At 62.1% G+C, this 259,040-nt stretch overlaps 33 protein-coding genes and 3 long non-coding RNA genes across 58 annotated transcripts; 21 read left to right on the top strand and 15 right to left on the bottom strand.

The window, feature by feature from the left end:
• Positions 1-1,747: 1,747 nt before the first annotated feature.
• CAMK2B (calcium/calmodulin dependent protein kinase II beta) lies at positions 1,748-21,133 on the top strand. The gene is given in 25 exon segments (XM_052806339.1): positions 1,748-1,899; positions 4,746-4,840; positions 7,641-7,700; positions 8,258-8,312; positions 8,420-8,485; positions 10,253-10,325; positions 10,932-11,034; positions 11,483-11,566; positions 11,809-11,834; positions 11,836-11,904; positions 12,138-12,167; positions 12,169-12,261; positions 12,361-12,444; positions 12,808-12,850; positions 13,446-13,462; positions 13,464-13,521; positions 15,236-15,276; positions 15,384-15,455; positions 16,617-16,661; positions 16,994-17,042; positions 19,610-19,685; positions 19,770-19,864; positions 20,635-20,729; positions 20,731-20,870; positions 20,966-21,133. Coding segments are annotated over 24 exon segments (1,632 nt in total). The 5' UTR covers positions 1,748-1,834; the 3' UTR covers positions 20,869-20,870; positions 20,966-21,133.
• Positions 21,134-22,759: 1,626 nt separating this feature from the next.
• YKT6 (YKT6 v-SNARE homolog) lies at positions 22,760-30,035 on the bottom strand. Its single transcript, XM_052806413.1, is given in 8 exon segments — positions 22,760-23,971; positions 24,453-24,554; positions 25,112-25,177; positions 25,371-25,402; positions 25,405-25,474; positions 26,044-26,144; positions 26,980-27,062; positions 29,925-30,035. Coding segments are annotated over 8 exon segments (594 nt in total). The 5' UTR covers positions 30,029-30,035; the 3' UTR covers positions 22,760-23,935.
• Positions 30,036-31,729: 1,694 nt separating this feature from the next.
• On the top strand, positions 31,730-38,861 carry GCK (glucokinase). 2 transcript variants are annotated; one of them, XM_052805546.1, is made up of 10 exons: positions 31,730-32,598; positions 35,244-35,406; positions 35,549-35,703; positions 35,950-36,069; positions 36,160-36,255; positions 36,503-36,602; positions 37,465-37,648; positions 37,961-38,116; positions 38,386-38,619; positions 38,717-38,861. In XM_052805546.1, the coding sequence occupies exons 1-10, from the start codon at positions 32,554-32,556 to the stop codon at positions 38,859-38,861; spliced, it is 1,398 nt and encodes a 465-aa protein (XP_052661506.1). In that variant the 5' UTR covers positions 31,730-32,553. The 2 variants fall into 2 exon arrangements, with proteins under 2 accessions (XP_052661506.1, XP_052661507.1); XM_052805547.1 differs by lacking the exons at positions 31,730-32,598; positions 35,244-35,406; positions 35,549-35,703; ... (1 more) ...; positions 36,160-36,255; positions 36,503-36,602 and having other exon boundaries at positions 37,573-37,638.
• A 767-nt stretch (positions 38,862-39,628) lies between these two features.
• Positions 39,629-43,122, top strand: MYL7 (myosin light chain 7). The gene is made up of 7 exons (XM_052805463.1): positions 39,629-39,873; positions 41,261-41,405; positions 41,482-41,557; positions 42,099-42,203; positions 42,299-42,377; positions 42,484-42,532; positions 42,965-43,122. The coding sequence occupies exons 1-7, from the start codon at positions 39,629-39,631 to the stop codon at positions 43,064-43,066; spliced, it is 801 nt and encodes a 266-aa protein (XP_052661423.1). The 3' UTR covers positions 43,067-43,122.
• A 186-nt stretch (positions 43,123-43,308) lies between these two features.
• LOC128149951 (antimicrobial peptide NK-lysin-like) lies at positions 43,309-45,134 on the bottom strand. 2 transcript variants are annotated; one of them, XM_052805577.1, is made up of 5 exons: positions 44,702-45,134; positions 44,285-44,409; positions 44,031-44,156; positions 43,759-43,931; positions 43,309-43,452 (listed from the first exon to the last, which is right to left on the bottom strand). In XM_052805577.1, exons 1-4 carry the CDS (start codon positions 44,739-44,741, stop codon positions 43,764-43,766), a joined length of 459 nt encoding a protein of 152 aa, XP_052661537.1. In that variant the 5' UTR covers positions 44,742-45,134; the 3' UTR covers positions 43,309-43,452; positions 43,759-43,763. The 2 variants fall into 2 exon arrangements, with proteins under 2 accessions (XP_052661537.1, XP_052661536.1); XM_052805576.1 differs by having other exon boundaries at positions 43,309-43,931; positions 44,702-45,128.
• Positions 45,135-46,452: 1,318 nt separating this feature from the next.
• Positions 46,453-52,355, top strand: POLD2 (DNA polymerase delta 2, accessory subunit). Its single transcript, XM_052805545.1, is given in 11 exon segments — positions 46,453-46,512; positions 46,514-46,688; positions 48,940-49,061; positions 49,959-50,082; positions 50,160-50,274; positions 50,528-50,726; positions 50,864-50,944; positions 51,336-51,493; positions 51,613-51,740; positions 51,838-51,939; positions 52,047-52,355. Coding segments are annotated over 11 exon segments (1,407 nt in total). The 5' UTR covers positions 46,453-46,467; the 3' UTR covers positions 52,205-52,355.
• AEBP1 (AE binding protein 1) lies at positions 52,345-59,103 on the bottom strand. Of its 3 annotated transcripts, XM_052805524.1 has the most exons (21): positions 58,803-59,103; positions 58,128-58,574; positions 57,810-57,881; positions 57,634-57,705; positions 57,417-57,503; positions 56,786-56,884; positions 56,517-56,606; positions 56,305-56,382; positions 56,152-56,226; positions 55,949-56,058; positions 55,727-55,866; positions 55,541-55,625; positions 55,304-55,448; positions 55,105-55,193; positions 54,869-54,992; positions 54,576-54,772; positions 54,311-54,490; positions 53,890-54,232; positions 53,644-53,783; positions 53,459-53,558; positions 52,345-53,370 (listed from the first exon to the last, which is right to left on the bottom strand). In XM_052805524.1, the coding sequence occupies exons 1-21, from the start codon at positions 59,062-59,064 to the stop codon at positions 52,820-52,822; spliced, it is 3,486 nt and encodes a 1,161-aa protein (XP_052661484.1). In that variant the 5' UTR covers positions 59,065-59,103; the 3' UTR covers positions 52,345-52,819. The 3 variants fall into 3 exon arrangements, with proteins under 3 accessions (XP_052661484.1, XP_052661486.1, XP_052661485.1); XM_052805526.1 differs by lacking the exon at positions 56,517-56,606; XM_052805525.1 differs by lacking the exon at positions 57,810-57,881.
• A 2,472-nt stretch (positions 59,104-61,575) lies between these two features.
• On the top strand, positions 61,576-65,762 carry CAPG (capping actin protein, gelsolin like). 3 transcript variants are annotated; one of them, XM_052805558.1, is made up of 10 exons: positions 61,576-61,724; positions 62,284-62,347; positions 62,413-62,585; positions 62,665-62,819; positions 63,282-63,374; positions 64,066-64,215; positions 64,312-64,404; positions 64,670-64,802; positions 64,883-64,971; positions 65,058-65,762. In XM_052805558.1, exons 2-10 carry the CDS (start codon positions 62,325-62,327, stop codon positions 65,121-65,123), a joined length of 975 nt encoding a protein of 324 aa, XP_052661518.1. In that variant the 5' UTR covers positions 61,576-61,724; positions 62,284-62,324; the 3' UTR covers positions 65,124-65,762. The 3 variants fall into 3 exon arrangements, with proteins under 3 accessions (XP_052661518.1, XP_052661516.1, XP_052661517.1); XM_052805556.1 differs by having other exon boundaries at positions 61,578-61,724; positions 63,207-63,374; XM_052805557.1 differs by having other exon boundaries at positions 61,580-61,706; positions 63,207-63,374.
• Positions 65,763-66,780: 1,018 nt separating this feature from the next.
• Positions 66,781-82,483, bottom strand: DBNL (drebrin like). Of its 2 annotated transcripts, XM_052805543.1 has the most exons (14): positions 82,357-82,483; positions 81,282-81,337; positions 78,642-78,754; positions 78,007-78,081; positions 77,381-77,527; positions 76,095-76,172; positions 75,338-75,489; positions 74,133-74,187; positions 73,456-73,530; positions 73,235-73,337; positions 71,673-71,822; positions 70,047-70,153; positions 68,522-68,627; positions 66,781-67,971 (listed from the first exon to the last, which is right to left on the bottom strand). In XM_052805543.1, the coding sequence occupies exons 1-14, from the start codon at positions 82,437-82,439 to the stop codon at positions 67,832-67,834; spliced, it is 1,440 nt and encodes a 479-aa protein (XP_052661503.1). In that variant the 5' UTR covers positions 82,440-82,483; the 3' UTR covers positions 66,781-67,831. The 2 variants fall into 2 exon arrangements, with proteins under 2 accessions (XP_052661503.1, XP_052661504.1); XM_052805544.1 differs by lacking the exon at positions 71,673-71,822.
• Positions 82,484-87,354: 4,871 nt separating this feature from the next.
• On the top strand, positions 87,355-105,154 carry TCF7L1 (transcription factor 7 like 1). Its single transcript, XM_052805539.1, is given in 15 exon segments — positions 87,355-87,393; positions 87,395-87,553; positions 87,555-87,575; positions 87,665-87,725; positions 88,540-88,586; positions 88,588-88,671; positions 100,666-100,749; positions 100,906-101,038; positions 101,691-101,793; positions 102,093-102,176; positions 102,631-102,774; positions 102,857-103,016; positions 103,432-103,539; positions 103,874-103,934; positions 104,008-105,154. Coding segments are annotated over 15 exon segments (1,740 nt in total). The 5' UTR covers positions 87,355-87,369; the 3' UTR covers positions 104,475-105,154.
• A 7,190-nt stretch (positions 105,155-112,344) lies between these two features.
• TGOLN2 (trans-golgi network protein 2) lies at positions 112,345-119,449 on the top strand. Of its 3 annotated transcripts, none has more exons than XM_052805541.1 (5): positions 112,345-112,473; positions 112,968-113,464; positions 113,531-114,451; positions 115,161-115,244; positions 116,206-119,449. In XM_052805541.1, the coding sequence occupies exons 1-5, from the start codon at positions 112,416-112,418 to the stop codon at positions 116,209-116,211; spliced, it is 1,566 nt and encodes a 521-aa protein (XP_052661501.1). In that variant the 5' UTR covers positions 112,345-112,415; the 3' UTR covers positions 116,212-119,449. The 3 variants fall into 3 exon arrangements, with proteins under 3 accessions (XP_052661501.1, XP_052661502.1, XP_052661500.1); XM_052805542.1 differs by having other exon boundaries at positions 112,968-113,531; positions 113,781-114,451; XM_052805540.1 differs by having other exon boundaries at positions 112,968-114,451.
• A 2,408-nt stretch (positions 119,450-121,857) lies between these two features.
• LOC128149958 (uncharacterized) lies at positions 121,858-129,811 on the top strand. The gene is made up of 3 exons (XR_008237897.1): positions 121,858-121,974; positions 122,970-123,530; positions 129,708-129,811. It is a non-coding gene; the product is annotated as an uncharacterized LOC128149958 (long non-coding RNA).
• LOC128149954 (caspase-7-like) lies at positions 121,915-124,975 on the bottom strand. The gene is made up of 4 exons (XM_052805580.1): positions 124,633-124,975; positions 124,314-124,486; positions 122,278-122,419; positions 121,915-122,162 (listed from the first exon to the last, which is right to left on the bottom strand). Exons 1-4 carry the CDS (start codon positions 124,832-124,834, stop codon positions 121,915-121,917), a joined length of 765 nt encoding a protein of 254 aa, XP_052661540.1. The 5' UTR covers positions 124,835-124,975.
• RETSAT (retinol saturase) lies at positions 125,707-133,537 on the bottom strand. The gene is made up of 11 exons (XM_052805538.1): positions 133,289-133,537; positions 132,507-132,689; positions 131,579-131,820; positions 130,725-130,926; positions 129,923-130,120; positions 129,705-129,824; positions 128,784-128,922; positions 128,510-128,619; positions 128,050-128,216; positions 127,548-127,707; positions 125,707-127,068 (listed from the first exon to the last, which is right to left on the bottom strand). Exons 1-11 carry the CDS (start codon positions 133,452-133,454, stop codon positions 126,923-126,925), a joined length of 1,833 nt encoding a protein of 610 aa, XP_052661498.1. The 5' UTR covers positions 133,455-133,537; the 3' UTR covers positions 125,707-126,922.
• Positions 133,538-134,183: 646 nt separating this feature from the next.
• ELMOD3 (ELMO domain containing 3) lies at positions 134,184-142,327 on the top strand. Of its 5 annotated transcripts, none has more exons than XM_052805550.1 (11): positions 134,184-134,267; positions 134,500-134,605; positions 135,025-135,094; positions 135,406-135,471; positions 135,840-135,931; positions 136,160-136,340; positions 137,062-137,184; positions 138,635-138,765; positions 139,400-139,476; positions 139,643-139,770; positions 140,589-142,327. In XM_052805550.1, the coding sequence occupies exons 2-11, from the start codon at positions 134,531-134,533 to the stop codon at positions 140,789-140,791; spliced, it is 1,146 nt and encodes a 381-aa protein (XP_052661510.1). In that variant the 5' UTR covers positions 134,184-134,267; positions 134,500-134,530; the 3' UTR covers positions 140,792-142,327. The 5 variants fall into 5 exon arrangements, with proteins under 5 accessions (XP_052661510.1, XP_052661511.1, XP_052661513.1 ...); XM_052805551.1 differs by having other exon boundaries at positions 134,204-134,267; positions 134,528-134,605; XM_052805553.1 differs by lacking the exons at positions 134,184-134,267; positions 135,840-135,931 and having other exon boundaries at positions 134,295-134,605; positions 135,409-135,471.
• Positions 142,328-143,231: 904 nt separating this feature from the next.
• Positions 143,232-144,943, top strand: ADRA2B (adrenoceptor alpha 2B). Its single transcript, XM_052805555.1, has one exon. It carries the CDS (start codon positions 143,486-143,488, stop codon positions 144,629-144,631), a length of 1,146 nt encoding a protein of 381 aa, XP_052661515.1. The 5' UTR covers positions 143,232-143,485; the 3' UTR covers positions 144,632-144,943.
• Positions 144,944-150,364: 5,421 nt separating this feature from the next.
• Positions 150,365-158,343, top strand: GPAT2 (glycerol-3-phosphate acyltransferase 2, mitochondrial). Of its 2 annotated transcripts, XM_052805530.1 has the most exons (21): positions 150,365-150,480; positions 150,733-150,846; positions 151,087-151,160; positions 152,410-152,520; positions 153,037-153,165; positions 154,119-154,218; positions 154,302-154,438; positions 154,590-154,689; positions 154,893-155,099; positions 155,210-155,320; positions 155,591-155,676; positions 155,763-155,881; positions 156,271-156,341; positions 156,448-156,712; positions 156,793-156,941; positions 157,058-157,135; positions 157,315-157,443; positions 157,532-157,652; positions 157,848-157,901; positions 158,043-158,098; positions 158,177-158,343. In XM_052805530.1, exons 2-21 carry the CDS (start codon positions 150,733-150,735, stop codon positions 158,291-158,293), a joined length of 2,328 nt encoding a protein of 775 aa, XP_052661490.1. In that variant the 5' UTR covers positions 150,365-150,480; the 3' UTR covers positions 158,294-158,343. The 2 variants fall into 2 exon arrangements, with proteins under 2 accessions (XP_052661490.1, XP_052661491.1); XM_052805531.1 differs by lacking the exons at positions 150,365-150,480; positions 150,733-150,846; positions 151,087-151,160; positions 152,410-152,520; positions 153,037-153,165 and adding an exon at positions 153,798-153,846.
• On the bottom strand, positions 158,337-160,581 carry LOC128149943 (fumarylacetoacetate hydrolase domain-containing protein 2-like). The gene is made up of 7 exons (XM_052805561.1): positions 159,796-160,581; positions 159,498-159,714; positions 159,339-159,398; positions 159,100-159,259; positions 158,808-158,916; positions 158,633-158,720; positions 158,337-158,509 (listed from the first exon to the last, which is right to left on the bottom strand). The coding sequence occupies exons 1-7, from the start codon at positions 159,978-159,980 to the stop codon at positions 158,447-158,449; spliced, it is 882 nt and encodes a 293-aa protein (XP_052661521.1). The 5' UTR covers positions 159,981-160,581; the 3' UTR covers positions 158,337-158,446.
• Positions 160,582-160,903: 322 nt separating this feature from the next.
• On the top strand, positions 160,904-165,171 carry LOC128149956 (uncharacterized). 2 transcript variants are annotated; one of them, XR_008237894.1, is made up of 3 exons: positions 160,904-161,085; positions 162,079-164,226; positions 165,052-165,171. It is a non-coding gene; the product is annotated as an uncharacterized LOC128149956 (long non-coding RNA). The 2 variants fall into 2 exon arrangements; XR_008237895.1 differs by lacking the exon at positions 160,904-161,085 and having other exon boundaries at positions 161,978-162,230; positions 162,698-164,226.
• Positions 161,787-165,177, bottom strand: KCNIP3 (potassium voltage-gated channel interacting protein 3). The gene is made up of 8 exons (XM_052805581.1): positions 165,075-165,177; positions 163,624-163,748; positions 163,453-163,522; positions 163,248-163,318; positions 162,661-162,768; positions 162,382-162,486; positions 162,200-162,262; positions 161,787-161,984 (listed from the first exon to the last, which is right to left on the bottom strand). Exons 1-8 carry the CDS (start codon positions 165,175-165,177, stop codon positions 161,937-161,939), a joined length of 693 nt encoding a protein of 230 aa, XP_052661541.1. The 3' UTR covers positions 161,787-161,936.
• Positions 165,178-166,030: 853 nt separating this feature from the next.
• Positions 166,031-167,149, top strand: LOC128149947 (cytochrome c oxidase subunit 5B, mitochondrial). The gene is made up of 4 exons (XM_052805571.1): positions 166,031-166,305; positions 166,432-166,505; positions 166,638-166,737; positions 166,852-167,149. The coding sequence occupies exons 1-4, from the start codon at positions 166,041-166,043 to the stop codon at positions 166,962-166,964; spliced, it is 552 nt and encodes a 183-aa protein (XP_052661531.1). The 5' UTR covers positions 166,031-166,040; the 3' UTR covers positions 166,965-167,149.
• Positions 167,150-168,729: 1,580 nt separating this feature from the next.
• PURB (purine rich element binding protein B) lies at positions 168,730-169,833 on the top strand. Its single transcript, XM_052805560.1, has one exon. It carries the CDS (start codon positions 168,740-168,742, stop codon positions 169,781-169,783), a length of 1,044 nt encoding a protein of 347 aa, XP_052661520.1. The 5' UTR covers positions 168,730-168,739; the 3' UTR covers positions 169,784-169,833.
• Positions 169,834-177,372: 7,539 nt separating this feature from the next.
• On the top strand, positions 177,373-182,410 carry LOC128149948 (histone H2A.V-like). Its single transcript, XM_052805572.1, is given in 6 exon segments — positions 177,373-177,543; positions 180,987-181,064; positions 181,537-181,602; positions 181,604-181,651; positions 181,786-181,915; positions 182,167-182,410. Coding segments are annotated over 6 exon segments (540 nt in total). The 5' UTR covers positions 177,373-177,387; the 3' UTR covers positions 182,229-182,410.
• A 1,960-nt stretch (positions 182,411-184,370) lies between these two features.
• MAT2A (methionine adenosyltransferase 2A) lies at positions 184,371-189,765 on the top strand. Its single transcript, XM_052805548.1, has 9 exons — positions 184,371-184,569; positions 186,444-186,521; positions 186,608-186,730; positions 186,814-186,926; positions 187,005-187,148; positions 187,269-187,487; positions 187,571-187,753; positions 187,831-187,964; positions 188,362-189,765. Exons 1-9 carry the CDS (start codon positions 184,479-184,481, stop codon positions 188,462-188,464), a joined length of 1,188 nt encoding a protein of 395 aa, XP_052661508.1. The 5' UTR covers positions 184,371-184,478; the 3' UTR covers positions 188,465-189,765.
• Positions 189,766-189,848: 83 nt separating this feature from the next.
• Positions 189,849-195,431, bottom strand: GGCX (gamma-glutamyl carboxylase). Its single transcript, XM_052805532.1, is given in 16 exon segments — positions 189,849-190,019; positions 190,101-190,296; positions 190,373-190,520; positions 190,605-190,735; positions 190,842-191,011; positions 191,094-191,245; positions 191,327-191,458; positions 192,031-192,124; positions 192,126-192,291; positions 192,495-192,658; positions 192,757-192,863; positions 192,963-193,041; positions 193,430-193,595; positions 194,396-194,554; positions 195,058-195,285; positions 195,384-195,431. Coding segments are annotated over 16 exon segments (2,268 nt in total). The 5' UTR covers positions 195,403-195,431; the 3' UTR covers positions 189,849-189,862.
• Positions 195,432-196,977: 1,546 nt separating this feature from the next.
• VAMP8 (vesicle associated membrane protein 8) lies at positions 196,978-197,991 on the top strand. The gene is made up of 2 exons (XM_052805579.1): positions 196,978-197,170; positions 197,763-197,991. Exons 1-2 carry the CDS (start codon positions 197,003-197,005, stop codon positions 197,904-197,906), a joined length of 312 nt encoding a protein of 103 aa, XP_052661539.1. The 5' UTR covers positions 196,978-197,002; the 3' UTR covers positions 197,907-197,991.
• Positions 197,903-201,441, top strand: LOC128149945 (vesicle-associated membrane protein 5-like). 3 transcript variants are annotated; one of them, XM_052805567.1, is made up of 3 exons: positions 197,903-197,988; positions 200,175-200,306; positions 200,700-201,441. In XM_052805567.1, exons 1-3 carry the CDS (start codon positions 197,977-197,979, stop codon positions 200,970-200,972), a joined length of 417 nt encoding a protein of 138 aa, XP_052661527.1. In that variant the 5' UTR covers positions 197,903-197,976; the 3' UTR covers positions 200,973-201,441. The 3 variants fall into 3 exon arrangements, with proteins under 3 accessions (XP_052661527.1, XP_052661529.1, XP_052661526.1); XM_052805569.1 differs by lacking the exon at positions 197,903-197,988 and adding an exon at positions 198,548-198,639; XM_052805566.1 differs by lacking the exon at positions 197,903-197,988 and having other exon boundaries at positions 199,914-200,306.
• Positions 201,442-201,848: 407 nt separating this feature from the next.
• Positions 201,849-203,390, bottom strand: C13H2orf68 (chromosome 13 C2orf68 homolog). Its single transcript, XM_052805578.1, is given in 5 exon segments — positions 201,849-202,071; positions 202,346-202,467; positions 202,884-202,938; positions 202,940-203,000; positions 203,147-203,390. Coding segments are annotated over 5 exon segments (456 nt in total). The 5' UTR covers positions 203,242-203,390; the 3' UTR covers positions 201,849-201,948.
• A 62-nt stretch (positions 203,391-203,452) lies between these two features.
• USP39 (ubiquitin specific peptidase 39) lies at positions 203,453-207,661 on the top strand. The gene is made up of 12 exons (XM_052805536.1): positions 203,453-203,990; positions 204,297-204,366; positions 204,490-204,584; positions 205,125-205,261; positions 205,347-205,499; positions 205,606-205,831; positions 205,914-205,991; positions 206,084-206,151; positions 206,237-206,568; positions 207,042-207,177; positions 207,266-207,352; positions 207,459-207,661. The coding sequence occupies exons 1-12, from the start codon at positions 203,453-203,455 to the stop codon at positions 207,504-207,506; spliced, it is 1,968 nt and encodes a 655-aa protein (XP_052661496.1). The 3' UTR covers positions 207,507-207,661.
• Positions 207,662-207,905: 244 nt separating this feature from the next.
• Positions 207,906-211,499, bottom strand: SFTPB (surfactant protein B). Its single transcript, XM_052805462.1, has 8 exons — positions 211,439-211,499; positions 210,695-210,912; positions 210,207-210,479; positions 210,002-210,127; positions 209,392-209,496; positions 208,771-209,094; positions 208,049-208,156; positions 207,906-207,941 (listed from the first exon to the last, which is right to left on the bottom strand). Exons 1-8 carry the CDS (start codon positions 211,497-211,499, stop codon positions 207,906-207,908), a joined length of 1,251 nt encoding a protein of 416 aa, XP_052661422.1.
• A 4,828-nt stretch (positions 211,500-216,327) lies between these two features.
• On the top strand, positions 216,328-218,545 carry LOC128149949 (28S ribosomal protein S24, mitochondrial-like). The gene is made up of 4 exons (XM_052805573.1): positions 216,328-216,388; positions 217,271-217,339; positions 217,413-217,524; positions 218,235-218,545. Exons 1-4 carry the CDS (start codon positions 216,356-216,358, stop codon positions 218,516-218,518), a joined length of 498 nt encoding a protein of 165 aa, XP_052661533.1. The 5' UTR covers positions 216,328-216,355; the 3' UTR covers positions 218,519-218,545.
• A 1,264-nt stretch (positions 218,546-219,809) lies between these two features.
• Positions 219,810-224,417, top strand: LOC128149957 (uncharacterized). The gene is made up of 3 exons (XR_008237896.1): positions 219,810-220,600; positions 222,343-224,022; positions 224,103-224,417. It is a non-coding gene; the product is annotated as an uncharacterized LOC128149957 (long non-coding RNA).
• Positions 224,418-228,803: 4,386 nt separating this feature from the next.
• MXD1 (MAX dimerization protein 1) lies at positions 228,804-240,960 on the bottom strand. 4 transcript variants are annotated; one of them, XM_052805565.1, is made up of 7 exons: positions 240,600-240,676; positions 237,597-239,334; positions 237,023-237,213; positions 236,358-236,387; positions 233,637-233,751; positions 232,599-232,758; positions 228,804-232,511 (listed from the first exon to the last, which is right to left on the bottom strand). In XM_052805565.1, the coding sequence occupies exons 3-7, from the start codon at positions 237,061-237,063 to the stop codon at positions 232,321-232,323; spliced, it is 537 nt and encodes a 178-aa protein (XP_052661525.1). In that variant the 5' UTR covers positions 237,064-237,213; positions 237,597-239,334; positions 240,600-240,676; the 3' UTR covers positions 228,804-232,320. The 4 variants fall into 4 exon arrangements, with proteins under 4 accessions (XP_052661525.1, XP_052661523.1, XP_052661522.1 ...); XM_052805563.1 differs by lacking the exons at positions 237,023-237,213; positions 237,597-239,334 and adding an exon at positions 240,805-240,953 and having other exon boundaries at positions 240,600-240,693; XM_052805562.1 differs by lacking the exons at positions 237,023-237,213; positions 237,597-239,334 and adding an exon at positions 240,805-240,960 and having other exon boundaries at positions 228,804-232,758; positions 240,600-240,693.
• A 1,101-nt stretch (positions 240,961-242,061) lies between these two features.
• Positions 242,062-244,496, bottom strand: SNRNP27 (small nuclear ribonucleoprotein U4/U6.U5 subunit 27). The gene is made up of 6 exons (XM_052805574.1): positions 244,382-244,496; positions 243,592-243,712; positions 243,324-243,436; positions 243,090-243,169; positions 242,898-242,962; positions 242,062-242,275 (listed from the first exon to the last, which is right to left on the bottom strand). Exons 1-6 carry the CDS (start codon positions 244,416-244,418, stop codon positions 242,221-242,223), a joined length of 471 nt encoding a protein of 156 aa, XP_052661534.1. The 5' UTR covers positions 244,419-244,496; the 3' UTR covers positions 242,062-242,220.
• A 261-nt stretch (positions 244,497-244,757) lies between these two features.
• Positions 244,758-255,649, bottom strand: ADD2 (adducin 2). Of its 3 annotated transcripts, none has more exons than XM_052805534.1 (16): positions 255,625-255,649; positions 255,005-255,113; positions 254,084-254,274; positions 253,481-253,619; positions 252,931-253,082; positions 252,248-252,328; positions 252,006-252,155; positions 251,775-251,918; positions 251,569-251,667; positions 250,937-251,113; positions 250,570-250,827; positions 249,969-250,088; positions 249,762-249,851; positions 249,500-249,656; positions 249,279-249,407; positions 244,758-248,242 (listed from the first exon to the last, which is right to left on the bottom strand). In XM_052805534.1, the coding sequence occupies exons 3-16, from the start codon at positions 254,264-254,266 to the stop codon at positions 247,941-247,943; spliced, it is 2,181 nt and encodes a 726-aa protein (XP_052661494.1). In that variant the 5' UTR covers positions 254,267-254,274; positions 255,005-255,113; positions 255,625-255,649; the 3' UTR covers positions 244,758-247,940. The 3 variants fall into 3 exon arrangements, with proteins under 3 accessions (XP_052661494.1, XP_052661493.1, XP_052661495.1); XM_052805535.1 differs by lacking the exon at positions 255,625-255,649 and adding an exon at positions 248,718-248,751 and having other exon boundaries at positions 248,130-248,242; positions 255,005-255,150; XM_052805533.1 differs by lacking the exon at positions 255,625-255,649 and having other exon boundaries at positions 255,005-255,150.
• A 186-nt stretch (positions 255,650-255,835) lies between these two features.
• FIGLA (folliculogenesis specific bHLH transcription factor) lies at positions 255,836-258,522 on the bottom strand. Its single transcript, XM_052805570.1, is given in 6 exon segments — positions 255,836-256,144; positions 256,423-256,578; positions 256,812-256,919; positions 256,921-256,965; positions 257,500-257,666; positions 257,669-258,522. Coding segments are annotated over 6 exon segments (552 nt in total). The 5' UTR covers positions 257,724-258,522; the 3' UTR covers positions 255,836-256,123.
• Positions 258,523-259,040: the final 518 nt, after the last annotated feature.

Below are 259,040 nucleotides of genomic sequence, written 5' to 3'. Positions count from 1 at the left end.
CCCAGCCCTGATGGCCGCCAGCCCCCCCCGTACCAGTGGGCAGTAGCCCCAGAAACGTCTGGGCTTCCCTGGCACGGGTCAGGTCCGGGAGGGGGGACATGGGAGCCCTGGGCCCCCCCCCCAGGCCCAGCCCAGCTCTTGCAGCTTCCCACTGGCCCCCACCCTGGGGCTCATGGGCTGGGGGTCCCTGGCCATCACCTTGCCCCCCACCCCCCCTCGGTTTGCAATAAACACATTTCTTGAGCGCCGGGCCTGTGAGTGATTCGGTGCCACCGCCCAGGGGGGATGCCTGTGCCCTGACCCCCCCAACACCACCCTGTTTAAAGATTGGAGAGGGGGACACCCAAGGGGGATGCCTGGGGACATCTGCACGTGGCGCCCCTAGCATGGGCCCCGGTGACGGAGTCCCACACGCATGGTGGTGGGGGCTGGATTTTGGGGTCCTTTGGGGGGTGGAGATGGGATGCTGGGGGGGGGCTGGATTTTGGGGTCCTTTGGGGTGTGGATGTGGGACACCGGGGGGGGGGGGAGTGGGCTGGATTTGGTGGGGTGTGCGCCGGGTGCCTGGAGCCTTTGGGGGTGCTGACCTTGCGGTCTCACCCCACTGGTCCCCACCTCCCTGTCCCCGTTCCCCCCCCTCCCCCCCATCTCCACCACGCCAGGCGCCGAAATTTCTCCGTGGCGATGCACAAATATAACCGGGCTCGGCGCAGTCCCCCACGGCCGCCCACGGTCCCCATGGCAACGGCAGCGCCAGCCGCCAGCCGCCCACCCACCCGCTCGCCCCGCGCCCCGGGGTGGGCACCCGCCTGCCCGCGCCCCTCGCCGCCCACCCACCTGCTCGCCCCTGGTCCCACCGGTGACGTGGGCCCACAGGGGGGGCGGGGGGAAGGACCCCAGTGTCCTGGCACCCCGGCTAGGCCCTGGGGCTGCTGGTGGCCTCCAGGGTGGCCTCTTGTGTGTGTGTCCCCAAAAAATGCCCCCCCAGCAAGCCTCTGGCATTGGAGGGGCTTCAAGGTGCCCTTGGGGGAGGGGGGGGAGATTTTTGCCTCCCCTCAGGCCCCTCCCGGGTGTTTTGCTCAGGGGCGGGTTGGAGCCTGGAGGGGTTGTTTGGGGTGACATTGGTGCGGAGGTGGGGGTGATAAGGGAGGGTGTCCCTGTGGGGGGATGGAGTGAGGATGGCAGAGGGGGTGCGTGTGGGGTCCTCGGGGTGGGGGGTGTCTGGATATTGGGGTCTTTGGCGGGGGGGGATGTGGGATCCCTGGGGGGGGATGGATTTGGGGTCCTTTGGCGGGCATGTGAGAACCGGGGGGGGGGGGGGGGAATCCTGGGGTGGGGGTCTGGATATGGGGCCTTTTGGGGGGCGTGGATGTGGGTCCCCCCCACCTGGGGGGGATTTGGGATAAAGGGGTCCCGGGCGGGGGGGTGAGAAGCTGGTTATGAAGCCCTTGGGGAGACTCGGGGAAAGCGGGATCCCCGCGGGGTCCTGGGGGGGTCCAGCCCCGGGCGGAGGGGTGCGTGCGTGTGTGATGCGGACGGGAACCGGCGTGTGGGGGCGATCCGGGGGGTGGGGGTGGTCCCCGGCGCGGGGGCAGATCTGAGGCGGGGGGGTGCCCCGGGGTGGGGGGGATCCCAGCCTGGGGGGGGGTGGGGGGGTGGGGGGGTGGGGGTGGGGGGCGGCGGGGGCTGTCCCGGGCTGGTGCCCTCCCCCGGCCGGTGCCTCCCCCGGCCCGGCAGCGCCTCCTCCCGCCCCCCCGCGCCAGGCGGAGCCGGAGCCGGAGCCGGAGCGGAGCCGGTGCCGGGGCGGCTCATTGCGGCGCGGCGCGGCGGCAGCATGGCCACCACCGTGCCCTGCACCCGCTTCACCGACGAGTACCAGCTCTACGAGGAGATCGGCAAGTAAGGGCCGCCGGCACCGGGCACCGGGCACCGGGCACCGAGCAACGGCCCCGGCCGCGGGCGGAGCGCGGGGGGCGGCGGGGGCGGGCGGGGGGGGGCGCTGCCCGGGGCTCCGGCCGCCGCTCGGTGCAGACGTGACGCATCCCCCCCCCCCCCCCCCCCCCGCGGCGGGACAGGGCACCCGGGACCGGCCCCCCCACCCCCCCCCCCAACCCCCGGGACCGGGCCTGCCCAGCCCCCCCCCCCCCGTCGGCCGTCCCCCCCCCCCCCCGCCCTCCCCCCGGTACTGGCCCGGCCCCCCGCTTATACCGCCCCCCCCCGGCCCCGTACCTACCCCCCCCCCCCAGCTTCCCCCCCGCGGCCCTGGCCGCAGGGACCCCCGGGCCTTACAGCCAACCCCGGCGGCCCGGACCCCCAAGATCCTCCGAGTCCCGCACCCCCACCCCATAGACGACCCCCCCCCCAGTCCCCGCAGCCCCCTTGTTCCCCAAGGACCCCCCCATCCTTACGGACCCCCACTCTTACAGCCCCCCCCCCATCTTTCCTGACCCCCGCAGTCCTCCCCAGTCCCAATCACCCATCCCTATAGACCCCCCCCAGTCCTTATAGCTGCCCTTGACCCCTATGGACCCCCCATCCTTACAGACCCCCTCTCCATCTCTCCTGACCCCCCAGTCCTTATAGACCCCCCAGCACTCCCGATCCCGCCCCTGGCTCCTACAGGACCCCCCATCCTCACAGACCCCACACATCTCTCAGATCTCCTGGTCCTTATAGCTGCCCTGGTCTCTATAGACCCCCATCCCCTCCAACCCCCCCCCCAAAGCCCTTATCAACACCATTCCCCCCCAGCCCTTATAGCCACGCCAGTCCTTATAGACCTCCCAAACCCCCTCAGTCCTGATAGACCCCCCCCTTGAGTCCTTACAGCCCCCCCTGGACCCTATAGACATCCCTCATCCTCCAGACCGTCCTTGAGTCCTTATAGGCACCCTGCTCCTTTTAGACCCACCCCCCCCATCCTCCAGGCCCCCCCTTGCCCCCCCACCCCTATAGATCCCCCCAATCTCTCCAGACCCCCCCCCCCCCCCCATCTCTATAGACCCCCTCAGCCATATCTCCCCTCTGGTCCTTATAGATCTTTCTCATCCACCAGCCCCCATTAGACCCCTTTTGGGCCTTATATAACTCCCCAAATCTGCTACCCCCGCCTGCCAGTCGTTATAGATGCAGCCCTTCTGGACCCTCCTAGTCCTTAAAGACCCCCCCCAGGTCCCCCCCTACCCCCCCCGGGTCCTTCCACCCCCCCAGACACCCCCCCCGTGTCCATGAACCCCCCCAGGGTGGTGTTGGGAGGAGCTGGTTTTGGGGGGGCTCATTTGTCCCCCAATGCCGGGGGGGGGGCAGATCCCCTCGACCTGCGTGCAGGGTTGGGGGGGGTAAAACCGGGAGGCGGGGGGGAAGGTGGGGACAGACCTTGTCGGGGGAGGGGGGGGACCCCCGCTATAGTGGGGGGACATTTTGCAGGGGTAGACATAGTCCCTTTGGGGGTACTGGGGGGGGGGGGCACGTGGTGCCATCGGGGGCTATTCCCTCGCTTTCCCCAAAATCCAGCCCGTCCTGGTTGCCATGGCAACGTGGTGTGCCCCCCCCCCCCCGCCATCCCTCCGTGTCACCCCGCCAGCCACCGCGTGTGTCTGTGTGTCCCCCCCCCCCATGCCGGGACTGTTGGGGACATCTGCCCCCGGCCGGTGGGGAAACTGAGGCACAGCTGGGGGGTCCGTGACATTCATCCCTCCCGCAGGAGCTGACACCCCACCGTGTCCCCCGTCCCTGGGGCCACGTGGGGAGGCGACGGGGGGGGGGACCGGGGGGGGGTGCCAGGCCCCGGAGAGTTCCCCTTTGTCCCCCGGTGGTGGCAGGATCCCCACTGTCCCAGCCAGCGCAGGGCCCCTCGTGTCCCGGGATGTGGGGACCTCGTGTGGTGGCAGGGGAAGGCCTGGCCCCCCCCACGTGTCCCCCACAGGACCCTCGGCACGGCGGGGCCGGGGTGCTCGCCGGGCTCTGCCGTGTCCCCCAGCCCAGCTCCGGGGGACGTGCCTACGAGGGGTCCCCTCTGTGCCCCCCGCCAGACGCTGCCCTGACCCCCCCCCCCCCCAGGCGTGGGTGCTGCTGAGCACAGGCAGAGCGGGGACACCCGCTGCCCCCTGGGGTCCCTGGCATGGGCAGGGACGTCGGTCCTGGAAGGGGGACAGGTGGGTGGCGGCACTTGGCGGGGCTGCGGGCGAGCGGGTGCCGCTGCCCGGCGTGGGCGCATGGCCACGCTGTCCCCGTCCCCGTCCCTGTCCCCGTCCCGAGGGTGCCGGTGGCCGGCTGGCTCCCCGTGCCCCGCCGGGTCCGCAGCCGGGCCCTGTGCCCGCTGCCACCATCGCCACCGCCACCATCGCCACCACCATCACCACCATGGCCACCGCTGCCATCCGGGCCACCCGCCGTCCCCATGGCAACGGGCTGCCGGTGCTGGATCCTTCCCGCGACCCCCTCCGTGATGCTGGCCCCTGGCCCCCTGCCACGCACTCGCCCCACCCAGCCCCCCCGCTCCCGCCCGGCACCCCCCGGCACCCCCATCCGCAGGTCTCTGGCGTGCCTGGGTCGGGGGCCGAGCGGCGTCGGGGCCCCCCCCCCCCCCGGTGTCAGGGTTCACCCCCCCCGGGTGCTGAGTCACGGCTGGCGCAGCCCCCAGCCACGGGGTGCTGAGTCATGGGTGGGAGCCCACCCAGGCCTAGTTTTGGGGGGGGGGGGCACTGAGGCAGGCGGGGGGCGCTGAGCCTGTCCCCCCTCCCCAGGGGAGCTTTCTCGGTGGTCCGGCGCTGCGTCAAGCTCTGCACCGGCCATGAGTATGCCGCCAAGATCATCAACACCAAAAAGCTCTCCGCCAGAGGTAGGACACCCCCCCCCCCAGAGAAAACCCCCCCCCCCCACCCATGGGGTGGGTGCCACCGGGGACACCCCCCAGCCCGGCCCACCTGGGGCCCATGGTGACACCCATGACACCCGTGGTGCTCATGGCACAGGGGTGCCGTCTGGGGGGTGGGGGGGTGCTCCGTGGGGGCTGGATCCCGGCTCTCCCCCTCCCCATTCCTCCTGCTGCCCCACGGGTTCCACCCCCCCCCCCCGCCCTGGGCTCCCCCTCGGTGCTCCACAGCAGCCGTGGTGTCCCCTGGGGGGGTGGTGGGTGCACAGGTGTGAGCAGGTTCTGTGTGTGTGTGTATGTGCACGCACGTGTATGTGCATACGCTGTGTGCAAAGGGGCGTGGGTGTGTGCGCGCACAGGTGTGAGCAGTGTGTGTGTGCCTGGGGGGAGGGGGTGTGCACCGTTGTGAGCTCTCTGTGTGTGTGCACACAGGTGTGAGCAGTGTGTGCATGCATGGGTGTGACACTGTGTGTGCATGGGCACATGTGCATGCACGGGTGTGTGCGTGCATGGGGGTGCGTGCTTGCACAGGTGCGAGGGGTGTGTTGTGTGTGTGACGTGTATGTGGGGGGGTTACGCACAGGTGTGTGCAGTGTGTGCGTGTGCATGGGGGTGTGTCTGTGCACCAGTGTGAGCTCTGTGTGTGCACACAGGTGTGTGATGTGTACAGGGGTGTGTGTGCATGCACAGGTGTGTGCGTGCATGCACGTATGTGTGTGCACACGTGTGTGTTCATGGGTGTGGGTGTGCACACATGTGAGCAGTGGGGGGGTGCATGAGTGTGTGCACGCACAGGAGTGCGTGTGTTCTCAGTGTGCGTGGGGGTGTGCACACAGGTTGTGAGCAGGCAGAGCGTGTGTGTGTGCACTGTGTCAGTGGGTTTGTGGGTCCACGTGCACACGTCAGCAGCATGTGTGTGCAATGCATACACAGGTGTGTGCACTGCATGCGTGAGGGTCTATGTGTGCGCACACGTGCGAGCAGGGTGTGTGCGTGCACGCCTGTAGTGTGTCATAGGGTGTGCACACACCTTAGCAGTGTGTGTGCCCACTGTGTGCATGGGGTGTGTGCAGGTGTGGGACATGTGTGTGCACAGGGTGCGTGGATGTAGGTGGGGGGGGGTGTGCACATGTGTGAGCAGGCAGTGTACAGTTGCAGTGAGTGCGTGGGGGTGTACTCTGTGTGCGTACACACACGTGTGTGTACCTTGGCCATGGATGTGTGTGTGCGCAGAGGTGTGAGCAGCGTGTGTTTGCTCTTTGTGAGTGCAGTGTACGTGGGTGTGTGTGCACACACGTGTGCGCGTTGTCTCTGTGCACACTGTACATCGGTGTGTGTGCACACGTGTGTGCGGGGGTGGTGTGCACTACATGTGAGCTGTGTGTGATCATGGCTATACATGTGTGTACACACACACATGTGTGCAGGGGGGTGTGTGTGAGCAGGTGCACACCCCTGTCCATGTGTCCTCCCTGCCCAGCACAGCCCTTGCCCTGCCTGTCCCTGCCCGGCCCCCGGCCCCCCCCGAGCCACCCCCAGGCCGCAGTGTGGCACAGCGGGGCTGGGCACCAGCCTGTGTGCACAGGTACGGCCGCACACAGGGACGACCACACACATGGGTACAGCTGCACACCCCGGTACAGACACATACACAGGGACAACCACACACACGGGTACAGCTGCACGCAGGTACACACGCATACACAGGGACAGCTGCACACCCTGGTACACACACATACATGGGTACAGCCACACACAGGTACAGCCACACACTCATACAGTGGCAATCACAGGTACACACGTGTACAGCCACATTCTGATACAGCCGCACACACAAGTACAGCCACACACACAGGTACAGCCGCACACGGGTACAGCTGCACACACAGGTGCAGCCACATGCAGAGGTACAGCTGCACGGATGCACAGCTGCACGCACAGTTACAGCCACATGCAGGCATATGTATGTACACCTGCATATACAGGTACAACCACACACACGGGTACAGCTGCACACTCATACAGTGGCAAACATGGGTACACATGTGACACGTGGCCACTCATAGGTACAGCTGCACACACACAGAGGTACACTCGCACACACAAGTACAGCCACATACAGAGGTACACTCGTGCACACTGGTCCAGCTGCACACATGGGTACAGCCGCACACAGGCACACCCGCACACACAGGCGTGCCTGCACATGTGTGCGTAACTACATGTACAGCCCCCCTCCATGTACCTGGGCAGCCACACATACATCCACACCCGCACGCCTGCAACACATACACAACCACACGCACACCCACACACACGTACAGCCACTCATGCTTGCACGCCCGCACACACATCCATACATGCACAACCACACAGATGTATATCCACACACACGCATGCACAGTTGCATAAACATGCACGACCACACACGCGTGTGCACACCCAGACACACCAACACCCACGTGCACGTGCCCACAGGTGCACACCCACACACACACATGCACACCAGTACAGGCATGCACAGTCCCCATCGACACCCCCCACACCTGCACCCTTGTGCATGCCTGCACACCCACCCACTTGCACGCACACCTGCACCCACCCACCCACAGAGACACGTGCACTCACACGTGGGCACCTGCGGGCTCCTCCAGCCAGGGACGGGGACGGGGACGGGGAGAGGTGACCCCCTGTGGTGCACGTGGGGCTGGGGTGTCCCGGGGTGGGGGCGTGGGATGGGTGTCCTGGCTGACCCCTGTGTCCCCAGACCACCAGAAGCTGGAGCGGGAGGCCCGCATCTGCCGGCTGCTGAAGCACTCCAACATCGGTGAGTGACGCCTGGCCCGGGACACGTGGGTGCCACCCCGGGGGTCACCCTGGGGGTCTGCCGGGTGCCACCCGGGGATGCGCTGGGTGCCACACTGGGATATGCTGGGTGCACACCTGGGCACCTGTGGAGTCTCACCCCTGGGGTCCTGCTGGGTGCCACCCCAGGGACGTGCTGGATGCCGCCCTGGGGACATGGCGGGTGCCACCGGGGGGGGGGGGGGGTGCCACCCTGGGAACATGTGGGGTCCTGCTAGGTGCACATCCCAGGGAGACGCTGGGTGCCACCATGGGGATGTGCTGGGTGCTCCTCTGGGGACATATGGGGTCCCACCCTTGGGGTCCTGCTGGGTGCCACCACTGGGACACGCTGGGTGCCCCCCTGGGGTCACACTGGGTGCCCCCCTGGGGTCCTGCTGGGTGCTACCATGGGACACGCTGGGTGCAGATGTGAGGGCTGCGTGTGACACAGACACACGTGTGTCACACGTGGCGGCTGCCCCGGGGGCTCCTGGGGCCGAGGCTGAGCCTGCCCCCATCCCCATCCTGTCCCCACAGTGCGGCTCCACGACAGCATCTCAGAGGAGGGTTTCCATTACCTCGTCTTTGACCTGTGAGTGCGGCTGGGGGGGTCAGGGGGTGTCGGGGGGGTCCTAGGGGGTTGGGGGTGCCCAGGGCACTTGGGTCCCGGGGTGACGTGGTGCCCCGGCTGCGTTGCAGGGTGACCGGCGGCGAGCTCTTCGAGGACATCGTGGCGCGGGAGTACTACAGTGAGGCTGATGCCAGGTGAGCCCCCGCGCCCCCCGCCCCAGACCCCCCCAAACACCCCTGGACACCCCCAGCCCCCCCCGGTGCCCTCCCCCACCCGGGGGCTGCAGGGATGGGGCAGCTCCAGCAAGGCAGGCAGGGGGGGCACCCAGTGGGTGTGGGGGGTGCCCCCCCCATTATCGTAACTCCCCCACTGGCTCCATTCTGCTGCCGGGTGCTCAGTGGGCCCCCCCACGTCCCACCCCCCCCCCCCCATGCTACGCCCCCTGCCGCTGAGGCCTGGCGCTGTCATGACATGTGCTGGGGGGAGGCTGGTGGTGGGGGGGGGCCCCCAGGGCCCCCCCCGTGCCGGTGCTGAGACCCCAGTGCCCTGTGTGCCCACCGTGTGCCCGTCCCCGTGGTCTCTGGGCTTTCACAACATTGTTTCTCCCCCTCTCTCGTTCCCCCCATCTCCGCCTCCCCCCCGTCCCCCCCCCCGTGCCCCCCACCCCCCTCCGTCCGTCCCGTCCCCCCGTTCCCCTGTCCCTCCCCGTCTCCCATCACGCGTCGCTCGGGCTCTGTGCGTGTCCGTGTGTCCGTCCGTGTGTCCGTCCGTCCGTCCCACCGCTGCCCCTCTGCTCGCTGCCCCGCTCCCCCCCGCCCCGGCACCCCCTTCCCTGTGTTTTGCCTCCTGCCCCCCAACCTGCCCCCCACCCTGCCCCTCTACCCTCCCATCCCCCCTCTCCTGCCCCCCCTGTCCCCATCCCACCCCCTTTACCCCATCCAACCCCCCATCCTGCCCCCCTCCCATCCCCTGCCCCTCATCCTGCCCCCCCATCCTACCCCAATCCTGCCCCCTGCCATCCCCTTTACCCCCTCCTGCCCCCCATCCTGCCCCGCTCCCACCCCCCTTACCCCATCCTGCCCCCCTCTCCCACCTCTTCTCCCCATCCTGTCCCCCCAACCTCTGCCCCCCCGCCCCCCCGTTTTGTTTTGCAGTCACTGTGTCCATGAGCTATTAGCACGCGTTTCTCCCACCCATCACTTTGCCCCTGTGCAGAGGGAGCCGCAGGTCAGTATAACGGGGGGGGGGCCGGGGGGGCCGTGCCCCCCGCGCTGCCCCCCGCCCGCTGGAGCATCCCGCTTCCCGGCCCCCCGCTCCCCTCGCCGGGACCCCACTTTGGGGCTCTCTCCTCCCTCCTTTTTCTGACACGCGCCCCCACTTTTTTTGCACCCCCTTGCAGGGAGGTTGCCCCCCCCTCCATGCCCCAGCACCCCCAGCCAGGCGGGGGCCCCCCCTTCACCCCCATTTCAGCCTCTCATCCCCCCGCTCCTTCCCTCTTTCTTTCTTGTCTCGTCTCCATCTGCCCTCCCCGCACCCCCCGTCCCCGTCCCCCCCCCCCGTGAGTCCTGTCTGGGGGACCCCGGCGTCCGGGCAGCAGCAGGGCTGGGAGGGGTCCCCACGGAGGGGGGGGCACAGCATCGTCATTAGGGTGATCCCCATGGCTCCATGCCAAGATGGGAGCACCCCTGTGATGGGCACCCAGGGGGGAGGCCCCCCCCCAGGCAGGGGCAAGGGGGGGGTGCCAAGCTCAGCACCCCCCCCCCTGCAATGTGAGATCACCGCTTGTTTTTGTAGGGTCCCGTCCCCCCAAGGGTGCAGCGCGGTGCTGGCAGTGGGGCAGGGGGCTGGTTTGAGGGGGGGCACAGGTCCCGGGTGCCCCCAGGCAGGGGGGGGTGCGGGAGGTGGTGGTGGTGGTGGGGGCAGCGTACCCCTGACCCGCCCCCCTCGACGTTTGCACGCAGCCACTGCATCCAGCAGATCCTGGAGGCTGTCCTCCACTGTCACCAAATGGGGGTCGTCCACAGGGACCTCAAGGTGAGTGACCCCCCGTCCGTCCGTCCATCCCTCTGCACAGGGCAGTTCTCCCCCCTCCCCACGTCTCGGGGTCCCTGAGTCCCCACAGCTTGGGGGGGGGGGGCCCCGGCTCAGTGGGTCCCCCGAGCCCCCAGGTCCTAGGGGTGGGGGTTAGTGAGCTCCCCCTGGGGCTGGGGGGGGTCCCCTCTGCTCTGAGTGCCTCCAGCTGCCACCTCCGCTTTCTGGGGGTGTCTGTGACCCCCCCCATTCACGGCACACTCTTGCGCTGAGTTGGGTGTTCACAGCGACCCCCCCACCCACCCCAGCTCGCCCCCACATCCCCCCCATTGGGGTGCGGGGTGGGGAGGGGCTCGAGCTTGGCTATGGGGTGGGTCGGGGGGGGACGACATGGGGACAGGGTGACGCTGAGCTGTTGGGCTCTGCCACCCGGGCACACCCCGGCCATTCAGCACGGGGCTCAGCCCCCCTGCCCGCGGCACGGGGTGGGGGGCTGGCAGACGGGCAGGACCCTCTCGGTGGCGGCTGCAAAGCCCCCTCTGCTTCCCACCCCCCGGCCCGGTTCCTCCTGTCCCCTCCTCACCCCATGCCCGGCACTGCCCGCGGCAGCCGGAGAACCTGCTCCTGGCCAGCAAATGCAAAGGGGCGGCGGTGAAGCTGGCTGACTTCGGCCTCGCCATCGAGGTGCAAGGCGATCAGCAGGCCTGGTTCGGTGAGTGCCGCCGCCTGCCCGTGCCCACCGCATCCCTCTCCCGTGCCCACCACATCCCCCCGTGCCCACCCTGTCGCTGCACCGTGCTCACCGCGTCCCTGTCCCATGCCCACCGCATCCCTGCGCCATGCCCACCGCATCCCCCCCATTCCCACCGCGTCCCTGTGCCATGCCGCGTCCCCGTCCTCTGCCCACCGTGCCCTGCCCCATCCCTGCTGCGTCCCTGCCCCGTGCCCACAGCATCCCGCCCACCGTGTGCCAGCTCTGTGCCCACTGCGTACCCCCCCGGGCCCACCGCATCCCTGTCCCGTGCCCACCGTGTCCCTGCGCCATGCCCACTGTGTCCTTGCAACATGCCCACTGCATCCCGCCCGGTCCCTGTCCCTGTCCCTGTCCCTGCCCGCCACGGCAGCTCGGCTCAGCTCAGCTCCTGCCGTCTCCATCCCAGGCTTCGCGGGCACGCCTGGCTACCTCTCCCCCGAAGTCCTGCGCAAAGAGGCCTACGGCAAACCCGTGGACATCTGGGCATGCGGTAAGAGCCCGTCCCTGCCCGATCTCCATCCCAGTCCCACCCTGTCCCCATCCCTCTCCCCATCCTGGGCTGCGTGCCCCAGCTGTGCCGCACTCTCCCAGCTGGGTGGGTGCTGCCGTGGGGGACGGTGCCATCCTGGCAGCACTGGGGAGGCTGGCACGGGGACAGGCCATCTCGGGGAAACCGCTGTCCTGTGTCCCCAGCCCCCCGCCCGCCCCTGACCCCCGCTCTCCCTCACCCAGGTGTCATCCTGTACATCCTGCTGGTGGGGCTACCCGCCATTTTGGGATGAGGACCAGCACAAACTCTACCAACAGATCAAGGCCGGTGCCTACGATGTAAGTCCCCCCGCGCCAGGCCCCCCCTGCACAGTGGCCAGCTGGCCCGTTAACTCTGGAACCTACTGAGGGATGCTACAGCTAGTCGCCACCAGGCAGAGCCTGGGGGATGGCTTTGGGCCATGTCTCCGGTGGCTGGTTGGGGACATGTGGGGAGGTGGAGGGGACAATGGGCACCATGGGGCTGCCCCTCCCCAGCCCATCACCCCCCCTGTGTCCCGTCCCCCCCCCAGTTCCCTTCACCCGAGTGGGACACGGTCACCCCCCGAAGCGAAAAACCTCATCAACCAGATGCTGACCATCAACCCTGCCAAGCGCATCACAGCCCATGAAGCCCTCAAGCACCCGTGGGTCTGCGTAAGTGCTGTGTCCCCCCGTCGTCCCCCCGCCCCGGTGTGTGTCCCCCGGCCTGGTGGCCGCTGACACCTGGCACTGACCCCCCCTTGTCCCCTGCAGCAACGCTCCACCGTGGCCTCCATGATGCACAGGCAGGAGACAGTCGAGTGTCTGAAAAAGTTCAACGCCCGGAGGAAGCTCAAGGTGAGATCTTCTCCAGGGAGAAGCCTGGGCTGGATCCGACCCTGGCTGTGCCCGGTGTTCCCCCACCGGCACAGCACCATCCCTTTCCACGGGCACAGTCCCACCCTTCCCATGCCCGGTGCAGTACGGTTGCATCTGGCAGCACCTGGTACAGCACCGTCCTGTCCCAGGCACTCCACGGTCCCATCCTGGCCACACTCGGTGCTTTGCCAAGGGCCACAGTCCCATCCCAGTGGTACCCGGTGCAGCACGGTCCAATCCTGGCCCTGCTTGGCACATCACCCCGTCCCATGGCCCATCCTGCTCCCCCCCATCCCATTGCCCTGTCCCAGGGCCTCATCCTGCACCCCCCCTCCCTTGCAGGGCGCCATCCTCACCACCATGTTGGCCACCAGGAACTTCTCAGGTAAGGGGGGGGGCTCCCACTGGCCGGGGGGGGCCGGGGGGCCACAGCCCCCCCCGCCCGCAAGGCCCTGCCGAGGCCGGTGCCCCCCTCCCCGTCTCTCTGTCGCTGTCTTTCTCTCTTTTTCCCACCCCCCCCCTTAACCCGCCCCCCCCCCCCCCCCTTTTTTCCCTGTCGGCGAGGACGGGGGCGTGCGTTAGCCAAGGGGGGGGGCAGGATCCAGCCCCCCCCCCACCCCACGCACCACAGCAGCAGGTAGTGCCCCGTCCCCATGTCGTCCCCCCACACCCCCCCCCCCACTCCAGTGGCTGGCGGTGGAGGTGGCGGGGGGGGGGAACACATGTGGAGGCGGGGGGGGACACACACACGACGACGGAGCAGCGTCAGCCACCCCCAGGCCTGAGGCCAGGGTGATGGACACCCGAGGACTTGGTGTTGGGGAGGGTGGAGGGGTGGGAAGGTGGGGGTCCGGCTGCAGCCCCCCCCCCCCCAAACCTGCCCCCACCTCCCTAACAGGAGCTCTGCTCCCTTTCTCTCTCTCCTCTCTCTCTCTCTCTCTCTCTCTCCTGCCCGTCCTCTGCCCGTCTCCTGCCCGCAGTGGGCAGACAGACCACCCGCTCCTCCGACCATGTCGGCGGCCGCCGCCGGGGCCCCCCTGGGGCTGGTGGAACAAGGTAGACGCGTCCGCAAAGGGCCCCCCCCGGCCCCCCCCCACCGGCCCCGCTTGGTTCTGTGTGTCCCCCCCCAACTCCCAGCCCCAGATCCTTTGTCCCTTGTCCCCCCCCAACCATCCTCTTCCTCACCTACACCCCCCCCCCAACGGGTTTCGGGTGCCCTCCTCGGAAATCGGAGCGCATGCATGGCCCCCCTGCATTGCCCCCCCCCTGCACCCCCTCCCACCAGCCTCTCCCCCTCCCCACGGGGACTGAGAGATGCCACTGCCCCCACCCCCCGCTATCACCCCCCCAGCTGGTCCCGGGGGGGTCTCTGTGGCGGCCCCCCCCCAGTGCTTGTCCCCCACAATCCCGGGGGGGGCTGCTTGGGTGCTTGTGCCCTGCTCCGGCCAGTGGTCCCTGGTGGGGGGACACACTGTGGTGGCACCCCCTGGGGACACCCACCTGGGTCAGCAATGGGGAGCTGGGGGGGCCATAATTTTAGGGTGTGTCCCCCCCCATTGCTCCCACCCCATGGCACTGCCTCCCCGTCCCCCCACACACAGGGGGGGCACACCGGCGCATGGAGGGGGACAAACCCACTGCATGTCCCATGTACCCCCCGTTGCCCCCCCTGTGTCCCCCACCCTGCACGCCTGCCCCCCGGCATGTGCCCCCCCCCCGCCACCCGCATGCCCCCCCCCCCCCGCACGGCTTCCCGAGAGCTGCAGCCGGTGTTCGTGGCGCCGCGAAACACTCGGCGGGGTGTTAAACCGTGCCCCCCCTCCCCGGCTATAGCTGGCCCCCCCCCGCCGGGGATCCCCGGCCCCCCCCAATTCGGCTCTGGTTTAAACCCCCCACCTCTCAGCGCCCCGCCTGCTTTCAGAGGAGGGACCGGGACCCTTGGGGACACCCTGCCAGGGACCCCCGTGGGGACATGGGTCTGCCGGGGGGGCAGGGGTGTCCCCTTCCCCCCCCCCCCCATCAGCCCCCCCCCCCCCATTGGGTGCTACTCCGTGCCACCCTGCTGTCACCAGACTTGTCACTGCACAGCCCCCCACCACCCCCCCATGATGCCGGCGGGGGGGGGGGGGGTCCCCGAGCTCAGAGAAGTGATGAGGATGCTCGAGGTGACACCCCCCCCCCCGGCCACTTGTGTCCCCCCTGCCATGTCCCTGTCCCCCCCCCCCCACTGGCCAGAGATCGTGATAGCAGTGACAGATGCTCCCCCTGCCCCGTCCTTGTCCCCCTCCAGGGTGACACTGGGGGGGCACAGGGGGGCTGCCCCACCCCTGGACTCAACTCATCTTTTTTATGTTTTTTTTTTTTATGTTTTCCCTTTTTCCTCCTCCCCCCCCCCCCCCCGTTTCTCTCTCGCCCCCCCTCTCCTCTCTCTCTCGCTTTCCTCTCTGCATTTCTCCAAGGTAAGCCAGCCCTGCCCCCCCCCCTGCGGGGGCCTTCAGGATGGGGACCCCCCCCATCTCCTGTGTGTGTGTCCCAGGATGGGGACCCTCACCCGGGATGGGGACACCCCCAGAATGGGGACACCCCCCTCCCAGCGTGTCCCCCCCCCTCCCCCCGACACTGGGGTGGTGGGTGCTGCCAGCACCCTGGGGGGGGGCATCAGGGTGGGGGGGCCGGGAGGGGGTGTTGGGGACACACACACACACAAGGTGTCCCTTGTCCCCAAAAGAGGAGTCAGCTGCTGATGCTCTCTCCCCCCCCCCCCTCGCAGCAGCTAAGAGCTTACTGAACAAGAAGGCGGACGGCGTGAAGGTGAGGGGCCGGGGGGGGGGGGCCGGAGGGGGGGGGCCGAGGGGGGGCCCGCCCCCCCCCCCACCTCGTGCCACTGACCCCCCCCCCCTTTTCTCTCCCCCCCCCAGCCCCAGACCAACAGCACCAAAGGCAGTGCCGGTGTCACCAGCCCCAAGGGGACGCTCCCACCCGCCGCGCTGGTAGGTGCCCCCCCCTTGCCACCCACCCACCCACTGCCCCAGCCAGATCCATCCCGCCAGCCCATCCCATCCATCGCCATGCGCCCCCCCCCCGCCCCCCCCCCAACCTCGTCCGGCTGTCTGTCCGTCCAGCTGTCCCTGATGTCGCTGGGGATGGGGGGGGGGGTGGCACAAGAATGGGGAGGGGGAGTGCAGGATACAGGCACGGGGGTGCCCTGCAAGATGGACGGCAAGGTGGGTGCAGGATACGACCGTGGGGTGCCCCGTCATGCAGACGGCGAGATGGGTGCAGGATACGGGCACAGGGATGTTGTGCCGTACAGACAAGGTGGGTGCAGGATACGGGCACGGGGGATGCTGAGCACGACCCTGCCGGTCAGGTAAGTGCAGGATACGGGCATGGGGCGGCCTGGCTGGCACAGCGGGTGCAGGATGCAGGGATGACCTGGCAATGCGGACAGCAAGGTGGGTGCAGGATACGGGCACGGGGACGCCTGGCCGGCACAGCAAGTGCAGGATACGGGCACGAGCGTGGCTGGCTGGTTCCCTGAGCGCACGATACGGGCAGAGGGATACCCAGCCCACACGGCAGGTACAGGATACGGGCATGGGGATGCCCAGCCAGCACAGGGAGGGCAGGATACGGCCATGGGGATGTCTGGCTGGTTCCGTGAGTGCAGGGTATGGGCATGGGGATGCCCGGCAGGTACAGCGAGTGCAGGATGCGGGCAGAGGGATGCTCGGCTGGCACAGTGAGTGGAGTACGCTGGCACAGTGAGTGGAGTACGCAGGCACAGGGATGCCCGGCTGGCACAGCAAGTGCAGGATATGGGCACGGGGCTGCCCTCCGCGACCTGGCCGGCCTCCTCCTCGACCATCCACAGGGGTCCCGCTGCGTCTCTCTCCCCCCGACTCTCTCCCCTCTTCCCCCCCCCCCCCCTCCAGCCTCCGTCTTTCTGTGAATTAAACCATTTCGCTTTCGCTGGACTAATGACTCTCTGCTTCTCTCCCCCCCCTCTGCCCCTCCCCGAATCCGGTCTGGGTCTCTCTTCGCCCCCGTCCGCGTGCCGCTCGCTCCGTCGTCCCCCTGCTCCGTTGTCCCCCCCTCCCGGGCTCTCGCTTCCTCCCCCCCCGCCTCTGTCTCTCTCCCTTCTCCCATAGGAGCCTCAAACTACCGTAATTCATAACCCCGCGGACGGCATAAAGGTATTGCTGCCTCTCTTCCCTTCTCCGCCTCGCCCGCGTTCGTTAGCCCTCGGGGTCATTTGGGGCCCCGCTTTCCGCCTCCATCTTTCCCCCCTCCCCAGCATCAGCCATGGCGCAGGGCAGGGAGGGGGCTGACGTGGCGCTGGAGCGGATGAGGAGCGCGCATGGGGCGCGGTGACGGCGGGGGCTCCCCCGCCCCGCGGTATCTGGCATCGCCGGGGTGCTGCCGAGCCCCAGCCGGGCTCATTCCCCCCCTCCATCCCCAGCCGGGCTGGATTCTGACCCTCTCTGTTTGTCTCTCTCCCCCCGCACCGCCGCCGTCCCGCTGGCAGGAGTCGTCCGATAGCACCAACACCACCATCGAGGACGAGGACACAAAAGGTGATCGGGGAGCGGGAGGGCTGTGGGGCGCGGCTGGCGCTGGGATGCACTGGGAGGGTGCTGGAACGCACTGGGGTGGAGCTGGGATGCACTGGGAGGGTGCTGCAATGCACTAGGATGGAGCTGAGGTGCAGTGGGATGGCACTGGGATGGCAGCAGGGTGCACTGGGATGCACTGAGATTGCACTGGGATGCAATTTGACGGTGCTGGGATGGCGCTAGGGTGCATTGGGGTGTGCTGGAATGGCACTGGGACAGCACTGGATGCACTGGGAGGGTGCTGGAATGCATTGGGACGGAGCTGAGATGCACTGGGACGGTGCTGGGATGGCACCAGGATGCATTGGGGTGTACTGGAATGTAACTGGAATGCATTGGGACACCACTGTAATGGCACTGGGATGCTCTGGGATGGCAGCAGGATGCATTGGAGTGCACTGGGATGGAAATGGATGGATTGGGACACACCGTACTGGCACGGGGACGCATTGGGATGGCACTGGGGTGGGCTGAGATGGCACCAGGATGCATTGGGGTGCGCTGGGATGGCACTAGGATGCATTGGAGTGAACTGGAATGGATTGGGGCACACTGCAATGGCATAGGGGCAGACTAGAACGGCACTGGGATGCTCTGGAATGGCACCAAGGTGCACTGGGATGCATTGAGATGGCACTGGGATTCACCCAACATACACTGGGATGGCACTGGGATTCATTGAGATGGCCTGGGATGCGCTGACATGCACTGGGGTAGCTCTGGAATGCACTGAGATATATTAATGTGGCACTGGAATGGACTGGCATGTCACTGGGATGCACTGGAATGATGCTGGGACACACTGGGATGGTACCAAGATTGAGATGCACTGGATAGAACTGGGATGTATTGGGATGCACTGGAATGGCACTAGGACACAGTAGATTGGCGCTGAGATGCAGTGGGATGCACTGGGACAAACTGGAGTGCAACGATACACTCTAGAGCAGTACTGGCACACACTGGGATGGAACTGGGCTATATTGGAATGTACTAGGATGCAATAGGATGACAATGGGACATACTGGGATGGAACTGGGCTGTGTTGGAATGCACTGGGAAACACTGAGATGCACTAGGATGGCACAGGAGTGACATTGAGATGCACTGGGATATAGTGGCGTGGCACTGAGATGCAGCAGAATGGCACTGGAACACAGGGTGACACAGGAATGGACTGGGATGGTACTGGAATGCACTGGGATACAGTAGGATGGTACCAAGATGAATTGAGGTGCACTGGAATGGCAGTGGGATGAACTGGGGTGGACAGGAAGGCACTAGAATGGTACTGGGAAGCAGTAGAATGGTACTGCAATACACTGGAATGGAACTGGGATGTATTGGGATGCACTGGAATAGCACTGGGACACAGTAGATTGGCACTGAGATGCAGTGGGATGTACTGGGGCAAACTGGAGTGTAACGGTATGCTCTGGGATAGCACTGGGACATACTGGGATGGAACTGGACTGTATTGGAATGCACTGGAGTGGCACTGGGGTGGCATCAGGGTGAAATGAGGCATTGGGATATAGTGGAGTGGGGCTGCATTGGAATGGCACTGGAACACACTGGGATTGCACTGAGTTGCACTAATTCAACAGCATGATGCTGGCATGCACTGGGATAGGACTGGGGTGAACTGGAATGCTTGGAATGGCACTGGGACACAGTAAGCTGGCACTGGGTTGCATTGAAATGCACTGGGATGGCCCTGAGATGTACTGGTGTAAACTGGGGTGTATCATGATGCACTGGAATGGTACTGGGGTGTCACTGGGATGCAGTAGGATTGCACTGGGATGGAACTGAGGCATATTGGAATGCACTGGATGTATCGGAGTGCACTGGGATGTGTTGTGATGCACTTGCATGGAACTGGGTTCTATTGTAATATACTGGAATGGCACTGCGCCACAGTGGGATGGCACTGGGAGACACTGGTATTGAACTGGCTGTATTGGGATGCACTGGAATGGCACTGGGACATGCAGGGGTAACATTGGGATGCACTGGGACATGCTGAGCTGGCACTGGGATGGCACTGGGCAGCACTGGGACATGCCGGGAGGGCCCAGGACACCTGGGCCGTGGGGGTGCTGAGACCGGTGTGGCAGAGCTGCAGGGACCCTGGGCACACGGATGTCCCTGTGTCTGTCCATCTGTCTGTCCCCATGGCCCATGCATCTGTCCCCATAGTCTCTCTGTCCCCAAGGTCTGTACGTCTGTCTTCATGGTCCGGCTGTCTGTCCCCATTGTCTGTGCCTGCTCCATGGTCCGTCTGATTGTCCCCATGCTCCCCTCGCCCCCCCACATGTCCCTTCTCCAAGTCCCATGTCACCGTGTCCGTCCCAAATCCCTTCCACCCATCCCCACGGTGTGTGTGTCCATCCCTCTCCCGCCCGCCCCCCCCCAACACCCCCCCACCATCTCCACCGCCCCCCCCCTTATCCCTCCCCTCCGTCCCAGGGGACCCCGGTGTGGGGACGGGGACGGGGTGGTGACACTGGCCGTCCCCCCCGCAGCCCGCAAGCAGGAGATCATCAAGATCACGGAGCAGCTCATCGAGGCCGTCAACAACGGGGACTTTGAAGCCTATGCGTGAGTGGGGTCCCGTGGGCGGGGCAGGGTGGGACTAGGCAGGGCGTGGCCGGGCAGGGCCGCTGCTCACCCACTGCCTTGCAGGAAGATCTGCGACCCGGGGCTCACCTCCTTCGAGCCCGAGGCCCTGGGCAACCTGGTGGAGGGCATGGACTTCCACCGTTTCTACTTCGAGAACTGTGAGTGCCCGGTGCTGCCTGCGCCCTGCCTGCGCCCTGCCTGCGCCCTGCCTGCGCCCTGCCTGCGCCCTGCCTGCGCCCTGCCTGCCCAACCCATCCCTGTCCATCCTGCCTGCCTCCTTTGCTGTCCCCCCCCCCCCCGCCTGTCCTGCCTGCCCCTCTTGCCTGTCCCCTGCCTATTTGCCTTACCTGTCCCTGTCTGCCCCCCACCCCACCTGCCTGCCAGGCAATCTTGTCCATCCCCTCCCCTTTTTCTGCCTGTCCCTCTGTCCAGCCAAACTTCCCAGCCCCTGCCTGTCCCCTCTCTGTCCCTGCTTGGTCTGTCTGTCCATCCATCCTGCCCATCCTTCCTGTTCCCCTGCCCATCCTCTGCCTGGCCGCTGCCTGCTGCCCTGCCTGTTCCCCATCTGGTTCTCTTCTGCCTGCATGTCCATCCACCCGTCTCTGCCTGCTTGTCCATCCTGCCTGCACCCTCCCTGCCCATCCTGCCTGTCTGCCCATCCTGTCTGCCTATCCATCCACTCCTCCCTGCCTGTATCCCTCCCTGCCTGCCCATCCTGTCTGCCCCTCCTGCCTTTATCCCTCCCAGCCTCCCTGTCCATCCTGTCTGCCTGTCCATCCACCCACCCTCCCCATCCTGCCTGCTTCCCTGAATCCCTCCCCGCCTGCCCAGCCCTGTGCCTGCTTGGCCGTCCATCCACCTGCCCTGCCACCATCCCTGCCCGTTCCCTCCCTGCACCGCTGACGGCCGCACCCCCCCCGCCCCGCAGTGCTCTCCAAGAACAACAAGCCGATCCACACAACCATCCTGAACCCCCACGTCCACGTCATCGGCGAGGACGCCGCCTGCATCGCCTACATCCGGCCTCACCCAGTACATCGACGCCCAGGGCCGGCCTCGCACCAGCCAGTCGGAGGAGACCCGCGTCTGGCACCGCCGTGACGGCAAGTGGCAGAACGTCCACTTCCACGGCTCGGGGGCCCCCGTCGCCCCGCTCCAGTGAAGGTGAGAGCGGATCAGGGTTGGGGGGGGGGGGGCGGTACCGGTGTATCCCGGTTCTGGCTCACCCCGGGGCGGGGGGGTCCCCCCCATCCCCGCAGAGCTCGCGGTGGCTGTCCTGGTTCCAGCCCGACGGAGACGGCGATGGGAGCCGAGCCGGCAGCCGGAGCTGCGGCCCCGAAGCACGCGTCCGCATGCCTGTCCCCCCCTCCGCCCCTGCCTCCTCCCCCCCTCCAGTGCCTGTGTTTGCAGAAAACAAAAAGACAAAAAAAAAAAAAAAAAAAAAAAGCCCAAAATGACAACAACAACAAAAAAAAAGGCAAAAAAAAAAAAAAAGGGGGGAAAAAAAAGAAACCAAACCAACAAACCCCACCCAACCAAACACACACCCAAAACCAACCCAGCCGCTCGGCCACAGCCAGGGGGGCTGGGGGGGACGCCTCTGCACCCAGACCCCCCCCCGCCTGTCTCTGCCTTGGGGGGGGGGGGGGGGGGTTCTCCTGGCTGGCGGGGGGCGGGTGTGGTGGTGGTGGCGGGGGTCCCAACCCCCCCCCCGGCTGTGCATGTGGCGTTTCGCTGTTGCTGGTGGTGGATGTTGTTCTCTGGACGCCGCTTTCGCTCTTTCCCTCCTGGTCCCTGTACATAGAGAGAGCTCTTTATTTTTGAATTCCCACGGGGGGCCCCAGCTCCGGGGGGGGGCTGCTGGGTGGTAAGCGAGGTGGGGGGGGCGGGGGGACCAACACCCGACCCACTCCCCCCCCCAAAGTCTGCTGCTGCCCCAGGAGTGATGCCCATGGGGGACCGAGGGCTGATCGTGGGGGCACGGTGGGTGCCTTTGGGAGGGTCCCCCAGTGGGCACCCTGTGTCCCCCATCCCGCTGACCAAGACCGGGCACCCAGCACCTTGCTTCCCCCTCCCCGGGCAGGCGGGTGGCTGGGTGCCAGCTCTGGGTGCTGGCGGCTTTTTTTGGCAGGGGTAATGCGTTTGGGGGAGAGGGGGGATGTGGGTGCCACATAATGGGGCTGGGGGGGGGCAGCCGGGGGGCTGTGGCCCAGGCAGCGGGGATCGGGGTGGGGGGATCGGGGCGATCCAGCCAGCACTGACGCAGCATCGAAAGCACTTTAGACTAAGAGAACGGGTCTCTTAGGGGGCACAGGCTGCTCCGCCGGGTGGTGGGGGTCCCCCCGCCACTCCCCCACGCCATGGCACAGGGGCACCAGGCAGCGCTCCCGGCTCCGGCCAAGGGCATTTGCCTCCCCTTCCTGCACCCCTTCTCCCCCCCGGCCAGCCACCCGGGGGACCCCATCTCCTGCAACTTCCCCTTCCCCAGGGGAGGCATCACCCCACTCCGGGTGCTCCCCGGCTACGCGTTTTCCCCGGGGGTTCCCCTTCCTCCATCTCTGCGTCCGGAGGCGCCGTGTGTTGCTGGGGGCTGATTTTGGGTGGGGGGGGGTGCAAGGGCGGGAGGGCCGGGGGATATTTTTTTTTTAAATTATTATTATTTTTTTCTGCATGCCCTTTGCGCGGGAGCAAACCTCGGGCGCTAACGCTGTATGTCGAGGAGCTGAGCTGAGCTGTTACTGTCCCATGAATGCTGGTGGATCGTTGCCAAATTTTTCTCTTCTCCTCCCTTTTTCTCTCATTCTTTTTCAATCCCCCCACCCCCGGCATATTCCCCCCCCACCCAACCCCTTCGTCTTTTCTTTCTGAGCCTTGTAAGTGTAAAAGATGACTCTGATTTCGTTTTTTGTCTCGGGAAAACTGCAAATAAATTATGAGGAAAAACAACTGACAAAAAAAAAAAAATAGCTGGAGGGAGAAGGCTGAGTGGATCTGTACCCAGGACGGCCCATATTCCACCCTTGGGAAATGGCAAAGAGAGCCAGAGACGGGCGACAACTGCCAAAAACAACTTTATCCCTGCCTGGCCGGTGCGGCCAGTGGCACAGAAACGATAGGCAACACTGATCACGATACAGTCTCAAGCGAAAGCTTTCTCCCTTCCGAAGGAGGAGGCAGCGAGGGCTGTTGGGCACCCGGCAGGCGCTGTTGCCCCCCCACACCCCAGGCTGATGGGAGCGGGGAGGGGTGGGCTGTGAGGCGCAGGGAAGCCAGGTGAGCCCCCCCCGGCTGCCCCCAGCCCCGGCCCTGGGACCCAAGCACTGGGGCTGGTCTCCAGCCAGCCCAGTGCTGCCCCAGCTTCCCTTTCCCCACCTGGCAGCTGGTAAACTGGGAGTGTGTGTGTGGGGGGGGGGGGGCCTCAGACACATCTGCAGCTGGAGCAATGGGGGACAGACCGCCCCTCCCCAAACCAGCCAGGGGGATAGGGGGGCCACAGGGAGTGTAGGCTGCCCAAGCCCACCCCGGCTCTTTTCCACATCCCCCCACTGAAGCAAGGGAAGGGGCCCAGAGGTGACCCCCCCCCCCCCCCGTAACCCCCTCGGTCCTGCCCCTTCCCCAGGGACAGAGGCCACAGCTTCCAGTTCACCGGCACTGGGAAAAGCCGCCCAGGGAGGCAACGGGTGATAACCCAGCAGCAAGCATCCCCCACCAGAGGAAAGCACCTCTTCTTCCCTTCCCACCCCTCTCCCACCCCCCAGGCTCGCTCTAAGGACACAAATACATAAAAGACCCCCTCCCCAGCTCCCCCTAAGCAGCCCCACGCATCACAGCGGGGAGCCCCAGCTCCTCTCTCCCTGACTCCTCCGGGGCCGGCAGTGCCGGGACGCCGAGGTGCTGGCTAGTGTTACAGGTGTAAAGGCAAGGGTGGGCGCACGGCCGGGCGCCCCATGGTCCAAGTCACCCTGGGGAAAAGTGAGGGCGGCGGGTCTCCAACACTCCCCCCATCCCACAGGGTGCCAGCCCGATGCCGGCCTCGGCATCCCCTCGAGATGAAAAAAAAACCAAAAGTCACGTAAAACCGCGGCACCGAGGAGGCCCTGTCCCGTCCCTGGCCTCCGCAGTGCAGCCCAGGCCTGGGAATCCGCCCGGGCTTCTGCTTTCTGTCCTGGGTGAGGTCCGAAGGGGAGCGAAGGCCTGGTGGTCTGGAACAGGAGACCCTGGGGTCCGCGTCACATGATTTCACAGCAGGAGTTCTGCTTTCGGGCCAGGGAAGAGAAGGAAAAGCAGCAGTGACACTCGCTGCAGCTCCCCAAGGGTCAAGCTGGGGGCTGCACAGCCCTCCTCCCACCGGAGGAAGCCGGCTCGGTCCCAGCCCTCTCAGCTCGCCACGAAGGCAAACACCCTGTGCCCCTACACCAAAGGCTCATGGCACAGATCTGACCCCCCCACAGCCATTGCCCTAGCTGGAGCCTGCGCCAGGATCACCACAGCCGGGACTGGCATCACCCTCCACTGGCCACAGGGCAAGGAACAGCCTGAGTGAGGGGCCAAGGAGCTCCGCAGCCGGAGTTTGGGCAACCAAGTTCCCTCCAGGTCCAAAGCAGCTGCGCCAGCGGATGGTGGTCCTTGACTGGAAACCCACATCCTCTGCCCCGGGGGTTTGTTCTGCCCTTCCCCAGGCCCCAGGCCATTGCTGGCTCCTCAGGGAGGGGGTGACCCTCCCCTGGATGAAAAAGCCGCACTCACAGTTTTGTAGAAGGCTTTGGACTGTGCCCCGAGCACCTCCGATTTGGAGACCAAGTCGTCCAGCTTCTCCCCTCGTTCCAGCAGCGACTCCATGGTGTTGTGCTGCCGAAAAAACTGGCGCTGACCCACAGCGCTGGTACCCTGGGCCCTCCCCCACTCCCTCCCCAGCCCTGAGCAGAAGATGGAGGTGCCACCGTGTCCCATCCAGGAACGAGCCTCTGCCTTCCCACGGCCACCCTGGCTCCACAGCAAGGGAGGGGGCAATGCCAGCCCCAATAAAGATGGGAAGGTCACAGCGACCAGGAGAAGAAGAGCCCCCGGTGAAAACAGCAGCGCACGCAGGTCATTTAAAGCAGAAGACAAGTGAGAACATGACACTGCGCAGGAAGGGACCGTGGTTTGGAGGAGGGAAGCAGAGGTTGTTGGGGGGTGTCAGTGCCCCCAGGGTTGTGCTGGGCAGCTTGGAGGAGCCCGGAGGAAGGGAAGGGGAGAGGAAGCTCCCACAGCACCAGTAATGTCTCCAGGGAACGGAGAAGGCAGGATGGCCCCATCGCCCTGATGGCCACCCTACACCCCTAGCCCCCCAAAAGGGCGTCCCCACGGCCCCGAGCAGACATGCCAGCTGGAGCATCCTGGTTGCGGGCCTGCGTCCTTCTCACCAGGATGATTTTGGTCTCATCCAGCTCCGCCTGCACTCTGGTCATCGGGTCGGCATCACGGGGGTTCTCGGAGAGAAACTAAACTGCCTCGGTACCACCGCCGCAGGGGACGTCGGCGTCCCCCGGGCCACGGCCCCGCAGCACCAGTGTCCCGGCACACGCCGGGGCGTCACACACGCTTCCACCTCCAGACCTGGGGGCCGTGGGGAGCGTTCCCGGTCTCTGCGTAGGATCTGCAGGGGTCCCGGGGAGGCCGTACCTGGTATTTACTGAGGTATCCATCCAAGGCGCATAGCTGATTGTCGCTGGGGATCCCGAAGGCCAGTCTATTTTGCTGACCTGCCAGGAGAATTCATCCAGCACCTGCGACACAAGGAATCGGGCAATTACTGCCTGGTGGTTCTGCTTGCGGGGCCATGGCTGGCAGAAAGATTTTCTCCTCGAAAAAGGAGATTTTTCTTCTTGTTTCCTTTTGAACGAGCCAAGGGAAGAGACAGAAACCAACTTCTTCGGCGATGCCCACGCCAGGTAGGGGTGGCCGTCCCCAGACCATCCCCAAAGCCCTGCGCCCTGCCAGGGCGGCCAGACATGTCATCGCCAGTTTTCGGCAATGCTGGGTGCGTGGCTGCACCCAGTTTTCCCACATATAACCCAAGCCAGGCAGGGAGGACAGGGTGTTTGTGAGGCCAATGCCTGGGCTGGCAGCAGAGTGGAGCTGGGACTAAGTCCCAGCAGGCAAAGCCAAGTCACTGCATGGCTTGGAAGTCCTTGGGCTGGCCAAATCCTGCTCAGCTCAGCTCTGATGTCCCCCAGCTAACGAGCAGGAGGGTCATTTCCTTGTCAGAGCGTGAGCAGGAGATGTGGAGGTGCTCCCCGGAGCAGCCCCACTGCAGCCTGTCACCTCCAGTGCTGCTCCCAGGTCGCATGCTCACCTTGTCCAGCAAGGTGAAGCAAACCCGCTGTGGATACTCGTTATCTGCGATCACCACTCCGGCCAGCCCGTCGTTCCGGACGTACACGTGGCAGAGGTACTCTGGGCAGAGAATTTATGTCAGAAAGGCAGCGGGAAGGTCCAGAGCCTGCCCTAGCGCCCGCTGCCTCCTGCCCGGCCCCAGCAGCAATTCCACGACCCACGAATTGCCCTGGAAAGTTTCATTCAGCGACTGCATTTCACATGATTTCATTAGGAGAGCGGGAAGGGCTCAAGGGAGGATCAAAATCAGCCCCACATTGTGCTTCAGCAGGTTACAACAGCCTGGCCACATGACGTGGGACACGACGCTAGCTTTCCAGGGCAGCAGGTACTGCCAGAGTTAAACAAAAACAGAGGGTGAAGTGCTCAGCCTGATTTTAATAAACAACAACTTGTCACAAGCCTGGAGTGTCATTAAAGAGGCTGCAGCGGCCAATTCCAGGCCGCACCCTGCATGTCTCGGGGTTCGGGAGGCACGTGGAGCAGGGTGGGGAGGCTGGAGATGAGGCCAGAGATCGGGGTATGGAGCCCGGACTCACACTGCAGAGCTCAAGGAAGAGGGGAAGGAGGCTGCACCGGCACAGCCACCCCTCTGGGAACAGGACAAAGCTGGCAAGCTGAGGGGCGGCGGGAGCGCAGCCCGACAGCTCCGAGTGTCCCAAGGGTGGCAAGGAGAGGAAGAGAGCCCAAAGGCGGCAGCTGGCTGTCAGGCAGGTCCCTGTTCTTCCCGTAACACTCTCTTGCGGAGCGGGCTGGGCTCTCGCCCGGCTCAGCAACCTCACGCCTTTAGTGCTACTTGCCTGGGTGCTGTTTTGAAGTCTCATTTTTTAATTGTAAACAGACAAGGAAGGAAGCACGTGCGGCTGCACGTGCTGACCCTGGGCTGTCCTCTTACCTTGCTCCTTGACGGAGGCTCTGCTGCCCAGCTCCGAGCGCTCCACAATCAGCTGGCTCGTGAAGGTCATGAATTCCTGCACGCTGCAAACACAAAGCATTGGCGCTCGAGTCTGCGAGGGGACCCAGCTCTGCGGGAGCTGCATCTGGCCCAGTGAGCTACGGGGGGTGCTGGCGCAGCAATGATGGGGGAGATCATCTGTCCCAGAGGTCCCCGGCATTTTGGGCAGACTGAAACCCTTCCCCACAACCCCACCACCACATTTAGGTAGCGGGGACGTAGCTGAGCTGTGGGTTTTCCTCAGGGAAGAGGTCAGACCCTGCACCTACACAGAGCTGCAGCCACCACCCAAACACCTCCAGCTTCACTGGGCCCAGGGGAGCACCCACACCCCTCCGGCCGCGGTGAGGGACTCGCATCCTTGGGCTGAACTCGCTTTTTGGTGATTTAGCAGAAAGTAAAACACCAGGCTAAAGCCTGAGGAGCAGCTGTGCCCTGCTCGCAGCGAGGGGCTGCATGGGTGCTCCAGCCCCTTCTGCCGCCTGAGCTTTTATCCTGTGCTTGGGGCCTTCTGGCATCCCAGGGAGGCCGTCTGACCCACAAACGCACCTCAGCTCCCTACCACATTGAGTCAAAGTTAAGGAAGATCCTTAAGCCAGACTCGCTCTAAGTCTGGAAAACATTCCTGAGCCCAGACTCGAGTCCTGCCAAACAGGCTTCTTGCGTAAACCCTCCTCCTCACCCCACAGTAAAGGAAAAGAGGCCAAAAACCACCAGCAAGTGCAAAATAAATCTATTCCCAATGTACGCCAGGGATTAATGAACGTGAGGCGACAAATTCCCCACTTCAGCTGGAAAGTCCCAGGAAGGAAAATCTGTCAGAGCTCAGACTACAGAGTTTGCTCAAACACCCCCCCACACCAACAGCTCCCACTTGGGAGCTTCATGTGACAAGGAGACGTCAACGAACATGGACACCAGCACGGCAAAGACCACGGTTTCCTCACTGCCTTCCACTGCTGGAAGCAACTCCAGAACGGGGATTTGCCTCTCACAGTTTACTTATTCCTTAGGGGTTTTTTTGCATTTCCCCCAGCCTGGACACCACATGATCAGACACCAGCTGCAGACAGACTCCGAACCAACGGGTTTCCAGGCACTGCAGAGAAAAGACTGGCCCAAAGATTTCTTAACATCCAAGTTTAGCAGAAACAGAGGACCGAAACGTTCCTCCTGGTCTGGGGACCTGCTGGGAGCCACAGCCCCCACTGTCGCAATTCCAGTATTTCACAGTATTCTCGGAGAAATCAGCCACCGAAGACTTCATTCCCTCACGCCATGTTCCTGATCCTGCCAAATGATACAGCAGAGGTTTGATGGCAGACACCCCGTGCTGGCACGGCCAGGCTGGCCCCGTCCCCCTGCCCAGCAGGCTCTCACGGCTCCCAGGAACCACAACCATGTTTATCCCAGATTCAAACCCCAAACCCAAGTCTCCAGTAACTCCACAGCCTCCAAAAAAATGTACATGCAGCATTTTTAACCCAAACTTAACTTAATCGCACCTTAAATTTCACACCTAGGCGGTGCTCACACAGGCACCGAGGTCCAAGCAGCCCCTCCGAGCACGACCAGGGAACCAGCTCAGGACAAGGATTAACTACCAGAGAAAAGCTGCGAGACTAACAAGCGCAGACACCCCCTCACCCTGCACAAACAGTATCGCTGTTCCCCAAAACACAAGACTTTTTTTAAGCAAAGAAACAGCCTGCTGCCAGGGAAGCGGCTCTTTTGGCCATAGCCGACGGCAAAACCACACGGGGAAATTTCTCAGGATTTGGAAAAAGGAGAGCTGCGCCTATGAAGTGATTTGGGTCTTTAAGAGATTACTTCACCCGGTGCAATCCGTCCCGGCTGCAGGCGTTGGCAGCACTGGCACAGCTTTTTTGATTTGGCTAAGAAAGTATTTTTTAAGACAATTTTACTTCAGTATTTTTCCTTTATCACTGGAATTGTAGAACCAAATGTACTCAAGGCTCCATAAAATCTTGGCAAGGATGGGGCATGGAAAATTCAAGTCCCGTAGGTGAGTATTTCCTAAAGCCTTTATCGTCTGGAGCCGGGTGCTGGGAAACGAGCTGTTTCACAGCAGGCACCTGCTTTATTTTACGGCTTTTGGAGGTTTTTGGGAGCTCCCTTCAGTTGCAAGCTCAAGGGCAGCTGCTGAGAGAGCTCCACGATCTCTCCGTGTGCACGGAGCGGGCAGTGGGACATCCAGGAGCCCAGACTGGTGTTCAGGGTTAAACTGACTCACCCAAAGCCATCAGAATAACCCGAGCAGAGGTTTGCGGGCTGGAAAAAGTTTAAGATTAGACCAAACACCTAATTAAAAAGATACTGGAGGTGTCAGGCAAGCCTTGTTAGTCTGACACAAAGACAAGCCTCCTCCCACTCACCTCTCACACCCCAGGAGTCACCATGACTACTGGGTTTAGGCACTCGCTGGAGGGAGAAGAGCTGACCTGAGCACTCGGGGTGTTTCCCTGCACCCAGATTTTATCGCTTGGCTATGGCGGGTGATTTACCGAGTCAAACCTGACCTCCTGCTGCTGGCTGTGAGCGGCTTTTAGGGGAAACGAGGTTTCACTCTGTTCCTGAGGCTGAAACATCGCTCAAAGTGGGTTTTGCAGTGCTGAACGGCATGTGCAGGGTCACAGCTCCCCAGGGGAGTGTCTCTGGTGGGTTTATGCCTTAGGAGAAGCCTGTTACCTCTGCCACTGCACATCCGGTGACACAGGAGCGGAACAGGCAAGAAACCCCCCCACAAGCTTCTACTCCCTCTCCCCAAGGTCCTGCCTAAGCCACGTGCCAGCCCTGCAGAACACAGAAGAGATTTCCCCCGACACCAAATCTCCCTGGGAGGTTCTGGCACCCCAGGCACCCACCTGGACCTCTGGAAGAAGTTGAAGGTGGACACGTCGTAAGCAGCTTTCAGTAAATGCACTTTGGGGTCACCTTTGTAAAGGACACTTAGGCTGTAGAGCCTCATCGTGGCGTCTCCCGCTGTCCTGGGCGGAGAAAGGAGACCCGGTGGGTGAGACGGGGGCCAGGCTGGGAGCCCAGGCAGCCACTGGGACCCCCCCTGCACAGCCAGGCCACTCCCCTGGGCCTCCCCGGGACCCCTCCTCCTGCCCCTGGGGCTGGGGGTCCCCCTGCCTCACCCAAACCTCCTCCATCCTTTAAACGCCAGCCCCAGGCACCCTGCGCTCACCCGTCCCACACCCCAGAGCCTGCCCCGACCCCCCACGCCTCGCCTCCCCCAGCCTAGCCTGGCCCCGAGCCCCGGCAATGCCCCCCCCGTCTGATCTCCCCCTGCCCTCAACTAGCCCAGCCCCCCCAATATAATCCAGCTAGCCCAGCCCCCCGCCCCCATATAATCCAGCTGGCTCAGCGCCCCCCCCCAGTATAACCCAGCTAGCCCAGCTCCCCCCAGTATAACCCAGTTGGCCCAGCTCCCCCCAGTATAATCCAGCGAGACCAGCCGACCAGCCCGCCCGCCCCGCCCCCCAGTATAACCCAGCTGACCCAGCCCAGCCCCCCACCCCAGTACAGCCCAGCTCAACATCCCGTTCTCCCCGCCCCCTCCGTGGCTAAACCCCGGCCCGGTACCAGCGGCTCCGGAACGGGCTGTGAGGAAACGGCGACCGACGAGGGGAAACGAGCGCAACCCGGAAGCAGAACTGCAGGCACCGGAAGTGACACCAGCCCCAGGCAACTGCCACGGGGCTTCGCCCGCTCTGCGCACACGCTGGCTCCGCTCCGCCCCCTCAGCCTCTTGACCAATAAGCGCCTGCCTCTCTCGCCGGCCTCGCCCATCGCCGCTCGCGGCCCCGCCTCCGGGCTGGGCGGCCAATCAGCGCCGCCCTGGCGTCATGGAGCGGGGCTTCTTCCGCGGGACCTCCAGCGGGGGGCGCCCTATCCCGGCGTCCTTTGCGCGGGGGGCGGGGGGTCCTCCATGACGGGGGGGGCTCCCCGTGGGCCCCGTCAGTGGGGTGGGCTTCTCGCTATGGGGCACTCTGTGGGGCTGGCCTCTCCCCGTGGCTTGGGGACCCACCTGCGGGGTGAGGACCCCTCCGTGGGGCTGTTCTGTCCATGGGTGGGACCCCTCTGGGTCAGGGACCCCGCTATGGGGCTGTCCTCTTCCCCCATAGCATGGGGGCCCACTGATAAGGGGCAGATGCAGCCCCCAAGAGTTTCAGACCGCTCTGTGGGGTGAGGACCCCTCTGTGGGGCCAGCTCCCCCCACGGGGTGGGCACCCATCACTGGGGCAGGGAAGCCTGTGCCCTCCCCTGCCCCCCGGGTGCTCGGAGCCGTGAGCAGGGTAGGGATGAGGCGCTGTGGGGTGACCCTGTACCCCCCCCCAGGCCCTGCCGTGACATCTCCAAACCCTCTGCCCTCATTCCCCCACGGGGCTGGCAGCCCCCCCAGCATCCATCCAGGGTTCCCAGAGACCCTTCCTCCTCCCTCCACAGCTCCATGTCCGAGGGGACGCTGCCACCACAGACTGACGCCGGGAGGTTTTGGGGTCTGCCCATAGCCGGGAGCATCTTCTTGCCTGTTGGGACCCCCATAAACCACCATTTCCTCAGGTGCCCCCCAACGCTTGGCTGACGGCACCATTCTGGGGATAAAGAGGGGTCACCATGTCCCCATCCCCCAAAACCAGCATCCCTCCACAGTCCGCCGCGGCGCCCGGCATCGATCCCAGCACGGCCGAAGCTTTTCCCATCCTGGGGGCACGGAGCACTTCCCAGTCACCCTCGCCCCTCGCCGGGCGGCCGTAACCTTTGTCATCCAGCCACCGGCTCCTCCGGCCCGGCGCGGTCTCCATGGGAGCGTGCCGGGTTGCTAAGCCGTCCGGTGGAGTGCTTGCCACCACTGCCAGTACATCGAGCCGTTGATATGACAACTGGAGCGGGGACACGGGTGGCCCGGGGCGTGGTGCTTCGCATGACGGGGCCAGCGGCCCCCGGCAGGGAGGGGTCCCGGCCAAGCCTCATCGCCGCGCCGGGACTTCCCCGCTGGCTGTAAAAACCCACCAGGTTGGGCTCGCGACCCCTCACCGTGCTGAAAACCATCCGGCGCACCGGTAAATAAATTTACCGGTGAAAGGAAGCGAGCGGGAAGAGCACGACCCACATCCTCCCCCGGCGCAAAGGGCCACAGCCCCGAGATGTGGGGTGAGAGGGCTGAGCCCGCCGGGGCGCCGGGCCCCTCTCCCTGCCCCTCCGCTTGAGGGTCCGGAGGCCGGAGAGAAGGGGGGGGAAGATCGGGACCCCTCCTCAGCGGGTGCTGGAGAAGAGGCGGCTGCCGCCGGGCGTCGATGAGATAAAGCGGCAAAAGTGGAGCATCCCCCTGCGGAGCGAGGGACGGAGCAGCCCAGCACCGGCCAGACGACTGCCGGGACGGGGAAGGGGGCTCGCTCCACGGGCCAGGCACCGCGGCAGGGTGCCCGGGGACTGGGGGGGGGGACGGCTCGGCCCGCAGCCCACCCCGCCCCGACGGCTGCCCCCATGCTGGATCACCGAGCCAGGATGGAGAGCGGCAGGAAGGAGAAGGTGAGGCTGCTGCCGGGGCGATCCCGGGGGGCCCTGGCGGGGAGATGGGGTGGGGGGCACACGGCAGGTGCAGGGAGCGGTGCAGATCCTCCCCGGGCTGCCAGCCATCCCTGCGGCAAGTGGCCGGGCGCTGCGGGCGTCTCCTGCCGGGCAAGGTTCCTGTTGGGGACAGACGTAGCCGGGAGGGAGGATGGCTGGCGGGGAGGACACCGGCTCCAGGGGCAAAGCCGTGCAGCCTGGGGTCAGCCCCAACGTGCCTGGGGGTCCCCGTCCCTGAGGTCACCCCTCGGCACGCTCCAGGAAGGGGGGCCAGCACCGTAAGTCAGGGCTCTGCGTTTTGGTACGTTGGGTCTTGGCGCAGCACGGGTCGTGCCGCTTCCCCACGCTGCCAAGGACTCGGAACAGAGCTGGGAGCGTCTGTGGGACCCCGCTGCCTGGCTGGGATGCTCCCGCTGTCCAGGCATTGCCGACAGCATCTTGCTGCCAGCCAAGCGGCTGCCGTCCCCGGGATGAGATGGGGCCCGTCGCCTCCTTTGGCTGCTCATCACGTTGTCACCAAGGCACCTGGCTCATCCCCAGCAAAACGTCGGCTGGGGGCAGCTGCTCCCATCTCCTCTCCCGGATGGATTGAGCTCATGGGGCCGTGGGCGAGGACAGCAAGATGCTTCCCCGCTGTGGACCAGGACATCCAAGGGGACACTGAGGGGACACGGCACGTGCTGGGGGCAGGAGCGTGTGGTTGGCAGTCGGGCATCGCCGGCCACCACAGCCTTTGGCCGTGCAGTTTCCAGCTTTGTCCTCTTTGTGGGGTGCACCAGAGCAGTTTCCTTGGGAAGCCAAGAGCCAGTTTCGATCACATGGGAACAGCCAAATCCTGCCAAGGAAGAGCCAAACCCATCGTTTTGGTGGCAAGAGAAGGGATGAGTTGGGGCATGTGGTGCCTGAGACAGAAGAACTATTGAAGAAATAAAACTCACACCCTCCGTTGCCATCCTCGGGTGCCAACCCCAAGGACGGGGACACTCTGGCTGCAGCAAATTTGGTGTTCGTGTGCCAAACGGTGCTGCAGGATGGCTTCTGCATTGTGGAGCGCCAAATGCCTTCAGCCACCGGCTCCGGCGAGATGGTCGAATCCGTCCCTATGCTTTTCCTGGCAGGATTTTTCTAGCTGGCCCGGGCTGAACACCCTCAGGGTCATGGCAAACCTCACCACGGTGCTGCCTCGGGCTGCCCTGGCCCCTTTCTGGGGTGGCCGGCGGCATCCCGCAGCACAGTGGCATCCCCCATGGTGTAGCCGCGTCTTGTCTAACGGCACCTTGGGGGTTCAGTGTTAATGGAGCCCCCGGGCTCTGGCACCAGGGCAGACCAGGGAGGATGCCTGGAGAGGTGCTGGGGTACTAGGATCGGGGGGGATCGGCTGAAGACCCCCAGGCGTGAGGGCTCTGCAGGGCAGGAGCTTTTGGGGTGAGGAGATATTTGGGATGAGCCCTCGCTTGGGGGGCTGGAGACTGAGGGGCGGCGTTTGGGCCCAGGTGATTTATTGGGATGCACTGGGGGGGTCAGGGTGAGCAGCCGCAGGTTTGGCTGAGCCGAGGCGGTGGGTGTTCTCCCGATGCTGGGATGTTCCAAACCACAATACAAAGCGTTTTACAGAGCCCCCCACCCTGAAACACATCGGGAAATGGCAGCAGCCTCGAGGAAAACATCCGTCTGCCAGCAAAAGTGCAAGCGGGAGCATTTTAAGCTTGCCCGGATCCCAGTGACTAATGAGCCCTCTAATGCCGCCGGCTACATCTGGCCGAGCAGCGAGCGCTCTCTCCCCCCCGGCTCCATCTGACAGCCCGGGGCTGCCTGCCCCCGATTACGTGCCGTGGTTAATGGAGGCTGCGCCGGCGGCGGAGCCCGGGGTTGCTACGTAAAGGGTAAATACAGGTCCTGCTTCCCTCGAGTGGGCCCTGCGATTCTCCCTGGTAGCGAGGCAAGGGAGCATTTCCTGATAATACTCTTTGTGTCCTGCCTGCAGTCCTGCCTGCCTGCCTGCCCTCGGCCCCCCATTTGCACTAAGTTTGATGGGTAGAAAATGGTACCCACAGTTCCCGGGGGGATACAGGGAGAGGGATGCTCCCGGCTCCCGGGGCGACCAAGGAGGATGCCAGCATCCTCATCACAGACATGGAGGGGTCCCACATCCTTGGTGGGAGCCGCTGAGCTCCTAAATGGCATCGCTGGAAGTGCTCCTTGCTGGGAAAAACCCTGGGATTGGATGGGATGGGACGTCCCATGTCACTGGTCCAAGTCCTGCTGGAATGGCACTGGCTTCAATGCAACCAGCCGAGCTCATGAAACATCAACCGGCTGAAGGTGACGGCACGGGGACCCCTGTGCTGACCATGGATGTCTCGCAGGCAGCACCGGGAAAGGATTTGGAGCCAGCAGTGGCTCATGCCAGTCCTGCGGTTTCACCAGCACATCTGTTAGGTCGGAGGCAGGATAGTGGAGAGATGGGATAAGGTGTTTCAGGGTGTCTGTGTGCTGATGGGGAAAACCCGGGCCAGGGGAAGGAAAATTTGGATTATTTATTGTGGTTCAGGCCACCCGCATCCCATAGCTCCCGTCCTCAGCTGACACCGTCCGTCCCACCGCAGGTGGAGCGGATCCTGTCAGAGTTTCGGCTGAAGGAGGAAGACCTGAAGAAGGTGATGTACCGGATGCAAAAAGAGATGGACCGAGGGCTAAAGCTGGAGACGCACGAAGAAGCCTCCGTCAAAATGCTGCCCACCTACGTCCGCTCCACACCCGAGGGCTCAGGTACGGCGCTGCCGGCCTGGATGGGCATTGCTCCCAGCCCTTTGCACCGTCACCTCTTCCCCGGACATCGCCAAGCTCGGTGTGGGAGGCTGAGACCCCCCCTGAGCTGGTCACCTTGTGTCCCCCCTCCCCGGCTTTGCAGAGGTCGGAGATTTCCTGTCACTGGACCTAGGCGGCACCAATTTCCGCGTGATGCTGGTGAAAGTGGGCGAGGGGGAGGAAGGGCAGTGGAAGGTGAAGACGAAGCACCAGATGTACTCCATCCCAGAGGATGCCATGACAGGGACGGCCGAGATGGTGAGCTGGGCACACGGGGCATCCCATCCCCTCCCGCATGGTCCCCTGTCACCGGGCAGGGACACACCATGCCGTGTTTCGGTGGGGACGCCAGCAGGTACATCCCTCATCCCTCCAGCTGGCAGAAGCCGGAGGGTGGTGGGGAGGTGGCCACGCTTGGGGGACCCGTGGTGAGAACGGTGGCCAGCTGCAGGCAGTGGGAGGATGGGGACAGCCCCGGTGAAGGCTGGACCTCCTCTCTTCCAGCTCTTCGACTACATCTCCGAGTGCATCTCCGATTTCCTGGACAAGCACCAGATGAAGCACAAAAAGCTGCCCCTGGGCTTCACCTTCTCCTTCCCCGTGCGGCACGAGGACATCGACAAGGTGAGGGGGTGGCTGGGCAGCCTGAGGACTCAGGGGTCCCCATGACCCAGCTACACCCACAGCCCCATTTTGGTCTTACCCTCCCTCCAGGGCATCCTCCTGAATTGGACCAAGGGCTTCAAAGCCTCTGGCGCGGAAGGGAACAACGTGGTCGGGCTCCTGAGAGACGCCATCAAACGGCGAGGGGTGAGATGATCATATGGTTTGTGCCAGTGCCGCAGCAGTGGGGAGACCCCCGCACCCCCGGATGTCCCCGCAACAGGGCTGCTGGAGCCCGGCGTGTCCCCGGGAAGGTCGTTCCATGCGTGTGCACACGCGTGTGTGTGACACATGCATGCATCCTCACCCTCGGGGACCCCCCACCCCAGACCCGCCTGCCGCGGCACAGCCCAGACCCCCAGCGAGACCCCGATGGTCCCTCTCCCCTTCCCAGGACTTCGAGATGGACGTGGTGGCGATGGTGAACGACACAGTGGCCACGATGATCTCCTGCTACTACGAAGATCACCGGTGCGAGGTTGGGATGATTGTGGGTAAGATGGCCCCTTCCCGCAGGGACACGCGGCAGGCGAGGGGGGGGACCGTTCCCACGGCCCCAGTTACACTCCCCTGCTGCGAGCAGGGGCTTGTCCTTTTGCGGGGGGACACACCGAGGACGGGGGTTGGCAGCAGCACCCTGCCGAGGTCTCCTGAGGTTGGGATGCCAGACAGCATCGCCTGGCCCTGGCACGGTGGTGGGGGCACCTTTGGGGTAGAAAGGGGGTGGTCACCGTAACGGGTCTGGTCATCCATGGCACTGGTCCTTTCTCCAGGCTGCTGGTGGCTCCAGCTTCCCACTGTATGGGTGGGGACCCACTGATGGTAACCAGTGCCAGCTGTGCCGGGGAGCCCGGGAGGTGGGGATGGGTTTGAACCCCGCAGACTCCTTTGCTCCCCCCACGGGACCAGCCCCCCCCACCCCCCAGACCCACGCTATCTTTAGTGCCATCAACCACGCGGCCATCTGGGCTTTCCGCACCGGCTCGCACCGTCCCCTCGGCCTGGGTAAACACGGCGCCGCTGGCGCCGGGCTGTTTATCAGCTCCTCCAGAAGCTGAGCTGCCCTCGCCACGCAGCAGCCGGAGCCCCTGGGACGCCACGGTGGCCGTCCCTGACACCCACCGGGGACAAGCAGCTGGTCGGGGCTGCAGGAAAGGACCAGGGGAGAGCAGGAGCCCCGAGCTTCCCTGTCTACATCAGGATGGGGACGTGCAGCTCCGAGCGCAGCCCCCCAGCCGCGGCACCGGCTGCCCTATGGAGCCTTCGGGATGGGAGGGACGTGGGTGTCCGTGGGTCAGCGTCGTCGTCCCCCCCCCCCCGCCACCACCTGGTCCCATTCCCGGTTCCTGCTGGCAGGGACAGGCTGCAATGCCTGCTACATGGAGGAGATGCAGAATGTGGAGCTGGTGGAGGGCGACGAGGGGCGGATGTGCGTCAACACGGAGTGGGGGGCTTTCGGTGCCTCGGGGGAGCTGGACGAGTTCCTCCTGGAGTACGACCGCGTGGTGGACGAGACCTCACTTAACCCCGGTCAGCAACTGTAAGGAATAGGACAGATCCAGTTCCTCTGGGTGTCGCCCCCCCACTCCCCGTCCCCAGCCGCGTCCCCTCCGCCCACCCTTCTCCTTCCCCCGGCCCACCCGCACCACGCCGGGCTCAGCTGAGGCTGGAGCAACTCATCACAGGTACCCCCAAAGCGGGGGTCCTTCGCCCCGGCCGCTGTGCCCATGCGCAGGGACGTGTCCAGCAAGGGAGTGGGGGGGGAGAGGAAAGAGGGGGTGCCGTGGGATATGGCCCCCCCCTCCAAGTCCCAGCCCTGACGGCCGCACCCTCGCCTGTGTCCTTCCCCCAGCTACGAGAAGATCATTGGGGGGAAGTACATGGGGGAGATCGTCCGGCTGGTGTTGCTGAAGCTGGTGGACGAGAACCTGCTCTTCAACGGGGAGGCCTCCGAGAAGCTCAAGACCCATGGGACCTTCGAGACCCGCTTCATGTCACAGATCGAGAGGTACGGGGCTGACGGGGCCGCGGCGGGGGGCCGACACCCCCAAACCAATGTGTTATGCTGCCCCGCACTGGAGGTCTTCCATCCTGTCACCCCACAGCAGGCTGTCCCACATCAGGCTCCCTATGTCCTGTCACCCCACAGTAGCTTGCTCTGTCCTGTAGTGGGGTCCCCTGTCCCGTCACCCCACAGCAGCCCTCTACAACTGTCCCATATTGGGGTCCCCGTGTCCCCCGTCCCCTGGCCGATGCACCCCTCTCTCCCCGTCCCAGCGACTCCGACGACCGCAAGCAGATCTACAACATCCTGACGGCCTTCGAGCTGCTGCCCTCGGGGACGGACTGTGACATTGTGCGGATGGTCTGTGAGAGCGTCTCCACCCGCGCCGCCCAGATGTGCTCGGCCGGGCTGGCCGGCGTCATCAACCGCATGCGGGAAAGCCGGAGCCAGGAGACCCTCAAAATCACTGTGGGGGTTGACGGCTCCGTCTACAAGCTCCATCCCAGGTGAGGATCCCCAGGAGCCTTCCTCCTGCCACCATCCCCTTCCTCTTCCTCCTGCATCCCCCAAGCCTTGACCCAGTTCTTTTTTCCCCTCCGGCAGCTTCAAGGACCGCTTCCATGCCACGGTTCGGCAGCTGACGCCCGGCTGCGACATCACCTTCATCCAGTCGGAGGAAGGCAGCGGCCGCGGGGCCGCGCTCATCTCGGCCGTCGCCTGCAAAATGGCCTGCATGATGGGGCAGTGAGAGAGGACTCGGGGGGAGGATGAGGATGAGGATGAGGATGGCAGGGGCGGGGGGGAGGGAGGACGGTGGTCCCACTCGGAGCTCTGCGAGGAGCAGAGACGGACGTGGGAAGGGATTTGCCGCTGGCGGAGGCGGCTCCTGGCTCCCCAATAAACGGGGTTTGCGTGGACTTCTCCTCCGGGGCCGCTTGAGCGAGTGCTCCTCGTCTCCCCCATGCTCGCAGGCAGACCCCCCCACCATGGGGCTGCCCCACACATGTGGGGCAGCCGAGGGTGTTCCTATGTCTCCCCAGCCCCCTGCATCCTCCCCCAGCTGCAGGGAGTGGGGCTTCCGCACGCTCCCCCCGCCCCTTCGCTGGGGGTGAGACCCCCTTGGGGGGATTGGCCAAGAGAGAAGGGGCCTGTTGGGGGGGTACTTGGGGATCAGGGGCGGTCGGAGGGGGCTGGGCCAGCCCCCACCGGTGAGCCCTGGGGGTGCAGAGACCAACCAGGGTGCACCAGAGCTCTGCCAGATGCTGCAGGGCACCGATTTTTGGGGATCCCCTCCAGCCTTGTCCCCGCAACGGGGACAGGGTGGGAGGCAGAGCCTCGGGGCACCCCAGCCTCCCCCTCCCAGCACTGACCCCCCCAAAAGAGGGAACAGACCCCCGCTGAGGGCTAAATCCCGCTCCTGCCAGCAGCGGGACCCCAAATCCAGCAGGTCCCAGCCCACGCCAAACAGGGGGGCACATGGGTGACCCCTCGCCCAGGGCTGTTTCATGCTCCGGGATGCCATGGCTTGGCCACCTTCCCAAGCAGCCAAAAATAGCGTGTCCCCCCCCTCTAGTGACAGGCGGGGGACCTGGCCTGGCTTGTGTCCGGCACAGCCCGGTGGTGTCAGCGCCCGGTACCAGCACCAAGTTTGGCTCGGCCACCCGCCCACATCCGCTGCCCGATTTAGCTCGGGGCGATAAGGGGGGGAATAAAAGCCGGGGCAACCCGGGGACCCCCGGCCCAGGGCTGCGGCGGGGATGGTGAGTGCGGCCGGGGAACCCCCCCAGGCACCGGGGAGGGGGGCACCCCAGGGTGTGGGGATGCTGCAGGGGGGACTGGGGGCATCCCAGTGTGTTGGGGTCCTCTGGGGTCTGGACCACCCCAGGGTGTTGGGGTCCCTCTGGGTCTGTGGGAGTACCCCAGGGAGTTGGTGTCTTCCTGGGGCACCCCAGGGTTTTGGGTCCCCCAGAGGGTCTGGGGCAGGGTGTCAGGGTCCCTCTGAGGGTCTAGGGGCACCCCAGGGAGTTGGGGTCCCTGTGGGGGTCTGGGGGCACCCCAGGGTCTGGGACCCACTCAGCCTGTTGGACTCAGCCCCGGGGCTGTGGGGCCACCCCATGGGATGGGCCATCTTGGGGGTCCGGGGACACCCTTGGGCGTCTGGGGCCACCACATGGGTCTGGGCCACCCCAGGGGGTCGGGGGCCACCCTGGGACACGGGGGCACCCCGGGAACTAGGGACAGCTCAGGGTGTTGGGGTCCCCCCAGGGTCCTGGGGCCACCCTTGGGCGTCCAGGGTCACCGGGGGGGTCTGGGGTCACCGGGGGGTTCTGCGGCCACCCCAAAGGGCAGGGTCACCCCGGGGCTGGAGGGGGCCGGTCACCCTGGGGGGCTGGGGTCACTGGGGGGGGCGCGGGGCAGCCCTGGGGTCTGGGTCACCCCCAGGGACGGGGCCACCCCAGCGGTGCCGCCCCTGAAGCCCCCAGACCCGCAGGTGGCAGCCCCGGGATCCCCCCACCTCATTGGAGGAGGGGAAGGGAATCCCTTCTGCTCTGATTGGCTGCAGCCAGCAGGATTCCCTGTGTTCTGATTGGCTGCGGCCAGCGGCGGCAGGGTTTCCTGTGCTCATTGGCCGTGGCCGAAAATGGATTCCTTGCGCTCTGATTGGCCACAGCCCTCAGCCAGCAGGATTCCCTGTGTTCTGATTGGTTGCCACCAAAAAGACATCCTTGAGCTCTGATGGGTGGCAGCCCTCAGCTAGCAGGATTCTCTCTGTTCTGGTTGGCCAAAGCCAAATGAAAGGGATTCCCTGCACTCTGATTGGCTGCAGCCAAACAAAAGGGAATCCCTGCACTCCAATTGGCTGTGACGAAAATAAAAGGGGGGGCTCCCTGCACTCTGATTGGCTGGGGCCAAAAAAAAGGGATTCCCTGCGCTCCGATTGGCCGGGCCCAAACAAAAGGGATTCCCTGCGCTGATTGGCTGGGACCAAACAAAAGGGATTCCCTGCACTCCGATTGGCCAGGCCCAAACAAAAGGGATTCCCTGCGCTGATTGGCTGGGACCAAACAAAAGGGATTCCCTGCACTCCGATTGGCCGGGCCCAAACAAAAGGGATTCCCTGCGCTGATTGGCTGAGGCTGAACCAAGGCTTCCCCCCCCCCGCCCCGGCTGGCTCCCGCAGGCCAGCAGGAGGGCAGGCAGGCGTGGCGGGGCGGCAGCCCGGCGGGCGCAGCGCGGCTCCTCCAACGTCTTCTCCGTGTTCGAGCAGTCGCAGATCCAGGAGTTCAAGGAGGTAGCGGGCGGGGGGGGGCCAGCGGGGGTGGGGGCTCGGCCCCTCCTGATCCCCCCCCTCGCCCGCTCTGCTCCAGGCCTTCAGCTGCATCGACCAGAACCGGGACGGGATCATCACCAAGGCGGATCTGAAGGAGACCTACTGGCAGCTGGGTCAGCGGGTGCCGCATGGGGACGGGGACCGGGACCGGGATGGTGACGGTGCCAGCGAGGGGGGACGGTGCCAAGTGTGGGACAGTGACAGGGCCAAGTGGGGAGGCAACGGTGATGCCAGACTGGGGACAGTGGCAGTGCCAAGCGTGGGACAGTGACGATGCCGGTTTGGGGACAGCAACAATGCCAAGTGTGGGATGGTTGGCGGTACCGTGTGTGGGACGGTGACAATGCCAAGTTGGGGACAGCGACGGTGATCCCAGGCACGGGGCAGTGACAGCGCCAAGGGTGGGGACAGATGTGGTGCCAGGCACGGGGAAGGGACGGTGCCAAGCGAGGGGACAGTGATGGTGCGAAGCCCAGAGCACTGACAGCCAGGGCCACCCGGTGTGTGGGGAGGGAACCGCTCCGTTTATCCTCCGAGGGACATGTCCCAGCGCTCCAGCTGGCATCGCCAGTGGCGCCTCTCCCCTCCCGGGGCCAGGCTGTCCCCCGTGCCCGGTGCCACGTGGCCTCGTCACCGTGTTCCCCACCCCACCAGGGAAGATGAATGTGAGCGACGAGGAGCTGGAGGAGATGCTGAAGGAGGGGAAGGGGCCCATTAACTTCACTGTCTTCCTGACGCTCTTTGGGGAGAAGCTGAATGGTGAGTGGCCCCAGGTGTCCCCCAACGTCCCCCAATGTCCCCCGACACCCCCAGGGGTCGGCCCCAAACCTCACCTAACACCCCCCCGCCCCCAGGCACCGACCCCGAGGAGTCCATCCTCAACGCCTTCAAGGTCTTCGACCCCGCCGGCACCGGTACCGTGAACAAGGACGAGTGAGTGGGGGGCGGCAGGGACCCTCGGGGCACCTGGCTGGATCCTGCGTCCCCTGGGATGGGGACAGGAGCTGGCCCCAGGCTCAGCCGCTCCCTCTTCCCACAGGTTTAAGCAGCTCCTCCTGACCCAGGCAGATAAGTTCTCCCCGGAGGAGGTGAGGCAGCTCCCCTGGCTGTCACCGTCACTGTCCTGGTCCCCTGCGCTGGCCTCTGCCCACCCTGTCCCCTCATGTGTCCCTGCACAAGGGGGGCAACAGGACCCTCGGGGGAAGCGGGTGTCCAGGACGTCCAGCTCTGCCTGCCCACGGGGAGTCGTGGGGAGGGGGACACAGCCCACAGCCCCAGATCCCTCTGTCCTCCCCAAAGACCCTGTCCCCAAGGTTCCCCATGTGCCCGGCCCCATCCCTGCAATCCCACGTGCCCCACAGGGACCCTGTCCCCAAGATTGCCACGTGTCCCCCACGATCCCTGACCCCAAGATCCTGGACTCCATCCCCAAGGTCCCTGTGTGTCCCCCGAGGTCCCTGTCCCTGCGTGGCACCCCACAGGGACCCATCCCAGCCCCCCGGGTGTGTGTCCCCACGCAGGTGGAGCAGATGTTCGCAGTGACGCCCATCGACGTCTCGGGGAACATCGACTACAAGTCCCTGTGCTACATCATCACCCACGGGGACGAGAAGGAGGACTGAGGGGACAGCGGGTCCCCTGCCCCCCACCGCTTGCTCCGGCCAAATAAACCACCAAACGAGGGGATCTCGTCTGTCCATAGCGTCCCCAGGGAGGGAGGTGGCTCCGCTCAGCCTGGGCTTCACACCCTTGCACAGTTCCCGGTGTCCCCTTGAAGCTGGCATGTCCCCAACACAAGGGACAGCCCACCCCCCCCCCAAAGGATGGGCTCCCAGGGGACCCCCAGCACAAGGGATGGCAGGGCCACCGTCCCCAGGAGACGCGGTGGCCCAGGGCGAGATGCTTTATTGCACGGGGAGGGGGATCCGGGGGCCGGGGTGGCAGGTGGGGCTGGGAGGGGGTTCAGGGTGCGGGGGGTGGCACTCGGGGCCGGCTGGGGGGCTGAGCCCTGCGGAGGCAAGGAAGGAACGGTGAGTTGGGGGCCACCATCCCCCCGTCCCCCCAACTCAGGTGCCAGCAAAAGTGGCTCCTCCAACCTTCCCCCCGCCTCCTCCAGGATGCATTTTGGGGTCCCCTGTCTCACCCCCACCCTACAGAGGTGCAGGCAGGTTCTCTCCCGGAGACACAGGACCCCCAAGTGCCCTCCCACCCCCAGGACAGGCGTGGGGTGCGAGGTGCAGGTTATGGGGTGTGGGTGTGGGACGGAGGTCGAGGGACAGAAGATGAGGGACGGACACGGGACGCGGGTGCTGACCGGGCTCAGGCCTTGCAGAAGCCGATGGCGACGCAGGTGTCCTGGGCCTCGTCGCCGTTCTGCAGCGCCTCGCTGATCTGCTCCCGGTACTTCCTCACCAGCCGCTTGCAAAGGCGGCCCAGGCGTTTCCCCAGGGCCCGGCAGGCCTTGCCCAGTGCCGCCTCCACCGCTGCCTGCCAGGACCGGCCCCGGCGGCATCAGCAGGGCCGCGTGTGGGGCAACGGCCCCCCATTCTGCTCCCCCGAGCTCCCCCACCCAGGCCGCCCCCTCACCTCGTCGGGGTCGTCGCCCGCCATCGCCTTGATCTGCTCCAGGATTTTGGTGCACAGGCTGCACTTCTTCCCCTTGCCGGGCACCGTCGCGGTCCATTCAGCCACATCCCCTCCAGCCACGGGCCACTGCGGGGTGGGGGACACAAAGCAGACCCTCAGGGCTGGGCTGGGTCCCCCCAGCATGGCCCCAAAACAAGCGGGGGGCTGCCCCACGGCTGGTGTCAAGGCCGTGGGGCAGCAGGGCTGGTGCTTACCAGGTCCAGGCTGTCCCAGAGGTCGCGGCAGTCCTGCTCCCTGTGGCACCGGGTGGCGGTGGCCACATCCTGGCACCAGGACGCGGGGCCACCCTGGCAGGGCTCGGGGACTGCGGCCCGCGCCGCTGAGCGGGTACGGGGACAGTGAGCATGGCCGCGGGAGTGCGTGCCTGTCACCGAGGTCCCTGTGTGCCCCAGGGGTGCCCAGACCCCGTCCCCACCAGCTCCGGGTGCTTGACCCTGCTCAGCCCCCAACCCTGCCCAGCCCCTGACCCTGCCATCCTGCCTGCCTGTCCCCCTGTCCTCCTGTCCCCCCCATCCCCGGGTCCCCATGCGTCCCCCTCCCCTCTACCCCAGGGTGCCCGTCCCCCCACCCCCTCCTCCTCCGGGACGCGAGGCCAGAGGGACCCCCGTTACCTCCCACCGCCACCAGCACCAAGAGGAAGGCGGCAGCCATGGCGAGCCCACTCGAGAGGGTGACAGCGGGTGACGGCGGGTGACAACAGCCGGCGCGTGTCCCACCCCGACGGCTTTTATAGCCTGATGAGCGGGCTGCAGGGACGGCTGCGCCACTCAGCGCCGCCGAAACCCCAAAAAACCCTTAAAATGGAGCGACGCCGGCTCGCCAAACCCCTTCCTCCCTCACACCTCCGCCCCCGCGGCAGGAAGGGGAGACGGGGCCGGGGAGGAGGTGGGGAGCCCCGCCTGAATCCCGGGACCCCCCCAAAAAACCCACCCGCGGGAGCCCCAGGCCGCGGGAGCGGGGGTGCTGCCGGTGGCCCCCAACCCTCGGCCACCCACGAGCCCCCCCAAAGCGTGGGGTGGGACGTGGGTGTGGGGCCGGACCCTCCCGGGCTCCGTCCCGGTGCCCCCCCCCCCCGTCCCCTGTGGGGACCCGTGGGGTCCCGGGGCTCGGGCCCGGTGTCCCCGTCCCCCCCCCGCAGGGCTCGGGCCCGGTGTCCCCTGTCCCCCGCCACGGGCTCCGTGGGGTCCTGGGGGTCCGTCGCGGTGTCCCCCCCATCCCCTCCGGGGCTCCCTGAGGTCCCGGGGTTCGGGCCCGGTGTCCCCCCTCCCCGCCCCCCCCCCTCCGGTATCCACGGTAACGGCCTCGCGCCGCCGCCACCAGCGGTTGCTACGGCAACCCGCCGCCTTGACGCCACTTCCGCCCCCGCGGCCACGCGACTTCCGGGCTTTACGGCGTTCGCGCCTTTTCCCACCCCCCCCTCCCCGCGCCCCCCCCCCCATGGCGGGTCTGTGGTGCCGGGCTGGCGGCCCCCCCCCTCCCGACCTCTGACCTCTGACCCCGTACGTGACCTGCGGCCTGGGGGGGGGAGCGGGGGGGCCCTGAGGGATCTTCCTGCCGGGTTCCGGGGGGGCTGTTGCCTTTTGGGGGTCCCTGGCGGGGGGGGGGGTGTGTGTCTGAGGGGCCGTGGCCCAGGGGGGCTCCCGGGGGGACCCTTTGGCCTTTGTGATGGGTCCTGGGGGGACCCTGGTTTGGGGGAGGGGGTCCTGGTGCCCCGGGGGGCTGGGGGGGTCCCTATAGGGTCCTACTGCCTGGGGAGGGTCTTGGGCCGGGGTGATTTTGGGGGGGGGTGTGGTGTTCTCGGGGGGGTCGCGGTGCTAGAAGGTGTCTTGGGGAGTTCCCGGTGCTCGGGAGGAGAGCTTTGTGCGAGGGGGGGTGTTTAGGGGGTGTCCGGGGGGGGCTGGTGTCAAGGAGTGTCCAGGGGGGCTGCACAGGGGTCTTGGTGCCAGGGGGTGTTGGGGGGGGTCCCGGGGTGGTCCGGTGTCCAGGGTGTATTTTGGGGGGGGCTAGGGTGTCCTGCTGGTAGGGTGTGATGGGGGGGGCAGTCCTGGGGTTTTCCTGGCACCAGGATGAGTTTGGGGGTCCCCTGGTGTTGGAGGGGAGAGAAAGGAGGGGGATGCTGGGGGGTGCAGTGTTTGGGGGGATTAGACCTAGACCTGGTTTGTGTTTTGGGGGGCGAGGGGGTCAGTTTGGGGGTGGGGGCCACCTCCAGGGAGGGCTTCACGGCATCTTGGGGTGACGGTGACGGCCAAGGGTATGCCACGCTTGGGGCTGTGCCATATGCCGGCCTTAATTTGCCGGGATCCTTAATTTGCCCGTTTGCTTTCCAGCCCCGCCATTAAAATACTCCCGTGTCCGCTGCTCCAGCCCTGCGCCCACCATGTTTTCAGAGCAGGCGACCCCCACGGCACAGGGTTTGCTGGCCCCCCCCCTCCACCGAGGCCTCCACCTTCACCAGGGTGCCGGTTTCGGCGTACGCCGACTGCTCCCAGCCCTTCCGGCTGGGCGAGCGCAGCTTCAGCCGCCAGTACGCTCACATCTATGCCGCCCGCCTCATCGAGATGCGGCCCATCCTGGAGGAGCGGGCGCGACAGAAGTGGGGTGAGTCGGTTTGGGGAATAAGCCCCCTCTTCGGAGAAGGAAGGCAAAGCTGTGCGGCTGATGCAGCGCCTGCTGGAAGCTCTTTGGTGATTTTTTGGCGCGTGCTGGCCATTGGTTCCTAAACTTACGCACACGTTAAGATGTTGAATAAGCCATGGGTGTTTTTTGGGGGATGTTTTCTCTGCCACACAGTATCTGACCCAGCTGGGAGCATCCCTTCAACGTTTCTAAAATCACCTTTAAACATCAGCTGTGTGGGCAAAATTTTTTTCTTGCTCGCCAGGCCAGGTCAAAGCTTCCACTCGCTGTCAGGAGCATGAGCTAAAGCATGAGGTCTGTCAGGGTGAGGGGCTGGCGGGCGCCCTGGCCAGGAAGCGGGGTGTGGGGGGCGGGAGAGGCGCCGCTTGCACCGGAGGGGGGGCCACTTCCTCGCCTGGTGGGGCCGCGTTAGTGGTTAGCGGGTGGGATCCTTGCGCTAGAGAGTTTCCATCCGAAGGCGTAACAGCAGCGCTGGATGAAGCAACTGCCTCGCCGCTGCCAGAGCGCGGTGGCTGAGCTTTCTGGCAGGCCTCGGCGTGGCACATGGCTCCCCGAGCGTGGTAAAAGCCTGTTATCGAATTTCACCCTCTCAGGCCAGCCAGGCTTTCGGCTTTGCCCTTCTATGGAGGTTTTCGGGCTGGCCGCTTGTTTTTCTTTCTCTCTCCGTCCCCGTGGGCTGCGCAGAGCCGAGGGGAAGCAAAGCCCGCGCCGGGCTGTGCTGGTTCCACAGCGGATGTCGTTCCTTGGCCGGCCGCCCTGCGCTGTAACCCTGGATTTTGCCAAGGGTGACAGGAACCAGTGGTTTTGTAAAGCTCCACTTCCTGGAGTCGTGTGATGGGACGAGATTTCTGGGGTTTGTCTCACAGCGAGAAGTGCCTGCAGGCAAAATCTGGAAAGCGCAGCCCCCCTCCCCCTAAACACACACATTTGGGGGGTTAGAGCCAAGAATAAGAAACTAAAACTGGATTGTTTTTTCTGACTCCGAGTGTTTGCATTCCTGGGACTGATGAACCCATGTTTCCAGCTCCGCTGAGCCTGGGGTGCCTGTGATCGCAGCGGGGTGCTTTCCACTGGACAGGAGTCACGTTCAGCAGGCGCGTGATTAGCAAAGGGAGAGTTTGGAGAGGGAAAACCGTCACCCACCCGCCGGCAGCCAGAAAGGATGACCTGACAGAGGAGCCGGCATGGCAGCGGGCTTTGGCAGTGGTGTTCTGGGAGAGGAGCCCAGCAGCTCTCGCAGCGCCAGCCCAGCCCGGCAGCCAGTCCTCCTCCCTCCAGGGCTTGAGGATCAGGATGGATGGGCTTCATGGGTTGATTTAAACAGGGAGGAATAAAAGTCCTATGTAAAGGATGGGGCTGAAGCATCTCTGGGTTGTCGTGGGTGAGGTGAGAAGTCTTGGGCTCAGCTTGTGGTGAGGGAGATGCATTTTTTGCTGTCTGAAAATGCTCCCCAGCCACAAAGGTGATGAAATGCTGGGGCTGCAATGCTCTTTGCACCTCCTGAGGCACGTGTTGGTTCCCCCAGCCCGTATCGCCCTGGGACCTGTCTGTGCCTTTCAGGCAGAGGAAACCCTGCTGCTCCCCAGCAGCCTGTCTTCATGCCAGGATCTTCCCAAACGCCTGGTTGCAATGGGGATTCTGGCTTCCAGCAGGGATCCCGGGTGGAGGATCTGGCCCTGGCAGAAGCAGAGGTCAGACTTGGGGGTGGTGAGTGATCTCTCCTGCCTTTCAAATCTGAGTGGGATGTTTGGGTCATCTCCTGGATGGGGAGCAGGAACACCAGCCCCTCATGCCCAAGCGCAAGAGCACCAGCGCTGTGCCCAGGCGGGACAATCCTGGACCTGTGCGCCCTCCCTTCCCAGGCAGAGCTGGACCTGTGAGCCCAGCGGGAGCTCTGCACGCTGTCCTGGGTGGTGGCTGGGAGCTGTGGGCCCCCCAGACCCCGGCATGACCCAGCTTTTCCCCGCCTTAACGCAGAGGAAATGCCTGCAGGCAGTGCTGGCTTTCTGGTATGCTCCCTTGGCCCTGTCTGGCCTACACATGTGGATTCGGCTCTGTGCCTCGAGGAAAAGTGAGAGGCTTCGCAACGTTCCCCCACCGCCTCTTGCTGGCCTCGACGTTCAGGCCCTTTCAGCTGGTCCTGGCCAGCCTTGAGCCTTGCCTGCCCTCGCAGCCATCCCCGAGGCCGCCTGAGTCCCATTTCTCTCCGCAGGGAACGGCGTGGCACTGAGGAAGCTCTGCGAGCTGCGGGCGGGAGAGAAGTGCTGCGTGGTGGGGACGCTCTTCAAGGCGATGCAGCTGCAGCCCTCCATCCTGCAGGAGATCAGCGAGGAGGTAACAGCGGGAACGTTCCCTCCTGTGGGCCCCCCCACCTCCTCCACACAGCTCTGGGGACATGCCAACACACATTGGGACCTCAGCTGGCTTCCCATTGCTTCCCTCGTGCTCGCTGTGGCTGAGCAAGTGGGAGCTGCCAGGGCTTTGACCCGGGGAGACGATGTATAATCTTCTCTGTGCCTACCCCATCCTTAGACGCCGCCACTCTTGGTACCACCCCTTTGTGCCAGCGTGTATGATGTATGTGCCTGCTTAGTGTTGCTAATTCCTGCCTTTGGAGGGTTTGGATCCAGTGGGGTTGGCAGAGCAAACCCCCTGTTCCTGCTGCAGGGGAGGAGGATGAGGGGGGCGTCCAGGGAAGCTCCGCCATCCCCATGCGGTGCCGGGGGCCCATCTGCTCCCAGCCGGCTCTCAGGGAGCACGTTGGGAAGTTTGGAGCCTGCTTGTCACGGCATGAGGTTAGCACTGTGCCTGCCGGGCAGGGTTCAAAGGGAGCGGAGCGCTTGCCCGGGCGGTGATTGCAAACACGTTTCCCAAGGCGAGCCAGAGTGCCGTCTCCTGCTGCCTGGCTGAGCCGCTTCCTCCTTGGCTGAGGCGCCGCGCTCGTGTTTGCTTCGCTGGGGCGCTGTGGGGAAGCGTTAAGTGAAACCAGCTCGTCTGGGTGGCGTGCAGCTGGCGAGCAGCGCCGAGAGCTGCCGGGGCTCCAAAGTGCTGCCTTCAAAGCGGCAGCGGAGGCGTTGGCTGGGCCGGCGGTGGGGGGCCATGCCGGCGGCTCTTGTGAGTCACGCGCCCGCGTTCTGGTTTCCACGAGCGGGGTTTGGCGGGAGGGGGAAAGGCCCTTTGGGGCAGCTTGGCCTTGCTGAGGCCGTCACAGCCTGCCCTGTCCCCCCCCAGCACAACCTGGTGCCTCAGCCACCCCTGCCCAAGTACATCCACCCCTCCGACGAGCTGATCCTGGAGGATGAGCTGCAGCGGATCAAGCTGGAAGGAGCCGTCGAGGTGCAGAGGCTGGTGACAGGTAGGGAATGATGGCTCCTCAGTGGGAGCCACCTCACGGGCCCTGGCCAGGGGCTGACCGCCTGCTCTCTGCCATAGGGACCATCTTTGCCGTGTACGGCTCCGAGCAGGATGACGGCAAGTTCCTGGTGGAGGATCACTGCTTTGCCGACCTGCCCCGGCCGCTGCCCTGGAATGGCCCCAGCTCAGACCGGTGAGTCTCTGCAGCAACAGGAGCGGGGCTGGCACCGTGTCCCCTGCCAGATCCCCAAGCCCTGGGGACCGTTTGCCCCATGGGCCCATTGGAGTAGGCGCCTCATGCCAAGCGAGATCATGGACAGGGGCTCATCCCCCCCCCACACCTGGCTGTCTGAAGCCCCTTGGTGTGGGCAGCCCTGGTGTCGCCGTGCAGGCAGGGATTGCTACAGGCAGGGAGCACGGCATGCTGCCCGACCCACTCTGCCTAGGTTTGTCCTGCTGGTGTCGGGCCTGGGGCTGGGCAGCGGGAGCGGCGAGTCCCTGCTGAGCACGCAGCTGCTGGTGGACGTGGTGACGGGGCAGCTGGGCGCTGAGGGCGAGCAGAGCTGCGCTGCACAGATCTCCCGCGTCATCCTGGCGGGGAACCTGCTGAGCCAGAACACGCAGAGCCGGGACACTATCAACAAGGTACGGCCGGGAAGGGGTCTTCAGCATTGACCGTGCTTTCTGGGGCCCGGATTGGCACGGGGAGTCCCATGGAGGTGGGGAGGGAGGAATCGGAGAGTACGTGGGGTTGTTCCCTCACTGTCTCCCTGCTGACCCAGGCCAAGTACTTGACCAAGAAGACCCAGGCTGCAAGTGTGGAGGCTGTGAAGATGCTGGATGAGATCCTGCTGCAGCTTTGCGTGAGTACTTGGAGCGGGATAGGGTTGGACGGGGGATTGGGTACCTTCTGGGGGAGGGAGCCTGGCTCCTGAGGCAGGGAAGCAATGCTCTGCCAGCAGCCCCGGGGTGCAGGGTGGCAAACACCCCTTCCCCGGCCCCCAGCTTCCTTTTGAGCACCGCATATGGTGCTGTACGGGAACGCAGTAAGAAGGGGAGGCAGTGCATAGCCCAGCTTCAGATCCCTCTCCTGGCATCTGGTGTCTGCAGTGAAGCCAAGCAGGGCTTCCTGCAGGAAAGTGGCAGGAGCCAAATGGGGGAGCAAGGCAGAGCCAGCAGCAGGCCAGCTTTGCTCTGAGCCCCTTTGAAGGAAGGTGGTTTGGCTGTCCCCGGTAATCCCTGCTCTGCCCACAGACCTCTGTGCCCGTGGACGTGATGCCCGGTGAGTTTGACCCCACCAACTATACGCTGCCCCAGCAGCCGCTGCATCACTGCATGCTGCCCCTCGCCAGCGCCTACTCCACGCTCCAGCTGGTCACCAACCCCTACCAGGCCGATGTGGACGGCATAAGGTAAAAAAGCCTGGTGGGCCACCAGCTCTGTGACAACTGCTGGCAGCATGGGATCGCGGGGCATGTCACGGCAAGTACAGCCATCTGAATCTCTCCTTCCTTCCCCCAAAATGTTGTAGGTTTTTGGGGACGTCAGGGCAGAACGTCAGTGATATCTTCAAATACAGCAGCATGGACGATTACCTGGAGATCCTGGAGTGGACGCTGCTGGCAGGACACATCAGCCCCACAGCCCCGGACACCCTGGGTAAGGCGAGGGCTGGGTGGCTGCTGAGGCTGGGGGGGTGTTTCCCCTCTGAAGGGACACAGGTGCAGGTTCCTCTCCTAATTTCCATCCCTCCCAGGCTGCTACCCCTTTTACAAATCGGACCCTTTCATCCTCACCGACTGCCCTCATGTCTACTTCTGTGGCAACGCTCCCCGCTTCCAGTCCAAGCTGCTCAAAGGTGAGTCGTGCAGCCTGCAGCACCCCCTGATCCTCGCTCGGGGCTGGGACCTCGCGCCAGGGTGCCGACTGGGGGCTCGTCCGCCTTACGCCCGCCTGTCTTTGCAGGGGAGGACGGACAGCAGGTCCTGCTGGTGGCGGTGCCCGCCTTCAGCACCACGCAGACCGCCTGCCTCGTCAACCTGCGCGACCTCAGCTGCCAGCCCATCAGCTTCTCCGGCTTCGGGACCGAGGATGATGACGGGGACATGGAGGTTGGGCACTGACTGAGCAGGCAGGGCACGGACTTGATAAACCCCTGGCCCCTCAGAGGGTCCTGGCACCCATCGCCTTTGTGTCATTCCCATTTGTCCTCCCGGGAGGGCTGGTGTGGAACTGCCGGGGCGTGGGAGAGAAGAGACGCTCGTACCAATATAACTTGATTTATTTGTGTAATAAAAAACTGTGTGGAGGGGACAGGGGCTGCGCCTACCTCCGTGTGGGCCCTGCCCTGGAGAGCGGGACCACCCCTGCCAACCCCGCTGTGCCAGGAGATGGGGATGGGGCGAGGGCTGGGTCCTGCTTCACCCCCTCCCTTGCCAGGCAAGGGCTGGCACTGCCCAGCCCCGAGGGATGGGGCAGCACGTCCTTTCCCGCCTGGCTCTGGAGCCCGGCAAGGGGGAGGCTCTGCAGCCGCCCAGCCTTTGGGGCGAGCATCAGCATGGCGTGCCCTGCAGTCCTAGGAAGCAGCGCGGGTGAGGAGCTGGAGCCCACCCGGAGCGGGCTGCCTGGAGCTCGAGGAAGACTTTAGAAGCGGATGCCGGAGCCTGTGGCAGGCGGAACCAAACCGGCCGTGAGCGTCCGGCCTTGGCTTGAGGCAGGAGCGAGGGGACAAGCATCTCCTAGTCACCAAAGTTCACGGTGTAGGTCTCGGCCGTAGTGAAGGGCTGGGCCGTCCCCGTGCCCAGCTCCCAGGCCTCTGTCTCCGTCACCAGCTCGGTGACCACCTCTGTTTCGGTCTCCATCTCCCAGGTGCCAGCTGTGGGTGGCTCTTGGCTCCAGGGCGCATAAGCAGTGCTGCTGAAGGGGAAGGGCAGGGCTGTGGTGGGCGGCGGGGCCGTGGGGCTGCTGGCGGTTGTGGTGGCATTGAGACGTCGCAGCCTCATCTGCTGCCGGAGCCGCATGCGGTGCCGGAGGCGCATACGCAGGCGCATGCGTTCGCGGGGCGTCATGGGGCGGCCGGGCACAATGCGGCGGATGGGTCGGTTCCCGTTCATGGCCATGATCTCCCGGATGCGTTTCCAGTTGGAGCGCGACAGGACGAAGTTGCACTGGGTGGCCCCAATGTCATAGAAGACGCTGCAGGTCTTGACGCTGGGGTTGTAGCCCTCAGCCCGAGCCAAGACACGGTACTCGCCCGGGTTCAGGATGCGCCAATAGTCCCCGCCGCTGGCTGCAGACAGTGAGGGGAGGCAGTGGGGTGTGAATGAGGTAGCGCGGCGCTGCCGGCACCCTGCCTGGCACCCAACCCCGTGCCCTACCTGTCTTGATGTTGTGGTTGATGCCCCCCACGACGATGGTGGCGTTGGCGATGGGTTCTCCCTGCTGGTCCGTCACCAAGCCCTTGATGCCCCGATGGACCTATGCAGGGAAAGGGAATGAGAGAAGCTGTGTGGGGCAGGCAGGGCAGCTGCTGGCTCCCTGCCCGGCACATCTCAGCACCTACCTGCTCCATGAAGGTAAGCAGCGACTCTTTGTTGTTTTCCCACTCCTGCTGCAGCTCGCTCTCATGGGGGAACTTGTCGCAGCCCAGGTAGATGGAGAGCTCCAGGCAGTTGGTGTGCAGGTAGCTGAAGTCATTCAGGCCTGCAAGACAAACAGCCAAGTGCTCACCCAGCTGCTCGCCCACACTTTCACGTGGAGGGAGCATGGGGTGAGTAAGCCGACACCATATGGCGTGGCACCCACTTACTGCCAGTCCGGGGGTGCCACTTGGCCCCTTGCACGATGCCCATGGCGTTGGTCATGTCCTGTGTGTGGCAGCCCCCGCGGAAGGTCTCAGTCATGGTGAGGTGGGCTGAGGCGTAGGAGATGGCGAGCCAGCGGAAGATGGCGTGGTCGGGCGTCTCCTGCAGCTCAGGGTCATCGTCCTCATAGTCATCTGGCGGGCGAGCGGCAGCCGCCGGTGTCTCACTGACGGGCCGGGCCGTGTCGAAGGGGTAGGACACCAGCTTCTCCCCACCCTGCAGGTTGGCTCCCAGCACGAAGGGGTTCTTGTCCATCCACGCCATGATGGCCCGCGTCTCCACTGCCACCTGCCGAGGCGGGCACGATGGCATGAGACATCACCTCCCCATCACTGCCCCGCCGCCGTGCCCCGTGCCATGGCTCACCGTGGCATCCTCAGTCAGGTAGTGCTCTGGGATGGGGATATGGTGGTTGGGGAACTTGTGGGGCACCAGCTTCCTCTCCTCAGCCGCCCACAGTGCTGAAGCCAAGTCAGGGAAGTTCTCAAAGAGGTCGTAGCCCTCCTCCGTCCAGTGGCCCAGCGCCCAGTTGCCCAGCTCAGAGCCCTGTGGGCAGCCCGGGGCAGCGGTGAGCCCGGGAGCTGCATCCCACCGCCCCGCCGTCCCATCCCCTGCCTTGCCGTCCCCTTACCGCCTCTCGGGCCAGCTCATAGCCATCGGGGTTGAGGGAGGGCACGAGGTGGATGCGGGTTTCGGTCACCAGGCTCCGCACCCGGGGGTTGCCGTCCTGGTACTCCTTGCACAGGAACTGCATCAGCAGGAGCAGCAGCTCCCGGCCCAGCACCTCATTCCCGTGCAGCCCCGCTGTGTACCTGAACTCGGGCTCGCCTGTGGGCAGGGTGCGGGCAGGGTCAGCACACTACCCATACCCCTGCCTGCACCAGGGGCTTGCGGCCAGGTCCCCCCCCACCTTCCATTCCTCACCCGTCTCGTGCTCGCCCGGGTTGTCGGAGATCTCCATGGCGTAGATCTTCAGGCCCCGCGAGCTCTTGCCGATGTTGTAGATGCGGGTGATGGTGGGACACTCCTCGTTCACCACCTTCATCAGCTGTGGGCACAAGGGGGGTGGGCGATGGGGGGCAGCGCTCAGGGGACCGATCCCACCCCCCCTCGGAGGATCCCACTACCACGGAGGTGCCTGCTACCGCGGAGGTACTCACCTGCCTCATGTCCTTGTAGGTATGGTGGCGGAAGTCCAGGTTGTCGGTGGAGGTCACCTCGTTCTGTTGGGCGTAGTAGCTGCTGACAGCTGCAGAGGGGATGAAAACACAGTGGTGGGGGGCCAGGGAGCCATAAGCCCCCCCCCATAACCCCCCCTATAACCCTCCCCAGCTGCTGCTTTGAGGGGGGGGCTCTTACTGGAGAGAGGGCAGCCCAGGACCTCGAGGCGCAGGCAGAGGCTGCCGTTCCACGTCTGGGGGTAGATGCGGATGTAACGGGCCACCATGGGCTCGGGGAACTCGGTCAGCACCGGCGTGTCCTTGTCCACGTTGCCATAAAACATCTGCCAAGGGAGGTGAGATGTAGCTGAGGGGTGGGAGAGGGTCCCTATTGTCCCCACCCCCCCCCCAACCAGCCCATTTTGGTGTCCCATACCATCTCCTCGTAGCCGTTGGTGTACATCACCCAGTTCTGGCTGTCGTTGCTGAAGCCTACATAGAAGCTGGTGACAAAGTCCTCGCTGCAGGAGGAAGGGGACAGGTTGGAAGGGGGCGTCCCCAAGCCGCTCTCCCACCCCATCTTCCTGGATCCATCCCCTCCCGCTCATCCCTGGCCCCGTACTGGATCTGGGAGTCACGGCCCTGGGTGATGACGCCGGTGAACTTGGTGGTGCGGCGGGTGTCCACCTCGATCCAGTGTGCCCGGCTGTCGTCCTCGGCACACCAAGCCCCGTCAAAGAAATCATCCTCGTTGGTGCCTGCCTGGGGTGGGGACAGCGAGGGGGATGTGGCTGGGGGGGGGTCCGCCAGTGCAGGGGGTGGGTGGAGGGTGGGCGACCCTCACCTGCATATTGAGGCGACCACGCTGGGCGCCCAGCCCGTGGCGCAGCATGGAGGAGGCCAGGATCTGGTCGTCCTCGATGCGGTGGGACTCCAGACCGATGGGGGGGCATCCTGGGGACAGCGGGGGGGGCAGGAAAGGTGATGGGCATCCCCCTACCCAGTGGGGTGCCCGCTCCCCCCCCCCCCGGGAAGAGGGACACTCACTTGTCTTCTCCTCTGGAGGGGTCCATTCGTCCTCATCCGGCTCCCACTTCTTCCCCCCTGTTTTTTTGGGTTTTCCTGGAAAAGGGACACAGTGGGGGGGGGGGGCAAAGCCCAGGGGGTCGGGTGCAAGGCGGGGGGGGGGCTGGCACCCACCTTTGCGGTCCCGGCCCTTGTCCTCTGCCCAAGGGTCCTCCTCCTCCTCCTTGCTGCTGCTGCCTTTCTTGGGCTTCCCTGGGGTGGGAGAGTGGCTGTTGGGGACGTACCACCTGCCCCCGGGGACATGCCAACCACCATGGGGACATGGCAACCACACGCCCCAGGGACATGCCACCCGTCCCAGCACCCAGCCCCTGCCCATCTCTCACAGGGTTTGAGTTTCTCCTCGTCCGTCTCCATCTCATCCCCTTTGTCTGGGTGTTTCCTGGGCTTTGGCGGGGGGGGCAGCCCGTATGCCACTGTGGGGTGCAAAGCGGGAAGGGGAGCTGGGACACCCCTTTAGGGCCGGGGGTGGGTGCCACCAGTCGGAGCCCAGCTGGGTCCGGCGGGGGGAGATGGCTACCCGTGGGGCCAGGCAGGGCTCCCCAGGGAGGGGGGGTCTGGGGTGCCTTGCCCCCCACCCTGGCTTGTCACTCACAGTCATCGTAGTCGGGTCGCTCGAAGCCCTCCTCATAGTCCCCTTCGGTCACCGGGATGGGCAGTGGGGGTGGCTGTGGGGGTGGCTCCTCCGGCTTCACTGGGGAGGGTGAAAGGGGCCGTGCTGGGGATGGACTCGGGGTACCCCCATGTCCCTATGGGGTACCCCATGGTCCTGTGGGATCCCTGTGTCCCTATGGGATTTCCCATGCCCCCATGGGATCCCCACACCTCTACTGTGCCCCTGGGGGTCACCCATGCCCCTACGGGAACCCCATGTCTCTGCAGGGTCCCCTATGGCCCCATGGGGTCAGCATGCCCCTATGGTACCCCCATGTCCCTATGGGGTCCCCCGTGCTTCTGTGGGACCCCTGTGTCCCTATGGGGTCCCCATGTCCCCACAGGATCCCTCTGTATCCCCACAGGATCCCCATGCCCCCAGGAGATCCCTATGCCCTTCTGGGGTCCCCACACCCCTATAGGGTCCCCTGCAGCCCTCATGCAGTCTCCATGCCCGCCCCTGCTCCAGGCTGCCCCAAAATGATGCTCCCCCTGGGTCCCCAAGGCTGGGGACTGTCCCCCCCACCCCGAGTGCTGCCAGCCCCCCGTTGTCCCACTGTCACCCCACTTACGTGGCTCCTTGGGCTGGGGCCAGACTCTCTCGGGTTTCTTCCTCCTCGGGGGCTTGCGGGGTTTCTGCTGCCGCCGGATGTACTCGACTAGGGACAGAACGAGGGGGTGGCACTGACTTTGGGGGTGCGAGGCAGAGGGGTGGGGGGGGACAGCCCCTCCCTCCCTCCAGGCTGGGGGACCCCAGTGGTCCCCCTCGCCTGCCCCCTGGCACCGTACAGTCCTCATAGTCCTCCCGCTCCAGCTGCTCGTTGTAGTCCAGCGTCGGTGGCTCCGGCTCCTCGGGCACCTCTGCGGGGAGGGGGCACATGGGGAAGGGGTGCAGGGGGTGGCCCCGGGGTGCAGGGAGGTGGCATTGGGGCACAGGGAGGTGGCCCCGGGGACAGGGCACTCACCAGGCTCGGGCTCGGGGCGATAGTCCTCCCGGCCCAGCTCCCAGGGCTCCCTTGGTGGCTCCTCCAACTCCCCTGGGGACAGGGACACAGAGCGAGGGGCTGGCGGAGCCCCGTGGCCCCCGGCAGCCCCAGCCAAAAGAAAATCCCACTGGGGAGGAAGGCTGGTGGGGGTGGAGAGGGGGTGACCCCAGCAGGGACCCCCCACACGGTGCCACTGGGGAGCTGAGCTGGACACAGGGTGACACCATGGTGTGCCAAGTTGTCCCCCCCCCCCCCCCAAACCCGGCTGGTGGTGAGATTGGGCCCCCCAAGACTCACCTCGGCCACCTCCATCCTCCTCTTCCTCCTCGTAGGGTGAAGGCTGCTCCGGGAACCAGGGTGTCCCTGTGTCATCCTTGCCCCGTGGAGGCTGCGGGGTGGTGGGGGGCTCCGGGGGGGTGGTTGGTGGCTCTGGCTTCTTGCCAGAGGGTTTTTTGGTGGCCTTGGGTGGCTTCTCTTTGGACTTTTTGGAGCCTTTTGGGGGTTTTTCGGAGCCTTTGGGGGGCTTCTCCTTGGGCTTCTTGGGGGGCTTGTCCTTGTCCTTGCCCCTGTCCTTGTTCTTGCCCCTGTCCCTGTCCCGGTCCCGGTCCCGGTCCCGGTCCTGGTCCCGGTCCTTGTCCTTCTTGGAGCCCCGGGGTCTCTCCTTGGGCTTCTTGGTGGGTTTGGGAGGTTTTTCCTTCTTCCCCTTCTTGGGTTTCTCAGGCTCCGTCAGCCACCCCGGGGAGCCTGGGGGGGTGGGCAGCCGCCCCCGCGGCAGGGTGAGGGGCGGCCAGGGCCGGCCTGGGGGGGTCCCCACCTCCCGCTGCCGCCCCCCAGCCCTGCCCCACGTCCCGCTGCTTCCCCCCCCCCCCAACCCCCGCCCCAGCCCCGCCGCTCCCCCCGTCCCCCGCGGGACACCGGCGGTGCCCGGTGCCGAGGCAGCCCCGACCGCCGGTGCCGGTGCCGTTCCCTCACCGGTGCCGGTGCCGGTGCCGGTGCCCAGGTCGGTGCCGGTGCCGGTGCCCAGGTCGGTGCCGAAGCGCAGGTCGGTGCCCTCCCCGTCGCCGTCGCCGTCGCCGCGCTCCCCGGGACCGAGGAACCCCCGCAGAAACGCTTCGATCTCGGCGTCGGTGAGCGCGGGCGGCGCGGCGGGGCCCGGGGCGGCCCCGGGCGGCAGCAGCGGCAGCAGCGCGGCCGCCAGCAGGAGGCAGGAGCGGGGCGGCCCCGCCAGCCCCATCGCCGCGTCCGCCGCACCGGCCCCGGCCCCGGCCCCGGCCCCGGCCCCGGCCCCGGCCAGCCCGGGCGGGCGGGCCGGGGGCGGGCGCAGGAGCCGGGGGCGGCACCGACCGGCAGCGGCCCTGCGGGACCCGCTCGGCACCGGCACCGCGCGGGAACGGCGCCGGCACCGTACCGGCACCGGCACTGCGCGGGGACTAGCACCGGCACCGCACGGAACCGGGATGGCACCGGCACTGCACCAGGTCCGGGACTGGCATTGCACGGGGAACCCACGCTGAACCGGCGCTAAGCAGGCCTGGCACTGCCCAGGGCCCCACACTGGCCGGGGACTGGATCTGGATTGCAGGGGGACCGGCACTGCATCAGCACTGGCGCAGCATGGGAACAGGCGCTGCACAGGACCTGGCACTGCACGGGGACCAGCACCGCACAGGGCCAGCACTGCACGGGGACCAGCACTTGCACCAGCACTGGCACTGCATGGGCACTGGCACCACGTGGGAGTTGGCACGGCACTGGTTGGGAACCAGCACTGCACCAGCACCAGCACCACGCGACCACATCAGCACTGCGCAGGCACCAATGCTGGCACCGCGCCGGTGGCGGCACCACGTGCAGTGCGCTGGCCTGGCACCAACGCTGCACTGGAACGGGCGCTGGCACTGCACCTTCAGCGGTGGCACGGACACCCTGCGCACCGCACAGCGCGTGCACACGCTGCGCCTCTTTGCACACCCACTGCAGGCGTCGCAGACGGAGATGCTGTGCCCTGCGCACGGCCCCGGGTGCAGCCAGCCCGTGCTCACGCACTGCAGCCCTGCACAGACACAGGGACATCGCGTGTGCAAATGGACACACGCACACACAGAGCCCAGGCACTGCAGCCTTGCACACACGCTGCACACAAACATCTCCAACCGGCACACGTGCCGCTGCACGCACGACACATGGGAACCCCACCACGGCACAGAGCAGCGCACTGACACGCTGCACACGTGGAGACCCTGCACACGGGACACGCACTACATGTGAGTCCCTGCACACGCATCGCACCCCGGCACACGGGACACGCTGCACATAAGGAGGGACCGTGCACTGCACGTGGGATGCAGCGCACGTGCGCGGCACACGTGTGACCACCCTTCCCCCCCGACACCCCCCCACCCAGCCCGCTCCTGGGGAAGCGGGGGCAGGACGGGGTGCACCCCCCAGGTTGCCAACCGAAGCGCTATGGGGGTGCAGTGGGTGCCCCCCACCCGCCCTGGCCCCGCAGGCTCCCCGGGCCGCGCGGTGGCCGGTGGGGCCACGTGGCGGGCTCAGGCCGCCCGCACTCGTCACACGCATGACCCCCCCCACCGGCCGTGAGTCACTTCCCAGCAATGCTGCGGCTAGGGCCTGTGGGGAACTGGGGGGGGGAAGGCCCCTGCCATGCGCCTCCCAGTGCCTCCCAGTGAGCCTCTGCTGCAGCCCCCCCCCCCCATGCAGTCCCCAGTAGTGCCCCCCTTCCAGCTCTGCTCCCAGTACAGCCTCCCCAACCCATTATGGCTCCCCCAGTAGAGCTCCCCCCGCCCAGTACAGCACCCCAGTACAAACACCTCCCAGCACAGCCCCACCAACACAGCTCCCAGTATACCCCACCCACCCAGTTCAGCCTGCACAGTATAGTCCGGACCCAGCACAGCCCCCCCATTCCCAGTACAACCCCCTCCCAGTGCAGCCTCACCAGCACAGACCAGTACAACCCGCCCCCCAGTACAGCTCCCAGTATACCCCCCCCCCCCAGTGCAGCCCCCTGTATGGAGCACCCAGTACAGTCCCTCACCCAGCATAGACCCCTCCCAGTACAGCTTTCACCAGTGCAGCTCCCAGCATGCCCTTTCCAGTTCAGCCCCCTCATACAGCCCTCCCAGTATAGTCTCCCCCACCCAGTACAGCCTCCCCCTTCCCAATACAGCCCCCCCAGCCCCACAGACCTGCCCCAGCCCCTGGCAGGGCGGAGGGCTGGGACCCTCTCTGGGGGGGGGTGGCCCACGGGTGGCACTGGGTCCCCGTGGGTTGGGGGGGGTCCCAGGAGGGTGGGTATCCCAGCAGGATGGGGCAGGGTCTCATCAGGGTGGTGGGGGTCCCAGGAGGGTGGGAGGGTTCCAGTGGGGTGGGGTCCCAGCAGTGGCGGGATGTCCTGTGAAGGTGGGGGTCCCAACAGAGTGGAGAGGTCCCATAAGGGTGTGGTGGTCCCAGCAAGGTGTGTGTGGGGTACCAGCAGTGGGAGGGGGGGACAGGAGAGTGTGTGTGGGGTCCCAGGAGGGTGGGATGGTCCCAGCAGGGTGGGGGGTCCCAGAGGGGAGGGCGAGCCCAGTGGGGTGGGGGGTCCCAGCAGGGTGGGGGTCCCAGGGCTCGGTGTCCCCATCCCTAGTGTGAGGGGCCCCATTGGAGGCTACGTGCACCCCCGGGGGGGCCCACGTGGGGCGAGGCCCGTCCCCCCCCCGTCCCCACCCTTTCCTGCTGCCTGAGTCACGGCCGCTGCCTTCCGGGTGTCCCACGGCTGGTGGGAGTTTCTGCGGCTGTTGGGGTGTCCGTCTGTCCTGCCACGGCCCGCTGCCGTCCGTCTGAGCGAGGGGCTGTCCGGCTGTCCATCGGGGTGTCCGGCTGTCTGTCTGTGTGGTTGTCTGTCCATCGGGGGGGGGTGTTTGTCAGGGTGTCTATCTGTTCATCCGGGTGTCCTGTGGGGTGTCCATCTGTCTGTCCTGGGGGCTTCCCACCCACTGGGGTGTCTGTCTGTCTGCCAGGGCATCTGTCTGTCCTTCCAGGTGTCCCCCTATCCATCAGGGTGCCTGTCTGTTTGTAGGGGTGTCTGTCTGTCCTTCCAAGTGTCCAGCTGTATGTCAGAGTACATCTGGCCATTGGGGTGTCTGTCTGTTGGGGGTCTGTCTGTCTTCCTGGGTGTCCATTTATTGGGGTGTCTGTCTGTCCATGGGGGTGCCCACCTATCCATAGGGGCATCCATCTGTACTTACGGGTGGCTGTCCATCCTTCTGGGTGTCCACTGGGATGTCCATCTGTCCATCGGGGTGTCCATCTGTCCTTCTGGGTGTCTGTTGGGGTGTCTGTCTGTCCTTCCGGGTACCCATTAGGGCGTCCATCTCCCTATTGGGTTGTCCTTGACCTCCTGGCTCTCCAGCCTCGCACCGGCCATCTCATGGTGTCCCTCCATCCACAGGTCCATCCATCCAACCCACCCATCACCACCTCCCCGACGCCATGTACACCGCGCTCCCCAAAAGGTACCACCCCCCCCCTCCCCAATTCCCCCAGCCCTCCCCAGCTCACGCCGCCCCTCGCCCCGCAGCGGTTCCCCCTTCGGCCCCTCCGTCACCCGCCCGGGGCTGCACATCTGGCGGGTGGAGAAGCTGCGGCCGGTGGAGGTCCCCGAGGCGACGTGGGGTGTCTTCTTCTCGGGGGATGCCTACCTGGTGCTGCACAACGGGCCAGATGAGCGAGCCCACCTCCACCTCTGGATGGGTGAGCTCTGAGTGGGGGGCAAGGGGGTACGGGGAGGTGGCGGTGGGACCGGGGGGCTCAGCGCTGGCTGCCGCCGCAGGCCGGGATTCCTCGCGGGACGAGCAGGGTGCCTGCGCCCTCCTCTCCACCCAGCTGAACACGCTGCTGGGCGAGCGCCCCGTGACGCACCGTGAGGTGCAGGGCAACGAGTCCGACATCTTCATGGAGTACTTCCCCCGTGGCGTCACCTACCAGGTACGGGTGCTGGGCGTCTCTGACGGATGCTTGGGGGGGTCCCGGTGCTCAGCATCCCAGATGGGTGCTCAGCATCACCACTGAGCTCTCAGCACCCTCACCACCCTGCTTGTTCCCCACTGAGCATGTGGGACCCCCTCTGGGTGCTGGGCATCCCCAGTAGCTGCTCAGCCTCCCTAGTGGGTGCTCAGCATCCCCTCCGGGTGCTGAGCAACCCTGATGGGTACTCAACAACTCTACCATGTGCTCAGCATCCCCTCCGGGTGCTCAGCATCCCCGATGGGTGCTCAGCATCATCTCTGGGTGCCCAGTAACCATGCTGGGTGCTTGTCATCCCCGTTGGGTGCTGGGCACCCCACTGGGCGCTCAGGACCCCCGTGCCTGCAGGAGGGCGGCGTGGACTCGGCGTTCAAGCCTACCCGGCCCGGCGCCAGCGCCGGCCCCGTGCACAAACTCTACCAGGTGAAGGGCAAGAAGAACATCCGGGCGAGCGAGCGGGACCTGAGCTGGGCCAGCTTCAACACCGGCGACTGCTTCATCCTCGACCTGGGCGAGGTGGGTGGGGGTCCTTGGGTGGCCCTGTCACCGCTGTCCCTCTCCCTGTCCCCCAGGGCCTTCTCGCCTGGTGCAGGACAAAGGGCAACGTGTCCTTCTGGGTGTCCATCTGTCCCCTGGGGTGTCCATCAGCTTGTTGGGGTGTCCCTCTTCACTGGGGCATCTGTCCACCTGTAGGGCTGGCTGTTTGTCCTTCTGGGTGTCCATCTGTTGGGGTGTCCATCTGTCAAAGCAGCCATCCATCCATAGGGGTGTCTGCCTGGTTTTCTGGATATCTATCTGCTGGGATGTCTGTCTGTCCTTCTGAGTATCAGTCTGCTGGGTTGTTTGTCTGTCCTTCCAGGTGTCCAGCCACCCACTTGGTCATCTGTCTATCCATAGGTGTGTCTATCTGTCCTTCTGTATGTCTGTTTCTTGGGGTGTCTATCAATCAGTTGGGGCATCCTCCTGTCCATAGGGGTATCTGTCCTTCTGGGTGTCCATCTGTCCATTTGGGCAGCCATTTACCCATCTGGGTGTCTGTCTGTCTGTCTGTCTGGGTGTCCATCTGTCGGGCTGTCCATTTCGCTGTCAGGGCACCTCCCTGGGCCAGCTTCAACCTGAGCGACTGCTTCACCCTCAACCTGGGCTAGGTGGGTTGGGGGCCACCATGGGATCGCTCCATCACCACTGTCCCTCTCCTCGTCCCCAGACCCTCTTCGTCTGGTGCGGAGCCAGGTGCAATGTGCTGGAGCGCGGCAGGGCGCAGGAGCTGGCCGCGGCCATCCGGGACGGCGAGCGGGGCGGCAAGGCTCGCCTGGAGATCGTAGCGGACGGTGAGGAGCCACCTGAGATGCTCCAGGTGCGTCGGGGCCCTGACGTCCCCCCTGGGAGGAGAGGGGGACCCGAGTGTCCCTGGGGGTGGCTCTGTGATACCCCCCGTCTCTTCACCCGGCAGGTGCTGGGCCCCAAGCCCACCTTGCAGGAGGGCAGCCCCGAGGAGGACATCGTGGCCGATCAGAGAAATGCGGGGGCAGCTGTCCTCTATAAGGCAAGGCCATTGCGGGACACCACGGTGGCACCAGGGCTGGACATAGCCGAGGGTCAGCATGGTGGTCATGGGGCTGGGCATGGCCAGGGGACACTGTGGTAGCCCCAGGGGCCATATGGGTCTGGGCATGGCCAGGGGACACTGCAGCAGCCCTGGGGCAGGGCGCGCATGGGCAATGCTGCAGTGGTTGTGCGGGAGGACACAGGGCTGGGCACGGCCGAGGGACCCCGGGGTGGCCCCGCAGTGACGTCCCAGCGGCGGGCAGGTGTCGGATGCGACGGGGCGCATGGACCTGAGCCAGGTGGCCGCCAGCAGCCCCTTCAGCCAGAGCCTGCTCTGCTCCGATGACTGCTTCGTGCTGGACAATGGCGCCGGCGGAAAGGTCTACGTCTGGAAAGGTGCCCGGGGACAGGGACGGGCAGGGGGGGCATGGGGACAGGGGCCCACCCCAGCGTGGCTCTGACGTCCCCGTCCACAGGGCGCAAGGCCAATGAACGGGAGCGCCAGGCGGCCCTGAAAGTGGCCGAGGAGGTCATCGCCCGTATGGGCCACTCGCCCCGGACACAGGTGGGTGCAGGCGGCGAGGGGCGCGCGGGGGCCGGCATGGGCGATGTCACCCCGTCCCCGTCCCTTCTCTGTCCCTGTCCTGGCAGGTGGAAATCCTGCCCCAGGGCCGCGAGACGCCCCTCTTCAAGCAGTTCTTCACCAGCTGGAAGTGAGGGAGCGGGTGCCCGTGGGGCCAGCGCCCAGCCCAGGGCATCACCAGGCTTGTGCCGGCTGTGCCAGCTCCCCGCCGATGCCTGCACCCTGCTCAGCCATCCCCATCCCCGTGCCTTTGCCCATCCTATCCCTGTCATTCTCATCCCTGTGCCATCCCCATGCCAACGCCATTCACATCCTTGTGCCATCCCCAAGCCCGTGCCATCTCCATTCCTGTGCCACCCCTGTGCCATCCTCATTCCTTTGCCCACCCCATGCCCACGTCATCCCCATCTCCATGCCATCCCCAAGCCCGTGTCATCCCCATCCCCCTGCCTTTGCCCACCCCATGCCCATGTCATTCCCTTCCCCATGCCCATGCCATCCCAAGCCCGTGCCATGCCCACAATAACTCTGTGCCAACACTGTCTCCTCACCCTCGCTGCTACCGTACCTCTGCCATCTGCACGCCCTCACCGCCTTGCTGCCAATGCCCACGCCACCTCCGTGCCCACGCTGTGCCACCTCTGTGCCCCATCATTGTGCCCACGCTGTCCCCCTGCCCACATCATCTTCTTGCCCATGCGCCCAGGCCGCCCCTGTGCCGACGCGTCTCCCCCATCCCGCGCTCAGGCCCTGGTGAATAAAGGGACGGTGCCAAGTCCTGCGTCTCGCTGCTCTGGGTGCGGTGCCAGCCCTGGGGACGGGGTGACACGGACAGGGCTGGGGACAGGAGGGGACGCAGACAGGGCAGGGCTACAGCAGCACGGGGGCCGTGGTGGCAGCAGGAAGATGCCCCCAGCACCCCGGCATTGTGCCACCCCACGCGGCATCCTGCGGGGCCACCTGTGTCACGAGTGCACCAGACCTCTGCCCCATGGGGTGATGCCCGCTGCTGTACCATGTCCCCAGGGGCTGGCAGCACCCATGGGTGCTAAAGTGACCAGGGAGCCCCGGTCCTTGCAAGAGCACCCGACCCCAGCGTGGTTGGGAAAGGTGGGAGATGGCCTGTGGCACCCACCTGGCTGCCAGTCCTGGGTCCCCAGTGTCCCCACATCACTGGTGTCCCCACGTCCGCAGATGGCCCATGTCCCCAGGCCCCTCATGTCTCCAAATCGCCAGTGTCTCTGCATCCCCAAGGTCCCCTCATGCCATTGTCCCTGCAGCCTCCATGTCCACATGTCCTCCAAGTGCCCCCCTCCCCCATCTCCACAGTCCCTGCATCCCCGATGTCCTCAGTGTCCCCAAACCCCCAGTGTCCCCCTGAAACACCCCTAAAGCCCCCCCCTACACACCCAGGGCCATCCAGACCCCAGGACCCCCATCACTCCCTGCCCACCTCTGCCGGCCACTGCCTCCAGCTGCTTTTCTGACCGAACCTCCCTCGTTAGACTCAAACAATTAGTGCTGGGGCCAATTATTTATCCCATTAGCCCTGCCTCTGCTCCCTTCTCTGGAGCATAAGCCTGGTCACGATGACCTGTTGTGAAAACATGTGGTGATTCTCACACATGGTGATTCTCACACGCGGCTTAACTTCGCCTTATTAAAAGATTTCGCGTTAGCGCTCACGGCTGACGTTAGGAATACGTGAGCTCTGCCTGTCCCCGCACCAAAACACAGGCATTTCACCCCAATTCCTGCCCGGGAGCGCATGGCCAGATCCTGCTGCATCCATCACCAAAGAAAAGCCCTTTTATTGTTGCTGGGAGAGACGGGGACGGCACGGGAGGAGTGAGCTGTGGGGAAGGAGCCCACGGGACCCCGGGGGAATGGGCTCGGAGGAGCCGCTGCGTCCCCCAGTGCCCGCGGGAGGGGTGGGCGAGCCAGGACCCCCGGCATCTCCAACCCCCATCCTCTCCTGCTACTTCTAAAGCAACACCCAGGGAAGAAACTTAACAAAGGGAGAAGGTGGCAGCTGGGCTGGGCTCTTCCTTGTTCACAGTGAATTTGGGGTGATGGAGGAGGGGAGGGATCCCACGCTCACAGGTTTTGCTAAAAAAAACCCCTCAAACACCCACTTTGGCCTCGCTGGATCTCCTCTGCAGGGGGAGCTTGCTCACACATGATTTAAATCCCCAAAGCACGGTTTGGGGAGAGGGAAGGGAAGAGAAAACCCGTCCAGTGGGGACAGCAGGGAGGAACACACAGGGACACATGTGGCAGCCCCACTGGCGAGCTCTGGGATGCTCGGGGGGGGCGGTGGCAACACTGCAGAGCCAGATTTTGGCTCTCCAGGTCATGTTAGACCCTGTAAAATGCTAAAATCAATCCAGTGAGCTTCGTCAGCAAGCCGAAATGGGGAAAGTGGTTCCTCCATCATGGCCACGCCAGTTCTGAGGCCACGGGGTTGGAGGAAGCGCGGGGGGAGAGGCAACTTGTTCCCTGAAAATGCCCCGTAAGGGATTTGTCATCCCCTCCTTCAGCCCTGAAAGAGAATTCACACTCCAAACCAGAGGGAGGAGGGGGGAGATCAGCACTGCAGGGGCTCAGGATGGGATCGGCCCCTTCCTCCCGACCAAGGACCAGCTACAGGGGACGAGAGAGAGCGGAGGAGAGCAGCGCCTGGGTCAGCCCTGCTGCCGAGGGAGCAGGGCAATGGCACTTCACTTGGAGAAAAGAAAAAGAAGAAATAAAAGCCACACATCGTTTGGAAGAATCAGGCAGGAGCCAAGTGCTCCCAGGGGGGACGGAGCGGCTCTGGTCCCCACAGCCCCTGCCAGCCCCCTTACTCTATCAGTTCCACATAATTGGCAGGGAACATGCCGAAGTGGCCGTCGGGACCGTAGCCGCGCCACCAGCCTTCATCGATCATCTCGATGTTGGTGATGATGTTCTCCGGATCAAACGAGATCTCAGTGTCATCAGCTGGAATAAGACAGAGCGAGGGAGGGGCTTAAAAACCAAGCCGATCCCCGCCAGGGACACACCGTGCCTGGCAGCCCCCCCGCCAGACGCGCCCTTGCTTAAAGAAAGGAGTCTGTGACACAGTCAGCTTCCCTGGGGCTGTGTCCTGCTGCAGCCCAAACCCCTCGACAACCACTTTTCACAGCAAACCAGCATTTTTATGGCTGGAGAAAGCAAAGGCAGCTCAGCCCCACTGCTGCTGTGAAAGGCCGGGGGTTCAGTAAATTGTAAGATGTGAATATCCAGGTAAAACAGGCTCTGAGGCAGGAGGCAGGGGAGGGGAGACAGGGAGGTGAGCGAGAAACAGATGTTAGGGGGAAAAAGAGAAGCCAATGGCTTCCTTCACTTGCTCTTCCAGCTCCAAGTTGGGTGGAAGACACTTTACCTAGCACCCTGCCATGGGATTGCCCAGCATGATGGGTGATATCTCCGGTCCAGCTATCCAGAAACAGACTGGGCCCAGCAAACTCCCCCCAGTTCAGAGGGAAAGCCAGAACTCTGCAGGTCTTACCAGCCTGATAGTCGTAGAGCGCCCGGGCACACAGCCCCTTCCCCGTCAGGTCCGGTGGCTGCTGGTACTCAACTGGGTAGTCGTATTTGGCATCGTCAACTTGTTCCTTCAGGAAGGAGAAAGGCAGAAAAGGAGTTACCAGCATGAACAATGCTGTGCCAGGCAGCTCGTGCTTCATTAGCCACAGCAAGGGTCTGCAGTCTGGGGTCTTGCCACCCCAACGCACGGCATATGGGGTCCACGTCGCCGCACTCTGCTTCTTGCAGCCGCGCTTGGTTTCCCAGGTGGATCAGGAGGTGTTGCACACTGGGAATTGCAGGAGAAAACAGTGGGAGGGAGGAGTACAACACCATGCAACACCCAGAGATTTAGATCAGCCCCCCTGAGCCTCGGAGAACCGCGTGCAGCAGGTCCCAGATGCCCCCCCCCCCCCCCCCCAGAATAAAAACACTGGCTCTGGGAGCTCCACGCGTCTCTGCTAGGAGATAAAGGAGACGAGTGCGCAAACCAGCCTTCCACCGAAGAGCGAAGGCAGCCAGCTCTCCGGTTCGACTCACAAACCGGCACCAATCCTGCAGTGCCTCCGGCCCAGCAGCCGGCACCACAACCAGAAATACTGGATACCAGCAGCAGACAACCCTTCTGGAAGGCGATCCCTTAGGATCTCTGCTGCAGACAGCGGTTCATCACCCACGCGTTTAAGACCGTGGAAGCTGGACAAGCTCCAGCTCCCGTTTTCCAAGCATTTCTCTCTCATTTTGAGACCTGAGCTGGCTGCTTTTTACTTTTCTTCCGTAGAGAAAGACTGAGGTGATTGTTCAGCCCATCTCCCCACCCCTTTTGAATCAGCTGGACACTTCCAGACAAATTCAAGAAAGAGAAAATTAAGTATCTTTGAAATGCTTATGGTTTTGTGAGCCGGGGGGGAAGATGGATGAATAGAGGAGAGGAAACCAAACGGCCACCACATCTCCAAGGGAAACACTGCAGCATGACACAACCCCGTGATTAGATGCTGGAGAATCTGATACAGCACGCCAAGAATAGCTGGGCTTTGTCGGCTCTGCTGGTTTTGGACGTGAAAAGAAGAAGAAGGAGGAGAAAGTCCTTTGGCAAAGAGGCTGACAAGAGCCTCTCCCCTTGCCCCCTCCCGGGGCTCCAGGGACGGGTGCGCAATGACCCCAGCTGGAGTGGCCCCAGGGCACGGGACGGGTGACGGGGGCTCAGCACCAGCATCTCTCGCTGTCAGCGCTGGGAAGGGACGTGGCAGCATCCCCTCGCCGTGCAGCTGCGGCCCCAGCGCATGTGAACTTCAGGGTATCTCAGTTTCAGACTTATTTTAGCCCAGGCAGCTGGGCTCCGAGCACCAAAGTGTTTGTACCCAAAGAGAAGAGATGCTCATAAAAGGGTTCCAGACTCATCCTAAAAGATGAGACAAAGCCACGTTCTCTCGCGTGAGGATCCTGGCCAGCTCTCGGGTGCCCTTTTCCCCCTTGGGGTCCTCTATCCTCCCTCATGCACCAACCTGAGGGGGTTCTTCATAGATGGCCGAGGGGTCTGGTGGCTCCTCGTACAGATTTGCCTCTTCTGCATGGGAAGCCGGGACGCTTGAATTGTACCCAGAATCTCGCCCTGCGGAAGAAACACACGGTATCTCACCACGATATCCGTCACCAAAACCTCTCCCTGTCCCCTCGTTCATCCAAATCCTGCTCCAGGCTTAAGTGCCACCAAACCTCTGGTATGAGCGGGATGTCCCCCGGGTCTCCTGTCCTGCAGAGGGGATGGGGTCCAGCAAGCACGAACCCAGCTCTGGGGGCGAGCAGGGGTTTAGGGACTGATAAAAAGGACAAGGGAGAGACCCAGGATCTCCGACAGGGAAAGGAATAGCCTCGCTCAAGATGAACCATTTCCAAGCTGCTCCTCGTGGTGATGGGGAAGGGCTGGCGCAGAGACCTTGGCCGAGAGCAGCATCTAGTGGTGACTGCAGCCTGGGGACCGCCGGAGCTCGGCCGTCCTGGACCCCAGCTCGTCCCTAGCCCCCAGCTTGTCCCTGGCCCCCAGTCGCTGGGGTGGATGGGAGCAAAAGCATAACAAGCTGCTCTGAAACAACCGCTGGTTTTGCTCCACCAAAGAAAATCTATTTCTGGCTGAAGCATTTTGCTGAACCCAGTCACTCAAGGGCTTTGGGTTTTGACCAGGTATATCTTGGCTTATCTGGAAAAAGGCAGCTTGGAGGTTGTTTCCCAGCTTCCACCTTCCTGAAGCAAAGCTCCAGGGCAGCCTCGGGAATGGGGCAGGGAGCAGCTCGGTGAGCTGGGGACAAGCCAGCACAGACATGAAACCACACAGCCCTTCAAGGACAAGGCAACACCTCCATGCCACCCACAGAGACCTTCCGGACACAGCCAGCCCTCCTCCAGACTTGCTCTTCCCACCCAAACCACCTGAAAGGGGACAGAGCATCTCACTACATGAAGAGAAAGCTCTTTGTAGCCCCGCTCCCTCTCCCTGCCTTGCCACCCCAGCCCCGGCGGCGAGGGCAGGGATGCCCGGGCAGATGGGCACTGCCAGCCCTTGGATCCCTGCATCGACGACACGCACAGATCCTTTGGTCTTTACTAGGATGGCGAGACAGCCCTGTCTACCTGCTAGAGCTGGCTGCTGTCACCGCACTCTGCTGCCCAGAGGGAAATCAGTGCGTGGGGGTAGAAAGCCTCCCTTGCTGGGTCTCAAAGGCATTTTGGAAAGATCTGAGGGCAAACCTCAAAGCCCCTGCAGCGGGAGGTCTGGAGTGGGGCTCTGGGGGTGCACGTAGCTGAATTTCAGCCTTTCAGCCAGGAGATGTCCTCATCCCCTCGGCCACTGAACCTCCTGCTAAGTCTGAGGAGGAAACGAAAGGACCTTTCCACCAGGCAGCAATAACTCTCCTCTTTCCCCAGCCTCAGCATCGCACTCAGCCCTTCCCGTCCCCTCCGGCTGGTGACAAAGCCTGCGGGTTTCTGGCCTAAAGATCCACTTGCGCTCTGCCGAGGCATGGGAAACCAAAAGAGAAACTCGGAGCCTGGCCTCAACTTGCCCAATTTTGGGGATCCTATTTGGAGAGGCGAGCTGTAAAGCTTTGGTTAGGCGAGGAAGCAAAGCCACGCACCTGCTGCAGGTACTGGAGAGGCTGGAGGGGTCCCCCAAGCAGAGGAGGGGGCAAAGGAGGCTGGGGGAGCATCCTGGGCGGGAGAGACGGGAGAGGCAGGACTCAGCACAGAGTTCACCTCCTTCTGCAGGAAAGGGCTGCGAAGCTTGCCTGGAAAAGGAGTTAAACATGTTGCAGGAGCTGGGCACACGAGGCTTCCAGCCGCATGGCGACAGCCCCGTGACTCCCCAGGAATCACAGGAGTTAGTCACCGAAGGGTGTTGTCAGATGCTTTTTGCCTTAGGAGCCCACTGCTCGGTTATCCTCCTAAGCAGGATTTTCCAGCTCTAATCCTGGTTGGGGAAAACAAGTTTGTCTACTGGTTACAGCAGTCATTGCAGTCAAGCGAAAAAATAAGACATAATATTGAGGAGGAAGAGCAGCTGGAGGACACCGCCAGCGAGGTCCTGCTCTCTGGGGTCTCCATGGTCATTTTTGGAGCACCCTGAATTTCACAGACATTAGGACCAGCAACTGGGAGGGGTATGATTCAAACTGGTTGCTGCCAGCCTTCTAAGCCAGAGCACTCTCCTTTGGCAGAAGGTAACTATTCGCTGTTATCTCCCCCATCTACGCCTCTGAACGCAAACAAAAGCAAAGCAGGAGAGTTACGAGGCAAGCCCTACTGGAGCACAGCAGTGAATAAGCACCAAGACTTGCCAGCCTACCCTTAGCCTGTGGGTTTTACCAGTGCCAGGGCATTTGTCTTCCTTTCCTCCACTGAAAAACATCAAATACTAACGAGGGAAATCCCAAGGGATTTCTCACCCTCAGAAATCAGCCTTTCCCCCATAGTGACATTTAAACAGCAAGAAAGACATTTTCCCACCATGGCATTTCATCCTGTCCCACCGATGACTTGCTTACCCAAGAAAGCGTATTTGTGCTCGTATCACAACACAAAAGTGCTTATTCCAAATTAATTCAAGCTACTTTCAAGGAGGTTGAGCTGACTGAGGAGGAGACATCTATCCAGGGTTATCACGTGTTCTCAGCGACTTCCTCAGCTAGTTTCAGCTTTGGTTTTCACAGCTTCCTGGTTTCTATCTGATAGATCAGATCAGTCTCTTCTAAAGGGACACACTCCCGCTTGGTTCAACCAGTGCAAAAAATTGGGTGGAGTTTATGACAGTCAGGATAGATTGTGACAGTGCTCCCTTTCTGGCTTTAATATATTTGATTTTCATTTAAAAAATGAAATTTAAGCTTCACAAGTGGAGTCAAAGTATGGAAAACTTCAGTCTCGGCTGTTAAAACCTGGCGCAGCCCGCAGCAAGAGCCTTACCGTGGAAAACCACACAAGCTGGGTGTGAGACATTGCTCTGCCTATGGCTGAGAACACCGGGTGTGATGAGAGCTACCCGTGCTCAGCAGGAACCACGGCCTCACAAGTAACACACCCGTCCCAAACACGTGCTTCCCCCCATTGGGAGCACTCTCTGCGCACAGATTTACCCGGTGCGGGCACCGGGAACCGACCCACGCTGCCTGACCCACTGCGAGTGTTGCATCTCGTGCCGTACCTGGCTGGGAAGCCGTCACCGTGTCCGTTGGCACTGACTTCTCCCTCTGCCTGAAGATGTCCCGGGGGTTCACCGCTCTCTGCGCTATCAGCGACGCAGCCTCCTGCGAAGATGAAGAGCGCAGTCAAGGCACAGCAGCCCTGAGGTGGGGAGCAGCACGAGGTGGGGAGCTGAGCCGACGCAGCCCCCCCAGCAAAGGGCTCGGGCTCCTGGCAGCGTACCTGCGCTTTCTCCACTGATTCGCTTCTTTTGAAGCCCTTCCGCTGCCTGGCCTCGTACTCCTCGGCTTGCTCCTTCTGCAGCACAAGAGAGGGTCTGCTACAGCCTCGGTGGGTGCCAAGCCAGCCCCCTCCTTCCCCATCCAGCTCCCTCCTTCCCCATCCAGCCCCAAGGACTGGAGAAATGGGAACAAGGAACAGACATGGTGATGGAGGGTGAACGGGGAGGAAATCCCCTGGATCTGGGAGGGAGATGCAGGAGGTTTGCTGGGCTGAGGATAAGGGCTCGATTTCCTCCAGTGTCCCCAGGCTCTTCCCCAGAAAGAGTTTTTAAACTCTGCTTTCCCCAGCGGCTGCAGCTGGACCAGCTGTCGGGAGCATGCGGCCAGCGGGAGCAGAGATATGAAGTGAGATCCAACGAAATCGAAGCCCATCCGACGAAACCGAGGATGGAGCAAGAGACCTGGAGGACCAGCCCGGGGCACCTCTTCTGCCAGAGCGTATCCGTGGGTCTTTCCACATCCCCCACCAGCCACAACAGTGCCTGGGGACACCCGGGGTGCTCCTCCATCACCCTCCTGCCTCTGCCCGCAGCGTGGTCTGCACCATGGCACCCTGTCCTCTCTGTTGTGGTGGATGCGTGAAGAAACCTCACCATGGGGGAAAGCGCTGAAGCTCACCCATTGCTGCTGCTCCTTGTCCCTGTTCTCTGCCTCCTGCTGCTGCTGGAGTCTCCTGCGGTGACAAACAACAAATTGGGGTTAACATGCAGGCAGGACGAGCGGTTTGCTCTACACAGGGCTGCTCTGGCACCTCACCCTGCTGCAGCTACACGGGGAGGACCAGAGGAAGGACATTGCCCCTCACCTCTGGGGCCAGATGAGGAGCCATGGGCCACCCCTGGAGCCGTGCAGGGGGCAACACCAAGGAGAGGGGGGCAGAGCAGCAGGAGCTGCTTCAAACAGTGGGACCAAACTGGGGAAATCTCTTCCTTCAGCGGCATGGACAAGAGCATCCGGCACGGAGGGGCCGGGCAGACTTCCCCATCCGAGCTCAAAACAGGAAGGCAGTGCCCACTGCTGTTCACAGAAGTGAGCTCCACCACCTAATAAGGCTCCCTGGGGTCACACCAGGCTTGGAGAGGAAGGAAATCAGCAGAGAGAGCACAATGCCGGTCCCCGCACACGCCACCTCCTCTCTGCAGGGCGCAGAGCCCTGCACCAGCCGGCCCGGACCTCCGGCACCCCACAAACAGCGGCCACAGGTTTCAGCAGCACCCTGCAAGTTGGGGGGTACCTGGTCCCGGGGGCAGGATCTGCAGGCAGGGAGACCCACGGATGATGCTGGACAAGCAGCCCAAGCTTGTCGGCCATTGGGCCAGGGTGACGATGCTCTCTCCACCCCAGGGGCTTGCTGGGGGACACCCAGCCGGAGGAACCCACAGGCCAGCCAGATCAGCCAGGCCAAACCTCCACCACCGCTCCAGGAAGGTGAGCGAAGGCGAAGGCAACTCATTTGCACGTCGGCAGGAGCAGACGGACACTCGGGTTGCACAGGGGCTATCAGGAGGATCGGACCTGCGGATCGCGGTGCCCGAGGGCAGTGTGCTGCGCCAGGCTGAGCCTGCCCCAGCACAAGCCGAGGCAGAGCGCCTCCGCATCTGCTGCCTTAAAGGAGGTTTCCTGGAATTGCAGCGACTGCAGTGGCAGGGAACGCAAAGACACGATCTGCTGCTCCCTGAGGAACAACCCTCCGCTGGCAGCACAGGGGCTGGAGCAGGGACAGCAGCTCAGACGAGGTGGTGACAAGGATACACTGAGAGATCCCGGAGAGCGGGATGGGGTCCGGGCACCGTTACAAACACTCGCCAGTGGCAGGGACTCACTTCTGGGCTTCGATTTCGTTGGATCTCGCTTTGTATCTTTGCTCTCGCCCCGCCGCTTCCTGCAGCTCCCGTTCCCGACGCTCTCTCTCTAGCCGCTGCCTCTCCTCCTCCGCTCTCCTCTTCTCCTCCAGCCGGCGATTTTCTTCATCCTTCTGATGAGAGATGTGCAACAAGTCGTGGGTTTAATGCTGCGAGGTCTGAGAAACCCCCCCAAGCTCTTTGCACACCATGCCATGCCACCAGCCAGCACGGTGGATGTGCTGGCAGCTCCCAGGGCACACTTCTGCACCCTGACGGTTCATGCACTATTGCTAAACCACTGTAAAACCCTGGTGTAAAGCAACCTGAATGGGCAGCAAATACAGAGCAGACTTGCCCTGCTGTTCGGTCTTAGAGAGCTGCCTTCAGAAAGGTTAAAAACCAGCCCCCTCACCCAAATGGAGTTTGCCATCCACCGGGAGCCGGGCTGCAGCCCAGCTCTCTCCCCCTGCAACCACCCCAGCAGCCCAGAGCCAAATTAAGATGAGATAAAAAGCATCTTGCTCTTCAAGACCAATTTCCTCCTCCCCTTGTACCCCGAGGCAGCAGGACCTCTGCAGACAGCCTAGCTCCGCGCTGCTTGAGGTCTGGGTCCCTGGCTCTGGGCAGGAGAATCCAGGTTAGAGAGGGAAGATGCAGATGGAGAGAAATCTCCGGCTACATCCAAATGCCTCGTCCTACTCATGCCTGGCTGCTGAAGAGAAGCGGCAGCACTCACCTCAGCTTTGGCCCAGAAATTATCTTTATTGACTCTCTTGATTTCGGACATTGCATTTGTCTTCTGGTAGACAGAGCCCTGAGGGGAGAGAGAAGGCAGCACATGTGAGCCGTAGTCACTGAGCAATCACAATTCTTGCATTCCTCTGCAGAAATTTGTCCCCGCAGCTTTCTGGCAGCTTTCTCCTGCTGCTACAGGTCCAGCCGGACCCTCTTTGCCTTCCTCTGGCGGAGGGCACCCAGTCCAACACAGCCACGGGCCAGCAGGCTGGGTTGAAAGGGTCAACAGGAGATATTTAGCATGAAGAATAAAAAAAAAAGACACTTTGTGATAGAATATAACAGCAAAACCAGCACAGTCCCACATTCAGCACAGTCTGTGACATTTTAGAAGTTACTATAACCTGATGCTTTGCCCCAGACTTTAAAGAAGGGCTGGCTGAAGCCCTACGACGTGCATGTTCCCAAAAACGGGGACTTCCAGCCTAGTTTTCCTCTTGCCTCAAGCAAAAACCAGGTTGCTAAAGTGCTGCAGGGCCCAGGCTAGAGCAGCCAGCAAAGAAGTGACCAGGACACATGGGAAACCTGGCACTGCCACACCAAAGCAGGGTCATGGGGAGAGCGAGGGTCTTGCACAGCTCAGGTTTGCTCTTTACCCACATCTCCGAGCAGGGTCACGCGATTCACAGTTGGAGAGCATGTGTAGCTGAGCTTCTCCTTTGTACAGCTGAGAAACCTTGCCTGCTTGGGGTGTGTGCGTGAAAAAAACACCGTCCTACAGAACATTTCCATGTAGACAGAAAGGAAGCTGCTGAGATCTCTGTGAAGTGTCAAACTTCACAGCACCAGGGGAAGCCTCAGTTTTCGTTTGCAAGCAGGTCAAAACGCTGCTGCACCGAATCGTCTTGCTCCCTGTCCCTTGGCTGCACCGTGGTCTCGGAGAAGCCCCAGGCCTCGCATATACTCTGCAAATTTGAAAAGCTGGAGCTTTTGTGTCTCTAAAAACTTGAACAGAACTGGGGGAGAAGTCCTGCTTAAAAAAGTGGCTGGGCCTATGGAGAGGAGAGCTTAGGCTTGCAGGTTTGCTGCAGGGACATCTCAGCTCTACCACCACCCCTGTGCTCTTGCCCTGATTCACTCTGCAACGAGCCAGAGAGAGGAACCAGCCCTGGGCACAATCATCGGCGCTTCCACAGCCACGTCAAAGCACGGGGAGGGTGATGTCGGTCCCAGACTGCCCAACTGCGAGGTCAGAGGGACCAGAAAGCCCCCACGGAGCCAACTCACCACGGGAGCTTGAGGGCCCGAGTCCTGGAACTTGCTGCTCTCCTTGTGGAAGTTGTAGTTGGCCCCAGAGGCCTTGGCAACCTTCTCCATGATGAGTTCAGGCTCCACGTCCTCCTCGGCGCGAGCGTTGATGGTGACATGAGCCCCCTGAGCAGGGAGAAAGCCGGCGCAGGAGTGAGAGTGCGACTCTAGAACCCACCATGCTGCTCTGATAGGTCCTGTCCATCCTCCCGGAGCTCCCAAGGGAAGGAAAAGGGCCCAGGTGAGAAAGAGGGGTCACCGGCCGCTCCAAGATAACACGATGCTGGGAAAGCAAATGTTTGTTGGGGGGAGAAGAAGCTCGTTTTGCCTCCTCTGCAGTCCCCAGAGCTATTTTTGCCAGCAAGAGGTTTGTGTTGTGAATCAGCCTCTGTAACGCACGCCTGGGCTTATCCTACAGCACAGGGAATATCGAGTGCCAGGGCAGCACTCCCCAGCCTCGCCTGGCCACAGTTCTGCCTGCAAACAGATGCCTCTGTGCCAGCCCAAAAAGCAGCGTGAGCCACGCAGGGTGCAGGGTCCCTACAGCCATGACCTAGCCTGGAGCCCACCAATCTGGGGAGGACGCAATGAAAAGAGGACCAGACCTTTAGGAAGTTTGCTACAGTGCTGACGTGGTTGGCGCAGGCTCCTTTTCTCACGTCATTCACGCCTTCACCGGTCTGCAAAGAGAAACCATTGGCACCTGCTTACCAGAGAGTCCCATCCCAGGCTGTTTTTACAGCAGTAGTACCTTGGTTTAAGTCCGCAAATCATCCACGCTGGCCACGGTGAGGGCTTCACCAGGGCTTACTGCATGGGAAGAGACCCCGCTCTGCAGCAAGCGCTGCCCAGAGGGACGTGGCGAGCCTCCTGCCCAGGGACAATGGCCACGCCATGAGGGCTCCAGGCTCCCGCTGACCCTCAAGCACTTCATTTGACCCATCCTAGATGAGTTCAGAGCCATTTACCAGCAGCCTCGCTGCCAGCCGAGTGAGCTACATGGCCAAAGAGATGTAACGGGGACGTGAATCCTCCGTTGGCCTGTGTCCACGGGGTTTGGACTACGCACCCACAGTGGTGGGCACGGTACGTCCTCGGTATTGCAGCTTGGTGGAGGGGATTCAACACGCTGGCTGCCGAGCGTGCGGCAACTACGATTCAAGAGAGAATTGAAGGGAGAAACCGTGATTTATCTCCACCAGGTCCCTCCTGGGAAAGGCGGAGGTCTGTCCCCACTCACCCAGTTGACAAGGACGTATTTGGGCAGGCCGGAGTTGGGATCCTTCACCCTACAGAAGGCATACATCACCTTCCCGCTGTTGAGCTCCTCCACCATCTCCTCCAGGCCACCATCTGCCCCAGGGAGAGAAAGGAGAGGGTGTTAAAGACAAGCAGATCACACATACGTGGTGGGAACGGCCGAGCCCACCGAGGTTGCAGCCTCCTGGAGATTATTGCTGTTAGATTTGGAGTTGTCCTACACCAAGAGTATTTCAGATCCCTCCTGTTTACCCTAGTCCTTCCGTCACCTGCTTGTTTGTGCGGGAGCTGAGCCTCAGCCCGCTCTTGCCCATGCCCCCGTCCCCAGCAGCCTTTGCCACCAGAGATCTTCCTCAGATTTTTGCTGTGACAAGCGCAAATCCAGGTACAGAAAGATCCCGGGTCTGTAGCACAAGTCAAGTAACGATAGAGAAGGGAAAGGAGATGCTCATGTGCCCCGGACTAATCAGAGGTTTTAAGCAGAGCAGGCAGCTGCAAACTCTGCCCACAGGTTCCTACACGAAACCGTGCTGCGAGGTCTCCAGCGAGCTACTCCACTGCCGGAAAACAGCTCAATGAAGATTGGAAAGGTCCCGAAAAAGTGGCGGAGGAACAAGCTACGCCTCGTTCCCATCCCACCTTCTAAGTCTGGTGGCGGCCATGAGGAGCCCTGCTTCATCAAATGGGAAGTAGACAAGAAACCGAGAGTCTGGTGCAGGGTAAGGTCACACTTGCCGACCATAGGAGGAAACTCCTGCTCTCACGCTTTCCTCGCTGCTCTTAAACCCACGGGGCCCCTCCAGGCAGGTCTTTGCAGGGGCTGCTCTCAGCTATGAGCTTGGGGACCAAGGAGGAGAGCCCACCTCTGCACAGAGGAAAAAATATTGTGCAAGGCTCAGCAGAGAGGTTGTGCAAGATGGGCGAGCGATGGAAAGTGCTATGGTGCCCCAGGAACCGCGGCACCGCTCCTGCTAGAAGTGTCTGCCAAAAAACTACCAGAAAAGGAGGAAAAACGCAAAAAACATGTGCTCTCATTTCAAAAATATTCCCACAGACCACGATTCCTCCTACTTTGGTTTGTCTGACCCCTGAAAAGCAGAAAACGAGCTACTGCCTACCATCAAACACCGGCAGCAACTGCACAGCTGAGTCTGTTTTGTTCTGCACTGCAGCAGGACCTGAGATCGTTTTCTTCTCCACTATCAAATATTTATGCTTTGGCTCTAAATTTGGCACAGTGGTTTCCAAGTCTGGCAGAAAAGTTTAAGGCTGGAAGTCTGAAGCCTGTCGGCTCACGAGGGCCGCAGGACTGGGTGTTTGCCGGGTCAATGTTTAACGCTGTGGCGGCGGGTATGGAACGACACAAAGGGAAGTGCTGGGAGGAGTGGAGCTCTGCGGAGAGGTCAGGGCTCTGCTAACAAGGAGCAGCAGAGTTACACCGTGCCTAACTAAGCAGGCTCCCGTATAAAAACCACACAGGACTTTTAATTTACACACAAAACTCACCAAGCAGCTAACGCCTGCACGAGCCCTAAATTCAGATCTCTCTTCCATACACACCTAACTCTTTGAGAGCGGCAAATCTGCACCTCGGCCCCACCGACAGTCCCCCGCAGCCGCTCTCTAGCGCAGATCTGGTGCTCAGGCAGTCGCATCCTCTGCAGCCTCCCTGAGGCTCCCTGCAGCCCTTGTCTGCAGCTCGGTAAAAGCCTTTTGCTGAACAAAAGGCCCCGGCACCAAACCACCCACCACAGGGGCTTCGCCGGACTCTGCAAAGCTACCCAGAAACGTCTCACCTGACCACAGTAGCTGTGAGCTTCGTGGGTTGTGAGAAACACTTGCAAATGAGAAAGACAGCCGGCGAGGCAATACAGCCGAGCGCTGGAGGATGCAAATCTAGAGAGCGGAGAAACCTGCCTGGATGAGCTGCTTTTGAGCAGCTTTAGCTTTGCGTTGAGAAGCATTTGTGTGGGAATCGGCAGCCGGATAAAAAATAAAAAAAGTCCCAGGAAGCGGGGAACCAAAGAAAGAAGAGGCACTTTAGCAGCAGCAAGCTGGAATCCCCAGCCTGAGAAAGCTGGCTTTCCGCAGCCTGAGAAAGCTGGCTTTGCAGTGCTTCGTGGTCCTTCCTTCATCCTGCGCTGCGGCCAGCTAGGATCTAAAATACTTCAGGACTGCAAAGAGGTACAAGGACCCAAACTTTGGATCCTTCGGAAAAGAGGAAAACGAAAGGGAAGGAGAAGGCAGAGCCACGCATACGCCTCTCCCACCTGCCACCGAGACTATTCTCTATTTTCCTCACTCAGAAACCGCACCAAACACCCCGGTGCTCCCAGACGTGCACTCTCGCCCTCATCCCACCGCCAAGGCCACCCCTCACCAGCGTCAAGGGGCGAGAATAGGCTTGGGGATTAAAAACATTAAATCACCCTTTAGGGAGGGGAGAGGGAGCGAGCACAGTTTCCCACCGCTGGATCCATTCCAGGCGGAGGCTGGATGCCACCAGAAGGACAGAGCGACAAAAGCCAGCCAGACCTCGTGAGCTGAGCCCTGCGAACAACCCCAGACTCGGCCGGCGGGGCCAGGCGAGGGGGGGGGGGACGGTCCCTAACACGCTCACCTCCGGAGCCAGCCACTCGCAGGTCATTGCTGTTGCCTTCATAGGTGAACAGAGCCCTAAAAACAAGTCAGGAGCGGAGGTTTTAGCCGACCCGGTGAGAAACGTTCACCCCCAAACTTCACACCCCGACAGCATCTCCTCTCCTGCACCAACTCTTCTGGAGCGCACCCCAAAAACTCCCCCATGCTCATGGTTACCAACCAGGGTGTCCACATACCCCCAATACCCCCAATGCACACAGCTCTATGGGGCTCCCCACCCCACACACCTCCTGCCCCATATCCCAGATACTTCCTGATCCCCCCTATATACTCCACAACCCCCCCAGACACCCCACACCCCTGATCCCCCCTATACACCCCACACTCACCCCACAGGCACCCCCCACTCCCTGATCTCTATACATCCCACCCCCACCCCCCCTGCTTCCCCTACACACCCTGCACCTCCACTCCAGACACCCCCACACCTCTGATCCCCCCTATACACCCCACATCCCACCCCCAGACACCCCCACACCCTCGGATTGATCCTTTCCACCCCACATCCGCACCCAGGCACCGGCCCAGCCCTAAATCTTCCCCCATACACCCCCAGGCCCCCCCAACTCCCTCCAGACACCCCCACAGCCCTGACCTCTTCTACAACCCCCACCCCAGACACCCCCACACATCCCGGTTTCGCTTCTACCCCACCCCCTCAGATCCCCCCTATACACCCCAGACACCCTGATCCCCCCTATACACCTCAGACCCCCACTGCAGACCCCCGCCAGACACCCCGATCCCCCCTATACACCCCAGACCCCCCACCCCAGACCCCCACCAGACACCCCGATCTCCCCTATACACCCCCGACCCCCACCCCAGACCCCCACCAGACACCCTGATCCCCCCATACACCCCAGACCCCCCCAGACATCCCGATCGCCCCTGTATACCCCTCATCCCCCCTATACACCCCACAACCCCCCCTCCCCGGCACCCCCCACCCCCCGATCCCCCCCCAAACACGCCCCCATCCCCCCCCCCGGCACCCCCCAATCTTCCCTTGCGGACCGTCCCCCGCCCCTCACCAGTCGGTGGGGCTCCCAGCCGCCACCACCCGCCCGTAGGCCTCCTGCAGAGCCCGCCCGTTCTTGCTGAGGTTCAGCGCCATGGCAGCGCCCGCTCCCGGCCCCCCCCCCGCGCCGCCACCGCCGCCCGGCCCCACCCACCGGCCCGCCCCACCGGCACTACCGGGACCGCCCCGCCCCCGCCCCGCCCCGCCCACGCCCCCTCCGGGGAGCACGCCACGCCCCGAGGCGCCAAGCCACGCCCCTTGAGCAGCAGGTCACGCCCACGAGTCGCCAAGCCACGCCCATGGAGCGTCCCGCCCCGTCCCGGGAACTCCCCGCCCCTTGGACCCAGAACGCCACGCCCCAGAACGGCCACGCCCCACGAGTGCCCCGCCCTCCCCACCCCCGCCCAGGCCCGGCTCACTCCGGCCCCCGCGCCCGGGGACCCCCCCACCCCAGGGCAGACCTGGGGGTGCCCCCAACCCGGCCTGGCCCCACATCCCGCACCCCGAGACACCCAAACAGCACCCCCACGTGGCCCCCGTGCCCCCCCCTCCAATTCCAGGGGGTCCAACGCAGCCCCCCCAAACGCAGTCCTGCCCCCCCCTCGCCCCCAGGCCAAGAAAATCCGCATTTCCCTGGATTTCCCCCATTTCCCCACCTGGCGAGCGCCTTCCCCACCTGGGGGGGTCCCCGAGCGTTGCAGCGGCTTTGAGCCCGGAGCTTTTTGGAGTGCAAACGCGCCTCGATGTTACCCCAAATCATCAAAATTCTGCTTTTTTTTCCAGGTAAAGCACCAGTTTGGGGTTCAGAAAGGGGGATAATTTTGCAGATTTTTCCCATGCTGGGCATGGGGGGGGGGTCCCTCTCCTCTGCCACCCCCCCCCCGAACAGTCACCCCCAAAATTAGGTGCTGTGGGAAGGGAAGGGGGGTTCAGGCAGGAACTTGTTGAGTTAACCCCCCTGCCTTGAGGATGACCGTCTCGTCCCCCCCCCACCATGGGGATGACTGTCCCCTAGGCGTGGTGGCCTCATCCCAGGGGGCCGTGGGGTGGCCCCAACACCAACAGCTGGCAGGAGCTGGAGGGGATGGGGGCACAGAGGTGGGGGGACCCCCCATGTGGGGCAGGGAGTGCTGCTGCCGGGGCCGGGAGGGCCACCGTGCGCCCCTCGCCCCCTCCGTGCCTCAGTTTCCCTGCTCGAAGCAGGGCACTGAGACCCCCCATTTACATTCGGGGGTGGGTATGGGGAAAGCTCGTCTCCCAGCCGCCCCTTGGGCACAAGAAATCCCAGGGGGGCTCAGACTGGCGGGTGGGGGGGGGACGACACAGGAGGTGGCCTCATCCTGTCCTCGGGGGGGGGGGGGGGGGGGGGGGGTGGGCGGCAGGTACTCCCAACCAGGCATGCCCCCAGCATGTGTTAATGGGCCATTTGCAGATCGTCTGTCCCCCCCAACCCGACCGTGCCCTCAAGACAAGCCCCCCCCAGCCCCGAGCCAGCTGCCAATCTCTGGCTGGGGCGCTGCCCCCCAGCTGGGGAGTGGGGTGCGCGAGGGATTTTTGGGGTGGCCCTCCTGGCTGCAGCACCCCCCAGCCCCCAAATTCTTTCCTGCCCCATAATGGGCTTTGCTCTGAGCTCTTCCTCCAAGCTTTCCTCTGCATTCAGGGTCGCCCTAAAGAGGGACAAGCCGGGGGGGACACGGAGGCAGGAGGGTCTTCCCAAAAAATCTCGCAGTGTTTTGTCCCCATCCCACCTGCCTCGGGGAGACAACGGGGGGAAAAAAACCCACCCATGAGCCACCACTCTCATCCACTGGCAAAATAACCAGGAGGTCCCACCTCCCTGGCCTCCCCAGGAGGGTGAGGTTGGGTTTAATGAGCCCCCCCCAGGACCCCCGTTTGTCCCCGGTGATGGTGACAGTGATGTGCTGGGATTTGTCTCCTTGGCGCTTCAGGCTTTGGCTGGGAAAGGTGGTGGTGGTGGTGGTGGGGATGTGTCCCCCCCGGGCCCTGTCTCCCCAGCCCCCAGGGGAAAAGGGAGTCTGGGGGGGAGCATGGGGGGGTGGGATGGGGGTGGAGATGGTGAATGGGGTAATCGAGGGTCCTGGGGTGGCCAAGGGTCTCAGCGTGGCTGAGGGTCCCGGGGCAGCCAAGGGACCTGAGGTGGCTGTAGGTCCTGGGGGGGGTCCTGGGAGGGCTGCCAAGGGTCCCAGAGTGTTCCTGGGGCAGCCAAGGGTCGTGGCTTGTCCAAGGATCCCAGGGTGGCTGAAGGTCCTGGGGTGGCCAAGGGTCCTGGACCAGCTGAGGCTCCTGGGGTGGTTGAGGATCGCAGGGTGGTTGAGGGCCCCGCGGTGGCTGAGAGTTCCAGGGTGGCTGAAGGTCCCGGGGTGTCCAATGGTCCCACCTTACACCCCCCCAGCTGCAGCACCTTGCTGGCCAGACTCATTTCCAACCACTCCATCTGCAGCAGCATTCCCCCCAGCTCCTCCCCGCTGTCCCCACTCCAGAGACTCATTTTTCCAACGTATCTTCCGCAGGTCTCCCAACCTCTGCTCCCCTCGCCATCCCCCACCTCGTGGCACCTTCGGGACACCGCTACCAGGATCCCAGCAGCTTTTAACACCAGGACGTGCCGGGGCAAAGGCCAGGTGATGGGATCTGACCTAGAGGCACATGTAGGCGCCCATAATTGTTTTTTGGTTTGGGCTGCACAGCGACAAAACATCGCGTGAGATGGTTTTGAAGGGCTCTACCCTGCCATCACCTCCTCCATCTCATGGACCTCCCATCCCACCCGTTGTCCCCTACATCTCACGGATGTCCCATCCCACTTGCCCAGCCAGGATGCTCTTAATTATCGCTTAATGGGGCAGGGGGGGGGTCTTGGGAACCTCTTGGGAAATGAGTTGCAATGAGGTTTTGCCTCCAGAGCACCAGTTGCCTTCTGATGGCGACCTTCAAACCCATTGTAGAGGCTCTCCTGGGTTTCTAGGACATGCAAAAAATGTTGGGAAAGACCCCAAAACCGCAGCGCTCCCGTGTTTTTACTTGGGGTCTTGCAAAGTTGGGGGTCACATGGGGAGCGCTGGGCGGTGTTGGACGGTCACCCTCCACATGCCCCGTGTCAGGAACCAGCCACCTCCTCGCTCCTTCGTGGACTTGTGCTGCACATTTTTTATTTGCCAACTGGGAGAATGTTGGGAAAAATAACACTTTAAGTTGTTATTTATATTTTTTAGCAGCCCAGGGTTCATGCAGCCCCCCGGACACATCCAGACCCCGCACGGAAGGGCTGTCCTCCTGCATCTACCCTTAAACACAGAGCAAAGAGCTGCCTGGGAAGGGGCAGATGTGAACTCCCCATTCAGCACATGGATGGAAATGTTAATTAAAAGCAGGGTAATAAAACATCTGGAGGACTGGGAGCTGGGAAGGGCCAGCCAGCCTGATACCCTGCAGCTGCCTCTCGCTGTTCCTTGAGAAACTTGGGCAGGGGGGGACCGGGGTCACCAGTTATTTAGATGTTACAAAAGCCTTTTCATGAAGTATTTCAGGCAAAGCAACTGAAGAACCTTTGTGGAGCAGAGCAAGGGGCTGCTGGCCCAGCGGGGAGGGGTGGGGAGAATTTTGTGGCCCTGGGGACCCAGGATTTGGGGACTGTTCCCCCCGGTGTCCGGTGAAACGGGGAGGTGGCAAGTGTGGCTGGAGGTTGGGGTTCACAGTCAGGCTGTAGGTGATGGGATGGGATGAAGGCAATTGCTTGGAGATGCTGGATGAAGCCCTGTTTGGTGCCATCCCAGCACCCTCTTGGGTGATGGGCTGCAGGGTGAGCACCCGTCCCAGCTGTGTGTTCCCGTCATGGGGGGAACGAGCTCACCCTGTGAGAAAAAGGCAGGGTAAAGGGTTTTCCAATGGGTCTGTCTTCCAGGCTGGCTTGGAGCTGCCATGGTGGGACCCTGGCATCCTGCTCTCGGTGTGGGGTGGGATGGGGACCCCTCTCTGAGAATCCCTCTGATGTGGGTGACAGGGACACCCTGGTGGGATGGGGGGTACCTGGGCAGATTGGGGACACTCAGGTACAGTGGGACACACGGGTAGGATGGGGTCACCTCAGTGGGATGGGGCCACCCTGGAGGGACAGGGTCACCCCGGGTGGGGGTGGGGGGTTATCCTGTTACATGGAGGCACCCAAATGGGATAGGGGCAGCCCAACAGGACAGGGGCACCCTTGTAGGATGGGGGAAGGTAGGGACAACCTAAGGAAGAAGGGGGTACCCACGTGGGATGGAGTGTCCTGGGTGGGATGTGAGACACCCAGATGGGAGGGGGCACCCTGGACCTGACTGATTGGGGGTCCCTGAGTGGGACGGGGGGCCCAGATGGGTTGGGGGGCACCCGGATGGGATGGGGGGACCTGGATGGAACGGGGAGGCACTGGACAGGATGGGGGAACCAGGGTGGGATGGGGGCAACCCAGGATAGGATGGGGGGGGGGGTACCTGGAGGGGATGGGGGTCCTGGATGGGATAGGGAGGCGCTGGATGGGAGATGGGGGAACCAGGATGGGACAGGGGGACCTTGGATGGGGGGGGACGGGACCTGAACGGGGGGACCCTGGATGGGATGGGGGGACCCTGGAAGGGATAGGGGTCCCGGAGAGGCCGGGGGGGCCCCGGACAGGCTGGAGGGACCCCAGATGGGCTGGGGGGGGGGTGCCCCGTGTGGGACGGGGGACCCCAGGACGCACCGGGGACTCCCCCGGAGGTGGCGGGCACACGCCACCGGCTGACTCCCGGGGAGCTCCGGGCGGGCGGCCGGGGCCCGATCCCCTCCGAGCGGGGCCGGACCGGGCCGGGCCGGTCGGCGGAGCCGGTGGCGGGCGGCGGGGCGGTGCGATCGCCCTGCCCTGCCCCGCGGTGTCGGTTTGCAGCCGGGCTCCTCCTCCCCCCGCCGCCCCGCGCATTCCCGACCCTCCCGGGCGGCGGCGGCGGCGGCGGCGGCGGAGGGGGGCGGCGGGGGCCGGACCCCCACCATGCCGCAGTTGGAACCGGCGGCCGGGGGACGACTTGGGGGCCCCCGACGAGCTCATCGCCTTCCAGGACGAGGGAGAGGAGCAGGACAAGGGCGCGGGGCGCGGTTCGGCCCACGGGGACTTGGACGAGCTCAAATCCTCCTTGGTCAGCGAGACCGAGAACCGCGGGCACCGGCACCGGGACCGGCTCCGGCTCCGATACCGAGGTGAGTCCCGGGGGGGGGATGGCGGAGAGAAGGAGTGGGGGGGACGCGACCCCCCGCCTGGCCCCGCTCACCCCCCCCTCTCCCCGCAGGCGGAGCGGCCCCCGCAGCCCCGGGAAAGTTTCCAGAAGCCGCGGGACTATTTGGCAGAAGGTACCGGCTCCGCTCCTGGCCCCCCCCCCCCCTTCCCCGCTCCGGTCCCCGGTCCCCGCCGCATCCCCCCGGGACCATCCGACACTTCGCAACTTCTTTGTTTCCGCCCCCGGTTGCGGGCGGGACCCCCCCCGTGTCGTGTCCCTCCCCCCCTCCGTCTCGTCCCCCCCCCCCCCCCCCCGTGTCTTCCCCCCCCCTTTCCGTGTCCTCCCCCCCTCCCCGGTGTCCTCCTCCCACCCACCGGAGGAACCGGTCCCGACCTCCGCCCCCCCCGCGGTGAGCCTGGCCCCCACCGGCCCCAGGTCCCGCCCTCCCCCCCCCGAGGAACTGCCCCCCCGGGACCCCCCATGCAGTCGGCATGCCCTCCCCCCCGGGGGCGACGGGTCCCGGGACCCCCCCCCCCCCCCGCCACCAGCTCAGACCCCCGCCCCTCTGCAACCGGGACCCCCCTCCCGTGGGGACCGCGCCCTCCACGCAGCTGGGACCCCCCCAGAAGGACCAAGGACCCCCCCAAGGGACATGGGCACCCCCAGAGGGACCTATCCGCCCCCCCCCCAAGTGGGGGGCTCAGACCCGTGATGCCCCCTGCCTCTGCAACCGGCACCCCCCCCGGAGGAACGGGCGCTGGGACACCCCCCCCCGCAGCTGGGACCCCCCCCCAAAAGAACCAAGGACCCCCCCCAGGGACTTGAGCACCCCGGGAGGGACCTACCCATGACCCCCCTATGCCCACCCCCTCCACGGGACCCCCCCCGCCCCGTGGGATCATCTCCCTGCCCCCGCCGCCTCCTGACCCCCCCCCTTCTCTCCCCAGTGGTCAGACGACAGCAAGATGGGGGTTTTTTTAAGGGCCCCCCCTACCCCCGGCTACCCCTTCCTGATGCTCCCCGAGCTGGGCAGCCCCTACCTCACCAACGGAGCCCTCTCCCCCAGCGGCGCCCGCACCGTAAGTGCCCCCCCGACCCCCCCCCATCCTCACACCCCCGTCCCGAAGGAAGGCAACTGCCTGATGCTAACAAAAAAAAAGGAAGAAATTAGGTTTATTCCCCTAATAAGGGGACCAAAAAATATTTGGTTCACTTTGCCCCTTCCCAGGGGACTGCACCCCGGTGGGGGGGTGGGGGGAATTTGGGGGGGGGCTCGCCCCGGGCACCCAGCCCCGAAACCTGACCCTGAGCTGTGCAGCTTTTCTCATTTAAAAAGGGCTCCCTTCGACTTTTTAAAGCTCTTAATGGGCTGACATTGTCTGTCCCTCCTTTGGCGTTTAGAAAACTGATTAAGCAAATTGAGCGAGCTTTAGATGGGCGGCTGAGGGTGGGGGCACAAAGGGGAGTGGGATTGACACCCCCCCACCTCCACAGCATCCCTCTACACCCAAACCATCCCAAACACCAACCTGGTCCAGAATCATAAACCTAGTCCGGAAATACAGACCGGTTTTAGAAATACAGACCGCTTTTAGAAATATAAACCTATTTTAGAAACATAACCTATTCCATACACATCCCTTACCTGCCTCAGTTTCCCGTCCCGGTACCCCTGATGACATCGCCGGGGGGGTTCTTTCCTGGCCCCGGGAGGGATGCGGTGCCCGGCCGTGGTACCCGCCGCATCCCCGGGCCAGAGCATCGCGCCATGCTTGTGGTTTTTTGGGTGTATTTCTCGCGCCGGAGCCGCGGTGGTGACACCTGATGGTTGTAAGCACGTTATTTGCCCGGGCTCTATAGGAAGCTGCGTTACCATATGGAATATATATAGGATGGCAAAAGTTGTTGCAATTAAAATGGCTTAAAATCCCCAGCATGGGCTCGCCGGCTGGGATCCTGCTTTCTGGCAGCATTGTGCGGGGAGCTTTCTATATTTTGGGGGATCTCTTGCTTTTGCTTTATTGGAAGCAACTGGTTTGAATGGCCGTCGAGCGTAAATCCCGGGCTGGGGAGGGTGGGGGGGGCCCGGCTGGTGGATTATATAAATATTCCTGTGTTTGGCCGGCAGCCGGGTGCTGGATAAAGGTTATATTCCCAATTTGTCACTTTTGGTATTACTATGGTTTGGAGATGATGCACAACTGGCCACGATCCCAAATAGCAGCGAGGAATAAGGAATAATTAAAAGGGACCGGGGTTGGGATTCGTAGAAAACGGCCGCTAACAATGATTTAATGAATCCCAGAAAGGGGGATTAATTAAAAGGGGCTGGGAGAGGAGCTGATATCGCATCCCGGTTTTGGACCCGGGCTGATGATGTGCCTGGAGAAGGGCTGGAGGGATGAGTGGGGATGGGAAAGCCCCAGATTGGGGCCAAATCCTGCCAGATTGGAGTGTTTCTGTGCAGAGCTGAGCCTGGGGTGCCAAGCAAGTGAGGAGTGTCGCTGTGGGGGCAAACTTGGGGTGTTGGGAGGATTTTGCGGGCACGTGGAATGTCTCAATGCGACTGGGAGGTCTCTTGGAGCCAACTTTTGCTGTGCCACTGGAGCAGGGTGAGGCCCTGCCATATCCTGCAGCCACTTGTGCAATGAAAGCGTCTGAGCTCTGCGCCGGTCAGCACCACCCTAGCCCCCTTTTCCACAAGCTCCCACCGGAGCGGCAGCGCAGGGATCCCCTGGATCCCAGGACATCATCATGCCGGTGAGTCCAGATGGGGTCCAGCCGTACGCAGCATCCTCGATCCCGTACTGGATCTGGCCGGGTGCAGCATCCTCAATCGCGTACCGGCTCCAGCCAGGCGCAGCATCCTCAATCCCGTACTGGATCTGGCTGGGCGCAGCATCCTTGATCCCATACTGGATCTGGCTGGGCGCAGCATCCCTGCATGACAGCATTGCCCGAGGGCACCGAGCTCTGCACCGACAAATCCGCCGCCTGCCCTCAGCCGGGGAGGCTTCAAGACAAGACCCGACACGTGAAGCGCAGAGGTGGTAGGAGGCGGGAGGCCACCGAGCAGACCTGGGAGCTTTTTTTCCTGTTTCCTTCTTTTTTTTCCCCCAGCCACTGGAGGAAATGGGCTGATCCACAGGATCTGGCCATTCTGGTGACTGTGGCATCCTTGCCATCCCTCAGCTGGGCTGCCATGGATTGAACCATGTGACTCTGCCATGTGAAAAAGGAAGATTTGGGGGGGAAAAAACCCAAAAGGCAAATAATCTCTGTGCCCAGGAGATGCTCTGAGGAGGCAGCCTGGGAGGGTGAAGGATGCCAGGGCTGGACGTGCCCGTGGATGCAGGTGTTGGACCCGGCAGCGGTGAAACCACTGGAGGAGTTGTTTTGGAGTAACAGACAGGGTAGCCAGGGCTCTTGCATCTCTCTGCTCCAAAATATTTATAAATCTGGAAAAGCGATGCTTTCACGCGCCCTGAACCAGAATAATCACCTCCATACCTGTGCAAAGCTGCCAGGCACCGAAGCAACGGGATGCTCCTGCCATTCGTCTGGATTAATTCACTTTGCTCCGATATCACCTGTGGTATTTCCAAATGGGACCCTGAAATTTGGGGTGTTCCCACCCCAGTATCTCTTTTCTGGCAATTCCTGACAAGGGTGGTATTTTTGGGGGCTCCTCTAAGCCAGCGGAGGAATTTGGCAGGGTCTAACAGTGGCATTGCTGTTCGGAGCAGTGTTTTAGCCTGGTTTTCCCCACGGGTGCACCGAGAATTGGAATTGGGGACCCCCAAGGCTGAGTTTAGTTCCCTGGGATCATTGGAGCCGCGATTCCCAAAAATACGAAGGTACCCAAGGTGGGATGGAAAGAAAAAGCTCTGGGTATGCACCGGCACCGTGAGCTGGACGGATGCAAACCCCTGTTGCCGCTGTGCCAGATCCATCCCATCAGCATCATTCGGAGCCGGCGTCTTTTATCCCAAGCCCAGAACAAGCTGGATCCGTACTGGGGCAAAATTGCACCCTGGCATCCTCCTCCGGCTCGGGGAGGGGACGGGATGGGAACTGGCCGCTCGGCATCCCCAAGCCAGCCACAGCACTGCCAGGGAGGTGAAGGCAAGACCACGCATTAGCAGATAAGAAAAACCTCACACGGGGTTGTCATTATTTCCCCCCAAAAAGGCAGTTTAACCCCAGGAATTTGAGTCTGGAGGTGAGTATTTAAATAAACCTGAACATTCCTCAGGCGTGGAAATTCAGCCAAGGCACCCAAACAGCTCCCTGTGCCCCGCAATGATGCCATGCTGGTGTAATTAATGCACGCCGGTGTAATTAATGCACATTGGCAGGTTGTGGTCCCAAAATAAATCAGAAAAAAACCCCATAACCTGGGCTTGTTTCGGCTTTTTTTTTTTTTTTCCCGTTCCTGAGATGAGCTCGCGATCCCCGCGTGGGCTGCAATACAGAGGCATATCTGTCTGCAAAAGAAAATATATCCTCTTAAATGCGTGGCTGCCAAGAAAAATGATTAAAATACAGATTTTTGGCAAGAAAAAGGCTTGCTCCAAAAACCGGGCGGGTCTTGCCGGAGGCTCCGGCGGCGGCTCTGGCTGAGCAGGGAGGGTTTTGGCATGCGCTCGTCGGGATGCAGGATGGAGGTGTTGGGATGTGGGGGTGGATTTTTTTGGCTGTGGGGGCTCGCTCAGTGCTCAGCATCCTCTAACTGTGGCGGTTCGTCATTTGCTGTTTGAGCTCCGGGCACCTCTGTGAGATTTGCTGGTTTATTTGGGATTCCCCCCCCCCCCAGCAGTGCGGGCTTCCTTCCCCACCCGGAAAATATTAAGAAAAAAAGGATTTTTCACACTTTTTGGCTTCTTCATCTCACCCCATGCAGCTGCCGGGCCGATCACATCCCTCCCGGCAGCGAACCCTCCCCATGCCTCAGTTTCCCCACTCCGAGGTGCTCCTGCCTGTTGAGCCTTCGCACACAATGGCCCCTTTATGTCTCCTCCTTAATTATGCTATTCGGCTAATTACCCTGGGTTTTTTTGGGGGGGTGCTAAATGAGACCTACAGGAGGTTTCCACTACCCCCCCCAACTTCTCCCTCCTCCCTCCCTTTTCCAACACGATTCCCAAATTAAAGCAATGAAGTAAGCGCTCCGGGCGACTCTCATAAGACCTGGTTTTGTTAAGGGGACTTAACGCGCATTCATCATCTTTCTGGTATTCTGAGCAGCTGCTTTTCATTAGTTTTTCTTCCTTGAAGTTGCTGGCGGGAGCGAGGGAAAGAGGAACCCAGAGAGAAGCGCCCGGCGCATCCCAGCCAGAGGAAGAGGAGGGTTAAGGGCAGGGGGGAGGTCGGGCTCGAGCTGTGTCCCATCTTTCCACGCTTGTAGTGGGGTTTGAGGGTGTTTTGGGGGGAGAGGGGATGGGTTGGCGTGTGATGGTCTGGGTGATGGTACCCCAGGGAGGAGGAGGAAGGGGTGATGGTGATGTGCAGCTTCATGGCTTGCTTTGCGTTTTGGGGTGGGTTTTGGCAGCAATGTCACCCTGTGCGTGCACCCTGGGAATCCCTGAGCCCCAGGAATCCCACCCAGAGCCACGGCAGAGGCCAGGGGAGGTCGGCAGGCTGTGAGGCCAGAAAAGCAGATGTCCCATGGGTCCTGCCGGGGGGGGGGGGGTACAGGACCCCGCAGTGTCCCATGGGTGCTGCTGGGGGGGGTACAGGACCTTCTTGGTGCTCCCACGAGCCTGGGCGCAGCATTGCCCGGCAGGATGCAGAGGTGCGTCTCCGGAGGTGTCAGCCCCCAGAATCATGGAGTTTGTGGCTGGTGGGGGCATGGCAGGGCAACGGGACCCTCTTTGTCCCAAATTTCTGCGGCAGCATGGCTTCCAGCAACTTTTTTTCTCGTCCCTGTACCTTGGATGGGATCTTAAACATTTTACATGTGCCAAAGTCCACCCGGGGGCTTGGAGCACTGTTAAAATACGCTCCCCATCCAGGCATCGCATCTTGCGTCTCCCTGAAACCGGGGATGCTCTGGGGGGGGTTCGGAGCCGGTGGGATTTTTTTTTTTTGCCGGGGCGGGGATGAGCCCTTTGCACCCGCTGGGATCCCCCCGGCGCGGATGCAGCCGTCGCCTGAATGCGGGATGAATGGAGCCATTCAGCGTGATGGACGGGAGCTGAAAGCTGCAGACAAAAGCCTCGGGGCAGCGGGGGAAAACTTGTTGCCGCCAGGTTTGGGGAGCAGGGAGGGAACTGCTGGCAGTCGGGGATCCTGGCTTGCACCGTTCTTGTCTTGCTTAGCGGCTGGGTGTGCGCACAAGGGATGCTCGGGGTACCCACGGGTGAGGGGTGCTCGGGGTGCCTATGGCTGAAGGATGCTTGGGCTGCCCACAGGCGAGGGATGCTCGGGGTACCCACTGGTGAGGGCTGCTCGGGGTGCCCATGGCTGAGGGATGCTCAGGGCATCCCCCTGCCAAGATCACTTTGGGATGAGGCTGCGCCGACAGGCTGCCCAGGAGCCGGCTTGGCCGGCATCCTGGCATCGCTCCAGCCCCTGCAAGCCTCATCCTGCTTCCTTCCATCCCTCCCATCTCTCCTTTCCTCTCACCGCCTTCCTCCGTGGAGCCGTGGCCGGGGCCAAGCTGTTTAGCAGATGCCAACCGGCATCCCCGGTGCAGCAACTCGGGGATCTGTGGCTCAAGATAAGGGCAGCTTTAAGCGCCGCCTCTCCAAGCTCATCCCAAATGTTTTTTTGGGGGGGTTATTTTTCAGCTCCCAGCTACTTTTTCTGGTTTCCCATCCTGGTGCTGTTGGCATTTCCCACCCAGTTTGTGCCAGTGTCAGTGTGCCACTAACTGAGGGATTTAGGCTGCATCATGTGAATGGTTGAGCATCCTTTATCCAGGGCTTGCGAATTGCCAGCGCTGCACCCATTCCCACCCCCAAACTGGTGTCCCTGCCAGGGATGGCCTTTGCCTGCCTTGTGTCACCCTAGAAATGCCAGGAGGGGACACTGCGAGCCATGGGGACAACCCAAGACGCAGCATTGTGCCTCATATTGCCCCTTTGCAGCCCTTTAAAAACCCCAAACCCCTGGGAAAAGAAATAACCCCACCGGGTATTTTGGGGGTTTGCCTTGGTGGGATGCGGGGATGCAGGAGACCCCCCAAAAGGTCTCGTCCCCGCTGGAAACTGCCATCCCGGCGTTCGCGGCCGACATCTGGAGGAGATTATTTGGCTGGGAAGCAGCTCGGAGGGGAGCGAGGCGGGGACGGGGGGGGGCGGTGAGGATTTACGGCTTGTTTCTTGGGCTGTAAATCCCAGCTGTAATTGGGATTTCTCCCTCCTTAATTATCCACGGGGAAGCGGAACGCAGCGGCTCCCCGCACAGGCATGCGGGACGGGCGATGGGCTGTGCGGGGCCGGGATGCTATTCGGTTTTCCCTCCTTTTCTTTGGCATTAAGGTGATTTATTTCAGCTCGAAGGACACCCGATACCTGGCACAGGAAGACGAGAAACTGAGTCCTCTCTTTCCATTTCTTTCCGGCCCCTTCACTGCGTTCATTTCCAGTTCCACGGGGAAAAAAATCCCCGTGGCTGGTGTATCGCTGGCCCGTTCACTTTCCTTTTCCCCCTAAGTGGCACTCGCTTTCCATGTCCCGTGATTGCCTTTGAGAAAGAACTTTTTCCCCCCTTTCCCCCCGTCCCCCCCCTTTTTTCCTCCCCCCCCTTTTTTCCTCCCCCCCCTTTTTTCCTCCCCCCCCTTTTTTCCTCCCCCCCTTTTTTCCTCCCCCCCCTTTTTTCCTCCCCCCCCTTACCCCCACTTTTCCCCCTTCCCCCCTCCCCTATTTTTTTTCCCTCTCTTGGGACTCAGCACCCGCAGACCCCCTCCCCACATCTTGCTTTGCACCAAAACCTCCTTCACAGCAGCTCCGGGTTTGCAGCCCCAGGACCTCCTGCCGGGAAGATTTGGGAATTTTCTAGCTTTTTGCTCCCAGGCACAGAGTTTTATCAAATCAGACGAAGCGTCGAGCCTAGAATACCCATTCCTGCAAAAATCACATCTCTCTTTGACCCCCTAAGCTGTTAGGAGCCAAATTTGGCTGGTTTTATCCCAAATGAGCCAGTGATGCTGCTCAGCGCTACGATCTTGGGATGCCGCAGGACCGGAGCATCCAATACCCGGACAAAGATTTTCGTTAAACATGCCGCAAAACCCCATTTGCTGTCCCGATGCTCGGCCTTTCCCTTCTCCCCTGACAAGGTTTTGGGATGTATTTGGGGGAAAAAGGGCCGGAGTGGAGGCGGGAGGGGGAAGGGCGAGCTGTCAGTTATCCTGCAGCTGTGTAAACAGGCTGGGAGTGAGGAGGACTGGGGGGGGTCGGCGGGGGCTGCGGCGGGGCCACGTTCAGGCTTGCCAAGCCCAGAGGCTTTGCAAAGCCCCGGGAATTCAGGCTGGAAAAGGGGATGGTGTGGGGACAGGCGATTTGGGGTCACCGTCCCCCACCACCTGCCCCAGGCTGCTCCCAGGGACGGAGGTGGCGTGGGAGGGATGGACAAGCAGGGATGTGCCAATGGCATGCTTCTCTGGATGCTTTCCAGCTCACCCATGGGTTTTTTGGGGATAGGGATGAAGTGGCCGGCTGCCGGCATCGCGTGGATCTTCTTGCCGGCACTGGTGATTCCTGCGGGGTCATCTCTGGGCTGGAGCATGCGCAGGCAAAGGGGAAAGCCAGCATGGAGGCTTTCCACCCCCAGTGCCTGCCAGTAGTGTTTTACCCCGAAAAGTGGCAGCTCAGGTCCCAAACAGACCTTTTCTCTCCCAAAATGAGAGGCTGGTGGTCGCCAAGCCTGAGCCTTTGAGCCCAGCAGAGAGGAGCACGCTGCGACCCCATGCCGTCTCACTGGGACATGCAACGTCGGGACAAGTGATGTTGGGACGGGCAATGTTGGGATGTGCAACGTCAGGAGGACAGGCAGTGCCTGGAGATGTAACACCAGGACCGGCAACGCTGGGATGCGCAATCCTGGGATGTGCGATGCTGGGAGATGCACCACTGGGACACGCACCACTGGGACATGTGATGCCAGGGCATGGAAGTCCAGGACTTGAGATGCTTCGACATGCAACACCAGGACACACAATGCTGGGATATGCAATCCTGGGACATGTGACACCAGGATTTGCAATCCTGGGACACACGACGCTGGGACGTGCAACACTGGGATATGCAATGCTGGGACATGCAACACTGGGACACGCGACACCTGGACACAAGATGTCAGGACATACAATGCCAGGACACACGATGCTGGGACATGCCATGCCGGGACACACAACAGTGGGACATTTGATGCCAGGCCATGCGATGCTGGGACACGCAGCGCCAGCCCTGCTGCCAGCCAGGACTCTTTCCAGCAGCACTTTTCCTTCTTCCCAGGGAAAACATCTCAGCCAGGATTGAGTCCCGTGTGCGGAAGAGGAGAGGAAATCCGCTCATTAAAGCCCCTAATTGGGTATTAGGGGATCCCACAGCGTTTGCATCTCCTCCCCGAGCGTGGAGGCGAAACGCCGCCGCTGCCGCCACACGGCACGACCCCCTCTGCCCCGGCACGCTGGCCCCTGGCATGCCACCACCACCACCCCTTCCTCCAGCTGCTGGGGCCACAGGGCGGCCACCGGCGGGGGCTCACCCCACCCCAGGGAGGGGATGGACAGATGGACAGGAGACTTCATTGTGGTCCTACCGCTCTGGCAGGGAAGGGGTTAACTCCCTGCTTTTAATTGGGGGGTGGCTGGTAACGAGGAACCAGAACTTGCTCTAATCTCTCTGGAATGTGACCGATTTTCAACTATTTTCTTCTTTTTTTTTTTTTTTTTTAATAGCTCCAATCTGCCGCTTGCGCACGGTTCCCGCACGTGGTGGTACAGTGGGAGCTGTGTCCAGGCTGGGGCCGAGGGGAAGGGGGGGGCTTCATTTTTCCACATTACCACTGAACCGTTCGCCAGCTCCCCCCCTCTTTGTATATTTTGAAAGGGTCCCCCCCTTCCTCTCCCCTCCCCGGCCTCCTGAAACGGCTTCAAAATGAGAAGCAGCCTTTTATATACCCGGCCTTTCCCCAGCCGCCGTCCCCCAGCGGCTTCTCCGCTTACAGAATAGACGAGAAAGTCCCCTTTGTGATGGGGGCAGCGGGCAGGGGACGGCGAGGCGGAGCCGAAGGCACCCGTCGGGGATGCGGGGGGCATCTCCTGCCTTGCCCCGGCACGGCCCCGGGGATGGCGAGGGACTGCGTGCGGCGGCGGCCTGGCGCGGTGGTAGGGATGGCGGGGCACCTCGCACAGCATCCGAGCGTGGCTACGGGGATGCTCAGGGCATCTCGTGTATCACTCCGGGCACGGTCATGGGGATGTCGGGATATCTCGCGTGTTGTCCCAGAGCAGCCATGGGGATGCTCAGGGTATCTTTTATCTCGGACCGGTATGGCCACGGGGAGGTTGGGATGTCCCAGGCGTCACCCTGGTGTGGCTGGAGGGATGCTCCAGGCATCTCGTGCCTCACCCCAGGCGTGGTCGTGGGGGTGTCGGGACATCTCGTGTGTCAGCCAAGCACAGCCATGGGGACACTCTGGGCATCTCATGCGTTGGCTTGGCACAGCTATGGGGATGTTGGGGTGTCCTGTGTGTCACCTTGCGCCTCACCCCAGGCATGGTCGTGCGGGTGTCGGGACATCTCGTGTGTCACCCAAGCACAGCTATGGGGATGCTCTGGGCATCTCGTGCGTTGCCCTGTGTACCATCGTGGAGATGTCGGGATATCTTGTGTGTTGCTCCGGTGCAGTCGTGGGGATGTTGGGGCATCCCCTGCATCACGCCGGCATGGCCACAGGGATGCTCAGGGCGCCTTGTACATCACCCCACTATGGCCGTGGGGATGCCGGGGCACCTCAGGCATCACCCCAGCTGCGGATGCTGCTGCATCCAGCCCGGGAGCATCTCTAGCCGAAACCCTCTCCCCGTCCACACGACGCTGCAGCTTTGGTGGCACGTGGGGCGGCAGCGACGGCGCTCGGCTGTTTGGAACCAGCCCGGAGTTGTACGGCAGCCAGACCCCGGGGCTTCCCCGTCGCAGCCCGGCAGCTTTGATCACCCAGATTTGGAAGATGCATCAAAGCCAGTGCTTCAGGAAACGGCTCCTACTGTACCGGGGAGCGCAGGGAGTGCGGCGGGTCACGGTGCGAGCCCGCACAGGTCACGGGGCCGCTTGCATACCGAGCGTGCTCTGAGCGCGCACAGCACCCTGGCTCCCTGCCTCCTCCGCGACTGGCCTTCGGAGGAGCAGCCGAGGGCTGGGTCTGGTTATGGCTCCCCGGCACTGACGGGTCTGTCTTGCCACTATTATCCCAGCAGTGCCAAAAATCTCCCCGGGGAGAGCGCGCAGAGGCATCGGGACCGGGATGCTGGAGCATCCCTGTGTGCAGGACGGGGATGGGACTTGGGGTGCCTGGTTTAGGCAGCAAAGCAGGTTTTTGGGGGGATCCCCTGTGCTGGTGGCTGCGGGAACAGTTGGGTCACGGGAAATCCTCATCTCGGGCTTCATCAGGACCGTGCTGCGGCCAGTGGGGTTTCCTGCAGTGCCTTTGTGGCGGTGCCATCGGCATGGGGTGGCCCGGGTTTGCCAGCGGGATCGTCCCCATGGCTCGTGGGCTCCTGGCACGCCCCGGCAGGTAGTCCCGTGTCTTCACCTGGCTTTGCCGGGCTGCTGGGATGTGTTGGTGAGGTTGTGGCTTACCCAGAGGTGCGGGGCCAAGTGCCGGCAGGATGGGGGGTGCTGGGGGGATGCTGGAAGAAGTGCTGGAGATGGAGTGGGATACTGGAGATGGGGGGGGAGGTACTGGAAATGCAGGAGGGTGGCTACTGGAGATGTAGAAGGGACACTGGAGATAAAGGGGGGGATACTGGAGGTGCAGGAGGAGATGCAGAATGGATGCTGGGGGTGTACTAGTGATGCAGGAGGGGATGTAGGGGAGATGTTGGAGGGGATGGGGGATGCAGGGGGGATACTGGAGATGCAGGAGGGGGTGCTGGAGACTGGGGGAAAGTGGGAGGTGATGCGGGAGGGTGATACAGGACACTTTTGGGGGCTGCAGGAGGCAATGCAGGCAGGGATGCATCTTTCCAGCCGTGGAAGGGTTAACGCTCCCCACAGCTCCTCGCTGGGTTTTCCTTCCAGCTGCTTCGGATCAGGAAGGTTTGTATGGCGGCAGGGAAATTCCTACACGCAGCTGCAGCCCGTCCAGGCCACATTCCCCAGCCCCGGCATCTCGCGGGACGCGCCTCCCTCCCGCCGTCTGCCGGGAAATGCCTCCGGCCCCCCTCCGCCGAAAAACACAACACAAAGCACCTTTCTTTCAGGGGCCGCTTACGTCCAGTGCCAGGGAGACAAACCCGGGTGTCGAAGCAAAGTTTAACCCAGGGAGGGGAAAAGCCCCCCCAAAAGCCCCATATTTGCCTCCCTCCACCCCTTGTTGCAATATGGGGCTGGTTTCTTGCACTCTGGTAATTCAGGGTTGGTGCCGGTACTCTGAGGACTGGGGACTGGGGACAGGGAGGGCACCCCCTGGCATGGGGACCACCTCGAGGCTGAGCCCCACAGGCGATTGCAGCTTGCGTCAGGCATCACCACATCCCCAAAAGTCTGGTTTTGGGGTAGGGTAAGGCGGCATTGGCGCAGGCGGGTTGGGAATTGCGGGGAGGGAATGTGGGGGCTCGGGGCTCCCCAGCAAGACAGCACCATTTTGGGGCAATGATTTGGGATTTAAGATTTGGGGCTTTGCACCATTTATGGGGTCTGTAGGGGCATATAGGGCTGAAAACAGCCCCGTGTGCCCCCAAAACCCCTTTGCCACCAGCCCATGGTGTCCTCCGTGGGTTGGGGTGTCCCTGGCCGAGCATGCAGCTGGGGCTGGGGGGATGTTTTGGGGACAAGGGGTGTTTTGGGGCTGGAGGGGGTGTTTCAGGGCTGGCGGAGGGCATCAGCCCGGCTCTCCTGCAGTACCTGCAGATGAAGTGGCCGCTGCTGGACGTGCCCGCCGGCGCCACGCTGAAGGACAGCCGCTCGCCCTCGCCCGCACATTTGGTAAGAGCAGCTGAGTCTCACAGGGGTGATGGGTTTCTCGGGGGAAAACCCCACTCTGGCCACCCATCATGATGATACGATGCCCATGGGGGTGGGTTTTTTGGGGGGGTGGCCATTGTTTCACCCTCCCATGTGCTCTCCCTTGCTGCCCCACAGTCGAACAAGGTGCCGGTGGTGCAGCACGCCCATCACATGCACCCGCTGACGCCGCTCATCACCTACAGCAACGACCACTTCTCACCGGGCTCGCCGCCTGGCCACCTCTCACCGGAGATCGACCCAAAGACGGGTGAGCACGGGGATGGGGGGGACACAGCATCGGCTAAGCTGGGACAAGTTCAGTTGAGCAAAGGGACCATGACGGTATTGGTGCCGTGCTGGGAATGGGGTGCTCTCCGTTGGACGGTCCCTCTGCTTGCCAGATGGTTTTCACAGCCTGGTCCCTGCGTGGTGGGAAGGGGATGCAGCCGGTGGCCAGGGATGGGTCCTCACCTGGTCACAGCTTTGGTTGGGGTGCGTGGGGATCCCTCCAGGTCTCCGTTATGGTTGTCTCAGCATCCTTTCCCTGTGCTCCAGATGGGCAGATGGGTGCTGGGAGAGAGATGGGGTGCTCAGAGGGAGATGGGATGCTTGGCAGCAGACGGGATACTCGGAGAGAGATGGGGTGCTGGGAAGGAAATGGGGTGCTCGGAGGGAGACAGAATGCTCGGAGGGAGACAGGGTGCTCGGAGGGAGACGGAGTGCTCAGAGGGAGGTGGGATGCTTGGAGGGAGACTGTGTTCAGGGGCAGACAGGGTGCTCAGAGGAAGATGGAGCACTCAAAGGGGGGGTACTTGGAGGAAGATGGGGGTGCTCAGAGGCAGACAAGGTGCTCGGAGGCCAACAGAGCGCTCAGAGGCTGCCATGTCCATGTTTTAACACCAGTTCCCCTTCGTCTGCAGGAATCCCACGGCCGCCGCACCCGTCCGAGCTGCCCCCCTATTACCCGCTGTCACCAGGAGCCGTGGGCCAGATCCCACACCCGCTGGGCTGGCTTGTGCCGCAGTAAGGATGGGCTTGACCCTGGGCCAGGGGCTCGCTCCCACCTCTGTGTCCCTGTTCCCGGGCAGGTCCCGTGAGCTCCACATCCCTCTGAGACCCTCCTCCTCTTCCCACTTTATCCACTTTTTTCCCCTGTGAGCTCAGTGGGATGCGGAGGGCTCATGTGGGGTCTGCGAAGGGAGGGGTTCCCCACCGCTGGACATAGTGGGAATCATCAGGATGGAGATCGGCCGGAGACCAGTCCAAGGGCCGCTGTGAATTGGGGAGAGATTTTTTTTCCACTACAGCTTGTGCTTTTGCAGGCAAGGACAGCCCGTGTACTCCATCCCACCCGGCGGCTTTCGGCACCCCTATCCCGCCCTCGCCATGAACGCCTCCATGTCCAGGTGGGTATCGGCAGGAATGAGGGACCCTCCTTGGGTGTCCCAGAGCTGGCAGCGGGTTTTTGGCCACTTCCCTGAAGCTGATGCTGGACTCAGCCCTGCAGCAGCATCAGCAGTGGGTGCTCCTGGGGAGACCCTGCTCTGCATGGGCACAGACCAGTCCCAGGGGGTTGTGGTGGCCTCCTCAGCCAAAAATACCCCCAGGAGGGTGCGGATGGTCCCCATGGGTGGGGAAAAAGTGAAATCCCGTAGGGTCAGGGCATGGCTTAAGTTGGGTCCATGTTACTGTCCTGCACAAGCTGGGGCAGGATCCAGTGTAAAACCAGACCCCCAACTGGGTTAAGGCTGGTGGTTCCTTAACCCAGGAGGTTCTCAGGAGGGTTTGGGGTAGAAACCGGGGGCTGTTGGTGCCCGTGGGGAGCTGATGAGACTTCTCTTCCCACTCCCTCTGCTGCAGTTTGATGTCCAGCCGTTTCTCCCCGCACATGGTCCCACCACCCACCCACGGGCTGCACCCCTCGGGCATCCCGCACCCGACCATCGTCTCGCCCATTGTGAAGCAGGAACCCACCCAGCCCAACGTCAGCCCCGGAGGCAACTCGTGAGTGGGGGACAGGAGCTCATCCCCTGGGTGCCCTGCATGGTGCAGTGCAGGTCCTGACCCGCCGTCCCGCTCGTTGCAGGAAATCCCCTGTCACTGTGAAGAAGGAGGAGGAGAAGAAACCCCACATCAAGAAGCCGCTCAACGCCTTCATGTTGTACATGAAGGAGATGAGGGCCAAGGTGGTGGCCGAGTGCACGCTGAAGGAGAGCGCTGCCATCAACCAGATCCTGGGCAGACGGGTACAGGCATCGCCCTTGGCATTAGCTTCGCGCCCACACGCTGCCCTGTTTGCGACCTTAAAATGGCTTTCAGCCCCCTTTACCTCTCCCCATGGCTGGGTCCCTTGACCTGGGGCATTGCCAGCCCAGCAGGTCCCAGGGAGCTGGTGGGGACCTGGGTGGCAACAGGACGGGGTGGGCTGGGAGCTCTGCAGGCCCAGGGCAGCGTGTCCTCCGGGCCAGCAGCGTGGCTTTGGGTTTTGCAGCTGGGCTTTGGGTTTTGCAGCGGGGCTTTGGGTTTTGCGGCGGGGCTTTGGGTTTTGCGGCGGGGCTTTGGGGCTTCTAGCGTGGCTTTGGGGTTTGCAGCGTGGCTTTGGCTTTGGGGTTTCTAGAGTGGCTTTGGGGTTTGCAGCGTGGTCTCCTCTCCCCCCTGCAGTGGCACTCACTGTCGCGGGAGGAGCAAGCGAAGTACTATGAGCTCGCACGGAAAGAGCGGCAGCTGCACTCGCAGCTCTACCCGACATGGTCGGCGCGGGACAACTATGTAAGTGTGGCCCCCCCCAAGCCCCATGGCCCCGGGGACTGGCCGGGAGGAGGTCTCCCCTCCTGTCCCCTTGCCGGGTTCCTGGATGGTTCCTCTCCCAGGGGGTTTGGCTGGTGGGAAGTTGCTTGCTGTGCTTGGGGACGTTGGTGTTTGGGGTGCTGGGGGCGGTGGGTGATGGTGCTGAGTCACTGGGGATGCTCTGCTGCCTTCAGTGGCTCCTGCATCCCTGTGAGCTGCTCTGGGACACTGTCAGACCCATTTCTCATCCTTCAAGCAGCCGCCAAGGGCTCTCTGGTGGCAGAAAGCCATGTAGGGACTTTATAATATTTTCCAGGGCAAGAAAAAGAAGAGAAAGCGAGAGAAGCTGGCCCAGCAGCAAAGCCACGACACAGAGAGTGAGTATCCCCCCTGCCAGCCTCCTCCCTCCTCCGGCTTTCGGCCGCTCACGCCGTCCTCCATTGTTCGCAGGCTCCCTGGCATCCAAGAGCAAGAAGCCGTGCGTGCAGTACCTGCCAGCCGAGAAACCATGCGACAGCCCCGCGTCCTCCCACGGCAGCATGCTGGATTCGCCCGCCACGCCATCGGCCGCCCTGGCATCCCCGGCTGCACCGGCTGCCACCCACTCAGAACAGGCTCAGCCCCTCTCGCTCACCACCAAGCCAGAGGCCAGGGCTCAGCTCACCGTGCATTCGGCCGCCTTCCTCTCGGGCAAAGCCACCTCCTCTTCTTCCTCCTCTTCTTCCTCCTCTTCCTCCTCCTCGAGCCTTGGCAGCCCACCCTCGCTCCTCTCCAGACCCATCCCCTTCACCTCGGTGCCCTCCACGGCTCTCCTGGCCTCGCCTCCGTCCTTCGCGGCCGCCATCCCGTCCCCGCAGGCTGCCCTGGCCGTGCTGCAAACGCAGCCCCTTTCCCTGGTCACCAAACCTGCTGACTAAGGGAAAAACTCGTGCCCCCCTCGTCCCGTCCCATCCGTCCCCTCCCTGCTGTACATTGCAGAAGCCACAATCAAGATTCAAATGCAGCCAAAACCATTATTGGTCAATATTTGACCCTTTCTGAACTCTTTTGTAAGCAGACTCTGGAGGAAGGGGCTTTCTGCTCAGAGCTGCTGCCAGCAGTCAACCTAAAGACCGTTTTTATTAAAAAAAACGAAAAAAAGAAAAAAAAAAAGAAAATAAACCCTCCACAAGCTGCCGACAATGGAAGTCTCCTGCGAGCTGACCATGGGCGCAAGCTGAGTGCCTGTCGCTGCTGCAGGGCACGGTGCTGCTGACGGCCCGGTGCTCCCATGCATGGGCATGCCAGCACCGAATGCGGCGGGCATTGAGCTGGGGCCGGCGCTCCGTCCTGGAGGCAAGAGCAGAAACACCGGCTACTGACCCGGTGCCTCTGGATGCTCCTGAGTCCTCCCGTCCTGTGGCTCTGCTCCCAGCCACGGTGATTGCCTTCGCTCCGTCCTGGCGAGGAGCCGGATCCTGCCCTGAGGATGCTGCACCGTCGGCCCTGCTCCTTCCCGTGGTCGTGCTGGGGTGGGCAGGATCTGGGGCTGAGCCCTGGGTGGGGGGGGTTTCCCCTTGAAACCCTGTTATTTTTCACAAAAGGAAATAAAACTACAGCTGCAACTTGCTGCGTGAGCGTGGTCAGTGGGGGAAGCGCTCGCTCCTTGCCTATCGCCACCTCCTCCACACCAGCATCGCCGTGCCCCAGGAAGCATCTCGGGATGGGGCTGTGGTCCAGCCCCAGAGCGGGGCATGGGGCCAGGCATGGCCCCAGCCTGAAAGCACCACCCAGACGATTCCATCAATGGGTACAGGGTGATTTTGGGGTGTCCATCACAAACCTGTGATGGAGCGAGTGGGCAGTGTACGGTTTGCTAGAGAGGTAGAGGCAGCAGGATGCGCGGGATTAGGTAAACCAGTTCGGGGGGTGCCTGAGAAGCCGAGGAGTGCACGTTACTGGTGTGTATCTCATGGCCAGGAGCTGCAGGATGCCCTGTGCCTGCTTCTTCCAAACCAGGAATGAAAAGACAGATTAGGATGAAAAAGGACCTGCACAAAAGCAACCCAGGGTCACCCAGTGGATTTTCAACCAATCTTAAGTTTTCTGTCAGTTCAACACTTGAGCTAATCAAGACTCTTTGTCTCGCTGTTTTTTAACAGGAAAAAAAAAACTATCTCCAAGTTTTCCTGTTGAAAGTCACAATTTTATTTTCTTTTGCAGATTTAATTCTGACCTGCACCTGCCCAAAGGTGATTTGCGGTGTTTATAGTCCCGTTTTGTTCCCCTTTCTGAATTTCTTGGCTAATTTCCACTTCCCAGAACCCAGCCTGGCTCCTCTCTACCTGTGCCAGTACTGTGCTGTGGGGACCATGGTGTCCTCAGGCTCCCAGCCCGTGGTGGTGGGCGACGTCCAATCCATCACTACCAGTGATGGGCTGAGCCCTTCCTGTGGCTGCTGGCCCTCCGGCTCTCAGTTTGGTGGGTGTCTTTGCTCATTTGGTGGAATAAATGATGCCTTCGCCTCCTGTTGTGACATTTCTCTTTTCCTTTCCAGTGCCGAGCTGGTGTGAGAAGCCACTGGGGAAGTATTTTTAGCAAACTGGAGGAGCAGCAGATGTCCGTCTGCAGGTAGAGGGGAAAAGGGACCATCTTGGTGTCTTGTCCTTAAGGAAGACGGCGTCCACGTTTACCAGATGTTGTGTGAGACAAGTGCGTGCCATGGGATGACGCTGGCATCTGTAACCCCAGTGGATGACACCTGGATTCAAGGATTCCTATTTCCATATTGGAGCTGGGCGGAACTACCAAAAAAGTACAGCCGAGCGATGCCCCCAGCTATGGGTGCAGACAAGAGCACAGCCTCGAGCCCTTGCATGAGCACCAGGGACACATTCCGGGCAAACACTAACTCGCGTAACCTTGTGAAAGCTCCAGATGACTTCTGCAAACAGTGTCGGTACCTCCAGCAGGAGCACAACTTCTCCCACCCAGCAGAGGATCATCTTCTGGACTGGAAGTGACAGCTTAAATTCACAGCTCAGAGCATCCCAGCTGGGTGGTAGCTCCCAAAATCATTGCTCTAAGGGGTCCCAGCTAGTTGAGAGCCTCAGCAGTGAGAGGAGCCTGCAGCAGACCCAGCTCCTGCATACCAGCTTCTTGGTGGTGACCACCAAAGCCTCTGAGCATAAGAAAGTGCCTGGAGCATTTTTATTCATTGTTGCACCCAAGACAGCCCCGAACTCAGTCAGCGTTTCTGTTCCATGCACAAAATTGTTTAAAGTTCCTGCTTTCAAAGAACAAATTTGTAAATGCTGGGATAGCGCACAATTGCTCCACAACAGCACCCAAGAGGACCAGCCACAATGCTTTAATTAAGGGTATCCTGATAGCATGTCGCGTGGTTGTGCGAGATCCAGGACTGAGAGGATTAGAGTGTCACTGAAAACGTGCATGGCCATCATTTGAAAAGAGGCAAAACATAGCTTTTTTTAGAAAGGCTGTTCCAAGAAACTGGTTTTCTGCAAGGAACGTCTGGATCGCATGCAGCCTCGCTCTCCCCAACACCAGGAGCAGGCTGCAGACAAACAACTTCTTGAATTAGATTTCATGGGAAATTAAAGGCATGAAGAGACCTGTCACAAGAATTAAAGTCTGAACCGGAGCCAGACAGCTTCAAACAGATGTTGGACTTCAGCAGGAGAATATTTCTTTGTTTTACTCGGCATTTTCCCATACAGAAAAGGAACATCTGTTCTGATGCTTTCGCAGTGCTCCTAAACTGAGATAGGCTTGGATTATCCCCTGCTAGAAGAGAAGCAACTGGCCACCAAAGCCCTCTTGGCTTTGCCCCTCCTGCAGAAGAGAGCAAGACCAGTTACATGTTGCTCCAGTCTCGATGAACACACTGAAGCTATCTGAACCAGGTAGCTGATTGTGGTATCTGTATATCCTCATGCTTGCAGCGGTGCAGCTAGATGAAAATGTTGCATGCAGACTGATTATCAATAGAAAACTCATTCCTTAGCAGGGTTTTCTTTGTCCTCTTGGAGGTGCTTCAATAAGAGGAAAATTCTGGGCTTTGTTGCAGAAAAACCTGAATATCCAGCGTGTTTCAGTTTGGGCTGTTGTGGCAAGGAGGTCTGGTAGCCTCTCTCTTTTTTGGACAAGTTTTGGACTACATTTCTCACAATGCTTAACTTATCCTCAGACCTGGGAGCTAAAATCGAGCCAGGCAGCCCAGGGTGCAGGAGCAAGCCATGTGTGGAGGTCCTGGGGAGCTCTGTAGCAGTATTTCCAAGTTACAAGAATTCACTTTTCAAACTTGCAACAAAAAACCAACTTTGCGGCCAAAGATTCCTGATTTTTCCTTTGGTCCCCTGAGAAAATGAGGCGTCTGCCTCTGCACCCTCCCTGGTCCTGGTTTGTAGATGACTTTTTTCATAGGGTGCATCTCAACCACATCCAACAAAGGGGAAAAGGTCAGGGAGGGAATGAAACGGTGTCCCACGGAGAGTTGGCAGCAGAAGGAAGGGATAGCATGGTGTAAAGAGCAGGGAGAGGTGGGACAGCCAGATTCTGCCTTAGCTGAGAGGCATGAAACAGCTGGGACAGGGGACGTTGTGCCAATGACGGGGTCCCCGTTGCTCTCCCAGCTGCGGCAGATGTTGCCGTTTGCATGCACAGGTCAAGACGGTATGAACACCACGCGGGGCTAAGCCACAGCTGTGCGGAGGTGGGGTGAGGTGGACCTACTCGTTTGGGGTTCACCATCATCTCCATTGTGCAGGTCCACGGAGAAAGGCCAAGAAGCAGCAGGAGGTACGGCCAGGTGGGAGAGCTGGGAGCAGCCAGGTGAATGATGAAGGTGGAATTGGGCGGCCGCGTTCTTGGGAAATACACATTCACCATCATTGCCACCCACTCCCAGAGTGAAATGAAGTTCAAGATGTGCCTGATGTCTCCTGGATGGGAATACTCCAGCTGAGCGCTGGGCTGCGTTGCGGCACATAGGCAGCACCAGGAATGGCACAGGGAGAGGGGAGGATGCACCTGTGAGTCCATCCCTGTCCAGAAACAAGATGTACAGTAAGAAAAGGTTTAAAACCTCAATTAAAAGGTGCCATTTTTATGATGAGCCCAGCCCTAAACTCGCTGCAGCTATGGTGGTGTTTTTATTGCCGGGAGCTGGCAAACGTCTCGTTAAGAGCTTGTCAAGAGCAAACTTCTGGGAGACCTTGCTCTGGTGTGCGGGTAGCATCTGGGAGCCAGCTTGGTGCTTTCCCCACTTTTTCTTTGGAAGTGGGGTTACTTCTGTCACCTCTGTCCGCTTGCTTAATTGCAGCCATCTTGATCAAACGGCCCCCAGCCCCCTCTCCCTCCGCAGCTCTGGCTATTCACTAATTGAAATGCCTAATGAGGTCCCAGGGGTCTCCTGCAGAGATGGAGCTAATTAGGGGCTCCGCCACGAACCCGGCGAGCAGCAGCAAATGAAACGAAGGTTTCCTCGAACCTGCTTTTTTGCGAGGGGCCGGGGGGAGGGCGCACCAGATGTCCTGTTTCCCTGCTCTGCACTGGGGTAAGGCTGGCGCTCTGCAGACTCCAGGCTCCTGCCAAAGCAGCTGGTGCAGAGGCAGTGGCTACACTTAATACATTTTAATTAGCATCATTAAATTCTTCCATTTGCTAATTGTTTCTCCTTTTGATCCTTTATCCTGACCAGATTAGCCCTCGGGGGAAAGGGACAGGATGGGGGATGCAGACACTCCTGACAAGGTGAGGACTTTATTATCTCCGAGTGCCGGGGTTGTCACCAGACCTTGGGACACCACGCTAAAATGCCCTGGATGGTGCTAAATTAAAGGCCAGATTTGTGTGTCCAGCCTGTTCTTGGCTGTCGTGGCTATTCTCGGAAAGAGTCATCCCCAGAAAGTGACATCCCACAAGGATTTATGAGAAGAGACAGTACCAGACTAGGAAATCAACCAAAACCTCGCTTAAGTTTGAACGTAAAGGAGTTGTTTTTCAGGCAATAAAGGACCAGCAGCTGCCATCACATTGGGAAGCAGCTGGGTGGGACCAAAAGAGAATTTCCTCCTTCTGTTTTGCAGCAGGCACAGATAATGATCCTCAATCCTCCTTCTTTTCCTCCTACTAGTCTACATCCGCGTAATCACGCTGAAGCCAGAAGCAACTTCCTTTTTGTCCACAATGATGGCAGCTTCCCGTTCCTCGGGCTGCGCGGAGAAGGTGCGGCCACACGGAGGTTAGGTAAGGTCGCTGGTCCTGTTTATCACGTTTTAGCCAAGAAAACTGTTGAAGGAAAACGAGCCTGGTGTGAGCCACCAGGCGCTGAGCTGATGTCAGCCTCATACTTGGTATTTTGGGCAGAATTCTGTTCCCAGATGCATTGTTGTAAATCCAGAGGAACTTGGCCTCTGTTCAGTTACTCTTGACTTCCAGGGGTGTGAGTGAAAGCCGAACTGGCTGGGCATGAGAAATAGCCTCGCTTGTCTGTTTTAAATCTCAATAAAAGCACTGGGCCAACTGTTCTTCTGTCTCCTTAGAAAGGCAGGCATGGGCAGAACTGAGCTGCTAGGATTATTGGAATGTATTGAATTGAATAGAGGATTGGAAAAAAAAAGAAGAAAAATCAGCCACATAATCCATCATGCTCTGAGGCCAAGTCAGGATTATTCCCCAAAGTATTATCACTGTGCGGGACTCATTTGGGTTGCATGTTAAATGACATCGTGATATTTTTCTGTGTTTTAGCGTTACATGGACTGACTGGAGCAGCTAACAAATTCGTGATGTTATTGTGATTCCTTCTGGAGACATGTGAGACTTTGCTGCTTGTCTTTCAGCACTCAGCGCTGCAGGATGCTGTGTTATGGATGAGACAGCTCCGGTGACACCAAGCAATAGTGGGAAGCACACATGGTCTGGAGCGGTTAAGCACCAAGGAAGCTCATCCTGGGCAGAGATGAAGGCAAATCCATCGATCTAAAAGGAAAGAAGTGAGATGATGGGGAGGATAGATTGGCATTGTTAGTAATAAAGCAAATTACAGAGACCTGATGGCATAATTCATGCATCTGGAAAACTGGTAGCAAAGGTCTACCTGGTTTGGGAAGGACAGGCAGGGAAAAAGCTGGAGATAAAACTTTTTGAAAAATGATTTAACCCTGTGCCGACATCCCTAAACAGAGGGAGACAGACCTGTGCAAGGTCACTGCGTAGCAGTATATAAACACGAGGAAAACCCAGGAACACTGAAAAGCCATGGCTCAGCAGATATATGCTGGAAAAGGAATACAGCAGGAGGCAAACCCTTTGAGAAAGTCTTGGACAGCAGGTGGGGACAACTTTTGGACACAGCAGGTGACGTACAGCTGGAAGACAACCACAGATGACATCAAACACAGCTCAGGGACACCCAGTGCCACAGCCACGTTGACTCGCTACGGTAGGTTTGCAGTTCATGGACCTGAGGACATCAAATCCACCTGAGGAGCTCAACTACGGGCTCCAGACCCCTGTAGCTGCTCAGACCATGGTAGAAGGATGATAGGTGGATTTGGGGATCTTTCTACATTTTGGTTTTATCTGCATCAAGTACAGGTCGGTTTCTATTCTAGGCAGTAGAGCAGGAGGTTGGAGATAGGTAGGATTATCAGTAACACATGATGAAATCCTTACGTTTGTTCTGCTGAACAGGCTGGAGGATCATCCCCAGTTTTGGGCAGTACCCTTCAAGGTGTGGAGCGCCTGGAGAAAGCCCAGAAGAGAGCAAGAACACAACCTACAGGAAAATATGGACATTCAGTCTGGAGAAGGGAGACCTAACAGTCTTCAACAGGTAAATTATCTACAGAGGAAAGGAGTAAATAGTCCTTGGTGCCCACGGAGAGCAAAAAGCTGACTTTCTGCTGCTGGTGGGAAGAGGTGTAGTTGAACAGGACATGTCTAGCCTGTCCGAAAAGAAAAATAAAAGGTTATCATCAGAGCCACTGGACTGGCCACACTCCCCTGCTGTGGCTGTCGTCCTCAGGAGCACTTTTGGGAAGCAGTCCTGAACCAAAGGAAGGGAAATTAGCCCCGATTTCTCGCCAGTCACCCCCCTGCCACGGACTGTTTCCTCCCCCATAAGACGGGGGCAGCCACAGGGCCAGGCCACCATCCAAACTGGGTCAAAATCGGGGGTGGGCAGAGAGGACCCGGCCCTCAAAGCGCGTCTCAACGACCCTGTTTTGGGTCGCTGCTCACAAAGTCCCAGCACTGGTTTGCCAAGGCCTGGAAACAGACCCCAAAATGGCAGGTTTTATCTCAAAATGCTGCTTTTACCCCAAAGATGGAGCAGTTTCGCTGAGGCAGCCGTGCCCGCAGCAAGGCCGGCGATGGGATCCACGCCTGGCACACGCCGTGGACAGTTAAACCCCGCCCTCAATTTGCATAAGCCCCACCCATTTTGACCGAGCATTCGCCTATTCTCCACAAGCCCCGCCCCGATTCCCACAGGCCCCGCCTCTACCCTCCCTAAGCCCGCCTCCGCCTCGCAACAAGCCCCGCCTCAGCGTCTTGCAAGCCCCGCCCCCGGCTCGCCCCAAGACCTGCCCTAATCCCCTCAGCTCCGCCCTCTTCCGCTTAACCCCCGCCCCAGCCGCCTCAAGCCCCGCCCCAGCCGCCTCGAGCCCCGCCCCAATCCCCTCAGCCCCGCCCCTTCCCTTGTCCCACACCCCGTCCACCACCGCGCGCAATCTTTCTCGCTCCCGCCCGCCTTCTCTCGCGAGATCTCATCCCGGAAGTAGCACCTGTCCTAGCGGAAGCGGGCGGGCCGGCAGGTCGGTGGCGGTGAGCGCCGTTACTCTCGGGCCGCCATGCTGCTGCGGCTGCTCCTGCTGCTCTTAGCGCTCTGCGCCGCCGCCCGGGCCGAAGGTGAGAGGCCGGCGGAGGGTGGCTGGGGCGGCCCTGGGGTGCCCGGGACGGGGGAAGGCGGTGAGAGGGGTCTGTGGCCGGGGGAGCCACGGCGGGGGTTGCTGGGCGAAACCGGCGGGGAGGGCCGCGGCCCGGGGCGGGGGGTCGCTGAGGGGGAGCGGTTGGGCTGGGCGCTCGGCAGTGCCGGGGAACGGGAGTAGCGAAGCTAGGGCAGCGCTCGCCCTCGGGCCGGGGCTGGTTTCGGGGGGCTCTTCTGCCGCTGGGCCCCTCCTGCGTGTGGTGGGAGTCCCGGCTGGGGGGGGGGGGGCTCCCTCGGGGGCAGCCTGCCGCCGGGCTTGTTCCCCTCACCTGTCTCCCTTGCGGGGGAGTTCCCTTCCGCTTTTGGCAGTGGTGGGGCCGCGTTGGGCGGGGAGGTGTCTTAGCCAGCCGGGCATGCTGCTTACACCGACTGCAGGGGTGGGCGGTGACTGTGAGCTCTGTGTGTTTGCTGACAGCTGAGGAGCAGAAGACAGACCAAAGAGAGTCCAGCAAAATGTCGGCAGACACTGGGAGATCCCTCCAGCTTGGAGCACGTAATGGCCTGGAAACCCAGGGGGATGAGCACCTGGATGAGTCCAGAAGGAACAGAGAGCCGCGCTCTGGATCAGATCCACCCAGCGAGGGAAACTCCAAAACGAACACAAATAACAGAGAGACGACGGATAAGGAGCAGAAAGACACGGAGAAGTCTGCCCGCAATAGCAGCCCGGAGAAGCAGACCGATGGCCAAGGCAGCAACGCAATAACCACCAACAAACAAGGCAGCAGCACTGGTAGCCAGGCCAACAGCCAGCCTAGCAACCCCAGTAACGGGGCTGGCAACAACCAAGAGCAGGGCAACAACCAGGAGCAGGGCAATAACCCAGGCAGCAATGGTGGGAAGCAGGGCAACGACCAGGACAGCAACAAGAAGAATGACGACAACAACCGGGACAGCAGCAACAAGAACCAGGCTGACAACCGGGACAGCAGCAACAAGAACCAGGGTGACAACCAGGACAGCAATAACAAGGACCAGGGTGACAACCAGGACAGCAATAACAAGGACCAGGGTAAAAACCAGGACAGCAGCAACAAGAATGGGGAGAACAACGGGGACAGCAACAAGAAGAATGGGGAGAACAACAGGGACAGCAACAACCAGAACAGAGACAACAATGGGGACAGCAGCGACAAGAACCAGGGTGACAACCAGGACGGCGATAACAAGGACCAGGGCGACAACCGGGACAGCAACAACCAGAACAAGGACAACAATGAGAATGAAGGCAACAACCGGGACAGCAGCAAGAAGAACGAGGACAGCAGCAACAAGAACGAGGGCAACAACCGGGACAGCAGCAACAAGAACGAGGACAACAACCGGGACAGCAGCAACAAGAACGAGGACAACAACCGGGACAGCAGCAACAAGAACGAGGACAACAACGGGGACAGCAGCAACAAGAACCAGGGCAACAACCGGGACAGCAATAATAAGGACCCGGATGACAACCGGAACAGCAACAACCAGGACCAGGGCAGTGACACAAACCAGACCAACAACCAGGACAGCAAAACTGGGAACCAGGAAAGCAACATCGAGAACCAGAACAACAACGAGAACCAGAACAACAACAAGAACCAGGGCAGCAATGGCAATAACCAGGTTGACAACCGGCCTAATCAAGTGGGCTCAATGAGAGATAAAAATGGATTATTACAGTCAACTTCCTCCGCTACTGAGGGAAACAGCTTTTCAGACAATGAAGAACGCACCAGACAGGAAGAGGATGAGGCTAAAAAACGCAGCGATGCCTCCTCCTTTAATAAGGAGAGAGAGAAGAGCGTTCCTTCTCCCCCCAGGGACCAGTCGGAGAGCAGCCACTTCTTCGCCTACCTGGTGACCACGGCTATTATTGTTGCTGCCTTATACATCGCATATCACAACAAACGCAAGGTGAGTGGCTGTGCTCCTTACCCAGGCTCTCGACGTCTCCCCTGTGGTTTAGGAGCTTCCTTTCTTCTCGCTGCAGATTGAGACCTGCTTGGTTGAAGACCTTTCCCCTCACCCTGACTTTTGCTTCTCACCAATATCTCCCCCTTGCTGCATGGTGTGGGTTTGATAAATATTAACTTGAGCCTCGGTCTCAACAGCTTTGGGAGGAGCAGAGAGGGTGTTGTAACTAGGAAAGGGGTCAGATCTCTGGAAATTGGGTAGCTTCAGCTCTGGTGGTTATTTTCAGCTGAGAGAGGTGAAAAGGAAAAGATGTGTGAAGTTACCCTGTATTTTGCTCAATCACAAAGAGTTTTCTATAGCAGGTTGCAGAAGACTTGTCCTTAAATAGTCTTGCATGGGAGGATGTAACTCAAATGCTCTTTTGCTGGTTTTTTTGTTCCTCCTGCAAAGCTATTTTTGAGGTAGGAGAAAGAGAACAAATTCTTATTGTTTTCTGCATGTGAGGCAAACCTCATTATCACCTGCTTTCAATCTTAGCTGGGTTTAAATATTGGCATTTATTTGAGTGCTTTTTCAAATGAAGTGTGGTCACTAGGTGTTAAGTGAAGCTGGTCTTTGGCCCATTAGAAAGTGCCTGCGTTTGAAGTGAGAAAGAGCTTATTTGCTTACTACTGTCCCACTCACCTTGTCCCCACTTCTTTCTCCAAAGATCATTGCTTTTGCTCTGGAAGGGAAAAGGTCGAAAAGTGGTCGACGGCCCAAATCTGGCGATTATCAGAGACTGGATCAAAAGGTAAGATCTACCTGAAATGGGTGCTGCCTCACCCCGGAAGCCAGGCAGGCTGAGAAAAGGGGCTGCGGTGCCTGGTGTACACTGTAAATGCGATATATTGGCCTTTCATATTAGAAATGGTCACAAAGCCCCTACTTGGTTGGTATGGAAAGCAGATTTTTTTTTTTTTTTTTTTTTTTTTAGCAAAAACCCCTCTCTCAGTCTGGAAGCAGGGTTTTGCCAGAAAGTGGAAGCAATAATGTTGAGAAATGATGGCAGAGCTAACACAGGGCAGAATTTTGTGAGTCTCGAGGTCGGGTGTGCTTAAGAATAGTTTGTCACTGACTCAAACGACTTTTTCAAAGTTTTTAGTGGGAGAAGGGTAGGACATGGGGAGAAGTCTCCTTCTTCTCCTTGAAACTTTTTTTCACCTGCTGTCCTTGAATTCAGAAGTGTCTGTAGTTATTTTCTGCAGTGGGAAGAGGAGGAAGAAAATAAGAAAAAGTCACCCGAAGCTGAAACTTAGTCTTTCAGAAGGTTGTCAGCATTTGGGGGATCGATGACGATCCATTTTCAAATGCCATTAGGGATTTTGCATATAAAACTCAAGGCAGTGTCATCCAGCTCGCTTTTGGCTCTGCAAAGGCACTGTGTGCTGTTGGGAGTGGAAGCTCAGTTTTCTCCCTTCCTGAATTGCAGCTGTGTCTGGCTGGGGAAGCTGTCTGAGTGCCACGGAGACAATTTGCCTGCTTGAGCTTTCCTATTTAGTCTCACCTATATTTTGGGAATTTGTTTCCCTTGCCAAGAATTTCCTGACTTGTCCCTGAGGCACAGTAAAGCAGCCAGGCAGTTAGAAAGAGCTTGGTTTTTATTTGAAAGCACATCAGAGATGCTCAGCCCGCTCAAACCCTGATGCTTTGTCAGAGTAGAAAAGCAATGCTGAGCTTTCAAATTTTTTAAACCTTTCTTTGTGCCTTTCCAGATCTAGATTCCTCCTCGGATATTCAGCAGAATAATGACAGCTGGCAATGAAAATGCAGGAACACTGGGACACCCACCGACTCCCCTGCTGTAACGCTCTTGAGTTGTAGTTGTGCTGCCGTGTTCAGATTTCAGACAACAGGAAGAAGAGGAAATGGTTTTAGTTTTGCACCTGCACCTTGGTAACGTTAAACCTCTCACTTCCTCGAAACATGTTTCTCCTTTCCCAGCTGCCTGAAGATGAACTCGTTTTCTGCTTGGGCATCTGGCTTCTAGCCTGTGACCCAGGAAAAAACAGTCCCCAGCACTTGACAGAACTTTTGTGTCCAAATGAAATGGAATTCGCCATCTACTGTACTGACGTCACCTCTTGGGAGGGGAAAAAAAAAATCTGCCTGCGAAATGAGCCATGTGACTCTTCCCCTTCCAGAGTCATAGAGCTGCCTTTGTAACCAGCACAGTCTTGCTTGAGACACAGACGTTCTCCTCTTCTGTCCATTGTATTTGGATGCTAAAGTTCGGAGCGTGACTGATTGCACTAGTTTGGAAATGATCTGCCAAGGACTCTGATTTGATTTGATTTTTTTTCTCTCTGTGATGAAGACAATGTTAGAGTTTATCATCTAGATTCTCTCTTTCATGCACATCTTTGGAAATGCTGGAGTAGTCTTTGGCCCTTGGGTTGTAGCTTAAATTTCCTCGCCCACGTCTTATGCTCCAAGCGGGTCTTTTCCCTCACAATCCCCAGAGTTCAGATGTTTGCACTAAAGGTGACAGTTGCAGTTTGATGCTGTGAAGGAGGGCAGGTTAGGCTTAGAAAGCTTCGTGCCAAATTGCCGCAGTGTAGTTGTAGCAGACTTTGCCTTGGAAGATTGCTTTCCTCCCCCTTGTAAAATGTAGTTATGTGGTAATGTAAAATGTACGGTAAACCTGAAGGGTTTGTGATGAATGAAACTTGCAGTCCTTCAAACCTCTTCCTCAAAAACGCAGTACTGAGGCCCTGGAGTATTCCGCTCCACGGAATAGAGCCTCCATTGGTTGTAGAGCTCGCCACGACTGAGCGCTCAGCGTTGGCTCTTGCTGGAGAAGTGCTGCTTTCTTGCCCAGTTGAGAGGCAAGGGGGCTGCTCGTCCCCTGGGTTGCACAAGCCTTGGCAGCGCTGCGCCTGCCGAGCGCCTCTCGCCTTGGGAAACCGTTGTAGCCCACGGTGCGGGCGCCGTCTTTTTCTGCCTGTGAGTCACCACGGGGCGTCTTCTCCCCGAGGTCACCTCCTGAGCAGGTGACTGACATATGAAAGGGCTTATTGTATCGCCGGCACAACCTCTTCCTGCTCTTCCATGGCTCTGCCGGCCCCGGCTTTGAGAAGTTTTGTGTGGTTGAATGTACACGTTACCGGCTGCTTGTCGCTGAGCTGGTCGCTTCGATATTACTGTGAAGCACTTAAACTAGGGCCTGGGACGTACTGGTTATATTTAAGGCTGCAAAATGTGTTGATTCACAAGTTATGGCTGTGAGGTTGTTTTTATTTTTGTAGTTCTACTCCAAAGATGTTTGTTTGAGATGGGACGTTTCTCAAGAGGGCATGAAGTGCCTGCCTGGCTCATGCTTTTGTTTTTTCCAATATGGGCAAAAAAAAATTGGTACGAGGCATCTAGAGCTCTTCACACGGGTACCCGTCTTACGCCCAAAGCTCGTGCCAGCCGTACGTGAGTCGCCCTGTCCGTGCACTTGCCGACTGACTGCACAGGAAGAATCCCGGTGGGGTTAACTTCCCTCCAGCTGGCTGCGAAAGCGACTCGGGGGATGAGGCCGGCCTTTTTCCGGCCTTCCCGAGGTTGTGAACAATTGGTAATCTGCCCTGTGGTTGCTAAAGATAGTCACGTTTGACAAGGGCAAAGACATTTCCTTGTCTGGACATGAAAGCTACAGCTGTATTTTTCTTTTCCTAGCGGTTCATTCCCCACGTAAGAGGGGAGAAGGGGCTTGACCCTCTCCTAAAAGAAAAATTCTCTTTCTTTTTTTTCTTTTTGCTGGCTGTTAGCAAGCACAAAGAGTGGGAGAAAGTCCCTCTTGGCTTTAAATAGCTTTCAAGGTTTCCGTAGTAAACTTTTCTGATGCTAAAAGTACTTGCAGAAGCTATTTTGGAGAACAGGAGTGTGAGGTGGAGGGAAGAAAAAGGAAAACAAGTCTGGGAACATAACCCTTGGGGGAAATGTGCCTTCTGAAAAGGGTGGGAACTCCTGCAACAAGACTCTACTGTTTCAGAGATCCCATAGGATAAGTCTGAGGCTCACTGTTGTGTGGTTGATTTATGGACAGGATGTGGGGTGGGAGGGGGTGCCTTTTGTCTAACGACAGTGGGGGAAAAAAAACATTCCAACATGTGAAATACCATATGCTTCTGAGCTGCTCATTCCTGAATTTTTAGAGTGTGCGCGCTGTTTTCCTGCTTTGTCCTATTTTTTTAGTTGAAAAATAATTTACAAAGGGTTTTTTTACCATCTGCTTGCTTTTCTATCCCGTAAGCTTTTTCAAATGCCTTTCAGTCCTCTGTCGTTCCAAGTTGTGTTGGAAATCCCACCCCCGTTAGCAGCAGTTAGCTATTAACGGCAAGCCGAAGGGAGTGAGTTCTTTGGAGAGCAGGACCGTCATACCTCAAACATCAGGCTGGACTGAGCATGAGCTCATTCATCAGGTTAACGAGGACGTACGTCAGGTCTCCGTGGGAGCTGTTGGTTTGCTCGGTGCCTGGTGTGGCTTTGGCAAAACAGAAATGCCCGGTGCCTGAGAAGTGCAGGGTTTGGGGAGAGGCAGAGCTCACACCAGGCTAAATCAAGGGGACTCCCCCCTAAATCTCCTCCTGCCCAGCAGTTCCCGAGGGCGGCGTGTTTCTGGCAACAGTTGCTGTAATTGTCCAAGCTGTGTGAAACCTCTGGGAATGACTCCCAGTTTGTTGATTTTTATGGTATTTAAATTTATGCAATGTGTTTCAAATGGGTCAAGGTGCATGTAACCTTTTCCCTTTGGACAAAACATGTTTTTTGAACGGATGGTATCTGTCAGTACATAGGTTTTTTTGCCAAATGTTACTACTTTTAGGCCAGCTGCCTTGCCGGTTTGATTCAGCAAATGGTTTTTTTTCTGCTGCAGTGAAATGCAACTTGCTTTGAAGGATCAGAATTTTTATATTTCTTTGTACTTTTTTTTCTGTGTGGTGAAATCAATAAATGGATTTAAAAATAAAAGCATTGAGTTTTAACTTTTTTTTTGGTGTTCTTTGTATGGTCTGCTTTGAAACCTGACGACAGCAGTGCACATTAGTTCCTCTTTCTGGGGAAAAAAAAAAAAAATTGTTTTAACAAAAACGACACTCTTTGAGCTGAGTGGTTTGTGTTCAAAGCTTTGTGTGCTCGATTTGCACATGCAGACTTGGCCCTTGTGTGACCAACTAACCCTGCAGCCGGAAGGAGCCGAGACAGGTTTCAGCTGAGAGCGGATTTGAAAGGTTTCCAGTCTGCTTCACGATCACCCTGTACCGGCAACCCCGTTCCTCTTGACCGGCTCAGTCCCTCGTACGTGTCGGAGTGAGCAGGGTTATTTAGGACCTGACCTTAAGATAGAGTTTAAACTGCTTTTAACAGCTCAGCTATGGATCTCTCCTGTTGTATTTCTTCTTTCACCCACAGGGAGGCTCTGAGGAGGATGCAGCCCGGATCCCAGCACAGCCTGCCTCCCCTGAGCAGCAGAGACTGGAAAAGAGCGAGCCCAGTGTGCCATTTCTGATCCCCCACGGCAAGAGCAGCCTGCGTGGGATGCTGCTGCCCGACCAGCTGTGGAAGGGGGAAGAGAAGGTGCCGTGATCAACAGCAGATGATGAGGGTGCTTCTGGGTAGCATCTACTGCTGCTTCCTGCAGTAAATGGAAGAAACTTTCTCCTTTTCCCCACTTTTTCCCTAAAAGGAGAAAATCCATCCTCCTGCACTCTCCTCCAACTTGGCTGGACACCAGCTGCCTGGCAGTGAGTGCAAAGGACGGGCTAGGAAAAAGGGAGGGCTACTTGTTTTCCTATTGACAGCGTTGCTGAGAGCTTGGGGGGAGGAAAAATGGTGGAAGTGGGGGATTAAAATGAAAATTCGCCATTCATCTGCATGTGGGGTTGTCGGATTGAGCGCCCATCCAAGTCTTCCTACGAGGAGATCAGAGTGCCTCTCTGATGTGTGTCTTTGGGGTGATTTCCTGAAGAAACAAGAATTACTGAATTGTGCTCCAGGAGCTCTTTGAACCCCTTGCCCGCTTCCACCCTGATTTGAGAGTGCTGTAGAGGTCTCAAAGCTATTTTATTCCTACAGGTAGAGATAATGTAGCAGGGAAGGAACAATAATGCAGGTCCCTCAAAGGGACAGAGGCAGCGGCATGAGCATCCCATCACGCATGCCAGGATGCAGTGAATGCCGGGCGTGGGTTGTGTTGGGGTGGCTGCACCGCACACCTACCTGTGAGTCAAAGTCCAGGAGTGGAAAAAATGCTAAATGAAACCAAAATTATCTGCCAGCTGGGTTGGGCTCTGCTTATCGGAGCTGAATTGCCCAGGGCTACGCTGAGAAATACCAACAGGGCCAGAGTTTATTGGAGAGGCTGTTAGGGTGGAGGCGGTGGAGGTTTAATGCATGAACTTAATGCATGAGCGCAGGGTGAAACTCAGCACGTTTTGATGGAGATCTTTGCCCCTTTAACCCGTTCTTCCCTTGTGCAGCCATCTGAGGTCCGGTTCCCTGTCTCGCACACCAGGGACGTCCCTGCATTCTGCACAGGAGCCCTTCAGGGTTTTTTATTGATGTGGCTTTTGTGCTTACTCTCGGTACCAAAGAGACAATGGGAGGGGAGCATCTTGACCAAATACATGAGGTCCATGAGGTGTCCCAGCCCATCCATCCCCTCCACTCATATCCCGGCTGGAGCTTTTCCCCTCTCCCCTTGCTCACCTAAGAAGGAAGCTCGCAAAGACCCAGTTATCCATTGTGAACTCCAAGAGCTACCTTAAGCAAATGCTCCCAGATCTGCTCCCTGACTTCCACTCCAGGTCCCAAGTTAACCCACCAACCTGCAAATCCTGCTAGCTACCCTACTTTTTTTTTTTTTTTTTTAAAAGCTTTGAATTCTTGAACAGCCTCATGAATAAACAACTTGAACATGAGGTGATCTTTGCAGCAGGGCAGCAGTATTTTCATTATGGGTAGGGCACCAAGTAAACACAGCAGTTTTGCCTCTCTAAGACAGAAGTCCATGGCCTGTGAAAGTTTGTTTAGATTAAAAAAAACCCAAATGGGTGAGATTGCATTTGCAAGGTTGGAGCTCTTTTGTGTAAGAAAATCGGGGAGAAGGAGGTTTATGTCACCCTCCAGAGCTGTGGGTAGCTGTGATGTGGGGCTGCTACTGTAGGGTGTTTGGGCATCACTGCACCATCATGTGCTTAAATCGGATGCTTCTGCTCTGCAGAAGGTCCCATGGTAAGATCTGCCCCAGCTGCACTTGGCTTGTTAAAACCTCCTCCCGGTAGCTCTGGCACATCCTGGCTTGAGCCGGTTGCCTTTCCAGAGGGGTTTTCTTGGTTTTCTTTCTTTGTCTTTTTTTCTCCATGCATGGCAGGGGACTTCTTGCAGCCAAGCTGCTGCTCTTCACCCCTTGGGCTTTTCTGAAGAGCTGGCAACTCTCAAACACCGTCTGCCTCCTCTGCGATGGGTGCCGAGAAGGGGAAGACCTCCTGCAGCAGGTTGGTGACGAAGCAGGGCATCTCCTTGCATCCCTCGTAGGTGCCCCTGGCCTGGCAGCAAAAGGCCACCTCCCAGTTAATTCGGGTCATGAGGCGGTTGAGGGCCAGGTGACGTTCCTCTCCCTCCAGGACCTTGAGCAGGGCCTGGAGGAACATGGATCCAAAGGCGTTGAGGAAGGCCACGTAGCCTACAGAGTGTAAAGGAAGGAGAGCAATGTTGGCTGTGCTGTGGCCCTGTGATGGCAACATTTCCAAAAGGAAACTTTTTCGGCTGGTGTCGGTATGTCAGGGGCTTTCCCTTACCTGGGCTGCAGGCGAACATCACAACAGTTTGGGGAGGGATGGAGAGGTAGTCTGAGAAGCAGTCTGGCTCGCAGTCTGGCTCAGGCTCTCCGCTGTCACATTCCACAACCACCCCCTGGTCGAATTCTGCCCCCCGGCAAGCCTACGGGCAGAACAGCTGTCGTGAGCTTCCCCCTGCTTTGCTCTCTCCCTGTTGCCTGTGTCCAGGGCAAGCCTAAAGCTCCTGGGGTCTTTGGGGGCTCCCTGTGGACCTGTAGCCCCCTCCCCAAGCCAAGCCTACAACCCATCCCATGGTGCAGAGCCCCTCCTAGCTCCCATTCCCCAAGTCCTACAGCCCCACATGGTTCCTCTCCCATCTCCATACCCTTCCCATCTCATCCATCCACCATCCTCTTCCCTTCTCATCCATTGCAGCTCAGCTTTTCCAGGCCTCTCTTGCAATGAGCCTAGAGATGGGGCTCCCTCCTCTCTTCCCCATGCATTTCTCGTGAACCTGGTTCCCCTTCTCTTTGCATTTACCCCTCTCCTCCATGGAAAATGCGGTGCTGCATGTGCGAACCCAGAAATACACCTGGAAACACAAGAGTCCACTGGGAAGGTGCTGGCAGAGATTCCCCTTGGGGCTCAGCCTGCAGGCAGCCCAGTTCGTGCACAGTCCTTTATTCTGCGTGATGGTTTGGTCTTTCTTGCAGGGATGGAGTACTGGCTGGTGTTGGGAAGGCACTGGAGAGGGACTAGAGCTCTGAGGGCATGTTTCACACCTACCTGGAGCCACCTCTGCGGTGACATGTTGGTTGGGACCAGACCAAATGGCACCAGTGGACATCTCCCAGCATTAGGGGGAGGGGAGCATGCCCTCACCTCTCCCCGTGCAAACTCCCCACCAAATGCCAGCAGTAAATCCTTGCTCAGGATGTGGCCCGCAGAGATGTCTGCAAGCAAATGGGCTGCAACACCCTGGCACTGAACAGCCCAGAGAGGTGGACGGAGGCCACCGGGAGCCATGGGGACCTGAGAGCCATGGTAATGCTGAGAGGAAGCAGTCCTTCTCTTCCAGCCTAGGCTCTGGGCACCCTCAGCCCTACGGTGTTTGCTCTACGAGGACGGCGTTCGTCAGCACGAGCACAGGTTTTGCCTGCTGATCGAGGTACCCGGACCAGTCTCCAGGTTTGTTGGCTTGCCTGGAGGATGTCCCAGGCTGTCACTGCTTCCTGAACAGCAGCCAAGCCCCTTACCAGAAGAAAACGAATGCTGTGAGTGATTTATACTTGCTTTCAGGTGAAAAGATTTCTGTGTATTTGCATAATGTTTGCAGAGCTCACACTATCTGCTGGTATCCATCCAGTTGCTGAATTGTTTGTTCAGTGATCTAATCCTCCCTGTCAGATCAGTGTTAGAGCGTACTTCTAGGGCTCCTTTCCTGCAAGGGCATGTTCACACTCCTCTCTGCTTTGCTGCTTGGGAACCAGATGTGGGCTTTATTTTTTTTCCCTACTACATCACCAGTTCACAGCTGGGCTTCTCCCAGCCATACCCCAGGAGTTTGCTGTGCCCAAATGTCACAGTGATGGGATCTAAAGGCAGTTTTTACGGATTCATCTATATCCTGGTGGTGTCTGGGAGGAATATTTGATCCCAGCAATGTCGTATATCATGGTGAACAATTTGGTTTCAGCACAGGTAGTCCTGAGGGTGCAAATCACTGGGAGAAATGCTCCTGGGTGGAGACACTGGGGAAAGGCCAAGGCTGTTTATCAAAGAAGGGCCACATGTATGGGTGATGACAGGCTGCAAGAGGAGTGTCTGCAGTGAGCAAAGAAACCTCAAAATCAGTGAAAGCATGAAAAAAGAGGTCTAGAGGGTTGTGGTGGGAAGCTGGGGAGCGACGAAAGGATTGAGCTCTCACATGGGTGTAGCAAAATCCACAATTAAAACAGACATACCAGCAGCAACCTCAAGCCTCATGCTTGTGCCAGTCTAATTTTGCACAAACTTAGCAAAAAAGGGATCAGATTATCATCCAGTAGCTGTGTTACCTGGATAAAGAAGATTTTGGGTATTTTGGTGAGCGCCAGGCACTTCTCTGAGGATAAAATCTGGAAAATCCGGGTCAGTTTAACCGGCTCTGAGTCGCAACCGAATATGACCCCTTCCTTTCCATGGCTGGAGATGACACTCACAAAGTACTCCCCATGCTCGCAGCAGCATTCTGCAACGACACGGCCAAAGCGATGCCTTCGAGCATCGACTCAGGGTGTCGTGGAGGTTACTTAGACCGAGAGGTGGGATATGAGAGACAGCTGGGCTTGGGGTAAGATGAGGAGGGGGTTTAGGGGCTGGCAGGGGGACGCATACCTTGCTGGTAAAGGTCTTCTATCTCCTTGGCTGTCTTGTTATGCATCAGTTTCACCTTGTAGTTGAGCCGTGAGAGTATGTTGGAAAGCTTTTCCGCTTCCCTCTTGGCTCCTCTCCGGGTCCCAAACACCACATCACCGTCGCTGCTGCAGAAATTGGTGTTGACGATGACAAGAGCCCGGCTTTGCCTTGGCTGGGACATGCTGAGATGTCCCCTCGGATGGGTACGTGGTCTCCAAACCCCCACCGCGCCAGCAGGGAGCTCAGGCTTGTCTAGCGGTGAGCCCCGAGTCCTCCTTCGGGAAGTCCAGGAGAACGTATCCTGCTCCACTGGCTGACTCAATGCTGGTGCGGCTGATTTTCAAGGGCAAGGCAGGAGCAATGCCCTGTCACCTGCGAGGTGGCACCTGGGCATGAGTCACGGGGGTAGGAGAAGGGCCATGGTTCACCCCTGGGTTCGGCGGGCATCGCCAGCTGCAAGAGGGCTGGGCTGGCACTGTCCAGCCTGGAGCATGTGGGGCATACGTTAGGAGGAAAAAAAAAATAGGATTTTGTTGTTGTTTTTTTTTTTTTCTCCAAAGGAATGGTGGGGGAGGTTGGAGAGCGATGGGGGATGGGAACACCTGCATTGCGGGAAGCACTAGGAACAACCAGGCGATCCCTCCCTGCCTTTCTCGCTCTGTCTCTGAGTCCTGGTTTGCCCCAAAAGCCAGGCAACTCCTGCTTCCCATCGCTAGCCCCAGGGAAAACGGCCTCTTCCAGCTTCCCCCATGAGCTCCTCGCAGGGCTTTTCGGACAGTGTTGCTTATTGCCTAACCCTGCCCACTCCCAGCGAGGCGGTAGGCACTTGCCAGCTGGTTTTACCCGCTTGGAGTACCCATTTATGGCACTTCTGCAATTATTCCTCCCCAAAAGCAGTCTGTGCTGGTGCAGGATGAGACCCCAGTGACCTGCTCACAAGGATGAATCTCAGCTGCATCCTTTCTCCCCTTCCCAAACTTGCTGACCTGGAGTGTTGAAAAGCAGCCCTCTCGCATCACCCTAACCCCAGGCCTGCTGATCCCACATCACAAGGTGCGAATCACAAGATGCTTATTTTATTTATTTCTGGTCTCGTGCTTCCCTTCCCATTTGGAGAGGGCTTTGATCGTCTTCCCAAGCTTTTCCCAGCAGACAGAAAGGCTACGCTTTTTTTAATGCTAAAGGAGTGGGTGTTTGCACCATCGCGCGTCTCTGAGCGATGGGGGGTAAAGCAGCACCAAAATATCAGCAGCATTGCAGGGCTGAGGGGCTGCATCACAGTCCTGCTACTCTGCTGCAACAAGGTATGACTTTGAAAGCACTGCACAGCTAGCAAGTACCGTTGCTTTTAAAGAGCTTTAAATCTGGCTTAAATCCCTTCACGCCTGGCCTTGGCCTGCCAGAAGGACCCACTTACTCCACCAACCCATTGAGCCAGGAGCTGGCACCTTCCTAAAGGACCATGTCTGTGAGCCTCACCTGGGCACCTTCATTAAAACACAGCAATGGGGCTTGGGTTGGTGTGATTTTTTTCCCCTTGCTGAAATGCAGACGGTGCCTGTCCAGCAGCTTGCAGGGGTTTGCCAAACCTGCCTGATGCTGCCCGGACAAGCCCGTGCACGGCCCCGTCTTGGGGAGGCGCTGCTTCCTCTGCCTCCGCAACCCCCAGGGCTGCCGAGCCCCACGTGGAGCTTAACGAGCCCAGTGAAGCTTCAGGAGCCCAACTCGATGCCAAAGCTGCTGTCTGAAAGGGGGAAAGCATCCCCATGGGGCTTGCTCCCCTTGACCCAGCAGGTCTGGGGGTTGCAGGTGAAGGCTGATGCTCTTCCGATGGTCCAGGCAGCTCTCGGACACTGCGGGGGATCAAGTGACCATGGGTGTTGTTAGTAGAAGCTGTTGTGTTTTGCCTTCTGGTGCAGCCTGGTTTTTGGGGTTGCCTTGACTTCTCTCCTGGCCACTGCTGCACACGGCAGCTCTTGGAGCACCTCTTCCCTATGCTGGGAGGAGAGTTTTGCCCTCAAAAGGGCAGCCAGGGATCAGCGCTGGCTTTTACTCGCTAGTGGTGGATGTTGTGGTGGAAGGAGGTGAGCTCTAGGTGGGTAAGGTCCAAGGCAAGCTGGCTGGAAATGGGAATGGCATGTTCCTGGGCTGTAATCCTTTGGCTTCGTGTTAGAGAAGGATGTGCTACAGGCGATTTACAGCAGAAAATAAGGGGGTGATCCGGTGGGCTGGGGGGAAAGGGAGGTCCTGGCTGGTGGGACAGCAGGCGTTAGTCCCTCTTCTTAGCATCGGTAGCCTGCGTGCGCTTTTTCAGCCGTGCCACGTCGACGTAGATGTTGCGCTTGAGGACAGCGCTGGCGCAGATGAAGGCTCCTTGCAGGGCTCCCACAAAGCCGCCCAGGCACAAATCCTGCCCTGGAAGAGAGTGGAAGACAGTGATGGCAGTGGCTGTGGTGGGGACCTGTGGGCAGCCCGTGCTCTCTGTTCCCAACTGACCCTCAATGCTGCTGGACATCGCCATCCATCATCTGCCCTCCCCACCCTCCAGCTTCCCGCACGCCATCCCTTGGGTTCGAACCCATGAAACCCCTCCGTTTGACCCCTTCCTTCTCCCCAGCAGGGAGAGGGTCTCATGCTGCCCAGCTAAAATAAATCAGCGCTGGGCAAGGAGACAATGTCCAGGAGCTGGAGGAGGCACAGCCCTTTCCTCCTCCTGTTGGGACCATGCAGCTCCACTTAGACATGCTCCAGCAGCTCTTGCATTGCCCCATGGCATGGCAGCAGCTTGTCCCCTTATTTCATTGAAGGATTGAAGGTTTTCTCCCCCCCCGTATCCTGCTTCCCCAGAGATGTCCTAATCTGAAAGCGTGGTGTCTGGGTGGTGGCCATGGTACCTGTCAGGTAGAGGTTGGGGACAGCCGTCTGTGCCCTCACAGTAGCAATGGCTTTGGCTTGCAGGCGGGCAATGCTGTGGTCAATGCCGTAGAACTCGCCCTTGGGGCTGGCGATGTAGTGCTGGTTGGTGAGGGGCGTCCCTCCAGAGATGTACTCGATCTGGGGGGGACAAGGGGACAATGTGGTCTGCCTGGGGTAGGCGTGATGGCGTGGGGTGTCACACTGTGCTCCAGAAAGCTGTTTTCGTGGGGTACAGGCTGGGACGGGTTTCCTTGCAGACCCTTGGGTGGTGGTTCTGGCCAAGTTTGGTCCCAGGATGGTCCTGGAGGATCATCGTACCCCCAGCTTGCACCATGTGTGGTCAGGAGGCAGCAGCGATGGGTTGGTGCTGGACCTTATGTCCAGCAGACCCGGACCCTGCTCCTATGTTTGCAGGATGGGCCTGGGTAGACGGGACCCAGGAGAGGAACTGGAGGACCTGCAAACCCCAGGTTTCCTCACCCTGTCCTCGATGCGAGGGTAGAGCTTGAAGACAACCTGCATGATGGTGTCCACAAAGGTCTTCTTCAACTCCTCATAATCGTCTCCCCGTTTTTGGACCTGCTCATCCTTCCACTCCTCAAACCACTCATATTTGGTGAAGGTCACGATGGCCAGCGTGGATTTACCTGCAGCAGGACAAGGTCGGGGCGGTTGTCCCTCTGACCACCCTCATGCCACCATTTCCTTGCCACAAACCCAACCCTCCCCATGCAAACCCTTGGGATGTCCCCAGGTCTCTGTGGTCCCATATCCTTTGTCCAGTTATCTTGAAGACCACTTTCCACGAGCAACCTGCTCAGCAGCTTTGATCATGGCTATTTTAGGAGAAACTCCTCATTTGCAGTCATCAAACAAACCAAACCCCAGCAAGAGTTTTCAAGCTGCTCGCAAGTGTTCATGGTTGGGCTTCAGCCTTTACCTGGGTGCCTTGTTTCCCAGGTGGGGTCCTTGGCCGATGGGCAGGTGACAAATATGACAGGGATGTTCTTGGCAGCTGCTTCTCTGGAAGAAGCCAGGTAGCGATTCATTCTGCAGAGACATGCAGGGTTTGGGTGGGTTTTGGTGAAAACCTTTCCCTGAATACTTGTTATGGCCAAATCCCCGTGCACCAAGGATCTGCCAAGAGCATTTTCTGAGTCACCACCCATCTCCTTACGCTTAATGAAGCACGTCTGAGGTGAAGCCCAACCTACATTTCATCCAGGTCATTTCCTGGGTACATGAAGTAGTTGGTGGGCTCCAGCCCCAGCTCTTCCCTTGAGCCATTGAGACCTACGAAGACGGTGAAACCCCCTTCGCCGTGTGTTGCCATGCGAAGCTGAGACTGGATCTCTGTGATACGGAGGGAAGAAGAGGAAAAATAGTATTTTCTGGGATCCTCAGCTACAGAGAAGTGGTTTCTCCTAGAAGAAGCCCTCCTCATATCTACGTTGCTCCCATGTTAGCTTATAAAACTGGTTTATCTCAAAACATCCCGTGTGTGCTCAAGGGGTGGAACGGCAACTCCTGCAAACTCTAAGGAAGGCAGTGGCACTGCGATTTACTATAGGGGATGGTTTAGGGTACCCTTGGCTTGAGCTTTTGCTGGATTTAATGACCTTCTCAGATTCAAATGTGCTCCTGCTCTGCAAACATTGAATGGTTGTAGACCAGGACCACAGCATTGCCCAGAAAGCTTCCACCCAACCATGCCCACTTCCACCCAGCCGTGCCTTCTTCTACCCAACCATGCCCCGTCCCACCCAGCCATGCCCCCTTCCACCCAGCCATGCCTCTTCCAAAGCAGCAAGTAGATTTTGTGGCAGCACTAAACCCAACTTTACATGGACTTTTCACCAACTTTCACAAGTTCTGGGGCGCTATGCTGTGTTTTTTTGGGAAACTGAGCAGCAAGCCAGGGCTTTACTAACTATGGCATCCCATCACAAACTAATTTGGTCTTGATTAAAAACCCTGCAAAGAAACATGTGGCCAGTGATGGTTCTGAATGCTGCGACACGAGCCATGGGGTTTTGCTGATTTCTAAGAAATAATTATAAAGAAGCCAGTTTCTGATGTGGCTCAGAGGGGGATTACTGCCGTAACCCCAATGAAACCCAACGCTGCCGTTTTACCAGGCAAAGCCCGTGCCTCCGCTGGCAGGAGCCGTTCGTAGGTGTTGAAGATCCCAGCATCCGAAATGATAACAGGAGCAAAGATGTTCACCAAATCTTGGCCTTTCTTGACACTCACACCTGGAAGGGAAAGGTGAGGTGGGGAGGAATGGCTCAGTTAAAAAGCAACGCCATGGCGGGGACAAGCCACGTGTGCCCCATCCTGTGCCAGCACTCACCGCAGGCTTTGCCCTGGGCGTCCAGCAGAATCGTCTGCACTGGTGCCTTTCCAAACACATTTCCTCCAGCTTTGCGGATAACGGGAATGATGTGGAAGGCAATTTCCCCAGCCCCCCCTTTGGGGTACCACGCACCGTGGAGGAAGTGGTTCACCAGGATGCTGTGCATGGAGAAGCTGGCCTTCGAGGGGACCACGCCTGAAAAAAGGGGCAGCTTAAGATGGGTTTGTGGTGAATCGTGGTTTTGTGGCTTATCCTGAAGTTTTTAGGATGAGGAACGCCTTGCCCTCGGCTGGATGCGATGCTGTAAGAAAGGATGGAGTGAGAAATGATGGGTCATCAGTACCCGGAGGAGCAGGGAGGGCATCAGACATGGGTGGCAAAGCCTGTGGCTCTTTTGCAACTGGGGGCCACGAGCAAACCCCCAGGGCGGATGGGAGGAAGGGAAGGGGAAGGCTCAGGGCGAAAGTGTTACGGCGAGGCCAGGGTGGTGCGTGCCAGCACGAGGTCAAGTGTGGGTAGATGTTCCTTTGTGTAAGAGGAGCAATGCTGCCACGCTGTGAAGCTGAAGGATGCGGAGAGAAAGAGATGAAAGCGAGCAACAGGGACACAGGGACAACCAGCTGCTGGCTTGGGGACAAGGATGCTGGCAGAGCATCCATGCATGCAGCATCCCTCACCCGCAAACCGCACAGCCATCACCCTTATAAAAGCAAAGAAAAAAGGGTTTTCTTGCATTTTTTTTGTTCCTAAAGGGTTTAACTTCACCTCCATGGCACCCTGAAGCCTCCTGGCTACCTACCGTAGGTGGGGAAGATGTAGCTGAAGACGGCCCTGAGCTCGCGGTTGGTGGTGAGACCGTCCACCACCTCCTTCAGGCTGCGCGATGCCAGCCGGCAGAAGGGGCTGAGCCGTGGCAGCAGCCCCGAGCGGCACAGCAGCATGGCCAGCACCCGGGGGATCATTTTCAAGACACCCACCAGCATGGTCCCTCTGCCGACGCTCTGCAGGAGGGGAGGATGTTGCTGAGCATCTGCCGTTGGGGGGGCTGCGGACAACCCCAGGGTGGGCTGGAAAGACGCTCAAAAGCATCTTTTTCCCCCTTAAATTTATTGCTTGGCCAGCAGAGAGGCAACAGCATCTCTTAAGAGCCTCATCCCAGCGAGGCACGGGCAAGGTGAGTGCTTCCTCCCCCAAGAAGCTCCCCTGCAGCGCAGGCTCCCAGCCTTTGCGGTGGTTTTGAAGCATAATTAATGTTCATTTAGCACTGTTTTGATAACGATTGCAATCACCCCACCGGCCGGGAGGTCCCGGAGCATCATCCCATGGTGCTCGGGAAGGGGGGTGTGTGTCAGGTCTCATGGGGGTCCCAGCACATCCCATGGGACCACAAGCATCCACGGGGAGTGGGGTTACAACTCTGGGTGCAACGCCAGGTTTTTGAGGCAGAAAAGGGAGATTTTTGATGTGTTTTCCAATGCTTTTGGAGCCGGGTGGGGGCGGGTTATGAAAGCCGCTATTCTCTGCAGTTGCCCAATATCTGGGTGTCGGGGGGGAGTGGGAATTTCCCCTCCCTGCTTGACCCCCGCAGAGAGGGACCAGAGCCAAAAAAATCCCCCCATCCCCTCCCTGCGGTGAAGCCAAAGCACCCTCTACCTTCACCAGCCGCTCAAACTCATCAATAGCGGCCCCCTCCCCGGGAAACTGCTCCTTCAGGCCTTGGAAATATTCCTTCTTCCCCGAATAGATGCGATACGTCCTGCCGCTGCTGGGCTCCCCCAAAACCACGGTGTCGTAGACGGCCGGCAGCTGAGCCCACTCCAGCTGCCCCTCCGTCAGCTGGTCCACCATGAAACGGATGATGGAGCCCTCCTGCATCTGCCCCACATAGTGGATACCTGGAAGATGTATTTTTGGTTTATTTTGGGGTCTTTTTTCCTTTTTTTTTACATCCCATCACATACCCCTGGCATGCACAGGACCCTCCTCTTATTTCTCCACCCCCACCCCAGCAGCTCTGTACGGAGGGGAAAGGGAAAAGCTGGGAAACACCCGCCTCCCGCATTAGGTCAAAGGGAAAACCAAGCGCTCGCTGTCGTGTTTTTAAGCAGCTTTTAGGAATTTTGTTAAACATTGTTATTTTTCCTTTCTGTATTGCCGTAAATAATTAATCCCGTGCAGTTCAAGGGATGTACTGTGCTGGACTTTGTCTTGCTGGAAGGAGTTTGCCAAGGGAGATGTGGACGGGAAATTCTATAGCGGCTGAGCTGGGTACGGGGAATTTTATAGAGTTTTGGCATTACAGCAACCGGACGTGACCGGCAGCACCTCATCCGTCAGCAGGAGGATTTTAGGGCAAGGGAAGGTGTGTGATACCATGTCGCTCAGGCAGAAAAAGCGCTTGTATAACACGGGGCGGGTGCTGGGGATGCCCGCTCTGGGTCCCCACGGGTGTTTTGGGTGCAATTCCCACCACGGTCATCCCCCCCTCTCTGCAGTGCCCCCACCCTGTGGCTGAGCCCCCCCACCACCACCTTTGAGCCAGAGGTGAATCTGGGACCCCAAATGCCGGCGGGGGCCGTACCGGTGTCAAACTCGAAGCCCTTCTCGCTGAAGGTGTGGCAGCAGCCCCCCAGCTTCCCGTGCTGCTCCAGCACCAGCACCCGCTTGCCTGCCTTCGCCAGCAGCGCGGCAGCTGCCAGGCCCCCGATGCCGCTGCCCACCACGATGGCATCGAGCCCCTCGGGGACTTTATCTGCTGAGAAAACTGGGGGGGGGGGGGGGGCCGGCATCCTCAGCGGTGGGATGTGGCACCCCCCTGAGTGGGCGCACGGTACCCGGCGGGTGACCCCGAAACCTTGCTGGGGGACGATGCCACCCCTGGGGGGTGATGCCACTTTGGGGGGGTCATGCTGCCCCAGGGGGTGATGCCATGCTGAGGGGGGGTGATGCCACGCCGGAGGAAGATGCTGTGCTGGGGGGGGTGATGCCACCCTGGGGGGTGATGTCACTTTGGGGGGGTCATGCTGCCTGAGGGAATCATGCCATGATGCTGGGGGGGGTGATGCCAACCCGGGGGGTGATGCTGCACCGGGGGGGGCGGGGGGGGGGCGTGGATGCTGGCCCCTGGGGGGTGATGCCACCTCGTTGGGTGATGCCGCACCGGGTGCAGATGCCACTTTGGGGGGGTCATGCTGCCCCAGGGGGTGATGCCGTGCTGGGGGGAAGATGCCACCCACCGCAGCGGCTGATGCTGTGCCAGTGGGTGATGCCACCCTGGGGGGTTAATGCCGCCACGGGGGGTGATGCCGCCCCGGCGGAGCTCAGGGACGGGGGGGGTCCCGCGGAGAGGGGGGAGCCCCGTACCTGTCTTGACGACCGTCCTGCGGGCAGCCTTGTCGGTGACGAGCGGGGCGGGCGGGCGGCGGGTATCGGCGGCGAAGGGGCTGGGGCCGCCTCCCGCCCCCCACGGGGACCGGGCGAGGAGGAGGAGGAGGAGGAGGGCGAGGAAGAGCAGCGCGTACAGCCACATGGCGCTTCGCCCGTCTGCCGCCGCGGCCCCGAGGGCAGCCCTGCTCCGCCCCGCCGGGAACGGGCGGGCGGCACCGGAACGGGCGGGGGGCGGGCTGGGAGATGGCACCGGGAGCTGGAACCGGGCACCGGGAGATGGCACCGAGCACTGGGGGATGGAGCTGGGAGCTGGCACCGGACACTGGGAGATGGCACCGGGAGCTGGAACCGGGCACCGGGAGATGGCACCGAGCACTGGGGGATGGAGCTGGGAGCTGGCACCGGACACCGGGAGCTGGAACCGGGCACTGGGAGATGGCACCGGGCACTGGGGGATGGCACTGGGAGCTGGGAGCTGGCACCGGACACTGGGAGCCAGTACCGGGCACTGGGAGCTGGCACCGGGCACTGGGAGATGGTACCGAGCGCTGGGAGCTGGCACCGGGCACCGGTACTGGGAGCTAGGAGATGGCACCGGGAGCTGGTACCGGACACTGAGAGCTAGCACCAGACACTGGGAGCTGGTACCGGGCACTGGGAGCTAGCAACGGACACTGGGAGCCGGCACTGGGGACTGGGAGCCGGCACTGGTCCCTGCCCCCCGGGTCCCGGCAGCCCCGCCCCGCCCCGCCCCGCGGTCGCGTTCCCCGCCGTTTGACCCTCCCGCGCCGCCGTCGGCCGCCCCGCGCGGCGCCTGCCGGGCGCTGTAGTCTCATGTGTTTCCGGAGGGGGGCGTGGACTACAGCTCCCGGCATGCAGCGCGGCCGCGCCTGCGCACTGCGCGCCGGCGGAGCGGGCCCGGCGGGCGGGCCGGGAGGCCCCGCCGCCGCTTCCGGTGGGCGCGGGGTCAAAGGGCGGCGGGTCCAAGGGTGGAGCGGCCCGGTGGGGCGGGAGGGTGATGGTCGGGGACCGGGAACGGGCACGGGCCGCGGGAAGGGGCGCCCCGGGGCCGGGCCGCAGGAGAGGCCTGAGGCCTCCAGAGGGGCCGGGGCGGTCCCTGAGGGGCCGTCACCCCCCCGGGGCCACCGGGTCCCGCCGCCTGAGGCTCCGCTGCGGCTCCCGCCGAGGAGGGGGAGGCCGCCTTCTTCCCCGCAGGGCATGAGCGGAGGCACCGGAGCCTCGGAGCGGCCTGAGGAGCGGCACCGTTTACCCCCGCCCGGCAAGTCCCTCCCCGTGCGTGTCAGGCTTGAGCCCTGCCACTCGCTGTGCCACCCCCCCCCCCCCCCCCCCGCCGCCCCGGGCGGCACCCCGCCGTGCCCCGGCCTCTGGGCAGCACCCCTCGGTGTCAAACAGCTTCCCCCTCTCCCCGCTGTCGCTTTATTTCTCCATTAATGTCGGTATAAAATGAGCTTTCGGGGTACCGAAAGTGATCTTCCCGTTACCTGAGCTGGTAACGCAACAAAAAAACGTGCCCGAAGGGGTCTGAGCCGCTCTCACGCCCTTCCAGCTGGCTGGCACGGTCCTGAGCCCGTGAGTAGAGTACAGGGTTGGTTCCCTGAGGGAAGAGCTCAGGGTTTTGGGGTTCTCTGAGGAGCGGTTGGTTCTTTGGGTCTGTTCTGGTGGGTGACGGTTGCGTCTCTGTCTCTGCTTAGATCTCGGCTCTGAGGCAAAATGGTCTCCTGCAGGCTCTCGTGCGGGAAGTGGGGCAGCCTGCGGGCGCCGGTAAGCTTTTCCTCTGCTTCCTTCGTATTGATCTCGTTGTTTCCTGGGGAGCTCGAAGGGAGCCTGAGGAACCCAGCGCTGGGCTCCCAGGCAAAGCTGTCTGGCTCCAGCTTGGCGAAGCCTTTGCCTCGCTTTGTCCCATATTTGCCGAAGAGAAACCTCGCAGCATCTTGGGGGATTCTGATGAGGGTTTCTTCCCCAGGGAAGGGGAAATCCTGCCTGGAGATGTCCTGAGCGGTGCTGGGGAAGGGAGCAAACAACCTCCCGGGGCCTCCCAACCAACTCTAACCTCTAGCGTGCCTTTCTTCCAGCAGAGATCAGCGAGGAGCTGCGTCGAGCCCAGGAAGAATGGGAGGCTGTGGAAGAGATACAGTCAGGTATGGCTGGTGCCAGAGATAAGCGGGATCATTACAGAGATGGACAGAGAAGGTCTGGGCAGGGGAAGGGACCTGGGTCCCAGAGGGCAGGAGCAGGTGGGTGTGCAGCTGGGGGGGATTACTTGGGGATGGGGAGAGAGCTGGGGAAAGGGCTGGAGGGAGATGGAGGGAGCAGGAGACCCGCTGCCTTCCCCCAGCTCCCCAAGTCTTCGCTCTGCTGCCGTGCCAGAAGCTGGGAGCGAGCTCCCCGTGCTGGAATGGCCCCTCTGACCTGAGGCAGGAGCTCGTTTTGGCACCAGGAAGCTGGAGCAGAGGAGCAGGGCTCACGCTGGGGCAGGGGGCTAACCCTGTTGTCTCCTTCCCTGCAGGGCTGGGGGGGACGTCAGCCAGTGCCGCACCCCCAATCTCCTTCAATGAAGCGCTGCAGTACTTCCAGACAGCCGACCTCTCTGAGTGCAGGGTACGGGCAGGGCCCCGCGCTCTCGCCCTCTCTCGGGGGTAGTTTTAGTAAGTAGGAGAGGGGAGCGTGGTGGGAGAAGCACAGCGCTCCCCTTTTTCCCTTCCACCTTCCCTCGGCTTGGCTCTTCACGTGGTCCCATCCCTCCCGGCTTGCCCACAGGTTTCTCTCCTGTCCGATTTCCCGAGGGACCAGCCCTGATCGTTTCTTTGCATGTTTTCTCCTCCGCAGAAGAAAGTCCGGGCAACAGCACGCAGGCAAGGCCTGGCTGCTCTGGTTCGCTTCCTCTTCGGCCCTCCCCGGCTCCAGCCGCAGCTGCAGGGAGAGCGGGAGCTGGCTCTGGCCATAGCGCAGTGTGAGTGTCCCTTCCACCCCAACGCGAGCTGCTGGCCCGGCCGACATCACCTTTATCGTGAGAGCTTTGGGGGGGGGGGCTCAGGGGTTTTGTGGGGTCTCTGCCCGCTTAACCCGTGGCAGCTGCTTGTCCCAAAGGATGCATTCTCCATCTCCTTTGCTCCCTTGCTGCAGACATACTCACTTCTAGTGGGGAACAATGGATCTCTTGACCCCTTTCTGTCATGCCACAGTAGCCGTTCCACATGTACACCTTGACACGGCACCGGGCAGGTGCTCCATGGCCCTACAGCCCTTCCCGCTCCTCGTTTCATGACCACAGCAAACGAGATGTGAATCTTCCCAGTGCCTCGGCGTGGTGTGTGTCATGTCTGGCTGTCCCATGGTGGATCACACGTGCTGAGCACGTGGAAGCTCCTCGCCTGTGGTTCCCTGGGCGGTGCTGCTTTGGCCAGCAAAACTTCACGCGGTGCCGGAATTATTCATTCCCCCCACGCTCATACAAACGCAGTCATATTAGTTGTGTTTCTGCACCTCTAATACATTTTCCTCTCCTTCCCTTCTTCCCTCCAGCAGGATAAACACAGCCGGAACATTCTCCCTGTCACCATAAGCCGTTCTCAGCTGTGGGATTTCATTTCCAGCTGGGCTCTGGCTTTATCCTGCAGCTGGTGGTGGTTTCTTTCCCTGCCATGTCTCTGTGCCAGTGTTTGAGGGCAGTGGGGCAGGGATGCTGAGGGGTGGTTTTTAGGTGCTAAGGGGTGTTTTCTCTCCACCAGGTGGTTTGGATGATAATGAGAGAGTGCACATGAGAATCCTGCAGACCATTTACAAGAAGCTAACCCGCTCCAGGTTGGGCTGCCCGCGCTATGGGGCGCACTGGGAAGAGCTCGGCTTTCAAGGTAGGGCAGAGGGAGAGACCTCTGGAGCAAACCTTTGCCAAGAGAGATCACGCTGGTCCTGTTGCCTCCTCCAGAGGTGGGATCTAGAGGCAGCGTAAAGGGTTTGCCGCTCGTCTCCCTTCACACGGTCCCTGCTGCTGTTTCATAGAATTGTTGAGGTTGGAAAAGACCTTTAAGATCACTGAGTCCAACCGTTAACCTAACACTGCCAAGTCCACCACCAAACCATGTCCCTAAGCGCCACATCTACATGTCTTTTAAATATCTACAGGGATGGTGACTCTGCCGCTTCCCTGAGCAGCCTGTTCCCATGTTTGACAACCCTTTTGGTGAAGAAATTTTTCCTAATATCCAATCTAAACCTCCTCTGGTCCAACTTGAGGCCATTTCCTCTCATCCTATTCTAGTTCCCTCAGCTGCTCCTCATAAGACTTGTGCTCTAGACCCTTCATCAGCTTCATTGCTCTTCTTTGGACATGCTCCAGCACCTCAATGTCTTTCTTGTAGTGAGGGCCCCAAAACTGAACACAATATTTGAGGTGCGGCCTCAGATCAACACTCCCACCCAACTTGGTGTCCCCTGCAAACTTACCAAGGGTGTGCTTGATCCCCTTGTCCAGATCATCGATAAAAACATTAAACAGAGCTGGCCCCGATACCAAGCCCTGGTTTCGTAGCAGATCTGTCGCTGCCCCAGCCAGCTGTCACAACCAGTACAACATCTGGACTGGCTGGCCAGATAACACCAATATCCGCTGCCACAGTTGCCCGTGTTCAGCCGGCGTGGGCATATCAAGAAGTAGTTGGCGTAACCGCTTTGCCTGGGCCATTAATGCTCTTCATTAGCAAGCGATCTCTGCGGCTAATGAGCCGTCTCTGGAGGGCTGGTTTATTAACGAAGCGCAGGTCAGGGCTCTGTCACTAAGGTTGCGTCGCAGGTTGCTTTCAGCCTCGGCTGTGTAAGACAAACAGCATGATTAAAGCTGTCACATGTGGCCTCACAGGAGTTTTCGGGCTGGTTGACTCGCAAGTTAAATAGGCCGGGTTTTAATGAAGCCTAAAACCCTCAACAGGAGGGAAACAGCTCCTGCTGCTCTGTCCTGTGGCATACACAACTGGTTTTAAGGGTTAATTTACCAGCCAAATGTGCCCTGGGGTGGGTAGAGCTTAAAGCTACTAATTCCTAGAGAAGGTATGGGAATGGGTGTGTGGGTGGGAGAGCAAGAGCTTGTTAATGCCCATGTGAAAGAGGCGATGGCACCCGTCCGGCCCTGGTTAGGGAAATTCCCTGAAAGCTTTCCCTCAGGATGCAATTCCTGAAGGGAATCACCAGGGTTTCTCCACTCTTGAAACATGGTGACAGCGTATAAACAGTCTGCGGAAGTGGGGAGGTGACCAGAGAGCGACTCCGTGCTGTCCCTCACTTCTCTGGGCTGTCCTGCCCTTCCAGGTGCGGATCCCGGGACTGACCTGCGAGGGACGGGGATGCTGGGCTTGATGCAGATGCTGTACTTCGTCATGGACTCTCAGACACTGCCTCTGGCTCAAGAGATTTTCAAGCTATCCCAGCATGAAACCCAGGCACGTCCTTCCACCTCCTTCACTTGCTCCCTGCCGTGGTATCTACCTGTTAATTTCTAATGCTCAGGGAAAGGGAAGCATGAAAACCTTCTCTTCAGAGTAAGGGCTTGATTTTTTTTTTGCTGTTTAATCCCACTTGCGCTGGTAAGGGGAAGAAGGTGGTCCCCAAAGAGCTGAGGAGTTCCAACCAGCAGTTGGAGCCAAGCTCCAGGTGTTGGTTTTATTCTGGGAATGAGATTTTAATGTCCTGGTGGAAATCGGAGATCTGCTCCTGGGATCCTGGCTTGGAGCTGAACTTGTACAGGTTAAAAGAGCCGGAGAAGTGGGCAGAGAGCAGCGTGGCATGAAAATGGGAGCGAGTGGAGCCCGTCTCAAACTTGGCGTTTTAGTCTCAGATATGGTTGGGTTTAAGCCTGGCTATAAGCTCGGCTTGACCCACAGCATCCATCTAAGCCTGTATCCGTAGTATTATTATCCTGCTACACGGATCTGTTGCCTGCAGCCACCATCCCATGGGTTTGGGGCCACGCAGATGTGGCATAGAAGGGCTGAAGGAGTTGTCCAGGCACCTCCGCGTGCCGCAAGAGAGGAGGCTTTTTCCAGCCAAGCTGCGATAATGCTCATTCTCTTGCAGAATTTCCCCTTCTGCATCATGTCTGTGAACATCACCCGCATCATCATCCAGGCCCTGAGGGAGGAACATCTCTCCAGGTGAGGTCCGGAGTGGCCTACAGCTCCATAGCCGGGCTGGGTGGTGGTTTTGGGGTCTCAAACAGCATCCTTGGCTGGTTCCCGCTGAGCGGGGTCCCTCCCCAGCGGCTCCGTCGGCTGCTGGGACGGCAGCCGTGTCGGCTGAGCCCCTCTCCACCTGTTTCAGGGAATGCAACCGCAGGCAGCAAGTCATCGCCGTGCTGAACGACCTGTATGCGGCGGCCTTTCTGCAGCTCTACCGCGTCTGGAAATGGCAGCACAAGACCGTTGTCGACTCCGGCTTCCTCCTGAAGGGTTTGTTTCCCGCGCTTTCTCTCCTTTCCCAGCTGAGGAAAATAACCCGAGGCCCAGAGGACAAACCTGGTGTGTTCTCAGCACGTTCGTGTCCTGCTGAGCTCAATCCCAAGGGGTGTAACGCCCAGAAAGCCCCAACCATTCATCTTTTAACCTTTACAATGACATTTTTCAATGGTCTTTAAGTACCCGAGTTCCCCGTGGGGTGGGTTTTTTCCCCCCATTTTGCATCTCAAATCTTAAAGACGAGCACCCGTGGAAGCGCCCGCCGTGTTCAGAGGGCTGCTGTGTTGTGGTGGCTTGAGGTGGGTGACAAACAGGGATGCTTCTTGCTCCCCAGCTTGCTCATGTCACGCAGTGTGGTTGCGTAAGCCCTGTTTGTGGCGTGGGGTGTAAGCAGAGTCGCCGACAGCGTGTTTTTCGCAGCGAGCGCTAAATTAACTGGCGGGGTTATTTACTCCGGAGGAGACTGATGTCAACAGAGCTGCTCGGATGCGCTGGTGCTAATGGCTCCCTCTTAAAACGGGGTCCAGCTGTTGCAGTCAGGCTCAGCTTTGATCCGCTCGCCCTGGGCTTTCCCTCCCGGGGGGATTTCGGGGGAGCTGAGGCTGATGCTGAGCTCAGCTGGGGATTTTGGCGAGGAGCTTTTCACGCTCTCTCATCCCAAGCAAAACATAATTGTGCCCTTTCCCGAGGGGATACAGTGGGACACCAGAAATAATACAGGAGTCAAAAACTTACCCTGGGAGCACGCTGTGTCCCTGACACCATCAAGACCTCGCTCTCTGTCCTCATGCGTTTCCCTCTGACCTCCCCAGAGCTGGAGTTATCCACCAAAAAGAAACCAAAGCAGCTCCTGAAATCCCTGGAGGCCTACGTGAACCGAAGCCCCACGGCAGACGGCCTTCAGCAACCATGCTCTCCCTCTGCCGGCAGCGGCAGCCAGCCCGGCGAGGAGATCCACTTCATGGGCGTTTGTGACCTGCAGGTTGAGCTGGAAGGCGAAGCCCGACTGATCTGAAACGGAGGGAGATGCGCTGCAGGGAGCCCTGCTCGTGGCTCAGCTCTCGCTGGATGCCTGGCCGCCGTCGCTTCTGGTTAGGGGGGAGCTCAGGAAGGGCCATGTGGGTCGAGGTGGTAGACACAGAGCGATGGGAGGTGGCCGCTGCCCTGAGAAGCGCAGCGAGAGAAGGGTCTGGGACCGAGCTGAGGGCAGTTGGGAGCCTGGGATGCCATTGAGGGTAGATTTTTGCCCTAAACCCCCAGAAAGGGTGGCCCGGTCCTTCCCCCTCTTGCCCCGTAAGCGTCCCGGCTGCAGTGTCAGCATTGCTCGGTGCTGTGGGAGTGAGCCGCAGGATTTGACCCTCTCCAGGCAGAAATCTCCTGAAGCAAAGGAGGAAAACGTGGCAGAGTGAGTGGATTTCGTGAGCCACTAGCCTGGGGACTGGGATAGTCTGTTTGCCTGTCTCAAATCCGTGCTCCTGTCTGTCTTTACCCCCAGCAGGAAAGTCTTGTGATGTTCCAGGCAGAGCTGGAGCATGGTGACAGGGCTCCTGAATCAAATCACGGCTCTGACAGCACCTGGGAGGGTTTAAAACCCCCTGGCTTCGGGCCACAGCACCTTAATTTTGCATTGATGGCGTTGTAAGAGCACAAGCACAGCCCTGTTGCTGGGGCATTGGGGGCAGTTCGTCCCCCAAGGTTTGGTGACCCCCCCCTGAAGTCCCCTGGGACGTTACTGTGTGTGTCAGCACCTAAAGAAGTTACTAAAAGGAGGGAAAAAAATGCTTTTCTTGGTGTAACAGACTTTTGGACTTGGATTTGCTTCTGGTCTTTGTGGCTGGGTGAGGGGAGAGGGCTTCTTCTGGCAGGGGGCTGCTCCAGAGAGTGGGGAGGGGTGAAGCGGGGTCAGCCTGGCGCCGAGGAGCCAAATTTGGGGTTCAGCAGCGGAAAAGCTGCTCTGGAGTAGAGAAACCAGGGTCAGATTCTGTCCCAAGGTGAGACGAAGCCAAGAGCAGGAAGAAAAGTCCCTCCTCGTCTGCAGGGGCAGCTGCTTGCTTTGAGGAAAACCTTGTTGAAGAGGAGGCAAGACTTTTGCTCGGGGCTTCCCAGAGGCTGGGGTGTGGTTTCCCAACACGCTCCCTCCTTTCCCAGCCCTCCATGCCTCAGTTTCCCCCTTTAGGAAATCCAATTTACAGCCCCGTCCCACCCCGGGAGCAGCAAGGGGATGAGCCGGGAGCAGTAAGGGCCGCTCCGTGCCTGACGTGAGCCCTCAGCAGGTGCTTAGAAATGCTTGAAAAGCATCTTCAGCCCTCAAAAGAAGGCGGGGGGAATAAAAGCCCCCAAAGCCCAGATCTGGAGGTAAAAGATGTGTTTGAACAAGAGAAGCGAGGAGCTGGTGGGATAAGAGTGCGGCACGGTGCTGAACGGCCCCTGGCAGCTGCCTGGTGCCGTTACCTCTCTGAAAAGGCAGTGGCCTTCCCCGTGGGGCTGGAAAATGCTTTCCCTGGCCAAAAATAATAAAAAAACCCAAAACCAATAAATGGGCAAAACCGAACCTGGTGCTGGTTTTTTTTCTTTCCTAATCCTGAATTATTGTGTAAATCATTTGGAGGTGTGGGAGGAGGGTGGGACGGGGGCAGCCAGGCTCTGAAGAAAACCAAAACCACCTTGGGGCTGGTTTTGAGGGGGACGAAGGGGAGCGTGGGCTGGGCTCCCCCCCGGGGCTGGGGCTAGAAGGGGGAACTCTGGGCTTGGCTGTTTTCGCCGGCTACCTGGGCCCAGCGAGGATGGGGGTGCTGGGGAGGGGAGATGGGGGGGGGGGTGCCAGGGAGGGATGTGGGTGCTGAGGGAGGGCTGGGGGTGCTCGGGGGGACGCCGGGGGGGATGTGGGTGCTGGGGCAGGGCTGAAGGTGCCAGGGAAGGGACGCGGGTACCGGGAAAGAGGGGAGCAGGAGCGGAGCCGGGAGCCGAGCCCGGCCCCGCCGGCGGACGCGTGTTCCCCCCCCCCGGGTCCGCCCCGGGGGCGGTGGCTCTGCCCCCCCCCCCCTTCCCCCCCGCGGCCGCTTAAAACCCCGCGGAGGCGGCGCCCGGCAGCGCAGAGCCCGGCACCGGGAGCGGTACCGGCAGCGGCACCGGTACCGGCAGCGGCAGGCGGGGAGGCGAGGTAGGGTGCAGGCAGGGCAGGGTGCAGGCAGCGCCCAGCAGCAGAGGGGTGCAGGCAGGGTGCAGGCAGGGTGCAGGCAGCAGAGGGGTGCAGGCAGGGTGCAGGCAGGGTGCAGGCAGGGTGCAGGCAGCAGAGGGGTGCAGGCAGGGTGCAGGCAGGGTGCAGGCAGCAGAGGGCTGCAGGCAGGGTGCAGGCAGCGTGAGGGACGGCAGGCGGCAGAGGGCAAGGGGGCTCGGGAGCGGGCAGGGCAGCGGTGCGGGCAGGGGAAGGCAGAGGGACAGGTGTGGGCAGGGACAGGCGGGGCAGGGGTGCAGGCAGGCTGCAGGCAGCCCAAGGGGCAGCGGGCAGGGCAGGCACCACAGGGTAGGGTGGCAGGCAGGGGTACGGGCAGCACGGCGGAGGTGTGCCGGCGCAGCAGGGACCGGCGGGCAGCCCGGCAGGCAGCATGGCGAGGGACGCCGGCGTCCCCCGGCACCCCGCGGCCTCGTCCTCCCGCACCCCGGGGCAGCGGTGAACGCCGGCGGCCGGACCCCGCAAGCCGGCGGGACCATGGAGGGCCCTGAGGGCGGTTACTCGGTGCAGGCCACCGCCGCCATCGCCGCCGCCATCACCTTCTTGGTGCTCTTCACCATCACGGGCAACGTGCTGGTCATCATGGCCGTGCTGCGCAGCCGCTCGCTGCGGGCGCCCCAGAATCTCTTCTTGGTGTCGTTGGCGGCCGCCGACATCTTGGTGGCCACCCTCATCATCCCCTTCTCCTTGGCCAACGAGCTCCTGGGCTACTGGTACTTCGAGAAGACGTGGTGCGAGATCTACCTGGCTTTGGACGTGCTTTTCTGCACCTCGTCCATCGTCCACCTCTGCGCCATCAGCCTGGACCGTTACTGGTCGGTCAGCCGCGCCATCGAGTACAACGCCAAGCGGACGCCGCGGCGCATCAAGTGCAGCATCTTCATCGTCTGGACCATCGCCGCCATCATCTCCCTCCCGCCCTTGGTCTACAAGGGGGAGAAGAAGGCGGCGGCGGGGGGGCGGCCCCAGTGCAAGCTCAACGAGGAGGCCTGGTACGTCCTCTCCTCCAGCGTCGGCTCCTTCTTCGCCCCGTGTCTCATCATGATCCTCGTCTACCTGCGCATCTACCTGATCGCCAAACGCCGCCACCGCTCCCACCCCGCCAGCACCAAACCACCGGGATCGGTGCCGCCAAACGTCACCCCCCCAGCTGGTGCGGAACCCCCGGGGACCTGCCCGCCGGCGGACAGGACCTCGCTGCTGAGCCCCGAGGAGCCCCCGACGTCCCCCAAGCCTGGGGCAGGGACGTCCCCGCAGCCCGGGGGACGCCCCCGGGACACCTTGGCCACCGGGACGGGGCGGGTGGTGTTGGCACATCGGCCACCGGCGTTGAACCCTTGGAGGAGGAAGACTCAGATCAACCGGGAGAAACGTTTCACCTTCGTCTTGGCCGTGGTCATCGGCGTCTTCGTCCTCTGCTGGTTCCCCTTCTTCTTCCTCTACAGCCTGGGCGCGCTCTGTCCCCAGCGCTGCAAGGTCCCCGACGGCGTCTTCCAGTTCTTCTTCTGGATCGGTTACTGCAACAGCTCCCTCAACCCCGTCATCTACACCGTCTTCAACCAGGACTTCCGCAAGGCTTTCCGACGCCTCCTCTGCCGCCGCCGAGCCCCAACGCCCTGGTGAGGGGCTCCGGTGAGGGGCTCTGGCTACCCCCTTCCTTCCTCCTCCTCCTCCAGGCTGCGCTCGCTGCCTGGAGCATCCCTTGGGTTTGGGGCGGGGGAGGCTTCGAAGCCCCCCCCAAAGAGATGATGGGTTCCCCCCCCCCCCGCCACTGGCGCCTGCCTGCCCGCTGCCTTCTCTCACTGCCAGATTTCCCATGGGGACGCCCAGAGACCCGGGGAGGGGGAGCAGGGGGGGAGCCACATGCCACCACGGTGCAACCCCTGCCCCCAAGCCCGGTGGCATCCCAGCAGACCCCCCCCCCCAAAAGGCGGTGCCGCGGCCTTTTAACAATAAAAGATATTTTGTAATAAGAAAAAAATTCACTTTTTTCAGGGGGGGACGGGGGAGGGGGACGGGGTGTCATTGTCGTCCCCCCCACCCCATCCCTGGGGACCGCTGGGGACAAGAGCCATGGCCCGTGACAGCCGGCAGCACGGCCGGGAGGAATGCATGCTGGCGGAGCGGGAACACGATGTCTGGGAGGGGGCAGTTATTTATGGCAGCGCCCGGGAAGGAATAAATAATAATAATTAAAAAAAAAAAACAACCTAACCCCAAACAACCCCAAAGAATAAATCTCTGCAGCTGCCGGCCCCGAGGACATTCAACCCGATGGGGGACAGGGACAGAGCCCAGTGTCGGGAGACTCCAGTGGGGTGGGGATTCGTGGGTGGCTGATATAGGGGATTCGCAAGGGTCTTGTATAGGGTTGTGCTGCCCACCCAGGGTGAGGGTGACGTGTGTCAGGGGCCACGGGGGGGGGGCGTGGGTTGTGACCCACGCTGGGGTGTTATAACCCACACCAGCATGACCCACACTGCCGTATCATGACCGACACCATGGTATCATGATCCACACGGGTGTAGCCATGGGTCACAGTGGAGCATCGTGACCCATGCTGGTGTATTGTGGTTCGTGGTAGTGTATCACGACCCACAGCAGGGTATCGTGACCCACACTGCTGTGTCATGACTCACGATGGCATGCTGTGACCCACACCGATGCGTCGTGATTCACACTGCTGTACCGTGACTCACAGTGGTACATGGTGACCCATGCCGGCGTATGGTGACCCTCACCAGGTTATCATGACCCACACCGAGGTATCACGACACACACCGGTCCATCGCAACCCAGACTAGCGCATCGTGACTGATGATGGTGCATGATGACCCTCACCAGCATATGGTGCCCCACGCCAGTATACAGTGACCCACACCAGTGCATGATGATCCACACCAGTATAAGGCGACCCACACCACTGCATGGTGACCCCCATGCTGGGGGACACGGCCAGGGACAGCTTGCCTCTGCAGTGACGGAGCCAGCCCCATGTCCCTGCCCCACTTCGGGACTTCACCTCCATCCACCCCGAAACCGGCTGAACTTTTGGGAAGCTCTTTCCCAGCCCGGCTGCTCTCCTCCTCCCCAGTGAGCCCGGCACGGCCGGTGGCCGTTGGCCCATCCCGGCGCGCTGGGAGGATGCTCGGGGTGGGAGAGGTCGTGTGAACGGGGCCGGGGCCGCGGGGCTGCGCACGCCGAACCGCTGGACCCCCGCCAGCTCAGCCCCGGGCCGGCTGGACCCGGTCCCGGCCTCCGGCACCGCATCCTGCTGCCGCTCCCTCTGCCCCACGGCTGCACCCGCGCCGGCCGCTTGGCACCCCACGTCATGGCGGGGGGCAGACGTGGGGCTGGGTATGGTCTTTTTGGGGTGTGGGATTCTGTGGGGCTGGGCATGGCCCTATGGGGCTGGGCATGGTTGTGTGGGTCTGGGTATGGGGCTGGGGGTCTGAGGATGGTCCCATGGGGCTGGATATGGTTCTATGGGGCTGGGTATGGTCCTGTGGGGCTGGGCATCATCCTATGGGGCTGGGCATGGTCCTGTGGGACTGAGCATAGTCCTATGGGGCTGGGCATAGTCGTGTGGGGCTGGGCATGGTCCCATGGGGATCTGAGCATCGTCCCGTGGGGCTGAGCAAAATCCTATGGGGCTGAGCACAATCCTATGGGGCTGAGCATAGTTACGAGGGGCTGGATATGGTCCCATGGGGATGTTCATGGTCCCATGGGGATGTGGAAGGCCCCGTGGGGCTGGGCATGGCCCCATGGGACCAGCCTGGCCTCAGCGGTTCCCGATCCTCCCCCTGCCCACCCCGTCCCCCCCAGCACTGCCGGCTCTGACCCCCCCCACCAACCTTCCCCCCTCCCTTCCACTCCCCACTAATCCCCCCCAAACAGCCCACGGGTTGCCATGGCGATTCTTTAATTTCCGCCCCCCCTCCCCGTATATTGAGCGGAACCAGGTTTGCTGCAAAAAAAGGGCCACGGAAAATCAAGCAGGGTGAGCCTTTTTGCTGAAAAATTGGTTAAAATGGGTTTATTCCCCCTCCCACGGCACTCGGGGCAGCAGCTGACCCCCTTGTGCTGCTGACCCACCGGCCCCCATGTTATCGCTGCCAGATTAATTGCCATCCCCTCATTAACGCTGGGGAAGCAGCAGGAGGGGGAGGTTAATTAAGCAGAAATATTAATTGCTGACATCCTTCCCCAGGTGCTGCTCTGGTTTTGAGCTGGGGAGGAATGCTCAGGACCCAAACTAGGACCAGTATGAAGATGCTGCCTTAAACTGGTGTGGGAAACCCTCGCACGGAGCTTGGATGACACTGTGAGCTGCAACGAGTTCTTGCCAGGGCTCAGCCTGCTTCTGCTGGGCTGCTCCAGGGCTTGCCCCTGGTGCGGGGCTTTTAATTAACACCGGTGAACTATATGATGAAATCTCATAATTTGATAGACGTGCCAAAACCCCCGGCGCCTGGGATGATCCCTCCCGCAATCATTTATTTTATTTTTAGGGTTTTGACAAAATTTGGCCACTTTCGCTGGCGGACAAAGGTCAGGCGTGAAGCCGGCGGGGGGGAAATAATTTCTTTACAGGGGAAAAAATGTGCGTTCCCATTCAAATATTTAAAAATAAGGAGCTGGGAACGGCTGCGAAGCTTTTTATTTGTATTTGGTTTTAATGGCAGAGCAATAAAAGCCGGGGAAGGGAAGATATGGTAACCATAGCCACCACGGGGAGGGGGGGCCATGGCAGCCGATTTATCCTTAAAATATTTAAAAATTTAAAATGAAAAAGGGGTTGGGTTGCCTGAAATCTCCCCGTTTCAGTGATATTTTAAGGGGTCTCTGGGTGATGTGGCGTGAAGATGCTTTGCTGTTATCGGGGTCCCCCAGAAAGCGAGAAAAGGCCAGAAAAAAAGTGAGAAAAAGACAGAAAAAGTACGAACAGGCCCGTTTTCAGAGAAGATGGGCTCAAGGCAGGCAGGATCCGGCCAAAACACCGCCTCCCCCCATTTCTTGCCCCCTAAAAAGCCCCCCAAAGCCCACGTGTATCGCAGCAGCCCCCCCCCGGGGTCTCCCTCCTCCTCTTCCCTTCCAACAGTTTTTTTTTCTTATGTTTTTCCTTTTTTCTTTTTTCCCCCCCTTTTTTCTTGTCTTTTTTTTTTTCCTTTTTTCTTGTCTTGTCTTTTTTTTTTTTTTTTCCCCCCCCCTTATTATTTCCCCACTAGAAGACGATTAAGGCATAAAAGCTCTCAGCTGCACTTAAAGGCAGATTTGCAGCACCAGCCCCCGGGGGAGGGGGGTGGGCAGTGGGATGAGAGCATCAGCCCCAGCAGGCAGGTGAAAAACGTTGCCTTTTTTGGGGTGTCTTCAGGCAGATTCAGCCCGTTTGGGCTCTCCTCCCGCCCCTCTCCCGGTTCCCTGCTGTTCCCTGGAGGTTTTTGAGGTCTGGGGTGGTGGCCCTGGGGGCGGCAGGGTTGGGGACCGGGGATGGGGGGGCTGATGGGTCTGGTGGGGGCATGGGTTGGGGCTGATGTCCCCGGGGGTGTCGGGGACCCGGGACGGGGCTGGGACCCCCGGGTGGGGCTGGGGCTGATGTCCCCGGGGGTGTCGGGGGTGGGACGGGGATGGGGGGGGCTGATGTCCCTGGGGGTGTCGGGGACCCGGGACGGGGCTGGGGCTGCTGTCCCTGGGGGTGTCGGGGGTGGGGACCGAGGGGGGGCCAAGTCCCCAGGGAGGACAAAGGTCCCCGGGGGGGGGCCAGGCCGGGGGGGTCCGGGCCGGTGCCGCCCCCCAGGGCCGGGCTCCTCCGGGTGCGGAGCGGCAGCGGCCGGGCCTGCGGCGGGTGAGAGCTGGGGGGGGCCTGGGGGGGCTGGCGGGTGTTAGTTACCCCCCAGGCGCTACGGGGCGGAGGGGGGGGTGCTACCCCCCCAAGGCCTTATACAGCATGTGGGGCGGGTTACCCCCCCCCCATGTCCTATAGGGCAGGTTACCCCCCCATGTCCTATAGGGCGGGTTACCCCCCCCAAGTCCTATAGGGCGTGTTATTCCCCCCGCCATGTCCTATAGGGCATGTGACCCCCCCCAGGCCCTATAGGGCATGTTACACTCCCCCCCGCAGGCCCTATAGGGTGTGTTACCCCCCCCCCCAGGCCCTATAGGGTGTGTGGGGTGTGTTATGCCCCCCCCCAAAGCCCTGTAGGACAAGTGGGGCCCGTGGGGGTGTCCTCTGCCAGCAGCCCCCTCCGAGTGACGGAAACCTTCCAAAATAACACTTTCTGCCCATTTCTGTCTTCTTTTTTTCCACGACCCTCAAGCATCCCAGCACCTCTTCTCCCTCGGTTTGGGGACATACCCCCACCCTGACCCCAGGCTGGGGGCTGCCACCGCTGTCTCCCCCCCCGTGACAGCCTGTCTCAGAGGTATGTGACTCCCTGGGGACGAGGACAGGCACTGAGGGGACGCCCTGAGCCCCAAACGAGGGGGGGTGACCCCATTCCCCCCACGCCCCACGAACACCCCCTGGTAAATCCAGTCCCAGCTTCACGCTGGGGGGGTTTCCAGGCGGGTCCCAGACCTTGCTGGGGTTTCCTTCCCTCCAACCTCGCTCTTCGTTACCCTCCCCAGCCACATTTTAAAACCAAATTGTTTCTGTTTTCCTCCCTCCTCTCTTTTTTGGGGGGAATAAAATTCCTTAAAACTCTACTACAAAACAGAGGGAGGGGGCAGGCGTGATTTAAAAGCCCCCGATACCTTGCTGGGGGGGGGTGTCTCTCATACAAGCATCCCCTCTCCCAGCACCGGTGGGCAACACCGAGTGCCCCCAGCCTGATTTGGGGGGGCTGAGGCTGGCTGGGGGTTGGGATCTTGGCGTTTTGGGGCAGGCTGCATGGGCGCTGCGGGTTTTTTGGGTACAGATTGGCATCTCCTTGCCGGGGGAAGGAGGGTGTGGGAGGGAAAAGTCAATTGTAGCCGCACCGAAGCTCGTTTACGAAGAATAAATTCTTTTCCCGAGGGCTTTTGGCGCATTGGTTGCTGGGTTGTTTTTTTTTTTTTTTCCCCCCTCTCTTTTTGTGCTATAAACCATCCATTTCCCCACCAAGGAGCAGATCCCTTCCCTTCCCTGCAAAGGCCTGAAGTGGTGAGAGGGGCTCGGCGCCTTCCCACCCTCCAGCACCCTGCAGGTCCCATCCTGCGTCGTCCCGTTGCCCCATGGCTCTGGTTATGGCGGTGGAAGGGTCTCCTGCTCGCTGCTGGCCTTGGTCGCTGCAGGCAGGATGGGGATGAGGGATCTGGGGTCTCCCTGTGTGCCCCCCCACCTCTCACTGACCCCCTCTTGCCATATCTCCCCAGCTGAGCTCCGTGGGCCGGTGCCGGACACGTCTCCGAGGGCTTATCCCTGCGCAGAACCCTCTGCCCGAGCCCCCCCGGGGTGCTGATCCCACCGGATCCTCCGGTGACAGAGAAAAGTAGGTGACTCCTCGGCTGGGGAGGAGGGCAGCGAGCCCTTGGTGGGGGGGAACCAGCTTGAGTCTCCCCTTTGTGGTTGGCCCTTCGATCCCAGATAAATTTGCTTTATTTCTCCCCAGTAAGCCCAGTAACAGGACTTCTCCCCGCAGTGCGAGTGTGTTTTGGGGAGAATTCACCAACATTTGGTATTCCCAGGGTAAGCAGGGTTTGTGTCCTCCCTCCCTCCCCCCGTCTTTCTTTTCCCTCCTCAGATGAAAACCTGGGTGTGCGATTCGGGGCAGAAACTGGAAATTTTCATCCCTTTTCTGGGCAAATACCGTCCGTTCTCAGGGCATTGCTGCCAGACCTGCACCCCGAAGAGCTGGGTAAGAGCGTGGCTCTGGAAGCTCTGGGCTTCCTAGAGCTGGCTGGGAAGAGGGTTTGGGGTCCCAGGATGCTGGTGAAGAGGACAAGCCCCATCCGAAGGGTCTCGTGTGCCCCGGGGGAGAGGGCTGGGGGCTGGAGTGGGGCAGGCGCAGCCAAAACCTCCCCACTTCTCCGAGCTGTCCTCCTTCAAAGGCAGACCCGCTGCTGCTGTAAGAGCTGACCCCGCTTTCTCCTTCCAGGATGGCTTCTACCACAAGCAGCTCTCCTCTCTCGGCTTCCGCGACGCCATCCGGGTGACGGAGGAGGACACACGGTGAGGATGGGACAAGCTCTGTGCCGGGGAACACTGGGCAAACTGCTTTTTTTCCCAGGTTTTGTCCAAATCCCCATGGAAATCCCTTGACCTCCTGCGCAGGAGTGTGGGGATGCCTCTCCATCAACCTTGTTCCCTAATTAGTCCAAAAAGGAGTTACGTTAATTATATTTTGAAAGGCTGAAAGCTGCATCTCCAAGTGCAGAGCGTTAATAACAGCAGAGGGGAGAGGGCTTGGTCTGTTCCTCTGGCTACTGTCACACTCGGGCTGGGAGGAAAAGTCAGCCACAGAGTCGAGGATTTGGGGTTGTTTCTTTTTTTAAACAAAACTTGGTATCTTGATGCTGTTGGGAAGAAGTTGGCGGGGGGGCTGGGGGTGTTTTCGTTCTCCTCTCTGGCTCCGGCACAAGGACAAGCTCACGCACGCAGCACTTGGAGCAAGCCTGGCTCCCAGCCCCTGGGGAGAGGCGAAATGGCTTCTTCCCCAACCCCTCCTGCTCTTCCTCCTCCCCATGGGCCCTAACTCCAGACCTCCAGCTGGTGTCAACCAGCCTTTTCCACCGGCCCGGGAGCTGATGTGGAGCCCAGGAGCCGTTTCCTTGCCAAATGCTTGATATTTTTTGTTCCGGAGGTGCTGGACTCCTTCGGTTCCTCTCCCCTTTCAGAGCAGTCCCCGGTGGCTTAGCAATTTTGCGCTGTATTTTTCCAAATCGGGTCATTATATTCCATTCAGCTTGAAATATCCCAGCTCCAGCTTTCAAACTCTTTGAATAATTCATCTCCGCTCGCAGCGACTCAGGAGTTGAGGGATGGCTAAAAAGAGCCCAGTGATGGGTGGCTGAGATCACGAGCGGAAAGACGAAGGTCTGAAGTTCCTGTGTCCCTCTCCGGCCACCTGCAGCCCTTTCGCTGAGTTGCCGCACGCTCTGCGATATTTAAAACCTCACTTAGGTCCCTTTCAGATGCTGCCTAGCTCTGGTTTGGGGGCAGATTTGGAAAAGTCCCTGATTTGGGACCTCTGCAGCATCCCCTGCATGTTTCTAGCAATTGCAGGTTTCCTTCCTGCGCGAGGAGCGATGCTGTGAGGACTTGGGTAGCCAGGAGCATCACTCTGCTGGTGCCTCCATTTTCCCAGCTGTAAAATGGGGAGAAAAATCTCAGATTCTTGCAAACAGCCAGTTTGAGGGAGGCTGAGCACCCTGCAAAAGCCTCTAACCACTGGGACGTCACTCTCTGCCTCCCTGCCCAGGTACCGGGGCTGGCTGGTCCGACGGATCTGTGGTTTCCTTGCTGTCTGGAACTGGAAAGTTCCTGCTGACACCCCTGGAGACCTCCCGGCGAGGATCTGCCGCAGTAAGAGGTAGGTGGGAGCAGCCGGAGGGGCCCTCCGGGGTCGCCTTCACCCCTCGCAGGACCTGGGTCCTGCAGCATCATCCCCTAGTCCTGCGGGATTCCATTCGGTTGCCAAAGCGAGGGATGTGCTCATCCGCTCCTGGCGGAAAGAAATGCGCCGGTTCCTCTTCGCTGCTGCACCCTCCCCACAAGTTCACCCCGAGGAAGGGGCTTTGCAGTTGCTCTCCCCAGGCTCAGCACTCCCCAAAAGGAGCCCATGCCCCGGTTCGGCGGGGAACCGGCTCTCCTGTCTCCGGGCTCTGCCCTAGGATGCCACTGAGGCTCTCCCGGTCTCACCCTGTCCTGAGCACGTGGCGTCTGGGGTGACATGGCCTTGTCAGGCAACTGTCACCTAACTGGTTGTCATCACTAATTACACAGCAGGAGGCTGGCAGCCAGTACATTGTAATTACTGTAAAGCAGAATGCTTTTTAGCCCCTCGCTCTGCCTTGTGCTTCCCACACCCTCTCCATCCCCTTCGCAGGGTACGGGATGTCGCTACCGGCTGGTCCCGTGGCTCGAGAGGGGATGGCGAATCCCACCGGCGGTGGAAGGAGAAAATACTCAAGATCCTGGCTGAAATCCAGGCCCCGCTCTCCCTTCTCATGCTGAGGTCTGCGCTTCCTCTCCGGGGAAGGTTGTGGGTGCGGATCCCCCTTCACGGGCATCTCCCGCCTCCTCCTGGGGGGATCCCAGTTCCTGGCTGGGGCATTCCCGGTCCCTGTCCTCCACTCCAGGTCTCTCACGCTCTTAATTTGTGCATTAAGCCTCTTCGAATGGGCTTTGAGTGGTGGCTCCGAGCCTCGTGCCTGCGAGCCAACCTTTGGGGGATATGCTGGGATCCTTTGGGGGATGCACGTGGATCCTTTGGGGGATGTGGGTGCAGAGAGCCCAGGGTGACGCTGGCAGGGCAGGCAGCCCTTGGGGTCCCGTGCAGCTCCCTGGGGATATTTCCCCCAATTCCTTGCAGGGAACTGGAATCTGATGCCGGAGTGGAGAAGGGAGGGAGGAAAAAAAACCAAAACCGCTGGGAGGATGGGAGTCAAAGCAAAGCAAAAGGGAACTTTTCCTTTCTCTCTCTCTCTCTCTACCCTCTTCTCTTTTTTTTTTCCTCCTGTCATTGAGAAATTGGCAATTAGAGGTTGCATTGTAGCCTAATTGCTTGTCTGATTGAGCTGTAATAAAAGAACCCTCTGAGCAGCCTGAAGTATTTAAAGGGAAGAAATTACCCAGGGGATAAAAGCGTTCGGATCCTTCCTGTAAACAGCATGCGGGAGGACGGGGAGATGGAGGGGTAATTGACTTCAGCTTTTGTTGCTGGGGGGAGAAGGAGGTGGTCTTGTCACATCCAGCCTTTAATGTTTTAACTTAATTTATAATAAAGCTCTTTATTTGCTTTACGGGTGCTGAGAAGTGAGATTTCGAGTCCAGCTGTCTCACGCAGCCCCCTTTGCTGCCCAGGTGGGGAAACTGAGGCAGGGAAGGGTGGCCTGGATGAGGTCTGTGGGGGGGGTTGGGGTCAGCCACGGCCCCCATGAGGTTGCTCACTTGCTTGTTTTCTTGCAGGCTGTGTAACTGGGCTCTGCTCAAGCTCCTGAATCGCCTCTTCCTCAACGTGCAGCTCCACCAAGGGCAGCTGGAGATGGTGCTGAGGGCCGCCAGGACGGTAGGGAGCCCAGCGAGTCGCTCTCAGCCCCGCGCCTTGCTGCCGGCACACCGGGCGCTGAGCCCTGGCCGCATTCCTTGCAGTCCGGCGTGCCGCTGGTTTTCCTCTCGACGCACAAATCCCAGCTGGATGGGCTGCTCCTGTCCTTCGTCCTCTTCTCCCAGGGGCTGGGGGTGCCCAGGGTGACGGTGGGCAGCCAGGTCTGCAGCCCTCGCCTCCGGTAAGGCACGGCAGATGCCCGCTCGAGCCCGGCAAGCGGCCAGGTCTTTGGATAGGGAGGAGGGAATTGCACTTGCAAAGCCGAGGTGGGGAATGGGGGGGACATGGCCCCATGCAAGGTGGGCGCCCGTGGTGTCCTCTTTCCCCTGCAGAGCCCTACTCGGCCGCCTGGGAGGGATTTTCCTGCCTTCGAGGACAGGGCAGACGCCAAGCGACCAGGATGAAGGGCTCCCGGGGGCTGTCCTGGCTGCGGTAGGTCCAGTCCTGGCTTTCCCGGGGTGCTGGGAGTGATGAAACATCCCCCCGAGCTTCAAAAGTGCTCGGTGAAGGCGTCTAGGGATGTCTCAACTACGGGCTGGCTGAGACTTTTGGGCCATCCGATGGATGCGGGCAGCTCCCCTGCGTCCCTGTGGTGCCGCCGGTACCCCCCAGCCTCACCCCGTCTTCCCCACCAGTACGTCGAGGAGGTGCTGAGGAGCCAACAGCCCCTGCTCATCTTCCTGGAAGAGCCCCCCGTCGCCCTGTGCCTCTCTGCCCCTGCCCGCGAGTGGCTGGCCCTGGTGTACCGAGCCGTGCGGGACGGTGCCGTCCCCGACGTCCTCCTGGTCCCCACGGGCATCTCCTACGACGTGGTCCCTGGCGGTTTGCACCGGGAAGGAGCGGTGAGAGGTCTTGCCGGTGTGGGCGCAGCACCCAAATCGCCGGCTGCGTCCCCGGGGAGCGGTGCCCGCCTCCGTCACCCCGTTAACACTTTGGTTCCCTCTCCTCCCAGCACGGTGCTCGGCCCTTCGGCCTCGGCGCTTGCCTCTGGGCAGCGTGCTGGGCCGTACGCCGAAACCTCGGCTGCGTCCGGGTGGACTTCGCCCAGCCCTTCTCCTTACAGGTACGGCAGCGGGGTTTCCAGCTCCTGCCTGGATCCATCCCGGCCCTGGAGGGTTTATTGCTGTGATGTTGGCGGCTGCGCAAGCCTCTGCGGGTTGGACGGAGGGGTTTGGGGTGGCTGGGGGGATCTGGTGTGCTCCAGGGGATCTGGCAAACCCATCTCTAGGGAAGTTGGGGGCTTGCTGGGGCCCTGGGGACCCGAGGGATCAAGTCGGCTTGTTGGTGCTGAGGGCTGGCGAGCACCGACAGGCTCGTTTGTCCTCGTTCCCAGGAGTTTGTGGCCAAAAACCTCGTCAGGCAGAGCTGCACGGGGAAGCCGTTGGAGGAGCTGCTGCTGCCCACCATCCTCGGCGTGGGGTAGGCAGGAGCCTTGGGGCAGCATCTCACCTCCAACGTCTGCTCCCAGCCCCGCTTTCTCACCCCTCTTGCCCCGTTTTTTCCAGCCCCAGCCAGCTGGATGGCAAGAAGGCAGGGATTTGGGGTCCCGGCCCTGCAACGGTTGCCAGCTTGGAGGCAGACGAGGAAACGTTGGTGACCAAGCTGGGCCTGCACTCCCTGAGCGGTGAGGGATCTGTTTTGGCAGGCGGGAGTCCGTCCTCCAGCCATCTGCGGGTCCGTGCAGGGCTGCGGGTCAGCCGCACTTGCCCGGTCCTGCCGGGGTCACCCCTTGTGACGGCATCTCCCCGCTCCCACCGGCGCGGAGGCGGCTGTGCCGTTACCGGTTATTTTGGTGTGCTGCGGTGATGCAGCCGGTGGCGTGATGGCTGCCTGGCAGTGCATGTTCCCCGACTGGAAATGGAGAGCGTAAACAACGGGGAGCTGGCAAAGCACCCCAGCATCCGTTGGGTGACATCCCTTGGGATGTCACCACCGCTGCCTTCTCTTCCCCTTGGGTTTGGGGAGGGGGGCTAATCTCCAGGGAGCTAACAAGCCCCTCTCCCTCCCTTGCAGACGGCGTTGCCTGCTCCGCCGTCATGGCTGTGGGGATCACGTCCGCGCTGCTGCTGCACAAGCACCGGGAGGTGAGAGACAAGGAGGTGTCCGGGTTTCTTGTCTTTTGGAGCAAGATTTCTGGAGCCCCCCCCTGCCATGCAGTGGGGGGGGCAGCTTCTCCTCCTCTTCCTCCAGGGCGTCTTCCTCTCCCGGCTGATGCTGGACTTCGCCTGGCTGCTGGAGGAGATCCTGCTGCGCCAGCACGATGTGGGCTTCTCGGGGCAGCTCCGTGCCCTGGTGCAGCACAGCCTCACCCTGCTCAGAGCCCGTCTCACCCTCTACCACCTCTCCCCCATCGGCGATGTCCTGGTGGTCCCCGAGGTCTCGGCGGAGGCCCTGAGGGAGCTGGGCCACCGCAGCGCTGCCATCCTGCCCGTCTTCGCCAGCGAGGCGGTGGGAGGTGCGGAGGAAGGTTTGGGGGATCGGCGACACCGGGGATCAGTGACGCCGGGGGAATCGGTGACACGGCTTTCCCGGCAGCCTGCGCCATCCGTGCCTTGCTGATGGAGATGCTGCCCTTCCTGGGGGCAACCGACAGACCCTCCGGCATCGTGCTCAGCCAGGACGAGCTCCACCGCAAGACCCTGGAGCTGCTCCAGCTGCTGCCCCCAAACCTGCTGGGGCTCCAGGTAGGGGCTGGCGGCGTGGGGTGGCACTGCCATCGCGTGGAAGTGGCCCGTCACCGCTGCCTGCGTGGCTGCGGGGAGTCCGGCTGCCGGCCAGCCCCTTTCCTCCTCTCCCCCAGCCCTGCCAGCCCCTCGACTGCCGGAGCCGGGACATCGTGGACAAGCTCCTCCTGTGTGGGCTGCTGGAGGCTGAAGAGGTGGGTGGGTGCCCCCTGCCCCGGGATCCCCTCCCCGCGCTGGGGATGGGGGGGCTCAGCCCTTACCGCACCCTCGGGTCCTGGCTGGGAAGGCGACGAGGGAGCGGGGTCCCTGTGGGGGGACGGGATGCCGGTGGGGTGGCGTTAAAGGTGGTGCGGCGGCCGGCTTGTCCCCGCAGCCGGAGAGCGAGCGCTGGGTCTGCGACTTGGCCCCGCGGCCCTTCTGCAAGGGACGGCCCTGGGCCGGGATGGACTTCACCGACAGCGACAGCGACGGCGAGGACGAGGTCCCCAAGCGCTGCTTCAAGGTACTCGGGGTGTCCCCCGATGCGCCCCGGCTGCCTCCGTGGCAGGGTGAGGATGGTCTCGGCAAACTCCGGCTTCCCCCGCCTCCAGCTCAGCGAGCCCCAGGGCTCGCCCGGCTTCCTCCTCTTCCTCTGCCGGCTCCTGAGCCCCGTGCTGAGGACCTACACCAGAGCCGTGGCTTTTCTGGACCGACCCAGCTGGCCCCAGCCCGGTAGGACCCCCCCCCGGGTGGGCAACCGCTTCTCCAAACACACTAGCCCCCCTTGGCTTGGCTTTTGGGGAAACTGAGGCACAGCCAAAGCTCCCTTGCCGTCCTGGCTCTGCACCGAGACCGGAGAGGGGCTGTGCCCCCCGGGAGCTGGGGACGGTGGGATTTGACCCCCGCCTTCTCTCCCCCCAACTCCAGAGGCAGCCTACGTGGAGGCACTGCTGCAATTCCTGGCCGAGGAGGACAGTTTTGGTGAGTCAGGGTGGGGGACAAACGGGGCGTCCCTCTTGCTTTGGGGTCAGCATCCCCCCCCCCCCCCCCCCCCCAAAGCCAGGCTATGGCTGCCTGCAGGGTGGGATGCGGGTGCTCCCTCGGGGATTTCTCTCCCTCCAGAGTACCCGAACAGGAGTCTGGCCCTCAGCTCTCTGCAGACCTTCAAGGAGTTGGGGGTAAGCATGGCCGGGCTCCGCCAGCCCCCCCCGACCTTGAGCTTGCCCCCCACCAGTGACACTCCTCTCCCTCCCCAGGTGCTGGAGGAGGTGCGGAGCCCCGCCGGACCCCTGCTCCACCTCGCCCAGCCTTTCCACTCCAGCGTGAGCCGGGGAAAGCTGGAAGCCTTCATCCAGCAGTTCACCCAGCCATAGCCGCCGGCACGGCCGCCGCTGTGCCAATAAACCTGGGAGCAGGTACCCGACCCCTCTCGTGGATTTACTGAATGCCGCTCGTGGATTTATTGAATGCCGCAGAGGGAGGGGGGCAAGGCAGCTGACTCGGGGCGAGATTTGGCGTCTCCCTCTTCACACCACCTTGTTGCAGATGGTGCCCAGCTCCTCGATCTCGCACTGCACCTCGTCTCCTCTCTGCGAGGGGCGGGGAGATGCTGGCAGCCCCCCGCTTGCCTTGTCCCCAGCAAGGGGGGTCCCTTATGTCCCCGTTTTGCCACCCCAGCCCTATTTTGAGCCCCCCACCCCGCTTCCACTCACCTTAAGAAACACGGGTGGCTTCTGAAAAGCCCCCACACCAGGAGGGGTTCCCGTCAGCAAGATGTCCCCGGGGACCAGAGTGACGAACCTGGGGCGGGGGACGGAGGGGACAGGAGCCGTCAGCCGTGGCCCCCTCCTTCCTCTGGTGCCGCCGGCCCCCCCACTCCGTGCCTACCGGGAGATCCAGGCGATGAGTTTGGGCAGGCGGAAGATGAGCTGGCTGGTGCTGCTGTCCTGCATCAGCTGCCCGTTGACGCTGCAGCGGATGCTCAGGTTGTGGACGTCTGTGGGGACGGAGGGGACGCGTCACACGGAGGTGGGGGGTAGGGGCACGGCGCTGTGGGACCCCTGCCACTGTGCACGCCCCCTCTTAGGAAAAACATGGATGCTTTGGGGCAAACTCGGCACCCGCCGCCTCCTGTGTTAGCCAGGAAGGAGCCTCCAGCCTGTCCCTGTCCTGTCCTCACCTGCCACCGCCTCCTTGGTGACAAGGGCCGGCCCCAGGGGACAGAAGGTGTCGAAGGTTTTTGCCAGCAGCCACTGCCTCCCGTTCTTCATCTGCCAGTCCCGGGCACTGACGTCGTTGGCCACCGTGAAGCCCACGACGTGGTCCAGGGCCGATGACTCCTGGGGTGGGGTGACAGCTGGGGTGGGGGGACACGCACAGACCCCACCGAACCGAGGAGGGGGACGGGGCGGGGGTTACCTCGATGTGCCGCCCCTTCTTCCCGATGACGGCGGCCAGCTCTACCTCCCAGTCCACCTCCTGCAGGAGGAGAAAATGGGCTGCTGGGGGGGCTCGGAGGGACCGTACCCCATGGAGGCGGGGAGACGGTGGCAGGGTGGGGGTCCCCGGGGTGCTCACGCTGCTCTCCTCTGGGTGCACGATGTCATCGAAGGGTCCGATGATGGTGCTGGGGAACTTGTTGAAGATGATGGGCTCCGTGGGGATCTTGACGTTCTGCTCCAGGCAGTGGTCGCGGTAGTTGAGCCCCACGCAGATCACCTTCTCCGGGTCCCCGACGGGCGCCAGGAGCCGCACCGTCTCCCTCGGCAGCCGGTGCTGGCCGGACTCCAGTGCCCTGCGGGGCCAACGGGTCTCAGCACCGGGGCCAGATCCGGCGGCGGCGAGGGTGATGCCGGCGGGCGTGAGGGGCACCCACCTTTGGGCGGCAGCCAGCCCGCTCTGGCCGCTCTCCAGGAAGGCACGCATGGAGCGGGGCAGCGCCGGCTCTGCCGCGCTCAGGTCCACCACGTTCCCCCCGGCCGCCTCCTCCAGCCCCAGCCGGGGCTCGGCCCCCCCAGCCCCCCGGAACCGCACCAGCCGCATGGCCCCCAGCAGGCGCATCTGTCACCTGTGGGCACCGGGGACCACATCCTCGGGATCCTGCCTGGAATGGATCCCAGCACCAGCCGTGACTCCCACCCTGGGGTGCTGGGGACCCCCTTTGGCTGGGGCTGGATCCCTCTGGCATGGCGGGGGGCTGACACCCTGCAGTGGGGTGAGGAGAGGCCGCATCCTGCACAGGCCCTCGAGGCGAGGGGGGAGGGACAGATCCTGGTGCAGGAGGGGAGATCCAGGGGCCCGGGTGGAGGCAGAGTAGATTCCGGGGGGGGGGCAGATCCCAGCATAGGACAGATTGGGAGGGTGGATCCCTGTGGGGCGGCGGGGGCAGATCCCAGCACAGACCAGATCCCCAGTATGGCAGCACAAACACACATGCCCCCCGGGCAGGGAATGGATCCCAGCGTGGCACAGATCCAGGGGAGAGGTGGGAGCAGATCACCTGCTCCCACACAGCCCGGACCCTGGGGGAATCCCTGTGATCCTGCACCGCCCCGATCCCAGGGATCCCCCTGATCCTGCACAAACCCAGTCCTGGGGGATCCCTCCCCTCCTCTGATCCCACACAGCCCCAAACCTGGGGGATTCCCCACCCCGATCCCACACAGTCCTGATCCCGGGGACCCCCCCGATCCCAAGCGATCTCTCCCCCCCCGATCCCGCTCAGCCCCAGACCCGGGGGACCCACAGGGGATTCCCCGATCCCGGGGGGGGGCACAGGGGGATCCCGCTGCCACCTACGTCACGTGCCGCCGCGTCACTCCCCCTCGGCACGCGCCGACCCCGCGCCACCCGCGCGAAGGTCGCCGCGCCGAGTCCCCGCCCCCGCCCTCGGGCCGACCAATGAGAGCGCGGTGAAAGCGGGACCGCGCCTGCGGCGCCGCCAATGAGAGCCGGCGGCGCTCGGCCACGCCTTCCCCCTCTCCCCGGGCTGGAGGAAGAGGGGCGGCGGCGTTGCTAGGATACGGGGAGCGGCCGCCATGACAGCGCCCCGCCGCCATGACAGCGCCGCCATGACGGCGCCGAGGCCGGGGCCGGCGGAGCCCCTGGCCGGGAGCGAGCCGGGCCGAGGCGGGTGTTTCTCACCTTTATTTCATGGAAACACGCAGTGAGTGAGCGAGCAACAGGCGGCTGCGGAGGAGGGGACCTGGCCGGGCCGGGGAGGGCTGGGGTAGGGGCCTGGCTGAGGCGCGGCCTGGTCTCGCCGGCCCGTTTGTGAGGAGGAAAAAAAGCAGATATAACTCAAAGAACCCTCCCGGCCGCGTCCCACCGCTTCGGTGAGCGAAGCCGCCTCTGCCGCCGCCACCCGGGGGCTCGGGGTCGCCCTCTCCGGCCCCCCCGGGGATGCGTGCAGCCATTGCTTCCCCCTCAGCTCCCCGGGCGGCACGTTTCATCCCTAAATCATCGCCATTTCTTTTATTTAGAAAATAAACCCTCTCCTCTTGTACCGCTGGAAGGTGGGGAGCGGCCTCCCTTGTCACTGTGGATCCCCTTAAGCGATGCAGGGGGCGGGAGGGGAGAGGAGGTTTGTGTGCTTTCAGTCGACCTTCGACCTTCGGGAGCTGCCGTTTCACGGCTGCGATACAGAGACCCCCCTCCCCAGAGGGTCCCCTCCCTGAAGGCTCGCTTCCCGGGGAAAGGGGTCCGGGTTTGTGCTGCAGTGAGGTCTCCTGTGCCACCCAGGGCAGAGGGATCCTCGTTGGGAGGGGGCTCAGCCCCCCAAAATGGGTCCGGCTGGCGGAGCGGGCATCGCCAGGCGCCGTGCTGGGGGGAGCTCAGGCGGACGAGCCGGCAAAGTCATCCGTATCTCTTCTTGTCTCTTGTAACTGGAGTGCCGGGAGCCAGGTGGATTATTTTCTTCTTTCTTTTAACCTCTTGTTTTGACTGAAATAGTAGAAAAAAAGTTCCCCTCGGGCGCTCGCGGAGGCGCTGGCGGGGCCAAGCAGGTGGTCCTGGGTTCTAGATCACGTTCTCGAAGATCTGCATGGAGCTCATGATGTCCTTGTCCTGGTTGGGGCGGGAGGGAGAAGTCAGAGCTCCTGGTCCCCCTCCTCCCATCGGCCCCGGGGTGACCAGAGCTGTCATCCCCCGTCTCTCCCAGACCCCCCCAGCACATCATTTTGGGACGGGATGCAGAACGGGCTTGTGTCTCTGACTTGAAGACCTGGCAGTGAGGAGGAGGAGGATGGCGGTGATGCTGAAGCCCACCCAGAGCTCCTCACCTTCTGGCAGGTCTCCAGGAACTCCTCGAAGGTCACCACGCCGTCGCCGTTCCTGTCCATCTTCTGCAAGGGAAGAGCAGGGGCTCAGCGGGGGCGTCCCCAGCGGCAGTGACAGCCCCCAGCCTGTGATACACGGGGGGTTTTGGCGGCTGCCAGGAGGGGACGAGGCGGGACGGTCTCACCTGGAAGAACAGCTCCACATGCTCGGCGGGCGCGCTGTCCCTCAGGGTGGGGTGGGTGCAGCGCCCCATCATGTCGTAGATGGACTTCATGATCTCCAGCATTTCCTAGGAGGGGACAGAGGGGGGGGCTCAGGGTGACAAGAACCCTCTGAATGAGGGCACCTTTGTCCCCCCGCACCTCTTTCCACCGTCCCTGTCCCTCTCTGGGTGTCCCCCGCCATGCTCCCACCCTGCCCCGCCTCCCCCAGCCCTCGTGTGTCTCCCCTGTCCCCGTGTCACCTCCTTAGTGATGTAGCCGTCTTTATTAATATCGTAGAGGTTGAAAGCCCACTTCAGCTTCTGGTGCACTGTCCCCCGCAGCAAGATGGAGAGGCCGACGACAAAATCCTGCCAAAGGAACCACGGCTGTGAGCGGAGATGTCCCATGGGTACCGCCGTCTCACCCAGACCCCAGGGACGGACCCGTGTCCCCGCTGGCTCGGCCGTTTGCCCCCCTCCAATGGTGCCGCAGCGCTGCCATCGATCGCGGGATGCCCAGGGGATTTTTTTTCCTATTGATCCCGTTTCTATTCTCGCTTGTAGCTATTTTTAATCACCACGGTAAAACCGGCACCGGCCCCCCCACCAGCCACCCCTGCCGCAGTGCCTGGAACTCTCCCGGCACAGGCTCCTGCCGTCGAGGAGACCGAAGATTTTGGCCGTCGCTGCTGTGCTGAGCTTTTATCCCCGACCGCACGCGGGTGAGGAAGATCTGATGAATCACGCCGCTGGGCACGCTTACAGCCGGCCGCGGCTCGAGGAGCACGGCGCTGGCACGGCTTTTCCCGGCGAGAAGCCGGGCACGGAGGCGGTGCTGGGACGCTCACCTGGAAGCAGAGAGCCCCATTACGGTCAGCGTCGAAGGCGTCAAATAAGAAGTGCGCGTAGGTGCTGGCGTCTGCGAGGGGAGGAAGGCAAGAGCCAGTGAAGCCCCCACCCCGGCACGCACCGGGATCGGGATTTGGCGTTTTCTCCGGATGCAGCCCCCCCACCGGCACCCCCACGCTGGCCTTGGGGGTCCCCCCGACTCACCGCCTTGGGGGAAGAACTGCGAGTAGATGAGCTTGAAGGTCTCCTCGTCCACGAGGCCGCTGGGACACTCCTGGGGAGGAGACCGGGCGCCCGGTGAACCCCGGCTCCACCAAAATCCACCCCCCGGCCCTGGCGGTGGGGGGCCGGGGCGAGGGTCCCCCCAAGACTCACATTCTTGAAGCCGCGGTAGAGGGACTGCAGCTCCTTCTTGGTGAACTTGGTCTGCGCCAGCAGCTGCTCCAGCCCCTCGGGTTGGTGCCGTACAGACGAAAGCTCCAACTCGGCATCGCCGCCGTCTGCTGGGAGACGCCGGCAAAGACCCCCGTGGGGGTCCAGCAGCCTCTCCGCATCATCCTACGCTCGATCCCGGGCTGTTTCCCGCCCGGATCTGACCCTGCTTAAAACCAACGCCCCCCCAACCCGATGGCGGACCCCAAATTCCCCTCGTGCCTGGAGGAAAACTGGGGAACTCTGGGTTTCACATCCCGAGGGAGAAGACCGCCGACTCAGAGGGTTTCCCCAGGAGCTGCCGAACCCGTGCCCGCCTCCGGCAGCACTTTCCCAGGGCGCAGAACATCCTGGAGCCGCCTCTCACCCCGACCCCGCTAATGCTCCCTCCCGCCCGCGCCTGCCCTGGCGGAAGGTAATTAATAAATGATGGTTCATTAATAATTCCAGCTTGGGAAGCCCCCGCGGACCCGTTCAGCGCCGAGACGGGGATATCGGGAACTTCAGGCTGGGAAAACCGGGCCACGGCTGGGGAGAGGCTCCGCCGTGCTGCATCGGTAGGGACACCCCGGAAAACCCTGGGGTCTCCTGGGTGCTGTTGTTGGGGGGTGGGTTAACCCCCCCAGTCTCTTGCCAAGCCGGCTTTGCCAGGGTGTGAAGGGGCAGCGCCGAGCCCCTTCCGCCCAGCTGGGGTGGGGTTGGGATTGGGGGGCTCCAACCTCCCGTCTAAGGGGGGTTTTGGGGGTCGGTGGGGGATTGGGGGTCTCTGTTGTCACATCTCAGGGGGGGTTTGAGGTCAATGCAGGATTTGGGGGTCCCCGGTGTCCTGTCTTCCGTGGGTTTTGGGGGTCGTCGTGGGCTTGGAGGCCCCCGATGTCCCACCTCGGGGAGGTTTGGGGGTCACTGTGGGCTTGGGGGGTCGCCATCAGCCTGCCTTGGGGGTCTCAGTGGTTAACAGGGGCACAGAGACCCGCAGCATCACCCCTCAGGAGGGGTTTGGGGGTCAATGTGGACTGGGGGGTCCCCAGCATCCCCTCAGCGGGGTGTTTCGGGGAGGGGGGGGCTGTGCTGGAGCCGGCCCAGCCCCTCGGGGAAGGTCAGAGCAAGGCTGGGCCATGACGCGGCATGTGCGGGGGGCAGGGCGGGGGGCTGCTGGCTCCCCACACACCCCCAAACCCTCAGGCTTCACCCCCAAACCCTCTTCTGGGGGGGTGCCCCCCCCAAAAAACAGGTTTTACCCCACAGAGACCATTTACGGGCCCAACAGGTCCTTTAACCAGGGTGTGGGGGGGTATGGAAAGATGGGGATAACCCAAGATGAGGTTGGGGGGGCTGAAAATAAATTAATTAATTAAAATTAATGAAGGGGAGGGGGGTTACGGACGCGGGGTTACCTTCCACGGAGATGGGCTCCAGGATGCCAAACTGCTTGAGGACAGCGATGAAGAGGAGGATGACCACGGCCACGGCGCACAGCTCCATGCCCTGGATGCCCATGGCCGGCGGGGGGGCCCACAACCGGCGTCGGGGTGTCCTGTCCTCTGTGTGCGCGCGTGTGTGTGTGCGGGGGGGGTGTGTGTTTTTTCACCCCCCACCCCCCCGCCCCAAAAAGCGGGGCACCCCGGGGTGGGGGTGAGGGTGTCGGCGGGCGGGTGCCGTCCCAGCGAGCGCTGGGGCGGCTGCCGCGGGGCCAGCCTGCGCCCTCCCTCCTGCCCTCCTCCCTTGGCACGCACCCACGGCCCCCCCCATCGCGATCTTTTTTTTTTTTTCCCGTGGTTATTTATTTTATTTTTTTTTAATATCACACTCCCCACATCCCCACCAACAGCAGCACCCATGGGTGCCCCCTTCACCCCAGCATCTAAAACCAGGAGGGGTCCCAAACGGGCGCAGGCCTTAAAATTGGGTAATTAAAAAAAAAAAATAAATAAAGGTTGTTTTGGGCTCCCCCCCCCGGGTGGAGGTGGGCGGCGCTGACCCCCCCCAGCCTTGTTGCCCCTTGGGGGGGTTTTAGAACCTGCTGTGGGAGGCAATTAGCGGCGGGGATGGCTAACGAGCGGCGTGGGGATCGATGGGGATGAGTAAGCAGCCGAGCCCTGACGGGGCTCCCCGGGGCGGGGGAGGCAGGGGGGAAACTGAGGCCGGGGGGGGGGGGCTGTCCCTGCCCCCCCCGGGGGTGTCCCTGTCCCCATGGCCATCTGTCCCCACCACCCCGGGGACGCCTGTCCTGGGGCGTCCCTGTCCCCAAGTCCCCGGTGACACCGTCCCTGTCCGTCCGTCCCCCCCCCGAGCTCCTAGTGACCCCTGGGGCCGCGGAGAGGGGCGGGGCCACGCCGATGGGGGCGGGGCTTCTGTCGCCCATGCGGGCGGGGCCTGTCGCTAAGGGCGGGGCTCTGGTCGCTGGGGGGGCGAGGCGCGCCCACAGCCCGAGGGGAGTGGCTCAGCCGCACGCCCCGCCCCACCCCTCGCCGCCACTTCCGCTTCCGCCGCCGCGCCCGGAAGTGCTGTTCGCCGCCGCCGCCGCCGCCGCCATGGCCTCAAGGTTACTGCGGGTGAGCGCGGCCCTGCGGCTGCTGCCCGCCGCCTCCGCCCGCGCTGCGCCCGCCCGCTGCCTCGCCGTCCCCGGTGAGCCGGGGAGGATGCGGGAGGGGGGGCGGCGGCGGTACCACAGGGGGAACGGGGGAGGTGGCGGGGGAATTGGGGGGCGGGGCGAGGCCGCGGCCTCCCGGTCTGACGGCGGTGTCCCCGCAGGTGGCCTCGCCAGCGATGAGGAGCAGGCGACGGGGCTGGAGCGGAAGGTGCTGGAGGCCATGAACAAGGGCCTGGTGAGTGCGGGGCGGCCGGCGGGGGAGCTCGGAGCTGGGGGAGGTGTCTCGGGCGGGGGTGTCCTTGGTGAGGGGGGATGAGGGTCTGGGGGTGCCCCCCCGCTCACCTCCTCCCCCTCCCCGCCCCCCCAGGACCCCTACAGCATGTTCCGACCGAAGCGCTATGCGGGGACCAAGGAGGACCCCAACCTCGTCCCCTCCATCAGCAACAAGCGCATCGTGGGCTGCGTCTGTAAGTGCCCCCCCCCCCCCAACTCCGTGTGTGTCCGTCCCACCCCCCTCCCTCTGTCCGTCCGTCCGTCCATCCCATCCTCCTCTTCCTCCTTTCCTCCTCACCCCCCCCCAGGCGAAGAGGACAACAGCTGCGTCGTCTGGTTCTGGCTGCACCAGGGGGAGGCCCAGCGCTGCCCCTCCTGCGGTGCCCACTACAAGCTGATCCCCCATGAGCTGCCCCACTGAGGCCCCCATGGCTTGGGGAGGGGGAGTTGGGGGGGGCTGCACCGACACCCCCCCTCCCCTCCCTGGCACCCATGGGTGACGCCGACCCTCCCAGCACCCAGTGGGCGTCTTCTGGGCCGAGCTGAGCCACCCCCCCCCCTCCCCCCCGCCGTGTGTGCCCCCCCTATAAAGAGTTTGTGTGTGGAGACCCGGACTCTGTCTGCACTGGGGGGGGGGGGGCAGCACCCATGGGTGCTGGGGGGATGGGGACAGGCCGGGGAGGGGGGAATTTAAAGGTATTACTGTCCTTGTGAGTGGGGAGGGGGCATGGAGGGGGGAAGGTGCTCGTGACCTTGGAGCGGTATTTGGGGTGGGGGGAGCCCACCTTCACTGTCCCTCTGCCCCGGGGGGGTGCTGGGAATGGGGGGGGCCCTGGGGTGTGACTTTTGGGGGTTCCCCTGGTTGGGGGGCTCCAGAAGTAAGGCTTGCTCGGGAGCCTGGGCGAGGGACCCACCCCCTCCCCAAAATACCCCCCCCCCCCCCCCAAGGGCGGGCTGGGTTCCCCCCGCAGACCCCAAAGAGGATCATAGCCACACGCACACACACAAGATGTCCCCCAAAATGGAGGTCTTGGCTGCACCGTGCCCCCAGCTCTACACCCTGGGGGGGGGGGGCTGTCTGTCTGTCTGTCTGTCCGTCTGTACTGGGGGGGTTACAAATGGACACAGTCCTCCAGGGTGGCCTCACCACACAGCCAAGGCGGCACCCACCATGGCGGCAGAGGACCCCCCCTGAGGTCCAGGTAGCTTCCTACACCCACCTACCCCCCCCCCCCCCACCTGCCACTGGCATGTCACTGCCGTGTCACCGTAGCAGGTGACGGCTTTGGTCAGGCGTGACCTCACCGCGGTCGCCCCCAGCCCCTGGAGACGATCTCCAGCCCCTTGCGGGGGCCGAGGGGGGGCTGAGTGGCCGCTGGTTCCCTGGGTTCTTCTGGGCGAGCTGGGGCCTGTCCCTCCCCCGCGGGGACCTCCCACCTCAAACGGCGTCCCCCTGGTCACAGAAACCGCCGGCGCCGCGGCCGCTCCTCGGACCCGTGGTCCCTCCGGGGTCCCGCTGGCTGAGGGGGACGGCCACCCGTGCCGTGGCTGCCGGCCCAGCGAGGGGCCGTGGCTCTGCCAGCTGCTGTGTCTCGGAGAAGACGCCTGCCTTGGTGGTCCCCGGGGGTCCCCAGGGCGTCCCCGGGGGTGGCCGTGGGGCCCCGGGAGGTGTTTAAGGGTCCCCGGTGGGTCGTGTCGTCCCCCCTGGGGAGGGCCCAGAGGCTGCCAGATCCCCAGCGTGGCGCCCCCCCCCCCCCCCCCCTTGTGCTACTGACGTTGTCGAGGACGTCAGGCGGGCCGGCCATGACGTCACGCGTGGCCCGGGGCGGGGCTCCGGGCCTCACCGCCCGGCCGGCCCGCCCGCGGCCAATGGGGGCTGCCGGCGGCCGTTGAGTGACAGCCGGGAGCGGCGGGGCCGCGGGTGACGTCAGGGCTCGGCGCTCCGGGGCGGGGCTTAGCCGGGGGCGGGGCTCCGGCGGCGGCAGAGGGCGCGCGGGGACGCGGCGGGCGGGGCCTTCCCCGCGCCACGTGACACGGGAGGGCGGGGCGGGAGGGGCGCCCGCGGCGGCGCGGCGGAGTGCGGCGGTGACGTCACCCCTGTCGCAGAGGGGCGGGGCGGGGCGCGGGGCCGCGCGCCGGAAGCGGGGCGGCGCGCGCGGAAGGGCCGGCGCGGCGCGGGGCGGGCGGGCGGACAAGATGGCGGACGGGGACAGCGGCAGCGAGCGCGGCGGCAGCGGCAGCGGCAGCGGCGGGTTCGCGACCGCCCGCGGGGGCGGAGGAGGCGGCGGCGGCGGGGCCGGGTCCGGGTCCGGCGGGGGGTCCGGCGGCGGCGGCGGCGGGGCGGGCCCGGAGCAGGAGACGCAGGAGCTGGCCTCGAAGCGGCTGGACATCCAGAACAAGCGGTTCTACCTGGACGTCAAGCAGAACGCCAAGGGCCGCTTCCTCAAGATCGCCGAGGTGGGGGCGGGCGGCTCCAAGAGCCGCCTCACCCTCTCCATGGCGGTGGCCGCCGAGTTCCGCGACTACCTGGGCGACTTCATCGAGCACTACGCCCAGCTGGGCCCCTCCAGCCCCGAGCAGCTGGCCCAGGCCGCCGGCCCCCCCGGCGAGGACGGCGCCGGCCCCGGCCCCCGCCGCGCCCTCAAGAGCGAGTTCCTGGTGCGGGAGAACCGCAAGTACTACCTGGACCTGAAGGAGAACCAACGCGGGCGCTTCCTCCGCATCCGCCAGACCGTCAACCGCGGCCCCGGCGGGCCGGGGGGCTTCCCGGGCGGCCCCCCCGGGCTGCAGAGCGGCCAGACCATCGCCCTGCCCGCCCAGGGCCTGATCGAGTTCCGCGACGCCCTGGCCAAGCTGATCGACGACTACGGGGGCGAGGAGGACGAGCTGGGCGGCCCCGGGGGCGGCGGGCCGGGCGGCGGGGGGCTCTACGGGGAGCTGCCCGAGGGCACCTCCATCACCGTGGACTCCAAGCGCTTCTTCTTCGACGTGGGCTGCAACAAGTACGGCGTCTTCCTGCGGGTGAGCGAGGTGAAGCCGTCCTACCGCAACGCCATCACCGTCCCCTACAAGGCCTGGGCCAAGTTCGGCGGAGCCTTCTGCCGCTACGCCGAGGAGATGCGCGACATCCAGGAGCGCCAGCGGGACAAGCTCTACGACCGACGCGCCGGACCGCCGGGTCCCGGCAGCGGCAGCGGCGCCGGCGACGACTCCGACGGCGACGACGTGGACGACGACTGAGCCTCCCCTGCCCTCGACCCCGCTGCCGGCCCCCCCCTTCCCCCCACAGCCCCCCCTTCCCCCCCTCCCCCTCTCCCCCCCCGGGCTCCCCCCCGCGTTGGGGCGAAGGGGTCCCCGAGCACCCAGCACCCTCCCCTCCCCCCCCCCCCAACCTCCGCCACCGGAGAGAGAGAAACCGGCCCGACCGTGACGCCGACGCGTCCCTCCCTCCCTCGCACACACCCTGCCGCCGCCGGGACGAGCCACCACCGTCCCCCCGCCACGGGGGACCCGGCACCGGCACCCTTCCCTACCTCCCCCCCCCCCCCCCCCCCCAGCCCCAAGGACTCCCTGCTTTTTGGGGGGGTGGGAGGGTGGAACCGCCCGGATCCTCTCTCCTCTCCCAAAGCCCGGCCCATGCCGACACGGTGCCCCCCACCACCATCGAAACCAGCATCCCGGCGTCCGCGCCGACAGGAGCCGCCGCGCTCCGAAACCCTCACCGGCAGAAGAGGAGCCGGGCAGCGGGAGGGGAGAGCAACGGAGCCGGCGCTTTTGGAAGCGAGAGCCGGGGCGGGGGGGCCGTATCTGGACCAACGTCCGTTCTCTCTTTATTTTTCCTTTATTTTCCTTTTTTTTTTTTCTCCCTTCCTCTTTCCAGATATTTTTTTTTTCTCCGTTTTTTTTTTGGGATGCAAACTGCTAAACTCCGGGCGCCCTAACTGGAACCTGCACCCAAGCCAGCGCGAAGCTGGCAGGTTCCCGAAAATTAAGGAATTAAGGAAGACTTTCTCGGTTTTGACAATTTATTACTGTTTCCCGCCCCCCCTCCCCCTCCTGTTTTTCCTCTGGCCGCGGGGGGGTCGCAGAGAGAGGCAGGTTCACGCAGGCACAAAGCACAAGGAAAGCTCAACGGGGTGCAAGATCTTCCCCTTCTCTCCAAATAAGGCGGCCTCTGGCGAACGCCAGCTCCATACCGGGATGGCCCAGCCAGGTTTCCTTCCCGTTTACCGTTTCGCCGGCACCGAAGGCGGCGCCACCGGGACCCTTGGGCACCGAAATCCGCCCCTTCTCCTCTTCACCTGGATTTTATTTTTCTTTAGCAAAACCGACTCTCCGCCGTTCCCCAGTACCTCACATTGGTGGAGATGACAGCGGCGGCTCGGTGGCACCAGTGGGACTCCGCACCCCGGCAGCTGGGGCCTTCGGTGTTGGCATTTTGGGGGGTTTGGGGGTTTTTTTTCCTCTTTTTTCCTTTTTTTTTTTTTTTTTTTTTTTTTTTTTAAAAGCACCTAGTCGTACCAGCAGGGACTGGCTCTGCCGCCTCGGCCAGCGCGCCGGAGCCAGTGGCTCCCTCCAGCCATCGCCTCTCGTATTAAATGGATTTTTCCACTCTCAAATGGTCTTTTTTTTTTTCTTTTTTCTTTTTTTTTCTTTTTTTCGCTAAATCGGGTCAATCCTGCCCTTTCCCAAAAGGTATTTTTTTTTAGCCACGTTATCCCAGGAACTCTGAACTCACCGGGGTTCGTCGCTCTTCATTCCAAAGTTTCAAGGTCTTCTTGTCCGACGGCTTCTCCAGTTTTAGGACTTGTTTTAAATTAATATTTTTCCGCTTATTTTTTGGGAGCCTGCGCCTGCCCGCCCTCCAGTCTCAGCTGCCTCCTTAATTTATTGTCGCGGATCCTGGTGTCTCCTTCTCTCCGCTCGCTCCGTATTTATTGGGAAGCGAGGTACGGCCGGCAGCGACTCGTCTTCACGAGGCAGGAGCAGGGGGACAGACACCAACTCCATCCCCCTCCTCGCCCCAAAACCCAGCAGAGCCCCGGGGGATGTCGTCTGTCCGTCCGTCCGTCCTGCAAACCCTATCCCGCCCTTTCCCACCTCCGTAGCTCTTTTTAAAGGGATTTTTAAGGCGAATTTCTTCCGTTTATCCCGTTTTTAATTCTTCTCCGTCGCAAAGGACTGGGTTTCCTCACTCACACGGGAGCAATAGTCTTTTATCTCGATGTCCGAACCGCGTCCGTACTGTATTTTGTACCCTAAGGCAGCTCTTTCCAGTGACGTCCTGCTGTATCCACCCATCCGTCTATTTTTTGTGTTCGCAGCGCCTTCAGTTCTTTGCCGCGGAGAAAAAAAATGACAAAACGCCGCCTGGAAGGCTCCGGATCGGGGGAGAGGGCGGCCACCGCTCAGCCGCTGGGGGGGACGCCTGGCTCCACGGTGATGGACTTGCCAGCGTTCGGCTGCCAGGAGCCGGTTGCGAAGACGCAGGCAGTACCTCTCCTTTTATTTTTGAAGAGGATGAGATATATATAGATATATATATATATATAAAAAAATATATATATATTCTTTTTTTTCCTTTTTTTTTTTTTTTGGCTGAATTGCGGTAATTTAGCCTTAACCTTTCTACTCTGGGGTAACGGCGGGGTCACTGCCGGCCCGGCTCGGCTCTCGGTAGCCACTTAGGAAATACGTGGAAGAGGAAAAAAGGCAAATAACGCCAAAAAAAAAAAAAAATCATAACAACCGTAAAAACGGGACCCAGTGCCGCAGCCGGCGTTCGCTTTGGCAACCAGAACCCTTTCTCCTGCGGGAGAAGTGATGTATCTATGTACAGAAACCTTCCGCAGCTCCATTTGACCTTCCAGCAAACGGGTGAGAAGAGCAGAGCGCGTCGGGGGAAGAAATCTCGCAGAAAAAAAAAACAAACATAAACAAAAACCCATCCAAAAAAAAAAAGATAAAAATCAGAAAGAAAAAAAAAGGTTTTTTAACCTGCCAGCGGCTGGCAAGAGCGATTCGGAGAGGTGGGCGGACACACCTCAGGTGTGAGCGAGGACTCAGGTGGTTTCTGCGAGGGGGGAGATGGGTTTTTTGGTGAGTTTTGGGGTTTGGTTTTTTTTTTGCTTTGCTTTAGCCTGCGGACGGCGGGCTGGGGCTGCTGAGAGGGGGGAGCTGGCAGGGAGCCCCCCCCCTCTCCCCACGCGCACATGTGTGCCACCCAGGATCAGGCGGAGCGTTTCCCCGAGGAAAGCGGGATGACGGTTACGCCGAAGCCGGGCTCCTGCCCGCGCCAGAATCTCTCCACGGACCAGACCTTGCCGAAAACGCCTGCCCACAGCCGGGGCGCTGGGAATTCGGTGGCGAGGCGGCGGCGCGCGCAGCAGGTCGGAGGGTTTGATTGTTCCCTTATATATATATATATGTATATACACATCTCCGCGCGTGTGTGTATATATATGAGATTTGGTTGGGGGTTTTTTTGGTTTGGATTCTGTAGAAAATGGGCAAATTGCTTTTTTTTTTGTGTTTGGGTTTTTTTAACCAGAAGGGGGGAAAAAATATCCCAAATTCTTGGAGCTTCCAGATTTCTGTTGCCCCAGAAGGGATGGGTTAAGAGCGCGACTATCGCTGTACAAAAAAGAAATCGTGTATATCTTGTATAGCGCCCCAAATCGATGTAAATACCCAAAATGTCCGGGCTGAGAGCCGGGAGCCGTCAGCGGCTCTGTTAAAAGTTAAAAACCACTTCAATTTTTTCCCCCCTCAAGAGAAAAATATGGAAGAAAATCAGAATTATCCTGCCTTGTTTCCAGCCGTTTTGGGGTCACGGGCACGAGAATCCCCTCCTGGTCCCTCGCTGCCGGCAGAGGATGAACCAGGGGGAGGTGACCAGTCCCCAGGGCTGCCGTGCTGGGGAGAGCGGCGGTTTCTCTTGTTGGTGATAAAACAAAACAAACCCCTCTCGCCGGCTTCTCTTGTAAAAAAGAAAAAAGTTTAAAAAAAAAAAAAAGTAAAAAAAAGAAAAAAATAGAAAAAAAAAAAAGAAGCGTGAGCGAGTGATGACGGTACTTGAGCTGATGCACAAGGAATCTCTCAGCAGATATTTGCCGCCGCGCTTGCTGGGAGAGGGTTCCCGACGGGAAATCTGAACCGGCTCGGCGTTGCGGCGGCTTGCTGGCGTCTCCATGGATGCTTGGAGAGATGTTCCACGTAGGGTGAGGCTTGGCCGCGGGCGCTGTCGCCCTCCTCTTCCTCGCGGAGCCGGTCGAGCCGGCGGTGCCTGTGCCAAGCGGAGCTAGCGTTTGGTGCGTCGGCGTGAGATCCCGAATCCAGGTGCCAGAACGGATCTTGGATCAAGCCAAGATGGGAGAGGGGATGGCCGGCGAAGAGCACGGCACCATGGCGGGGTGGCGGACCGCCAGGCTGGCGGTTGTAGGCGAGACCTCGGAGTCCCCGCACCGGCGTCTCTCTGGCACTGCGCTCGGCGCCTGCTCCCGCCAGAGGCGGTTTGTGGTTGCTGGTGGCATCAAGGCCTCGAAACCACGGCGTTACCGGCGGGCAGGAGAGGCACCGATGCTGACGCAAACGGCCGAGAGCGGGTCCGGCACGGGTGGCTCTCCCGTCCCGGGCACGTGTTTCACCCCAGGCAGAGGCGGAAACGTGCCGGCCGGTTGGTAAAGCATCGGCATGGGAGAGAGCCGGATCCTCCTCTGAGAGCCACCGGGGCCGGGACTGGCTTCGGCCAATATCTGCTGAGAGACCAAAACGTTCACCCCGAAGTACCTTGACGAAAGAAGAAAGTTTTATTCCTCTTATTTTTTTAATGAAAGAAAAACAAAAAATAAAGCAAACCATGCACTTTAGGCGGCCCAGCGCGGGGCTGCCGGCGCCCGGGGGGGGTCCCATTCCCCCCCCCCCCCTCCTCTGCGGCCGGCGGGGCGGCTTCGGGAGACGCCGGGGAGCGGCCGGCGGTTGCCGAAGGCAGGTCCTGGATTTTACCACTAGCAAAGACGACGCCCGACGTGACGAACTCCTCATGCTAGCGAGCACTCCTTACCGTAGCAGATTTTTGCAAATGGAGTTTTACAAGTCTATATTTAAAGAATTGTATGTTTGTAACAAATAAAAAGTATGCGGAAAAGTGAATGAAAAACCCATCCCGGCCCCGTCTCACTCCTTGAGGGGGGATTGGGGGGGGGATCCCCAACTGTCCGTGGCACAGGAGGGTCTCACCAGTGCCACCGTCTTGGTAAGGGATGGGGTGGGCAGGGGCAGCAGTGGCGTTGTGGGGGTGTCTTGGGGACCCTCGGGGCTCTGGGGGGGAACACACAGGTGTCCTGAGGGTTTGGGGGTGGCACAGAGTGGGCACACGGGGGTCCCCAGCACGGGCGCGTTGAGGGGCCACCTTGTCCCCAGGCAGGACCCTGTCCCCAAAGGGGGTCCCCGGAGCCGGGGCAGCTGCGGGGAGCACCGCGGGGAGCTGGGGGGGCACTTGGGGGTGCAAGGGATTGGCACCGTGGGGAGGGAGGAGGGTTTGGCATGGCACATGCGTGTTGTGTGCGTCGCAGCTCACGCAGGCATGCTGGTGTGCGCAGACCAGCCCGGCAAGCCTATGAGCGCCGCGCGCACGGCTGCGTGGCGTGGTGAGCAGGCGTGTGTAAGGCATGCGTGCCCTGCACAAGGCGTTGCGCGCCACGCACACGGCTGCGTGGCGCGTTCACCACCATGTGCGCGGCGTGCAGCCCGTGCCTGGCAGGGTCTTGGCAATCCCATGCTGCCCCCGGCAGCGAGGCGGCCCGCGTCTGGCCGTCGTGCGGTGACGCAGGCGCCGCAGCCCGCGCCGCATTTAGCTCTGCGGCTCCCTGCGGGCACGGGCTCATCTGAGGACACGAGCGGGAGCCGCCTGCGCATGAGCCGCTGCCGCCCGCCGCGGGCACCGCAAACCCGCCGCCACCGACGCCGCCTGTCCCCGACGCTGCAGGCAGCCGGGGCCTGGCCTGACCCTGTCCCTGGCTGCGGGGGGGGGGGTGGATCCCCTCCGACTGGGGTCCCTCGCCCCTCGGGGAGCAGCTGGTGGCATCCCCAGGGACCCCGTCCCCCATGTCCCCCTGCATGCCGGGGTGGGCAGCTGCTCCGGCCCTCCCCAAACGGAGCCAGGGGGCTGTCGGGGGGACAGCTGGGGGGGCCCTGGATACGCAGCAGTTGCTGCCTGCGGGGCAGGTGCAGGCAGCATTCCCTCCAAGGGTGGGGAACGGGAGCAGCTGCGGGGCCAGGGAGGGGCTCAGGGCCCCCAGCAGGGTCACCCGGGCACCCCCCACGGCAGCTGCAGTGAGGGGCAGGGGCCCCCACACTCTGCCTGGCACTGGAGGGAAACTGAGGCACAGGGTGGGGCGTGAGCCAAGGCGCCTGGGACACCCAGGGTGGGACAGTGACAGGGCAAAGGTGCCTTCCTCGTCCCCTCCTCCTCCCCAGCCCGGCACTCCCCTACCTGGGGCAGGGCAGGCTCTGGAGCTCCTTCCACCATCCCCAGGCAGGGGCTGCGCCGCGCAGGAGCTTAACGCTCCCAAAGCTGCTCCTGTTAAGTCATCGACCCTCGCTCTCTAAAATCCCAATTTCCTCATATAAAATTAACCCTGTCACGTAAATCGGGTTCAGTTTGACGCTGGAATGGGCTCATCCTGAGAAATTAAAGGTTTTATTTCCTGTGACACACTCTTCCCTAGCACACCCCCAACCCTCCCCATCCCGTGACAGTCTGGACCAGGAATTTGGGAGGCTTATTTTGGCCGTATTTTATCCCTGCCGTTACCAACAACCATCCCTTTTCCTTCTCAACGTCCCCCGCCGTGTCATAAGCCCCGGCCCAAATCCCTCCCCCCAGGGCTGAGGGGGCTGCGGGGATGGTCTGTGTTACCTCACTGCCAGTGCCCTCCTTACCCTACAGGAGGGGCAGGAGCAGCCTTTATTTCTGCATTTCCTGAAAAACACATGGGGAAGGACTCAGAGCCACCACCGGGCCTCAGCGTCACCTGAGAAGGATTCCCCTCACCTCGGTGGTGCCCGTGCCGGCAGCCGCCTCCTCCGGGCACTGAGCTGGCACAGGCAGCGGCCGGGCTGGGCCGAGCGCAGCCGTTTATAAGCAAGGTTTAAGTCTTTCTAGACTGCGCCTCAGGCCCAAGCCCTTCAGTCGGCTGTGGTGGTGATGACAGGGCCTGGGCCGGGCGGGGAGCGGGTGGGAAGCTCCGTCCACCCCCGAAGCGGGCGGAGGGGAGAAGTGGGGCGGCGATACCGGGGGTGTACGGAGCGGTCCTAAGGCCTACAGAGGCCGCGGGCCCCGGGCCCTGTCAGGAGCCGAGCCCCGCTGCCCGGGGAGACCCCGGCCCACGACCGGGGGAGACCCGGCGGGACCCGCCAACGGCCCTGACGGGGACCGCGTCCGCGGAACGGGGCCCGGGGCCCGCCTGGAACGGTGGCGGAGCCGGGCGAACCCCCCACCGCCGCCCCGCTCTCCTCAGCGCCGCATCCGCCCCCTCCCCCTCCCCGCGCAAACAAACAACACCGGGGCGGGGGGAGAGACTGGGCGGGAAAGGCTTCTCTCCTTCCATTGGCTGCTCGAGCTGTCTGTCTGTCCGGCCCCGCCTCTCGCGAGACGGCCGGGCTCTTTCGATTGGTAGGCGATCACGTCACTCCGCTGCACCGCCCACCGGCTCGGAGCCGCCGGGCACGCCCCCCGCCCTCACCCCTGTGTGCCGTGTGCAAAGGAAAAACAGCCGTTAAACGGGCCGCGGGGCGGAGCCAGTGAGGGAGCAAGAAGCGGCGCCTGGATTGGCGGTAGCCGGATGTTCAAACTAGTATGGGACGCCTTGATTGGCTCGGGGCCGCCGCGGCAGGCCGGGCTCCCTCCTCGCGCTCGGGCGGGTTATTGTCTGGCGGCTCCTGAGGCGGCTCCAGCGCGGACTCGGGACCGGAGCTCAGGCGGCGGCGGCGGCACCATGGTGAGGGGCGGGGGCGGCGGCCGGGCTCGGTCCGGCTCCTCTGGGGGCTCCGGGACCGGTAGCGGAGCCGGTGGGAGGTCGAGGCCGGGACGTTCCGCTTCCCCGCTGGGCCGGGGCGGCTGGCCGCAGGCCCGGAGGTGACAGGGCCGCCCGGCGGGGGCCGGAGCCGCCGCTGTCAGCGGGGGACCCGGGGTCGGGCATCGGCTGCCGTTCCTCTCGGCGAGAGACCGGGGCCGCGGAGGCGGGGGGGGACGGGTGGGTGTTGGGGGGGGGGGAAACGGGTGGCTCCTGTGCCGGGCTCTGTCACCGATCCGTGACCTTGGGCACGGCGCCGCTCCCTGCCCTTCCCGCGGGGCTCCCCCGGCAGCCTCCCGTTGACCGGGCGCCTGGAAATGCGCCGAAAACCGTTTCGGTCCGCTGTCCCCCCCATACTCCCCCCCCCCCCCCCCCCCCCCCCCCAGGCCCCGCGGTCCCCGGGGCCGCCGCCGTTGTGTAACCGAAGCTTCTCGCCGACTTCATCTCGTTGCGAGGCCCCTCGGGAGAGGATTTGTGCCGCTTCCCGAAAAGCCGGCCCCGCCGATCGGGCCGGAGGGGAGAGCGAGCGGCAGAGCCGGTGACTCCCTTGTGCTGTCAAAGCTTTCCCGGGGAGGCTGGGAGACACCGTGACTGCCTCTATTTCATCGGCTTTTGGAGGGAAACTGCCTCTATTTCATCGGCTTTTGGAGGGAAACTGCCTCTTTACAGCTACTTTCCGTGCTTAATATATTTTAAAAGTTGATTGTGTAGTAAGGAAGTGACTGTCAAGGGTGTAAAACGCGTCAGAGTGGCCTGAAGGATGTCTGTCAAGCGGCACCGCTGCCTCGCCCAGGTAGCCCCTGCCCCAAGGAGCATTGGATTTCCACAGTTTAGATTCTAACTGACATCTCTGTGCGCGTTGGCTCTCGGCAGAGTCTGATTCTGTGGCAACGGTGCGGGGAGAAGGTTGGGGTTTCATCCTCCCTGATGCCTTCTTCGTGTGGCTTGGGATCTGAAAGTTGTGGAAGTCACGGTTTGCAGGGTCTGTAACTGTCGGTTAGGATACAGAGGAGAGGAGGTTCCCAGGCGGGAGATAAGGGCCCCGGGTTGCTGAGGGTTGACGTGGAAACGCTTTGAGATTATGCAACCCTTGCCGGAGGGTATCTCGGAACTTGTGGCAATAGATAAAAAGTTGCTTTTTGAAGTATTTTAGTCGTGTTTGAAGCAACAAGAAGAAAAAAAAAAAAGTCATTTGCCTGCTGCGAGAGATCCAGTGTGTTAAATCCGGTGGGGTTTTGGTATGGGAATGTGCTTTCAGCGAGTGACTTCTGTGGGGAGAAGCGAAGGAGACGTCGCATTCCTGTGCCTGTCAGCACGGTCCCCTCCAGATGAAGAATCGAATCACTGCTGTTTCCGACCCAACTTAGCCCCCGCAAGCGCTGCTTCCCGAGGAGGAGGAGGAGGAGATCTGCGTGCTGTGAACGCTATGTTTGTCAAGGAGCCCTTGTTCCTCCACTGGGACTGCGGCCGGGAGGGGGATGAGCTTCCGCAGGGAGCCGGTGGCGGCTCAGCTGTGGGAAACTGTTGCGGCGTTTCCTCTGCAAACCCCGCAGAGGGTTTCGACGTTGGTGAAGATGGAGACAACCCTCGGTACTTCCGCTGTGAGACTTTTCTTCCCTCTTTTTAGTCAAATATCGTGTAAAGAACCATCAGGCGGGCAGCTGACAGCTGGAAAACTTGATGGAGAAGTGGGAAAGTTCACAGCTGGCTGATAAAAGCCCTCAGTGTGAACAGCCAGGGCTTTTCCCAGAGCTGCCTTTTATTTCTAGAGCAAGGAAATATCCCCAAATCCCCCTTCCTGATTTTTTAAGTTTTACTGAATGATGTTTTCTACTGATAAAAGTAAGTCCTGATGCTTCACTGCAGTGAAGGCAGCGTCGAGTCGGCACTTCAAAGCGATTCTAGATGCGTCTCCAAGTTATCCCTCAGCTGCTCTCCTAACAAACCAGAGCCAACCGCTTCTACAGACACTCCTGTCCGGGTGTCAGCTGCCAAAACACCGAGCGGGTTTGCCAGGTGCCAGCATTCCCACAGCCGGATCACTGCTGGCAGCCTCGGGGAAGAACCCACCTGTGCTCGGTGCCGCGGGATGCTGGCCTGGCTCTCCTGCCAACCTGGCCCAGCGCCGCTCCGCGCTTTATCACCTCCAGATTAAATATTTCCCCCTTTAAACTGGGCTGGCGCTCCCCAGCCGGTGCAAGTGCATGGTGTTAACTCCCACCTTGCTGGGACAGGACGTGGATCTTGGACATTCCCGTGTTAAGCTGGTGTCTTACTTTAAGGATTAATGTGGTCAATTAGTGTCACCTCGGTCTCCTGGGTATCTCTGGATCCTGCGGTTTCTCCTAAATGAGTGGGAACGCCTGGTGGCAGCTTTCAGCTCCCTCACAGTAAGCCATAATTCCTTCTTTTAGAAGGGGATGGGGATTGTGGGAATCAATATGTGGTGTAAAAATAGGGATTACCAGTATCCAGTGTGTTTTTAGGGCCCCACTTTCCCTCTGCAGTTCTTCTCCGCTCGTCGTGGGCTGGGAGACTTAATTTTACGGGTTATAGTTTCTGTTGTTTCTTAAAAGGACCAGATTTTGGGTTGGGTAACATGGTTTTTCACGTGGAGGGCGCAGGCTCTTTCTGACTGGCCTGCTGCGTCCGTCTGCTGCTCTCACCTTCATTAGAAGTGGCTCTCGTTAGCTGTTAGTGACATCACGGTTTCTTTCAATATCCCTTGAATCGATCGATTTCCTTAAGGCGGATGTGAGAGAACCTGGCAAACCCATGTTTAGTTCTTCCTCATTTCTTGGTGGCTTCCAAACTCTTGCACTTTGGGGTTTCAGCTGCCCCCTACAACGCGATTTTTTATTAAATCCATGATTTCTGGGGCTTCCTGATGATTTTCTGCTCTGGAGCAGGAAGGGGATTGCCCTTGAATTCCACAGGCCTGGGCTGCAAATTCCTATGTACAGAAACAGCATCCTGCTGCGCGACCTGTGTCAGCGCGTGCCTTCAGAGCAGAGCAAATGAGTCTGAAATCAAACCGTTCTCACAACTGCTGGAAAAAAAAACACAGAACAACCAAACCACCAAACCAAACGGTTCTTTGGGCTGGTTGTCCCCCCGTTTGGCGTTTACTGGAAAATAATGGGAATAGCAGTAGCAGGAAATGAGAGAGGGAGACGCCCGGGGTGATAAAGCAGCTGCCACACCCCTGGAGCCCCCACCTTGTCCCCTCGAATTCACCTCATTTTGGGTTGTTCGAGAGGCCACAAGTTTCCTGCAGCGGCAGAGAGCATGCTTGCCTCTGGATGACAGTGCAGCAGGTCTCTCTGGCTTAATTAAGATTAATTAATAGGTGCGTTTCTCTCTTGCAGGCTGGTGGTAAGGCGGGGAAGGACAGCGGGAAGGCCAAGGCGAAGGCGGTGTCGCGCTCACAGAGAGCCGGGCTGCAGGTGAGGCACAGCGGCGCCCGCTGGTTCCCCGATCTCATCATAAAACGTGAATTTCTGAGTAAAACCTCCACTTCCTGGTGGGCAGGTTGCCCCAAACCCTCTTTTTTTATTTTTCTTTTTGGGTAAAAAATTAATGTTTTGTGATTTGTGTCGTCATCATGGAGGGACGAGGACCGCGGGGGCTGTTTGCTCCCAGCTGTGTCCTGACTTGGGCAGGATCCGTCTCTCCTACAGAGAGGGTGTGAGGATTAATTTTGGATAATTATGATGGAATCCCATGGGGAGAAGTGCGGGGGAGGATCTGGCTTTGTGTCTCCCTCAGCCCTGCCCTCGTTAAACTCACGTTAACGTCATTAACGTCATTCTAGGAGCTCCTGAAGCCATAGACATGCAGGGTGGGGAGTCGCTTGGGGCCTATGGCGTATAGGGGGGGCTATAGGTGTTAAGGAGGTGTTGATTGCTCCCACCCCAGTTCCCGGTGGGCCGGATCCACAGACACCTGAAGACTCGCACCACCAGTCACGGGCGAGTGGGTGCCACCCGCTGCTGTCTACAGCGCCGCCATCCTCGAGTACCTCACTGCCGAGGTAGGTCCCCGCGCTTTGCCTTCCTCCGTTTAAAAAAACCAAACCAAACCAAAATATAAATAAAATAAATTAAAAAAAAAAAAATAAATCCTGCGTCCCTCGGGATCCCGAGTGTCTTGCCGATTTCTCGGCAGGTGCTGGAGCTGGCGGGGAACGCTTCGAAGGATCTCAAAGTCAAGCGGATCACTCCCCGTCACTTGCAGCTGGCAATCCGTGGCGATGAAGAGTTGGATTCCCTGATCAAAGCCACCATTGCCGGTGGAGGTGGGTATCGTCCTTGCTGCCCCCTTCCCTCGTTCCTGTCCCTAACTGGCAATTTTAGTGAGAAGAGGGGGGGGGGAAAATACAGGAAAACACATGGGAATTTGGCATAAATACCGGTGGCTCACTGCTTCCCCAGATCTGACTGGAAGGAAACGTTTGTGCCGGGTTGTCACAAAACTCCGCTGGGAATCGAGATTTTCTCGGAGCTTTTTGGGAATTATCTGACAGGAATCCTCCTCTTCTCTCCGCAGGTGTCATCCCCCACATCCACAAGTCTCTGATTGGGAAGAAGGGACAACAAAAAACGGCGTAGAGAGGAGGAAAAAAAAAAAAAGCAGCCGTCTCCCTCCCGTCATCGTACTGTACCTGGGACAGAAGAAATCTTGGGATACGTGGAATTTTTTTTAAGTCATAGTTCAAAGGAAGAGCATAGACAATTGACTGTAGAGAGGAGAAAACATTGGTATGGGCTTTAGATTTAAAGTTTGACACAAAGTTGTACCTTGCCAGGTGGCAGCAGTCGGGGGGGGGGGGGCTCGGGGCTCGGCTGCTCCCCTGGGTTTTATACAAAAATGGAAAGGATAAACCATTTTTTACAAAAAAAAAAACAAAACAAAACCACGCTCTCCTGTGGTGTTGGCGTGGGGGAGGAAGGCTCCGGGGGGGCTGGTGGGGCGGGGGGGGGTTAGTGTAGGGGGAAGATGATAGCCGGGGCCGGGCGGTGGCTCCCAGCACGGCGCTGTCCCGCGCCAAATGCAGATTTGTCCCCGCCCCCTATGTAAATACACCCTCAACTGCGCTGCTCCCGCCCCTATGCAAATAGCGGCGGGAGGGGCGGGGCGTGCCCCCAGGGTTCCGCCCCCCCTGGCCCCACATGGCCGGGGCTCCCCCGTGGGCCGGGCCCCGCCCCTGCTGGCTCTGAGGCACGGCCGTCTGTCCTGGGTGTCAATATGACCGGCCTCTGTGGGTCCTGGGGGTGTCTGTCTGTCCAGGGTGTCTGTCTGACTTGCCTCTGTGGGTCCTGGGGGTGTCCCATTTGCCCCACAGGCAGGTGGGTGCCAGGTGTCTGTCCTGGGCCTGGGGGTGCTGGGTGGTCTGTCTGTCCTGGGTATCAGGGTCCCAGCTGTCTGTCTGTCTGTCCCGGGTGTCCATCTGACCTGCCTCTGTGGGTCCTGGGATGTCCCATCTACCATGGGCAGGTGAGTGCCAGGTGTCTGTCTGTCCTGGACAGGTGGGTGCCAGGTGTCTGTCTGTCCTGGGTATCAGGATCCTGTCTGTCTGTCTGTCCAGGGTGTGTGTCTGACCTGCTGCTGTGGCTCCTGGGGGTGTCCCATTTGCCATGGGCAGGTGGGTGCCATGGGCAGGTGGGTGCCAGGTGTCCGTCCATCCTGGCCGCGCAGGTCCTTGCCCAGCCTGCCCCTCACTGCCACCCGTCCAGGCTGCCGGGGAGCCCCATCCTGGCGCACCCCGCACCCCAGGGAGATGCCGGCGCCAGCAGCCGCATCCTGGGGCTCTGCATGCTGGCACCTGACCCCGGGGAGGGGCCGAGCTGCGCCTGGCCGGCAGCTGGGCAGGTGCCATGGGCCGGCAGGGGGAGGAGGAGGAGGAGGAGGGAGCTGGGAAGGCTCCAGCACTGGCAACACCAACGGCCGGTTGCATCAGGCACCAAGAGGCCCCAATGGCCGCCGGCCCTGGGTGCCGTCCACCACCCTGCTGAGCCTTGGCCCTGTCCCGCCAGGCTGCAGCGCCTCGGGCAGCCCCGGGGAGCCGGTACGGGGCGGTGGGGCTCAGCCCAGCCCGCACCACCTTGGCCATGGCAGTGCCGCTGCCTGTTGTCACAAGATGGCGGCAGGAGGTGTCGGGGTGGGGCAGGAGATGTTGGGATGGGGCGGATAGGGGCGGGGGCAGGCAGGCGGCCCGGGGGGAGAACGGCGGGGCGCGGGGAGCCGGTGCCGGGGAGCGGGGAGGGAAGGCGGGCGAGAGAGACGGAGGCCCAAGGGCCGCACAATGGCGGGGCGGCTCAGCCCGCAAGATGGCGGCGGCGGGGAGGGGCCGTCCTCGCTGCCCGCGGAAAACGCAGCGCGCATGCGCGTCCCGCGGCGCCGAAAGGCGCATGCGCCCGCCGTCCCGCGCCTCGCGCCGCCGGGCCGCGCGGGAGGTTCCATGAGGCCGCGCCGGGGGGAGAGCGGCGGCGGACGCCGGTTCGCACCCGCTCCACCGCGCCCTGGAAGGAAGGCCCGAGGGCCTGACCGCTCTCTCGATCCTGCTCGACGCCCGGCTGACGCCGGGGGACGGGAAGCAGCCGCAGGACGAAAGGCCGCGCTCGGCCTTACGTAACGCACTTCCCCCACCCGCCGGCAGTGGTTCCGCCGCCCCGCCCCCGCGGCGCTTTCGGCGCTCGCCATTGGCAGGGCGAGGCGGCAGGGCGGGGCGAAGAGGATATAAATAGAGGCGGGGCGGTAGGCGCCCCACTTAGTCCGCCGCGGCCGTTCCAGCGTCGCGCTGTGTCGCTGCTCTCTCGCCCACCGCCGCTCACTCCTCCTCTTCCTCCTCCGCCGCCGCCATGAACGGCCAACTCAACGGCTTCCACGAGGTGTTCATCGAGGAGGGCACCTTCCTCTTCACTTCCGAGTCCGTGGGCGAGGGGCACCCAGGTGCGGGCCGCGGCGGGGCGACGAGCGCGCAGGCGCGGCCCGGCGGCGCGCGGCTGCCTTGAGGCGGGCGGGGGGAGAAGGAGGAGGAGGAGGGAGGAGGGGGGGGCCGGGGGGGGATCCTGGCGGACAGGTTGGGGGGGCGGGGGCGGGGAGGGGGTTGCGGTGACGCCACCGGGCGCGCGCGCAGTGCGGGACGGCGCGCGCCGCATTGCGGGCCCCGGCGCGCACGTGCTTCCCGCGTGGGGTGGGCGCGGGGGGGGGGGGGGTACACGGGGACACGGACGAGGACACGACGACACATGGGACAGGACACGCACCGGGGGGGAGGGGGTCCTTACCGGCTGACGCAACGAGGAGGGGGGGGGGGTCGGGGGCCGCCGTGACTCAGGCGTGACGAAGCAGCTCCCGGCGGGCGGCGGCGGCGGGACCAGGTGTGTCCCGCCCCCCCCCCCCCCCACCGGAGTGTCCCTGGTTCCCCCGTGGGCTGCCCGCCTCCGCAGCCTGGCCGTCCGAGGGGGGGGTCCTGGCTGGTAGCGTGGCTGCTGGGGCTGTGACAGGCCCAGTGAGGGAGCATCCCCCCCCCGCTCCGGGGCAGGGTCCGGCGGGGAACCGCCCCCGGAGTACCCTGCTCCCCCCACCGTGGGTGTCCCCGGGTCTGCTGCCCCCCACCCAGCGCTGGGCTGCCTGGGTGGTGATGGAGCACCCTGCCTGCCCACCCTGCTCAGGGTTTCCCCAGATGTGCCCCCCGCCCCGCAGCTGGAGGATCAGGACCCCCGTGGGGGCTGTTTCAGGACACCCCCCGCCCCCAGCCCCTGAGCTCCTAGGCCATGTTGCAGTGCGGTGCCATGGCGTGCCGGCCTCCCTCCCTGCCTTTGTGCTCGCCGGTTTTGGGCACATGACTGGAAAGCTGCGCAGGCAGCTGCCTCCCTTTGCCCGCAGGCAGCTGCCAGCACCCACTGCCTGGGCGCTCCTAGCCAGCCATCCCGCCCAGCACCCTGCAGATGCGGTTTTCCATCACCCTACAGTGTAGGTAGCTCCGGCTCGGCCGCCAGCACCCACATCGCCTGATGGCGTAAGCAAAGCCCTGTGGCCGGTCTGGGGGTACCCTTGGGGCTCCCCGCCCCTCTTGTTGGAAGGGCTCCCTGTACCTGAGATCACGCGCTGCCCTAAGGGAAAAGGGAGTTTAGCAACCGCGTGCGGGTGTAAGGTCCATTCCTTCGCTCTTTCACCCCGAGAAGCAGGCGGGGGAGCCGCCTCCTTTCGCCCCAGCGAGGCGCTGCCTCATCCTCTCCCAAATCCGGCCCGAAAGGTCGCCGCCAAGGACGTCCGCAATTCCAGAGAAGTTGCTTATTCACCACTGAGCCCCAAGCGGCCCTTGGGAAGCTCCGGGAGCAGGAGGGGGCTCTCCCTCTTCCAGAATAAAACATCCCGGGTACTGGAGGGAACTGGGTATCCGGTGGGAGTTGGCTGGGTGTGCTCCGAGGCAGCTACCAGCATCAGGCACCCACCCGGGAGCCAGGGGCAAAGCTGCCAGGAAGCTGGCATGCTCTGGATTCAGAAAGCCGGGGCTGGAGAAGGGGGTGCCGGGCCCCTTTAGTGGTGCCGTAGGTGGCTGAGCCCAAGGCCTGACCCGGCTGTAACTGGAGCTTAACTGGTAAATGCCTGAAATTCCAGGCTAATAACCCGGCGCGGGGACAAGGCGAGGGCTGTGTGCGCTGCGGGAGGCTGCCAGCTTAAGGGGCGGCTTGTGCTCAGCTGCAGCTCCAGTTCCCGGCTTAGCGTGGACTCGGCTGTGCCGAGGGACAGCGGCTCAGGAAGGAAGGGCTGTGCCGTGCTGCCGTGATGGCCTCCAGCTCTCTGTCCCCCTCCCCCAGATAAAATCTGCGACCAGATCAGTGACGCTGTCCTGGATGCCCACCTCAAGCAGGACCCCGATGCCAAGGTGGCCTGTGGTGAGTCGCTCCCTGGGGACGCTGGGTGGGTGACGCCAATGCTGGGTGGGTGACGCCGGCGCTGACGTCCTCCTCTTTCCCTTCAGAAACGGTGGCGAAGACGGGGATGATCCTGCTGGCAGGGGAGATCACCTCCCGGGCTGCCGTCGACTATCAGAAGGTGGTCCGGGACACCATCAAGCACATCGGTTACGACGATTCCTCCAAAGGTACGTGCTGGGGCGGGTCGCCAGCTCGCCGCCGGCGTGGGGATCGGCGCACTGGGCTCATCGCAGCCTCTGCTCTGCCCCAGGCTTTGACTACAAGACGTGCAACGTGCTGGTGGCCCTGGAGCAGCAGTCGCCCGACATCGCCCAGGGCGTCCACCTGGACCGCAGCGAGGAGGACATCGGCGCTGGGGACCAGGTGAGTCGCTGTGCCGCGTGAGCTGCCGCGGTTCAGCCAGAGGAGTCGTGGTTTCATCGCCTCCTCCCTCTGCCGCAGGGCCTGATGTTTGGCTACGCCACGGATGAGACGGAGGAGTGCATGCCCCTCACCATCGTGCTGGCCCACAAGTTGAACGCCAAACTGGCAGAGCTGCGGCGTAATGGCACCCTGCCCTGGCTGCGCCCTGACTCCAAGACGCAGGTGAGGGCCCCGCCAGACCTCGCTGGGAGCCCTAATACCTTGGGGGTCCCAAAAACTTCTCCCCTGAGTCCCCAAACCTCTTGTTGAGTCCCCTGACGGCCCCGGTGTTCTCCCTGGCAGGTAACGGTGCAGTACATGCAGGACCGCGGCGCTGTCATTCCCATCCGGGTGCACACCATCGTCATCTCGGTGCAGCACGACGAGGAGGTGTGCCTGGACGAGATGCGGGACGCGCTGAAGGAGAAGGTGATCAAGGCGGTGGTGCCGGCCAAGTACCTGGACGAGGACACCATCTACCACCTCCAGCCCAGCGGCCGCTTCGTCATTGGTGGCCCCCAGGTACTGGCAGCTCTCCCGGTGAAGCTGTGCCGGCGCGGTGGTGGTGGCGGCGGCGCGGTGGTGACGGTGTTTGTCCCTGGCAGGGTGACGCCGGTCTGACCGGTCGCAAGATCATCGTGGACACCTACGGGGGCTGGGGGGCCCATGGCGGCGGTGCCTTTTCGGGGAAGGATTACACCAAAGTGGATCGCTCGGCCGCCTACGCCGCGCGCTGGGTGGCCAAGTCCCTGATCAAGGCCGGGCTGTGCCGCAGGGTGCTGGTGCAGGTGGGTGCAGGCGGGTCTCCCCCTCCCCGTCCTTTTGCAGGGGGGCTCCTCGGACTTAATTTGTGCCCCCCCCATAGGTCTCTTATGCCATCGGGGTGTCCCACCCCTTGTCCATCTCCATCTTCCACTACGGCACCTCGCAGAAGAGCGAGCGGGAGCTGCTGGAGATCGTCAAGAAGAATTTTGACCTCCGCCCCGGGGTGATCGTCAGGTAACGGGCGTCGGAGAGGGGGGGACACGCGCCGCTGGGAGAGGAAAGTGGGGGGACACCGGGGCGGTGGCAGCGTGTGGGGGTCCCCTCCCCAGAGCAGCCGCGGTCACCGCCTGGTGCGACTGGAACCGGCAAGGAGAGCCGCTTATGCCGGAAGATAAAGCGCTTTCGGGCGCGGACGGGGGTAAGTATCCGCCGAGAGCCGAGCGCTTGGAGCTTCTCCGGCTTCTCGGGAATCGGGGGGCGGCGGGGTGGAGGGGCAGCCGGGGAAGCTCCAACCGCCCCCCCGGGGATGGGGAGGAGACGGAGGCGATGCCGCAGACCCCCCGGCCAGGCAGGGAAGGGGCGAGCGCGGGGCCGGATCCTCTTTACTGAGTTGAGGACTTGTATATTCCAGGGATCTGGATCTGAAGAAGCCCCTCTATCAGAGGACCGCAGCCTATGGCCACTTTGGTAGGGACAGTTTCCCTTGGGAAGTTCCCAAAAAACTAAAATACTGAGGAAAAAAAAAAAAAAAAAAAAAAAAAAAAGCCTTGTTAGGCTTTTTCCCCCCACTCCTGCGGGCGTAGGTTACAGAGAAGCTCGCGGGCTCTGGGGGAAAGAGCTCCTCAGCCCCCCCAGGTTCTCCTGGCCCCGTGTCTCCCCCCCACACTCCCTTTTTCTCTCTCTTTCTCTCTCTCTCGCCATCGTTTCGGTTGCGTGGGGACCACGCGCGGCCTCGTGCCTCTCCCCGAGCCCCCCACCCCGTGTCCCCCCCCACCTCCGCGGCCGCCGATCCCTCCGGCTTCTTTTTAAAAATCTCATGTGACGTCTGAGCTCAGAGACGGCAAAAAGCCCCGAGCGCTTCCCCCCCCCGACCTTGACTCTCGCTGTCCCACTGCGGGGCGGGGCGGGGGGGAACACGACATTTCGGCTCCCCCCCTTTCCCGCTGGGACCTCACTGGTGCTGGTTTTGTTCTTAACCCAGATTTTAAACCTCTCTTCTCTCGGAGGATGCACGTTTTTGGGGGGTGGGGGGGGACAGACGGACAATGGCGTTAAAACCGCTCCCCCCCTGCTCTCCAAACCCCCCGTGCGGGTTTGGTACCGGAGGAAAATGTTTTATGGTTCTTTTTTTTCTTTATAAGAAAGCTGAAGTGACTCCACAACTGCACAACCCCCCCCCCTCCCCTTCCCGCCCCCCAGCTCGGCGCTGAGGTGGGGGGGGGGGCTCGGCTGAGGTTTATATATATATTTTTTGGGGAAAAAGGGGAGGGATTTGGCCCTTCATACTTGAACGTTTTTTTCTAGCGGTGTATTTATTGTGTGCTGAGGCGCGGGGCGTGAGTACAGAGAAGCCCCCGGGCTCAGACGGCAGCTCTTGATTTTTTTTCCTGAAAGCCCGCCCCCAGCACCTTCACCCCCCTCCAGCCGCCTTTCCCCCACCCCCAGGAGGCTGAGAGACGGCCTCCGAATTGGGGTAAAAAAGGGGGAAATCGGGTTTATTGATGGAGGGGGAGAGGGGCAGGCAAGTGCTGGGGCTGCCCGGCCCCGGGACTGCGGCGCATTTGGCCGGTGTGGTACAGAGAAGCCGGCTTGTTTACCTGCCCGTCCCGGGGGGGGCCGGTGCCCCCAGAAGTGCCTTGGTGGGGTGGGGGTGATGGCGGGGGGCTTTCTCCTTTTTTTTTTTTTTTTTTTTTTTTTTTTTTTTTCCTCTTTCTTTTAATATTTTTTCTGGAGGTTTTATTACATTTTGTTTCGGTTTCACCAATTCCAAAAAGAAACTAAAGAAATCTCAATAAAACTGTTGGGTTCAACCGTACCTGCCTCAGCCTGTGCCTGGAGCGGGGGAAACTGAAGCACTGGGGAAGAGGGGGGGGGCGGTGTGAGCTTAAAAAAATTGAGTTTATTTGCAGTGCTCAGAGCTCGGGGTCCCCCTGCCCCCCTCCGCCGCCCTCGGGCCGAGCCTCCTCTTCCTCGCCGTGCCAGTTGGCGAAGGCCACCTCCTGCGCCAGCTGCTGCAGGGGCGGCCGGCCCAGCACCAGGTTCCGGAGGGAGATGCAGGTCATCAGGGCGCTGCGAGGGGTGGGGGGGTCAGTAATGGCGGGAGGGGAGAAGGGAAAATTAAGGGGGGGGAAAGGTGATTTTGGTGCTCACCTGCGGCGGAAGAGGTAGAATTTCTTGCGGAGGAAGCGGTGGAGGCGCTGGACCAGGCTGGCCTCCCGCCGCCGGTTCTGCTCCTCCAGCCGCCGCTGCCGCCGCAGGAACGCCGTCACCACCGGGTCGGCCGCGGTCCCCGCCGGCGGCGGCTCCCCCAGGATGGGCCGCAGCTCGGGGGGCAGCGGCTCTGTCTCTGCGGGGACGAGAAGGGGGTGAGCTGGGGGTGGTGGTGGGGGTTTCCCCGAGATTCCCCCACCGCCGGTGCTCACCGGTGCCGTTGCGCACCCGCTCCCGCAGCTCCTGCAGCCGCGTCAGGTTCTTCTCCAGCGCCAGCGCCGTGGTGTTGACGTAGAGGTACATGTAGCAGGACGGCTCCGGTGACACCGTGTGCACCTTGTGGTACTGCCCTGCCGGCAGCTGGATGGACAGGGGGGGGCTGTCAGAAGCCCCCGGGACCCCCCCCCACCCCCCAATGTTCCCCCCCCCCGCCCAGGCCCTCACCTGCATCCCCTCGCCCTGCCGCAGGGAGCGGTTTTGGTGCTGCTCCACCAGCTCCACCAGCACCTCTCCCCGCAGCACCCGCAGGCTGGTGTTACCCAGGTCCTTGCTGACAAAGTTCTCCAGGTGTAAGCCTGGGGAGAGGGGAGAGGAAAAAAAAAAAAAAAAAAAGTGGGTGTCCACCCCTCGGGGTGCCTCCCCCAACCCAGGGGCCCCCCCTCCGGCCCCCAAACCCCGTACCAGGGAAGTCGGCGATGAAGACGGCGTCGGTGTGTCCGTCCAGCTGACTCTCCAGCTCCTGCAGCCGCTCCCGCCAGGGCGACAGCTCCAGCAGCAGCGGCAGCAGCCACGGCGTGGGACTCCACGGGGACCATGGCGCCCGAACCAGGTCCACCCGCGGGTCCACCAGCCTGCGGGGAACGGGCTGTCAGCATCCCCCCGCACCCCCCCAGTGTGTCTGTGTCTTGTCTTGTCTCCCCCCCCGCCCCAAACCTCTGCTGGAAGCGGTCGTTGATGGAGACCCAGACGTCGAAGTAGATCTGGGGCTGGGAGACGTTGTAGCGGGGCAGGAGGTGGCTCAGGCAGGTCGAGTATTGCTTCAGCATGTCCGCGTGGTCCTTCCAGCGCCGGCTCTGCGTGAACACCTACCCTGGCTGCGTGGGTGATGGGGAACCCCCCCAACACCCCGCTGTCCCCCCCCACCCTGCCCTGGTGTCCCCGCTCACCCCCGGTTTGAGGTAGCCCACCTCCCCGGTGAGCCCGTCCCGGTAGGTGATCTTGACGTGCTGGTGGAAGCGGGAGTGAACCATCATGTCCCAGGAGTAACCGTAGAGGCCGTTGGTCCAGTTGTTGTAGCCCTGGGGGGGGGACGGGGACACAGGAGACGGGGGGGGGGGGTTAACACCAGGGGACAGCAGCGTCCCCACCCCACGGTGACCCCTCAGGAGGGGATAGGGGAGCTCTGTATCCCTCCTCCTTCATCCCCTGGGTGAGCCCCCCCCCAAGTCCTTACCCCTGTGACCCACCCCCCCAGCAGTCCCCCCTTCAGCCCTGTGTCCCACCATAACACCCCCTTACCCACCCCGTGTCCCCTCTCCCATGTTAACATGCCCCACCCCAGCACTGCCCTCACCCCAAGCCCCCTCGGCACTGCCCCCTTGCCCCCCAGCATTCCCCCCCTTTACCACCATGCACCCCTATACCGCCCCAGTATCCCCCAGTCCCAAATGTCCTTTCACCCCCTCTGTGTCCCCCCAAAACACCAGCCCGTGTCCCCCCAAATGCCCCCCACATCCCCCCAAACCACCCCTGCATGCCCCAAAATACCCCCCACGTCCAAAAAAACCCACCCCCCCATCTCCAAAAGTACCCCCCCCAAATGCCCCTGGCAGTGCCCTTCTGCCCCCCCCGACCCCAGCAATGCCCCCACCTGGGTGATGAAGTGGGAGTAGGGCAGGAAGAGTTGCTCCAGCACGTAGAGGAGGGTGAAGGCGGCAGCCAGATGTTGGCGAGGCTGAAGGCCCCCCCCGTGCCCTCCGCCCCCCGTAGTGGCAGTCGGGGCTGGGCCTGGGGGGCTGGGTGCTGGGCAGCACCCCCCGCAGCCAGGGTGGGCAGCGGGCGCAGAGACGTCGGGGCCAGCTCGGGTGGCAGAAGAGCCCGCTGCTGGCCAGCATGGTGTAGGGGAACATGCCTGGGGGGGACGGGACAGGGGGCAGCACCCCTTAGGGACCCCCCCAGCCGCACGCTGGGGTCCCCCAGGGCTGAGGGGAGGGTGTCTGGGTGCCCCTGCCCAGGCTCAGGGTGTTTTGGGGGTGCCTGGGTGTCCCTGCCCTGGCTGGGGGTGCTCCAGGGGTTGGGAGGGTGCTCTGTGTCCCCCCCACCCCGGTGTCTCACCGATGCTGAAGAGCTGGGAGTTCATGCAGTGGAAGTAGGTGACGAAGAAGAGGGCGATGGGCCGGGTGGCGTCGAAGAAGAGGAGGAAGCCGGCGGAGAGGTCGAGTACCAGCCCCCCGCCGTGCACCACCAGCAGGCTGGTCATCTCCTCCGACAGCACCAGCCTGCGGGTGGGACCCGTCACCCTCCTCCTCCTCCTCGCCCCGTCACCCTCCTCCTCCTCCTCACCCCGTCAAGTCCCCGTCACCCTCCTCATCCCCACCTGAAGGGCGAGAAGAGCCAGTGGCGGGCGAGGGAGCTCATGGAGTAGCCGCCCACCCAGTCGGCGTCCAGCTTCTTCAGCCCCGCGATGAAGTAGACGATGAAGATCTGGGGGGGAAGGGGTGATGGGGGGTGAGGGGTGGTCCCGGAGGGGGGACCCAGGCGTCCGGGGCAGGGGACAGGGGACCCCGGCGTCCGGGCACCCACCTGGGCGCGCAGCAGGGTGTAGTTCCACAGCGGCACGTGGGCATTCCTCTTCTGGGGACGGAGGAGCCCATCCAGGGACCTGTGGGGACACGGGGCGGTAGTGGGCACACGGGGGGGGATCCCCAGAGAAAGGGGGTGACCGGGCCACTGTCAGCCCCGCTGCCGGTGCCGTGGAGAACACGTGCCACCGCCCCGTGGGGACCCAGAGCCACAGGGAAACGCCGGTGCCGTGGGGGACACCGGGGCCATTCCCTGGGGACACAACGCCGTGGGGACCCCGGTGCCACGGGGGTTCACGGCACCCCCGTGGGGACCCCCGGTGCCGGTAGGGACACCGGGGTCTGTGCCACCCCATGGGGACCCACCAGACCTCGGTGCCTTGCAGCACCCCGTGCCACCCAGGATCCCCAGTGAAACCCATCTCACCCCATGGCCCCCCCACCCCGGTAGCACCCCTGGGTGCCCACCCGTAGCGGTCGGCGCCCAGCAGCGCCAGCTGGAAGGCCAGGAGCCCGTAGAGGTAGGAGTGGTTGTTCCAGGAGGTCTTGTCCAGCAGCAGCAGGTACCAGTACGGTCCCAGGAAGGCGACGCAGCTCAGGCGGTAGCAGCACCCTGCCATGATGCCCAGCGCCCCTGCGGGCACCGCAGCCCTCCTGTCCCCAACACTGTCCCCAGCCCCGTCCCCGGTTTCCCTCCCGGCGCCCGTCCCAGCGCCCCATCCCAGCTCCTCTTGGTGTCTGGTCCCATCGTGGGGATGTGTCCCCTGTCCCAGTGCCACCCCCCAGTGCCCATCTTGGTGCCCGTCCCCCTTTGCTGGTGTGGTACCTGTCCCAGAGACCCTGCCGGTGACACTCCCGGTCTGTCCCCGTCCTTCCCCGGTTCCCCTCCTGGGCCCTGTCCCCATGCCCATCCCAGTCCCAGTGCCCATCCCAGTCCATCCCAGTCCCTGTCCCAGTCCCTTTGCCCATCCCAGTCCCCGTCCCAGTCCCTTTGCCCATCCCAGTCCCCGTCCCAGTCCCTTTGCCCATCCCAGTCGCTTTGCCCATCCCAGTCCTTGTCCCAGTCGCTTTGCCCATCCCAGTCCCCGTCCCAGTCCCTTTGCCCATCCCAGTCCCTGTCCCAGTCCCTTTGCCCATCCCAGTCCCCGTCCCAGTCCCTTTGCCCATCCCAGTCGCTTTGCCCATCCCAGTCCTTGTCCCAGTCGCTTTGCCCATCCCAGTCCCTGTCCCAGTCCCTTTGCCCATCCCAGTCCCCGTCCCAGTCCCTTTGCCCATCCCAGTCCCCGTCCCAGTCCCTTTGCCCATCCCAGTCGCTTTGCCCATCCCACTCCTTGTCCCAGTCGCTTTGCCCATCCCAGTCCCCGTCCCAGTCCCTTTGCCCATCCCAGTCCCTGTCCCAGTCCATCCCAGTTCCCGTCCCAGTCCCCCCCGTACCCAGGAACATGACGGTGTAGAGCAGGTACATCCAGTCGAGGGGCAGGGGCTGCAGGAAGGGCAGCAGCGGGAACCGGCAGACCTCCAGCCCGTCCAGGAACCGCTGGTCCAGGTGTCCCAGTCCCCGCTCCTGGGGCACGTCCAGCGCCATCAGCAGCCCTGCGGGGGGGGCCGGGGGGGGCGGTCAGCGACCCGGGCACCCCCTGCCCCCACCCCGGCGGGGCCTCGGCAGGGGGACCCGGGTGTCCGGGAGGACACTGACCCCCCCCGTCCTGTGTGTGTGTGTCCCCCCGAACCTCTGCCGGAACCTTTGCTCCGGTGGTGACGTGTCAAGGCCCCGAGGCCGGGGGTATGCCTGAGGACCCCCCCAAACCCCTGGGTCCCCCTCCCAACTCCTGCCCCCCCCCAAACCCTGGATCCCCCCCAAACCCCTGGATCCCCCCCAAACTCCTGGGTTCCCCCCCCAGACTCCTGGATCCCCCCTAAACTCCCGGGTCCCCCCAGGCTCCTGGATTGCCCCCAAAACCCCTGGATCCCCCCAAAACCCCTGGATCCCCCCCCCAACTTCTGGGTCCCCCCCCAACCCTGGATCCCCCCCAAACCCCTGGGTCCCCCCCAAACTCCCGGGTGCCGCCGGTCCCCCCCCGGTGCCCCCCCCTCACCGAAGGCCCCCCGGAAGGCCCCCAGCGCGGCGGGGTCGGCGGGCCGGTGCAGCAGCCGGACGAAGCGGTGCCACCGCGCCAGGTCCCGCAGTTCGAAGCCCAGGAGCCGCCGGGCCAGGCCGGCACCGGCACCGGCACCGGCACCGGGGTCCCTGCCGGGGGAGTGGGGGGAGCCCGGGGGCCGCCCCGCCCCCTCCCCCCGCTCCGGCCGCCTCCGCCGCGCCGGGCCTGCAGCGGGGTCGGGGGTCAGAGGTGAGGGGTCACAGGGCACCGAGCCCCGACCCCCCCCCCGACCCCCGATCCCGGTCCCGGTCCCGGTCCCGTACCCTCCGCCGCCGCCGCCATCGCTACGGCCCCGCCCCCCCGCGAGCCACGTCACGGGGCGGAGCGATTGGCGGCTCCGCCCCGCCACCGGGGGCGGGAGGGGGGGGGTGTCGAGGCGCGCGCCACACCCCTGCCCCCCCGCGGCCCCTACCGCCTCCTGACCCCTGACCCCGTCACCCCCGACCCCGCCGCGACCCCTGACCCCCCCGTCACCCCCCCACCCCCCGTGGCGACCCCCGACCCCGCCCCTTCCCGGTGCCGCCGACTCCCGGAAGGGCCCGGCGGGGCGGGGCGGGGTCAGCGGCCGCCGCGGGCAGGAGCGGAGCGGAGCGGGGCCGGCGGCGGTGGGACCGGGGGGCGACCGCGGGGGTGCTCGGGGAACTGCCCGGGGCGCCGGTGGGGGGGCCTGGGGTACACCTAGGGTGCCCGTGGGGGCTTGGGGGGTGCCCAGGGTGCCTGTGGGGGGGTCTGGGGTACGTATAGGGTGCATATGGGGCGCTTGGGGGGTGCCCAGGGTGCCTATAAGGTGCTTGGGGGCTGTCTTTGGGGTCTCTGGGGGGCATATGGGGGGCGTCTGGGGTACGTGTGGGGGGCCCAGGGTGCCTGTGGGGGGGTCTGGGGTATGTATAGGGCACCTATAGGGTGCTTGGGGGGTGCCCAGGGTGCCTATACAGTGCTCGGGGAAGTGCCTGTGGGGTGCCTATAGGGCGCTTGGGTGGATATGGGGCGCCTATGAGGTGCCCAGGTACCTATAGGGTGCTTGGGACGTGCCTTTGGGGTCTCCGGGGGGCATATGGAGGGGTCTCGGGTACTTATGGGGGGCCCAGGGGGTGTATATAGGGTGCTGAGGGGTGACCAGGGTGCCTATAGGGTGCTTGGGGGTGCACATGCGGTGCCTATGGACTGCTCGGGGTGCCTATGGGGTGCCCAGGGTGCCTGTGGGGGGGTCTAGGGTGCCTATGGGGGTGCACATAGGGTGCTTGAGGAAGTGCCCAGGGTGCCCATGGGGTGCTTGGGGGGTGCATATAGGGTGCCTAGGGTGCATATGGGGGGTCCGGGGTACATATGGGGTGCCAAGGGGGTGCTCGGGGTGCCTATGGGGTGCTTGGGGAAGTGCCTATGGGCGCTTGTCAGGTGCTTGGTGTTGATATGGGGGGGCATATGGGGTACTTGGGTGGATACAGGGTGCCTGCGGGGTTCCCGGGGCACCTATGGGGTGCTTGGGGGTACGTTTGGGGTCCGTATGGGGAGCTGGGGGGTGCATATAGGGTGTATGTAGGGTGCCCGGGGTGCCTATAGGGTGTTGGAGGAAGTGCCCAGGGTGCCCATGGGGTGCTTGGGGGTGCCTATGGGGTGTCTGGCGTGCTCAGGGGGTGTGTACGGGGCGCTTGGGGGGTGCCCAGGGTACATGTAGGGTGCTGGGGGTGCCGGGAGAGTGCCGGGGGTCTATGTGGGGCACTTGGGGGTAGACCCAGGGTACATATGGGGTGCTTGGGGGGGTGCCGGGGCGTAGGTGGGGCGGTGGAGGGTGCCGGGGTCCCTGTGGGGCGGTGGGGTGCCCGCCCTAACACCTGCCCTGTGGTCCCAGGCGGGCAGCGGTGCGGGCAGCGGTGCGGGCAGCATGGCGGGCAGCACGGCGGGCGACGTGACGGGCGGCGGGCGCGTGCGGGCGCTGCAGCAGGAGGTCGAAGGCGTCAAAACCATCATGACCCAGAACGTGGAGCGGATCCTGGCGCGGGGCGAGAACCTCGAGCAGCTCCACAGCAAGAGCCAGGACCTGGAGGCCACGGTACGGGCAGGGGGTCCCCGGGCTGGGCAGAGGGTCCCTGGAGCGGGCAGGGGGTCCCCAGGGTGGCACCACGTCCCCCGCTTGGGTGCGGCATCCCTGGGTGGGGGCAGCGTCGGTCACCCTGGGTGGCAGGGGGTCCCCAAGGTGACACGGGGTCCTGGGGTGGGCGCAGCGTCCCCAGGGGGGTCCCGGCTTGGGGGCACCAGGTCCCCTGGGGTGGCACTGGGTCCTCAGGCTGGCGCTGGGACCCCGGGGGGGGGATGACACAGGGTTGTGGCACACGGGGTCCCCGAGGGGGCTCTGGCGCACTGGGTCCAGTTGGGCACTGGGGCTGGGGGTGTGGGGCAATTGGGTGGCAGGGGGTGTCCCCAAGGGTGTCAGTGGGGGTCCCCAGGGTTGCAGTGGGTGTCCCTGGGGTCACAATGGGTGTCCCCAGGGTGGCAGGGGGTGTCCCCGAGGTGGTAGTGGGGGTCCCCAGGGTGGCAGTGGGGTCCCTGGGGTCACAGTGGGGGTCCCCAGGGTGGCAGAGCCGTCCCCGGGGTGGCAGGGACTGTCCCCGTGTCCCCCCCCCCCCCGACCGATGTCCCCGCAGTCGGAGCACTTCAAGACGACGTCCCAGAAGATGGCCCGCCGGTACTGGTGGAAGAACGTGAAGCTGCTCGTCATCCTCGGCCTGGTGGGCGCCATCATCCTCATCCTCATCATCCTCCTGGCCACCGGCACCATCCCCACCTAGAGCCGACCCCCCGTCCCCCCCACCCGCGGGGACCCCCCGGCCACCCCCGTGTCCCCCGGGGAATACAGGGATGACAAGAACCGTGTGAGGCTGGGGGTGTGTGTGTGTGCCGGGACGGGGGACACGTGGGGTCACGCGTGGGGACACGGGACACGTGGGCACACGTGTGGGGACTGGCGGCGCCGGGGGGGGGGGGGGGGGGGGCTGGGGAGTGGTGCCAGGCGGGCAGCTGGCACCAGGGGACAAAGGACACTGTGTGGTGGCACTGCCACCCTGGGGGGGGTGGGGGGGACGGGACGGGACATGGGGGTCCCCAGGGACCCAGGTATGGGAGGGACCTGCGTCTGGGGGGGTTTGGGGGACATGGGGGTCCCTGGGGGGACCCATGTCTGGGGGCAGGTTGGGGACATTGGGGTACCGGGGGGGCAGCCCCACATCTGGGGAGGGCTGTAGGGACACAGGGGTCCCGCGGGGGGCACCCCCACATCTGGGGGGGTCTTGGGGACACGGGGGTCCCTGGGGGGGGCACTCCCACATCTGGGAGGGGTCTGTAGGGACCGGGGGGGTCTTTGGGGGACCCGCGGCTGCGGGGCCGGGGGGTGCCCGGGGAGGGGACACACACCGTCCCGGTCTGTGGCCCCGGGGACACCCGGGGGGGTGGGAGGGGGCGGTCCCGGTCCCACCCCCGCCCCGGGCACCGCCCCCGGTACCGGCACCGCCCCGCGAGACCATGGTGAGCACCGGGGGCTCTGCCGCCGCTTTCGCTTTCGCTTCCCGGGGGGCGTGGACCGGCACCGGCACCGGGGGGGGGCGGGAGACACGGGACCCCCCCCCCCCCCTCCCGGTCCCGGTGTCCCCGGGCTCTTCCTGCTGGCGGGAGGGACACAGCCCCGGCGGGGGGGGGAGTGTCCGTGTCCCCGTGTCCTTGCGTGTCGTTGTCCCCCGCCGGTGCCGGGAGCCCCCCCCGTGTCCCCCCCGTGCCCTGTCCCCAGGGCCCCCGTCTGCCCCACCCCCGTGGTCTCCTTGTCCCCGTGCGCCCGTTCCTGCGGTGCCTGTGTCCCCAGGGTCCCCCCATGTCCCCTCCCCACAGCGCCCCTGTCCCCAGGTGCCCCTTCCCTGAGGTACCCTCGTCCCCATTGTCCCCCTATGTCCCCATTGTCCCCATGGTGCCCCTTCCGTGAGGTAGCCTATGTCCCTATTGTCCCCCTATGTCCCCATTGTCTTCCTGTGTTCCCATTGTCCCCATGCAGCCCCTTCCCTGAAGTCCCCATTGTCCCCATGGTCCCCTATGTCCCCGTTGTCCCCATGGTGCCCCTTTCCTGGGGTACCTTTGTGCCCAAGGTCCCTGTGTCCCCGTTGTCCCCCCATGTCCCCATGGTCCCCATTGTCCCTGTTGTCCTCCTATGTCCCCACTGTCCTCCTATGTCCCCATTGTCCCCATGGTGCCCCTTCCCTGGGGTACCCTGGTCCCCATGGTCCCCATTGTCCCCATGGTGCCCCTTCTGTGAGGTAGCCTATGTCCCCATTGTCCCCCTATGTCCCCATTGTCTTCCTGTGTTCCCATTGTCCCCATGCAGCCCCTTCCCTGAAGTCCCCATTGTCCCCTATGTCCCTGTTGTCCCCATGGTGCCCCTTTCCTGGGATACCTTTGTGCCCAAGGTCCCTGTGTCCCCGTTGTCCCCCTGTGTCCCTGTTGTCCCCCATGTCCCCATGGTCCCCATTGTCCCTGTTGTCGTCCTATGTCCCCGTTGTCCCCATGGTGCCCCTTTCCTGGGGTACCTTTGTGCCCAAGGTTCCTGTGTCCCCGTTGTCCCCCCATGTCCCCATGGTCCCCATTGTCCCTGTTGTCCTCCTATGTCCCCATCGTCCCCTATGTCCCCATGGTGCCCCTTCCCTCAGGTACCCTTGTGCCCAAGGTCCCTGTGTCCCCATTGTCCCCCATGTCCCCATTGTCCCCATGTCTCCATTGTCCCCATGGTGCCCCTTCCCTGAGGTCCCCTATGTCCCCATGTCCCCTGTGTCCCCATTGTCCCCATGGTGCCCCTTTCCTGGGGTACCTTTGTGCCCAAGGTCCCTGTGTCCCCATTGTCCCCCTATGTCCCCGTTGTCCCCATGGTGCCCCTTCCCTGCAGTGCCCTTGTCCGTTTGTCCCCCCATCCCCATGGTCCCCACATGTCCCCTCCCCGCGGTCCCCTTTCCCCGGGGTGCCGGTGTCCCCAGGGGTGCCGGTGTCCCCCCACGTGTGTGTGTGTGTGTCCCTGTCCCCAGGAGGGGCTGGCGCGGTGCCAGCGCGAGGCAGAGGAGGTGACGGAGCTGATGAAGCAGAATTTTGCCCGGGCGCTGGAGCGGGACGGGCGCCTCAGCGACCTCGACAGCCGGGCCCAGGAGCTGCGCGCCATGGTGGGCACACGTGGGCACCTATGGGGACATATAGCCCTGGGGGACACTATAGGGACATAGAGCCCTGGGGGGACACACTATAGGGACATAGAGCCCTGGGGGGACACACACTATGGGGACATATAGCCCCAGGGGGAATATGCTATAGGGACATATAGCCTTAGGGGACACTGCAGGGACATACAGCCCCGGAGGGGGTGAGATGGCTCCCTAGGGGACACTATGGGGGGTACACAGCCCCAGGGGACATGCTATAGGGACATATGGCCCTGGGGGGGGATGCTATAGGGACATACAGCCCTATAGTGCCCCCCCCAACACTATATGCCTGTATGGCCGGGGGGGGGGGCGGTTACCCTATAGATCCCCCCCCCGACGGCATTGTCTCCACAGGGCGAAACCTTCACCCGCAGCACCCGGGCTGTGGCGCGGCAGCAGCGCAGGGGACACCGGCGCTGGCGCCTGGTGGTCATCGGCCTCGCCGGCCTCCTCCTCCTCCTCCTCCTCCTTATCCTCGGCCTGGCACTATGGCTGCCACGGCCACCCCCCGCCATCATCACTGTCACTGTCCCCCCCGGTACCCCCCCCCGGCGGGGACTGAGCCCCTGGCACGGCGGGGAGCCTGCCAGGACTTGGGGGAGACCCTACAATAACAAACCAGCGTGATCTGTTTTGGGGAGACCCTACAATAACAAACCAGCGGGAGCAGCTTTGAGGAGACCCTACGATAACAGAGCAGCAGGACCCACCCCAGGGAGACCTCCATGATAAATAAGCACCAGGATCTGCTTTGGGGAGACCCTACAATAACAAATGCGCCGGACCCTCTCCGGGGAGACCCTACAATAACAAAGCAGCAGGATCTGTTTTGGGGATACACTACAATAACAAACCAGCGCGATCTGTTTTGGGGAGACCCTACAGTAACAAACTGGCAGGACCCTCTCCGCAGAGACCCTACAATAACAAACCACTGTGCCTTGCTCCAAGGTGACCCTGCAATAACAGCCCCTGTGGGATCGAATTCAGGGAGACCCTACAATAACAAACCACCGTGCCTTGCTCCCGGGAGACCCTACAATAACAAAGGGACCTGATTTGGGGAGACCCTACCACAATAAACCAGCACAACCCACTCTGAGGAGACCCGACAATAACAAATCAGTGTCACCAGCTCTGGGGACACCCGGTCTTGTCCCCAGATGCCACCAGCCCGGGGGGGGGACGGACAGATGGACAGGAGGGTGCTGTGGCCCTGCCACTGCGATGGGGGGACCTGGGAGGGGACCCTGGGGACATGATGGCACCCGGGGGGGGGACACATGACCCTGGGGAGGGGAGAGGATGGGGGGTCCCTGGGGACATGGCACCCCTCGTCACCCGCACAGGGGGTACCCTGGCACCCACGGCAGGGGATGCTGAGGGCGATGACAGCGGGGGACAGGATGCGGTGACACGCTGGGATCCCCAAAAGCCCCCGCCCCCGCATACCTGGGTCCCTCCCCCGTGCCTCGGTTTCCCCAAGCGGAGCCAGACACCGGAGCCTCGCAGCACCTTTATTGACAGCAAGCAGCGGCTGGCACCCGTCCCCCGGGGGGACAGCAGCGTCCCCCTGGGGGGGTGCGTGGGGGGGTCAGCAGCGTCACCCCGTCCCTCGACGCTTGCTGAGCTCGTCCTGCACCCGCTGGCAGAGGGCCCGGCGCAGGGCGGGTTCCAGCGGGCTCCGGGCGCACACCCGTCGCGTCACCTCCTCCGCGCTGTCCCCCTGCGGCACCCCGTCACCCGCCGTGCCCCACGGCAGCACCCCCGTCGCCCCACGGCACCCCCCTTGCCCCACGGCAGCACCCTCACCCCCCCCCCCCCCGCTTCATCCCAGGAGAGCCAGCACCCACCGGGCACCCGCTGCGCCCCATGGCACCCGTGGGTGCCCCAACACCCCCCTGCACGCAGCAACCCCCCCTCCTTGCTCCCCCGGCCCCCCTCCCCGCACCCATGGGTGCCCCCCCAGGGGCACGGGTCCCGGACGCCGGGGTGCCCACCTGGTGCACGATGACGGCGGTGACGCGGCCGTCGTCCCCCTCGTACTCCAGGCAGAAGAGACGGGGCCCACGGGTGTCCGTGGGGGAGGGGGGCCCCGGGCTGGCATCTCCCCCGGGACCCCCTGCAGTGCCTGCACCCTCAGGGGGTGGCCAGTGCCCCCCCCCCCACTCCCATGCCCTGGCCCATCCTTGGGTGTCCGTCCCCCCCAAACCATCTCACGGGTCCCCCCCATCCCCATCACTCCCTTAGGTGACCCCCCCCGTGCCCCAGCCCACCCCTGGGTGCCCCCCCACCCCCATCGCTCCCTTAGGTGACCCCCCCCACGCCCCAGCCCACCCTTGGGTGCCCCCCCCATACCCCAACCATCTCTTGGGTGCCCCCCCCATGCCCTAACCCCCCCCAGGGGTGCCCCATTACCCTCCCCCCACCCGTGGGTGCCCCCTCATGTCCCAGCCCACCCTGAGGTCGTCCCCCCCCCAATTTGTGTGTGTGTCCCCACCCCCAAAACACCTCTTGGGTGCCCCCCCCCCCGCTCACCGGGCCGGCGGGGCCGGTACACCTGCTGGTCGGGGCGGCGGGGCCGGGGGGGGGGTCGTGGTGAGCCGCCCCCGCGCCCGCCCCCGCGCCTGCCGCACCGCCCGCTCGTAGGCGTCCCTGCGGACCGGGGGGGGACACCGAGGGGGTTACCGGGGGGGGGACACGGCAGGGATGTCACAGGGGGTCGCGGGGCCGCGCTGGGCCGGGGCTGGGGGGTCCCCGGGAGGCCCCGGGCCGGTTCAGGGCCCCGCCGGTGGCGGTACCTGGCGATCTGGTTGCGGCGGATATGCCGCACGAAGCCGTGGCTCATGTCGAGCCGCCCACCCGGCCGGCAGCGCCAGCCCGCGGCCGCCTCCATCAGCCGCCGCCACCGGGGCCGGCCTGGAGGGGGAGGCCGCGGGCGGGGCTGCCCTGCCGGTAACGGGACGCGGTCCCTTTAAAAGCCCCGCCGGCCGCCGCAGGCCCGGCGCGCATGCGCCACCGAAGGGGAGGGGCTCGCCACACTGCGCAGGCGCAGGAGAGGCGTTGCCCGCGCAGGAGAGGCGTTGCCCGCCCCGGCGGCCTTGCACATGCGCAGTAGCGAGGAAGCGGCGGCGGCCGCCGTGCCGGTTGGCCGCGGTCGCGCCTTCTGCGCATGTGCGGTCGGGACTGACGCGCGGTCCGGCCCCGCCCCTTCCACCCCGCGCCTGCGCCCTGCCGCCTCCGCGCCTGCGCACTGCGGCCCCCGCGCCTGCGCAGTGGGCGGCATGTCGAGCCGCGGGAAGCGGGAGCGGGAGGCCCGGGCGGCCCCGCGGGGCCCGGGCGGCGGCGGCGGCGGGTCCTCCTCCTCCTCCTCCTCCTCCTCATCGCGGGGCTCGTCGCGGAGCCGCCGGGAGGGGGAGGCGGAGCGGTCCCGGGGGCGGCGGGAGGCGGAGCGGGACCGCGGGCGGCGGGAGGCGGCGGCAGCGGAGCCGGGCCTGGCCCTCCCGCTGCCGGTGGATCCCGCCCGTATCAAGCGGGAACCGGGCACCGGGTCCTGGGGGGGCTCCGCTACCCCCGTCGGCCCCGTGCGGGTTAAGCGTGAGCGTGAGCCTGATGGTGACTCCGATCCGGAGCCCGAGCCCACCGGTGGGGACCGGGAGAGCGGGAGGAGGGGGGACACCGGGGGGGGGGGTGGGGAGGGGGGGACACACACCGGGGTGTACGGGGGGACACCGGGGCTGATCCTGGGGGTCCCATGCTCAGGTGCGGGGAGGGGGGGCAGGCAGCGGAGGGGAACCGGGGCTCAGCCTCAGGGGGGCTTTTCGGGGTGGGGGGGACATTTGCTCTATCTCTGATGAGAGGCATCACCCTGGCACTAACGAGCCCCCCTTCATTACTGAGCCCCCCTTTGCTAACGAGCCCCCCTTCCCCCCCCCCCCCCCCCCCCCGCAGTGCGCTACGGCCGTTTCGACCCCGAGGACCAGCGCAGCCGGCACTGCCCCTACCTGGACACCATCAACAAGTGAGTTGGGGGGGGTGGGGATCAGGTCAAGGCTTTTTGGGGGTTCCCCTGGGGGCTACCCCCTGAGTCCTGGGCGTCCCCCCGTCCCTGTGGGTCCCACTTGCAGCTCTACCCCTTTCCCAGGAGCGTCCTGGATTTTGATTTCGAGAAGCTCTGCTCCATCTCGCTGTCCCACATCAACGTCTATGCCTGCCTCGTCTGTGGGAAGTACTTCCAGGGTGAGCCCCCCGGCTCCCAGGGATCGGGGTGCTGCTTGGGGGTCACACGGGGTCTGCCTGGGGACCAGGGTGCTGTCAGGGGGGACATGGGGACATCCAGGGGCCAGGATGCTGCTGAGAAGGGCATGGGGGATGCTCAGGGGTTGGGGTGCTGCTGGGGGGGGCGACACAGGGGACACCCAGGGGCTGGGGTGCTGCTGGGGGACACACCCAGGGGCCAGGGTGCTGGGTGGGGGTCAGAGGGGACATCCACTGACTGGGGGGAGGCACAGAGGACACCCAGGTGCGGGGGTGCTGCCGAGGGGGTGCATGGGGACACCCAGGGACCAGGGTGCTGCCTGGGGGGGGGGCACGGGGACACTTGGGGTGGGCAGAAACAGTCTCCACATGCGGGTGGGGAACGGCTTCTGTCCCATTTCCATCTTCTCCTGGGTTTTCCATCCCCCCTCTCTCCTTTTCGGGGACTCGAGGCTCCCCCTGACCCCACCACCTCCCCCTCAGGCACCCCCCCCCGCCCTGACCCCCTCCTCTCCTCCACAGGCCGCGGGCTGAAGTCTCACGCCTACATCCACAGTGTCCAGTTCAGCCACCATGTCTTCCTCAACCTCCACACCCTCAAGTTTTACTGCCTCCCCGATAACTACGAGATCATCGACTCCTCGCTGGAGGACATCACGGTGTGACGGGGGGGGTCTGAGGTGCCCCGGGGGTGGTTCAGCTTCATGTCCCCCCCAGTTTTCTGACCCTGTTTCTCTCCTGCAGTACGTGCTGAAGCCCACCTTCACTGCGCAGCAGATCACCAACCTGGACAAGCAAGCCAAGCTCTCCCGTGCGTACGACGGCACCACGTACCTGCCCGGCATCGTGGGGCTCAACAACATCAAAGCCAACGACTACGCCAATGCTGTCCTCCAGGTATCGCCGGGGTTTGGGGGGGCTCCAGGCTTCATTTTTGGGGTGAAAACCCCCCAAACCCCACTCCTGGGGCTGGCAGGGATGTTTCCCGACTCCTCTCCCTCAGGCTTTATCCAACGTCCCGCCATTGAGGAATTATTTTTTGGAGGAAGAGAACTACAAGAGCATCCAGCGCCCGCCCGGCGACATCATGTTCCTGCTGGTGCAGCGCTTCGGGGAGCTGATGCGGAAGCTGTGGAACCCCCGGAACTTCAAAGCGCACGTCTCACCCCACGAGATGCTGCAGGCCGTGGTCCTCTGCAGCAAGAAGAACTTCCAGATCACCAAGCAAGGTGAGGAACAGGGTGGGATGGTGGAGGGGTGCTGGATCTGGCCCCCCCCGACCCTGGTTCTGATTTACTCTCTGGTTTGTAGGGGACGGGGTGGACTTCCTCTCCTGGTTCTTGAACGCGCTGCACTCGGCCCTGGGCGGCACGAAGAAGAAGAAGAAAAGTGAGCAGAGGGCAACGAAGGCCCTTGGGGCACCCCCTCGGGTGATGCTCGTCACCCCTGGTGCCCCCCCCAACGTCCTTCTGTCCCCGCAGCCATCGTCACCGACGTCTTCCAGGGCTCCATGCGCATCTTCACCAAAAAACTGCCTCACCCGGATCTGGTGAGTACATGGAGGAGCAAAGTGGGGGGTTTCTTGGCCCCATGGGGGTCTGCAAGCCCCCCCCTCTGAGCCCCGTGTCCCATAGCCGGCCGAGGAGAAGGCGCAGCTCCTGCAGAACACCGAGTACCAGGAGATGATGGTGGAATCCACCTTCATGTACTTGACGTTAGACCTTCCCACCGCCCCGCTCTACAAGGACGAGAAGGAGCAGCTCATCATCCCCCAGGTCCCTCTCTTCAGCATCTTGGCCAAATTCAACGGCGCCACCGAGAAGGAGTACAAGACCTACAAGGAGAACTTTCTCAAGCGCTTCCAGCTCACCAAGCTGCCTCCCTACCTCATCTTCTGCATCAAGCGCTTCACCAAGAACAACTTCTTCGTGGAGAAAAACCCCACCATCGTCAACTTCCCCATCACGTGAGTGGTGAAGACCCCTTTGGTGGGCGCTTGGGGTCGCCGTCTCCCTTTCCCTGTGCCCTGTTGGGGGTTTGAAAGCATCTGGGGGGGTTTGAAAGCATCTGGAGGGAGTTAGTAAGCATCTGGAGGGAGTTAGTAAGCATCTGGAGGGGGTTAGTAAGCACCTAGGACGGATTTAGTAAGCATCTAAGAGGGGTTAGTAAGCATCTGGGGCGGGGTTGTAAGCACCTAGGAGGGGTTAGTAAGCATCTAGGGGGGCTTAGTAAGTATTTGGGGGAGAGTTGTAAGCACCTAGGAGGGTTTTGGAGGCATCTGGAGGGGATTGGAAGCATCCAGGAGGGATTTGCAGGCATCCAAGGGGGTCTGGAAGCATCTGGGGAGGGGGGCTGTGGGTGGTATAGGGGTTCCTCGGGGGTTTGGGCGCTGGTGACGCCCAGTCGAGGGCTGTTGGGTGCTCGGGGGGTGTCCCACAGGAACGTGGACCTGCGGGAGTACCTGTCGGAGGAGGTGCAGGCGGCACACACCAACACCACCTACGACCTCATCGCCAACATCGTGCACGACGGGAAACCCTCCGAGGGCTCTTACCGCATCCACGTGCTGCACCACGTGAGTGTCCCTTGTCCCTGGGGGGGGGTGTGACAATTGTGGTGACCCCCCCGCGGTGTCACCTCTGTCCCCTCCCATCCCCTCGCAGGGCACCGGGAAGTGGTACGAGCTGCAGGACCTGCAGGTGACCGACATCTTGCCGCAGATGATCACCCTCTCGGAGGCGTACATCCAGGTGAGGGGCTTCGGTGACAGCGGGGGGGGTGTCGCGGGGGACGCTTGTCACCCCCCAAATTGTCTCCTCGCCCCACCTTGACGCCCTCTTCCCCGCTCTGCCGCAGATCTGGAAGCGGCGAGAGGAGGACGAGACGAACCAACAAGGCGCCTGAGCCCCTCGGGGACACCCGCAACCTCCCCTGGGGCCGTCCGTTCCCCCCTCGGGGGCACCCGCAGCCCCCCTAAGAGCACCCATAGCCCCCCCGGAGGCACCCACAGCCCTCCCTGCTCCCAATTAAAGGCCACCCCATGTATTTTTGTAACCGTTTTCCGCCTTTGCTATTCTTTGGGTGCGGGGGGCGTCGTGGTTTTCACAGCTTCTGGGAGGTGTGAAAACCTGCCCACTTTCCGAGAAAGCTGCTGCCCCCCCGCACCCTGTCACAGGGCCCCTGCTGCACCCCCAAACACCCCGAAAAATTGGGGAAACTGAGGCAGGGTGGTATCCAAGCTTTATTTGGGGGTTGGGGCTGAGAGACACGGGGCAGGGGGGCTCCTTGTGCCCCCCCCCCCTTCTACACCCAGACGTGCTCCTGGCAGTGCTGCAGGGCCTGGGGGAGAGCAGAGTGGGGTGAGCTGGGGGGCAAGGCGGGTGCCAGGCCCCCATCTTTGTCCCCTTTGTCGTCACACCCCCCTCCCGCCCTTTTCCCCAACTCGCCTGGCAGCGGCGGGCGGCCTCGGGGCTGGAGCACCAGTAGGTCGGGCCCAGGGCACAGGGTCCCGGGTTTGGGGACAGCGCGGGGAGGGGGTGGCCCAGTCCCAGGTCCTGCAGGGTGGGGACACAGGTGTCAGAGGGGTACCCCGGTACCCCCCCCCAGGGTGGGGACACCCCCGGGAACCCCCTCCCCAGGGCCGTGAGGTCCTCAGTGCGTCCCTTGGGGCTGTGGCACTCTCAGTGCCCCACCTTGGGGGGGTCCTGTACCTGGTGGCACCCCTGAGCGTGTCCCCTGGGGGCTGTGACACCCTTGGGGCCCCTGGCACCTTCTCTGGGGGTGTGACAGCTTTTGGGGACCTTGCTGTGTCCCCAGGGGTTGTGGCACTCCCTCGGGGCTGTGACACCCTGGGACGTGTCCCCTGGGGCTGTGACACCTTGGAGGGTGTCCCCAGGGGCTGTGACACCCCAGGACTTGTTCCCGGGGGCTGTGACACCCCAGGAGTTGTCCCCGGGGGCTGTGACACCCTTTGGGTCGCTGGCATGTCCCCTTGTGTCTGTGACACCCTGGAGCACAACCCTCAGGGCTGTGACACCCTTGGGTGCCCTGTCACGTCCCCGGGGACCGTGCCACCACCCGCCCCCCCCCGCAGGCACATCCTCAGCAGCTCACCCGGCGGTGCCACCCCCACCCTCGCCACCCAGTGCCACCCGGTCACCCCGCTCACCTCGGTGCCGGCACAAGCAGCTGGCGGGGCCGCGGGGGCCCCGAGGGGCTGCCGGGGAGGCGACGACGGGGCGTAACCGTCCTCGGGGCCGCAGGTGAGGAGCAGGCGACAGAGCAGGCGGGGGGCCAGGCGCCCCAGCACCCCCTCCACCAGCAGCACCCCGTACCGCTGCACCAGGCACTGGCACGCGCCCACCACCACCACCGGCAGCACCCGGCACAGCTTCGTCGCCGCCTCCGCCACCGCCTCCTTGGGGATGGCGGCCTCGGCGCGGGCCAGGAAGGTGCGGCACAGCCAGCAGAGCGGCAGCGGTATGGGCAGGGCCTTGCCGGCGGCGACCTGGGGACAGGTGTTCACTCTGGAGACTAATGGTGGGGCTGTAGCCGTGCTTGCACCCACAGAGGGACCTATGGGTTCCCAGCCGTGGCCGTGCTTATGCCCGTGTAGGTGCCCACAGCAATGCCCCCAGGGCTGCCCGCGTTCATGGCGCATAGGGGTCCTTAACGATGCCCGTGTGAATACCCGTGGGCGTGCCCCTGTAGATTCCCATAGTTATGCCCACGGAGATGCCCGTGCCTGTGCCGGTGCCCCCGGGCACCCACCGCCCCCAGACCCGAGGACCCGTACCTGCAGGTGGGTGCTGAGTGCCCCGAGGGGGGGCATGGCCGCGGCACCCCCCGGCTCGCCCGGGCACAGCTCCAGGCGGGCACAGATGGCTGAAGGCTTCTGGGGGGCAGGGTGAGAGGGCACCCAGCGTGGGGCACCCCGCACCCTGAGGTGACCCGAATGGCACAGTGTCCCCAGAACCCGTAGGTGTCCCCGGATGGACAGTGGCCCCAAGCACCCCGAGGTGACCCAGATGGCACCCCCCGGTGTCCCCAGTTGGCATGGTGTCCCAGCACCCCGAGGTGTCCCCAGATGTCATGATGTCCCCGATCCCCCCAGCACCGCTGAGGTGTCCCCAATCCCCCCAGCACCCTGAGGTGTCCCCAGATGTCATGATGTCCCCAATCCCCCCAGCACCGCTGAGGTGTCCCCAATCCCCCCAGCACCCCGAGGTGTCCCCAGTTGGCATGGTGTCCCAGCACCCCAAGGTGTCCCCAGATGTCATGATGTCCCCGATCCCCCCCAGCACCCTGAGGTGTCCCCAGCCGATGTGGTGTCCCCGATCCCCCCAGCACCCTGTGCCACCCCCGTCCATCTGCCACAGCACCCACGGGTGCCCACTCACGAGGTGCCCCTCGAGGTCGATGAGGAGGCGGCTGAAGTACTCGTGCACCAGGTTCTGGCAGGGTGGCACCATGCTGGGCACCGGCAGCGCCGCGCACTCCTGCCGCAGGAACCCCTCCACGGCCGCCTGCGCCCACAGCCACCATGGCACCCACGGCAGCACCCACGGTGGCCACCCCGTGCCCACCCCCCATCCCCACGGGCACCTTGGTGGCCGACTCGTTGGCCATGCGGGTGAGTAGGGTGACGATCTGCTGGCAGTCGGCGCACACGTCCTGCGAGAGGTGGCACCGGGCACGGGGACGTGAGGCGTGGGGACGTATGGCGTGGGGTGTGGGATGCGGGGAAACGAGCTTGGGGACGTAGGGAGATATGGCATGGGGACGTGTGGCGTGGGGGAATGGGGACATGGGGGTTTGGGGACATCGGGGCATGGGGGCTTGGGGACACTGGGGCTTGGGAGAACGGGGACATGGGGTCTTGGGGGAATGGGGGCATGGGGGCTTGGGGGCTTGGGGGAATGGGGGCTTGGGGGAATGGGGACATGTGGCATGGGGACATGGGGGACAGAGGCATGTATGGGGACATGGGGGGGCATGGGCCGTGGGGACACGGGTGTATTGGGACACATGGGGGGAGTATGGGGCCAAAGGGCAGGGGTCCTTTGGGGGTTTGTGGGGTGGGGGGCTCTCACCGTGGTGGGGGGTGCCCAGGCGTGGCGGGCACAGTGCTCCAGGGCCCCGCAGCGCAGCGCCGTCTCCCAGCTCTGGCACCAGGCGGTGGGGGGCACCCCACAATGCCCCCCCGGCACCCCCAGCCCTGCGGCCGCCGTCAGCACCCGGCATCCCCACGCCAGCCTCGCGGGGGACCCGGGTGTCCGGGACACCCCCACACGAGGGGGTCCCCCCCATCCTCAAGAGGGGACCCAGGTGTCCGGGAACCCCCACCTCAATGCTCCCCCCCTGCTGTCCCATCCCACCCCAAGACCCCAAGAGGGGACCCATGTGTCTGGGACATCTCCCCTCCCCAAGCCCCCCCCACCCTCAAGAGGGGACCCAGGCGTCCGGGTCCTTCACCCCCAACGTGGGTCTGCCCCCCTCCCTCCACCACAGGGCCCATGGGGAGCGTGCACCCAGCTCGGGCGGGGGGGGGGGGGGGCACCCAGTTTTTGGGGGTCACCCAGCTTTTAGGATGCACCCAGCTGTAGGGAGGGGGATGACCCAGATCTGGGGGTGCACCCAGCTCTGGGGATACACACCCAGCTTTAGGGGGGCACCCAGCTTGGGCGGGGGGGCACACAGTTTGGTGGGGGCACCCAGGTTTTAGGGGGACACCCAGATCTGGGGGTGCACCCAACCTTGGGGAATGCACCCAGCTTTGGCGGGAGGGGCACCCAGTTTTGGGGGGGCACCCAGGCCGGGGTTGCGGGGGTCCCTACCTGGGGTGGCACAGAGCAGGGTGAGGAGGAGTGCCAGCACGGGTGACGGTGACGGTGCCATGGCGGTGCTGGCAGGGCTGAACCCCGCCGGCCTCTTATAGCCCCGGCGGGAGGTGGCCGCTGGGTCGGTGCCAGCACCACGGGGACACGTGCGCCACGGCCACGGGGACACCTGGGGGCTGCCACCCTGTCCCCCCCCCGTGGCCCTGCTGGTGTCCCCACAGCCCCGTGTCCCCCGTGGCCATGTCCCCATCGGGGTCACCGTGTCCCCATCCCACCCCGGTGCCCACGGTGTCGGGGGACAGACACAGTGCCGCTCCTGCGGTGACAAAGACTTTATTGAGCTGGGAGGGATGGGGTGGCCTGTGGCGGGGGGGGGACGGGGTGGGGGGACATTGGTGACATCAGGTGCCTTCGGAGCCGGCTGGTGCCTGGGGTGGGAGAGGTGGCAGCATGTCCCCATGTTGTCCTCATGTGCCCACACCCCTGTGTCCTATGTCCCCTCACATCCCTGTGCCCCATGCCACCCCCATGCCCCCCCATGTGCCCGTGTCCCATACCCCCGTGTCCCCAAGCCCCCATGTCTCCCCATGTCCCCATGTTCTTACACCCCCGTGTTCCCATGTCCTCATCCCCCCCCATGTCCCCATACACCAATGTCCCCATGCCCCCAAACCCCCATGTCCCCCCCGTTTCCACATCCCCCCATGTCCCCATGTCCCCATACCTCCATATCCACGTGTCCCCATACCACCATGTCCCCCCACATCCCCCCAAACCCCCATGCCCATGCATACCTCTGTGTCCCCCCCACATCCCCATGTCCCACGTCCCCATGTCCTCCCATGTCCCCATACCCCCATGTCCCCACACGCCCCATGTCCCCCCATCCCCGCATCCCCCCGTACCCCACATCCCCATGTCCTCCCATGTCCCCATACCCCCATGTCCCCCCAAACCTCCATGTCCATGCATACCTCCATGTCCCCCCATGTCCCACGTCCCCATGTCCTCCCATGTCCCCATACCCCCATGTGCCCCCCATGTCCCCCCCTTGTCCCCACATCCCCCCAAACCCCCATGTCCCCACGACCCCCATGTCTCCCCTTGTCCCCACGTCCCGATACCCCCATGTCCTCCCATGCCCCCTTACCCCCCTGTCCCCCTCACATCCCCCCATGCCCCCACGCCCCCACGTCGCCGCACCCCACATTCCCACACCCCCACGTTCCCATGCCCCCCCGTCCCGCTCCCACCCGCCACGGCAGCACCCACGGGTGTGCCACCCCCCCCCCCGGCCCCGCTTTCCCGTCAGGGCTTTGAAGCGCCGCGTCCCTGCCCTCCGCTCGAGAGCCCTCGTGGGCTGGGAGCGGCCGGGACGCCTGGGTCCCCTGGGGGGGGGACACACGGGACACGCACGACTCACCCGCCTCAGGGTTGCGGGGAGCACCAGTGCAGGCTGGTGCAGAGGCGGGTCGGGCTCTCGTGATGCTTCAGAGCCGCCTCGATGGGTGCCAAGGCGCGGTGCAGCAGGCGACGGCACAGCCCGGCCCCCGCCGGCAGCCGCCCGCACACGCGGTGGGTGACACGCGCCACCCCCGCCTGCCGCACATGTCAGCGCACGAGGGTCTTGTGCGAGGGGCATCGCCTTGCACGAGGGCATTGCGCGGGGCGGGGAGGGCCTTGCACAAGGGTCTTGCATCACTGCACACAGGGGTTTTGCACGGGGGGCATCGCCTTGCACGAGGGCATTGCACGGGGTGGGGAGGGCCTTGCACGAGGGCCTTGCGCGAGGGGCGTCACTGCACCCAGGGGTCTTGCACGGGGGGTGTTGCCTTGCACGAAGGCATTGCACGAGGGCATTGCGTGGGGGGGTATTGCCTCGCACGAGGGCATTGCACAAGAAGGGGTAGCACCTTGCACAAGGGCCTTGCACGATGGTCTTGCATCACTGTACACAGGGGTCTTGCACGGCGGGCATCGCCTTGCACGAGGGCATCGCCTTGCACACGAGGGCATTGCACGGGGGGGATCACCTCACACGGGGGCATTGCACGAGGGGCATCTCATGGGGGGCACCACGGGCGGGGGGGGCAATGCCTTGCACAGGGCCACAGCCACGCACGGGGGGGGGGGGGGGCTTTGCACGAGGGCAGTGTCTGGCACGAGGGCACCGCGTGTGTCATTGTGTGTGTCCCCCCCCCCGGTCTCACCTTGTCATTGGGGTCGACCACAACGTTCCGGAGCGCCTTCACCACCCGCTTGCAGAGGGCGCAGCGCATGATGCCGGAGGGCAGCCCCCCCCCGCTCTGCGCACCCACATCATCTCAGCACCCAGCGCCAGCCCAGTGCCCACCAGTGCCCGCCCGGTGCCACCCCAGTCCCTCTCCCAGTGCCCACCCCAGTCCCCCATGGGTGCCCCCCTGCCCCCACGGGTGCCCCCCCCACCCCCTTGTACCCCTGTCCCCCCCCCCGTGTCCCCTCACCGTGATGTCATCGTCACTCAGCTGGAGCCCGTCCTCGTCCTCGGGGGGGGGATGCTGGCCCCCCAGGGTGCCCGGCCGGGGCCCCCCAGCACGCACGAGCAGGGTGCCTGGGGGGGGGCCCTCGGCCCCCGCCAGCAGCAGGGCTGAGCAGTGTCACATCAGGGGACATGTCCCCCCCCCACCTCCATGTCCTCTCCTGTCCTCGTCCCCCCATGTCCCCATCGCCCCCATGTCCCCATTGTCCCTGTCCCCCCCCATGTCCCCATCGCCCCCATGTCCCCATCGCCCCCATGTCCCCGTTGTCCCTGTCCCCCCCCATGTCCCCATCGCCCCCATGTCCCCATTGTCCCTGTCCCCCCCATGTCCCCATCGCCCCCATGTCCCCATCGCCCCCATGTCCCCATTGTCCCTGTCCCCCTCCCACGTCCCCATCGCCCCCATGTCCCCGTTGTCCCTGTCCCCCCCATGCCCCCATCACCCTGGTCCCCATCTCCCCCATGTCCTCACGTCCCCGTCCCCCCTCATGTCCTCGTCCCCTCTTTGTCCCCAACCCTCCATGTCCCCATCCTCCTGCCCCCCCCTTCCCCATGTCCCCCCATGTCCCCACCCTATGTCCCCCCCATGCCCCCTGCCGCCATATCCCCACTGCCCTGGTCCCCATGTCCCCACGTCCCCATTCCTGTCCCCCACAGCCCCATGTCCCCTGTCCCACCAATGTCCCCATCCCTGTCGTCCCCGTCCCCCCCATAACCCCCCCTGTCCCCCGGGGGGGGTGTCCGCACCAGTGACCCCAGTGAGCAGGGCCAGCAGCAGCGGGGCCATGGTTGCCTGTTCCCAAACCCCGGGGGGACTTTTATATCCCCGCAGGGTGGGGTGACACCCGGGGTGATGGCAGGAAGGGGCCCCCCCAAAAACCACAGCAGCCGCAGCGGTGGGGGGGGATGTCGGGGCGACGCAGACATCCGGGAACAGCAGCCCCCGCTCACGTCTGCTGGGGGGCTGCGAGCTTCCCCCCGCAGTGCCCTGGGGGGGACATCAGGTGGCTGGGGGGGACGGGGGGGGCATAGGGGGGGCTTGGGGAGTCCTTGGGGACCTGGGGGACATTGGGGGGGACAAGAGGAGACCATGGGGACTGGGGGGGACATGGGGAGACAAGGAGGGACCTGGGGGGGGGTACATGGGGGGACGAAGGGGGGTGGAGGAGGGACCTGGGGGTCTTTGGGGGATGTGGGGGGCTCTGGGGGTGACAAGGGGACACTGTGGAGACGTGGGGGGACTTTGGGGATGGGGGGGGACAAGGGGACACCGTGGGGACGCAGGGGACATGGGGGGAGCAAGGAGAGAGCAGGGGGACGTGGGGGGCTGGGGGGACGGGGACAAGGTGGGATTGGGGGGACGTGGGCGGACAAGGTGGGGGGACTTTGGGGACCTGGGGGGACATGGGGGGCTGGGGAAGATAAGGGGGGACCTGGGGGGGGACAAAGGGAGCTCGTGGGGGGACGTGACGGGGGCAGTGCCACCTTCCAGTTCCCGGCAAGTCTCGGGGCCACTGCAAACCCCAAAGCCACCGGCGGGGGGGACGACACACGGGGGGGCCCTGTCCCTGTCCCCAGCCCTGCCCCCCCTTTCCTGTCCCTGTCCCCGTTCCCCCCGTGAAGCCACAAACCTCCGTCACCCAGGGCCGCCCCTCCTTCCCCTGCGGCACTGGGGGGGGCAACGGGGGGGGACAGGGCAGAGCCCCCCCGGCTGCACCCAGCGGTGCTGCCACGGCCGGCGGGGAGGGGACCCGTCCCACCGCCCCCCCCAAGGCACCCCCTGACCCCCCCCGGCCCCTGGACAAATGCAGCCCCCCCCCCCCGCCCCCGGTATCCCCCTGCCCTCATTTCTCCCCAGTGTTCCCATTCCCCCCATTATTCCCAGTACCGCAAGACTCCCATTCCCCCAATACCCCCAGCGCCCCAATTACCCCCCAGTACCCCCCCAGAACCACCAGTGCTCCCCAGTATGTTTCAGTACTCCCAGTACGCCCCAGTACCCTCCATTACCCCCAGTGTCCCCCAGTACCCCCATTACCACTATTACCCCCAGTTTCTCCAGTATTCCCCAGTACCCCCAGTATCCCCCAGTGCTCCCAGTTTCCCCCCCAGTACCCCCTAGTGCCCTCATTACACCCAGTATCCTCCAGTGCCCACTGTAACCCCGTGTCCCCCATATACCCCCAGCACCCCCCATTACCCCCAGTGTCCCCCATTACCCCCAGTACCTCCCCAGTACCCCCAGTACCCCCTCGTTACCCCCAGTACGCCCCCAGTACCCCCAGTACGCCCCCAGTGCTCCCAGTCTCCCGCCCCAGTGCCCCCATTCCTCCCCCGCGGCCTCCAGCCGCCAGGGGGCGCTGCCGCCGCCTGCCCCCCCGCCCCGCCGTGCCAAGATGGCGGCGCCCACGGCTGCCCGGGCGCTGCGGGTGAGGGACGGGACGGGGGGGGACACCGGGGGTGGGGGGCACCGGGGGCTCCAGGCCCGGGGGTATGGGCTGGGGGGGGGCTCTGGGGACACCGGCTGTGGGGGGACACCGGGGACACTGGATATGGGGGGGACACCGGGTATGGGGGGGCACTGGGGACACTGGGCATAGGGGACGCCAGGCCTGGGGGACACTGGGGACGGCAGCTGTGGGGGGCTCTGGGGACACTGGATATGGGGGACACTGACTGTGGGGGGACACTGGGCATAGGGGATGCCAGGCATGGGGGACACTGGGGACACCGGGCGTGGGGGGGTACCAGATGTGGGGGGCTCTGGGGACACTGGCTGTGGGGGGACACTGGGTGTGGGGGGCACCAGGACACTGGATATGGGGAGACACCTGGTATGGGGGGGCACTGGAGACACTGGGCATAGGGGACACCAGGCCTGGGGGGTATGGGCTGGGGGGGATGTGGGCATGGGGGGCTTTGGGGACACTGGATATGATATGGGGGGACACTGGATGTGGGGGGCACCAGGGACACTGGATATGGGGGCCACCTGGTATGGGGGGCACTGGGGACATTGGGCATAGGCCTGGGGGACACTGGGTGTGGGGGACACTGGGTATGGGGGGGCACTGGCTATGGGCGGACACCAGGTATGGGGGGCACTGGTCACCGGAGGCTACAGGGATACTGTGTTGGGGGGACTCTGGCAATGGTGGCTCCGCTCTGGGGACAGCAGCTAGGGGGTCGCATGGGGGACACTGGGGACACTGGCCCTTAGGGGCACGGGGGGCCGGGCAGGGCCAGACACCCCCCCCCCGCCCCGGCCGCTGTGGGGTACCCGCTGTCCCTCACCCCCGTCACCTCGCCAGGCAGTGCCCCGCATCCGTCCCGTCCCCGAGGCCCCCCGGCACCTCCACACCACCCCCGCCTGCCTCAAGGTAAGCCCCGGGGGTGCCCCCTCCCCGCCTCCCCCGCCGGGTCCCCCCGCCTCTGACGCCGCCGTCCCCACAGACGCGGGCGGCGCGGGTGCGCGTGGGCAAAGGGGACAAGCCGGTGACCTACGAGCAGGCGCACGCCCCCCACTACATCGCCCACCGCAAGGGCTGGCTCTCCCTGCACACCGGTGGGTCACCCCACGTCCCACCCCCCCGCACCCCGGGGACGGGGGGGGACCGGGATGGGGCGGCGGGGACTGGGGCATGTGGAGCACGGGGCGCCCGTGGGCATCGCGGGGACGGGGGGTGCGGGGATGGGGACATACGGGGCACGAGGGCATCACGGGGATGGGGTGTTGTGGGGACAGGGACGTGTGGGGCACACGGGTATTGCGGAGGCAGGGATATGTGGGGCACACAGGCATCACGGGGGGGGGACAGGGGCACGTGGGGCACGAGGGCATCTGTGGGGATGAGCCACAGGGTCGCGTGGGGACAGGAACGTGTGGGGCACACGGGCATGGCGTGAGCAGGAGCACGTGGGGCACACGGGCATCGTGGACATGGGACACACGGACATCTTGGGGACAGGACGTGTGGGGCACATGGGTGTCACAGGGACGGGGCCACGTGGGGCGTGAGGGCACTGTGGGGACGGGCCGTGGGGCATCGTGGGGACGGGGACATGTGGGGCCCACGGGCATGGTGCGGGCAGGAGCACGTGGGGCACACGGGCGTCGTGGGGACGGGACACACGGTCATCGTGGGGACGGGGACGTGTGGGGCGCACGGCCGTGGCGGGGCCAGCGACGTGCGGGGCGGGCACACGGTGACGGCGTGGCCGGCGTGACCCGGCGAGGCGCGTCGGTGCCGGCGCCGACCCTCTCTGTGCCCGCAGGGAACCTGGCCGAGGAGCCGGGCGCGGCGGAGCGGGCGGTGGAGGACGCCTTCCTGCGCCGATTCTTCTACGGCACCTTCCCCGGCGTCCTGGCGGACGAGGTCGTGCTGAAGCGCCGCGCCAACCTGCTGGTGGTCTGCCTGGTGCTGGCGCGGGGCCTGCCGCCCGCCAAGCTCTACTTTCTGGTGGGCTACGCCGAGACCCTCCTCTCCCACTTCTACAAGTGCCCCGTGCGCCTGGAGCTGCAGACGGTGCCCGCCAAGGTGGTCTACAAGTACCTCTAGCGTCCGGCGGTGCCCCCCCGGGGCGGGGGGGGGGGAATAAAGCAGGGGTTTGTGCTCACCCTGCCTCGCCTGTGGGTCTCGGAGGGGTTGGGGGGGGCACCCCGTTACCGTGGGGTGGGCCTGGCCCCGCGACGCCCCTGTGCCCCCAATGGCCCCATCCCTGCGGTGCCCGTGTGCCCCCCGTGTCCCTGTCCCCACAATGTCCACGTGCCCCCCGTGTCCCTGTCCCGATAGCGCCCATGTGTCCCACATGTCGCTGTCCCCACGACGCCCTTTGTGCCCCACACGGCCCGGCGATGCCCTCGTGCCCCATGTGGCCCCATTCCTGTGGGCCCCATCGCTGCCATGCCCACGTGCCCCACGTGTCCTTGTCCCCTGTGCCCCCCACGGCCCCAGCCTTGGGGTGCCCGTGTGCCCCACATGTCCGTGTCCCTGTGATGCCCGTGTGCCCCACAGGGCTCCATCCCCACCGTCCCCTCGCGCCCTGTATGTCCCCATCGCCCTGGTGCCCACGTGCCCCACACGTCCTGATCCCGTGTCCCCGTCCCCGCACAGACCCCGTGACGCTTCAGAGCCAAGATGTGGTTTCTATATAGAGGAGCCCCTGCCCCTCCCTGGCCATCCCAGTTAAACCCAGTCCCGAATCTGAGAAAACCAGTTTAAATACGACAGCAGTAGAAAAAGCGGCAGCGGGAGGGGGTGGTGAGGGGCAGCGGGGCTCAGCCCTGCCTGGGGGCCGTGGCCTCGTCCTTGTCCTTGTCCTCGAAGCAGGGGTTGCTGAGGGCCAGTCCCACACCCTGCTCTGCGCCGGCTGCCGTGTCTCCCGCTGTGCCCCCCTCCGTGTCCCCCGTTGTGTCCCCCGCCAGCACCTGTGGGCTGGTTCTCTGCAGGGACAATGGGGGACAGCGGGAGGCTGCCATCATCCTCCTGGGGGGAACGTCAGGGACAGGGCACCATCCCCAGGGGGGGCAGGGGGGTCCTACCCATCTAGCTGAGGAGGACGGGGAGGAAGATGAGGCCGTGGGCCAGCCCCACCAGGGTGATGATGAAGTTGAGGCGGAAGAAGAAGATCTGGATGAGCTGCGCCTTGGCGAAGGCCAGCACCACGATGCCGGGCAGGTAGGTCGTGGCCACCCCAGCCACCAGCTGCGCCCAGGACGGGGTCAGTGATGGCCGGGTCACCCTGTCCCCGGGGAGGGAAGGGGGTCCCCGCGGCCATCTCCCCCCCGTCCCGTGCCCACCTTGCTGCCCATGTTGACGGTGGCCTCGGCAGCTCGTTCCACCCGGCCGGGCTTGGTGCCGTGGGCGAAGGCGCAGGTGATGTGGGACACGAACTCCACCCAGATGCCCACGGCCTGCGGGGACGGGCTGTCACCCAGGGGCACCCGTGGGTGCTCCTCCGGGCTGCCACGGGGTGGGGGGGGCCCACGGCTGGGCATGGCTGGTGGGTGCCCATCCCGTGCTTGTGCACCCTGCGTGTCCCAGTGCCCTGTGCCACCCTGCACGCCCCAGGCTGCTCTGTCCCTGCGTCACCCTGTGCATCCCATCTCCTTCTGCCACCTCCTGTATCCCCAAAGCCACCCCACATGCCCCAAATCCCGGTGCCACCCCGCATGCCCTGCACCACGATGAGGTCGATGAGGGACCACGGTGTTGTAGGGGATGTCCCAGCGGGGCCATGGTGTCCACGAGGACCACACCGATGGTGACGATGGTGGCTGGAGCCGCCTTCACCCCTTCCCCTGTGTCTGCACCTTTGCTGGTGATCCCCTTGCCTGCGACCCTGGGATCAGGGGGGGGTTGTGGGGGAAGCGGAGGGGGGACCCCATGGGTGTTGGGGGCCCATGTCAAGCTGATGCCACTGGCTCGGTCCTGGCAGCTGCCTTGCTCTGCCTGTGCTGCCCTCACACCTGCTGCCTGTTGGTGCTTCGTTAGCTGGGGCTTAATTTCCTGCCCTCTCCCTCGACAAGCAGAGAGTTGTGGAGGGGAGTGATCCCTCCTGGGCTGCTGCTGGTTCCTGGTGTGTGGGAGCAGAGTGGGGTGCTCCCTGTGTCTCCCCAGATCATCTCACCCTGCCTTCAGGTATTCAAAGGTGAAAAATCTGCCCTAATGGGAGTGACTGGGGTGATGGGAGTGGATTAAAATCACCATTTGCCTCAATGTCCCACCCAAAAAACCTGTCTATGGGGCTGGGAGGGCTTTGGGGTGTCTGAGGAACTTTGGGGTGTGCTGGGGAGTCTCGGGGAGGGGGCAAGCACTGGAGTGGGGAGGGGGACAAGAGACCCCCATGTCCCTGCAGTGCAGCTGCATGTGGCCGAGCTGCTTTTAAGGACGGAGGCTTGTTCTTCTGAGGGTTCGTGGTCCCACGGTTGGTGGTCCCGAATCTATGGGGTAGGCTGGCGGAACGTGGGACAGGGGGACGTGGGCTGAAGCCGAAAGCCATCGCCCGGCTGGCACGACTGCAGGAGGTGCAGCCCCACCGTGATCTGCCAGACTTGCAGCCGGCCGTGTGCTGCGTCCGGTGCCCGGTGGGAGCTTTGGGAGAGGCTCTGGGTGCCGGCACGCTCCTGCCCCGAGTCCGAGCGGGTCTTTCGTGATCGTTAGTGGTGTTAAGGTGGAAGAGCTCTGGTGAGAGAGGCGATTCCTCTGTCCCACCCCTGAGCGGGCAGGTGTTATATTAAAGCTCTCCTAAGGCAATTAAGAGCCCTTCTGGATAAAACAGAGGCGGTGAAGACCAGGCAAAGCCACGAGCTGGTTTCCATTGCTTTTTTTGCCACTGCCAGTGTTTGTAGCAGCTCTTAATATTCAGAGCTGCTGGTGGGGGGGACTTGTTATGGCCAGAGCAACTGTGGGTTTAGGGGAAATCCCTGCTCAGAAGCTCCGTCCAGAGTCTGGGGAGCATGCCAGCTGGGAAGGCGATGGGAACTTGAGTCACCCTGGCTGCCTCGGGGAGATTGTTGTGGGCACAAATGTAATAACTGTTGTCTCTGATGACTGCGTGTTTGTATGTGTTTATATGTGATGTTTGTGTTTATATATGAAGTTTGGAAAGGGAAGGGTCAGTCCAGTGCCATGAAAACCTGTGAGTTTTCCCAGAGCCCTTTAGAGAAAGCTGCTCTCTGTGCTGGTAGTGGTCTGTGCCAGGGTAGGAGCCTTTATTTAGTGCTTTTTTTCCTCTTAGCTTTAGTTTTGGCCTAGAAAGTGTACAAATGTCTCTCCTTTTTTTTTTTTTTTTTCCTTTCCCACCCCACCGCCCCGAGAGAGAGTGCATCCATCTTGCCCCACAGCCTGCGATGGCTCGTTTGGCTCCTGCAGCTCCTGCAGCTCCTGCAAATGCTTCCGTGCTCCCCAGTGAGCATGTCGGTGCTCTTTGGGGAGTGAGGACATGTCAGGTCCCACTCCTGGGGATGGTGGTAGTCAAAGAGATGGTGTAATTGTACCATGGTGCCGAGGCGGCAGCTCTTGCTGAGAGCAGATGGGGGTTTTAAAACCAGATGGCTGCAGTTAAAGCAGTCCCGCCTTTCTAAGCCCTGGGAGCGAGGTGCCGAGGCAGCGGCGCTGGAGCCCTCGAGCTGGTGGACAGGCAGTTTGGTTTGTGGTCCTGAGTGCTGTTTAGCAGAGGCCGCTGCTGGGAAACTTGTGCAGGTAAAATGGGGAATACTGGGCTGGAGCTGCGGCCATGGGGCAGCCGGTGCGGGACAGGGATGGTCCCAGTCTCGGTTGTTTCTCCTGCCTGTCTGGCTGTGTGTGCATCTTCACTTGTGTGCATCATCTTCACTTGTGTGCTGATGTGGATTCCGATTTCCCTTCCCTTTCTCTTGCAGGCTGTACCCAGCTGCTGAATGAGCTGCAGGTGACTCTTTCCTTCCTTCCAGGACTGGCTGGCCAGCATCACCCATCCATCCATCCATCCATCCATCCCTGGTCTGAGGGTAAGGCTTTGGGGACCACCTCGGGAGAGCCTTCAGGCTCCCCTCCCCACCTCTATCATTAAGCTCTTGGCAGCATTAAGTAACTGTCAGCCCCAAGGGAGGTGGGCGCTCTGCCCGGCTTGGAGCAAATGTTATTTTGCCCTGGGACATTTCCATCATCTGCTTTGATTTGTTTCTGGAATGTGGGCTTAGTGCTTATCAGCAGCCTGGTGCTGGTGTTTATCCCTTGGAAGGGAGAATTTCCCTAAGAGCTTATCGATGCTTGGATTCAAACTGCCTGGGGTTGTGCAGAGGAGGTAAAGTAAAGTAAGGTGAGATGCCTGATGTGGTGTGAAGTCTCAAGTGCTGGTAATGCAGCTTTCCAGAGTGCTCTGCTGTCCCCCCTTGGTCCCCCCACGTACCCTAAAGGCAGGGCTGCGATGCTCCTTGTGTACATACACAGGTGTATGGGTGATGGCTTGTGCCTGTAATACCTGGGAGTGGGGGGCTACTGTCACCTGCATCCCTCTGCGGCCCCAGCGAGCAATGGCGGGGCTTGTGCAGGCAGTGGGGCATGTCTCTGGTCCCTCCTCCAGACAGAGGTGGTAATCTGTATTAATTAGGGCTGTAAAAGTCCTCAGTGGGGATGGACTGCATGGGCTCCCCTGCGGAGAAGGACCCCAAAAAATGCCTGAAGGGGAATAGCTCTTTCCAGGCAACGTAAGAGCAATATACATGTGTCACATAAGACAAGACAAAAGCACAGGTCCTGCTAGCCAGCAGCTGTCCCTGCAAGGTGTCATTAAGCACAGTCAGTGTGCAAGTGCACTGGCCTCTCTGGTGGTGATGGCTGAGAGCTGGGGGCTGTTGTGCTCCAGCCCCTGTTGGACTTGATGATCTTAAGGGTCTTTTCCAACCTAAATGGCTCAGTGATTCTTGCAGTCAGTGACAGTGTTGCCTCCCGGCCCCTCCAGCAGCATCACCCCACCTTAGCAAACAGTGACTGAAAGCCTCAAGGGGCTCAGCCCCCCCCACTGCACCCCCCAGGACAAGGCAGACAGGGACACACTGGAACAGGGGTCCAGCACAGGGTGACGGAGGGACCAACAAACAGCTCCAGCGCGTGAGCCAGGGCTACATCACCTGCAGCACAGTGTGTGGGGAGGTGTCACAGTATAGAAAGCTGGTGCTGTTTTGCTCTATCTGGTGGGGGGAGTAGAGGTGACAGGCCCAGGCTTTGCTCAGCAGAGCCCACAGAGGGGACAAGAGACAAAGGACAGGGAATGAAGCACCAGACTCTGAGTACAAGAAAATAGTTTACTGTGAAGTTGATAAACTGCTGCCCATCCTCTTGCAGCCAGCTGGAGTTTTGAGTATCTATCTCCAGCACTGGAGCCCCCAGCAGCCCCTTCCACCTGCCCTCACATTTCTGCCAACACAGGCAAGCTGGAGCTGCTGGTGTTCCACAGCCCTTGGGCTCTCTGACACACTGCAGCAGAGGGTCTCACCCCCCAGCAGCACACAGCAAAGGCTGCCCTGCTCTCCTGCAGTTGAAGGGAGCAGGCTTGGACACAGACAGGCCTTGGCACACAAGTGTAAGCAGGCTGCTTTGAGGGGGTGAAACAGCAGCAGCAAGAAAAAGATTCCTAACTCTCCTTTTCCTCTCCCTGCAGCTGAGTGGGAAACACAGGAGCTGGATGAGCAAGCCCCAGGGCAGAGGACATGAGCCAAGTGGGACACACAGCCTCTGCTACACAGGGAAATGGTGACAAGCTCCAGCCTTACCCCACAGGCTCAGTGCCCAGCCGTGGGCAGTGGCTCTCTCAGCATTTAGCTTAGCACGAGCCCAAGTCCAGGCTGCAGGAATAAACCCAGCCCCAGCAGCATCAGGGGCAAAGCTGAGACTTTGTTCCCTGACTAAGCACTGCCTTTGAGCCAAGGGGACCACACAGCCCTCCGTGCTGGCATGTGTCCTTGCTGCTTTACACCCTCTCCTACGCTAGCATGGACTACGAAGCCAGACTTAACTTTGCTGAGAGCCCTGGGTGCGCACTTAAGTGCATTGTGTCAGCACTGCAGGAGCACAAGTCACTGCCTCCACTGCAGCAAGGCCTTGGGACCACCAGCACCATTTGTACCCCCATCTAAATATCAGCATGACCAGAGACAAAGCACTTCTCTCAAGCCCAGGGCCAGCTAAGATTCACTTTAGTAGCAGCTCTGGCTTAAAAGAGCCATGGAGAAGAGCCCACAGGCAAGGACAAAGCCAGATAGATACTCACACAAGGGAGGGAGATAGCTGCAAGCTGGAGAGCTAAGGACACCAGAGAGAAAGGGGGAGAAGAAAAGGGTGAAAACAAAGCACCCCAGGTTTCACAGTGAGCCACAGCCCCCCCACCTCTCACTGCCCTTTCCCTCCCCACAGCTTTTGTCTACACAGACACCCTTCCCCTGGGCACCTTCTCCAAGTCCACATGGCACATCACCAACATCCTGCAGGTCAAGCAGATCTTTGATACACCCAAGGTAAGGGGGGGAGGCACCCCCCCCCCCAACCCTTAACAGCTTCCTCCAGAACCAGGACAGGACCTACAAGCTCTTCAGGTACCCCAAGGTAGAAAGCATCACATGGAGAAGCAGCCGGCCATCCGGCCCCTGGAGCTCAAGACCTTCCTCAAAGTGGGTAAGTGGGGCCAGCTCAGCTCCCAGCCCGCCTTGGGGGGCAACAACCCCCAGCCCAGCCAGGCAGCCCCAGTCTGAGGTGCCCTGGCCCAGGAGCCCGGCTGGTCTTGGAGGGACACCAGTGGATCCCACCAGCCCCCTAAGAAGACTCTCCCCCCAGTATGGGAGCAGCAGCCCAAGCCTCCTGCCAGAAGCCTGGAGCAGCAAGACACCTGCAGAGCCACGGGGGGGCCCAGGCCCACCCCCCTCCTCTGCTAGCAGTTCTTTTAAATGCTGCATTCCTCCTCCATGCCTGGGACTGGGGGGTCCCAGCAAGAAGGGTGCCCCCCCCACCCTGGCAGGCCAGCCCCCAGGAACAAGGTGGACCCCCCCTTGTTCCTACCCACACACAGGGCCCCAGTCACCAGGGGGCCCCAGTCACCAGGGGGCCCCAGTCACCAGACCCCCACCCAGGGGGGCCCCGAAGCCCAAAGGGGCCCCTCCCTCAGACCCCCACCCAGGGGAGGCTCCTCCCAGGAGAGGCCCCTCCCCGGGGGAGTGGCCCCTCCCCTGGGGGCAGGGCTCCTCCCCCTGGGAAGACCCCTCCCCCGGGAGGCTCCTCCCGGGGGAGGGGTCCACTCCCCGGGGGAGGAGCCCTGCCCCCAGGGGAGGGCCCCCCCGGCCGGCCGGCCGCACGTCATCCCCCGGTGCCCGCCCTCCCACCAAAAAAAAAAAAAGTTAAATCTCAAACACTTGAGATAGGTTCGGCGGACTACAGGGGCCCCCACGCAAAACAAACCCCCACAAAACCAAACTCACCCCACCCACAACCATGGCAGCACACCCTCCTCAGCACCTGCCAAAAGAAAACTGTTAATACACACAAAAAAGTGAATAAAACACAAACCCATACCTCAGCACCCACTTCCCCCCCTTCAAGTGGATCCCAAACATCCTCCCAGCCCCACATCAGCAAGCTACACACCAAATTCCACTACAGCCACCCAGAAGCAGCACCAGAGCTCAGCCCACCCACCACCAGAACCCCACAACAGGGCTGGGGGGGCACAGCACCCACCTGCACATAAACATCCTGATCCAAGGCCCCAGCTCTGCTTCTCCACCAACACAAGCACCTGCAAAAATAAAAATACACACATCCTGGGTGCCCCAAGCCTCCCTGCACCCACCACAGGGGTGGCAGAGCTAGGGGCTCATACCAAAGACAGCCAAGACTGGAAGGGGGGGCCACAGAGCAAAGCCCTGGGCTTCAGCCACCCCCAGGGGGAAAGTACAGGGAAAGGGACAGAAAGCTCCCCACCACCAGCCCCAAAGGGGCTCTGAGGGTCCTTACCTGGGTCTCCCCACCTTGCAGAGCCCACCATGCACTGCAGGAGCTGCACCAGGTCCTGGGGAAGAAAAACAAACAAGCACCCCCCAGGGGAACACAAAGCCCCCCCAAGGAAGGGCAGACACCCCAGCCAGGGCCAGGAGGGCCAATGGCACCTGCCCCCCCAGCAGCACAGCCAGACCTCACCCCTCACTTCATCCATCCTTCCATCCTCCAGCAGAGCCAAGGACACACACCTGCAAGGCTGAAACAGAAACACACAGGGCTGCTGCATGCTGGGGGGGGCCATCCAAGACACCCCCCACACACACACTCCAAAGACAGGGCCAAAACCCCCCCAAGGCATCACCTGGTGGACAACACAAAGGGCCCCCCAGACCCACAGCAGAGCAGCTCCACAAACTGACTCTGCCAGGGCACACAGCCCCCCCACTGCAGGAACCCCTGCGGTTCACTCATCTGGGGCTCAGCCCAGCAGCCAAGCTCCTCACTCCACCTGCAACAGAAGAGAGCACACAGCCACAAAGACATCAAACTCCAGCCCAGCACCCCCCCCCCAAACCCCCCACTCACCACCATCACCTTCCCCTCAGCCCCACAACAGGGCTGGGGGGGCACAGCACCCACCTGCACATAAACATCCTGATCCAAGGCCCCAGCTCTGCTTCTCCACCAACACAAGCACCTGCAAAAATAAAAATTCACACATCCTGGGTGCCCCGAGCCTCCCTGCACCCACCATGGGAGGGGGCAGAGCTGGGGGCTGCAACACCCTGGGAACCCCCCAGGCAGGGGGGTCACACCAAGAGCAGCCCAGGCTTGAAGGGGGGGCTTGGACCAACAGCCAGGGCTGGGGGGCCACCCAGGGACAGGGACACCCTCCCAGGGAAACCTCCTGCTCACAGCAGGATGGGGACACAGCACCCCCAAACCCACCTAGGAGACAAGGGCACCCACCAGTGCCCTGTGCCCCCCCAGTAGCTCTCCCATGCAGCAGCCAGCACCCACACAGGATGGGATCCCCTCAAAGGCAGCACCAGTCAGCACCCAGACCCTCCCAGTAACTCCCAGCAGCCCCCACAGGGGTTTAAAAGGCCCCCCATTGGGCCCTGCCCAGGCCCCCAATGGGACACAGCTGTGCTGAGGGGGGGGGCCAGCCCCCCAGCAGCTGTGGGTCATTGAATCATTAGCACAGCTGGTCTCGTTAGCACCCGGCCCTGCACCCAGGCACCCTTCCCGGGGTGGGGGGGCTGCGTGTGTGTTTGCTCTTTGTCTCCTCATCCCCCCCCCCCCGGATGGCCCATCACCATCCCGGGAAAGCCGCGTCCTGGCGCTGGGGTCCCCTGGCAAGATCGGCAGCCCCCATCTCCCCCGCAGCACGGCGGGGCTGGGGGGCCCTTCCCGGGAGCAGCCCCCCGGCACTGTGCAGGACGGGGTGGCAGGGGCAAGGCGGGATGTGGAATGAGGGATATGGGATGGAGGATGCAGGATGGGAGATGTGGGATGGAGGATGCGGGATGGAGGATGCAGGATGGGTGATGGGGGATGCGGGATGCAGGATGGGCGATGGGGGATGCGGGATGCAGGACGGGTGATGGGGGATGCGGGATGCAGGATGCAGGATGGCTGATGGGGGATGCGGGATGTGGGATGGGGGATGCGGGATGTGGGATGGGGGATGCGGGATGCAGGATGGGGGACGGGTGATGCAGGATGCGGGATGCCACATGTGGGTGCCAGCTGCCGGATGCTGGCTGCAGGATGCCGGCTGCTGAGGGCGGGATGCACCAGGAAGGCCACGGGATGCGAACTGCTGCCTGGAGTCGGCGGGTGCAGATGGAGGATGCTGCCCGCGGGAGGAAGGGCGAGTACAGGGGTGCCGGTGCAGGATGCGGCGGTGGACGGAGCCTGCCCGTGGCTGCCTGCAAACCGCACCGCTCCGCAGAGGAGCCGTGGCCGGATCCAGGACAACCCTGAGGGGATGGATTCGGGGGGGGGCCGTGCCCTGACACAGGTCAGTGCTGGCCATGCACCAGCCCAGGGGCACCAGCACCCAAAACCAGAGCTCGACCTGCCCAGGGACCCTTGACTGTGGGGCAAAGCCCCTCCATTGGGAGGCCAGGGGGCCCTGGACACCTCCCGGCAGCGAAGCTCTGCCCCATCAGGTGCCGAAAACGGGGCTCAGGCCGCGAGACAGGGAAGGATGGGATGGAGGTGGCCCCCCCTTCAAATAAAAGCAATGCCAACGAGGTGCCAGCGCTGCCGGGCTCTGCCTTCCCGGGGGGTCCAGATCACCCCCGCTGGCGTCTCCCCTCTGAGTGACATCCCTGGGAGCCTCCCGCTCACTTCTCGAGGCACAAGCTTCTCTTTCGTAATGAAATAATTTATTTTCTAACAGTTGAACAATACAGAAGTATCCATATACACAGCAAAGGTCTTCTAAAACACATACTTTCTAAAAATGCGTGTGCTAACTGTAATAAAAAGCACCATTAGATGGTCTTGACACAGGATTCAGAATGACAACGTGGTATTTACAGCAGGAACCGAACAGCTGGAAACAGAACTCATATTCTCCCACCTGCCACTCCCCGGCTCTCGACTGCCCAAAATAAAGCCGATGCCGGAGCGGGTTCTCTTCTTGGGAAGCAAAAAGAAGAAACGAGAGAAAAAAAAAAAGATGGAAAAGCGCAATTAAAACATGTCAAACCCCCCCCCCCCCCCCCCCCCAAACCAATGCCCAGACAGTTCTGGCTCGGATGTTTTCGGACGGCTCGTGTGCCGCTACGCCGGATAAATTAAAAGGATGAAACAAAGCTCGCGGCTTTCGGCTGGTGCCATGGCAGAGAGAGGACGCGACGCTTCCCGGGGAGCAAGCGAAGGCAGGCGATGCCCGAACCTATTGCTACGTGGGGGGAAAAGTCGGGGAGCAAAGCGCCGGGGTGGCGATCGGCTCCGGCACGTTTCGGATAGAGCCCCGCTGCCGGCAGCTTCCCGTTCTCTGCCTGGAGGTGGGTGCCATCTCTTGCCACCCAGGACGGCGGTTCGGGATCTGCCTTCCGCAAGGAAAAAGAAGAAAACCAACCCAAAAAGGCGTGTTTTCGACTCACGCCCGTCTGTGCAACGATCCGTCGTAAACGCGGGGTGCGCGAGCGGCTCCTCCCGCCCCCTTTTTTTAATCACAATCTACAAAAATGTCCTTCCTGCAGCTTATTTCTTAGGAATGCTGGTGGATCAGTGAATTCCAGGAAAAGGCTGGCACAGCCGCTGGGCGCCTCGGCTGACGAAGGGGGGACCCGGAGAGACCAAAAGCTGCCGCAGATGGTCCCGGCCGCTCGCCAGGAATCAACCGCCGGATTTCCAGCCTCATTCCGGGTTAGTGCATCATTTTGGAGGGTTACCGTTTCTCTTCGCCCTCAGGCTGGAGAGGAGCACATCCCAACAGTGCAAAGGTCCGACAATTATTAGTTCGGGACAGAAAGAAAAAGGGGGGAAAAAAAAAGCAACCCCCATGCAGCGTTTCACTAACAGAAGTAACTCAAAAAGGCACAACACTGAAAAAAATAATAATTTATGCCGAATCGAAACCTTAAGACTCGGTCTATCTAAATGACATCCAAAAATCAACTGTTTTCTACCTCCCGTTTAACCCCGACGGTGCTTTCCCGACACCCTTCCCTGCTCAAAGGTAGCAAGATCCGTGGCTCCAATGGGATTCCCAAGGCGGTTTCTGGAAGAGGGCGAGGGAGGGCTCTCGGCAAACGCCTACCAGAGCCACCGGCCTCAAAGTGATGATATTCCACTTCCTTTTTCTCTGTGCTTTTCATCTTTTTGCTCTTTTTTCCTCTTTTTGAAAGCGTAGGGGTTTTGAGGTTGCACGCCGAAGGCTGGCTGCCGGGACTCGGGCGTACCGATGCTAAAGGCATTCGAGCCACGGGTCAGTGCGAATCTGTCGGACATCGGAAAATTCCGGCTGCTTTAAAATAAAAAATCCCTTGTGGTGTTGATTTTCTCTCTTTTAAAACCTAACATGCGCAAAAAGAGCTGAAACTTCGGAGATTTTAGCAATCCGCTACCCCGTCTCCCATCCTCTCGCTTCTCAAAGGCTTCAAACGATCCAAAAATTGATTTAGGGATGTTAAAAATAAAAACAAAAACAAAAAGAAAAAAGAAATTGAGTTTCACGTTGCTCATTCGCTCGCACTTTGCAGTAGCGACGTCTTGGCGACCGTGTTTCTTGAAGGGATTTGTACAGCCCGCGGGCGCGGGGGGATGCCTGGTTTTGTCTCCCACCGCTAAGAAAAGCCCTTGAAGAGCGAAGCGGCTCCTCGCCGGATGCCGGGGCCTCGCCGGGTGCCCGAGGGGAGCTGGTCGGGGTAGGGGATCGAGCGAGAGGTTTGCCGAGGGGGCGGAAAAGACCTTCGATGGGTTCAAGGGGAAAAGAAACGTCTCCGTTAGCAGATCTCTACATATCAAAGTTTCCAGAACATCTATAAAAGCAGAAAGTCGTAAGAATGTTATCTCCAGTACATCGGTTTCATAGAAAAATGAATAAATACTATTTATAGCTCGCGTGTTTTCTGTACATTTCCGTCTGCTCTCAGGTGAGGACCCCCCCCCCGCCCCGCTGTCAGGGCGATGGGAAGGGCTCTGGCCCTTTCTTGGCGTGTTCGGGTTTGTCTCCCTAAGGCGGCGACCGAAATCCTTCGCGAGCCCGTTCGAGTGCCTGAAAAGATCCCCGCTGGCCAGAGAAGTGCTTCAGACGTGCCGCTGAGATCCGTGGGGTCCCCTCGGGCGCCGACGGCCGGAGGCTGCCCCGCTCCCCCTCACCGTCGGGTTATTGCTAAACTGTCGTGCGATGGATTTGAACGGGACCGGGCATCGCTTCTGTAAAATAGATGAGGCATCATCTTTGTTTTTTGTGCTAAAGGGATGGAGATAATCTTTGTTCATCTCTCCGAGGTAGAAAAAAATTGTCCCCGAGACAAGAAGCGTGAAAAGGAAATTCCAGGAGCGCTCGCCTAGAACAGCGATGTGCAGCCGTGACGCAGGAGGTGGGACGTCGCACGGGACGGGGACGGGGACCGTTTGGTTTCAGGTAGGACAGAAAACTTCCCAGACCGAAGGCGCCCGACCCGAAGCTCTGCGAGAGGGGGGACAATGGCTGCCGAGCCCCACGGCCCCCCCCGAGCGGCATTCCCCCCGCCAGTAAGGCTCCCGCTCTGGGAAGATGGCATGGCCGGGCTGGGGTGTATATGGCTGCGCTACTACCCTGAATATTTAGAGTCGGCGGAGAGGAGCCCTCCGACTAACGTGCCGGCGGCTCGCAGTGCAATTCCAAGATGCGACGTGGCCGAAACACTCCGTGTGCCGATCTCCGACTTGCCTCCACTCTCTCCTGGATCTAAACTATGCTAGAGGCCGGCTCCGCCTTCAGATCCTCACCCAAAAACTCTACATTTGGGCCCTGCCGCCGATTATCGGGTACGTGATGTTGCTGGGCAAATGCGGAGTAGAGCCGGAATACCGGGCGGTGACAGCAAGCCAAAAAACCCAGGGGAGGGCTTTTGAGGTTGCCGTTACTGCTGCAATATTCTCGGGCACTTCAAAATGTGGCTGGAATGTACGGTCTCGCAGAGAAGAGTTTCCGGACGGGAAGAGAAGCCGGCAGATGCGAGCGGAAGGGCGCTCTGGGGAGCAGCTTGCCACCCGCAGCCCGACGCGGTGTTTTGGGACTCGGGCAAAGCTCAGCTTCATTTCGGTTGGCGGTACGTTAAGATTTTTTTACGTGCAAGAGAATGGTGGGACAGTCCGGTGTGCTACCTAACGAGATCCAAAAGGGAAAGAGCGACGGGTGAAACAGCTAAGGGAGTTGCTTCTTATAGACCGAGAGAAGGCTTGCGATTGCTCTGCAACTTCAACCTCTTCACGCCAGAGCTGGAATAGCCCTCATCGCTACAGACGCTCTGCAGGCTCCCTCTTTCGTCCGAGTCGCTCGGGCTGCTGCTGCTGCTCCAGTCGAGGTCCGCGGGAAGGTCGTCCGTGCTCTCCACGTCCACGTCTATCTCTTCTGCAAGAGGAATGGTTAGTGTTACAACGCGACAGGCCAGACCTCTCGCCGGCCGGCCCCGCTCTGCCCCGAGCGCGGGGGTCTCACCTCTATCCGAGTCGGAGCGCTCCGAAGAAACAGTGGAGCCGATACTGTCCATCCTTATCCTCTCTATTCCCAGCTTCTCCAGCTGCCTTTTCAGGTGCCGCTGCTCCCGCTGCAGCTGGTCTATTTGGTGTACGGCTTTCCTGTCATAGTCTTCAAGCTTCTGCAGAGGATGACAGAGAAGGCGCCCTGAGCTCCCCAGCCTCCAGCCACACGTGAAACATCGCTTTCACTACCCGAGCCCTCTAAACGTGACTGCTACCAACTACCGAGGGGCTCCCCGCCTTCAACGCGCTCAGGACGTCAAGCACGTGAGTTGTATGGACGCAACTTTCATCCTCCCGCAAGCCGAGGGACATCAAAGCAGGGTGCGGCATCTGGCCCGGGAATGGAGAGGTCCGGACCTGGCCCGAGGCTGCCGGAGAAGGCACATAGAGGACGCTTCCCCCTCCAAACCATTTATATGAGCAGCTATTTATATATTTCCAGAGCCTTTGATAACCAGGGAGTTGAATGCAGCCCGATGCCAGCGGTCCCCCAGTTATCTCTCAGCTCGTGAAGCTTTAAATATACCCAGCGAGGAAAGCCCTGTTGAGTCAAAGTCTGAAGGACAAAGACCGAAGTAGGAAATACTCTAGAAAAGAAAGGAAAAAAGCAACTGTCCTCCAATCCTGCAGCCAGTCTCATCTCCAAGGCCTCTGGGCATCGCTGCGGTGTAGGGTACAACGCAGAAAAGCGGCACGGCCGCCCTCTACGAGCCCGTCGATAAGGAGAATCGCACGGACTCGCTGCGCCAAGTGCAAGAAGGGCAATACTGACCCGCGACAGCATTAACCTCCGTCGGTATTCCCAAACCAACGTCCCGACCCGGCCGTTGCCTTCACCCCGCTCGAGGATTCAGACGACACGAAGCCCCTGCGCCCCGTGCGCCAGTGCTGCTCTCGAAGCTGAGCTCGGTACCCACCCGATGAGGATGGAGCCCGATTTAGTGCGTCTCCCGCAGCGGGTGGGTTCGGCGGCACCGAACGAGCCCACGCTCACCTTGATGTGCAATTTAGCCTTTGTTAGTAAACTCAGGGTGGTGTGTCTGCTGGCTTCGGGTCCGAGGGGTACCAGCCCTTTCAGCTTCTCCAAACACAACCGCAGATGGGCACGCCTGTAAGAAGATCACACAACACGCTGAGCGTTCAGGTACCCGCTTCCCAAGCGGCATTTCACCCCTGCGAGAGCAGATAATCAGGGTGGTTGGAAGCTAAGTCGAACCAGACGCCTTCCCACCCTCCGCCGGCTTCCACGCACCGGGAGAAAACTGCAGCCGGACAAAAGAACATCTCTGAAAAACCCTGACTCCGGCTTCGGCCGACCCCACCGACAAAACCCTGCCGGCACCTTTCGGGCTGTCGGGATGCTTGCTTGGCGAGGAGCTGCCAAAGACCTCGACTTTTTGGGCGAGGGTATCCGATTTCGGTCTTTCTCCTACTAAAAAGCTTCACCGCAGGGATGCTGTTCAGCCACCGCCTTGCTCCACTGACAGCTGAAGCCATCCGGGCTGACGCCACGCAGCTGTAAACCCAGCGTGTCCCTTGGGAACGCTTCCTTTCCCTATTTTTAGTAAGAACGGGCCGGTTTCGGATCCATCTCCTTGGCACACGCAACTCCGGTCAAAACAAAACCGGGTCCCCAAGGGAACATCGGCCCCGAGCAGCAGCATGCTCCTCAGCTGTCCTGGCACTGGAGCCTGGCAGCAATCCCTCTCTCCCTGTGTTACACCCAGATTTTGTCTGCATTAATACAGAGGCTAATGCTTTACCACTTGCACACCACTGCCGAGGGAAACTCTGGCTGCTCGAGGAAGTCCCTTTACCTGTCGATAACTGAGATGCTCCCAGCACGGATCCGTTTCCCTCGTGTTTGGCACTCCAACCCCAAGATTTAGGTCACATTCTTGGGCATCGGTTGCAACACCTGCCTTTGAAATACCCGATCGACACAGGCAGCTGCAAATTGGGATTTTGCAAGTACCTGCCTATCTTGTTTTGGGCGCGCTAGGCGTAAACAGGCATTTGCCTACACAAAGTACCTTCTGAATTACAATGCAAACAAAACGTGTGGTCTTTACTCTTTGGGTAAATCCCAAACACTGACAGGCTCGAAGATGAGCCTTTGCAAAGATTATTTTCTTGAGAAGGGGGAGGAAGAGCTGCCCAGAGCGGTGCAGACCTGTCCGACCGTGCCGTGCCGGCTTACAAGTGATTTACCTGCGAGATCTACCTGCGGATAAGGAGCTAGCCTAGCCTCGCAAGGGCTGCGGCAGCAAAATCAAAATCCTCAGCTACCTCTGGTGAAAAAAAAAGCGCCTTGTCACGCTGGCCGTTCGCACCAGAAAAACAACGAATGGAAAAAACCAGCCTGCCCCACCTAGCAGAAGTTACGCAGGGGGGAGCGCAGCAGCAACCCGCCCCGCTCGGCCAGCACCGAGCAACTTTCTGGATTACACAACGCCAGCACCGGAGTCAAAACTGGGGCTTCCGCTTCGAAGTTAGAGGCACAGCATCTATAAAAGCGCATTTCTGCCACGCTTCACCCAGCTGAAACTGCTGTCGTGCTTAAAAACCCCCAGAAATCCCACTGGCTCATAATAATAAAAGAAAAAAACCCTCAAAGGATTCGGTTCCCAGGCAAAACACCTTCCAAGCCCATCGGCTCGTTTCATTTGCGCTTGTCCTCACGCTCTGTGAGATATCTGTCTTCCCATCACTCTCCCTCCCCGTATCAAGCCAAGCTGTTCCTCGTGCCGGGGGGGGGAAGGCAGCAAACTTTGGCCGCGGCCAAGATTCACTGGCTCGACCGCCACAGGATGGGATTAAGGCATCTCTAACGAGGAGCGAAGGAAGAAGGGACGCTTAATCTCTGTCCAGAGAGAAGCTCATTTCTCCAGCCTCTTCAAAGGGGCGGAAAAGACGGAGCATTTACTGCGCTCGCTTGTGCAACGTTACCAACGAGATTTCGACATGGCTTTGGTCTAAACAAGGCGAGAGGGACGCAAGGCGAGCCTGAAGTAATCAGATGCTCATTTTCTCGGTCTTTTCAAATGAGGAATAAATGTCCCTGGCCTTTTCTAACTCATGGCACTTGGGACACGGGCAGTTCTGCCTCTTAAGATACAAACCGACCGAGTTGACACCAATCCTGCACTGGCAGCAAGACGTGGCAAGATTTGAGCTGCGTCCAAGCCACGCCGAGAAAAAGAGCAGCGTATCAAGGCCACAAAGCCATCTTTCAGCTGGACGACAAAGACCGCACCGGTCTGTCGCAAATAATCACAGTTACATGGAGGCACGGCTCCGGCCACGTACCTACACCCCGACTGCGGGTGAGCAGAGGATGACGGCCATCCCATCGGCACGGGATTGCCCCTGGGAATTGGCAGAGGGCTTGAAACCCTTCTCGCTAGCAAGCCGAGAGGTAGGATGAAGGGAGGCACGCTGCTTGGGATTTCACCAGCGAACCGGGAGCTGGCAGAGGAGGTAAATATCATTCCCACCTTCTCATTGCACAGCTGCTCCGGCAGCCAAGGACAGGGAAAGCTTCAAGTCCGAGCAACGTCAGGCACCTCCTCGGCGGCCACTTTATCCAGTCATCCCGTCCCTTCCCTCCCGCTCCCCACCTCAACGCCGCCTCGGCTCCCCAACCCCAGTTCTCAACCCCTGGAAAAGCAGCGATTCACCCAAACCCAGCTCCTAAAAAGCCTCCACCACTCACCTGTTCTTTTCCATCTCGTTGTGTGTCGACCTGAAAAAGAAAGAATAAGTTATTAACTCCTGTGTCTGACTAGGTACACCGCAATTAGGCTTAACACGTGGCATTAGTAAACGCTCCCCGGAAAAGTTGCAAACCTCGGGGGCTTTCAGAGCTGCCCGCTACCCTGGGGACGGTGAAAATGGCAGAAGGGACGCAGATGGTCTGGCACAACAGAGAAATTGCCAGATAAATGGCAACAAAAGGACCAGTAAAACCGTAAGGTGGGATTTTAATGTGGAGAGGCTCAAGTTTTAGAACGAGGACTAGGATGAAGCAGCTGTATCAGTGCCACGACGCAAGTCAGTGCACGCCATCCAAAAGCGAACGCTCCCCGGGCTCGTGGTGGAGAAGGGGAAGCGGCAGCAGCCCCGAGAGCCACCGCACGCTCAGAGCAGAAGGGCTGATCTCTGAGCAGGGGGAGGAAAGTTGCTCCATCTCAACGCAAACCTGCAACCGAGCCTCTATCGGAAAGAAAGCGGGTTTTCGGACAGCGCGGGTGCCCTGGAGAGCTGCTTTTTAAAGCAGCTTTTTAAAGACTTCTCGCACAAGAAGGGCAGAGAAAGCAAGAGGAGTATCCGCAAGATACTGAAGAGACAGGACCCGACAGCTCGGGTGCTTGGTGCCACCTTCGTGGAAAGCACGCTGCTTTTCGAAGGCTGCGCAGCATCCGAGCAGTCACGTGTCATGCCACAATCCCCAAACCAGCTCAGGACACGCCGGACATACAAGACGGCGACCGGGAGCCCCCAAAGCCTCGATGACATTCACGCCGGTCTCCGCTGTTCAGCCGGTCGTCTCTCGGCAAAACTGGGGCAAGCTGTCAGGAAGATGACGTGTAAAGAAAAGATTCCCCGCATCCAACAAGGGCTTCGCACCTCCGAACGAGAGACGCCAAACGTGATGTTGAACCCCAGGCAGGCGTTAAGTCCATTTACAAATTCCCCTGAAGCTCCTAATTTCGACAAAGCTAAGAAAAGGCCGAAAACACAAGCTACTACTACTTTTCCCTCCGTTGAAACCCGGGACAGCTACACGAGGCCGCACTGCCCATGTCACCAGGACCGATGCTCTGGGCGGAAGAGCCCGTACTCTCCTTAAAAGCTCAAGAGGCCAGCTACTCTAATTTAGGACAAATGTTGTTATGTGCCTGAAAACTTAAAAGACGTGGAAAACCGTGGCTGTTCAGATAAGGACGCCTACCTGGAAGCCCCCATCGGCTCTGGGAGCGCTGGTTTCCCCCAGGCCCCGATGCCAAAGGAGAAACAAGGGATGCCACCGACGCACCGGTCGAAGACGCTCGCCGGGGTCTTCTTCGCTTCGCTGGCAGCATTTTGCGACGGATCACCATTGCGGCCCTCCTCCCGTCTTTCTGACGGGATTCACCTTAGCCTGGCTCCTTTTGTTTGCTTTGCGGTGGGACTGGTTGAAGCAATCTGTTCCCAAAGGCCAGCATCCCGCTCGCAGGCAATCGCAGAGAGTCCAAAAACGTTCGATTCCAGCGGAGACGTTCCTCACTTAAACGGATGGGCGTTATCCTGACACGCAGGGGAATGGCGAGTTCTCCCGAGCAGAGCATCTGCAAACAGCCGGGAAGGACTCGGGTCTTTGGCTCCTGTGGGATCTCTCCATTAAACTTTTTTCTGGATAAAAGTCCCGTGTTTTACACCGAGCCCTTCGCTACGGCGCTTGCGAACCTCACGCGAGGTGACGAACTGCAGCGAGCCCGAGTTCTACCCTCAATCATAAATAAGCCAAATCCTTTTTGAGCATCAGTACTGACAGAGATGAAGGCTCCCATCACCACTATGCTTTTATTAATAACAAATTCATTCCCTCTTCCGCGCCTTTGTTTCAAAATCCTTCTTAGCAGGGATTTTTTTTTTTGGTTGCATCCACAATCGCTAATATTTAGAAAAAGGTTCCTTAGTTGATGGACTTTCATTCTGGATAAAATAAAAGGGGACAGGGAACCAGAGGGGACCGCAGCTTCACCCCGGGGCTGGCAGACCGCTTTGCCGTGTGCCTCTCGACCCCCTCTCTCAGCGCCTTCGTGCCCAGGGAGCCGCTGATCGCGCCTCCCGCTAACTCAAACCTCTCCTGTCAGCCCCAAAACTTCAGCTGATTGCCAGCGTTGCCTTCGAAACCCGGTCTTCTCTTCTGCAGACCATAACAACAGAAGGAGGTAATGACATGCGCTGCAGCTACCCGTTCCCTTTTTAATACAACGCAGACCTTTGTTCTGCTGTTCTGATTCACCTGAAGTGAAGAACAAGCTCCAAATCTGCCGAAAAGGAAATTCGGAGCGTGCGCAGGAGCGACAAACACCGACAAATTCACTGGGAGCCTGCTTGGGACAGGACTGGGAGACCTCACCTGCCTTCTGCTCCTTCAGTGGGAGGAGCCCAACGGCCCCAAAACCCCCATGCGGGAGGGAGACGGAAACACCCCGGCTCGGGGAGACACCAGGATTCAGGGTACGAACAAAACTCTTGGGGCGTTCTGGGCGTTATTTGTTGTTACGGCAAGATATCAAAGGTCAGCTGTCACTGCGTCACGCAGATGAGTGCTCCCAACCAGGAAAATGTGACATATCTGGTGACATCGCCGCGTTGCTCCTCCCTGGGCAAACAGCCTAAAATAGGCCAGTAAGAAAGGAAGCGATCGGCCGCCGGTGACGTGTCGGGATGAACCTGCTCAGGCTTCGCTCTCTGCCCGACAAAGTTTCCCTCGTAGCCGTTTCGAAGGGCTGGACGTGCACGTCCTGGTGCCAGAGCCAGCCCTCCTGAAAGTCAGCTGATTTCACCTCGATGATGACCCAAGTGATTTTAACATTATTAAAGCGACCGAACGAACCACGACGGGCGCTGGAAAGAAAGAAGTCAGCACGGCGACTCCGGTTTGCACCGTGACACAAGCGCCAGCTCCGAGGTGGCCGTTTCTGTTGTACAAAACAGAAGAGGGAGCAAATCAAACGAGACACGGGAGCGTTAAGCAATTAATCCACGGGCCTGGGAGGCATAATTAAGTACTCCCTGAAAAAAATAACAAACCCCGGGCTGGTGGGACTCGCTCCTGCAAAACAACGCAGCTGCTTGGAGCCGACTTCAACTCGGACAAAAGGCGTTTTAGAATTCCCGAGAACGGGCTGTGTATTTAACATCAGCGAGGAATAACCTGCATCGAGGCTCTGGATGGATTTCGGGGAGGATAGTTAAGGAATTTCCTTTTTTTCAAAGGAAAGCAGGACTAGGTGATTTAATTTAAGTGTCATATAAAACCCTGCCCTCGGCCAAAAGCGGATTAGAAAAATTTTGCTTTCTTTACAGAGAATCCTGACAGGCTGAGAGCGGTTTCACTTCCCGAGTTTGGGCGGCGCACGCCTGAAATCAAAAGCCCAACTTCCACATTCCCTTCAGCAAACCCATCCGCCACGTCAAACGATTGCACGTTCCGTACCCAAGTTTGCCTAAGACGTGAGGTTTCCCCTCACGTCTCGCCGGGATGTTCCGAACAGACACCGGCCCCGGCACGGTGGGCGCTCATCGACCCGAATTTGGGGGCAGGCGGTGCCGATGGGAATCTCTCGATGGAAGCGTGAAGGGGAAAGGGGCGGCAGGGTGGCGGTGGAGGACCTTGGGGCTGGCGGGTGCACCGTGACAGCAGGATCGGGGCTGAGCACCCGGTGACAGGAGGGTCCCCCCCAGCCCTGCCAGGTGCCCTGCAATGGCAGGACCTTACCGGATCCGGGCACCCGGTGACCGGAGGGTCCCGGCCACACGCCCCGTGACAGCGGGACCTTACCGGATCCGGGCACCCGGTGACCGGAGGGTCCCGGCCACACGCCCCGTGACAGCGGGACCTTACCGGATCTGGGCACCCCCCATGACAGGAGGGTCCCCGTCCCCCCCCCCCAGCCCGGCCAGACACCTTGTGACAGCAGCACCGTACCATATCCCAAGCACCCGGTGACCGGAGGGTTCCCCCCTCCCCAGCCCTGCCCCACTCCCCCCGTGACAGGGGGCCCTTACCGGGACCCTCTCCCCCGACCCTACCGGATCCCAGCACCCCGCAACGGCCGGGCCCAGCCCCGCCAGGCCTCGGTGTGTGGGGGGGTCCGTCCGTCCGCGATCCCCCCCCAGCTTTCGGTGCAGGGCCCCGGGCAGACCCCCCCCCCCCAAACCCCCGCCCGGTACCGGCCGTTACCTGCTGCCTCCGCCGTTCTTCCTGGCCTTGGCGCGTCGTCGCAGGGCCTCCCCGTGCTTACCGGGCAGCAGCGAGGCGTAACCGTGCTCGGCTTCTGCGGAGACACAACCGGGGACAGCCCGTTACCGCCGGGCCCGGCTGAGGGGAAGGGGATTGGGGGGGGGGGGGGGGCGGAAGAGCAGGCCCGGGGGGGTGTAACCGGCACCTCTCTCCCGCCGCTCCAGGTACTCGGCCGCCTCCAGCAGCATCTGGATGTTGAGGCCGCCGCCGGCCGCCATCTCGCCGCGCTGTGAGGGCCGGGCCGGGCCGGGAGCGGCGGTTGTTGTTGGGGGGGGGGCCGTCTGTCCGCCTCGCCCGGCCGCCCCGCCCCCCGCCGCCGCTCATTGGGCGGCGCCCCCCGCCGCGCTCGCCGTCATTGGACGAGAGCGCCACGCCCTCCCGCCGTTGGTCCGCCCTCACACACACGCCCCTCTCCCCCCCCCCGCGCGGCGCCCCGCCCACCCCAGCCGTCGGCCCGGCCCCTCCCTTCCCAACCGCCTCGCCCCATTGGGCGCAACGCCCCGGCCACACCCTTCGCCCTGACTCACTTCCTGCCCGGGCAACCAATAGCGGAGCGGGAAGCCGAAAAGGGGGCGGGGCGTCGGCTCCAGCTGGCAACGTGGGGCCGGCAGGGCGGAGCGGGGACACCCCCCGCCCGGGGAAGGAGACCCCCCCGGGGCAGGGACCCCCCCCAAGCAGGGCTCAGGGTCCCCCCCCCAGGCTAGAGACCACCCAATCCCCCCTCCCCGGGGTACCCGCCCCCCCAGACAGCAGGCGACAAGGGGGGGGGGGCCCCCAGCCCCGCTTCCCCCCCCAAACTGATAATGGGGGGGGGGGGGGGGAGAACCAGCCCCCCCCCCCCCGCACCTCCATTTTTGAACCCAGGGCTTCCCTCAGCCTCTCCCCGCCCCCCCCGCAACAGGCTAAGCCGGGCATTAATTAGCAAGAGGTTAATTAGCAAAAGCCAGAAGCCAAAAAAGGGAGCGGAACACCCCCGGGCCTTCAAAAAATAAGCAAAAAACCCAACCAAACAAAAAAGGTTTCCTGCAATAAAAGGGCCCAAACGGGTGCCGGCGTGGCCAGGCACGTTTTCATCCACCGGTATCAATTTATCCGTGTTTGTGCGACGCGGGAGCTGAAGGGTTTTGGGGTGTAAAGTTCCACCACCACCCCCACTCCCCCCGCCACGGCGGGAAAACAACTGGCCGGAGGTTTCCGGCAGGCTCCTCGCTCGCACTTTAGTCCCGAATTAGAAAAATAAAAGGAAAAATAGATAAGGGGTTTTATTGTAATAGGGAACACAGTGTGACGTCAAAAAAAAAACCTAACCACAACACAACGAAATCCCGGCAAGGAAAGAACCGCGAGGGATCCTGTAAAAAAAAAAAACAAAAACGAAGACTCCTGGAAATGGTGACTCGTACCCGGCTCTGGCTGCGGGGCAGGGCGAGCGCAGCCGGATTTGTTGGGAATAAGCCCAAATTCCTCTGAAATCCGGTCTCTCGGAGCCGCCCGGGCGTGCGTGAGGAAGCGAAGCCCTTCTCGGCGGGTGGTTTTTCCCCCCCCCCGAGGGATCCCAGCGTCAAGCGATGAAATCCAGGGGTCTGTTGAATCCTCCTTTTCTGTTCATGTACTGCCTGCGGCCGGAGGGGAGGAACTGGAGTCAGTGTCGGGGACAAACACCACCCCCTCAACCCCGGAGCTCCCAGGTCTGAAGAAATCTGCCCCAAAAATACCTGAGGGTGGCCCATAGGGGAATCAAATTCCCCAGGGATTTGCGAAAAAAAACCCCAAAACCAAGGGTACGAAACCTTGGTTCGAGGACTAAAAACAGGCGCCGGAGCTGGGCAGCACGGCCTGGCTGTACGCTCGACTTTTCCATCAAAAAGGAAACAGAATTAACAAACTGAGTGGGGTTTTTTTGGGGTAAGAAACAGGCAAACGGCGTTGCTTAGGCAGGCCTGCTGCTCTGACGCCGTTCAGGCCGCACCTGGCATGTCCGGCCCATGCGCAAGGTGCTCGTTCGCTCCTCATCTCTCTGCTTTTGCTGTTTCCAGGAGAAACCAGAGGCCTCTCACATCCGTTTGACCGTAAAAACCACAAAGTTGGCCTCTTTCCGAAGGCCCGAGAAGCCAGATCGCCCCCCACCGGCACACACTGAGAGATGGCGGCTTCGACATAGGGCCGTAGTTTCCTCTGCGCTGCGTTACCTCGTCAAAGAAATTCCCTTTCTGTCAGAAAAAAAGGCAGGGCACAAACCTGTACTTCCTCTTCTGGGACACATTGATGGCGTACGCGTTTGCGGCACCATCCACCTTCTTCCCCTGAAAGACATGAGGCAAAAAAAAAAAAAGTCCCCAAACTCAGCGTATTATGCCCCAAAAGGGCACGGCAACACCACCGAGCCCATCAGAGGCAGCCACCGACTCCACCGCGCCGATCTGCACTCACTTTTGTCGTGTCGAAAGAGGCGAAGCCCATTGTTTTCATCATCTCGATTTCCTCTTCTGTCTTGCCCTGCAAATCTTCCTCTGCCGAGGCAACAAAATATGAGAATTTGATGAACGCAGCCGTCGGGGTTCGCCAAAAAAGCATTTTAAATAAGCACCCGTGTGTCCCTGGGGCTGGTCCCAACCCAAGTGGGGAACGCAGGACGTATTTAACGAGGAAAATGTACCCCCTCACCCGTGATCTGACGCTCTTTGCCTTTGGAGTCCTTTATCTCCTTCTTCTCTTCATCCCGCCTCTCCTTCAGCCGCGGCGGGGAGGAGGAGCTGGATCGGTGCCGTCTCGGCGACCTGACGTTGCAAACGCAGGCGGGTTTGCACCTTCCCGGCTCTGCCGTTACCGCAGACGGTTTTACACTATTAACGAGTTCCCACCGTCCCCGTGCTGCCCTCGCTCGGGCTCTCCAGTTCGTCCCCACCCCGGCGTCGGCGTTTCTGTCCCTCACCTGGACCGTCTCCTGTGCGGGGAGCGAGAACGGCTCCTCCTCCTGTCCCTGTCCCGGGACCGGGATCGCTCTCTTCGCCTCCTCTCCCTCTCCCGGGAAGTGGACCGCGAACGCCTGCGCTCTGTTCGGAGAAAGGCAGCGCTGGCTTTAGTTTCCGCTTCGTTACGTCTCTCCCCCTTCGCTGCCTGCTTTTCAAAGAAAATCCCCGTCGACGCCACGACAGCTCCCAAGCGCAGACCCCGTAACAACCCCCTCCTGCCGATCCCTCCGTGGCTGGGCTCCGAGATCCCCGCCAGCACCCACAGAAGTGCGAAGAGCGGCAGGAAAAGCCCTTCACCCCACAGTGGGGTGACCAACCTGTTGGCAGATCGGTCCCTGAAAAGCTGAGGTGCGTGCAGGGGGACGGGAGTCAGCGTGCGTGAGGGGGAGGAAGAGGAGGAAGAGGAGGAGGAGGAGGAGGAGGAAGAAGGGAGCCTCTGCTCTATCCAGAGCGAAGAACCGAAGCCTCATCACCGCCCCCCCCCCCGCCCTGGAGGGGGTTCACCCCCTCGCCCAAGGGTTGGGGGAAGCCCCAGGGCCCTCTCCTGCCCCTGGGCCGGGGGTCTGGGCTCCCCGCCCTGGGCCTGCCTCCTCCACCATCCCCCCCCCGGGCCCGGATCCTTCCCCCCGCCTCAGCTCAGCCCCGTCCCGTCGGAGCCGGATCCGTCCCGGGGCCGGTCCCCCCTCGCCCTACCCCCCCTCTCTCCCGGTTTCCCCCCGCCCGGCTCCCTCCCCTCCATCCCCCCCTCACCGCGCCGCGGCGGCGACCGGGAGCGGCTGCGGCCCATGGCCGCCCCTCAGCGCCCGCACTTCCGGCCGCACGGCCCCTTCCACTTCCGGTTCCGCCGGCCAACTCTTCCCCCCCCCCGTCTCCCCCCGGAACCGGTCCTGCCGCGCTTTGGTTCCGCAGCGAAAACGGTCCGGGCGGGCTCCCCCCGCGGCGGCGGCTGAACCCCCCCCACCCCGCTCCCCATCCCCAGCCGGGGGGTGCGGGACCAGAGCCCCGGCCCGGCCCCGGCTCCAGGCCTAGCCCCAGGCCTCAGCCCCAGCCCCAGCTCCAGGCCCAGGCCCAGGCCTCAGGCCATGACACCCCCTCAGCGCCCCCCCAACTCCACAGCGCTGGCGGGTGCCAAACACAGGGTTTATTTACAGCCAGGCGTTACACAGCGCTTTCCAGCGACGATTGTCAGACACCGGCGGTTGCCCTGATCCAGCCCACAGTGCCGGGGGACACCCCGCTCGTCCTCCCCTCCGGCCGCGGTGGCAGACCCGGGGGGGTAGGGGGGGGCCGGGCAGCCTCCTCTCGGCCTCATTTCGGTGGGTGTTCAGCAACCGCACCTTCGCCGGGGTCCTCCGGGCTGGGCTCGGGGGGCGTCTGCCAGCCCCAGGTGGCGAAACGGGTGCTGAATCCGGTTGAAGCCCCGGCATCGCCCTCCTTGCCTGCGGCATGTCGGCGCATCTGTGGCCAGAGATGGAAATCCGGCCGCTCTTCTTCTCAGCTGAGGGCGCGGATGCGGAGGGCGACGAGTGCCAGGCCCGTGGGCGGCAATCGGCACCTCTCGGGGCACCGGATCAACCGTTTGCCTTGCAGCCGGCAGCCAGGGATACATCCCTGCCTCCCTGCCGCAGAAAACCCACACCCAGAGCACGGCCTGGGGTGGTTGGGTGCAGGCAGCCTTGCCAAAAAGAGATGAGAAGAAAGCAGCGAGACGGGGGCCTGCCTGCAAGCGGCAGGCAGCGGGCAAAACGCTGGCAGGGGAGAGGGGGAACGTGATCCGGAGGGGTGGTCCTGGGGGGAGCGGGGATGCCCTGACAGACTGGGGAGCCGCGGCATCGATGTGATCCTGTATCTGTTTTCTTCTAGCTAAGCGGCGAGGACCCACGTCACGGTGGCGGCCATTGGAGCCTTCCTCCCTGCTGAAGGCACCGGTGTCTCTCGCTTCCTTATGCTGCACGAGACGCCTAACACACCCCAGATTTCCATAGTGAGGGGAAATAAATGCCGGTCTCCTCTGCAAAGGCCCTGGCCCTCGGAAAAAAGGGGTCGCAAAGCCCCTGGGGACAGACCCTCGGAGAAAAAGGGGCCGCAGCCTCCCTGTGGTGGCACTGGCCGGTCCGCTAGTGGGGTGTGTGGCAGTGTTGTAATTCACGTAATTGCCCCGGGACCGACCGTGCCGTCTCGGGGAGGCAATGCGGCCGCCCCTGTGGGGGCTTTCGTGGCCTGGATGACGCAGGGGGACAGGCTGGATGACAAAAATGGCCTCAAAAAGCCTCAAAATCAGTAGCAGTAAACAATACCCCACGGGAAATGGTCACAGAGCTGTGGTTCGCGTCTCAAAGGCTGTCTGCTGAATAGACACTGAATATAGGCGCAAGCACAGGCTGGTGTTCCCGCCTTCCATTGCAGATGGTGAATTTAGGAGCTCGGGGTCCCCCCCCTGCCCCTCCCCGGTCCTTGCAGGAGCGTGATGGGGAGCTGTGGCTCTAACCCCGGCGCTGGAGCTCGGGGCAGACATCAGGCAGGGCAAACACCCTCCCCGAAAACCGGGCTCATGTTGGCCCTGGGGCTCCGGCAACATACCTGCCATCTGTGTATTTTTGCAATTTTTAAAAGCTTTTGACGTTTTACTTTTCAATTCAGAATTTGCCTGGCACGCCCCGTATCGCAGCCCTGCAAAGAAAACCAACCTGTGTTTACAAACCTCCTCTCTTTGAGCCACAGCTGCCTGCGGCCCGCTCCACCCCATGTCCTCGCTGCCCCCCAAAATTGAGGGCCCGTGGGCTTTCTGCTCTTCCAGAGAAAACAAAAGCCGAGAGCTGCCTTGCAGCAGCGAAAAGGCTTTGAAAACACGGTGGTGGTGCATGGGAAATTCATACTGGGGTGAGGAAACCCAGTGCCCTCGGAGGGGGGGTTCTAGGGCTCCCCACTTCAGCCCAAGCCCCCGGCAGACGCTTGGGCTGGGGCAGGGAAGCCCTGTCCCCACGGGCAGTGCTGCCTACGCAGGCAGGCTGCCTGTGCGGGCAGGCTTGGGGCAAGCACCCCTGGAAGATGGCAAACCCCTGTGGTTTGTGGGAGGATGGGGGCTGATCCCCTTGGTTTTGTCCCCTAAATACCAGCGTTGGAGCGGCTCCGGGGCAAATCGGCATCACCGGTTTTCTTCTTCTCTTTGGGCGCAGCCGGGAGGTTGTAACGATGGTCGTGTCGCCGTACGGAGCGCGCTGGAGGCGGGGAGGCCAGGCTGGGTGGGAAGGCAACGTCAGGGAGGATTTTAACTTGTGCTCGGGAGTCCAGAGCTGGGGAAAAGCAACAATCCGGCCTCGGCCGGGTGGACGGGCGCTCGCTGAGCCGGGGGTCAGTGCAAGCAGAGACCCGGCACAGGCACGGCCGCGTGTGCCGGCGTCGCCGTGAAGCGATGGCGGGGATGGGGGCGGTGGCGGCGTCGGCAGTGCCTCTGACTGAAGTGAATCGGCAGCATGTGTTCATCCCGAAGTAGCACTTAGTGAGTGAAGTTTTGCTCAGTTTTAAATAACGCAGACACTTCCCGGAGGCTCTTTTCCTCTCCCTTCTCAGGTGCGGTTGGTGCGGTGCAGCAGGGGCTTTCCCGGCAGCGTGAAATCCTCGTAGGGTGAATATGTGAGACAGTGGCACGAGGAGAAGGGGACTGAAAGTGGCTCTCTGGCTCGGGGAGAAGAAGATTACAATCCAGGAAAGAAAGGCTCCCAGGCCCACAGCCTCGGCCTCTCCTTCGGGGAGAGCAATCCCCCCCACGTTCAGCTTGGTCCGATTCCCCTGGCTAAGCGGTGAACAATTTTGCCCCAGGGGTGAAGCCAGCGCCATTCCAGAGGAGCTTGAAACAGAACATAAAAAAAAAACCAACAAAAAAAACCCAAACAACAAAACACCCTTTTCTTCCTCAAACCAAGCAGATCTGGGCTGCGCCCCACATTTCACGAGGGCTCTGCAAGCGGCGAGTGGGGAAGAAAAAAACCCAACCCTCAGCCCATTCGTGGGAAGGGGCTGGTGCCCAGGAGGGAGAAGGGAGAGCTCGTGGGAGGAGGGAGATCGCAGCGGGTATTTCCCCAAGCGGCAAACAGGGGCCACAATCTTTCGTAAGCTCGGTGACCGCCTCCAAAAGCGGGTGACAGGGGACGAGGTGCCTCGTGCCAGGAGTACCCGGAAAACAACTCGCCTCCGGGGTTTTCGGCTGCGCCTCGGCCAGACGCACGACGCAGGAGCCGTCCCTCCGCCTCGGCGCCTCCGTCCGGAGAGGTTCCCGGCCGCCGCTGCGGCGGGAGGCCTCGGAGGAGACTCAAGATTCGATCTTTTCCTTCTTTTTGCCTTTTTTCAGGAAAGACGGGGTCCGGAATTTCTTCTTCTTCTTAGAGGGCGATTTGGAGGGTGAACCTTCGGGGGAGACGGGGCTGCTGGTTACCGTCTCCTTCTCCTTGGGGGCGTCCGGGTCTGCGTTGGCGGGGGAGGTCGTCCGGCCCTCCCCTTTGCCCAGGCTTTCCTCGGTGCTTTGCTCCTCATCCTTCCCGTTCACCACCGCCGGTGGCTCCTTCTCGGTGGTGGAATCGGCCGGCGCTTGGCCGCCGTCCGCCTTCTTGTCACCTTGTCAAGGGGAAAGGAGAGAGGTGAGGCTTGGGACAGCGGTAGCCGATGCTGTGGAGGTTTAAATCCACCTCCCCAGCTCGCCGGTTTGACCTGGGCAGGAGCAGGATTTGGCCCCTGCGGACGGAGAGCGCTGGGACCCGATCCCCTCCTGCCGCAGGTGCCGCTTTCCTGAGCCTTCCCCCCCCACCTCCCCGCAGGACAAGCGACGGTGGGATGGAGAGCCGGGAAGAGGCAAGCAGGGAGGGCGGCTGGCTCCGTCCCGGCCTCGCCGCTGGAAATAAAGCAGGCAGCAAAGAAAACGAGGCAACCCAAGGCATTTCCTTCTGCGAAACCCTGAGCGGGGCGCCGCTCCCCGCGGGAGCGCGCCTGAAACGGGCCACGGAGAGCAAGGTCACCCCGAGCTAGCGGGGAGCGCGGTCGCCCGCGTCCCTCCTCCCGCAGCGAGGCTCAAGGACGGCCTCTCCGTACTTACTACGGTGACAAGTATTCAGAGTCAGAGGTAACTCCTTGGGTGAAAGCCACACGTGGAGGGAAGAGAAAGGAAGACGTTGTGGAGACAGACAGACACACACCATGAGACACGATGAGAAAGCGAGCAGCCGCGCGCTCCCGCTGCCCTCGCCCGCACCCCGAGACCCACCGCGGTTTGTAGATGCCAAATTTTGCACTTTGGGACGTATAATAACGGGAATATCACACCCATCGGCACCTTAGGAGGGGGACGGAGGTGTTCCCTGCTGCCCCGCAAAGCCACCGGCGGACGCTTAGTTCCTCCTGCTGTGACGTTCGAGGCAAGCGGTGGCTTTGGTGCCTTTGCGGTGTGAATCCCCATCGGTGTTCAGCCCCACTGGAGCATGGACCCCCCCCCCCCCCCGGGGAAAGGCAAAGGGACATGGCGGGGGGTGATATTTATCCACATTGCAGCAGGGTTCGGCTACAGCCACCCTCATCCCCCCCACTTTGTTGCTCACTGGAGACCCCGCTCCTCATCTCCGCTCGGCTGGCGAGCCCGGGCACTCGCCAGCCCACTCACCCTCCGAGGGCTCCGCAGGCGTCGGGGCCGGGCTCTCCGCCGGTGCCACGGCCGGGCTCTGCGGCGGGGAGGCGGGGGGCGATTTGGCGGGGGGAGCCTGGCTCTCCTCTGCCGCGGCGTCCTTCTCGCCTGCCAGCGGAGAGACGTGCTGGCCCCGAGGTCCGCCATGTGCCGGCCCCGAGGGAGATTGGGGATCAGGGCTCCCCCCGTACCCCTCCTACCCTGCAGCCCCAGCTTTTTCCTCTCCACCTCCTGCTTGTACTCCTCCAGCTCCTGGTCGGTGAGCTGGCTGAAGGGGTTCGGGGGCTCCGGCTCGGGGGGTGCCTCCTCCCGGGATGCCTCTTTCGCCTCCGCATCCCCCAAATGGCTGTCTGTGGACTGAAACACCCCCCCCCCCGGAACGGTGTCACCCCTCTGACCGGTGGAATGCCGGGGAGCCAGGAAGGGCTGGGTGCTCCGCGGAGGGGACACGGGGTGACCTACGGGGCTGCGGCTGGTCTCGGCGATCACGCTGGCCAGCAGCTGCGACTGGGGCCCGGCCGACTTCACGTCCTGGCGGTTTTGTTCCCGGATCTGCAGGCGAGATGCCGAGTGAGGATGGGGAAAAAGCCTCCCTCTTCCCCCGGGGTCTGCCGAGACCCCTGCACCCACGTCCAAAAGCCTCCGGGTCTTTCGGGACACGGACCGTACCTTGTTCCTCATCTCCAGCACCTCCTGCGGGTCCGTGTAGAGGGGCACAAACTGGTTGGGGTTCTCGATTCGGATGGGGGTCCCGCTGCTGCCTTTTTCCACCTCGTCTGCTTTCAGCCACTGCATGTCGCAGAGACGAAACCCCGATAAATACATATCGTGGAGAGAGGAGACCCCGATAAACACATGTTGCATAGAGGGGAGACCCCAATAACTGTGTGTTGCATAGAGGGGAGACCCCAATAAATGCGTGTTGCATAGAGGGGAGACCCCGATAAAGCCTGTGGCACTCATCCCCCCGGGCTGGGGATGTGGGATTTTAAAATAAATATTATTACAGAGGGAGAAACAGAAGCGCAAAGGAAAGCTTGTGTTAAATAAAGGCACCAAATGAAGCATTTCTCGCTTCTGGAGGATCCCTGGGCATTTCTGCGCACCAAATTTGGTAGGACCAATAACATCCCAGGCATCTTCCCATCTGCCTTTTTTTTTTTTTGGTACCCAAAGCCCCACCCACCATCCGACTGATGCCTCTCCCCGAGCCAGACCCCTTCCCAAATTAACCCAACAGCCCCCCCGGGATGCTGCGGCAGCTCCGCACCGTCGTCTTTGTCTTCTGGCTGCCGGCGCTGCCCTGCTGCTCCTCGGCCACGTTGACCCTCATGTAGGTGTTGGGGGTGTTGAGCCACCGCGTCTTCTCCTTCTGTTGCTTCTGGGCGTGCTGCCGCAGCGCGGGGACAGGGGCGGCCTCCTCCTCGAAGACGAAGGCCGTCACCGTGGCGGGGATCAGCACATCGCTTTTGGGTTTGCTCTTCTCCTGCACGAAGGGGTAGCGGTAGGTGTAGCCCGTGCGGTAACCCTGGAAAGGCAGAGAGTGCTTGGTCGTCAATAACATAGGGATAAAAAACGAGGGAGTTTTTGTGCGTTTTGGGGGAGCTCGCCGCATTTCGGCAGTGGCTGGTGCTCACCAGGTTGTCCAGCATCCTCATCAGGGCTTCGAATTCGTGCTCGCCCAAGCGACTCTTCTGCATGGGCCCGAAGGTGCTGCCGGCCCAGCGCACCGAGCCCACCTCGTGGGGCCGGTGCTTGGCGCGCTCCAGGATGATCAGGTTCTCCGCGCCGCCGGCGCTCGCCAGCGCCGACACCTACGGCCAAGCCCCGGGAGAAGCAGCTGATGCAGCCGGACGGGGACAGCCCCGGACCTGCCCACGGCTGCCGGGCTGCGCTGGTCTGTCCCATCTCGGGCACCGCGCTGGTGGCAGAGACCTGGCACAGCTCGGGACGTGGTCCCAGGGCACCACGCCGGCTGCAGAGACCCGGCGCAGCTCAGCGTAAGCTGCTGGGACACTGTGCTGGTGGCAGAGACCCGGCGCAGCTCAGTGCATGGTCCCAGCACACCGTGCTGGCAGCAGAGACCTGGCACAGCTCAGTGCAGAGTCTTGGGGCACCGCGCTGTCAGCAAAGACCCAGCGCAGCTCAGTGCATGGTCTCGGGGCAACATGCTGGCCTCAGAGACCTGGCACAACTCAATGCAAGCTCCCGCGGCACCGTGCTGGCAACCGAGACCATACACAGCTCGGTGCACGTCCTGGGTGCTCACCTGGATCTCGCAGGCCGCCTGCAGATGGAAGATGCTGTAGAAGGCCTCCTCGGCGGTGTCGCCCAGCGCCAGCACCCCGTGGTTGCGCAGCACCAGGATCTGCAGCGCCGAGCACGGGGAGGGGGGGACGTCAGCCGGGACCGAGGAGGAGGGGACGGGGATGGCAGGGTAGCCCTCACCCCCCCCAGCCGCCCCGGTCCCCTCACCTTGCAGGTGGGGCCGAGAGATTTTTGGAGCTCGACCCGATCGGCTTCGTCCTCCACCTCCCCGTGGAAGTCGAAGTAGGCGACGTCCCCCAGCAGCAGCGCGGCGCGGGAAATGGGCAGCACGCCGCAGCGCATGGCCGACACCTGCGGTGGAACGAGCAGGGTGACAAACACCCCATCCCCTCCCCAAAATTCCATAGTCCCACCCCCCCCGAAACCCCAATATCTTACTGCGGCGGTGGCCGGAGTGTGCAAGCGGATGATGCAGCGGGCATCGGGGCGGGCGGCGTAGATGGCGGCGTGGAGGCTGAAGCTGCGGGCGTCGGGGGCGAAGCCGGTGCTGCCCTGTTCCACCACGGCCCCCAGCACGTTCACTTTGATCTGTGGGGTGGGGATTTGGGGGCTCAGAGCTGGCTGGTTCCCCCCGCCCTGGGGAGCAGGGATGGGGGGGGGGGGAGGACAGGGATGCTCACCAGGCTGGCCGCTGTCACCTCGCTGCACGCCAGCCCCTGCGGGGCCACCAAGAAATGCTCCTGCTCCTTGCTGACCCGCAGCTGTGCCAGGGAAAAGCCCATGTAGGTATAAAAAAGAAAAAATTAAAAAAAAATCACCAAAAAACCCTCAAGTGCCCCCCGAAAACTTAACCCCCCAAAACCCCAACCCCCCCAAATTCCCCAAACCTCCAAAATCCCCCAAACTCCCACCCAAACCCCAGCCCCAAGGGAAAAAAAACCCAACCCCCCCAACACCCAAAATCCCACCCCCCCCCAAAAACCAAACCCCCAACACCTCCCAAATCCCCCCAAAAAACCAAAACCCCCAAGCCCCCCCAAACCAACTCCCCCCAAACCCCCCCAAATCCCCCCCAAGTCCCCCAAATTCTACCCCCCAAAAAAAAAACTCCCCCCCATAAAACCCCCAACACCCCAAAAACTGCAACCCCTCCAAAACACCCAAAACCCCTCTGAACCCCCCCAAAACCTCTAATCCCTCCAAACCCCCTCAACACCCCCCAAAAACCCAAATCCCCCCCAAACACCCCCAAATATCCCAACAACCCCAAAAACCCACTCAACGCCCTCCAAAACAACCCAACCTCCCCCCCCCCCCCCCAAAAAAAAAGAGCAAGCCCCCCCCGGGGAGTTGGGGTGCTCACGGTGACGGCGGCGTGTCCCAGCTGTGCCCAGCCGTAGAGGTCGAGCAGGCGGTGGATGCTGCCCACCTTGCACCTCATCAGCCGCTCGCCCTTGGCCAGCGCCGGAGCCTCGGGGCCGTGCAGGTCATTGATGGGGGTGACGGCCGCCAGCCCTGGGGACGTGTCACCCCCCCACCCCTTGGTGAGTGGGAGATGGAGGGGGGGGAAGCAGTTTTGTCCCCAAGCCCCAGGGGTTTCCCAGGGAGCAGAGGGCTACCAAGCTGGGTTTGGTGGCCACCAAGGTTTGGTGGTCCCCAAAAACCTTGGGGGCCCCCAAGGTTTTGGAGGTGGCTGGTTGGGGTCTGTGGAGTGACCCCCCGTCCCCCGTCCCCGTGGTCCCGATCCCGTCCCTCCCCCTTTTCCCACCTTTTCTACTAGATATGAAAGGAAAACCAGAGCCCTGCAGGATGTTTTCTCACCTGCAACCCCATAAATTAAGAAAAAACCCTCAAGAATTTCACCAAACCGTTCCCTTTTCCCCCCAAAAAGCCCTTGGCGGGTGCAGCCGTACCCATGGGCGAGGTGGGGAGGACGGCGGGAGACGTGGTGGCCATGAAGTCGGCGATCTGCCGCAGGGCCCAGACGTGGGACGAGTTGTTCCCCTTCTTCATCTGCTCCTGGATGAGACTCTCCAGCTCCTCCCTGAAAGACTGCGGCATCCCGGCCCCGCCGGTGTCACCTCCCCCGGGGAAGGGACACGGTGACCCAACAGGGACCCAACCGGTGGCAGCGGTGTGGGGGCACCGTCGGATCAGTGGTGGCAGCATCACCAGCCTGGTGGCACCAACACCACTGGCTTGGTGGCACGGTGATGGTGGCATCACCGGCTTGGTGGCACGGTGGCGGTGGCATCACTGGCTTGGTGGCACGGTGGCAGCGGTGGCACCGGCAACTCAGTGATAGCAGCACCACGGGCTTGGTGACGGTGACATTGCCAGCTTGGTGGCACCGTGGTGATGGCAGCACCATGGCGATGGTGGCACCGCCAGCCAGGTGGGGACGTGCCCTGAGCCAACACGTGGTGGCATTTGCTTGGGGACAGGAGGGACGGGGCTGGGACGGGAGGGATGGGGTTGGGGACGGGGTTGTGGCCCCGAGAGGTGCCACCCCTCACCGGGCTCTGGAGGATCATGGTGACCCGCTTCTTCTGCTCCATCATGTTGAAGTCCTGCCGCAGGTCGGCCGCCATGTTGCGCGCCCGCAGGTACTCGGGGTCGTCCTCGGCCAAACCCTCCAGATAACGGGGCCCGGGGGCGGGGGGCGAGGGCAGGGGCTCCGGGCTGGCGGCCGCGCTCATCCTGCCGGCTGGACGGACGGACAGACGGCGTCAGTCCCCGCCACCCTCACCCCCTCCAGAAATACGGATTGCGAAGAAGCCACCGCAGATATCCCACAGCTGCGCCCCGTAGATAAGCCCCAGCCGGCCCCCGCCCTGCCTGAAGGCACGAACCATCCGTGTGATGAGTTGGCAGGCAGGGGACACTCAGCCGGGGGGGGTCCCCCGCTGCCTGCACCGCCTGGGCTCAGTTATCCCCCCCCCAGAACCCCCCGAGGAAGCAGCAGTTGAGAACGGGCAACTCGGTGCACCGATGGGAGCAGCACCAGCGACACCCGCCTTTGGGGCGGCTCCCAACCCGGGCCACGCGCCACCGAGGGGTCGACGCCGCGGTGCCGCCGCACGTTTCGAGGACCAATCCCAGCCGCTGCGGACCCCGAAACACCAGTGCTGACCCCCACTTCCCTCCCCACCGCGCACTGGCCGAGGGCATCTTTGATGAAGCATTTTGGGGGGGGGGGGGGCTGCTGCAAAGGAGCCCCCCAAAATACGGGGCTCCACTTGCCCCCCAAAGTATGGGGGGGTGCACATGAGGAGGAGCCAGTTACCCAAACCTCAGCTGCTCCCCCAAATCCCGGGGGACACCCCCCAACAGAGCCCCCCCCCCCATTACTCAGTGCTTTCACCGATGCAAAAGCAGAGCCCCCACCCCCACTGCAGCCCCCCCATCCCCCCCAGTTTTGCTGCTCTGGTACCAACCTGGGTCAGCAGGAAGCGGGGAGCCTTTTCCAGGCTAAAATTCCCGGGGGGGGTCCCACGGTGGCCCCCGGCCAACGCCGGAGAATGAATGTCAGGCGATGGCGAGATCCTGAGCATCCCAGCAGGATTTTCCCCCCCAAGGAAAAGGAGGGAGACCAGAGGGGTCTCTAAGGGCGCCCCCACATCACTGGGTGCTGGGGTGGGGGGGTGTCATCCCTAGGCTGCACACCCCCCCCCCCAGCATCCCCAACCGCCTCCGCCCTCGCCGCACCCAACGCCGCTGCGGCAGCCGCAGGGATGGCAGAGGAGGATAAAAATAATAGGGAAAATTTTTTTTGGGGGGGGGGGGGGCTGCAGCATCGCACCCCCGCATGGATGGGGACTGATGGGGGGGGGTGTCGGGTACCCACCACCCTCAGAGGATAAAGGCCTGGGGGGGGGGGGGGGGGGGGGATGTGCTGCAGCCCCCCAGCTTGGGGGGGGGGGGGGGGGGGGAGACAAAAGAAGGAAAAAAGGTGGGGGGGGCACCCAGCTGGTCGTGTCCCACCCCCCTCCCAGCCCCCCCAACCCTTCCCGGGGGAGGGGGATGCTGCGGCCGGGAGGATGCTGCCATCACCCACCTCCTCCTCCTCCTCAGAGCATCCTGACAAAGAGCCGCCCCCCCCCCCCCCCCCCCCGCGCAGGTCCAGCTCCCTCTGCCGACACGCCACGCGTGGCCCCGCCCCCCCCCCCCGGAGAGGGGGGGTAGAAGAGCGGGGAAGCCCACAGACCCCCCCGGGAAACTCTCGCAAGCATCTCAGACCCCCGAAAAAAGCCATTTTATTACGAGATGTTAATGGGGGGTCACGCGAAATACACCGGTACCCGGCGGGGGGAAGGGGCAGCACCAATTGCTAATTGCCTCGTCATTACAATTAATTACTGCTCTCGCCTCCCCACCGCGTTTTAGGGGGGATGTACCCCCTGTACCCCCCCATTTTGGGGACAGGGCAGGTTGGGGTGCTGGGGGCTGGAGCCTGCCCTGGGACAGGAACCATGGTCCCAAAATTCGGTGCTCGAGCAGGGAATTTGGGGGTGACGCCGGGTCCCCCGTGGGTCTCAGGGGGACACCCCGGCTCTTCAGGGGTTGGCTGGAAAAACCTTCGGAAAAAAAAAAAAGGAAAAAGATTTTTTTCCTCCTTTGGAATATTTTGGGGGGGTAAAAGCTGATTTGAAGCAACCCCCTTTTATGTCAATATAAACCAGAGGCTCCCCCAAAACCCTGAGCCCATGGGTGGGAGCTCCCTGCAAGGGCCATGGGTGCCCCCCACCCACCCCATGGGTGCCCCGTACCCCCGCCACCTCTATGGGTGTCCTGTCCCCCCCACAGGGTGCACCCAACCCCATCGCCCTCGGCCGGGGCTGACCCCCCAACTCACCAGCCCCCCGCTCTCCTGCGGTGGCCCCAGGCAGGGGGGCAGGACGGGGGGACCCCAGGGGCAGGGGGGGACACTGCCAGGCCAGGTCCCAGGGCCCCCCCCCCGGGGCACCTGCCCGCTGTCACCCAGCTCCTGCTCAGCACCCGTGTCCTGCCGCTGGGAAAATGAGGGAGAAGGCAGAAAAAGGGGAATTAGAAAAACATTGAAGTTGAGGTTTCCCACCCCCCACCCCCCCAGAAAATAATTCCATTTTAAAATTTTTAAATCAACTGCAACATGGAAAGTGCCAAACAAGAAAATCCCGATCAGGCCCCCCCAAACCTGCATAGGTGCTAGACGGGGGTTTAGGATGCAGGGTCTCTATTTTGGGGCAATCCCCCCCCCAGTACCTCGAAGCCCCCCGTTTCTTCCAAAACCAGGCGCAGCAGGCGGATGTATTCGGCGGCGGCTTTCAGGGTGTCGACTTTGCTGGGCTTGCGGTCGCGGGGGATGAGGGGGCACGATGGTCTTCAGCTTCGAGAAGCCGCTGTTCAGGTTTTTTATCTGCCAGGAGGAAATAAATCGAGTTACACCCCACGGGGATCCACGGCGGGGGGACCCCAGGATTAAACTGGGCCCTCCTAGAATTAAACTAGGTCCCCCAGGATTAAACTAGGCCCCCAGGAATGAAACCAGGCTCGCCAGGATTAAACTGGGCCCCTCCAGAATTAAACTAGGTCCCCCAGGATTAAACTGGGGTCCTCCTAGGATCAAACCAGGGTCCTCAGAATGAAACTAGGCTTCCCAGGGTTAGACCAGGCCCCCCCCAAATTAAACTAGGTCCTCCAGGATTAAACTGGGGCCCCTCCAGGATTAAACTGGGGTCCACCTAGGATTAAATCACACCCCCCCAGGATTAAACCAGCCCCCCCGCAAAGCGCCTCGGGGCAATACTGCTGGGTGTCCCCCAACTAGAGCAGCCCTGGGGTGGCCCTGGGTTGCCACCATGATGGGACATCGCTTGCAGCCCCCTGGGATTTGGTTTTTGGGGGGTGTGCAGAGGGGTTTTTTTGGGGGGGGGGGGGGGTGTCCCCTCACCCTCTCACGCTCCTTGGCGTTGGCCGCCTGCCGTCGCTCCAGCACCTCCGCCAGGTCCCCGGCTGGCTGGTAGCCCCCGGCCGGTTGCTTGCGCAGGCGGGCGATGGCGGCGGCGCGGGGCAGGGGGCCGTAGCGTTGGCTCAGCACCCCCTCCAGCACCTCGGGGCTGGGGTGGGTAACAGGACCCCCACTGGATGCCCCCCAGTTCCGCTGGCCTCCCCCATACCCAGGAAAGCGGACAAATCCTGCAGCACAACCTCACCCCACCTGTGCTGCCTCCAAAAAGGAGCAAATAATTAAAAAAGGCCTTTAAATACCCTGGGAGCCCAACGAGCTGCAGGTGGGGCCCAGCCCAGCCTAACGAGCGGGGTGGGTGCAGGGATGGGATGGGGCTCAGGCTGTGCCTCACTTTCCCCACTCAGCAGTTGAGCCCCCAAAGCCAGTGGCCACAAAGCCTTGACCCGAAAAGGGACCCGAAAATATTCCCAGGAGCACAGGGGGGACCCTTATGGGAGGGGGGACGATGGATAAGGCCTGACGCCCTGGGGATGGGCAGCTGGCATTGCTCCACAGGGAGAACGGGGGGTTTGTTTGGGAGGCTTCGTGTGTCCCTAAAGAGGTGGGAAACTCTTTTGGGTGGGGAAAATAAAAATATGAGGAGTTTAATAATGGCGGGAGCTGTTTCGGTAGATGGCAGTGTTAGTCCCTGCGATGCTGGAAACCTCAGGGTGGCCGGAAAAAAGAGGAAAATTCCCCTTTTGCCCACCAAAAACCGAGACCACAGGTCACCCCGGGTTATTCGCTGTGGGGGGAGCCTCATCCCAGCCCCATTCCCGGGATGGTTTTCCCCCTCCCGAAACACTGTCCATCCTCCCCTCTGGTGCTTTTGGGGAGAAAAGCCCCCCCAAGGCGGCTCGCCCCGCTTTTCCCGGGGCGGTTTAGGGAGCGGGTGTCCCGTGGGGTGTGTGTGGGGGACAGACGTGTTTCCTGTGCAGGGCTGCAGCCGCTGTGCCTCAGTTTCCCCAAACCTGAAAGCACCTGGGGGGGCTGAAAACCATCCCTGGGCTGCAGCAGAGTCCTGCCATTTTGTTCCTCACCCGGAGGGAGACTGGAGCTGGAGGAGCAAATTGCAAAGAAACCCCCAAATGAGCCCCAAAATGAGCTTGGAGACGCCTGGAAGGCAAACGAGCTTTTATTAGAACCTCACAAAACCCAATTTTTTCCTCTTTAATGCTCCATAATGAGCTTCCCCGTCCCGCAGCCGGATCCGGATAATCACATTATTACTGCCCAGATCACGGGGGGGGGAGTGGATCTTACAAATTAATCCGAGGGCAAGTGGGTTTAAAGACACCCCCAAAAAAAAGGTCTGTGCACACCCACTCACTTTTATTCGAAAGTGGCAGCATTCAAGGGGGGAATTAGGGCTGCTGAAATCCTCCGCCTCCCGGCAGCCGGGGTTTGCTCCTTTCCCCTTGTTTTATAGTTGGGAAAATTGCCCCAGTTTGGATGTTTGTGGATTAAAAATCGAGGGAAAAATG

Source organism: Harpia harpyja, chromosome 13, assembly GCF_026419915.1.
Source record: "Harpia harpyja isolate bHarHar1 chromosome 13, bHarHar1 primary haplotype, whole genome shotgun sequence".
Lineage (NCBI taxonomy): Eukaryota > Metazoa > Chordata > Aves > Accipitriformes > Accipitridae > Harpia > Harpia harpyja.
Note: the sequence above shows the minus strand (reverse complement) of the source record. Positions and strands in the feature narration are given on the sequence as shown.

Excerpts from the sequence above, each read along its gene's own strand:
- GCK (XM_052805546.1), top strand. The coding sequence starts at position 32,554 with ATGCTGGATCACCGAGCCAGGATGGAGAGCGGCAGGAAGGAGAAG. Across the intron at positions 36,256-36,502 it reads ACGCCATCAAACGGCGAGGG|GACTTCGAGATGGACGTGGT; the intron begins GTGAGATGATCA and ends TCCCCTTCCCAG. Across the intron at positions 38,620-38,716 it reads GTCTACAAGCTCCATCCCAG|CTTCAAGGACCGCTTCCATG; the intron begins GTGAGGATCCCC and ends CCCCTCCGGCAG.
- MYL7 (XM_052805463.1), top strand. The coding sequence starts at position 39,629 with ATGCCATGGCTTGGCCACCTTCCCAAGCAGCCAAAAATAGCGTGTCCC. Across the intron at positions 39,874-41,260 it reads CCAGGGCTGCGGCGGGGATG|GCTTCCCCCCCCCCGCCCCG; the intron begins GTGAGTGCGGCC and ends GGCTGAACCAAG. Across the intron at positions 41,558-42,098 it reads GGAGACCTACTGGCAGCTGG|GGAAGATGAATGTGAGCGAC; the intron begins GTCAGCGGGTGC and ends CCACCCCACCAG.
- LOC128149951 (XM_052805577.1), bottom strand. The coding sequence starts at position 44,741 with ATGGCTGCCGCCTTCCTCTTGGTGCTGGTGGCGGTGGGAG. Across the intron at positions 44,410-44,701 it reads GGTGCTGGTGGCGGTGGGAG|CGGCGCGGGCCGCAGTCCCC; the intron begins GTAACGGGGGTC and ends GTACCCGCTCAG. Across the intron at positions 43,932-44,030 it reads CGGGCGACGACCCCGACGAG|GCAGCGGTGGAGGCGGCACT; the intron begins GTGAGGGGGCGG and ends CGGTCCTGGCAG.
- AEBP1 (XM_052805524.1), bottom strand. The coding sequence starts at position 59,064 with ATGGGGCTGGCGGGGCCGCCCCGCTCCTGCCTCCTGCTGGCGGCCGCG. Across the intron at positions 58,575-58,802 it reads CGGCACCGGCACCGGCACCG|GCTCCCCGGGGTGGCTGACG; the intron begins GTGAGGGAACGG and ends CCACCCCCCCAG. Across the intron at positions 56,885-57,416 it reads GCCCCAGCCCAAGGAGCCAC|TGAAGCCGGAGGAGCCACCC; the intron begins GTAAGTGGGGTG and ends CACCCTCCCCAG.
- CAPG (XM_052805556.1), top strand. The coding sequence starts at position 62,325 with ATGTACACCGCGCTCCCCAAAAG. Across the intron at positions 64,216-64,311 it reads AGCCACCTGAGATGCTCCAG|GTGCTGGGCCCCAAGCCCAC; the intron begins GTGCGTCGGGGC and ends TTCACCCGGCAG. Across the intron at positions 64,405-64,669 it reads GGGCAGCTGTCCTCTATAAG|GTGTCGGATGCGACGGGGCG; the intron begins GCAAGGCCATTG and ends AGCGGCGGGCAG.
- DBNL (XM_052805543.1), bottom strand. The coding sequence starts at position 82,439 with ATGGCGCTGAACCTCAGCAAGAACGGGCGGGCTCTGCAGGAGGCCTAC. Across the intron at positions 77,528-78,006 it reads CTGTAGCAAACTTCCTAAAG|GGGGCTCATGTCACCATCAA; the intron begins GTCTGGTCCTCT and ends CTCCCTGCTCAG. Across the intron at positions 67,972-68,521 it reads GCTCTACGACTATCAGGCTG|CTGATGACACTGAGATCTCG; the intron begins GTAAGACCTGCA and ends GTCTTATTCCAG.
- TGOLN2 (XM_052805540.1), top strand. The coding sequence starts at position 112,416 with ATGCTGCTGCGGCTGCTCCTGCTGCTCTTAGCGCTCTGCGCCGCCGCC. Across the intron at positions 112,474-112,967 it reads CGCCGCCGCCCGGGCCGAAG|CTGAGGAGCAGAAGACAGAC; the intron begins GTGAGAGGCCGG and ends GTTTGCTGACAG. Across the intron at positions 114,452-115,160 it reads CATATCACAACAAACGCAAG|ATCATTGCTTTTGCTCTGGA; the intron begins GTGAGTGGCTGT and ends CTTTCTCCAAAG.
- LOC128149954 (XM_052805580.1), bottom strand. The coding sequence starts at position 124,834 with ATGTCCCAGCCAAGGCAAAGCCGGGCTCTTGTCATCGTCAACACCAAT. Across the intron at positions 122,420-124,313 it reads CCAAAATCTTCTTTATCCAG|GCTTGCCGGGGGGCAGAATT; the intron begins GTAACACAGCTA and ends TTCTGCCCGTAG. Across the intron at positions 122,163-122,277 it reads GATGTTCGCCTGCAGCCCAG|GCTACGTGGCCTTCCTCAAC; the intron begins GTAAGGGAAAGC and ends TACACTCTGTAG.
- RETSAT (XM_052805538.1), bottom strand. The coding sequence starts at position 133,454 with ATGTGGCTGTACGCGCTGCTCTTCCTCGCCCTCCTCCTCCTCCTCCTC. Across the intron at positions 128,620-128,783 it reads GGAAATGACCTGGATGAAAT|AATGAATCGCTACCTGGCTT; the intron begins GTAGGTTGGGCT and ends ATGTCTCTGCAG. Across the intron at positions 127,069-127,547 it reads CCCCAACCTCTACCTGACAG|GGCAGGATTTGTGCCTGGGC; the intron begins GTACCATGGCCA and ends ACTCTCTTCCAG.
- ELMOD3 (XM_052805550.1), top strand. The coding sequence starts at position 134,531 with ATGAGCGGAGGCACCGGAGCCTCGGAGCGGCCTGAGGAGCGGCACCGT. Across the intron at positions 135,095-135,405 it reads GGGGCAGCCTGCGGGCGCCG|CAGAGATCAGCGAGGAGCTG; the intron begins GTAAGCTTTTCC and ends CCTTTCTTCCAG. Across the intron at positions 135,932-136,159 it reads CCGACCTCTCTGAGTGCAGG|AAGAAAGTCCGGGCAACAGC; the intron begins GTACGGGCAGGG and ends TCTCCTCCGCAG.
- ADRA2B (XM_052805555.1), top strand. The coding sequence starts at position 143,486 with ATGGAGGGCCCTGAGGGCGGTTACTCGGTGCAGGCCACCGCCGCCATC.
- GPAT2 (XM_052805530.1), top strand. The coding sequence starts at position 150,733 with ATGAAAACCTGGGTGTGCGATTCGGGGCAGAAACTGGAAATTTTCATC. Across the intron at positions 154,219-154,301 it reads TGCTGAGGGCCGCCAGGACG|TCCGGCGTGCCGCTGGTTTT; the intron begins GTAGGGAGCCCA and ends CATTCCTTGCAG. Across the intron at positions 155,321-155,590 it reads CCCAGCCCTTCTCCTTACAG|GAGTTTGTGGCCAAAAACCT; the intron begins GTACGGCAGCGG and ends CCTCGTTCCCAG.
- LOC128149943 (XM_052805561.1), bottom strand. The coding sequence starts at position 159,980 with ATGCGCCTGCTGGGGGCCATGCGGCTGGTGCGGTTCCGGGGGGCTGGG. Across the intron at positions 159,715-159,795 it reads GGGCTGGCTGCCGCCCAAAG|GGCACTGGAGTCCGGCCAGC; the intron begins GTGGGTGCCCCT and ends TTGGCCCCGCAG. Across the intron at positions 158,721-158,807 it reads CTCATCGCCTGGATCTCCCG|GTTCGTCACTCTGGTCCCCG; the intron begins GTAGGCACGGAG and ends CCCCCGCCCCAG.
- KCNIP3 (XM_052805581.1), bottom strand. The coding sequence starts at position 165,177 with ATGGGCATCCAGGGCATGGAGCTGTGCGCCGTGGCCGTGGTCATCCTC. Across the intron at positions 163,749-165,074 it reads GGAGCCCATCTCCGTGGAAG|ACGGCGGCGATGCCGAGTTG; the intron begins GTAACCCCGCGT and ends GTCTCCCAGCAG. Across the intron at positions 163,523-163,623 it reads TCTACCGCGGCTTCAAGAAT|GAGTGTCCCAGCGGCCTCGT; the intron begins GTGAGTCTTGGG and ends TCTCCTCCCCAG.
- LOC128149947 (XM_052805571.1), top strand. The coding sequence starts at position 166,041 with ATGCGGGCGGGGCCTGTCGCTAAGGGCGGGGCTCTGGTCGCTGGGGGG. Across the intron at positions 166,306-166,431 it reads CCGCTGCCTCGCCGTCCCCG|GTGGCCTCGCCAGCGATGAG; the intron begins GTGAGCCGGGGA and ends GTGTCCCCGCAG. Across the intron at positions 166,506-166,637 it reads AGGCCATGAACAAGGGCCTG|GACCCCTACAGCATGTTCCG; the intron begins GTGAGTGCGGGG and ends CCGCCCCCCCAG.
- PURB (XM_052805560.1), top strand. The coding sequence starts at position 168,740 with ATGGCGGACGGGGACAGCGGCAGCGAGCGCGGCGGCAGCGGCAGCGGC.
- MAT2A (XM_052805548.1), top strand. The coding sequence starts at position 184,479 with ATGAACGGCCAACTCAACGGCTTCCACGAGGTGTTCATCGAGGAGGGC. Across the intron at positions 186,731-186,813 it reads TTACGACGATTCCTCCAAAG|GCTTTGACTACAAGACGTGC; the intron begins GTACGTGCTGGG and ends GCTCTGCCCCAG. Across the intron at positions 186,927-187,004 it reads ACATCGGCGCTGGGGACCAG|GGCCTGATGTTTGGCTACGC; the intron begins GTGAGTCGCTGT and ends CCTCTGCCGCAG.
- VAMP8 (XM_052805579.1), top strand. The coding sequence starts at position 197,003 with ATGGCGGGCAGCACGGCGGGCGACGTGACGGGCGGCGGGCGCGTGCGG. Across the intron at positions 197,171-197,762 it reads GCCAGGACCTGGAGGCCACG|TCGGAGCACTTCAAGACGAC; the intron begins GTACGGGCAGGG and ends ATGTCCCCGCAG.
- LOC128149945 (XM_052805566.1), top strand. The coding sequence starts at position 199,941 with ATGGTGCCCCTTTCCTGGGGTACCTTTGTGCCCAAGGTCCCTGTGTCC. Across the intron at positions 200,307-200,699 it reads CCCAGGAGCTGCGCGCCATG|GGCGAAACCTTCACCCGCAG; the intron begins GTGGGCACACGT and ends TTGTCTCCACAG.
- USP39 (XM_052805536.1), top strand. The coding sequence starts at position 203,453 with ATGCGCAGTAGCGAGGAAGCGGCGGCGGCCGCCGTGCCGGTTGGCCGC. Across the intron at positions 205,992-206,083 it reads CACGAAGAAGAAGAAGAAAA|CCATCGTCACCGACGTCTTC; the intron begins GTGAGCAGAGGG and ends CTGTCCCCGCAG. Across the intron at positions 207,353-207,458 it reads TCTCGGAGGCGTACATCCAG|ATCTGGAAGCGGCGAGAGGA; the intron begins GTGAGGGGCTTC and ends GCTCTGCCGCAG.
- SFTPB (XM_052805462.1), bottom strand. The coding sequence starts at position 211,499 with ATGGCACCGTCACCGTCACCCGTGCTGGCACTCCTCCTCACCCTGCTC. Across the intron at positions 210,480-210,694 it reads CCTGGGCACCCCCCACCACG|ACCCCATGTCCCCGTTCTCC; the intron begins GTGAGAGCCCCC and ends CATTCCCCCAAG. Across the intron at positions 210,128-210,206 it reads CCAACGAGTCGGCCACCAAG|GCGGCCGTGGAGGGGTTCCT; the intron begins GTGCCCGTGGGG and ends CTGTGGGCGCAG.
- LOC128149949 (XM_052805573.1), top strand. The coding sequence starts at position 216,356 with ATGGCGGCGCCCACGGCTGCCCGGGCGCTGCGG. Across the intron at positions 216,389-217,270 it reads CGGCTGCCCGGGCGCTGCGG|GCAGTGCCCCGCATCCGTCC; the intron begins GTGAGGGACGGG and ends TCACCTCGCCAG. Across the intron at positions 217,340-217,412 it reads CCACCCCCGCCTGCCTCAAG|ACGCGGGCGGCGCGGGTGCG; the intron begins GTAAGCCCCGGG and ends CCGTCCCCACAG.
- MXD1 (XM_052805562.1), bottom strand. The coding sequence starts at position 240,877 with ATGGCGGCCGGCGGCGGCCTCAACATCCAGATGCTGCTGGAGGCGGCC. Across the intron at positions 233,752-236,357 it reads AACGAGATGGAAAAGAACAG|GCGTGCCCATCTGCGGTTGT; the intron begins GTGAGTGGTGGA and ends ATCTTCTTACAG. Across the intron at positions 232,759-233,636 it reads AGGCTAAATTGCACATCAAG|AAGCTTGAAGACTATGACAG; the intron begins GTGAGCGTGGGC and ends CATCCTCTGCAG.
- SNRNP27 (XM_052805574.1), bottom strand. The coding sequence starts at position 244,418 with ATGGGCCGCAGCCGCTCCCGGTCGCCGCCGCGGCGCG. Across the intron at positions 243,713-244,381 it reads CCGGTCGCCGCCGCGGCGCG|AGCGCAGGCGTTCGCGGTCC; the intron begins GTGAGGGGGGGA and ends TTCTCCGAACAG. Across the intron at positions 243,437-243,591 it reads CCGCACAGGAGACGGTCCAG|GTCGCCGAGACGGCACCGAT; the intron begins GTGAGGGACAGA and ends TTGCAACGTCAG.
- ADD2 (XM_052805534.1), bottom strand. The coding sequence starts at position 254,266 with ATGAGCGCGGCCGCCAGCCCGGAGCCCCTGCCCTCGCCCCCCGCCCCC. Across the intron at positions 252,329-252,930 it reads TGGGACACGCCGCCGTCACC|CTGCGGGTCAGCAAGGAGCA; the intron begins GTGAGCACCCCA and ends TCCCTGGCACAG. Across the intron at positions 252,156-252,247 it reads AGGTGACAGCGGCCAGCCTG|ATCAAAGTGAACGTGCTGGG; the intron begins GTGAGCATCCCT and ends CCCACCCCACAG.